This window comes from Hypanus sabinus, chromosome 30 (genome assembly GCF_030144855.1).
Source record: "Hypanus sabinus isolate sHypSab1 chromosome 30, sHypSab1.hap1, whole genome shotgun sequence".
NCBI classification, from domain to species: domain Eukaryota; kingdom Metazoa; phylum Chordata; class Chondrichthyes; order Myliobatiformes; family Dasyatidae; genus Hypanus; species Hypanus sabinus.
In genome coordinates, this window is record NC_082735.1 from 11,115,788 (window position 1) to 11,365,525 (window position 249,738).

The 249,738-nt window shown below is 42.3% G+C and overlaps 1 protein-coding gene across 4 annotated transcripts; it reads left to right on the forward strand.

Moving 5' to 3' along the window:
- Positions 1-23,693: 23,693 nt before the first annotated feature.
- On the forward strand, positions 23,694-218,577 carry inpp5b (inositol polyphosphate-5-phosphatase B). Of its 4 annotated transcripts, XM_059954331.1 has the most exons (23): positions 23,694-24,229; positions 26,261-26,341; positions 30,032-30,129; positions 36,872-36,895; positions 51,222-51,332; positions 71,135-71,305; positions 141,324-141,414; positions 154,212-154,367; positions 158,903-159,004; positions 160,457-160,571; positions 163,614-163,730; positions 171,100-171,287; positions 173,363-173,474; positions 178,422-178,531; positions 187,644-187,779; positions 190,615-190,725; positions 193,314-193,479; positions 196,237-196,472; positions 202,463-202,579; positions 202,718-202,802; positions 205,207-205,334; positions 208,466-208,577; positions 211,024-218,577. In XM_059954331.1, the coding sequence occupies exons 1-23, from the start codon at positions 24,174-24,176 to the stop codon at positions 211,149-211,151; spliced, it is 2,751 nt and encodes a 916-aa protein (XP_059810314.1). In that variant the 5' UTR covers positions 23,694-24,173; the 3' UTR covers positions 211,152-218,577. The 4 variants fall into 4 exon arrangements, with proteins under 4 accessions (XP_059810314.1, XP_059810311.1, XP_059810312.1 ...); XM_059954328.1 differs by lacking the exons at positions 23,694-24,229; positions 26,261-26,341 and adding an exon at positions 27,678-27,705; XM_059954329.1 differs by lacking the exons at positions 23,694-24,229; positions 26,261-26,341; positions 30,032-30,129; positions 36,872-36,895 and adding an exon at positions 137,898-138,013 and having other exon boundaries at positions 51,229-51,332.
- The last annotated feature ends 31,161 nt before the right edge of the window (positions 218,578-249,738 follow it).

A 249,738-nucleotide genomic window follows, 5' to 3' on the forward strand; every position in this document is an offset into this window, starting at 1 on the left:
TTAAGAGACCATCTTATCATACTAGGAAACAATTCAAATTTTAAAGGAGCAGGATAGAAGTTGTCCTTGACTCTGGTGGTTAACACTTTAAGGCTTTCGTACTTTTGGCCTTTCTCTGGGGCAGAGAATTCCAGAGGCTGACTAACCTCTGTGAGGAAAAATTTCTAAGTATCTTGGTGTTATTTAATCATCCCTCATTTTGTAGCTTGTTTAAAACTCTTGCCTGTGAAATCATCCCAACATCTTCCCCGTCAGACCCCTTTGTGATCTTTTATGTTTGAACAATGTCTCCTAAACTCTTTGAACAATTTGAACTAAACAGTTTGAGCAATTTGAACTAAAGAGTTTGAACAATTCTTCTAAACTCTGACAAATACAGGCCTAAATTATTTACTCACTCCTGTTAGGACAATCCTCTTACTCTGTGAATTAGCCAGGTGAACCTCTTTTTTGTACTGCTTTCAATTTGACTAAGTCTTTCTTTAGGGAAATTAAATCTGTGCACAGCATTCCAGGTATGGTCTTGTCAAAATCCTGAACACTTGCGTCAAAAACTAGCTGTTTTAAATTCCAACTCTTTTACAAAGAAGCTTAAAATGTCCTTCCATCTATTTTTGTATCGTTGGCAAATTTTGAAATTTTACATGCAGGTCATTAATTTAAATCAGAAACAGCAGCATGTAAACAACACATCCTACAGTACTCCACCATTTTCCTCATCCCAGTCCTGTAAGGGCTTGTATAGTCCAACTCTGTTTTCTATGAGACAGAGAGTTTTCACTCGAATCTGATACACTTCCTTCAATGCCCTGGGCTTTTCATTTATGCACCAGTCACCTTTATGAAACCTTATCAAATACATTTTGGAAATGCATTTGACAAGGTTCCTCTCTGTCAACTCTCCCCGTTACATCCTCGAAGAAATTGAGCAAATTTTTTCAAGCATAACTTACCTTTCATAAAACCACATGGACTAGGTTTAATTATATTTAACTTTCCTGAATGATGCGTGGTTTTCTCTTTGCTTATTGGTTCTAGTACCTTGCCATTAATAGCTGTTACTCCGACTGGCTGGCAGCTCCCCTGCCTTCTGCCTTTCCCCTTTTTTAAACAATGAAGTCACATTTTCCAATTTTCCTGAGTTGTGGAAAATTTCAAATACCTGTGCAGCCACATGTTTTAAAAACCCCAATGTGCAGTCCATTGGGTTCCTGGCAATGTGTCCACTCTTGGCCCACTGAGTTTCTCCACTACTTTATCGTTCATAATTGTGGTTTTTTTATCATGTTATTTGAAATTAGTCCCTGTGAAAGCTTTTGGAAATTAGCCAAGTCTTTCACTGTTGCACTGATGTAAAAACATATTCAACATATCTGCTATTTCTTTGCTTGCTGATATTCGTTCTCCAGCCTCATTCCCCAAAGGTTCCATATTTACCTGAACCACCCTCTTCCTAGTTACATAATGCATGGAAACGTTTCAGTTTGTTTTTATACTACAAGCAAGTTTTCTGTAAAAATTCAATTTCTCCCTTCTTATGAGCTTCTTCTGAAGATTCAGACTGTGGAACATAGAATAGCAGAGAATTGGACAGGCCATTTGGCCCATGAAGGTGTACTGACCTTGATGCTGATTTATACTAAATGATCTCCTTCTGTGCATCATCCATATTGCAGCATTCCTTTCAATAGACAATAGACAATAGGTGCAGAAGTAGACCATTTGGCCCCTTGAGTCTGCACCGCCATTCTGAGATCATGGCTGATCATTCACTATCAATACCCAGTCCCTGCCTTGTCCCCATATCCCTTGATTCCCCTATCCATCAGATATCTATCCAGCTCCTTCTTGAAAGCATCCAGAGAATTGGCCTCCACCGTCTTCCGAGGCAGTGCATTCCACACCTCCACAACTCTCTGGGAGAAGAAGCTCTTCCTCAACTCTGTTTTAAATAACTGACCTCTTATTCTCAATCCATGCCCTCTGGTACTGGACTCTCCCAAGATCTGGAACATATTTCCTGCCTCAATCCTATCAAATCCTTTAATTATCTTAAACGTTTCAATCAGATCCCCTCTCAATCTCCTCAATTCCAGCGTGTACAAGCCCAATCTCTCCAATCTCTCTGCGTAAGACAGCCCTGTCATCCCAGGAATCAACCTAGTGAATCTACGCTGCACTTCCTCAATTGCCAGAATGTCCTTCCTTAAACCTGGAGCAAAACTGTACACAATATTCCAGGTGTGGTCTCACCAGGGCCCTGGAACCCTGCCCCCAATGCCATGAGCTCTGATTTTACTCACCAATCTCCTATGTGGCACCTTATCGAATGCCTTCTGAAAATCTAGGTACACAATTAATGTGTCTAACTAAATACCTCTTAAACCACTGAACTAGTACCCCAGTAGCACATTCTACTGAACTACCACTCTCTGCATAAAAAAAATCTTGCCCTTCATGTCCCCTTTAAACTCCCCCCCAATCTTGCAAGCATGTGCTCTAATATCTCTACCTTATTTGTGAGTCTCATAACTTTGTAAACCTCCAAAGGTCTCCCCTCAGCCTCTGATGCTCAAACTCAGGTTTTTCTAACCTTTCAACAGGTACATTTAATGTCAGAGAAATGTATACAATATACATCCTGAAATTCCTTTTCCTTGCAAACGTCCACAAAAACGGAGGAGTGACCCAAAGAATAAATGACAGTTAAAACGTTAGAACCCCAAAGCCCCCCCCCGGTTCCCCCTCCTATGCGTAAGCAGCAGCAAAGTCATAACACCCCTTCCCCACCAGCAAAAAAAACATCGGCACCCCCACCAAGCACTCAAGCATGCAGCAAAGCATCAATAAAGACACAGACTTGCAGCACCCCAAAGACTACTCGTTCACCCGGTATTCGACACACCACAGGCTCTCTCTCTCCCCAATAAGGGTAAAGAGGTGTCACCGTTTCACAGCGAGAGGGGAGACGTAACAAACAGCTCGCCAATTTACGGTGTTAAAAGTCTGTTGTGTCACTTCTTCCGAGCTCTGTGCCCAAAGAACTTGGGTCCTTGGGCACACAGCCACCAGCCAGCTCGCTGCCTTTGATCTTCCGTCTCCCACGACGCACTAGGCAGTGGCACCGACCTGCAGTCCGCCCGCCTCCAGAGCCCCAGAAATCCGGCACCCTGAAGGCACCCCGGTCTTTTAAGCTGCGTCATTGGCATATCGAATAGTGGCTGGTCTTGAGACCCCGAGAGCGGGTCCCGTTTCCGCAAAGAACCAGGTCAGGGTCTTCAAAAGAACCCTGAAAAGGAAAAATAAGAGATATTAAAGATAGAAATAGAGCTGCTTCCAAAGATGCAAGTGAAAGAGACACTGTTAGGTGCCATCATCCCCCTAAACTCTGCCCATCTTATAGCTCATACCTTCAAATACAGACAGCACTTGGGTAAATGTCTTCTGCACTTTCTACAAGACTCCATGTCCTACTATAATGGGATAACCAGAACCTCGCACAATACTCCAAGTGTGGTCTAACTAAAGTTTTGTACTGCCACAGCATGGCTTCCTTACGGTTACACTCAATACCCCTACCAACAAAAGCAATCATTCCATACGCCCTTTCTTTACCACCTTATCCACTTGCATATTCATTTTCAGTGAACAATGGAACCAGACCCCGAGTTCTCTTTGTCCCTCAACGCCACTAAGGAGTCTATCATTAACTGCACATTTAGTCTCCAACAGTGCAATTCCTGCATCACCTATAAAACAACAAATCCAGGAACATTCAGCAGCCAGTCTTGTCCCTCAAGCATCCAGCCCTCTGTAATTGCAGCAATGTTGTAATTCCATGTACAGATCCAGTTATAAGTACAACCTCCTTACCCAATCATTCTTCTGTAACCAAGGAAAATACATGCTTGATAGAGCTCTTTAGAAAAGCATATAATTCAGATAATGGTAGTATAATCATTTCAAGCATGTATAAGGGGTTGTCAAATCTTAAAACACATTCGACTTCATACATTAAAACAAAATAGGAGAAGGAAGGAGGGATAATTATATCAGAGGAAGAATGGACAACAATATGGAGATATCAATGGAAGTGTACCAGTTCACAGAAATGGAGGAAGTTTGGATGGAAAAACCTGATAAGATATTTTACTACACTCTCAGAAATCCCATTATGATTGTAACCTCCCTGTTTGCTGGAGAAATTGTGGAAATCAAAATGCAAATCATTATCATATTTTTTGGGACTGCCCTGTTATCAAAAACTATTGGAGGGGGATACACAATGCCCTACAAGACATCTTTAAATGTGAAATACACTTGGAGAGAAAGACCATATATTTTGGATAAATATTTAATATAATAAGAGATAAATATTTAATAAATATCTTGTTGGTGACTGGTAAAAAGACTCTTACTAGGAAATGGTTATCACAGCTTTAAATACATGGATGGAAATTACAATGGACATTTACAAAATGGAGAAGATAACAGCATCTGTTAATCATAAGCTGGAACAACTTGATTCATACTGGGAAAAATGGCTTAACTACATAATGCCTCACAGGCCTGATTTTATTCTCAAAAATCAATGAATCTGTTGTAAAAAAAAGATCACTCCCTAATTGTACATAGTTCTTTCCTTTCGCTTTTTTTTCTTTTCACTCTTTTCTTTAAGTGTATACCCCAGATAAATACTTTGTGGAGATTTGCAATATATATGATTATATTATATTTATGTACAATGTCTGAAATACATCTTATGGAAATGTTTGTTTGATGAACTTCAATAAAAAATAAATTACAAAAAAAACAAACATTTCAGCCCATCAGTCCCACCTTGTTTATCAGCCTGCCCCTTGCCATCCTCTCTTTCAATCTTATACATTTTCCTGCTGCTGCAGCACCCATCCCCCTATCACTCCAGTTTAAACCCTTCTGAGTAACACGAGCAACCCTCCTAGCCAAGCATCAGAATCGGGGTTAATATCACCGGCAAATGTTGTGCAATTTTTTCCCTTTGCAGCAACAATGAAATGCAAAACATAAATTACAGTAAGTATATACAGTCAGCCCTCCTTATCCGTGAGGGATTGGTTCCGGGACCCCTCACGGATACCAAAAAACACGGATGCTCAAGTCCCTTATTTAACCTGTCTCATTGTGGTGGTCTTTAGGACCTGGCGGAGCTCTGAATCCGCAGTGTTTCTGTTCACGAAAACAATCACAATCACGATTGAAAATAAAAGGTTACTAATAAAGCGATCGGAAAGAGGTGAAACGCCATCGGTCATTGGAAAACCGTTAGGCTACAGTCAGTCAACGATCTGAACAATTTTAAAGGATAAAGTGAGAAAGGCCCTGCCCCGATGAAAGCTACAATTATTACTAAGCAATGCAGTGGTTTAATTATTGAAATACACACGTTTGTTAAGTGTTTTATATTCGTAGGAAGGTAAAAATATATACTATATACTAAGATAAACGTTTGACTAACTGACAATAAATAATACCGGATGTTCCGACTTACTTAGCAAGAGAACTTCTGGTTTTTTTCAATCCTGATCCACGATAACCTACGCACATCCTCCCGTATACTTCAAATCATCTCCAGATTACTGATAATACCTAATAGAATGTAAATGCTATGTAAATAGTGGTTATACTGCATTGTTTAGGGAATAATGACAAGAAAAAAAAGTCTGTACATGCTCGAACAACAAGTGCTGGAAGAGCACTTCCGGGTTTTCGTGATTCACGGTTGGTTGAACTCGCGCGTGCGGAACTCACGGATAAGGAGGGCCGACTGTATATATTAAATAGTTAAATAAGTAGTGCAAAAATAGAAATTAAAAAAAGTAGTGAGGTAGTATTCATGGATTCAATGTCCACTCAGAAATCAGATGGCAGAAAGGAAGATGTTGTTCCTGAATCGTTGAGTGTGATTCTTCAGACTTCTGTACCTCCTGCTTGATGGTAAAAATGAGAACAAGTTATCACCTGGGTGATACTGGTTAACTTCTAGTTCAGATGCAAACCTTCTTGCTTAGATCTCCAATGTCTCCCTTCTGAAGATTGTGGTCTTCAGCTGATGGATCCTAAAATCTTCCCCACACTCCGTTCTGCCACTACCCCTGCCACTTTGCATGCCATTGTTTTCAATGTCCTCTCTTGAGGATGGTGCCCCTTTCTCATTTAATCCCTGTTTTTGATTAGGATGGAATCTTGCTGAGCATTGTAGGCCAGCTGTTTGTCTACCTACCACCATTCCTCCACTGAACTGCCCCTTAGCTTCTTTATCCAGTCTACCTTAGATAACTATCCTGCTCCCTCCCCCTACCCCATACCCTCAAACCATTATAACTTCATCCTCAAACTGCATTTGCACTTCAAAATGCACCATTTTGCAGTCACTAACCCTGAGGGTGACCTTAACAACAAGGTCTCCACCTTCTGTACGTAAGACCAGATTTAAAAGTCTGTTCCCATAAAGGGTCCATAACATCATGCTCTATGAAGCAATCCCTGACACATTTTACAAATTATTCTTCTATGCTACACTTTCCAGTTTGGTTCTTCCAGGCTATATGTAGATTAAAATCTCTCAAGATAATTGCAGTTCCCTTAATATTTGCCAACGTAAGCTCTGACCTACTGAGAGGTCACCTTTGGAGTCGATACACTGGAGGGTCCATAGACAGCTCCATTCATGGTTTCAACCTAAACTGAATCCACATACTCTACAGTACATATGTATAGCTATATATATCTTTGCACAGTACTGTATTTGACAATGTGGAGCAGAGAGAAGTTTGTAAGTTGGGGCAGAGCAAAGGATGTTGGGAATGGCAAGAGTGGAGTGCTGCAGGAGGGGTGTAGGATAGGTGTCAGCGAAGGGGTGCCCGGGACAGGAGGGTGGGGTGGTGCAGTTGCAGACACACCCAGCCCTGAGTTGGCAGGCAAGGTCATTTGATTCCAGACTACTGGTTGATTGATCATTATAGAATGTCTCTCTGGTGGTCCCGCTCCCTCCCCTTCCCCCTTTCCCAACTATGATTCCCTTCTCCCTGCCCCCTTTCCACTCTCAGTCTACAATAGAGATGTATATCAGAATCAGGTTTATCATCACTCACATATGTCATGATTTTTATCATGACATATGATGTCATATGATGATCACTCACATATGTCATGATGGCTGCAGTACAGTGCAATATGTAGAATGACTGCAGTAATGTCCAAAATTCTTAGGCACCTCAGCTATATATGTACCTAAAAATTTTGCACAATACTGTACCGCCTTTATATCAATAATCAGTAATGTTCTGTTGCCTTTCTTTGTAGGCTAGCACCCAAGATGGAGCTGACTAGATTTACATTTCATTTTCATTTTTAGAATCTTTTTATTGAAACATAATCGTCTACAGCTATAAAATGATACAACAGTTGATAAGTATACAATTAATAAAGCTGAAGAAAAAAACTGATCAAAAAAGAATAATATATGATAATGAAAAGAAATTATATAAAGGAAAAAAAGAGAACCCCAACTTACCAAAAAAAAAGAAACCCCACTAACTACAAGAGAAAGAAAAAGACAAAGGAGGAAAAAACCCTTAGAAATCAACTCCCGGTGCAATACGACTTACCATCGTCCATACACGGTATATAAAAAAGAATCATCAACCGCCAATACATGTTTATATAAAATAAAATTGGAAGGAAACCATATAAAATAATTCAAATTAACTGATAATGTTTGGCAAAAGAGCTCCATCTTCTATCAAAATCAAATCGAGGATCAAAAGTTCTACTTCCGATTTTTTCCAAACTAAGACATACCATCACTTGAGAAAACCATTCAATTAATGTAGGGGAAGAAATATCTTTCCATTTTAATAAAATAGCCCTTCTTGCCAACAATGTAACAAATGCAATTACATGTTGGTCTGAAGATGAAATACCCTGAATATGATAGATCTACAATCCTCAGCAGCTTCTTTCAGTCCTGTGCAATAGCCCTCCCTTCCCCCATACCAGACAGTGATGCAGCCTGTCCGAATGCTCTCCACAGTACATCTACAGAAGTTTTTGACTGTATTTACTTTCAGCAGGTAGGGGTGAACTTAATGGACAAGGAATTTAATAACAATTTAGTATTTAACATGAGCAAGCTTAAGTTAATCTCATTGGCAATCCTCACACTTCAGCATTCTGTATATCTTACAGTGTAGACTTAGTGTGGACGTCGTGTACTTTCCTGGTTCAGCAATTCTTTGTTTTTGATATGAAGGAAACTCACTGATCTTTAATAGCTTGGAACAGAATGGTTCATTCCACAATACTACATTGTGTTTTCAGTTGTTCCTGATGACACATGGACTAACTTCTTTCCCCATTTTGCTCATCTCAGCAAGAAACGACTCACTTCAACTTTCTAACCCAGGGACAGCACTGAGGCATTGCCTCACAGAGTCAGAGACCCAGCTTCAATCCTGATCTTGGTTGCCTGACGCCTGCCCTATCATTACGGGAGATTTCAACCAGGCCAGCTTGAAGGAGTCTCTGAGCAACTACCACCAACATATCACCTGTGGAACCAGAGGAGCCGACACACTTGACCACAGTTACACCCCCACCTAGAGCACTTACCATGCCATCTCACGGAAAGTCCAATCACCTGGCTGTACTTCCACTCCCGGCGTATAAGCAGAGACTAAAGACCACAGCACCAGCGGTGAGGACCACGAAGGTATGGTCAAAGGAGGCAGAGGAGCACCTACATGGTTGCTTTGAAATGGTGGACTGGACAATATTTGGGGATTCATCTTCAATTCTGAATGAATATACCACAGTTGTCGCCAGCCTCATCCAGACCTGTGTGGATCAGGGTGCACCTTCAAGAACATACTGAACATACCCAAACCAAAAGCCGTGGATGAACCAGGAGATTCAGGGTCTGCTGAGAGCTAGGTCTGTAGCATTCAACACCAGTGATCCAGGGCTATGCAAGAAGTCCAGATATGACTACAGATGGCGACTTTAAGAGCAATGAAACAATTCTGATTGAGGTTAGAGATGGAATCAGATGCAGAGTTTGGAGGGCGTTACATCCTACAAAGCGAAACCTAACATCATAAATGGCCATGATGCTTCACTCCCAGGTGAGCGCAACACATTTTATGCATGCTTTAAAAGGGAGAATAAAACTACACCTGCGTATATCCCTGCCACATCTGGTGACCCTGCGATTTGCCGCAGGCCAATGTCAGAACATCTTTCAAGGTGTCAGGCCCTGATGGTATACCTGGTAGGGCCCTGAAAACCTGGTGGGAATGATTAAGGACATCTTCAATCTCTCACTGCTGCAGGAGAGGTTCCCACCTGCTTCAAAAGGGCAACAATCCTACCGGTGCCCAAGAAGAGCAGGGTGAGCAGTCTCAATGGCGATCGCCCAGTGGCACTCACATCTGCTGTAATGAAGTGCTTTGAGAGGTCGGTCATGGCCAGAATCAACTCCTTCTTAAGCAAGAACTTGGATCCATTGCAATCTGTCTATCACCCTCATAGGTCTACAGCGGATGCAACCTCACTGGCTCTACACTTGGCCTTGGATGAACTGGACAATAGCAATACCTACATCCGGCTGCTGTTTATTGAATTACAGATCAGCGTTCAACGCAATCATCCACTCGGTTCAAATCAACAAGATCCAAACTCTAAGCCTCTGTACTTTCCTCTTCAACTGGATTCTTGACTTCCTCATCAGGCAACCACAGTCGGTGCAGATCGGAAATAACATCTCCTCACTGACAATCAACACTAGTGCGCTTCAAGGATGCGTGGTTAGCCCACTACTCTATTCCCTCGACACCTATATGGCTAGGCACAGCTCAAACGGCAGCTATAAATTTGACAATGACACGACTATTGTTGGCAGTATTTCAGATGGCGACGAGGTAGTGTGCAAGAGTGAGATAGATCAGTAGGTTGAGTGGTGTCACAAGAACAATCTAGCACTCAATGTCAGTAATACCAAGGAACAGATTGCGGAATTCAAGACAGGGAAGCTGAAGAAATGCACATTTCTTCATGGAAGGATGGGCAGTGGAAAGGGTGAGCAGTTTCGATGTCCTGGGTATCAACATCTCTGAGCATCTACCCTGTGCATGATGTATTGATGCAATTACAAAGTAGGCATAACAGTGGCTATACTTCATTAGTTTTAGGAGACTTGGTGTGTCACCAAAGACGCTTGTAAATTTCCACAGATGTACCGCACTCCAACTCCTTGCATCACCTTTCGGCGAGGAGGGGGCCACTGCACAGGATTGGTAGAAACTGTAGTAAGTTGTAAACTCAGCCAGCTCCATCATGAGCAGGAGCCACCCCTCCCAGCACCTTGGACACCTTCAAAAAGGTGATGCCTCTAAAAGGCTGCATTCATCATTAAGGACGCCTATCACCTAGGACATGCCCTCTTCCCATTGCTACCATGAAGCAGAAGGTACGGGAGCCTGAAGACACCCACTCAACATTTCAGGAAGAGCTTCCTCCCCTCTGCCATCAGATTTCTGAATGGACAATGAACCCATGAACAATACCTCACTATTTTTTCCTCTCTCTTTGCACTATTAATTCATTTTTATATGCACTGCTTCTTGTAATTTATAGTCTTTTTATTATTATGTATTGTAATATACTGCTGCTGCAAAACAACAGATTTCACTACATATTCCAGTCATAATAAACCTGATTCTGTCAGTGAAGAGCTTCAAATCTTTGTGAATATTTGGGTTTCCTCTCCTTCCACATCCCAAAGATGTACAGGTTGGTAGGTTAACTTACTATCATACATGTTCCAAATTGGAAGTTCCTGGTAGTGTCAAGTTCAAGTTTAATTTCCATTTAAACATACACATGTAAACAGCTAAATGAAACAGTGTTCCTGCAGGGCCAGGTGCAAAACTTAGTCACACACAGCGCATATAGTTATGATGCTGCATACAGTCACAAAAATAATATTGTCACAAGTCCCTCAGTGGCGATGCCTGTAGATTGATGGTACACGGGATGTTGTCCTGGAGCCATGTTTCTGCAACAACAAGAATGCAGCAGTTTCTCATCTCACACTGGGTCAGCCTCAGGTGAAGACAAATCAGCTTCCCTCGCACTGAGTCAACCACAAACAAGCTCAATGTGCTTGCCTTCCAGGCAGGGAGCACTGGAGAGCAGCACTGATGAGAGGGCCAACCTGCAGGGGCCAGTCCCCAACCCAGTAGACCCACCATGCCTCTGTTCTCACTCACACCTTCTCCTCTGGGTGGCGGTAACAGGTGACGTTGTGGAATGAGGGCTCGGTTGGCGCGGCAACTGAGCCCACGCACCTTCCCCGCCATCGGTCTTTCCAATGAACCAGTGAATCAGGCCTGCAGAACTTTGTATTACCAATGTCCAACAGGATCTTGCAAGGACAAAAAAAATGCTTAAGACAAATATTTGCACCTTTTTTCTTTACCTGGAAGGGCTGCTACCACCAAGCGCTTTGCCATCTTACCGGTTTGGGAGGTGAGCTGATGAAAATTGTGGAAAGAATAAAAAACTAGGGTTAATGAGGGTTTAGTTTGAGTTGTGGATTGATGGGCTGAAGGGCCTACTCCCCAGCTGAATGGCTCTATGGCTCAATGGCTTAAATAATCTCATGCTATCATTCAGTTCTAAATATGTGTGATAGCTAATTTTGAACTCTTTAAGGATGGGTTTGAAACTCTGAGTGAAAATGCTCCAATCCTGGACCAACATGGATCTTTTATCATTCTCCAGAAAATATGCTGATTATCTAGAGAAGAACTGATTATCGACTGCAGAAGAAACCAGTCCTCATTAGGGGATTGAAAGCGGAGATGATCAGTAACTTTAAATTTCTTGGTGTTATCATATCAGAGGATCTGTTCGGAGATCAGCATATCAACACCAACACAAACAAGACATGACAGAGCCTCTACTTTCTTAGAAGTTTGTGTAGGGTCTGCAAGTCACCAAAAACTTTGACAAACTTCTATAGATACACAGTGCAGAGAATCCTAACTTGTTGCATCACGGCCTAGTATGGAAAGTGGAAAGTTCTACAGAGAGTGGTGGATTCTGCCCAGTCCATCACCAGCAAAGCCCTCTCCACCAAGGAGCATACGTACAATGGACACTGACACAAGAAAGCAGCATCTATAATCAAGAATCCCCACTATCCAGTCCATGCTCTCTTCTCGTTACTACCGTCGGGCAGGAAATACGGGAGCCTTAGGTCCCACACGGCCAGGTTCGGAACAGTTATCACCCTATCAGGCTCCTGAATCAACAAGAATAACTTCATTCACCTAAACTGTGGGCTGATTCCACAATCTGCAGACAGCCTTACAAGGACAATTCATTTTCTCAGTCATATCTATATATTTTTATTTTCACAGTTTTCTCTTCTTTTGCAGACTGGATGTTTGTCAGTCTATGTTTGTGTGTGATTTTTTTGTGAATTGTATTGGATTTCTTTATTTTCCTGTAAATCCCTGCAAGAAAATGAATACGAAGCTAGTATATAGTAATCGTACCTGAATAATAACTTTTCCCTGACTTTGAGTTGAATCCATTCAAGGGTCGACATGGAGAGCTCCACAGTTGCTGATTTTGCGCTCTGTTAACAGTACAGTCCTAGTGTGCCAACCACACCTCAGGTCCAAACACCTGAGACCTGCTGCGCCATTTAAGCTGGTGTCAGATTGGTCAGTGTAGTCTGACTAAACTCCTGGCGACTGGTTAATTTTTAGAAGCGTAAGATCTGTAGAAGGCATGAATTTAGACATGAGTATAGAAGAGAGAGAAAAGGAAGCTAAAGCATTGTGACGAGTGGTGCTTCACAGGGATTGGTGCTGGGTCAGATGTTGCTTGTGATAATGTATAAACGATGGGTGAAGATGTCTATCGGTGAGTTAGTAAGTTTGAAGATGACATTAAGATTAGAGGGGCTGTGTTAGTCAAAGTATGCAGCAGAATATAGGTCAGTTACACGGCCTCACAATGCTGTCCCTCCTGTTTTAACCACATATGCAAACCCAGTGTCTCCTCTTGGTTGTTGTATTTTACTGTTACAATGTCATTCCCATTGGGGTTATCTTTTCTCCAGTATAAGTTCTTAGTTGGATATCTGCAGACTTCAATTCAGTATCTTTGAGGTGCTGTTCAAACTCATTTGGTGGAATGACTGAAACAGCCAAGGCGGTACGCAATTCCATTTTAATTAATTTGCTGTTCACTTCTCGTGTGAGACATATTGCTCATCCCTGAAGAAGGGTCTCAGCCCGAAACATCGACTGTTTACTCATTTCCTGACCTGCTGAGGTCCTCCAGCATCTTGTGTGTGTCACTTGTCCCTTGTTAGTGGGACTACCCATTCCTGTGTCACTCATCACTATCAGATTATTCATCAACAGCATGCAGATTAGGACTCTTTTTGAAACTGCAACTTGATCCTTTATCATTTTCTCTCCCCACGTAGTCTATTTCTTTTTCTCTGCCCGACATGCTCTTTGCCCTCCAAAGCACAAGCAGCAGCAAAGCACCGACCCTCCCCCTCTCCCACTGACCGCAGCAAAAAGTCTCAGCGCCCACCAGGCAAGCAATAGCCGAGCCTCCGAGAGACCATGATCTGCAACAAAACTGAATCATTCAGCCTGAAAAATTCAACATACCACAGGCTCTCCCTCTCTCCCTGATAAAGGAGCAAAGAGGTATCACACAGAGAGAAGGAGATCAACAAACCAAAAAAAAAACTCGCTGATTGCAATGTTAAAATCTGCCCCATCACTTTTTTTTCCTTCTTTATTGAAGCATGCCAAGAAGTTCACTTATTTTTAAAATTCCTGACATCTGGAAAGAGGACAGAGAAGATTTACCATGAGGCTGGGGGGACTCACAGGACTGAGTTATTGAGGTTGAGCAGGTTGGGACTTTAATCATTGGAGCAGAGGAGATTGCGAAGTGATCTTATAGAGGTGTATAAGGTAATGAAAGGGCATAGATAGGGTGAATGCATTGTCTTGTCACCAAGTGTGGGGAAACAAAATGTGAGGGACATAGGTTTAAGGTGAAAGGGGAGAGATTTAGTAAGAATCTGAAGAGCAACATTTTACCCCAGATGCTGTTAGGTGTAGAGAATGAACTGCCAAAGGGTGGTTAGTGCAGACACATTGACAACATTTCAAAGACATTTGGACAGGTACAGTAGTTGGATAGGAAAGGTTAAGAGAAATATGGGCCAAACACAGGGGAATTGGGCTAGCAAAGATGATCACATGGACCAGTTGGGCCGAAGGGCCTGTTTTGTGCAGCATGACACAAGAGGTTGCAAGGAGATCTGATAGAGGTAGTTAAGGCCTAGACAGAGTAGATGTGGTAAGAGCGTTTCCCATGGTGGGAGAGTCTAGGACAAGAGGGCACAGCCTCAGGATAAAAGGGCGTCCCTTCAAAACAGAGATGTGGAGAAATTTCTTTAGCCAAAGGGTGGTGAACTTGTGGAATTTTTTGCCACATGCAGCTGTGGAAGCCAGGTCATTGGGTGTATTTAAGTCAGAGATTGATAGGTTCTTGATTGGAGATGGTATTAAAGGTTACGGGGAGAAGGCCGGGAACTGGGGTTGAGGAGGAGATAGAGAAAAAGGATCAGCCACGATTGAATGGTGGAGCAGACTCGATGGGCCAGATGGCCTAATTCTGCTCGTGTGTCTTATGGTCTCATGGTGTTGAGTTTATGAATCGTGTAGATGGAGTGTATAGCAACAGAGGGTGAAAGGGTAGGAACTTGAATACATAGAATGAAGGTGATTGGCAAACACAGCTAAAGAATAACTGAGAGAAAAAACAATTTTAATACCATGCATGCTTTGGGCGTAGATTTGCTTGCAAGGGATAAAATAGAAGCAGATTCAGAGATGGTGGTCAAAAGGGAGCTGTATGAGTACCACGTGCTGAACTGTGTTGGGGATTGAGCTCAACCAGCTAGATTGCTCTTTCACAGAGTTAGTACAGGTACAATGGGATGAATAACTTTCTACGCGGCAACCTCTCCATCATTATATCATTGAATGTCACTTGAAAATTCACATGGACAAAACAACCACATTAATCTCATCAACTCTTTGTTTGTCTGTGTTGCAATGTTCAATGCCCTTACCATGTCCCAAAGGACATTGCTGCCATATTGAGTGAGCCGCAGGCAATGTGTCAACCAGCGCAAGTGAACAGAATCAGGTTTAATATCACCACCATAGGCCGTGAGGTTTGATGCCATGTGGAAGCACTGCATTGCAATACATAATAATAACATCTGTGAATTACAGTATGTATATATAAAAAGGTGAAATTAAATAAGCAGAGCAAAAAGAAGTAGTGGTATGGTGACAGCTGTAGCAGACTGACTATAGGTCAAGTGATCGCTGTACAGTTCACACAGAGACAATGTGCAGCCTCCACTCCATGGGCCAGGTGGGATCAGTTTGGATCACCTGTGGTACTCGGTGGTACCCCTAGGTGCGATTGATTCAGATCACCCCTGGTACTCGGAAAGGGCTTCCACGAGGTACCGAGAATCAACAGCCACAAAAGATGGCAATGACACCAATCACAATCTGTGCTTGTTCCTTACCCTGCTGTTGTAATCAGGCCCAGGGATCAAACCTGGATCAATGAAGAGCATCGCAGGGCTTGCCAGGAATATCAACAGGCCTAAAAACGCTCAGGGTAAATTTCAAAACAGCATGCAATAGCCTGAGCTACAGATCGAATCAGACAAAATCTGTAATCTTGCTGCATCTCGTCACGTACAGAGTTGAATCATTGAGCAGCGAGTGGGAGGGGAGGCTCCAAGATCAACCCTTCTTCTGAACACTGGAAGGGCCCACCACATGCGGGCCACAGGCAAGGCTGAAAACATTCTCACAAAATCCTGGAGCAACTCGGTAGATCGGGCAGCAACCACAGGGAGGAAAATAACAGCCACCTGTTCAGATTGAGCCCTTTCATCAGGACTGTTAACGGGTTCAGGCCTGCCCTGATGAAGGGTGTCAGCTCAAGGTGTTGACGGTTTATTCCTTTCCATGGATGCTGCCTGATCTGCTCAGTTCCTCCCACATTTTGGGTGCGTTGCTCTGGATTTCCAGCATCTGCACAATTTTTTGCGTTTATTCTTGACCACATTCAGCCAACACAATCAATTAAATGGTCCACCTCAGTTTCCCCTCACCATCAATCTTCAGTTAATTTAATTTGAACCATGTGTCACCATGAAACAGCTGCTAACATGGGATCCAACAAAGGTTTTGGTGTCAGTGCTGAAGGCATGCACTCCAGAACAAGAATCTGTTCCAATTCAGTGACCCTTCTGGCATCTGGCTGAAAATATGGAAAACTGCCCAGGTGTGGTCTGTTTCCATGAAACAAGACACATCCATTTGAGAAAATCTGCTCTCAATCAAAATTAAAGTGCCATCAACAAAGTTGTCAACAGGAGTTTATTCTTCAATAATCTTATCACTGACGGCTGGTTTGAAATTTGCTAGGACTACTTAACTCCAGACCTCATCATTGTCCAGGTCTTGATCCATCTCTGAAAGTGAGAAAGATGACTACCCTAACTGACAAATTGGTATTTCATCAACTGGACTGTAAACAGTCCTTCTAAGAACAGTAGTCAATGGGCATTGAGGAGAAAAACTGGTCCAGTAATTCCAGTTGCAACTCACCTTTGTCCCAGGTCATTGTTCCTCAGGACAGAGTACCAAGCACACTTAACTTTTTTTCTTTCATTAATAGCTTGTTTCATCAAGAGGTTGGAAGTGTTTACTAATGTGTAAGTAATAAACTTCATAGCTTATTTGAAATCTTGTATTATCAGTTTTTGTGAAGATAGATCACACTGCTTTAAAGATAAAAAGATTAAGGATTAGTTATATTTACCACATGTACATTGAAACATACAGTGAATTGTTTGTGACAAATAAATCAGTGAGGATTGCACTGGCGGCAAGTGTCGACACCCTTTTCACGCCAACATAGCATGCTCACAATTCATTTACCGTAACTGGCACAACGTTGGACTGTGGGAGGAAACCAAAGCACCGGGAGGAAACCATGCAAACTCCTTCTAGGCAGTGGCAGTAATTGTACTCTAATTGCTGTAATTACATTCTGCTAACCACTACACTACTGTGCCATGCTACACTCCTAGCACTGCCAGTGAGAATCATGTGCCAACCAGCTTGTGCCAATCTGAATTTTACTATATAAATGAGAAGTAGGGAAGAGTACACTTGAGTGCTTACAAAAATTCAGCCATTAACTTTATAAACCACTCCTTCCTTGCCCAAAATCTCCACTATCTACTCCTTCTGCATGCGCCTCTCTCAGAGGAAATATTTAACACCAGATTCTGCTCCTGATTCTGTTCTCAGCTTAGTTCTAAATGACCTACAGCAAATATCCAATTATAAACACAAGAGATTCTGCAGATGTTGGAAATTCAGGTTGACCCACCCAAAATGCTGGAAGAACGCAACATGTCAGGCAGCATCTATGGAGGGGAATAATCAATCGACTTTTCGGGCTACCACTGTGCACTGTGTCAGAAAGTAAAATGGAGGGCTATGTAGGGCGGAAGGGCTGGACTGATCTTAGAGTAGCTTAGAAAGTCACACAACATCATGGGCTGAAGGTCCTGCAATGTGCTTTAATGTTCTGTTCTTTTTTCATTGGAGTTTAGAAGAATCATAAGAGATCTTCATGAAACATTCAAGATTCTGAGGGGGTTGTTAGGGTAAATGCTGAGAGGATGTTTCCCCTTGCCAGGGAATCTAGAATGAAGGTACATTGTTTTAGATCAAAAGGTATTTCATTGAAAATGGAAGTGAGAAAGCGTTCCTTCTCTCAGATGTTAGTAGGTGTTTGGAATTTTCTGTCCCAGTCACCAGCTGTTGGATACAGTCATGATGTTTGGAAATAGATGCAGTGAAGAATGACAATAGCATTTCACAAAGGAAAATTTTTTATCCAAGATTTATCACTAACAGTTCAGTTCTCACCTGGCCCCTCCCCCACAGAACCAACTTTTCTTTGTCCTGCTTATTGGATCCTGCAAAGTATTTCCAACCTATACTTCATCTGTTCTTAGAGATACAATAGAAAGCAATAACTACTGAATGTCAAATGTGCTCTAGGTATTGCATGCGATTACAGGGACAATTGAACGCTACACAAACAGAAATTAGAGGAGGCATTTGGAACTTAAGTTCAGTTTCTTTGGTAATGATACATAATCTGTAGCACTCAGAAAGTTCCAGGTGCAGAAAATCAGTTTCCAAGAACTAACTACAAATTCCTTAGTATCTGTACATTAGAACGCCAGAGAATTTTTGACAAGAACAGGCCATTCAGCCCAACAAACCTTAACAAATTCCTATTCAGATAGTGTGTTGAAATAACTATCCAGTTTAGATTTGAAAGTCTTGAAGGTACTACTCTCAACTACACAACTAGGTAGTTTGTTCCACCTGTCCACAACTCGGAGACTGAGAAAGAATTGGGGGAGAACGTTAGGGGAGTTAACTGATAATGTAGTCTATCAGATTTTTGAGGAGAACCTTTAAAAGTGTGAAACAAGTGATTCTGCAGATGTTGGAAATCTTTAACACCACACACAAAATGTTGGAGAAACTCAATAGGGCAGGTAGCAGTTATGGAGGAAAATAAATGTCCAGGCAGCCACCCACTTCAATTCCATTTCCTGTTCCCACACCAACATGTCCATCCATAGCCTCCTCTACTGCAATGATGAGGCCAGGTTTACACGTGACGAGCAACACCTTATATTCTGGGTGACCTCCATTGTTATTTCATTAATTTTTCTAACTTCTGGTAACGACACCCCTCTGTTCTCCCCTCTCTTTGTTTCCCCTCATTCTGGTGGTCCTCTTAACCCTTCTCTTCTCCCTCAACCTCATGACCTGCCCATCACCTCCTTCTGTCTCTCCACCTCCTTTCCTTTATTCCATGGTTTACTGCCCTCCCCTGTCAGTTTCCTTTTTCAGCCCATTATCTCTTCCACCAATCATCTCCTAGCTCCTCGCATAATTCCCCAACTAAAACTCTCAAACTAAAACCATTCACTATGGCTAATGCATTCACTGCGGCTTTGTAGCAGTAACTTAATGCTAAATTAATACCGCTCCTTTGCAGTGTAAATCTAAATTTTAATCTTCTTTCCAGGAGCATAGGTCACTTTTTTTTAGCATGTCGCACCAGACATGCCAGCCATTCTTGTCAGATTAGCCTCCTTTCGGATTAACTGGGTCACAATATGAATGTTGCTGACTTGACCGTTGTGTTTTTTTTACGAGGCCGAGTGGTGAGCTCGACGCTCAACCCGGCACGGATGGAGAGCACACTTTGGGGTGACCTGACTTGGATTCGAACTCAGGAGCCTTCGCTCCAGAGTCCGGCACTAATGCCATTGTGGCACCAGCCAGTCATGGTAAGTATGAGGTGTTTGCAGTCTTTATGCTTCAGTCATGACTCGACAAGACCAAACCAAAAGGAATGGAGTTCAAAACAACCACAAACAACTCCTAATTTGCTGGAATGTGCATTCACACTTGTATGCTTCTAAAGCTTCCGCATCCTTCCAATAATGGGGCAACCAGAACTGAACCTCATAATAGTATCTCATAAGACAAACCCGTCTCATTGGAATTAACTTCTGAGCTCTGAGTAATGTAAGTAAATGCAGATTCAAGTCAGGGGTCAAAACTATACAAGTTCTTGGAGTACTGTGTTCCCCTGGATACTTGTAATAAGATTTCACTGGTCTTATACTTCATCTTCGTTTGAAGAATGCTTAATGTTCCATTTGCGTTCCTACAGATTCTGTATGTCATGCACAAGGACAGCAGCGCAGCAACATTTTAATAGACGCAAAATACTCGAGGAGCCCAGCAGGCCAGGCAGCCTCAGCGGAAAAAGAGTAAATAGCCGACGTTTCAGGCTGAGACCCTTCATCAGGACTGAGGAAAAAGGAGATGAGAGGTCTGAGTAAGAAGATGGGGGAGGGGAGGAAGAAGTACAAGGTAGTGGGTGATAGTTGAAACCAGGAGAGTGGGAGGGGTGAAGTGAAGTAAAAGGGTGAAAGAGATGAAGGATTGGAGAAGGAGGAAATCTGATATGAGAGGACAGAAGGCCATGGAAGAAAGGGAAGGGGGTGGAGACAAGAGGGAGGTGACAGTCAGTTAAGGAGGCTGTTCACTCGCTTCCATAAATGCAGCCTGACCTGCTGAGTTCCTCCAGCATTTTGTGTGTATTACTTTGAGTTCCAGCATCTGCAGATCTTCTCTTTTTTTTTCCCACAGTTCTTTTCAGACTGCATCAGGTTTTCCTCCAGAATTTCCCTGTATTTTGTTGCATTCATTTTATCCTCTCCCTTCATCAACCTTCCAGGGCCTGCTGCAGTGAAACATCCCCACAGCATGATGCAGCCACCACCACGCCTCATGGTAGGGATGCTATGTTTTTGGTGGTGAGTGGTATTTGTCTTATGCCAAACGTGTCATACTGTCTGATGGCTGAAAAGCTTGACTTTGATTTCATCAAGCTATAGAACCTTCTTCCAGCTGACTTCAGAGTCTCCCACTAACTTTTGGCAAATTCTATCCAAGATTTCATGTGAGTTTTTTTTTCAGCAGTGGCTTTCTCTTTGCCTCTCTCCCATAAAGCTGTGACTGGTGCAGCACCCAGGGAACAGTTGTTGTAAGCTTGTAACTCCTCCAGTGCTGCCACAGGTCTCTTGGTGGCCTCCCTCACTAGTCCCCTTCTTGCACCGTCACTCATTTTTTCAGGACAGCCTGTTCTAGGCAGATTTACAGCTGTGCCATATTCTTTCCAGTTCTTGATGATTGACTTAACTGTACTCCAAAGGATATTCAGTGACTGGGAAATTTTCTTGCATCCACCTCCTGACTTGCGTCTTTTTGTGGAGTTGCTTGGAATGTTCTTTTGTCTTTATGCTGTAGTCTTTGCCAGGATACTGACTCACCAGCAGTAGGACCTTCCAGGTACAGGTGTATTTTTACTACAACCAATTGAAGCACCTTCACTGCAGACAAGTTTAAATACAGCTAAGAAGCCTTAACTAATTATGTGACTTCTAAAACCAGTCAGGGGCATTAGTGCTGATTTGGTGTGTCATATTAAAAGGGGGTGAATACTAATGCAATCAATGATTTTGTGTTTTATATTTGTAAAAAATTCAGATCACTTTGTAGAGATCTGTTTTCACTTTGACACAAAAGAGTCTTTTTCTGTTGATCAGTGTCAAAAAAAGCCAAATTAAATCGACTGGGATTCAATGTTGTAAAACAATAAAACATGAAGATCAGGTGTGGGTGGGGGGATACTGTTTGTAGGCACTCTATATTGTTTATAAAATGCTACTTTAATTATGTTTATTTATTGAGATACAGCACAAAATAGGCCCTTCTGGCCCTTCTAGCTGCACCACCCCGCAACCCCCAATTTAACCCCAGCCTAATCACAGGACAATTGACAATGACCAATTACCCTACCAACTGGTATGTCTTTGGACTGTGGGGAAGAAACCGGAGGACCTGGAGGAAACATATGTTGTCACGGACAGAACATACAAACTCCTCCCAGATAGCATGAATAAAACCTTTTGTGCAGCCCAAATGAATGAAGGTTAAGTGGGAAGTTTCTATCTGTGGAAGGTTCAGATGGTCTAGAATCTACAACGCTGTCCTGGAAATTATTGTGCCTGCAACAGGATCTGTGGTCTTGGATGTTTTATAGAATTATTCACTGTCAGGTATTCACTGAGAATGTTATAATTTATAACACCCCATCACTTGCTGGATGGATGGACCCATCTGAGGTCAAATTCTGAAGGGCTCACTAATCTGTGAGGACACAAACAGTTGACATAGGATGATATTTCAAAATCATCATGAAGACCAGTAATAATTTTACTATTCAGTAACACTGGCTCTGGGCTTTACTTAACACCAGCAGTTTGAATATCCCTGGGAAGATTATTTTGTTAAATATCTATATTGCAATGTTTCTTGCTTTTCAGCAGCAGATATCAGATATACCAAGGACTGCTATTTCTTAAATGCTGTACAAATCCAAACGATGCATTCAAATTTAGATCCTGTACCCTAATTTCTCATGCTTCAAGAATCCTGCAATGATGCTTATGAATTTAATGCAATCCCCTTTTTTAACCAGTCCCTGCATCCTGAGGCAACGAAGTTACCAAACTTACACCCAGCCTGACATGATGCGAACAAAATGCACTGACTCCTCCTTTCAATATCACCCTCCCCCTCAGAACTATGACCTGTTGATGCCTCTGATCTCTGTTGCCGGGTTCTACGAGCGATGTGGAAAAGTTCTGACTGATGCAGCGCCTTCATGCATTTCCATGAGAAGATTAAACTCTTGGGCAAGGTTTAACCAACGCGGTTTGTGGATTGGACCTTGATGTGCTTCTGGTCGTTCTTTTCTCTGTTGCTGTTTTGGGCAATTTTGATCGGGGCGGCCTGCAGATAGCGAATTACACTGCGCTCGCCTGAAATGAACTGAATATGCACAGACTCTTCTGCTTTAGGGTTTTATATCTCTTCTTTTTGTCATTTGCATGATTATTTTTTGTGCGTTGGGGAGGTTTGATATTTTTCTGTGGTTTGATTTGTTTCATGGTTGTCTCTGGGAATACGAATCCCAGGTTTGTGTACTACATACATCCGATTCCAAAATGGACATTGAGATTGAACCCTTGGACACTACCTCACTTTTTAAAACCTATGTTGTACTTCTGGGATTTTGCACAATTTTAAATCTATTCAATATACACATACTGTAATTAATTTACTTATTATTATTATTATTTTATTTTTTATATATTGCATTGAACTGCTGCTGCTAAGTTAACAAATTTCACGTCACATGCCTGTGATAATAAACCTGATTCCAACAAAACACAGAAAATGCAGGAAGAACAGTCACACAGCATCTGTGGAAAGAGAAAACAGTTAAGGTTCAGGTCAAGGGACCTTTCCTCAGAAATGGAGGTAATAACATTTACATGTGTTAAATATATTTTCACTTTGGAAACTTTTCATTGGCAATAAGGCACCCAGTAACATTCTGAGATTACAACTGAAGCTATATATATTTGTTTTAAATGTCCAGCAGTAATATTTCAAGGGTTAATGTATAATAGTGAACAGGCTACAAACTGAAATACGGGAAAGTGACACCAGTCATAAATTCACCTCTCCTTGCCTCTTTCTGTTGCACAGGCAAAACGAGGTGAATTAATTCCTGATATCATTTTGATCCCGCTGGGATGCAACAGGAGGCACTGCACTGCGATGGTTCTGTTGGTTGCTGGTTTCAGCCGAGTGACTCATTGAAAGGATGAAACATACTGTGGCACTTTTTCCAAAGTAACAGCGGGATATCGGGATTGCCCGAAGCGGAGCGCTGACATTACAGTCAGGGTACTCTCCCTTTACTGTTTTACCGACAAGCAACGTCACGACGTCTTTATGGCACGCTGTTCCCGGACAGAAATGGAATATAATGTCAACACTGAAGATAACGGTCACAACGGTGCGGGGCAAGATTAGTCCGATTTCCAGCTGCCCAGACGCGGTTTGGCGTCCAGAGTCAAACGTGGCAGCTGAACTCAGGGATTATTCGTTCCCTGATTGCAAGATTGCCAGGGTTTAGCAAGAGTAGAGGAAAATACGATTTTAAAAAAAAGGAAGCCAAAAGAACAGCTCGCTAACAAAACCGCAGAACTCGTCCGAAGAGGGAGCAAAGACGGGAGAGAATCGCAACGAAGCAGCGGAACAGAATCAGACAACCGGGCCGAAAGAGCTCGCGAGGGCCATACCAGCAAGAGGGTGCGGTCAGACCCCAGAGGAAGGACGGTCGGCTGTCAGGAGGTCGGAGTGGGAGCTTGTAGCGGAGCCGGGCTCGCTGCAGCCCCGGGGGATGAGGCGCCGGGGGCTTGGGACCGCCGTGACCGAGCAGACTGAACCGGGGCCCGGGTCGCCATGGACCAGTCGGGATTGGTGCAGGCCACGCTGGCGCCGGGGCACCAGTGTCGGGCAGTATCCTTGCGGCCGAGGAAGGCGGGTGGAGGGGCTATGGGTGTGGGTAGGAGAGAGTTCTTCAACTAATTTCCCCGTCGGTCATCCCCGGACAACCAGGGAGACTTGTCCGGGGCGGGGGTAGCTGAGAGGAGAGTAGAATCTATCTTTAAATCCCACCTGTGAGGGGCACAGGCCATCAAAGCCATGGCTGGCGCGACGTCCTGAAACTTATCGCCCCACAGCCATTGCCCGATTTGCTGTGGGAAAAGCCCCGATAAGCTTGTGTGCACGGACTCTGGTGGCTGTGTGGATTTTTACAGACTGTTGTATGTTATTTCACTTCCCCAGCACACTTTTAGTTGTGTTTTTTTTATATGCCAGAGTGGTATACTGTACTAAATTCTGCATTAAACGTAGCGAGCGGGAACTGGACTCCAGTTCAGTCCTGAGGAGACACAAAGAACTGGAGGAACTCAGCAGGTCAGGCAACATCTGAGGTGGGAAATGGCGTTTAGGGTTAAGACCCTTCATTTGTCCCACATGAAATATCAACTCCCCAAGACTTGTCCATCACAAGGAAGCATGCAGTTGGGGGTGATGGGTAAAATACGGTGAAGCATGGGACTTCCAATGGTCAGATAGCAAATTGTGGAAACTTACTGTCGTTTGATCTGTGGCTGACTTTGGGTGGAGGTTAGTTTCTGGGGATGGGCGTTGTTCTGTTGGTATCTGGTTACTTGTTAAGAGGTCAGTTGATATTTCAGAGTTCCGATTCTGATTTTTGTGGCTGTGGGGAGATTAATGTATTGGGATGTGGCGTTGTTTTTTACTAAATGTTCATATGTGGGGGACTGATGAGTGTGAGAAACGTGCAGGAAATGGCAGTGAGACATCCATAGGTGTTTTTTTTTACTGTGGCAAATACAGATAGATGATACTGAAGAGATGGGTTGAATGGTTGTGAGATCAGAACTTTTGGGTTATGGTTTAAAGTTTGGTTGTTCACTGTCTTTGAGGCTGATTCAATGCTTATTGGAGTTCATTTCGTTTGGAAGCGGTTTAATGTTTGGAATTAAGTCACCATCTTCTCCTGAGCCTCCAACAGAGGATCATTATCGAAAATCACATTTTAATAACCAAATTATTTCTCCTCCCCTTTCTTTTAATTATAAGCCTCCCTCATTTTGTGTTCCAGCTTGCATTCAGGAGAGGGTGCAGTTTGTTTTCCCTCAGTGTTACTTTGTGACCAACAAGCAGAAAAGGGAAGTCTGGAAATTTGAATAGAAAGTTTAAATATAGTCACTATACTTAAAATGATTAATTCATGTACAATATACCGGTATATTCTCAAAAGTTCCTGATTCATATTGCTTACTGATTCTTATCAGTGCTGGCACCTAAAATAGACAGTCCATATAATATTTGTACAAAAAGCATGGTTTGCATTATGTGGGAAGTCTTTGCTGGCTGTGGTATTGGTTAAATAGCAGCAAGGTAACAGGCCATCCCTATGTGGGCAACAGGATTTTATCTCACTGTGCCTCTCTTGGGTTTTTTCCCAGGCTTTCTTAATAGAGGCACAGAGAGATACATCATGGAATGAAGATTCTGACCTGCCATCCATGCTATCAGCTACCCATTTGCATTAATGACATGCTATTCCCAGTTTTTAATTTTCCTTTATTCCCTTCCTCTCTCCTTCAATCCTACCGCTCACCTACTCGCTCAGGGCAATTTGCAACAGCCTACTACCCTATCAGCCTGAACGTCCTCGGGATGTGGGAGGGTGAGAGGATCACAGCAGAAGCATGCAGACTCCGCATAGACCGCACCAAAGGTCAGGACAGAACCTTGGTCTCTGGTGCTGTGAAGTAGTGGCTATATTAGCTCTGTCACATAACATCAAGGGAAGGTTCAGATGAATCAGACGATCATGAGTATGACCTGTTTCTAGTGATATGTATATTTACAATAATTTGAAAGCTGTTGACAGGACTTTAATTTGAAAATTGCATTGAAACTTCTCTTTTCCCTTAACATTTTCTGCATGCGTTGCAAGGCATTGCGTTAATTGGAGAATCAAATGAAAGCCGTATAATAGGACTTGTGAAGTGCAGCAGTGAGTTTGCGTAAGTTCTTTTGTTTTCGAAGTTCTCGCCTATTGTTACTCCCTTTAAGTTTTGCCTCTGTAGCAGTCACCCTGTGATGCAGCCTTTCAGAATTAACAAAGAGCAGCAAATTCGGGCTTTCAGAAATATGGTTGAAGACGGCAATCCAAATTTAACATCATGAGCAATATTATGAAGTTGCACTGAATTAGACCTCTGATCTTCCAAGGATAATTTCAGCCGTGTAACCATGGATAATAAGTTTTGCTTCCTCCACAGGATTATTAAGCTGACTGTTATTAAAAATGGGAGGATTCTGTTCATCAGCAATTGATGCTCAATTACTCTGTGGTTCAATGCAATTTAACCATCCTCAAACAGAACTGTAGCCCTTCAGTTTTTGTTTAATGCTTCTTTATTTTTTAGGGCCTAACTCCGTTAATTTTACCGTGGAGCTTCAAGTGATTCATTTGTTGGAAATAACTCAGAAAATGTGTAGCCCAGGAGGTAGATGGTTGGGTTGAGTTGCTCTCCGATCTTGGCAATCCGTTTACAAGCATTTTGTGACCATCCAAGGGGACATCATCGGTGGTGCTGTTCACTTGTGGTGTCTCCTTCAGTTGCTTGGCTTTTAAATACTTGTCAATCAGTTGATTGGTCGTTATTACAGAAACTCAGTTGTGACCCAGGGATTGGGGTCTTGTCACTGGTTGCATGCCAAACTCTGTGGATTGTCTGAAATTTTGCCCATGTTGTCTTATAAGTGGGATTGTGGTCTATGTGTCTGTTTATAGAATTGTTTGTTGGAAGCCGTGCTTCTCGGATTCTCTTGCTTGCCACGTGTTGGCTTGCGCCATGACTTTCACTGATGCCCAGTTGGATTTGTGCCCCTCTCGATCTCTGTGATTAGAGACTAGGGAGAGTTGGTCACGCAGCTTTACAGCCGGTTGATGTTCATGGTTGCTTGTGGATAGTTTTCTCCCAGTTTGGCCAACGTAACATCTGCTGCAGTCCCTGCGTTGGATTTTGTAGGCTGCCTTGGTCTTGTCCAGTGGGTTGGTTTGTTATCTATCTGTGATAAATTTAAGCGTAATATATGAATGAAAATGAATCAATTTGCGCTAGTTTAGAAGAGCCCTATATTAAGAAACTACCAATTCTAATATAACGGGAGTTCACTTTGCGGATGGATATACTGAGCAAGCTTGGGCTTTTCTCTTTGAAGCTGAAGAAGATGAGAGATGACTCAGTAGAGGTGTCCAAGATGATAAGAGGCATAGTTTAAGTGGACTGCCAGAGACGTTTTCCCAGGGTGGAAATTCCTAATACACTGGGGCATCATTTCAATGCGATTGGAGGAAAATGTAGCGGAAAATGAGAGAGAGGTAGGGTTTTTTTACACAGAGTGGTGGGCGTACTAAATATGCTGCTAGTGGTTGTGGAAGAGGCAGATACATTAGGAGATGCTGTGGTCAAATCAACACGTACAAACAAGCTGGAGGAACTCAGCAGGTCGGGCAGCGTCCACTGTTCCCACGGATGCTGCCCGACCTGCTGAGGTACATTAGGGATGTTTAAGAGACTCTTAAACAGGAAAATGGAGGGTTACATGGGAGGGAGGGGTTAGATTGACCCCAGAGTAGTTTAAAAGGTCGGCACATTATGATGGGCTGAAGGGCCTGTACTGTGCTGTAATGCTTGATGTTCTATAAGTAATCATTGTAAATTTCAATCACATGGAAATAGTTTCACTAACTCTGCTTTCAATTTAATAACAAAAAGTAATTGGCATTGTCTTAGTATTGTCACACAAGCTTTTGACTGTATCTTGCACTTTATGTACAGATCAAATGATTACACAGTGCATTGAGATAGAAAAAGGTGAAGCAATAATATTGCAGAATAAAGTGTAACAGTTACAGAGAGAGTGCAATGCAGGTAAACAATGAAGAGTAAGATCATGACTGGGTAGACTGGGTAGATTGTGAAGTCAGGACTCCCATCTTCTTTTGCAAGACAGCCGTAAGTTAACGTTGAACTACATTGGGTGGAGCAGTGAGAATGAGCAGTTACTTCAAGGTGAACTTCTGTTTTCCACGTTACTAGGGTTGTTTTTGTGTCTAAGTGTTCAACTTCTGGTCCTTCCCGCCATAAATCATACTTGCATAAATGATGCATTTCCATGCTGGATGAGCTGCATGCGTTAGTGATCATTTGGAGCATTGGCGGAAGAAACTGATCCTCACAGCAGTATGTTGTAGATTGCTGCATCTTTATGCAAACCTTCCTGAGCAGCTTGGTTCCTTTCAATTTATTCCAGCTCTGTCTCCTCGAGTTCACAGTCCCTGACTGACACGATTCTTTTGTTTTCCCCTCTGCTCATGACCTCGCAAGTCCCAATCATTCCCTCTCTTTAATGCCTTCTACAATCATTGTAGTTTGCATGAAGCTCATCTTTATACCTGGAAATTTAAATATTCTTCCCCAAATTTCTGAGCACACGTCCACTGACCTACACGAATCATTGACAACTCTAATCCCAATATGACAATAAGCTTCACGTTGACCTTTGACTTTGAATCTGCTTCTGATCCCTTTCATCCTTTTAGGATGACTTTACAAAACAATTCAAGTGTGTTTTCCCGCTTACAAGGAACTTCCACCAAAATAATCTCCCATTACATTTCAAGAGGCTGTGACAAACTTTTGCAATATGGAAATAAAGCTCAATTTTATGAAATATTATTGGATTTGTTACTACAGAAGCTATATCAGTAAAGTGATATTTAAAAAGCATAAAGGTGTCATCTAGATAGAACATAGGCTGAATTTTTACTTTAGTAAAATGGAAATTTACATTTGAAACATAAGAAAGTCTGCAGATGTTGGAAATCCAAAACAACACACACAAAGTGATGGAGGAGCTGGTCAGGTCAGGCAGCGTCTATGGAAATGAACAGACAGTTGAAATGTCGACTGTCTATTCATTTCCACAGGTACCTCCCTGATCTGCTGAATTCCATCAGTATTTTGTGTGTGTTGATTTGTACTTGGAGTTCTGATCATGGTAAAAGTGACCACAATTCTGCTGCTGTTTTGTCTGAAAATGTAACTTGTTCATTCATGCACTTTGAAGGAAGAATCCACTGTCTTTATCAGGCTGAGCAAAGTGTTATTCACCCCTTTATGCTGTTGATTTCTGATTGGATCAAAGGAAGCGACTCAGTTCTTTCAAGTCAAAAGAAATCTTCTCTGCTTAACTAGGGGGAGACACTAAATACTGGCCTTTACTGTGTAAACCACATTTTCAATGATTCAAGTTCCATATAATATAAGGGAATCTACCCGGTATACAACCGGAAATTCTTGCTCTTCACAAACATCCATGAAACAGAAGAAAAATCACAAGAATGAATGACAGAAAATGTCAGAACCCCAAAAGACCATTCCCTCCTCCCATGCACAAACAGCAGCAAGGCGTTAACCCTCCCCCTCCCCCTTCTCCTCCCCCCTCTTATTCCAGCAGAGAGCATCAGACCCCCACCCCCCCCCCCCACCACCAGCACCCACCATGCAAGCAAGGCTCCCGAAAAGACTGTGACCTTGAAGTCATTTTTGGGAATGGATTTTAAAGAAAAATATGACATTTATTGTTTTACCATTACTTGAATAAATTCATATTCTAAACATGAACTTTCTTTTTATTTTTAGTATTTTTATGTACTCTCACAGAAGAATGCCGGTCATTGCAGAGGATGTATCACTGGAAGAAATAGTGCCCATCTCAGATGACTTTGTTATTGAGGAAGGTACTGATCTTGTGCTGTTATAATTCTTTTGAAATGCTGGAGCATGAACACGGGCAAATATTGTGGTGATCTTAGAATAACCTTTCTTTTCTAAAGCGTATAAAATTGGTGAATTCACTTCCTGGGGAATTACACAATGCTACCCCTCTGCTTATGTTCAACTAGTGGATAAATGCAGTTATTTTGCTGTTGCAGGCAGTGGGAATGTTGAAACAGCGTGACTTACCAGTTACATAGTACATAAATAGCACCAATTTCATCATTTGATGGGTGATCCTTATAGCTATGGAACCCTTTGAAACTTCCAGTTTAAGATAGTGATAATTCTTTTATAGCAAAACAAATACAGTGCCCTGAAAAGGTACTCAACCTCCCCAACTACTTTCACATTGAACTGTCTCATTTTCTAAGTTTAAAATATATCGACGTACAGTTTTATTTAACTAATCTGCAAAGCATTGTGTGTCATGTGAAAGCAAAAGAGAAACTCCAAATCCTGTCAATAATTTACTCAAAATTACAAACTAAAACTGTGAGGCTAAAGAAGTGTTCAACCCTTTGTAATTACAACACTAACTTCCCCCAGGTACAATACTGTATATCACCTTACCAACTCACCCAATTTATTGATGTAGAAAATTGGAGGATCAGCTGGGTAGATAGCCCATTTCTCAGTAAGGTCCAACAGTATGGTAGATTTTCAACAGACCAATCCAAAATAAAGACAAAAGAGCACTGAAGGCAGGTCAGGGAAATGACTATAGAGAAGCACAGATCTGGAGAAGGGTACAAAACCATCTCAAAGGCACTGAACATACCTTGGTGCTCGGTGCAGTCCATTGTGAAAAAGTGGAAAAAATAAACACTGCCCAAGTCAGGACACCTCCTCTGAACTCAATCACCGGAGAAGAAAGGCACTAGCTACTGTGATATCAATAGTCACTCTGAGAGAACGGAGCTGTCAGTAGCTGCAAATGGAGATGAAGCTCATGGCTCCACAATTTCTAAGGCCTTGCAATAAAGAGTGTTTATGGAAGAGTGGCAAGAAAGAATCCCTGGCTTTAAAAAAAAGACTTTGCAAAGCATCACTTAGAAGATACTGTAGAAACATGGAAGAAGGTCCTGTGGTCAGATAAAATGAACTTTTTGGCCTCAACACTTGGCAGTACGTGTGTTGTAAATCTAATACTGCACATCAGCCATGTACTACCATCCCTACTGTAAAATATGGTGGAGGTAGCATCATGCCATGGGGATGCTTTTCAGAACTAGGAACTGTTAACCTGGTCAGAATTAATGGAAAGATGAATGCTGCTAAATGCAGTGAGATCCTAGATAAAAACTTGGTAGGCTGGGCCGGAAAGCTTAAACTGGGGAGAAATTTGTCGGTCAGCAAGACAACGACCAAAAGCTCACTGTAGAGCAATCTACAAATTGGCTTCAAATGAAGAAAATCGATGCCATTGACTGGTTCTGACTGTAACCCGATTGAACATCTCTGGCAAGACCTCAAGATTGCTGTTCACCACCTCTCCCCAAACTAACTTGGCGCAGCTTGAGCAAATTTGCAAGGAAGAATGGGCAAATCATGCTCCATCACGCTGTGCAAAGCTAATAGATGTTTATCAAAAAAGACTACTGACTATAATAGTTGCAGGAGGTGGTTCAACTAAATACTGAGCAAAGGGGGATGAATACTTTTGAACTGCTGACATTTCAGTTTTTGAATATTTTTTCTGCTTTTCATGCTTTACAGTTTTCCATTCTTGGCCTCTATTGTGGAAAAAAGGTGCATGTGATTCACAGATAACAATTCTTAGTAAAATTGATCAAAATCCCTGGTTATAATACTCATTGATGTGAGCAAAGGGTTGAAGGGGGAGGTGAATACTTTTATATGGCACTCTCAAACTGCAGATGCTGGAAATTGAAACAAAAGCAGAAACGCTAGAAGACCTTCTTCAGTCAGTCAAGGTCTGTGGAAAGCAAAACCAGTTATTGTGTCACATCAAAGAGCCTTCCTCAGAACTGGAGGCAATAACAGTCCAGAACTGATGAAGTCTCCGATCGAAATTTCAACTGAGTTCTCTTTTCACAGATGATTGGCTGAGTTCTAACAGTATTTCTGTCAAACTTACACTTTTTCTCTAGTCTTGCCTTTCCATTATTTTGTTCATTTCATGATATTCATTTCTAAGACTCAAATATAATTTTAATGCCAAAAAAATTTCAACGTGGAGCTTCTAGGTTCTGTAATACTTATTCTAGTTTGAAAAGGGAAAATATAAAATGGGCTTTATTAACTAGTTGTATCCTTCCAGCTACTTGGAAACATTGAAATCAGAACAGGACAAAGTAATCGGCCCTTTCATTCTTAGTTCACCAATCACTGTGATGACGGTTGATTGGTCAATTCAAATTGCAGTTCGTGTCATCTTTTCATACTCATTGATTCCTTTTTACATCAAGAAATACATTCGCTTTCTTACTGAGCAGCATACTCAAAATGCTGGAGGATCTCAGCAGGTCAGGCAGCATCTATGGAAAAGAGTCAATGTAGGCAGGACTGGGGAAGGGTTTTGGCCAGAAATGTTGACTGTATCCCCTTCCCCCACCATCAAGAAAGTATTGGTGTCCTTCACCGAGCACTCAATCATGCAGCCGGCATCTTCCTTAGAGGGAGCATCCTCCCTCGGATAAGGCCAAAACTGCACACTCAGCTCACTGGCCCAACTTCACTAAATTCCACCGGAATTTCTCTGCACGCTTAGTTAAAGAACTCTGATGATCTAGATCTTTCCACTTCATCCTTCAGTGTGCACCAGCTTTGACTGCCAGACAGACAAGTTGTCTTGGTCCAGGTTACCCCATTCTGCATTCTGTACTTGGCAAAGATTACGTTTGGAGCTTAAGAATTCAGTGGATAGTAGAAATCTGACATAAAAACTCAGAAAGAGAAACAGTCAATGTTTTGGATCGCTGACCCTTAGATTGAAGATAATTTATTTGCCTTTTAAAATATGTACAATATTTTATATTTTCCTTTGTCACTTTTTTATGATGTATGTATCCCCATATCCAGGTAACTTTATTCCTCTTCTCAAAGTTTAAAATATGGCTACTTTTCATTCCCTCTTATAATTTTTAAAAAATGTGCTACTCAATTTTTCTCTGTTAAATGTCATTGTTACCAATCTGATTTGCACGCAAATTCAGCTGGAGCATTGTACAGATTGTATCAAGGCACAGTTTACGATATCCAGAAATTACAATTTTGTTCCAGAATTTCTAAGCACACCCAATGTACATTTAGTAAACAAAAGTGGCCGTGGGACATGATGTAATTTCTTTGTCTCACACTTTGTATTTTGTCCTGTGTTCACGTCCCACTCAGTTCAATGTACAAACTGTTTTTCTTGGAAGCATCTTAAATAGTACTTTTAAAATCAATATACCCACTTCCACTATATTTCCTTTAACCCCCCTCCCTGAACACGTAATGAAAATTGTTAAGGATGATAAAGCATATCCAAGCCTATAAATATTACTATGTTGTGTCATATTTTCCTACACTGTAAGACCAAACCAGAGAAAATAAAAAGATGCTTTTAATTAGGACTAATTGCAAAAAATCTGCAGTTTGTGTTCAGGATTGCCTGTAAGTTTAATGTGCCAAAGCATGTTAGATCTCACATATAGTGCCTGTCATTTACAGATACCACTTGTGTAATTTCTAAATGCTGTGTGTTTTCACTGCCAATAACCACGCAAATTGAAAGAACCAACGAAATTATCGGGTGCCTGATTCAAGTTGGTCCATGTTAGTGCAGGTACAGTAGTGTAGTGGTCAGCACAGTCGCTGTACAGCACCAGCAACCACCGGTCGGGGTTGGATTCCTGCTGCAGTCTGTAAGGAAGTTTGTGTGTTCTGCCCGTGACCACGCTGGTTTCCTCTGGGAGCTCCGGTTTCCTCCCACATTCCAAAGATGTATGGTTAGGGTTAGTAAGTCTTGGGCATGCTGTGTTGCTGCTGGACGCATGGAGACGCATTTCACTGTATATTTTGATGTACACTTGACAATTAAAACTAATCTAATCTAATAATCTCGAGTACTTTTTTGGCTTTCCTTCAGGCTTTGTCCCCTCCCAAACTATCTTGCACCCCTAATCCACCCTACAAAAGATCGCAATGGACTTGTAATTCTTGCCTGACACACCAAAGGCACCATGCTGACCTAAATATGCTGTGGTCACCAAGTGCACAATCACCAAATTACCATTTGTGCCATCCTCTGATCAGTGAGACCGTTCCTTCCCCACCTGTTGCAAACAGCCCCAAATCCTCGTCTACCAAGTTCATCTGTTCTCCAACCACTGAAGATCCACGTGGCCACCATCTTGACGTCAGTACAACTTCTCCTAATCCTGTCCCTTCCCACTGAACCTCATTCAAACCCTCTTCCCATTAATCACCGTTGACCTTTGACTCTTACCCTTGCATTACCCCAGATCTTGCACGAGAGTGGCATTTTTGTGGAGTCTGTGAAGGAAAAGCCACTGGTGTACTAGGCTTGTTCAGTATAGTGCATGACACCTTGGACCTTGGAAGCTGCTAAGGTCCAACACCTGAATAGGTTGGGCTGTCACTAGAAAGGCCTGATAGGCAAAAAGCTGGAGCTCTCCATAATTATGAAAATTTTCAATAAAGTAGATGCAGGAAATATATTTTAACTCACAGGAAAAATGTAATTAATCTTGGCTAGTCACTATTAAGTACAAAAAGTAACATTGAAAAAATTTTCACTCATTGAGAAGCTCAACTTGCTGTTACACAGATATGATTAGAAAAAAAAATTAGGTCTATTTAATCAGAAACTGGGAAAAAGTGAGGGAAGAGGGATTAGGAAATGATAGAAAATGGAACACAGACATCTAAGTGTTATTTCACCAAGGCCTTGCCCAGTCAAATTTTAACAAGACAGCAGTCTTTGTGTTTTGGGGTGGTGTGCACTAATACAATGCCAGTGACCTGGGCTCAACTCCCGCTGCTCTCGGTAAGGAGTTTGTACGTTCTCCTCCTGACCATGTGTGTTTCCGCCTGGTGTTCCCGTTTCCTCTCGCGTTCCAAAAAATAAACCCACAGATTAGTAGGCTAATTGGTCACATGGATGTAATTGGATGGCACGAGCTGCTCGGACACTATGGTGCTGATCTCTAAATGAAATTCAATGGTTCAGATTAATATCAGGGAATGTATTCTGTATACAACCTGAAATGCTTATTAAAAAAAAATTACAAGTTTAAAATATCCTTGATTCTGCAATGAAAGGCAATGTCCCACTTGCCTTTTTGTTTTCAGTGAATGTGTACAAGATCACCCATCTCTTGCTATCTTCCTGTCTGCCTATGTTTTTCCTTGTAAAGTAGATAACTTCGCATTTAGCCTGTTATATTGCATCTGCCATGTCCTATCCACTCACTTAATACATCAAAGTCACCCTTGAAGCTTCTTTGCAGTCTTTCATGGCTCATAAACTCTTTAGTGTCATCAGTAAACTTTGAAACATTACATTTGGTTCTCTTATCTAAATCATTGCTATGTTGTGGATAGCTGACACTGATCATTGTTGCACATGACAAATTAACATCTGCTGCCCCCAGAAGTCACATTTATTGCCACTCTGCTGTCTTTTGATCAGTTTTGTCTTTTGATCCCTGCATACCCAAAAAAAACAGTTTGTGTTTTATGTGCGACTTGTAAAAGGCTCTTAGATTTTCCTTTTATCTATTCAATTGTTAGACTAATTACAGACTTTAAAAAATTCATTTGGTCTGCTGTACTTTCCCTTCCAGAAATGCATGATGACTTTGTATAATCCCTTTGATATATTTCCAAGTATGTTGTTAAGTCATTTTGCTCAGGAGCTTCAGAGATCTCACAAACACAAGAGACTCTGCAGATGGCCACCACCTTCTACTGGCTTCTTTTACCTCTCCTTTCCCACCCTGATGAAGGGTCTTGGCCTGAAATGTGGACTGTTTATTTCTTTCCATAGATGCTGACTGACCTGCTGATTTTCTCCGGCATTGTGTGTTCATGGCTTCTGGCACCTGCCCCGCAGCAAAGGGTGGACTAATTAGCCTGTAGCTTCCTGTGTACCCCCTCCCTCCATTTTCCGACTGTGATTACGTTTGCCAACCTCAAATCGGTGGGAACTAAGTGTAAAAATATGTGAAATTCTGAAAAATAATAACCAGTGCATTCACTCCTTCCACAATAATCTCCTTAAATGTCCCGTAATGCAAATTATAAATCCCCTGCACCTGATTCACTTCTGGTTTCTTTAATTTCTCCAGCACTAATTTCCTTTAGTTCCTCACCTTCATTGGCTTCTTGGCTGCCTGATATTTTCTGGAAAATTCCTTGTGTTCCTCTTTTTTATTATGAATTCTGTTTCTGACTCCAGGGACGTACCCTTGATTTTATTAATCAATGTCATGGATCATTAAAAAGTGATTTCGATCCGATGGGATCACATGGTCTGTTTCTATGCCAAAAATTATATCCAATTCAGGAACTAAATTAAGGCAATTTGCACGGTCAGGGTACAAGTGTAAAATTGCACTGATCCAATCAATTATCCAATCCCGATGATTGCAAGTGCTGAATTTAAAAAAATAAATAACACTAATTAGATATAACAGTGCACTGTCTGATGTTATTTTTGCTTTTATCTTTCAGTGATTCAGAGTACACATATTCTTGGTAAGTCTTACTCATTTCTGAACTACTATAGTTACTGTTTAATACGTAGCCTCTAACATCAGAAGATATTCCAAAATGGTGCACAGCAACACACCAAGCAAAATGAATGATGAGCTGAGAAAAGGAGGTGTTGGGAAAGTGTCCAAAAGTTTGGTCAAGGGTGTGCTTTGATGTGCAAGAGGAGGAGAAAGATATTGAGGTGTTTAAGGAGGGAATTCCCGAGTATGACCATTGCTAGAGCTATAAAATCCGTCGTGGTTGAGGGGAAGAGAAAATGCACAAAATCCTCAACTCAGTGAAGATTCAGGATTGTTTAATGTCATCTCTTAGTGTAAAGGAGAATGAAATAATGGTAAGTCCGGATCAGCACCAAAAAAAAACAATGAGACACACAATAAATGCAAATGATAGCTTATTGATTGTATGTACATAAAGTGATACAGTCTTGAGTAATAACTTGCTGACTGATGAGGCAAGGGTTTGGGTTTGGGTTTGGGGAAGTTGCAAAGCAAGAATAAGAATTTTAAATTGGAGTCTAGGACCTAGTGTAGATGGCAGCAGTCAGCAATGAGAGTGCAGGTTGGATGTGCTGAAATCTTTGGCATTTGTGTATTTGTTATTTATTGGGAGCTGCACAGTTCTGGGTCTTGTCAATGTGGTTGAGCAGTTACCAATAGGTAGAAGTTGAATGCCGCATGGTTTAGACTATAAGGCTGTAAGATATAGGAGCAGAATTAGGCTGTTTAGCCCATTAAGCCTGCTCCGTCATTTCATCATTTTCCCCCTCAGCTCCAATCTCCTGCATTCTCCCCGATTCCCTTCAAACCCTGACTAATCAAGAATCTATCAACTTCTGTCTTAAATTTACCCAATGACTTGGCCTCCACAGCTACCTGTGGCAATGATTCCACAGGTTCATCACCATCCTCTGGCTAAAGAAGTTCCTCCTTATTTTCATTCTAAATGGGCACCCCTCTTTTCTGAGGCTGTGACTTCTGGTCTTAGAACTACCCCCCACTGTAGGAAACATCCTCTTCACATTCAATCTATTGAGACCTTTTAACATTCAGGAAGTTTTTTTTAACTTCCAACAGGAAATTGCCTTGGCCACAAATGCTAACTGTTACGAAACTTTGAGGGAACGAAACCCAGCAAGTAACCTTTCCACTTACTCACTTTGCTCATTAGTGGGAAACAACTAAGCTACAACAACGATCAAAGGAGAGGTATTGGGAGCATGACAGGAAAGATGTTTGTGGGAGGGAGTTGTTTGTGTTATTTCTGAATTTCAAATTTCTGCAGAGTTGCTCCCTCAAGTTGTGTTAAAAATCGACTAATCTCTCTCAAGGCAGAATATTTTCCAGCTCATCTTAATAGTTTAAGCAGTTTTTGAGCCAGCAAAAGAGTTGCACACAAGTTCCATAGGAAGAGTTGTGTCTTGACAGCATAATTTTTTTATTTATTTAGGGATGCAGTGCAAAGCAGGCCCTTTCAGACCCAGCAACATACTGCCCAGCGATCCACTATTTAACCCTATACCTAATCACATGACAATCTACAATGACCCATTAAAGTCCTTGGACTTTGGAGTAATGGAGAAAAGCTATATGGTCACACGGGGTGGAGGGGAGAGACATACAAACTCGTCACAGATGTGCTCTGCATTCCAGAACACCATGATCTGTAACAACATCGCGCTAACCGCCACGCTACCCAGGCCCTGAGCACTTTCAAAAGCTGGATTCACATTTTATGTGCTCGGGGGTAATAAGATGATTTGAGGAAGAATGATATTAAAAAGTTTCTGTGAAGAGATTGTGTTCCTTGAGAATATTGAATTTAAACAGTTTGCATCAGGCTAATACTGATAGGTGAATGGATGGTTAGATCGCAAGTGATTTTCAGGGAGTCACGGATGTTTGGAAGATATGCAGGGAGTTGTGCTGGCTTCATTCAATCGTTCCCTGCTACAGGGCTTCCAATTTTCGTCCTTGGTTTCACGTGACCCCATGGGCAACCAAACAAAACAACAATCAATTGACGTTGATAGCAATAGATTTATCAGGACTTAAGTTCTTTTTTATTGTAGAAAAGCATATAAAGCTACAAATCCCCACCAGGTGGCAAGAGTAGGCCATTATTAATACCACCAATACAAGCAGATTCAGGCCAAATTAGTGAGATTTTCTCTCCTTTGCCCTAATTAATATTGGCTATTGATATAGCAGGACTGGGGATCCAGTATTGTCAGTGTTGGGAGGGGGGATCCAATTTATCCTCACGGAATAATTTAATAGCACATCTCACAATTTAGATCATAAGATATAAGAACAGAATTAGGCTATTTGGCCCTTTGTCATGGCCAATTCTGTTATTTCATCATGGCTGGTCCAACTTTCCTCTCGGCCCGAATCTTTTGCCTTCTCCCTCCCCCTCTCCCCCCAGTATCCGTCTATTTCTGCCTTAAATATACATTAAGACTTGGCCTCCACAGCCGCCTGTGGCAAAGAATTCCACAGATTCACCACTCTTTGGCTAAAGAAATTCTTCCCCACCACCATTTTAAAAGAACGTCCCTCTATTCTGAAACTGTCTTCTGGCCTTAGACACTTCCGCCATAGGAAACATTCTCTCCATGAATACTCTAAAGAGGCCTTTCACCATTTGATGGGTTAAAATGAAGTCACCCTTCACTCTTCGAATTCCAATGAATACAGGCCCAGAGCCATCAAACGCTCTTCGTATGATAAGCCATTCAATCGTGGGATCATTTTCATGAACCATTGGAGTACAGCCAGGGCGTCACGTACAGTACATCCGCCTGAAAGCTAGCCAGGAAAGGCTGTCTGCTCTTGGCATCAGGACAACATTTGATCAACCATGGCGTAAAGGAGTTCTAGCTGAATATGAATGCGGTGAGAATTGGAGAAAAGTGCTCCTCTGGTTGGGGTCATGCCAAGCAAAGGAATATGGATACAAAGGAAGATGAGTGATTATTGTGTCCAGGACAAAGAAGTAGGCAGAAAAAAATCAATGCAGACACTACCCATCCAGCAAACTGCATCTTTTCTGAAACTCTTTTCTGGAATGTGCCTGGCTATTAAAACAAAAATCATGTCATCTTTAAAGTTTCTTTCCGCAGGCAGTTAATCTATTCGGCCACTCTAATTAGCCCATGCCATTTCCCCATCCATTTATTACCCCCCCCACAGTGTACTTTCAACTGCATTATAATGCTGTTTACATTGTAAAAACCTGCTCATATTTATGCATATTTTATTACATATCTGTACTCAAACCTCTAACTTTTTATTTTTACGTAATCCTTAATTCTTTATAATTGTTGCATTGTGTTGTATTTTGTTGCATGTCATGGTCTAATTCCTAATACATGTCAATGTATATGGACAATAAAGTTGATCCTGAATCCTTGTTGAAGGCTATTCATCTCTGTGCCAGGGCATTGCTGCTGGAGTTCCTCAAGACATTGTTCTGGTCACAGCCATCCCTTTGCGTCATTAACAGTCTCCCTCTGATGATGAATCCTGAAGGGAGGTGTTTACTAATTGCAGGGCTCAGTTCCATTTACAATTTCTTAAGTGTGATGCTGACCTGGCTCTCAAGGAACTGTATGAGACCCTGGAGGGAGTCAGCAGGAGATGCTCATGGTGTGAGCACTGTTTCAGATACTCACTCCATAACCTTTACTTTTTTTTTAACCTATGATCACCCTTATTTAACTTATTTTTACCTACACCAAAAGATTCTTGCTACTTTCTTGGACTTATCTTTAAGAGTTTATTGTGAATTTTTGAGGAAATGAATACAGAAATGGCTCTTAGATCTAAAGGGCGAGAACCTGGGAAGAATCCTAATGGTAACGGGAAGAAAAAGCAGACCGATCCTAAGCGTACTGAATTGACTTATGAAATGTTATTGGAGGTTTTAAATCAAAAATTTGAAGAACAACGACAAATTTTTAAACAAGATATAAGGGCTTTTCAAGATTATATGGATAAGACAGATTCAGTAGTTAACCAGCAGCAAGTTCTAATCGCAACTCTGCAAGAGGATGCTCGGAAGCGAGACTTGATAATTAAAAAATTGCAGCAGGCCTTACTTTCGATGATTAAACAGGTGGAAACACTTAAAGCCAAGAGTGTCGACTTTGAGAATCGGTCCAGAAGACAGAACCTACGCATACTTGGTCTCCCGGAAGGTATTGAAGAAGAGGACCCCACAAAGTACTTCCCTCAACTTTTAAAGGATGCGTTCCCTTCTGTATTCCCAGACAGTCCTCCGTTACTTGATAGCGCTCACAGAATTATGCGTCGATCACCGAGTGCTTCAGCTAAACCACCGGTTGTAATTGTCTGATTTCATTATGTGCATGTTAAAGAGCAACTTATTCGTGTGTCTCGACGTGTAGGGATGGTCAAATTTCAAGAACGCAATTTTTGATTAGTAGTAGTCCAAAAGTAATGAAGGCAAGACTTCTTTTTAAACCTCTGATGTCTGAGTGTTATGAGAAAAATCTAAAACCTGCACTCTTATACCCTGCGAAGCTCAGAATCTCACCTCCGAATGCTCCACGTTGTGTTTTTCTTTCTACATCTGAAGCAAGAAGCTTTCTGAAGGAGAACTTCCCTACTGCTATGGATTCTCACTTCAAATAAATGAGTGATTTTGATCATGCAAGATGGTTTTTATTTCCAAAACCAGATTTTGTTTCTGGCTATTGGTGTAGGTTTACTCTATATTTTATACTGTAGTTAAAGTTTTTTTTGACATACTAATCTTTTTATTTTACTTACTTCAACCACTGTACTTTATCTTTGGTTATTATTATTAATCCTTCGAAGGTGAATTTTTAATCCTTCGAAGGTGAATTTTTTTTTTACTAAGATGGCAGTTTTTTCTCGAAAATATTTTTGGCTTTTTAATTATTTCGCTTTTTTCTCTCGTCTTCTTCCTATAATGCATCTCTTATCACTTTTTAAATTTTTTTGGTTTGTTTGGGTTTTAACCTGATTTATAAGTTACTAGTGATTATATTCTCTTTGTTTTTTTTACTACCAATTATATTAAGAAGTTTGGTTTTAGTACAGTGATTATAATTTCTTTAGAGTTTGGGTGGATTTTTTTTATCCTTTATATACAGAGATGTCTTCTGCTGATATGGGGTAGATTTAGTTTCATCTTTCCCTTTTCCTGGCCTATCCTTGGCTGAGGTGGTCTTTTTTTTCCTCTTGGGTGGGGGGTGGGAGGTCTTTTTCTAAATCTTATGTTTCTTATATCAGTTTTTTTCAGTTTTCTCATTTGGGCTGATTTTGAACTACAAAAATGTCCGCGATGTTGTCACTTCCGGGTCTGCTCCTTATTTTTGTTCCTCTTCCGGGTGCATGAGTTCATAATTTGGTTAACCCTTTATATACCAAAGGGTTGATTTCAGAAATATGGCTCAGACCATTAATTTTGTCTCTTGGAATACTAATGGCTTAAACCATCCGGTTAAACGGAAAAAGATTTTCAAAGTATTCCAAAGACTTAATGCTCATATTACTTTTGTACAAGAAACTCATGTGAGAAAAGAGGAGAATTATCGCTTTTTTAGGTTTTGGAGGGGTCAACAGTATCATTCGAATTCGAATGCCAAAGTAAAGGGAGTTTCAATTTTTATTGACTCCTCTATTGCATTTGTCCAACATGATATCTTTTTGGATCTGAATGTTAGATTTTTCTTAATTACTGGCTTACTTTTTAACAAAAAGTAATGTTTATGCTCCAAATGTGGATTGTCCTGATTTTTTTAAGTCCTTATTTACTTCTCTACCTAATCTAAATGATTATAAGTTAATAATGGGTGGTGGATTTAATTGTTGTTTAAATCCTTTGTTGGACAAATCTATATCTACTCAGACTTCACCTAATAAGTCGGCCTCTTGTATTAACTCTTTTTTGACTGATAATGGAATTTTTGATATTTGGAGATTTCGGCATTCTAAGGACAAAGAATTCTCACATGTTTATCATTCCTACTCGAGAATTGATTTTTTTTATTGGTTGTAATTATGATATTATAGCCATCTCTGACCATGCTCCATTAAAATTTTCTATTAAATTAGAAGCTTCTAATGCTAGACAATGGCGATTTGATTCTACCTTACTGCAAGATCCGGATTTTATTAAATTTATGAAGGAACAGATCGATTTCTTCTTTTCAACTAATTCCATGGATGATATTTCTTGCGGAACACTTTGGGACACTTTTAAAGCATATATACATGGACAGATTATCTCTTACTCTGTTGGTCTGAGAAAACGCATTAAGAAGGAAACTCTTTTATTGGTTGATAAAATTAAAGAGATTGACAAGAAATATTCGATCAATCCTAGTAAGGAGCTTTACAAACAAAGGGTTGAACTTCAAACGGAACATAGTTTATTACTTACATCTTCGATTGAAAATCAACTGATGAAAACCAGATCTGATCTTTATATACATAGTGATAAATCGGGTAAACTGTTAGCTAGTCAATTGAAGAATGCTTTGGTTAAACGTCAAATTACTAAGATCTGTCAACAGAATGGGGTTTTGACAGTTAACCATGATGAGATAAATAAATCATTTCAAGATTTTTATACCTCCCTGTATCATTCTGAATTCTCTCATGATCGTAATACCATGTGTGATTTTCTTGGGAAATTGAATTTTCCAAAATTATCATCAGATGATCTTTCAATATTAGAAACTCCTATTACGGATGCAAAAATTAAAGGGGTTATTTCCTCCATGAATTCTGGGAAAGCACCAGGTCCAGATGGATATACAGTAGAATTTTTTAAATGTTTTTCTGCTACTCTTTCTCCTTGGTTATGCAGGGTTTTTGAAGAAGCAATTAGATTGAGCAATTTGCCACCACCTTTTTATAGAGCTTCCATTTCTTTAATATTGAAGAAAGATAAAGACCCTACTGACTGCGCATCCTATAGACCATTATCTTTATTGAATGTAGATTCCAAGATCTTTTCCAAGTTACTGGCATCCAGGTTGGAGAAGGTATTACCCCAAATTATTTCGGAAGATCAAACCGGTTTTATTAAAAATCGCTATTCTTTTTTCAATGTTAGGAGATTATTGAATATTGTTTATACTCCTTCACATAGAACTTCAGAATGTGTTATTTCATAAGATGCGGAGAAAGCATTTGATAGAGTTGAATGGCCATACTTATTTAATGTGATGGAGAAGTTTAATTTCAGTCTGACATTCATTTCCTGGATTAAACTGATATATCATACTCCAGTAGCCTTGGTGCTTACTAACAATCAAAGAACTCCCTTTTTTCATTTATTTCGGGGCACTAGACAAGGCTGTCCTCTTAGTCCATTATTATTTGATATTGCTTTAGAACCCTTGGCAATTGCTATCAGAGAATCACAGAATATTTTTGGCATTACTAGTGGGATGGATATACATAAGTTATCATTATACGCAGATGATTTATTATTATTTATTTCAGATCCTGAGAAATCCATTCCTGCAGTTTTATCATTGTTGGCTCAATTTAGTGATTTTTCCGGGTATAAATTAAATCTTAATAAGAGTGGATTGTTTCCTTTAAATGGACAGGTTCCAATTTATAGAAATTTACCTTTTAAATTAGTTAATGACTCTTTTATTTACTTAGCGATTAAAATCACAAAAAACTATAGAGACTTATTTAAGGTTAATTTTTTACCCCTAATCGATCAGATTAAATGTTTGTTTACTAAGTGGTCAGCACTATCTTTATCTCTGATAGGTCGGATTAATGCTATTAAGATGGTTATTTTACCCAAGTTTTTATATATATTTCAAGCGGTACCAATTTTCATTCCGAAATCTTTTTTTGCTAATGTTGATTCAAAAATTTCCTCATATATATGGCAGAATAAAAATCCTAGGTTAGGTAAAATTTATTTACAGAAGGCAAGGAAGGAAGGTGGATTGGCATTGCCTAATTTTAGATTTTATTATTGGGCAGTTAATATCCGATATTTGATATGTTGGTTAAGGGATTGGGATATATCTTTTAGCCCTCATTGGGTGAACCTGGAAATTAAATCTGTACAAGGATTTGCATTGGGTTCTATTTTAGGGACTTCTCTTCCCTTTGCTCTTTCCAAATTGCCGAAACGAATTGACAACCCGATAGTTAAACATACTTTACGTATATGGTTTCAATTTCGGAAATTTTTTGGGTTGACTCAGTTTGTTTTAAATATTCCTATTGTATCCAATTGCTTTTTTTTTATCCTTCTATTATAGACCAAGCTTATTCAGCTTGGAAGACTAAAGGATTACTATGATTTTCCAATTTATTTTTGGATAATTGTTTTATGTCTTTTGAGCAATTATCTAATAAATATAATTTGCCTAGATTTCATTTTTTTTTAGATATTTACAGATTAGGAATTTCTTAAATACTATACTGCCTACTTTTCCAAATTTTGTGTCTTCAGGTATTTTGGAGAATTTGTTTGAACTAAGCCCTTTTCAGAAAGGGCTAATATCAAAACTTTACAATATAATTATGAAGATACGTTCAGAGCCCTTTATAAAGACTAAAAATGATTGGGAAAGAGAACTTAACCTTACTATCCCTATTGAGAATTGGGATAAAATCCTTCAATTAGTTAATACATCATCTATATGTGCTAAACATTCATTAATACAGTTTAAAGTTGTGCACAGGGCTCATATGTCCAAGGATAAATTGGCTCATTTTTATTCCTATATAAATCCTATTTGTGATAGATGTCAGTCTGAGATAGCGTCTTTAACTCATATGTTCTGGTCGTGTCCGCTTTTGAAAAAATATTGGAAAGATATTTTTGATATTATTTCTGCGGTATTGAACATTGATTTACAACCTCATCCTATTACTGCAATTTTTGGTTTACCAGTGATGGACTCAATCCACTTATCATCTTCTGCTTGTCGAATGATTGCATTTCTTGCACTAATGGCTAGAAGATCTATTTTGTTGAATTGGAAAGAAATTAATCCTCCTACTGTATTTCATTGGTTTTCTCAAACTATGTTATGTCTAAATTTAGAAAAAATTAGAAGTGGTGTATTTGATACTTCTATTAAATTTGAAAAGATATGGAGACCATTTATTCAATATTTTCATATGATGTAATATGACCCTGTTCCAAGCCTATTTGATTTTCCAGTTTCGATTTTATATATGTTGAGAGGATCGGAGTTGACGACACTGATGATTTTGTATTTTTCTGAGATATTATAAACAGCCCTTTTTTTCCTTTTTCCATTTTTTCTTTTTCTTTTTTTTGTTTTTTTTCCTTATTAGTTACTAGATTATTAGATTAGTTTTTTTGCATAATTTTTTTTCTATTTTCTTTTTTCTATTTTTTTATTATATAGTATGATATACCTAGGTTTGCCTTGTTTATTTGTAAATTGTATCATCCATGATTTGGGAATACTCATTTATACTGTAACCATTGCTTATGTATTCTTTCATGTTCAGTTGAAATGTGTATGTTTGTAATCCCATTATCTATGTATCAATTTTATTTTGTTGATATTAATAACAATAATAAAAAGATTGAAAAAGAAAAAGAGACCCTGGAGTCTGCAGACCCAGACGCTGCCTTCATTGTCGCCGGTAACTTTAATAGAGTGTCACTGTCTAAAGTCTCTTCGAAGTTTTGTCAACACATCCAGGTGAGCTCACGGGGCGATAGCTTACTCGACCACTACTCTCCACTTCTGCAATACTTACAGAGCGCTCCTCAGCCCGCCGTTAGGAAAATCAGATCACTCCTCTGTCTTGCTGCTGCTGAGGTACAGGCAGAAGCTGAAACAAGAGGCGCCCATAGATAAAACCATCCGCTGTTGGTCCGACCAGTCGGTGCCCTTGTGACGGGACTGCTGTGATGACGTCCGCTGGAATGTCTTTCATGATGAGGATGTCTCCGAGTTCATGGACGGGGTCATGAGTTTCATCTGGAAGTGTATCAAGGATGTTGTCCCCCTGAAATCAGTCAGGGTCTATCCAAACCAGAAACCCTGGAGCAACAGTTCCATGCGAGCAGCACTAACTGCGCAACACAGCCTACTGTACATTACTGGTGACCAACGGGAACTCAGGAAATGCAGCTACGATCTACGCAATATCGTCAAGGCAGTGAAACAATACAGGGACAAGATCCAGACACAGTTCTCTTCCAACAACGCACGCAGCTTATGGCAAGGTCTGCAGACTTCAAAGCTAAATGCAGTGGTGTTTCCAAAGTCACTGCCTCTCTCCCAAATGAGCTAAATCCTTTTTATGCTCGGTTCAACGTTGCCAACGCTCAGCCCCTGAGGAGAGCCGCTGATGAGACCTACACCTTGGTTATCTCTGAGGCTGAATTATGCAGGTGTTTCAGGCGAGTGGACAGTCACAAGGCTGCAGGACCGGACGGATACTCGGAGTGTGCACGGCATAACTGACAGGTGTGCTTACAGACACTCTTAATCTCTCCCTCTCCCAATGTAGAGTGCCTTCCTGCTTCAAAACATCCACCATTGTTCCTGTACCCAAAAAATGATCGAGGTAACATGTCTGAATGACTGGTGTCCTGTCGCATTCACCTCAATAATAAGCAAATGCTTTCAGAGGCTGGTCAAGGACTACATCTGCAGCTTGCTACCACCCACACAATTCACCTACCAACACAGTGGATCAACAGCCACAGCTCTACACACCATCCTTGCGTATCTGGAGAAGAAGGGTGCTTATGTGAGAATGCTTTCTTGGACTACATTCAACACCATAATTCCCAGCAGGCTTGACAAGAAGCTCAGAGACCTCGGCCTTCACCCTGCCTTGTGCAGCTGGATCCTGGACTTACTGTCAGATCGCTGGCAGGTGTTAAGAGTGGGCTCCCTCACGCCTTGTCCTTTGACCCTCAACACAGGTGTCTCCCAGGGCTGTGTCCTAAGCCCCCTCCTTTACTCCCTGTATACCTGTGGTGAACTACATATACCTGTCTGGACACGCCCCCCCCCAGCTGACTGCTCCTGTGGCCCCTCCCACAGACCCCTGTATAAAGGCGATTGTGGCCTGAGCCCGGCCTCTCAGACTCCAGGATGTAGCATGGTGGTCAATTGCTGCTTGTTCTTTCTTCCAGTCAATAAAAGCCGATATCTCGCCTCACGTCTCAGAGAGTTATTGATGGTGCATCAATACCTATGACTGTTTCACCACCCAGACAGTTGAGGAAGTTTGGTATGGGCCCCCAAATCCTAAGAACTTTCTACAGGGGAACAATTGAGAGCATCCTGACTGGCTGCATTACTACCTGGTGTGGGAGCTGTACTTCCCTCAACTGAAAGACTCTGCAGAGAGCGGTGTGGACAGTCCAGCGCTTCTGTAGATGTCATCTTCCCACTATTCAGGACACTTATGAAGATGGGTGTGTAAAAGGGCCCAAAGGATCATTGGGGACCTGAGTCATCCCAACCACAAACTGCTGCCATCTGGGAAGTGGTACCGCAGCATAAAAGCCAGGACCAACAGGCTCCAGGACAGCTTCTTCCACCAGGCCGTCAGACTGATTAATTCATGCTGATACAACTATATTTCTATGTTATATCGACTGCCTTTTGTACATACTATTTATTACAAATTGCTATATTCCACATTGCACAGTTAGACGGAGACATAATGTAAAGATTTTTACTCTTCACATACATCAAGGATGTAAGTAATAAAGTCAATTCAATTCAAATTAAAGCAGTCCAGAGCAGCCATAAGGAAACGTGTAAATCATTCAGACTTGGTCTGAAGCTGGCAAGAAACATTGAAATTTAGGCAATGATTATCTCCAGCTGGACAATGTCAAAACAGCATGCACAACACGCTGGAGGAACTCAGCAGGTCGGGCAGCGTCCATGGAAATGAGCAGTCAACGTTTCAGGCTGAGTCCCTTCGTCAATGTCAAAACAGTGGCAAATGACATTAAACAACATTATCGTGCCTGAATTGCAATTTCCACCCTTTGACTTGCTTTATCAGTATCTTGCATGTCACTATTGATGAAACAATTACCTAGAACAGAGAGATAAATTGTGCAAGATCAAAGCAGGTCAAAGATGGTTTATTATGTGGGAGGTGACTCAGCTCATCACTCCCCAACGCCCTTCCATCTTTTTCAAACTCAAAAGCACCAGGTCAAAGTAAGCCACCTTTCCACCTGGCATCTCATCTTCTACATCTTTAAAGTTCACTGTCCCAATTTCTGCTACATGTGTGTAATATCTATAAAATGCACCAGAAAATTCCCAAGGATTTTCAAAAGCAGAGTCGAAACACCATGTTGAATGTCATTGGCATCAGGTGGATGAAAACACTGCCCCTTCAAATTTCTCTTCAAGTTGCACACTAACCTGACGCATTTTCTTCATTGTTTGGCCAGATTGCTGGAATTCCCTTCTAAACACAACACTTAGTTTGGGATGGTCCAAGAAAGCAAATTGTCACAATGATCGGAAAAGATCAATGAAAGTTTAAAAGGGTGGGAACTTGTATTGCATTACAGTCTTACTCTAGCACACGTGCAAAAAAAAAAGTATTTTTTCATTAATCGCCTCTGTGATGCTTCTAAAGTTTTCTTTACATTTATAAACAAAAATTTAAAGGCAATGGCAAAGGTTATTGTATGCACCAGTTTGGAGCAATATTCTCATAGCTATAATTAAAGTTTATTCTCTGGGTATGATTTAGTGATTAAAATCATATTTAATTGCCTGCCCTGGTTAACCTGGGAAGAAGATAGTGTCATTTTTAATATTTTGAACCTACCTGATTGGTTTGTTGAGTTTGATATTTTGGGATTTCTTTTCACTTTAAGTTTATCCTTGCCTTCATTTGAACCTTTTTATTTGTGAATTTATAAAATTGCTTGCTATGCAACATTCTAAGTTTGCTCAGAATTCCTTTAAGAACATACTTGTTCTAGAATGGAAGCTTACTGTTAATACTCAAATGGTTGCAGGACTAAATTATGACTAACCTACTGCCAGCCTGTATGTTGTAATATATATTTGTGCCAGTTTGTGCTTTGAGTCAGTGGTAACAGCATTTGTATAATTGGCACTTATTTTTATGGATTTCTTCAATGCTTATGCCACCGGGTGTCAGTATACCCACAATATTAATTGCATAACTGAATCCTTGCAATTTAATGGCTGGAGATCTAATGATGCTAAGAATAGTTTTTGATTACATTCATAATTTCTGTTGTGAGTACATGCTTATATGATATTCTGAATGAATTTGCAAGAAGATGGGGAAAAAAGCATTTAAACTGTGTATGCGGGTGGGAGGGCAGAACAGGGGCTGGTTTGGCTGTTCTGTGTCATTTGGTAGCTTCTGTTTTGCTGTGTTCTGTGTTGTTCTGCTGGGCATGGCGGACATGCTGTTTTGATGCTGGAATGCGTGGCAATTGTTATGGCTGTCCCTAGCACACCCTTGGGTGTGTTGACTTAACGTCAATGGCACAATTCACTGTATGTTTTGATGCATATGTGATATATAAATCTGAATCCTAATATTCATTTGCGATCCCTCCCTTTCTAGTGACAGAGAGAGAGCCTGTTGAGATACTGAAGTGTTAGGATGAATTTGAGATTGTGGTCCCTGGAGGCTTGCTATTGGATGGTGGGGAGGGGGGGCGGTGCTGATGCTTTTTGCTGGGACAAGTGGGAGGGGGAGAGGGAGGGGTGATACTTTGCTGCTGTTTGTACATGGGAATAGGGCTTTGGGGCTCTAATGGTTTTCTGCCATTTGTTCGTTGGGGTTTTTTTTCTCTGTTTCATGGATGTCTGTGAAGAGTAAGGATTTCACGTTGTATACTGAATACATTCTCTAACATTAAATTGAACCAACCATCTTATACTGTATAGCTTCAGTGCAAAACCCATTTAGCTTCCTTACCTAAGAGAAAGCTGGCTTAACAAATTAATTTTTTATCCAGATGGCCAAGTGCAAATGTAAATCAATTTCTCCTGCTTATAGGGCTGCACGGTGCAAAAAGCAGGTCTGTTGTGACCTTTTGCTATTGGACGTGCTCTCTTTTACATTGTAGGCTCACCTAAATGCAAAGCTAAAGCACTTCCGTTTCGTAATATGATGCAAGCTCTAAGCACGTGACATGCAATTGGTCTGATAGTAGATATAGTTTGTAGTTTTGTGGTTTGGCTGCATATAGGTAAAATTCTACAGATGCTGAAAGGACTAAGCAAAGCAGTGTCATTCCAAATCCACAGGTTCTGACACGACTGTCAAAATAACATCCAGAGATGTTGCTCAAGCCTTTCAACTGCCATTTGGCTCACAGTCTAGGATTTTCCTACAGGAAATCAACAGGGCACGTGGAGGTAAGAAATGTTTCTTTGCTTCCATGTGGTAATATTCTGTGTGAGCCTCAAACATTCTGAAATATGACATTAGATTCGGGGGCATTAGTGCTAGGAATTAGCATCAGGTGACTAAATGATGCCAAGTCATTAACCTGCCCCGGTTAGTGCGAGCAGCTAACTTTTGCCACGTGGTATTACCTGCAACCTTCCTGTGCCAGCATCCAGGGGCCCAAACACACCTGTAGCCGTTCACTATGAGCTTCAAGTTGGTGTACTGAATTTGATACTCACGATATGCATTGAAGAAACCAGGCACCGTTTTGCAGAAAGCAGCCCCTCATTCTCACCTTAAACCCTCTTTTGCACTTTCATTCTAACTTCTGATTTGTTTTCTTATGCCGTTTCGATGAATCCCAAACTTTCTCAAGGAACTGCATCACGTCCTCTGCCACGACCCCCATACGTCAACACTGAATTCAACAATTTCAGATAACCAGCCTTTTCAGTTTATACTGGAGCTTGAAAGTTCTGATGACAAGTCGTCATCCAGTAAACATTTCTGCCTGTCTGCAAGTGCTCTCTGAGCTGACCCAGCATCCTTTTTTTATTTTAGATTTGTCAATTGCAGAGCTTTTTATACCTCTTACTTTCTCTTTTAATCGCCTTCCTATTTACGATTCCTCCGGTTAGGTTATTTGTAGTTAGTAGGTAGTACTAGTGAGATCACTTAAAGTTGAGTATGATGTTCTCTAAGGGGTGGGTCTTCAGCTGGCTGTAGAGGCTGATCCAGGATCCACATACTCCTTAATGAGGATTGCCTTTCTGTGACTCTGATGTTGGGAGGCTGACGTGCAAGCAGCCACCACATGGTCCGGGACAGATCAGGGCTAGGGTCCAATGGCATGGGATAAAAGACAAAGGGAGACCCCTCTTCTGCAGCCTTCCTCCACCTACGCTGTTATGGTGATGTGTCATCATCTTCTTCCACCAGCTCTAGTCTTGGGTGGTCCCTCTTTGTTTGGAACCTCCCCATGACCGACCCTACTCAGAGCTAAGCAGTTGACAAGCTGTCAGCATCCCCCCTCATTTACATTAGACCATAAGACTATGAGACATAGGAGCAGATTTAGGCCACTTGGCCCATTGAGTCTGATCGGCCAATCCTTCATGGCTGAATTATTATTCCTCTCAAACCCATTCTATTGCCTTCTTCCCATAACCTTTAACACCTTTACTAGCCAAGAACCTATCAACCTCCACATTAAATATACCCAGTGACTTTTCCTGAGGCAATGAATTCCTCAGATTCACCACCTTCTGGCTAAAGATATTCCTCCTGACCATTCTAATGGGATGTATTCTGAGAATGCACCCTTTGATGGTAGACTCCCCCCACCACAGGAAACAATCTCTCTGTGTACACCATCTCTCGGCTCCAACTAATTCTGTTCACCCAATTGGTCATGCATGCACATTCGAATATCACTGCTCAAAGATGGAAAAAGGAAGGCAGCAAATGTGGTATCCAAACACGAGGAAATCTGCAGATGTTGGAAATTCAAGCAACACACACAAAATGCTGGTGGAACGCAGCAGGCCAGGCAGCATCTATAGGAAGAAGCACTGTCAACGTCGACAGTGCTTCTCCCTATAAATGTGATATCCAATTTAATTTAAACTGAAAGCAAATGGAAATTAAATGTGGGGGCTTTCTCGTCCACAGGCTATAACAAGTGTGATAGCATGCGGTGACATAAAAATGTCAGCATTTTTCAGGGAATGCAATCCCACGCACGGGTGTGGTAAAATAATTAATATTATTCAGTCTTTCTGGTCTGTGCCCTTGCACAGAAGTTCCCCTTGTTTCCTCCATCATGTACCTTCTCTAAAAAAAAGCTTATTTTCTACTTCCGGTGAAAGATCAACTTGAACCATTAATTTCATGTATTCCTTCCAATGATGCTTTGTGACCAACCGTGCATTTCCTGCACTTCTATTTATATTGCAGCCACCAACAGTTTAAATTTCAGGTCGCCACTGTTAAGCATGAAGTAAATTTAAGTTCCTGTCTAGACTGGATTTCAGTACCTGTGAATACAACGGGGTATGGGAAACACAGTGGGAAATTATTAAACCTAGCAGCTGCCAAGTGACCCCGAGTCATATCAAATGCCATCATGAACTGCTGTGATGTTGAACTCATCCCGGGGTTGTAAAAGCCTGACTTTTGGAGGTTTGGCAATACCCGATCGAACTGCCATCAAATATACAATTGCCACAACAAATCTCTTTGTATGCCTACGTGAGAAAAGTCCTTTCTTAGCAATCTGTTAGACTGGCTCTCATTTGCTCTTGAGGCTGGAATTGCATTCCTTGACCGGAGGCCACAAAGTTAATCTCCAATTGCATTCAGTCTAAACTAAATTGGATACCAGTGTTTGCTGGATTGTTTTTGCCACCTTTACCAGCGATATTTGAATGTGTATGCATGAGCAATTGGGTGAATAGGATGGGTTGCGGCCATGCTAAATTACTGATTAAAACTTGAACATGTACAAATGCCTTTGTCCAGAGAACTTGGAGTGAAGTCAGGAACTAATGAATTATAGGAGATGAAGCATTGGAAATGGGAAGGGAAATGTTGTTTACTGATGAGAGGTGATGTAATTTTAGCTTCTGGCTCCTTTCTTTTAAACATGGAGCATTGGCTGTCATAAACTGACTTATAGGTATTTTCGGTTGGCTCCTGATAGTTCTGGAGGTTCTTCAGAAGTCAGGAATGAGAGGCATAAAACTTGTTGCTTACTTGATGACACTTTTGTTAAGTGCTGTAGGACTGGAAAACAGACAAGGAAGAACAAAAGAAACAAGCAGTTGTGGTCATCTCAGACTAGCAATAACAAAAATTCCACTTGTGACAATAAACCAATAAAGTAGCCAGGTTCAAGTGGTGTGACACCTGTCATTGAAAGCTCAGAAGTTTCTGAAAAAATACATAGGCAACTGTGCTGTAATTATGGGAATATTCACTGAACAATTACATAATTATATAAAATATAAACAAGCATAGGAAGGTTAAACTGGAAGAAAAATAACAATTCCACACCTCAATCCAACAGAATAATAATATAGGCAATGCACACAAAATGCTGGCGAAACTCAGCAGGCCAGGCAGCATCTATGGAGAAGAGTAAACAATTGATGTATTGGGCCTTGACCCTTCTTCAGGACTGGGGATATAAAAAGAAGAGCAGTTAGAGCAAGAAGGTTGGGGGGGGGGGGAGAGAGGGGAGGAAGAAGTACAAGATGGTAGGTCCTGCTGAAGGGTCTTGGCCTGAAAAGTCAACTCGTACATTTTTCCATAGATGCTGCCTGGTCTGCTGAGTTCCTCCAGCATTTTGTGTATGTTGCAAGGTGGTAGGTAATAGGTGAAACTGGGAGGGGGGGGATGGGGTGAAGTCAAGAGCTGGGAAGTTGATTGGTGAAAGAGATAAAGGGCTGGAGGAGGGAGAATCAGATAGGAGGGAGTAGAAGATGATGGAAGAAAGAGAAGAGAGTGTATAGACAGAGGGCGTTGATGGACACGCAAGGTGATAGAGGGAAATAGGAATGGTGGGGGGGGGGGGGTGGGGACTGCAGACAGTTACCTAAGTTAGACAAATTGGTGTTCATTCTATCAGATTGGAGGCTACCTACCCAAAATATAAGGTGTTGCTCCTCCCAACCTGAGTGTGGCCTCATCACGACAGAATGGGTGAACGGATTTGCTTTGTTCACACTGAAGTTGGCTGTATTTTCATATTCCTGTATCTTTTGAAGAGTGCAGAACACGGCCGTGATTTATACAGAGAAGTATCTAATGCTTGTGCAAGCATAATGCATACTGTTTAATCTTCCGTAACTTTGGGTAACAACACCAGCCGGGATTTCAATGGCTGGCCTTGTTGCTCCTGACTTAAGACTATGCAAGTGATTAAGTGTTTGTCGTCAGTGGAACAAGTGCATGGATGTCCAGACACAGTGGAAAAACTTATTTTCAGCAACAGCACAGGCACATAGTATTAGAGACATGACACTTACAAGATGAACATAAATTATACCCAAGTCATCTAACATTATGCAAGAAAGAACACAATCAGAACAGAGGAAAAGAAACAAGTTGATTGTACTGTTTAAGGAGTTGACGAAAATGTGGAAAGACTAAATGATAGGATTAACATTTAGTGGCTGCTTGAGAGTCGATGTGCATGTGATGACTGAAGGGCCTGTTCCACGTTGTATCTCTCCATGACTCCTGCTGTCATGATGGCAGGACTCATCTTCACTGGCCTGCCCTGCTCAACTCCAGAGATTCTCATTGGGGTCCCTTTCTCTTGTTGCCTCTCGACTCGAGGAAGTGCAGAAGTGCCGGTGGAAAAGAAACAAAAAAAAAGTTTGTTGTGTGATGGGGGGGGGTGGTGGGGAGGGTGGATAATGTTCATATGGAGTGAGTGGGGTAATGGAGAGGGAAAGAAGGAGCAGGGTTTTGAGGAGGAGATGAGAAGCTGTTTCTCTCTGAAACTCAAATGCATGCACGATATCTCTCTATGTCAATCTTCAGTTGTTTATGATTCCCTGCTCACTTTGTTTTTTTTTGTGTGTATAGTTCCAGGTGTGAAGGCTTACTGTACTTCCCCACTATGCCACAGTCAACAACCTTCTTCCCAAAAGTTGTACACCCTGTGCTGTTTGCACAGTTTTCATCCACTGGGGCGGAGAGCAGTTTGAGAAATGATGCAGGGGATTTTTCAGAAAGGTAGTTCCCACAAATGATGTCCCCCACACTGGGAGAGCAACTAGTGCAACGATCTGATGTACACTGGAATTTACAGCTCAGCTTTTGACTTGTAGGTACTTGCTCACACACGCACTGACGTTCCCAAGTCAGTCACTTCTGGAAATTTGATTCAACTTATGGCACCACTTTAGTGTAAGAAAATAATCTGTGTAATGTTGAAATATCATTGTTAAAGTCTGATGCTCAAAACAAATCTATTCATTTGTCTTGTTAGTTATGTAACTATATATTCTCTGCAAACATTTGATTTAATTACCTAATATAGCCCTGTCTAACTCATATCTTGAAACGTAGAAAACCTGCAGCATGAAACAGGCCCTTCGGCCCACAATGCTCTGCTGAACATGTACTTATTGGAACATGTCTACTGGAAAAAATATTGATTCAACATCCAGCTTCAAGGGTGTCCACACATTTGTATTTATCCTGAGTTTAATTGGTCTTCAGTGTGTTGGAGTTCTGATTATAGAAAAGATGATGCTATTATTAATGAAAATTCAGTTTGCAGGCAAAAATATGTAGTGAATGGAAGTGGTTCTACAGGGAATGTGATAATTGAAATAGATGTGTGAACTATATTCAAACTTTTTACCCTTCATGTACAGCCATATGTACTGTTCTATGTGAGGGATTGAATCTAAAATAGTATTAGGTTCTTTGAGGTGTTGTAGTTGTATGTATCAGATTCTTCTTGCATTGTTGCACGTGGTGACTGCTGTGCAGGTGTGATGATGTACAGGTGATATCAGATGATGTATGGTATGGTATAGAATTTCTATCAACTTGTCCATCTTCAGCTTGTAAACAATGATAGACAGATGCAGAAGCAGGACTTTAGCTGGACAGTTGAGGTTTTCTTCTACATTATTTAGAAAGAATCAGCATTACCTGGTCTGTTTCCATCTATCAAATGCTTCCATTCCAAAGAGGTACGGTTCGGGTTAGTGAGTTGTGGGCATGCTACATTGATGCCAGAAGTGTGGCGACACTTGTGGGCTGCCCAACATAATTCTCGCTGATTTGATGCAAATGACACATTTCACAGTATGTTTCGAAGTTTATGCGGCAAATAAATCTAATCTTTAATCTTCCATCTAATTTTTGAAACACTCTTTGTCTCAATACTTTAGTTTCAATTCCTGATCTAATTTCAACTGAACTATTTCCTCCAAATTGCTTTCAAGTTTCATTTTTCTCTTTTTCAGTTCAGACTCTCTCCAGCTCTTGCATACTTTAACATCAATTTCCTTTAAGCCCACTGACTTCACCTTGACTTTTCTGCCATCTGAGGTTCCTCTTTTATTTTTTTTCAGGAGTTCTCCTTCTGCCAACTATGCCACCACAAGCACTTTTTCCTCTTCCCTTTCTGTCTGTTACCCTATATTTAGATCTCAGTCAAATGCTACATTCTTTCCCAAAGTAAGTTGCTGTGCAGGAATACAAGTTGAAATGCTGAATGTTTTTGCCAATCCCTTGGTGGCGAGGTGGTCATTATCTTCCACAGATGGGGCAGGCAGGTAGAAAGTTAGCAAGGTGAAGTGCTCCTTCCACCACTTGACAGGGTCTCTTGATGCGTGGACTCGAGGTTCTCAATACTGTCCTGAATTCTCCTCTGAGTGGTTATCAGAATGACCTCCCAGGTCAGTGAAGATTCTTTTGATATCTTTACCTGTACACAAAGTGACCTCATGGCAGACCAGAGGGAGTCTGACGTTGGACATGCAAGTAATATAATCTGAGGGATGACAGTAAATTTAGTTCATTTATCTTCCCAGTGAGTTGGAAAATTTTGTGGAGACAGCATTGGCGGTGTCTTTCCAGTGCCTTGAGGTGTCTGCTATTGGCAGTCAGATTTGCAGGGAGGGAACATTGCTGCTTCTTCATAGGCCTTGAACTTCAAATGCTCATTACCTCATTATGCTGTTGCTTTGAAGGTCAATAGCTTCATCTACCTTTGCCAAGAACCACTCCTGAGATATGAGAAGTGATCCGCAGGGGTACGGAATGTGTCACAGGGCAGTGAGACACACTGTGGACACCTTTGTCTTGTGGGTGTTGAGTGCACAGCTGAGTGCACATGTTGATGATGGATGGCTTGGTTCTCGGCTTCAAAGCAAGCATGGACAGGAGCATCTTCTGGCAGGTTGACCACAGAGGTTTAAGCAGCTCATTCTGAAGTATAATGCTGCAGGCCTTTAAATTTGAAGATTAGCTCCACTCCCTAAAGAAATTTGTCAGAGGTTATGTGACGAGAGAGACTGAGAAAATAGTTGGGGCAATGATGCAGCTTTGTTTCACGCCACCCTAAATAGGGTTGTTGACCCTTTGGTTAAAATCATTCTGCATGTCATGAAGGAAGTATAATGTGATGAATTTCTACGGCAGCAGCATTTGTGGAGGGCATTCCATAGTTCCTCCCAACGCACACAAAATGCTACAGGAACTCAACAGGCTAGGCAGCATCTATGGAGGAGAATAAACAGTTGATGTTTCAGGCCAGAACTCTTCATGGGAGTTTGTAGTTACTCCTGACTGGCGGAGTTAAAAGCTTTAGTGAGATTGGGGGGGGGGGGGGGAAAGATGCATAGTTGCTGACACTCAGTTTTGGATTTGCAGTGTGGTGAAGATAATTTCTACGTGCAGGGAAACCTCTCTATCTGCTTTTCAACTCTTCCTTGCAATTAAAAGGAAACAATTATGTAAGAACTTGCAAGAGGGAAGTTCAGGAGAACCAACTTCTTTCTTGAGATACAGTATGGAATAGGTCTTTCCAGCCTTACGAGCCACACCACCCAACAACCCCTGATCATGGGGCAATTTACAATGACCATTTAACCTACCAGCCGGCACGTCTTCAGACTGCGGGAGGAAACCATAGCACCCAGAGGAAACCCACGCGGTCAAGGGAAGATCATACAAATTCCTTACAGTCAGTAGTGGGAATTGAACCTGGTTCGATGGTACCATAGAGTATTGCGCTAACCTCTATGCTATCATGCCACCCCTTGCCATAACGTGGGATCATGGCTTTGGGTATATTTTCCTGCCTGATCCCAAGAACTCCTTAATCTCTTACTTTTTTCAAAGGTGTATCTTTGTCAGCCCTGATTCGACATGCACAGCTCTCTGGATTAGAAAATTCCAAAGGTTCACAACCTTCTGTGAGAAGAAATTCCTCTCCGTCTTAGTTTCAAATGAGTGATCCTTTATCTGTGACTCTGCACTTTAGTCTTAGCTTCCTTTGTCAGAGAAAAACATTTTCAGCAAATCTGCTCTGCCAAGCCCCAAGTCTTGTTCTCCTAAGGCATGCCCAGTGCCTCCAGCCTCCCCTCACAAGACAACTCCTTCATTCTGCCCTGCTTCCAGTCCAAGTATTTCCTTTCTTAGCAGCCCACACAAAATGCTGGGGGACCTCAGCAGGCCAGGCAGCATCTGTGGAAAAGAGTAACGTTTTGTGCCAAGATCCTCCTTCAGGACTGGAAAAGAATGATGAGAAGTTAGAGAAAGCAGTTGGGGGGGGGGAGGGAGGAAAGAAGTACAAGGCGGTAGGTGATGGGTGAAGCCTGGAGAGAGGGGAGGGGATGAAGTAAGGAGCTAGGAAGTTAATTGGTGAAAGAGATAAAGGGGTGGAGGAGGGGGAATCTGATAGGAGTGAGTAAAAGACCATGGAAGAAAGGGAAGGGGGAAGGACCACCAGAGGAAGATGACGGGCAGGTAAGGAGATGAGGTTGAGAGAAGGAAACTGGAATGGGGGAATGGTGAAGGCATTTATGGGGTAAAAACCGATCTTCATGCCATCAGGTTGGTGGCTACCCAGATGGAATATAAGGTATTGCTCGTCCAACCTGAGTGTGGCCTCATCGTGACAGTAGAGGATGCTGTGGGCTGACATGTCGGAATGTGAAGTAGAATTGGGCGGCCACCGAGAGATCCCACTTTTTGTGGAGAATGGAGTGTAGGTGCTTGGCAAAGCAGACTCCCGATCTACATCAGGCCTCACTGATATAAAGGAGGACACACTAGGAGCAGCAGATACAGAATTCCAAAATGGTGGCACGACGCAGCTTGCAGCGGCCAGTCCGGAGCTGATATCTGTTATTTGTTATGCGGGGTGCCGTGCGCAATCCTAATCTGATGAAAAACGGATGTGGGAGCACGGAGGAACATCTGGAAATCTCCAGGAAGGCCCTCTTCATTGCTGCTGCTGCTGTGAGATCCGCGTCTCTGCTGAGAAGAACGGGCCCCCAGTCCTTGGGGTCGCGTTGCCAATGGCCGTTGGCGGGGGCGTCTTAATGCACTTGGCAGAGGATGGTGCTCGGGGAAGCTGTGCTGGAGGGGATGGTCGGAGGCTCAGAGGTTCGACGGACTTGGAGTCTGCTGCGGTCAGGGTGCTTTCACTGTGTGCTGTGTCTGCGAGGCTGAGTCGGGCAGTGCCTTGGAAGTCCATAGCTGGGGTATTCCCTTCTGCCGCCTGCGTGGGATGACGAGTCTATCGGGACCCTGAGGATTTGTGGAAACTGTGTGGTGGTTTCTTTCGAACTTACAGTCTTTTAACATCTTTGGACCATTTTTACTGTGCCCATTGTCTTTTTTTTAATCAATTATGGTATTGTTTGCACTGTTGTAACTATATGTTGTAACTATGTGGTTTTGTGTAGATCTTGTAGCTTTAGTTTTTGGTTTGTTGGGTGGTAGAGTTGCCCTCCTGACTTGGTGTGTCTGGTGGGTTTGGAGTTCCTTTCCGGAGGATGTGCTAAGATGGTAGCGCGATATTAATACACAGCAGCCTCTCCAGACTCTGTATTGGGGATTGCCAAAAGTTTTGTGAATTTTCTGGTGTAGTCTGTTTTGTCATGTGCTTTTGTGATATCATTCTGGAGGAACATTGTCTCATTTTTTAACTGCATTGCATTTGTGGTTTCTAAATGACAATAAGCTGAAACCGAACAGAACTGAGATGACCCCAACAGACTCACAGGTGAGGTGTGCCTAACCTGGAAGGACTGTGTGGGGCCCTGAATGGTGGTGAGGGAGGAGGTGTAGGGGCAGGTGTGGTACTTGTTGCGCTTGCAAGGATAAGTGCTAGGAGGGAGATCATTGAGGAGGGATGAATGGATACGGGAGTCATGTAGGGAGTAATCCCTGTGGAAAGAGGAGGGGAGGGAAAGATTGGGAGACCATCTGCAGATTTTCTCATTTTTGTTTCTCCTTTCTGAAATAAAGTGATCAAAGCTGGTAGAGGGTTTCAGCAGAAGCTTCAGTAAATATTTGTGTAATGCAGCAAAACTTTCTACTTCCTAACCCATTCCAAACCATTTCAATAAAGGACAATATTCTTATTGTTTCTCCCTGATTACCAAATGTGCACGAAGATTGCAAATAGTTTGGTTCAGCTGTAGTAGCTTGGCAGGGACAGGGATAGTTGGAACACAACGTCCTTCACATGCACGATTTTCAGACTTAATTCAGAATTGAGTTAACAGCTTTAGATCATAGCATTTTTTTCCAATAACAAACAGTGATAATGGTTCTGTTGTTACACACTTCAGGACTCATTTGTACTTATTCCAATACCACCGAACAGTGCCTTACGGAAGTATTCAGCCTCCAACCCCCACTCACTTCAATGAGTATTACAAGCAGGGATTTTCATCAATTTAACTGGAGATTTTTATTTGTCATTCACATGCACCTTTTCTTCACAGTTGAACTCCCAAAACAGAAAGTTGTAGAGCATGTAAAACTAAAAATTCAAATACTGAAATAAAACAGTTTGAAAGTTTTCACCCCCTTTTACTCAGTACTGAGTTGAACCACCTCTTGCAGCTATTACAGTCATAGTCTTTTTTGATAGGTCTCCGTTAGCTTGGCACAATGTGATGGAGCAAAATTTGCCCATTATTTCTTGCAAAATTGCTCAAGTTGTGCACAGGTTAGTTGGGGAGCGGTGGTGGACGGCATCCGTGAGGTCTTGCCGGAGATGTTTGATTGGATTAAAATCAGGTCTCTAACTAGGCCACTCAAAGACAACGATTTTCTTCATTTGAAGCCTCTCCATGGTTGCTTTGGGCCATTGCCCTGCTGGAAGATGAATTTCTTTAAGCTCTGTGGCAGAGACTAACAGGTTTTCATCCAGGATCTCTTTGAATTTACGGTACTGTGCAAATCTCTTGGACACATATATATCTCAAGCCTGCATAAGACTTTTGCACAGTACTGATTTTAGGTATTGCACTGTATAGATGCCATAAAAGAAAAACCAATTTCATGACACGTGAGTGATTCTGATATGGGTCTCTGTTGTGGACTGTGATGGTGAAGGGGCAGGGAGAGTGGAATCATGGTTGTGAAAAGGGGGAGGGAGAGGGGAGGGAGCTGGAAGCACTTTTTGTAATTATCAATAAACCAATTGTTTGGAATCGAGTGACCTTGCCTGATGCCTCAAGGCTGGATGTTTCTGCACCCCGATCACCCTTTGCCCCGGCACTCCTTTTCTGCCACCTCTCCCACACCCCTCCAGAAATGCTGCCCCCTCACCATTCCCCATGTCCTTTGTTTCTGCCAGATTTCTACTGTCTGCTCCATGTTGACAAATACAGTACTGTGCAAATACTGTACTGTACAGTACTTGGGCACCCTAGTTATATACTTATGTGCCGAAGACTTTTGCCGGGTACTATAGCAGCATTCATCTTCCCATCAATCCTCACCAGATTTCCAGTCCCTGTTGTTGAGAAGCATCCCCATAGCATGATGTCACCTCCACCATATTTCACAAAAAGTTCCACCATCTGACCACAAGACCTTCTTCCAAATGTTTGCAGCATTTTCAAAACAACGCTTTGCAAAGTCTTTGCAGTTTGGAAACTCCTGCTGTATGGTTATGTTCCACCTGGCCTCTGTAACTTTGCACAACCTGCCAAGATCTCTGTTCTGCTATAAATTCCTGCCTGTACTAGATTTAATTTGTCTGTCAGACATTGAAATTGAGAGCTATGGAGGCCCAATTCAGAATCATATCCAGTTGGGCTTAGGATTAATTTGGGTGCAAGAAGTTTTATGTAGTCTGTCTAGTGTATTTTATCAGTGATCTGTTGAGGTGCAGTAGTCTATCCCTCTTACAAAAAAGTCTAATTTAAGTGATATGAAGATTTAAAAAAAATGCTGAAAACACTCGACAGATCAGGCAGCATCTTTGCAAGGAGAGATGGTTAATGTTTCAGGCCGAAGAAACTTAGTCAAAACTGGGAAGAGGGGAAGAGTTAGTTTTAAGTTGCAGAAATGGGGATGGAGGAGTGGATAGGACGAATGGAGCATCCCTGGTGAACGTTGGGTTGCCATGGTGATAAGGTGTAGCTAAGATTACCCAGTTGCTGAGAGAGAGAGAGAACAAAAGAACCGGGCAGTTTTTTTTTAGGGATGAATTGGGTAACTCCTACGGATGATAAACCTACAACATAGATGGCCACTCTGACAGAAGCAGTGAAAGAGAGTTACTTAAATTTGATATTGATTCTGCAGGGCTGCAATATGTAGAGATTGAAGCTGACGTGTTGTTGCGTCCACGTTGGACATGTTGGACAGGAGGACATGTTGGACAGGAGGTTGCAGACATAGGTCAGAGTGGGAGGGACAACTCAAATGGCAAGCGATGGTTTACCAACGTCAAATCCTTCAGAGTCGGAGTGTGGTTGATATTATCATTGTACTGGCCTGCACTTCCTCCTCGCCTCGCTGAACAGAGTTGGCTTTCTGCAGAGAGGTTGTGCAGTTGCTCTGGGCTGCCTGTTTGTTTTTCACCATTCTCCAGATAGCAGGACCAGACCGCGATGGTGACAGCTCTCTCAGGGAGGTGCCTACTTAAACTATGATGTCATGCCGAGAAGCCTAACTTAATCACATATTTATTTCTGAGCCTCGAAGTAGCCGAACAGGATTGTCATCGTGTCTTCGGTCTGTTTATTAGTGGAACTTTTCACTGCAGAAAGACACAAACTCTGATGTATAAGCAACCCAAGCAGGATAGTGGTAAGTACTAATGTTGTTTGACTGGAAATAGAACAAGTTTGCTGCACGGGCAGCATCATGCAACACTACAACGGCTGTGCACCAAACAAGCATCTAGTACGGTGCACTTTATAATTGCTTTAAACTTGCTGTAAAGTGAGTAATGTGGTCAGAACATCTCCTTTCATGGTTGGGCCCAGTGTGAAGCAAGTGAGCCCAAAATACCAGCATTAATGGTAACTTCAGAAACTCAGTAATGCCTTTCTTCTTCTGGATGCAGCCAGTCAGCCTCGCGTTAGCAGAGGTTTCTTGCGAATGTCGTGGTTTTCACAGTTAAACACAAGGAGGAAGATGACTAACTGCTCAGGTGCTTCTGTGTTTCACAAAAAATTGGGGTTTGTCATCATTTGGAAGTTTATCCCAATTGCTCTAATGGCTTTGTTACCAGTGCATATGTGGGTGATGCTGATCTATCCTCCTGACAAATTAAATTTGTTCGGACTTGCTTTTAGAACATTAAGGCTGCTACAAATACATGTGGTTGGGCTGATTTTGCAGGCAGGGTGCTTATGGGGGGAGTGCAATAACCAATGCTGTAATTCTCTGGGACTCCATTGCAGGCCAGTGGGATGAGGCCGGATAGTGCTTTGGCATGGACTAGATGGGCTGAAGGGCCTGTTTCTGAGCTTTAGTACTCTTTGACTCTACCTACAGCATTTTATTTAGTTTGAAGCTCCTGTTGTAACATGCACGCACAAAATGCTGGAGGAACTCAGCAGGCCAGACAGCATCTGTGGAAAAGAGTAAACAGATGACTTCTCAGGCTGAGACCCATCATCAGAAGGGTCTTAAAACTAACCAAGCAAGTTCTGGAGGTTTATAACCCTCCTACTATTAAGAGTTTATGTTCTCAGATGATTTTGCTGTTATAAAATACCAAGGATAGAAGGTGTAGATGTGGCAAGTCAGATTAAATTTTCCTGACTATATGGGGCCTGCTAGCTGTCTCAATGGAATTCACCATGGACCAGAAACTCATCTGTTCTGCCACTTGGCTACAAGATTGAATGCCCTGGGCTGTGTGACTCACACTCCAACACCTCCCAGAGCCCTGTTATCTTTAACAAAGCGCAAGTCAGAGATGTGATTGAATACTCTGCACTTTTATGGAAAATGCTCTTAACTTGTCACTAACTTTCAAGAATCTCCACAAAATCCCGAGCAAAGCAACCCGCTCGATTGGCAATCCGCTACCCTAAGCACCGATTCCTCATTAGCGTGCACAGTGGCTGCTGTTCGAAATTTCAAGAACGTGCTTTGCAATTACTCACCAACTGCTCCTCTTTCACCAATGTTGATGTCACTTTCCTCTCGTATCCACTCTTTGGGGTCATTTATTTTTCTGTTTCCATGTGCTTTGCAGCGCATGTAAGCTAGTCCACACATGGGCTATCCTCAGACTGAGTGTAGACCAACATTTTAAGCATGATCTGCCTACTGTTGAGTGGGAGGTCTCAGATGTAGGCTTGTTGTCTACTGACCATTCGACCTGTGGACAGATGTTAGGTGAAGCTCTTTGACTATGTGCTAATTTTGCTTTACTGTATTTTCCACAGGCGCATCTTCAAGGGCTCTCCTCAGTATTAATTATTTTTTATTTGTACATTGGTTGTTTGTCATTTGTTTACATACAGTTTTTCATAAAGTCTATTGTATTTCTTTATTTTCTTGTTAATGTCTGCAAGAAGATGACTCAGGATAGTATACGGTGACCTACATCTGGTGGACACTTCATTAGGTAGAGGAGAGTACCTAATGACATGGCCACGGGAGTGGGACTCAGTGTGGTCTTCTGCTGCTGAAGCCCATCCACTTCAAGGTTTGACAGTTGTGTATTCAGAGATACACTTCTACATATCTCTGTTGTAACATGTTGTTATTTGGGTTACTGTCGCATTCCTGTCAGTATGAACCAGTCTGGCCATTCTCCTCTGACCTCTCTTTCTGCCGACAGAATTGGCTCCTCACTCAGTTTTTTTTTTGTTTTTCACCCCATTCTCTGTCAACTCTGGAGACTGTTACCCATGAAAATCCCAGGAGGTTAGCAGTTTCTTAAATGCTCCAGCCGCCCTGTCTAGCACCAAACATCATTCCACTGTCAAAGTCACTAGGTCACACTTCTTCCCCATTCTGTAGTTTGGTCTGAACAATAATTGAAACCACGTCTGCATGCTTTTATGCACTAAGTTGCTGTCACAATATTGACTGGTTAGATATTTGCATTAACTAACAGGTGGACAGGTGTACCTAATAAAGTGGCCTCTGAGTGTATATGTACCTTGATAACAAATTTACGTTTGAGTTTGATGGTTGAACAACCTGCTGTGTCCGCCCAACATGCTCTGTTATTATTTCAGATTTCCAACATCTAGCAGCCTTTTCAGGTTGGGTAGGGAGTATGGCCAGATCGGTTGTGTGCTCTTAAAGAAGCTATTCCATCGCTGTAATGTGCAAACTGTCAGCGATGCAAGTTGCCAGAACTTATGTGGGTGGGTGCAACTATATTCACTGTAACTGGTATAACCATTACTTAACTTTCCTGCAGTGGTATGACTGGATGAAGCATGTCTTCAGTTCTTTGTTTTACTGCTTCCTCTTTCCTCAACCATAACTCTCTAACTGTTTGGGGTTCAGGACACAGAGGTCATCCAAAGTAGAAAGTCGATGTGGGATGAATTGCCACATGCAGAAGCGAACATCTGCACAGTGCAATGGAAAACCTAATTGCTTCAGTGTCACAGGCATGTCGTGTCCCATACACTCAGCGGCCACTTTATTATGTACACCTTGTTAATGCAAATATCTAACCAGCCAGTTGTGTGGCAGCAACTTAATGCATAAAAGCCCTCTGACATGGTCTAGAGGTTCAGCTGTTGTTAAGACCAAACATCAGAATGGAGCTGTATAGCTGCTAATATCTAACTAGCCAATCGTGTGGCTAATATCTAACCAGCCAATCATGTGGCAATAACTCAACACATAAAAGCATACCGACGTGGTCAAGAGGTTCAGTCATTCAGACCAAACATCAAAATAGTGGAGAAATGTGATTTCGACCGTGGGCTGATTGTTGGTTTGCCTATCTCAAAAACTGCTGGTTTCCTGAGATTTTCACAGAACAGCAGTCTCTCGAGCGGATGTTCCCAACCTGGGGTCCACAGACCTCTTGGTTAATGGTCAAGGTCTATGGTATAAAAAACGGTTGGGACACCCTGCTCTAGAGTTTGGAGAGAGAGGTGTACAAGACAAAAAAAAACATCCAGTGAGTGGCAGTTCTGTGGGTGAAAACACCTTGTTAACGAGAGAGGTCAGAGGAGAATGGCCAGACTGGTTCAAGCTGACAGGAAGGCGACAGTAACTTAAACAGCCACTCATTACAAGTGGTGTGCAGAAGAGCATCTCTAAACACAGCATGTTGAACTTTAAAATGGATGGGCTACAGCAGCAAAAGACCCTGAACATACACCCAGTGGCCGCGTTATTGGGTAAAGGAGGTACCTAATATAATGGCCTCTCAGTGTAAACAGCGTTGCCAGAAAAATGTAGATTAAGTATAACTTGTACTAAACTTTTACAAGAAAGAACACAAATTTAACAAAAAAGCCACAAAGCCTATTTTTTAGTGTGAAATGATCAAAGTGCCCATAGAATTGCTAAACTGTGGTCAACTGATTCTCCTTAGTCATTTCCTGATTGTTCTTACCTTTTTGGCTAGGTATTCCCAGGATAAGCAAGCAGTCTTTGCTCTGCAGTAAGATAGTTGTTGTTGTTGTGGCCTCCGTCGCTCGTGGTTGACCATGGATACTGCGCCTCGGGTAGTCACTGGTTTGTCGAGCAGCATTGACTGTGGCTGTTGAGGCTGATCCTGGAATGGCAGGCTCTGTCACAGTTGCTGCACGTGGAGGGCATTGTGGAATTGTTGTCCGCTGTCCTCTCCGCTCCTCAAACTGACTCAGGATGTATGCTCTAGATGCTGCTGAAGAGTACCTCGCCATTTGTTGCGGTCGTCTCCTGTACCCTCCCAGAACACTGTGTTGATTTTTAAGGCTTTCATGTCGCGCTTGCAGAGGTCCTTGAAGTGAAGCTGGGGTCTACCAACGTTCCTCTTGCCTATTGCTAGTTCTCTGTAGAGGATGTCCTTTGGCAGTCTACCATCCTTCATATGATGGACGTGGCCCAGCCAGCGCAGTCTGCGTTGTCGTAAAAGCATGAACATTGGGGGAAGTCCAGCACAGGAGAGGACCTCAGAGTTTGGGACTTTGCCTCTCCGGGTGATGCCGAGGATGTGGCGAAGGCTGTGCAAGTGAATGCTATTGAGTTTCCTCTCCTGCTTGGAGTAGATGGTCCAAATCTTGCTACCATACAGGAAGGTGCTGATAACGCATGCATTGTACATGGCAGTCTTGGTCTTTGTAGCGAGTTTCGGATTCTCCCAGACCCGCAAAGAGAGTTGAGCAAGGATCGATGTTGCTTTGCCAATACGCCTGTTGATTTCAGCATCAAGGGAGAGAGTGTCGCTAATGGTCGACCCCAAGTATGTGAACTCGTGGACCACTTCTAGATCATAATTGTCGATGGTAATGATTGGTGTCTCCACTACATTCTGAGCAAGGACATTTGCTTTCTTTAGGCTGATGGTAAGCTCAAAGTCCTTGCATGCCTTAGAGAAGTGGCCCATGAGAGTTTGTAGTTGCTGTTTGGTTAACAAGCCCCACCTGCCCGGAGCAACTGGTTTTAAGGTGCCAGTGGCCCGCCTTTGCCCCTTCTCCTGTCAGTGTGAACAGCTCCGCTGGGTATAAGAACAATGCCACACATGAAGGCCAGGAGTTGGACTTAGTTGTCAGAGGCTGTTTGAGACACACGCCATGAAGAACATTTGTTTAGCAGTGGGAGCTCATCCCCATTACCACCCTTCGGCTATGACTACCTTTAGAACTAGTAAGTGAGGTCAAATTCCAATCATGGGGATTGTTGCTTCTGAAGTTGTATAATTGAGCTTTTCGCAGGGCCAAACTGGTTGCACTGAGTGAGGTGGGTGTCCTTGCTATCGATGTTTACTTTAGAGGCTGACCAGTATTTGGTGGGTTTGGTTTGTTAGCCTGGTTGTTGGAGCTCTTAGATCTCACTGAAAACTTTGCTCCTGCTATTATTTCCAAAATCGCTTAATTGTGTGTAAATGTCTTAGTTATCCATTTGTTGAAAGAGCAGATGTAGTTGTACAAAGCCCTGGGGTTGGCTGTGGTGTTGCAAACATCAGTGGAAGCGTTTCCTCCCAACTTTGATGTAAAAGTGATAGTTTTCATAAACATATGGGAGACTCTTGGCATAGCCTCAGAATAGAAGGACATCCTTTTAGAACAGAGATGGGGAGGGGTGTCTATAGCCAGAGGGTGCTAAATCTGTGGAATTCATTGCCAGAGATAGCAGTGGAGGCCAAGTCAATGAGGACATGTAAAGCAGAGGTTGATAGGTTCTTGATTAGTCAGAGCGTCAAGGGTTACAGGGAGAAGGCAAGAGAGTGGGGTTGAGAGGGATAATAAATCAGCCATGATGGAGTGGTGAAGCAGTCTCAATGAGCTGAATGGTCCTATTCTGCTCCTATGTCTTATGGATAACGCTGACTCTTCAACATGTTCCTTTTTGTTATGAGTTTTGAGATGAGTATAGCTTGTGATGTGACCTCGCCAACAAAGCCAGATCATTGGTTGATGAGTTGAACTTGACGTTGACAGTGTCAGGAGCACAGCAGTTAGCCCTGGTGTTCGTTGGGTGGGCAGGGCAGATGCTCACAATGGCTCCTGTTCTATTCCCACCTGAAACACTTTCTGCTCGTAAGTGGTATGGGATGGGACTCTATCGGCCAGGGTCGACCATGGATGTTGAGTACTAACTGTCTTGATCTGCAAGCTGTGGCAGTACAACATGGAGAGCAAGCTGTATCTGTATATGATGATATTGTTCACCCTTGCTGTAGGGCCTTAATTGTAAAACAGCTCACTTTGTCAGTGCATTATGGTGAGTGCAGTGCGGAAGCAGAAGGCTATCGCCTCTGAAACAGCTTTTTGTTTAGGAATAACGGAGTACGTCTTTGAGTACCAGAGAAAGTAATGCCAGAAGAATATCTCCATTAAGGAATATGCAGATAACTTTGTGTTAAAATTTTGTGTGATATCAGAATATTGCAATATTACATGGGACTGAAATGAGCATGAAAGTTCAAACTTCACTGGTTCGTTGAGCAAAGACAAAGATATTTTTTGGTGGGATGCCAGTAATAACATGAAAGAATTGCTTTTGAGGAGTAAAATATGTGTCTATTATTGTCCATCTAGATTGCAGAGATTCAAGATATCTTGTATTATTTCTTACCACAATGATAAATAAGCAACTGATGATCAACATTCATCTGTGACAGATCAGTTGGGATGACTTCAGAAAGTTAAGACTTTTCTTTCCCATTAACTGTCAAGTTACATTTAAAGAACTGTCAGATGCCCAGCAATCAAATTAGATGATAAGAATATCTCTCCAGTTTTGATATTTACCAAAATAACAAGAGATTAGTTCATATTGTTCAGTTTTGAATTTGTTCAAACCATATATACAGCAACAAGAGGTCCCAGAAGTTTCTCTCTTGAGTATCAGTGCTGTTACTTCTAGTATTTACAATTCAATAAAATTATCTGGTGTCTTCTCAGGACAAAGTATGGCAAATTATGTTGTCAAGTGGTTTTCTGATCTGAACCCATTCATCCTTTACAACAGAATATTACTAAATGATGGTATTGGTGGATGTTCTGAAGAAATTGTAAAAAAAATTCCTTTTTTCCACTTTTACAAAACAAAATGCCTGACACTGGTGATGGAAAAACAATGAAAGGTGTCCACTGCTTAACATATGGTTTTCCTATTGTAGAAGTACTCAAACAGGCTCTTACTGGAGGATTCCCACTCCAATTTCAATGGCTGTCAAAGTACCAACAAAAGAAAAATTCCCAGTGTCACAAATCCAAAGGGAAAGAATATGCAAACAACAGTGCAGCCTCATTCACTTCTGCCCAAGAGAAAAAAGCCAGCAAAGTCGGCGGTAAGCTCTTTTTATTCTTTTTACCAACTTTATTTTTTTCCATTGCTGAAGAACTATCTGTAGTTTCTGGTGATGTGTCACTAGGACTGAGAATGTAGTCTGTATTTGTGAGTGTATGTAATAGCAAACAGATTCTTTTTAACTGCAAGGTCAGAATTTGCCATCCTTCGATTACTTTCAGAACATTGCCCAAATATTATTTAAGGAAATAAATCCAAAATAAAATGACCGCATAATCCTGTGTTACTTAGACTGATTAGACTTGTCTCAATATTAACTGTAGCTGAGTTCCTCTGAACCAGTGCATTAAAAAAAATAAATAAATAAATAAATAAATAAAATTTTCCTTAAATATGTTCTCAGTGCAGTGAGATAGTGATATTCTGTGGTCCAAGTGATATTTTGCAATAAATTGTGAATGCAAGTCTGACAGGCCAAGTAGCCACTTCCATCACTTTGCTTCAGCTGTTGAACGTGGAAGGTTTGGGGCATGGGGGAGAGAGGTGTGAGTCGCACTTAGAATGCTAATGCATTTGATTTGGATGACTTTGCTCAGTATGTCCACAATGTCTCATTCAGCATGAGCTAAGCTATCTGATTTTATTCTCTTGGGAGGAAAGAGAGAGGTAGTGAAACCCTTGAGCCTTCTATACCATTCATATGATCGTGATGTATTGGCCTCAATACCACTTTCCTGCCGTCTACCCACACCTCTTGACTCCTGGATGGTTTAAATGTCTGTCATCCTCTACCTTGAATAGTCAATGATTGTGCCTTCATAACTCTGAAGGACAGAATTCCAAAGCTCAAAATGCACTAAGAATTGAAATCCCTCCTCGTCTCCACCTCTAGTGGGAAACCCCTCATTCTGAAACTCTGCCGACAATCCTAGGCACCTTCACTAGAGGAAGTATCCTGTCAGTCTCTTTCAGAACCTGATGTTCCAGAGATAATCTTTAATTGTTCTGTTCCCACAACGAGTGTAGGCTTGGTCTTCTGATCCTTTCAATATACAACTCTTCATCCCAGGAATCAATCCCTGATGAAATGCCCCTGTCTTCTCTCCAGCGCACTAACATCTTAAATATGGAGCTGAAAAATTGTAGATCTTTAGATGTAGCTGAGAATGTGCGCTGAAAAGTTAGTTAAAAGTTAAAGTCTGTCCCGAGCCTTATAGGCTCATCAGGCCGGCTGGTTTCCATAGTGTGAAGCGACTGAGAGTAGGAAACAAACCCCCCCTCCCCCGGGAGAGGATGCCAGTCTATCGCGAGGTTATCCCCCAGCATTTTGCCAATACCCATTTTCATCTGGGTGGACTGGAGCAATGTGTGGTTAAGTGACTTGCTCAAGGACACAACACGCTGCCTTGGCTGGGGCTCGAGCTCACAACCTTCAGATCGCTAGAACCTTCAATGCCCTAACCACTTGGCCACGCGCCACACACCCTAAAAAGTTGTATCAGTTTTGTTCTCCGTATACCTTGCAATAACGATCAATACCAATCATCAGCCTTCCTATATCTACATACTAACTTGGTGTTTCATTTACTGTAAACCCTAAGTCCCTTTGTGCCATAGCATTTTGATACTTTTCCCTTTTATTTGTTTCAAAGTGCATAACCTCACACTTTTTCACATCTGCCAGCTTTTTGCTTGCTCATTTAAAACAATGTTATATATTCTTGCAGACTTTTTATATCCCTTTAATAACTTACAAAGCTATTTACCTTTGTATGATCAATAAATTTGACTAGAGTAGTGGTCGCCAACCCGTTGATCGCAATCGACTGGTCGATCTTTGAGACTTTCCCAGTAGATCCCAGAAAAAAAGGAAGAAAAATAAATACACAAATACTGTTGAGAGATTGTTTCCGGGTTGCGGGGTTTTAGTTCCGTTCTTTCTGCCCAGTGTGCATGTGTGTAGCTCCCCTGCACTACACAGTGTAATTCAATGGTCCTCAACCACCGGGCTACAAGGAAACAATATGAGTCAGCTGAATTTTTCTTCATTCCCTGTCATGCCCACTGTTGAACTTGAACGCACGCGAGGTCATCAGTCACCTAAACGCAGTAACACCCTGGTGCCAGTGTTCACCTGACGCGGCCGGTGGGAAGTGCTGATGCTACCGGCCCGGAGTGCAGCTGGCAGGAAGAGCTGATGTTACTGGCCTGGAGCGCGGCTGGCGGGAAGTGCTGTTGCTATGGGCCCGGAGTGCAGACAGATGGGCGCCACCTCTAAACCTGTTCACCACACCGAATGTTCGTAGGAAGCCGGTGCTAAAATGTTCGTAGACGACCTAATTTGGGCTCAAGGTTTCGTAAGTATCAGAGCAGCTACCTTGCTGCGATCTACTGAAACAAACTCTTGTTGGCCGATAGATCCTACAAGGGGGGAGGCGGGCATGTCACACTCCTCGCTCAGTCGGTCGCTGAGCCTGGACTGCGACCACCGCGGCCCCGGCACGGGTACCTCTGCGGCCCTAACCTTGTCCTCTCACCCCACCTGCGACCGACCGCACCTGGCCAAGGCGTCTGGCGGCGGGCAGGCGGAGGCTGTAGTTCGGGCTGGGAGGCTGTCCGAGGCAATGAAACCCTCAAAACGGCTTCGGTACCCTGAGTCCAAGCACCCCGCACTTAAAGACAAACGTGTTGAGATTTTCCAGCGGAAAAAAAACATGAGCAAGCAGGATGGAAGCTAAGAGCCGAGAGCTGTGAAAAAATTGCGGAATAGACCGGACATAAGGAACCTGTATTGGCGTAGTCCGGTCGTGTTTAACACCAAGGCCCCCCCCCCCCCCCCCCCGGTCGGCCAGTCTGCAAGAATGTTGTCAATATTAAACAGGTCCGCGGTGCAAAATAGGGTGGGTATCCCTGGTGTTTATACATTATTTCTACTTCTGGGTTGTAGGGTTTTACTTCCGGTCTTTTCTGCCCCCGGTGCGCATGCACCGATCTCGCCTTTCACTAAGACCGAGGTAGGGGATCTTGGGCTTAAAAAGGTTGGTGACCACTAGACTCGAGCGTGCTGAGTCCCTTCTTTGGGTTTCTCTTTAGAAATTTTAATTAGCTGAGGCCCAATGCAGATTAATGATTGCAAATCCAAAATGGACCTGTTTATCCTGAATTGATATTCATAATTTTACCAAGTCCTCACGGACTATAATTGAACAGTGGTTTATCACTCAAAATTACACATTTGAGCTTTACAGCATTAGAATTAGACACAGGGTGTTAGTGTTGCAAAGTGCAAGCCTTATGTGTTGATGCACAGGGATTAATATTTCAAGACAAAATGTTTAGAAAACTTGACAGGCTGAATACATATTGGATGTTTCCCAAGGGAGCTGTATTTAGGACTGAAATGAAAAGAATATTTTACACTTAGGATGGTGACTCGATGGAACTATCTACCCTAGCACACTTCAGTGGCTCATTTATCGAGTTCATGTCAAATATCGACTGATGATTTTCTCCATTTTGGGGCATCAAGGGATGGAGGGATAATGCAGGAAGATGTCGAGATCAGCCATGATCTTGATGAATGGCAGGTTAGAAAGAGGACCAGAAAGTTTTTTTTTTGCTGGTTTTCCATGTTCTGCAGTTGTTGACAAAAACACGATAATTTGACAACACAAAATAAAGAGTTGGGAAGGAGCAAAAGCATGCTCTGGCAGGGTGATGGGGACCATTGTGACATCACACAGACCATTGTTGCTTCACAGCATCAGTGATCTTCTCACAACTCACCAGTAGTCAAATGAAAGTCAATGATGCTCCTTAGCTATTCACTCAGGTAAAAACGAAGAGCTGAGCAAAATTACTTTGCTGATAGAAATCTTATAAATATAAAGCCACAAGGCAATTGCAAATCTTGATCTTACTGATAATATGTCTAATATAATGTGCTGCAAGTTTTCTGTTGCAGCTTGCAGTTCCACAGTTCATTAGCATTTCCTCTTTTATCCTGATTGCTAATTTAACTTGTATTAAATAATGGCTTACTTGCTTGTTCTGTTAGAAACTAACTTAATGAGAAATTCAAATATAGACCTAATTTTATCACTATAAATGTTACATGCAGATTTAATTTTCCTCATGACATTTCCCCTTTGGAAATGGTGGATAAAGCACATTGCTAACTTGGTTTTAGATACTTAATGTTATTGCATGAAGTCACAAAGACGCTCTGGCTACTTCATATTACAGATTATATTTTCCCCAAGGCAAAGGCGACTGACCTTGCTAATTGGCAGAACAGTCTGCTGCTGCTGTGGAGCAGACTGGAAGGGGAACATTATTGCACACATCTGTCTTTGTCATTACATTCAGTTGTAGTCACAGACACTTGATGTAGCCTATCTGTTGTTTCTAGAGTATGTATACTCACAATGATAAGGTACGCCCAGTATCTGGCAGATCCTTTTTTTTCTATTCATGCACTGTATGATCTTAGTGGCATTTGAATAACTGAACAAACTCAAAGCTCACTTGCTGTGTTGCTGAATCCACCACAGCTCAGTTAACTATTTATTTCAGAAATGGCTGAAACTCAACGAGTGAAGGTTTAAGCTTCATGAAATGGACCAATGTGGAGGATTGTGTTTTTTCTGTTCCCTTTACATTGAAATAGGGATGCTTGTCGCTGAGGGAATAGTGTGAAGGTTCACCAGCTTAATTCCAGCTCCGGCAGGTTTGCCACATGAAGTGAGGTTGAGTGGATTGGCCTGCATTTGGTGGGAGGAATGAGGGATGATTGTAAATTTTGAGACACAATGTTTTAGGAAGTTTAACTGGTTGAATACATCTTGGATGTTTCTAAAGGCACAGCCACCAAATATATGGAGGTTGCATTTAGGACTGAAGTGAAAAGAACATTTTACACTCAGGATGGTGAATTAATGGAATTAACTACCCTAGCACACTTTGGTGACTCATTTATGGAGATCATGTCAAACATCGATTGATGATTTTCTCCATGTTAGGGAATCGAGTGATATTGGGATAATGTGAGAAGATGTCGCGATCAGCCATGATCTTGGTGAATGGCAGATTAGAAAGACGACCAGAGAGAGTCTTATTTATCTTTTGTTGCAGCTTTTCATGTTTTGAAGTTGTCGAGGAAAACGTGGCAATTTGATGACACAAAATAAAAAGAGTTGGCAGGGAACAAAAGTCTGCTTGGTGAGAATATAATTTTTTAAAAAACTATATTGTGATAGAGAATTACTGAAAAGAGAATGCACAAAATTACCAAATCATCCCATGAAAGGAAAGCAATTAACTTTGGTAATAAGATAAAAAGAAGCTGGAGCAAAGTAATACCTGATATCGATACTGTAAAGCACAAATACAAGAGACTTGTATGGGTGGGGGTGGACTTGATATTCTTGTTGCCATTTGTGTGATTTGTTTTTTTTTGTGCATGGAGGGGGTTGATGTTTTTCTTTGTTTTGTGACTGTCTGGAGAAGATGAATCTCAGAGTTGTATACTGCATGCATACTTGGATAATAAATGCACCTTGAACCTTGGGATTATGCAGATGCTAGAAGTTTCCTGCAACACATGCAAAATTCTGGAGGAACTCGGCAGGTCAGGCAGCATCCATGGAGGGAAATTAACAGTTAACGTTTAGGGCCGAGACCTTGATAGACTTGCTGAGTTCCGCCAGCATTTTAGTACAAAGAACCTTTTTAATAGTTCTGTTTAGTTTACCTTTATCTGATGTTTTCCTATCTGTGATTTTTATCAAGCATTTTGTTTTTAAGATTTACTTACAATTGCATGTGATGGATACCAACAATATTAAATGGACATCTATTGGAACTCCATATCTATACTTAAATCTGTGATTCTCCTTGAACCATTCAAGAGGCATTTATTTGGATGCTGGGGTAAAATTTTGTAGAATGATGACATACGCTTTATAAGGTACCTCCTGTATCCAATAAAATGGCCACTGAGTGTATTGTAACACCTGTGTAGCATTGACCGTATCATGTGTGACTAGCCCCGCACTCTGAGAAAATCAAATTATACTCAGTGCTAATAGGCCATCAGAAGATTCTAGGTATCGGAAGGAGGCAGAGAATAGAAACCACACACTTCGGGAAACAAGCTTTGTTTATAAGAGAAAGAAAGCAGTATGTACAAAATATTTACACAAGCAAGAACAATTCAAAATTCAAACATTCTCTTTAAGTCCCAAATCTTAGATATCAAACCACAACTAATTCCTCTTTAATTAGACTCAGTGATATTCATTAGAATAACCTTTATTACTCCAATTTCTTTAACTAATTAGATCCAGTGTTATTCCCTTTTTAAAAGTTTACAGACTAAACTTTACTTTTTACTTATCCCTAGTTAGGTAGAAAAGCAAATATAATTCCTATTCTCAAGTGCTATAGTTAACTTTAGTTTTAGTTCCAGACAGTATATCTAAAAGTTTAAATTCAAATTCAAAACTTATATATACACAGTTTAACTCCTTTCATGACAATTCCCCAACACCACTACTCTTAAAACAAAGTAAATCTCATTCAGTAATTTATCAAGGTCTTTGCAAAAATAATAAATTCTTGCAGAAAATCAAATTTGGATTCTTTGAGTGAAAATAACTTGTACATACGACTGTATTAAATCCTCTTCATTCGTTCCTGCACTGGTTCTTCATCTTGGGTGCCTCGCCATCCTGTTTCTTGGATTCACTGGATTGAAATAGTTTATCATCCATAGAACATCAATTCACAAACTTGTTCCAGAACTTGACCAAATCCCTTGTTACGATTTTACAGAACGAATCCCCAACTGCTTGGTGGGGATTTTGGACTCTGTTCTCTGCTGATATTGTCTCGCTAAAGCTGCTGTGTGTTATAGCCGTAGCTTCAATAAATCTGTTGTCGCTATTCTCTCTCCTCCAGGGGTTACAAGTTAGTAGGGTAAAGATTCTCACTACTAATTCCAATCTTTAAAGTTTATGTCTTCAGCTTCTAACCATTGCTTTGTTTCTCTCCTTGTCCAACCTGAGTCCAGCCTGCCTCACCCTCATGTAGCGTCTCTTCCAAATTATTTTTTGAAAATAAGTAACTCTCCTTTACATCCCTCTGCAGGTAGAACTTTCTAACATTACAACTTTGGGTTTAATTAACCTTGGTTACAGTGTGTTTGTGGTTTCCTGCTGCTGGTTCAATGTGTTGTATGTTCAAAAATGCTCCTTTTCACACCGTTATTTGAGTTACTGTCACCTTCCTGTCAGCTTGAACCAGTCTGGCCATTCTCTGCTGACCTCCATCATTAACAAAGCGTTTTCACCCACAGAACTGCCGCTCACTGGATGTTATTTTTAATTTTTCACACCATTCACTCTAAACTCCCGAGACTGTTGTAGGCGGATATGCCAACAAACCAGCAGTTTCTGAGAAACTCAAACTACCAACGATCATTCCCTAGTCAAAGTCGCTTCAATCACATCGTTGATGTTTGGTCAGTACAACCACTGAGCCTCTTGACCGTAGCTGCATGCTTTTATGCACTTGAGTTGCTGCCATGTGGTTGGCTGATTAGATATTTGCATAAATGTACATAAGTGTACCTAATAATTGGCGCAAAGTGCAGACTAGTCATATGGACGTCTTCACCTGCTCTAATCTTTGCTCTAAGCCTGGGATTGTTTCTCCTTTTTTTGGGGTGATTCCAATTTGCCATACAAGATTTAATGATCAATATTAGCTATCAGTTCACAGGATCCCTAATTGCTATAATCCACTCAGATTGTTGTCTGCACCATAGTTCCTTTTAAAGCAGACAGTTACAGATTGTAGCTTCAACATTCATCATAATTCCTCATCATTTGTTAACTGTTTATAATAGAGTACACAAAGTTGTTACAAAGTTTTGTTTCAAGTTTTGTTTTCTCTTCAGGACGTAATGTTTCCTTAATGTCACCTCAACTGAGGTTGGTCATTGGACATGTCCATGTGACAAAACAGGCTTTTTTTTTTGCTTTAGGTTGTTTGTCCTTGCTGTGTACAGTTTGCTTTCTTTGAAGGAGTTATTCGATTTCCTCTTGATATTGATAATTTTTGAGAAATAGTTTCTACTAATCATGTCTGTTTGCAGAAGAAATGTTATTACTCGTACAATCTTTACTTGTAGTTTGCGTATGATGAATTATTGAACAGATACTCAAGTGATTGACGGGTTGGCATTCGCAGTAGTGCCATTTATGTTCTGAAAGTACAATGTATTGGTTAGCAGAACACACAAAATGTTGGAGGAACTCAGCAGGCCAGGCAGGATCTATGGAAAAGAGTAAACAGTCAATGTTTTGGCCCGAGATCCTTCATCAGGAAGGGTTGTTGCTTGGATTTCTGGCATCTTCAGAGTTATTCGTGTTTATGTATAGGTTAGTTAGCCATCATTGAAGTTTTTGTCTCTGCACCCAATTTACAATGCTTTTGTTTCAGCCAGACATGATTTAAGATTGTTTAATGTAATTTCCAGTGCACAAGTGTAAAGGAGAACAAAAATAATTGTTACTAAGGATCAGGTACAGCATAAAAACACACAAAAGATACTAAAATGATGATTTTTAAAAAATCAGTAATTGATCATGGATTGATGGTTAAGTGATGCTAGGGTACAAGGATGTCTGACAGGAAATGATGTGTGGTGGGTTGGGTTAGTGGATGGAGATGTTGATCAGCCTTACTGCTTGGAGAAAGTAACTATTCTTGAGTCTGGTGGTCCTGGCGTGGACGCTACATTGCATCCCCCCTGATGGGAGTGGGACAAACAGTCCATGGGCAGGATAGGTGGGATCCTTCATGGTATTTCTGGCCTGTTCCCAGAAGCTTTCTGTATACACTGTATGCCCTTGATGGTGGTAGGCTGGAGCTGGTGATGTGTTGGACACTTTTGACGAACTGTTGTAGAGCCGCCTTGTTCACCGTGGTGCGGTGTCCGTACCATGCAGTGATGCGGCGTGTTAGAATTCCCTCTGCTGCCCGTATGTTGAAGGTCACGAGCATTGATGTACATAGTCCAGCTCTCTGCAGCCTCCTCAGAAAGCAAAGGCATTGGTGAGGCTCCTTGACTGTGTCGCATGTGTGAAAAGTGCACTCCCAGGTGTTTGAAACTGCTCTTGGTTTCCCCTGATGTGCTGCTGATGTAAATAGGGGCGTGAGTGTCGCAGGTTTTCCTGAAGACGATGACCATCTCCTTTGTCTTGTCGACATTGAGGAAGAGATTACTTGGCCCGGCGTCCAGGCTTGAGCTCTTCCACCTCCTCACTGTCTCATCGCTATTGGTGATGAGCCCCACCACTGTTGTGTCATGGGCGAACTTGACAACATGATTGCTCAGGTGTTTGGCTGTGCGTTTGTGTGTGAGCAGAGTGTGTAGCAAGGAGCTTAGCACCCAGCCTTAGTGGTGGGGGGGGGGGGATGTGTTGCAAATGATGAGGAGGGAGGAGTGACTGTGAATCCTGACTATCTGAGGTTAGGAAGTCCAACACCCACTTGGACAATGGTGAACTTAGACCGAGGAGTAGGAGTTTGTTCAGCAGAGTCTGTGGAGCAATAGTGTTGAATGCCAAACTGAAATCTGGTGTGTCAGGGCCAGCTACGTAACAGTTGCTATGGCATCTGTCGTAAGGCAGTTCTACCTGTGAACATATTGGTAAGTGTCCAGTGTAGCAGGAAGGCAGTTTTCGCCGTTTGCCATTACCAGGCGTTCAAAGCGATTCATGATCATTGGCATCAGAAAGCCATCAAACATTGCATTACCTGAAAGCATTGATAAGTCTGCTTACGTTATTGGAAGTTGCAGTGATACAAAGGTAACTTGTTATAAAAGAGTGGCTAGGTAGTTGAACTTTGAATTCGAAATGTTTAAAAGTTTTATGTAAAAAAAATTCCAAAACAGGACAAAATCACATGATGATTAACCTCATTATGCCCATGCAGCTTCTCGTCTACCTGCAGTGCACTGCAGTGCTGTAACATTTTATTCTGTGCTCTGTTTTTCTTTGTTTTTACCTCATGCTGACACGATAAATGGTTGTAATGAATTGGTCTGTGTGAACGGCAGGTGAAACAAGTTTTGCTCTGTACCTCAGTCCTTGTGACTGTAATGAACCAATTATCTGGAAAATATGACTCCTGAAACTCTCGTTTTGATTTTTAGATTTACCAGAAGCAGCTAAAATTACAAGATGCTTTAACTAGTTCTCACTCGAGTTCCCTCACATGCGTTGTATTATTGATGAGTAACTTGTCCAACTCAATCACTCCGCAACCTTATTGAATGATTTATTAGTTTCTTTTATTTGCTTTTTAAACAAGATAAAGCTATAGAATCAGCAATTCTAATAAAACTTTGTTTAATATCATCTGTATTCAGGTTATCTGTACCTATAAACATTAGTTGTTAGATAAGTACTGGAGCTCAAACTAACATTTGTACAAAAGTAATGGTAATGTAAGACTTGAAGTCCAATACACAATTTCCAAATTGCTGGTAACACAGGACCATAAGAAACAGGACCAGAACTAGGCCATTCAGCCCATCGAGTATGCTCCACCATTCCATCATGGCTGATCCTAGATCCCACTCAACCCCATATGCCTGCCTTCTTACCATATCCTTTGATGCCCTGACCAATCAGGAAATGAACAACTTCCACCTTAAATATACCCACAGACTTGGCCTCCACCACAGTCTGTGGAAGAGCATTCCACAGATTCACTACTCTCTGGCAAGAAAGAAATTCCTCTTTACCTCTTCTAAAGGGTCATCCTAAATTTTCAGGCTGTGTCCTCTAGTTCTGGATACCCCCACCATAGGAAACATCCTCTCCACATCCACCCTATCTAGTCCTTTCAACATTCGGTTGGTTTCAATGAGATCCCCTCGCATTCTTCTAAATTCCAATGGGTACAGGCCCAAAGGTGCCAAACACTGTTATATGTTAACCCCTTCATTCCCATAATTATTGTTGTGAGCCTCCTCTGGACTCTCTCCAATGACAACACATCCTTTCTGAGATATGGGGCCCAAAACTATTGACAATACTCCAATTGTGGCCTGACTAGAGTCTTATAAAGCTTCAATACTATCTCCTTGCTTGTATATTTTATTCCCCTTACAATAAATCCCAACATTGCATTTGCCTTATTTACCACAGACTCAACCTATAAATTAACCTTCTGGGATTCTTGCACAAGGATTCCCAAGTCCCTCTGCACCTCTGATGTTGGAACCTTCTCCCTATTTAGATATTAATCTGCACTATTGTTCCTTTTACCAAAATGTTGTATCATACATTTCTCAACACTGTATTCTGCCTTTTTTTTTGCCCATTTTTCCAACTTGTCAGGACTTACTGCTGCAATCTCATTGCTTCTTCGGCACTATCTACCCTTCCACCTGTCATTGTATTATCCGCAAACTTTGCCACAAAGCCACCAATTCCATTATCCAGATCCTTGGCAGAATTGTGAACTGTGAAGAGGAGTGTGGTGGATTGCAGCAGGATATAGACTGATTCTGGTTTAAAAAAAAGTTTCCTTCCACCTCACCTTCTATTACCCACTCTGGCCTTTTACCGCTTCTGACCTGCCTATTACTTCGCTCTGCTCTCCTATCAGATTCTTCCTTCTCCACCCTTTGCTTTTCCTGCCCACCTGGCTTCACCTATCACCTTCCACTTCCTTACCCCCTCCCCCCACCTTTTTATTCTGGTGACTTCCCCCCACCTTCCAGTCCTGAAGAAAGGTGTCAGCTTGAAATGTCAAATGTTTATCAATTTCCATAGATGCTGCCTGACCTGCTGAGTTCCTCCAGCATTTTGTGTGTGTTGGTGCTGTAGGCAGATTTAATAAATTGCAGAGAAATGTGAGGTAATCCATTTCCGTGGGTAAAATGATGAGAGACCATTTGGAATAAAGGGTCGGGGGCAGTGAGATTTGGGTGAAAATTGAAAGTTGCAGGAAACACACACAAAATGCTGGTGGAACGCAGCAGGCCAGGCAGCATCTACAGGAAGAAGTACAGTCAACATTTCAGGCCAAGACCCTTTGTCAGGACTGACTGAAAGAAAATATATTACAGAAGTACATCACGTCCCGAGAGGCTGCATTACTTTGTCAGCATCAGAGTCTTAACTGTAAGCCATAAGAATTTTTTTTAAATGTTGTTCGTTTTCTCTCTATGTATAAAGTACTAGCAGGTGAGGAGTAACCATTTCATTGTTAAGAGAATGATTTATTTTGTGAAAGCTATGTGAACATTGCTCTGTTCCATGACGTTCATCTGTAAACTAATTTTTCATGAGCACAAGAATCTGCAAACAAAATCCAGCAGATATTTACTGGTTCATCCAGATGTGAATAGAAGCAGGCACTTTCCACTGAGGCTAGGGGAGAAAAACACCAGAGGACATGGGTTAAGGGTGAAGGGGGAAAAGTTTAAAGGGAACATTAGGGGAGGCTTCTTCACACAGAGAGTGGTGGGAGTGTGGAATGAGCTGCCAGATGAAGTGGTAAATGTGAGCTTGTGGTGACCCACTTCCTAGCGCACTCGAACCGACTCCCAAATAGCCAGTCCCAAAAGGGCGCCAGGTCTGCTTCACCAGCAAGGGGAAAAGCCCGTGCGGGACTGTGACTACGTGCCCCTTACAGCATCTGCGCCCGGGGAGAGCGGGATCAGGGAGGCTTTAAAGCGAGGCCGCGAAGTTCGAATAAAATCTTTTTTAACTGCAGTTTACTGACTCCATGTCATTATTTCAGCGCTGCGTGTAGCACACCACTACAATTGGTGACACCAACGGCCCAAACGATATTTGGACCGGAGATGAACGATGCCGTACCTGTTCATGCAATTTCGTTGAAACTGCCAAGCTTCTGGACGCTGCAACCTCACCTCTGGTTCCAGCAAGCAGAAGCCCAATTCCACATTCGGCAGATAACCTCGGAGGACACACGTTACTACTACGTGGTGAGCTCCCTCGACCAGGACACAGCCGCCCAGGTTGAGGAGTTCATACAGTCTCCCCCAGCAGACAGCAAATACATGGAATTCAAAGCCCAGCTCATAAGGACTTTCGGACTCTCATGGCGTGAGCGGGCAGGCCGCTTACTGCACCTGGATGGTTTGGGAGACAGACCTCCATCGGCTTTAATGAATGAGATGTTGTCTCTGGCCGGAGGACACAAGCCCTCCCTCATGTTTGAGCAGGCATTCCTGAAACAGCTGCCTGAGGACATACGCCTGCTGCTCTCCGACACGGATTTCAGCGATCCCTGGAAGGTGGCAGCCCGGGCAGACATGCTGTGGAATGCCAAGAAGGAGAGTGGGGCGTCCGTCGCACAGATCTCCAGGCCACGCTCCCAGCAGCAAACCAGACCCGGCCCGGTCACAGAGCCCGCTAACCCCAGAGGCAGGGGTGAGGAGACCAACGAACAATGGTGCTTATACCACCAGTGGTGGGGCGCAGAAGCCCGCCGCTGTCGCCCGCCCTGCAAGTTCCCGGGAAACGCCAGGGCCAGCCGCCGCTGATGGCTACGGCGGCTGGCCATCGGGATAGCCTCCTGTATGTGTGGGATAGAAGGTCGGGACGCCGGTTTTTGGTCGACACTGGTGCCGAGATCAGCGTTTTACCTCCGACGAGTTATGACACCTGCAACAGGGCACCGGGTCCCACCCTGAGGGCCGTGAACGGCAGCACAGTAAGGACCTATGGCACCCGTCAGGTGCAGCTACAGTTCGGCTCCAGCCAGTTCATGTGGGACTTTACACTGGCCGCCGTAGCCCAACCGCTTCTGGGTGCAGATTTTTTGCGGTCTCACAGCCTACTGGTTGACCTGCCGAGGCAGAGACTGGTCCACGCTGAGACCTTTCAGACGTTCTCCCTGGGAGAAGCCCAGTTGCCAGCCCCACACCTCAACTCCATCACGCTGTCCGACAACGACTTCACCAGAGTCCTGGCGGATTTCCCATCGGTTCTGGCACCGCAGTTCACAGCGGCCATGCCCAGGCACGGCGTACAGCACCACATCCTGACCCAGGGTCCACCCCTCCACGCCCGCGCTTGGCGGCTTCCCCCAGCCAAGCTCCGACTGGCGAAGGAGGAATTCAAGAGGATGGAGGAATTGGGGATCATCCGGCGGTCTGACAGCCCATGGGCCTCCCTCCTGCACATGATGCCCAAAGTGACAGGGGGCTGGAGACCATGCGGCGACTACCGCAGGCTGAACGAGGCTACCACACCGGACCGCTACCCTGTGCCGCACATTCAGGACTTTGCAGCAAACATTCAGGACGCGCCCAAACATTCATGTCCTTTCCCAAGGGGTAGACTTTTAGGCGCTGGCAGAGGCGCAGCAGGCAGACGAGGAGATCCCTAGTTACAGAACCGCAGTCTCCGGTTTGCAGCTCCAGCACCTCCCTGTAGGCCCGGGTGAGAGGACCCTACTCTGTGACGTCGCCACCAGCCAGCCCCGTCCCGTCATCCCGGCACCTTGGTGGTGACGCATTTTCGACACCATTCATAACTTAGCGCACCCCTCCATCAGGACAACCGTCCGGATGGTCTCCAGCAGGTTCGTTTGGCACGGACTCCGCAAGTAGGTCAGTGAATGGGCCAGAACGTGCATGCACTGCCAGATGGCCAAGATGCAGCGGCACACCAAAGCTCTGCCGCAGCAGTTCCATCCCACCCACCGGCGTATCGACCACATTCATGTGGATATCCTGGGCCCCCTGTCAGTGTCGCGCGGAACGCGCCACCTCCTCACTATCATGGACCGGTTCACAAGATGGCCAGAGGCAATCCCGATCACCGACACCACAACCGAATCTTGCGCCCGGGCACTGATTGCCACCTGGGTATCCCGCTTTGGTGTACCGGCCCACAATACTTCCGACAAAGGTGCCCAGTTCACCTCCAACCTGTGGTCAGCTATGGCCAGCCTTTTGGGGACACAGCTGCACCACACCACTGCCTACCACCCACCCACAGTCGAACGGCCTGGTGGAGCGTTTCCACCGTCACCTAAAGTCGGCTCTCATGGCCCGCCTGCGAGGAGCCAACTGGGCGGACGAGCTTCCCGGGTCCTACTCGGCATCCACACGGCGCTCAAAGACAATCTGCACACCTCGTCAGCTGAGTTGGTGTACGGCACACCCCTGGTCGTCACTGGGGAGTTCATACCAGCCCCAAGGGGGCAAGAGGAAGAACCCGCAGCAGTCCTGGGCAGACTACGCGGGAAGCTCGGTAACCTGGCCCCCATACCCACTTCACAGCACGGGCAGAACCTGACCTGCGTACCCAAAGACCTGCAGAACTGTAAGTTTGTGTTTGTACAAAGGGGCGGGCATCGGCCACCGCTACAGCGACCCTACGAGGGGCCGTTTACGGTGATCAGGAACAATGGGTCCACGTTCGTGCTGGACGTTGGGGGGAGAGAGGAGGTTTTCACAGTGGACCGACTCAAACCGGTCCATGTGGACTTGGCGCAACTGGTCAAGTTCCTGGCACCGCGGTGCAGAGGCTGACCTCCCAAACAGGGTCCTGCCCAGACTGTGGACATTGGGGGGGGGGGTATCGCCGGTTCTGTGGGGGGGGGGGGTGTTATGTGGCGACCCACTTCCTAGCGCACTCGAACCGACTCACAATTAGCCAGCGCACCGGTATAAAGGCCAGTCCCAAAAGGGCGCCAAGTCTGCTTCACCAACAAAGGGAAAAGCCTGCGCGGGACTGTGAATACGTGCCCCCTACAGCATCCGTGCCCGGGGAGGGCGGGATCAGGGAGGCTTTAAAGCGAGGCCGTGAAGTTCGAATAAAATCACTTTTTACTGCAGTTTACCGACTCCGTGTCGTTATTTCAGCGCTGCGCGTCGCACACCGCTACAGGCTCACTTTTAACAATTAAGAAAAACTTGGACAGGTACATGGATGAGAGGTGTATGGAGGGATATGGGCCGGGTGCAGGTCAGTGGGGCTAGGCAGAAAAATGGTTTGGCACAGCCAAGAAGGGCCAAAAGGCCTGTTTCTGTGCTGTAATGTTCTATAGTTCTATGTAAATCATTGGTAGGAGGCAGAAATAAAATATTTTTAAATTCTTTTCATTTAATTAAGTGATCAATGAAGCGGCAGAGCTTGGTGAACTAAAAGATAATGATTGTAGTGGTAGTGATTCTCTTGGGTAACCAGATCACACTTACAACATCATAAAACATAGCAGCAAAATTAGGCCACTTGGCCCATCGAGTCTGCTCTGCCAATTCATCATGACGGATTTATCCTGCCTTCTCCCTGTAACCTTTGACACCCTGACTAACCAAGAACCTATCAACTTCCATTTTAAATATACTCAATGACATGGCCTGTACAGATTCTACAGATTCACCATCTTCTGGCTAAATAAGTTCCTTTTCATCTCTGTTGTAAATAGACATTATTCTATTTTGAGATTGTATCCATAAGTCCTACACTCCCCTACTATATCCTCTCCACATATACTGTATTCAGGCACACCCAGGGTCCTGCCCAGACTGTCAATATTTGACGGCTTTCAATGATACTCCCTCCTCCAATCTTCGAGACCCCTGTGAGTAAAGGCTCAGAGCCATCAAAAGCTCCTCACGCGTTAACCCTTTGATTCCTGGAATCATTCTTTTGAACATCCTCTGGATCTTCTCCAGTATGAGCATATCTTTTAGATAAGAGGCCCAAAACTGATCACAATACTCCAGGTGTGGTCTGACCAAGGCCTTATAAAGCCTCAGCACCCATCCATTCTCTTATATTCCAGCCCTCTCAAAGTGAATGCTAACACTGCAAGTTAACTTTTATGGAATCCTGCATAAGGACTCCAAGTCCCTTTGCATTTCTGATATTTGAATTTGCTCCTCAGTTAGAAAATAGTCTATGTCTTTAATCCTTCTACCAAAGTGCATGACCATACACTTCCCTACACTTTATTCCATCTGCCGCTTCTTTCCCCATTCTCTCAATCTGTCGAAGTCCTTCTGCAGACACCCTGCTTCCTCGTACTCCACCAATGTTTGTATTGTCTGCAAACATGGCCATAAAGCCTTCCACTCCATATTCCAAATTGTTGACATATAACGTGAAAAGCGGCTCCAATACCAAACCCAGCAGAGCACCACTACTCGCCAACAGCCAGCCAGAATAAGCCCCCTTTATTCCAAGTCTTTGCCTTCTGCCAGACAGCCATTCTTTTATCCTGCTAGTAGCTTTTCTCTAATACCATGGGTTCTTGTTAAGTAACCTCATGTGCGGCACCTTGTCAAAGGACTTCTGAAGATCCAAATAAACAACATCCACTGACTCTCCTTTGTCTCTCCTGCTTGTTATTTCCTCAAAAAATTCCAACATATTTGTCAGGCAAGAATTACCTTTAAGAAAACCATGCTGACTTTGTACTTTATCATGCGTATTCAAGTACCCCAACCTTAATAATAGACTCCAACATCTTCCCATTCACTGAGGTCAGACTAACTGGCCTATAATTTCTTTTGTTGATCTCCCTTCTTGAAGAGTGGAGTGACATTTGCAATTTTCCAGTCCTGCAGAACCATTCAAGAATCCAGCGATTCTTGAAAGCTCATTACTAATGCCTCCACTATTTCTTCATCCACCTATTTTCTTTGGTTTAGTCCATCGGGTCCAAGTGCTTGGTCTACCTTCAGCCCTTTCAGTTTTCTAAGCACCTTCTCCTTAGTAATAGCAACTACACTCACTCTGTTCCCTTGCAGTCTTGAATTTCTGGCATACTGCCAGTGTCTTCCATAATGAAAACTGATGCAAAATATTTATTAAGTTTGTCCCCTATTACTGCCTCTCCAGGATAATTTTCCAGTGGTCCAATATCCATTCTCATCACTTTTTTTTATATATCTGGGAAAAAAAACCTTGCTATCTTCTTTGATATTAGTGACTGGCATAGCTTCAGATTTTGTATATATCTATATATATATATATATATCTGTATTCCCAGATGCTCTGTTGTAGCATACTCCTCAGGGACTTCCCTCTCAGCAGGCAAGACCTAGCCTAGTTGGATCTCCCAAATTGCAACACTTCACCCTTGTCTGCATTAAATCTCATCTACCATTTTTCCAGCTGGTCCAGACCCTGCTGCCAGCTCTGGCTATCCACTACACCCCCCCGCACCCCCAATCTTAGTGTTATCCGCAAATTTGCTGATCCAGGTTATCATCCAGATCGTTGATATAGATGACAATGGGCCCAGCACCGATCCTTGCAGCAGTCCTCCAGTCACAGACCTCCCTGATTGGGAGGCAACCACCTGCCACCACTCCCAGGCTTCTTCCATTGCCTAATCCAGTCTACTACCTCATCTTGAATGCCAAGCAACTGAACCTTTTTGACCAACCTCCCATGCAGGACCTTGTCATATGCCTTGCTGAAGTCCGTGTAGACAACATCCATGGCCTTGCCTTCACCTACTTTCCTGGTAACTTCCTTGAAAAACTCTATAAGGCTGGTTAGACATGACTTACTATGTACAAAGCCACGTTGATTATCCCCAATCGGTCCCTATCTGTTTAAATACCTAAAAACAGGAGAATATCTGCAGACGCTGGAAACCCAAGCAACACACACAAATGCTGAAGGAACTCAGCAGGCCAGGCAGCATCTATGGAAAAGAGTGCAGTTGATGTTTCAGGCCGAGGTATTCAATATCTCCCATAAGTCAGGGTTCCCTAAACCCGTTATCCTTGCCTTTTATTGTGTCAGGCACATACAAGCTTTGTAATCTCAAAATTTCACTTTAGAAGGCCTCCCACTTACCAAGTACACCTTTGCCAGAAAAAAAAACCTGTCCCAATCCACACTTGCAAGATCCTTTCTGAAATAATCAAAATTTAGTTTTTTTCCAACTTAGAAAGTTAACCCAAAGACCCATCCATTTCCATAATTACCTTGAAACCAATGGCATTATGATCACTAGATGCAAAGTGTTCCCCTACACAAACTTATGTCACCTGCCCTGTCTCATTTCCTAATAGCAGATCAAGTATCTCACACACTCTCATTGTGACTTCTGATTATGAAGACCTTCTTGAACATATTTGACAAACTCTTTCCCATCCAGCCCTTTTACAGTATGGGATTCCCAGTCAATATGTGGAAAGTTAAAATCACCTGCTATAACAACCATAGAACATTACAGCACAGAAACAGGCCTTTTGGCCCTTCTTGGCTGTGCCGAACCATTTTTCTGCCTAGTCCCACTGACCTGCACCTGGGCCATATCCCTCCAAACCCCTCTCATCCATGTACCTGTCCAAGTTTTTCTCAAATGTTAAAAGTGAGCCCGCATTCACCACTTCATCTGGCAGCTCATTCCACACTCCCACCACTCTCTGCGTGAAGAAGCCCCCACTAATGTTCCCTTTAAAGATTTCCCCCTTCACCTTTAACCCATAACCTTATGTTTCTTGCAACAGTTAGCAATCCCTGCAAGTTTGCTGCTTTAAATCCTGCGGACTGTTGAGTGGTCTATAATATAATCCCATTAAGGTGGTCATACCTTTCTTACTCCTCAGTTCTACCATAAAGCCTCACTAGAGAATATCTCCAGTCTGTGCTGACTGAGGACTGCCTTGACATTTTCCCTGACTTCTAATATCACCCTTCCTCCTTTAATCCCTCCCACTTGATGACTGGAGGTAGGGGTGGGATGATCACTCTATGACACCTGACCCTGACAGATTGGAGTAAGCTCTAGATGCCCTGAAGGTAATTGATTTTGCCTAGTGCACATTATTATACAGAATGTGCAACAGAAACTAATAATTCATCAGTAGCTTCCAAAAGCAAATTGATCTATAATGTGTGTGCCTAGTATGATTCCAGCAAGGTGATCAAAGGCAGGCATAGATGCACAAATCTCACTCAAAGATGATCACCTGTGCAATTTGATAAAAAGGATGCTTGATATTAAAAACAAACCAGTGCTTGGTATTTGTGGGTTTCTAGCCATGCCTTCCTTGGGCCCTGCTCACTAGATGGTTTTAACTTTATAAACAATCAAACCCTTATCACAGTGGATCGAGACCTCACTTAGCTGAATTTATTTTTGCAAATGCATGTGTTCTCTCAGACTCAACAGAAAATGCTGTTGAAAGTTGGTCAGGTGTCAGGTATTTTAATTAGAGATGGAACACTGTAGGACCTTTCCTGCCCATCTGCCTGAGCTGCCCAATTACACTCGTGACCAATGAACCAACTTGTCAGGAACTGTAGAGGAGGTTCAACCTAAAAGCAGAGCAGCGGAGACGATTCAGCAGTGAATGAGAACTTCAATAATAGATGGTGAAAATAACAAGCCATAAGGGGCTACAAAGTAAGGATAGTGGATGAGAGCTGGATTCAAATGGGCTGCAGGCAGTACGTTGGATGTGAGCGGCAGGTGACTCCTGTTAATTGGGTGAAGGCTAGGACATACCTGTCTGTGCAGGCTTGACGGGACTCCCAGCTGCTCCTACAGTCAGCTCCCAAAGGCCCAGGGTGATCTGGGCGGGTCTGGTGGAACTCCTCAATGAGCAAGGTGAAACTGGATGCCACCCAAGAGCTCTCCTCCAAGCCATTCCCTTCCCAGTCAGCCACCCCACCTATAATGACATGAATCCATCGAGCATTGAACCGTATGCCCTGGACCACCTCCCACCATCCTCAATTCCGGAGGTGCAGGCTTGGTTGGGATGAGTGGTCCACGGACAATGGGCTTGAGGCAGGACAGGTGGAAGGTAGGTGTTGAAGGGAGCAGTGAAGAGCTTGCGGGAATTGAGGCAAAGGAGCAGATCGCGGCTGCACAGCCAGACACGGTTCCCAAGCCAGTGAAGTCTGGCTGGGCATTGCCTGCAGTAGGCACGGTTGGCAGCTAGGATGGCCTTCCATGCCCTTTTCCAAGCATTTCGGCAGTGGTGCACCAGGGCCCTGAAGGACAAGCCCTTCACCGCTTGCTCCTTTTTTTTTCTTTTGGGCATACTCAGTAAACTCAAGCACCATAATTAAATCAATGAAAGACTGCACCCAACAGGGCAGACAAAATCACAATGTGCAAAAGACAACAAGATGGCGGCGTGACGGAGCACGCAGCGGCCACTCCAGGAATGAATATCTGTTGAAACTATGTGTTATAAATATGTGGTCTTTGTCAGTTAGTCTTTTATCAATTATGGTATTATCTGCACTGTTGAAACTATATGTTAACTATAACTATATGTAACTATGTGGTTTTGTGTATGTCTTATAGCTTTAGGTTTGTCTGTTGGGTTTGTAGTTCCTTTCTGGGGAATGTGCTAAGACGGTAACGCGATATCAATACGCAGCAGCCTCTCTGGACTCTGGATTGGGGATTACCAAACATTATGTGGTTTTTCTTGTGTGGTCTGTTTTGTGCTTTTTCACAATATCATTCCGGAGAACGTTGTCTCATTTTTTAACTGCATTGTATTTGTGGTTTATAAATGACAATAAACTGAATCTGAAGCTATGCAAATACAAAAAAAGAAGAAAAAAAAACACAAAATATCGAGAACATGAGATGAAGAGTGCTGAAAGTGAGTCCATAGGTTGCCGGGAACAGTTCAGTGATGGGACAAGTGAGATTGAAAGAAATTATCCCCACTGGTTCAAGAGCCTGATGATAGAGGGGTAACAACAGTTCCTGAACCTGATTGTATGAGTCCTGAGGCGCTTGTACATTCATCCTATGACAGCATTGAGAAGAGAGCATGACCTGGGTGCTACTTTCTTCAGGAGGGAGGGCTTTATCTGTGATGGACTGGCCTGTATCCACTACTTTTTATAGGATTTACCACTCCAGGGCATTGGTGTTTCCATACCTGGCTATAACGCAGCCAGTCAATATACTCTCCACCACACTTCTATAGGTGTTTGTCAAAGTATTAGTTCTCATGCTGAACCTTTGCAAACGTCTAAGAAAGTAGAGGTGCTGCCGTGCTTTCTTACTTCATAATTGCTCAGGACAGGTCCTCTGAAATGAAAACGGTCATGAAGGTAGATTTTATCCCTACATAGTTCAACCACAAGATAGTGTAGGATCTTTTAATACACTATACTGCAACTTTTTTGTTTTAAACACTGCTCACACCTCATTTGGTTCTAAATAGCCCATACGTGTGTGGGTTCTTATCACCTCAGACCTTTCATTGTAGAGGTTCGAGCGCCATGGTTTGTTAAGTTCTGATGGTTATCACTGAGGTTTCAGCTCCCTCCATGCATGGTTAGGGTTGGTGAATTGTGAGCATGCTGTGTGGCACTCTTGTAGGCTGCCCAGCACAATCCTGGTTGATTTGATTTGACACAAGCAATGCATTTCTCTGTATGTTTCAATGTACACGTGGTGAGTAAAGCTAATCTTTATCCTTAATCTTGAAGGGTGAGTGATTGAAACGGGAAAGGAACCTGGGTATGCTTGTGTACAGGTCACTAACATGTAGGTTCAGTTGCGAAGATGTCGGCCTTTTTTTTTGCAAGAGAGTTTGAACCAAAGGTTAGAGACATTCTACTCAGACTTATCAAAGTTTGGGGAGACTGCACTTGGAGAAGACACACTAGTGGGCATCTGGAATAATGCTCTCCGTACCTCAGGAGCAATGTACTTTTATTTTCACCAGATTTAATTCCTCAGATAATTGCATGATGAAAGGTTATGCAAACTGGGCCAATGTTACCTAGAGTTTAGTAGAAAGAAAGGTAGTATTACTGAAGTGTACTTAATTTTATGAAGCTCTATTAATATAAAGTTAATGTTTCCTCTTGGCTGGTGTGTGTTGTGAACCAAGGGTCATAACTCAGATTAAGGAACTGGCCATTCTAAATAAAGTTAGGAAGAAATTCCTTTATCTAGAAGGTGGTAAATCCTCGGAATTCTGGACCTCAAAGGACAATGGAGACTTGGTCAATGAGTATATTCATTACCAAGGGCAATAGGTTTTTATATATAATGGAAGTGTGTGTGTGTGTGTGTGTGTGTGTGTGTGTGTGTGTGTGTGTGTGTGTGTGTGTGTGTGTGTGTGTGTGTATATATGGGCCTCCGTCGGTTGTGGTTGACCATGGGTTCTGCGTCTCTGGTAGTCACTGGTGAATGTAGGAAATGGAGCTGACCAAAAGACTGGCCAAACTTTTGATTGAATAGTGGAGCAGGCACAAGGAGATTAATGATCTGCTTGTAGTCTATTCAGGAGGGTTTATATGAGTGGAGGGAGCGATCTAGAGCAGCAGGTCAGTAGGCAAGGAGATTGAGAGGAAGGTATGAGGTAGGCAGAGTAACTAAGCCTGATAAGAGAGAGAGAGAGGCGGGGCCAGGTAAGTGAACACAGTGGGGCTGAAGTGTGTTGATTTCGATGCAAGAAGTACTGTAAGTAATGCTGAAAATCTTGGAGCCTCGCACAGTGTATGGACTTCCAAGACGACCACAAATTTGTCATCGTTTGGAGGCTTGTGTACCTTGCTGACTGGAGCTCTGCTGGCTGGAGTCAGGGCTTTATGCTTTGGCTCTTGGTAGGGCCACTCTTGTCAAACCGGAGAAAGGGTAGAGGCCAGACTAAGAGCAGTCCACCGATCCTCCAGGTTTTGGTTCATCTCACAGCTAACAACCCTGACTGACCAAGCAAAACCATTACGGAAACAGCAATGAGGAATCCTTCTGCATCTGTGTGTGGCAGTGTTCCTGAGGTTCCAGCCAGGACCTGCAGGTCTGACAGGGGCGAAAGCTGAGAGGAAGGTACTGACATGATGAAGGAAGTCGTGAATACCATCAGAGGTGGGCACCTCCATTGCTGCCCCAAACGTCAGCGGCGTAACAGGCAAAAGAAGAAAAAAGAAGACAGTCCCTGGAACTCTGAGGTTGTGGCCAGTTGAGAGAGGGATGGGACTGGCAGTTCAGCATTCCAGGTTTCAATATTTTGGACATAAAGGATGTGGAGCGGTCAGTCAGTTAGAATGTCACAGCTGGATTGCATTCAGAGAGGAATGCTAGTGGGCTTGTCTCCTGAGGCAATATGAATAAAGCTGACAAGAAAGGTGCAGTAATTCTGATGGCTTATAGTTGTGGGTCTCTTAACAGTCACTGGGAGAAAGAGTAACAGATATATCAGCAGATTTTGAAAAGATGTAAAAGCAACAGTGTCATAGTGGAGATGCCAACTTCCCCACTGATATTTCACCAGTGCAAGATGCTTAGGCAGGGCAGCGTTTGTTAGGTATAGAGAAGCAGAATTAGGCCATTTGGCCCATCAGGTCTGCTCCACCATTCCATCATGGCTGATCTATTATCCCTCTCAGCCCCATTTTCCTGCCTTCTCCCTTTTAACTATGATCCCCATACTAATCCAAGAGACTTCCTTGAAACAGTATGCATTTAGTCCAACCAGAGGAGAAGCCATACTGGATCTTGTTTTGGGAGCTGAGATTGCCCAGATGATTGGAGTGCATTTTGGGAAAAGTGATCACAGTTCCTTAGATTTTATGATAGTTATGATTAAGAATAAGTATGAGGGGATCATGCTAAATGTGAGGAAAGTAGATTGCAACATTATTAGGCAGGAGCTGGCTAGGGATAGAATGGAGCAGTGCTATTGGACATGCCCACATCTAGCATGTGGGAATCGTTTTATGCTCAGCAAATTAGAATTCAGGATGATCACATTCCAGGAAGGAGGAAGGTCAGGATTCAGGAACCTTAGATGATGAGAAATCACAAGTTTAGTTAAAAGGGAAAAGAAAAACCGATGTAAGTTTAGGACATGGGAATCAGACAGGGCCCTTAAGGGATATAAAGAATGCAGGAGAAAAAATTAAAGGAGCAATTAATATGGCCATGAAATGTCCTTGGAGAGCCAAATTAGGGAATGTCCAAGGTCATTTAATATAGATATATTGGAAACAAGAGGTTAGCTAAGTAAAGTGCAGGATCGTACAAGAATAATGGAGAGAATTTGTACCTGGAGCTGAGGATGTGGGGGAGGTCCCACATGAGTACTTTGCATCAGTACTCACCAAGGAGAAAGGCATGGAGGGAGATGAAATCAGTGTGAGAGATGCTAACAATCTAGTGCATGTTGGGAACAAGGAGATGGTGTTAGGTGTATTGAAGAACATTAAGGTGGATATCTCCAGGACCAGAAGGGATCTGTCCCAGGTTATTGAACGAGACAAGAGAGGAAATTGCTGGGTCTTGACAAGTACCTTCATATCCTCTTTATCCACAGGTGAGGTCCTGAAGATGAAGAATTAGCTAATGTTTTCCCCTATTTAAAAAGGACAATAGGAATAATCCAAGAAATTATGCACCAGTGAGCACACACTGTATGATCACATTTCTTCCCCATGCTGATGTTAGTCTTTACAACAACTGAACCTCTTGACCACGTCTGCATGCTTTTATGCACTGAGTTGCTGCCACTTGATTGACTGATTAGATATCAGCATTAACAAGCAGGTGTACATGTGTATGTGATAAAGCGGCCACTGAGTATTATTAACCTGGTTCTCCTGACCAGGCCCTAAACCCCTTTTGGATCAGCCTTCCACATGGGACCATTTCAAAAAAAAACTTACTGGAGTAAGTACTCCCTACGCTTCCCCAGTGAAGTTTCCATGTCTTTGCTGTCCATCCCTCCCTCTCCTATAGCAATATGTGAGCCTGGTTCTCAGCACTAGATTTTGGCCTTGCTCCAACCCTTGAGCTCTTGTTCCATGATTCCATTGACCTCCAGCCTCCTGTTCCAGCCCGGAACTACCTTGCTGTAGACTCTACGTCCTGCTGCTTCCAGTGTGCGTCCTATTTTTATTTTCCCCAGCGGAGAGCGAATAGATGGGGCTTACACTAATGTCAAGCAGAGTTTGCCTTGCTTGGCCAATGGTTAGCTTTTGACAAGTTCGAGGGAGAGTCGACTGCATAAAGTTGAAATGTCTGATAAAAACATAATGTTTATTGATGGTGTACGTGTGAGCAAAGGCTAGAGAATGGCTCAATTGAGATGGGGGGGGGGGGATGTTTGTTGCTCATTTTGCCGAGATCCAGAACAGGATTGATGGAGGTTAGGACTCTCGTGACTGTATAGGAAGAGTCAGTCTTCCTACCTCTTTATTTTGTCCCACAATTAAGGACCAAGCATTCAACTATAAAGGCCTGACAATTAGAATTTCCTCTCTGAACCTCCAGATTCTCCAACCCTCAGATACAGTCAGCATAATAGCATGAGACATAGGAGTACAGTTAGTTCATTTGCCTTATCGAGTCTTCTCTGCCATTCCATCGTGGCTGATGTATTATCCCCTTCAACCCCATTCTCCTGCCTTCTCCTCGTAATCATTATCGCCCTTACTAGTCAAAAAACGAAGACAGGCTATAAGTCTAGAAGTTTCTAGAATAGCTACCTAACACTTGGTCAGATGTAGATTTCAAGAAGTTAACAAGTGTTAAAAGGCAGACTAGGAGATTTGAGGAGTTAAGAGGGGAATGGATTTGAATAAAATTCAATTTAAATAAAAGCTACTCACCTATAGTACGTTTCAAACCTACATACAGCCGTACATTTCCAAACTAGTGATTGAAAACACACACTATCAAAACCTTGTCAATTACATCAGGCTGACATTCCTCTAGTTGAACACCAAAAGCTGCTCCAGAGAGTGGAGGGTGTGTGGCATGCATTACCAGGGGTGGCAGTAGAGGCAGATACATTAAGGGTATTCAGTAAATTCTTAGGTCGATACATGGATGAAAGAAAAATGAAGGGCTTCATAGGAAGATAGAGTTAGATTGATCATTGAATAGATTATAAGGTGGGCACAACTGTAGTGTTCCAAGTTCTAGTATGTCTTGGAATTACTTTATAAAACTTGGTTAGTCTGTGGAGTGCAGGGTGCAGTTTGGCTCCAGCTCAATAGGAAGGATGTGATTGAACTAGGCAGGGTGCACAGAGGCTTGCCAGGATGTGGCCGGGGGAGCACAGTAGTGTGGTGGTTAGCACTATGCTCGGTGACCCAGGTTCATTTCCTGTAAGGAGTTTGTACAGTGGCATGCAAAAGTTTGGGCACCCCGGTCAAAATTTGTGTTACTGTGAATAGCTAAGCGAGTAAAAGATGACCTGATTTCCAAACGGCATGAAGTTAAAGATGACACGTTTCTTTAAAATTTTAAGTGAGATTATTTTTTTAATTCCATCTCTTACAGTTTCAATATAACAAAAAAGGTAAAGGGCTCAAAGCAAAGGTTTGGGCACCCTGGATGGTCAGTACTTAGTAACACCCCCTTTGACAACTATCACAGCTTGTAAACGCTTTCTGTAGCCAGCTAAGATCTTGCTTGGGGGATTTTTGCCCATTTTTCCTTGCAAAAGGCTTCTAGTTCTGTGAGATTCTTGGGCCATCTTGCATGCACTGCTCTTTTGAGGTCTATCCACAGATTTTCAATGATGTTTAGGTCGGGTTCCATGGCAAAATCATCAGTTTGCACCTCTTGTGGTAGTCCATTGTGGATTTTGAGGTGTGTTTAGGATCCTTATCCTGTTGTAGAAGCCATTCTCTTCTCACCTTCAGCTTTTTTTACAGATGGTGTGATGTTTGCTTCCAGAATTTGCTGGTTTTTAATTTAATTCAGTCTTCCCTCTACCAGTGAAATGTTCCCTGTGCCACTGGCTTCAACACAAGCCCAAAGCATGATTGATCCACCCCTGTGCTTAACAGTTGGAGAGGTGTTCTTTTCATGAAATTCTGCACTCTTTTTCCTCTAAACATACCTTTGCTCATTGTGGCCAAAAAGTTATATTTTAACTTCATCAGTCCACAGGACTTGTTTCCAAAATGCATCAGGCTTGTTTAGATGTTCCTTTGCAAACTTCTGCCACTGAGTTTTGTGGTAAGGACTCAGGAAAGGTTTTCTTCTGATGACTCTTCCAAGAAGATCATATTTGTGCAGGTGTCGCTGCACAATTGAACAGTGCACCACCACTCCAGAGTCTGCTAAATCTTCCTGAAGGTCTTTTGCAATCAAACAGGGGTTTTGATTTGCTTTTCTATCAATCCTATGAGCAGTTCTCTTGGAAAGTTTTCTTGGTCTTTGATGCACCATCAATAACTCACTCTGAGACGTAAAGGTGAGATATCGGCTTTTATTGACTGGAAGAAGGAACAAGCAGTGAGTGACCACCATACTACATCCTGGAGACTGAGAGGCCGGGCTCAGGCCTCGATCGCCTTTATACAGGGGTCTGTGGGAGGAGCCACAGGAGCAGTCAGCAGGGGGCGTGCCCAGACAGGTAGATGTAGTTCACCACAGTCTTCCAGACCTAAACTTGACCTCCACTGTTCCTGTTAACTGCCATTTCTTAATTGCATTACGAACTGAGGAAATGACTACCTAAAAATGCTTTGCTATCTTCTTATAGCCTTCTCCTGCTTTGTGGGCATCATTTATTTTAATTTTCAGAATGCTAGGCAGATACTTAGAGGAGCCCATGGCTGCTGATTGTTGGGACAAGGTTTCCTTCCTTCTTGTTTTATGGCGGTTGGCACCCAGCTTAATGGTGCATTACCACCACCTTCTGCTCCAGAGTGTGGATCAGACGATAGACTTACATTCTAAATCCCTTCACCCATTCATACACACACATATACCCTAATCTACACTTTATTCTTTCTTCTTTGGCCATCCTAGTGCTCTATTCCTGCTTATCCATCATATCCTGTAAAAAAAAACCCTGTATCCCTTAAGAAAGCTAAAAGTACCTTGCCCTGTGCTCTCTCACCCATGCCCAGTAGTCTTTTTTAATGTGAATTCCTGCACCCCAATTTCCTTAGATCAATTCTCATCATCTCTCTCTGTATCCCATACTTCCTGCAACTCAGAATTACATGTTCTACTGACTCCTCTTCCTGACATTCCTCACACAATCCTGTCTGGTGTTTCCCTATCATTTTCAATGTTTTGTTTAGTGCACAGTGCCCCAGCCTTAATCTAGTCCACACAGTTTCTTCTCTTCTGTATCCACTGCCTACCCCGGTACCTGTAGCGCTCTTTCTTGCCACGTTTGGATGATTCTTTCCCAAATTATACACTTGGTCTCTGCTTTGCTGATACTAATGTGCATTTCTGTATTTACTTTTTTTGTGCCCTCTTTTCCAACTCATCCACCCTCTCATTCTTCTTCACCCCTACATGAGCTGGAACCCATATAAATTCTTCCTGACCTCCCTGATTTGCAGCTCTTGTGACTGACTGAAGGACTTCATAAAGTACATCTTGCCAGCTGTTTGAGTGAAAAGACCTTAAACTTGCTAGAATTGAGGATGAATCTGAGCATATCAACACATTGACTAGTCTAGCTTTTTTCACCCATCGGAACGCAACCAACACTGCCAACGTCTCCACTGTATACACCGCTAACTTATCAGATGTTCTTCTGCTGATTCCAATTTCTTTAGCTGGTATAGCCACCCCAAACCGGGTCATTCCTGTTTCAGGTTTCCTAGGACCATCCGTATAAATCTGAGTATAGCCACTATACTTTTCCATCACATGATAGTTAAATACACTTACCAAATCAGTTTTATACTTTCCTTTCCTTTTTACCTCTAACAAATGCCAGTCTACGTCAGGCCATACAATCTTCCATGGAGCTACAACTGGATAAACTACTGAAGAACTTATCCTTAGAATAAACATTCTGCATTCTTTAGCAATATCATTCCCTACCCGACTAAAGTTATCCCTCTGAAACTTCCCATTCTCCCAGCACTCCTGCAACACTCCTTTTGCAGGGTGAGAATCATTGTGCCCCTGCAAATTCGCCCAGTAGTTTGCCATCAATTGCTTCCTTCTTAGTTCCAAAGGCATTACTCCCAATTCTACCTGTAGGGCTGATACTGGTGATGTTTTAAAAGCCCCACTGCCTGAGCCTGAATCACATCCAGTTTCCTTATAAGAGACCTAGCTGCTGATCCATATGCTACACTTCCATAATCCAACACAGATCTTACTAAAGCCAAATACATTCTCTTCAATGCTGAACAACTTGCTCCCCATTCCCTACCAGTCAAACATCTCATCACATTTATTACTTTTTTACATTTCTCCTCAACTTTCCTGATATGGTCTGCCCATGTTAACCGTGAATCAAATATAACTCCCAGAAATTTAAATGATCCAACCTTTTTTAATTCTATCCCATACATCCTTAACTTCTTACATACCTCAATTCTTTTCCTGGTGAAACATACAGTTTGAGTTTTTTCTACTGAAAAACTACATCCCCAATCATAACCCCACTCCACCACTTCATTAATTGCTCCTTGTAGCTTCCTGATTATATGCTCCATGTTCCTGCCTCTTTTCCACAAGGCCCCATCATCTGCAAACAGTGACCTACCTATACCCACTGGTACCTTTGTGAAGGCATCATTGATCATAATGATGAAAAGTAACGGGCTAATCACACTACCCTGAGGTGTGCCATTTCCCAGTATGTACTTTTTTGCTAATTCTGATCCAATCCAAACTTGAATTTTTCTACCAAACAAAAAATCTTTTATCCAATTTATAAACTCTCTCACCAACCCCCATTTTGTACAGTTTGATTAACAATCCTTCCTTCCACATCAGGTCATAGAGTTTTTCTATGTCAAAAAACACTGCAACTACTGACTCTTTATTTGCCTGGGCCTTTCTTATTTCAGTATCTACCCTTATCACTGAGTCCATGGAATTCCTTCCCTTCATAAAACCACTCCGATCACTTGCCAGCATTCCTCTCTTCTGAAGATCATATGATAACCTGTCTGTTATCATCCTTTTCATTATCTTACATATATTTGATGTTAGTGCTATTGGCCTGTAGCTGGTGGGTTTTGACGGATCCTTGCCAGGTTTCCTTATTGGAATTACTACTGCTTCTTTCCATGCATTTGGTAATCTTCCCTCCTCCCACACTCTGTTGTAAAGATGCAGCAGCTTCAAGAGCGCTCCTTCTCCTAGATTTTTTAGCATAACATTGCATATCAGATCTTTCCCTGGGGAGGTTGGTCTCGATCTCTTTATTGCTCTCACCATTTCTGCCAGCGTAAATGGATCATCAATTATATCATCAGTTTCTACCCTCCCGTTTAACACAACTGGGTGTTGACTCATTGTTCTTTCCCTTCTCCTTCTCCATTCTTCAGACAGATTTTCTGAACTGTGTATCTGTACAAATGATGTGGCCATGATCTCAGCCTTATCCCTGCTGGAGACTGCTGTTTCCTCCTCAGATATCATTACTGGATATTCCCATTCCCTTCTATCTCCCCCATCCTCTTAATCATTCCCCATTTCTCTTCCACAGGTGTTGTTCTTCCTATTGTGTTGCAAAAACTCCTCCAACTTGCCCTGTTAGCTTGATGTATAGTTCTTCTCACCACTGCCTGTGCCTTCTTATATTGAATCAAATGCTGCATATTATGGGTTCTTTTAACTAGTCTATTTCTGTTTTTTTACAGCCTGACAACATTCCTCTGTCCACCATGGTACCAGTTTTCTATTCATCCTATTTTTACTCCTGGGTATAGATCCTTCTACTGCTATAATAATTGCTGAAGTCGCCTGACTGTTTAATTCATCTATATTTCCAGAAATGTCTGTCCTTGTCAATGCTTCTTCACTCAACTTCTGGAACTTACCCCAATCTGCTTTTCCAAACACCCACTTTGGGATTCCACCACCTGATCTTACTTCAACTCTTTCACCCACTGAACATGAAATTGGGTAGTGATCACTGCCTACTGTTGAAGCAGTCCAAACTCCCCAGTTACTAATTCCAGCCAAGATATTAGACACTAACGTAACATCTAATACTGACTCAGTTCCTGTTGTTATGTTTATCTTTGTTCCTCTACCGTCATTCAAACACACCAAATCCTTTTCTTCCATCAAATCTTCAATTACCTTTCCATTTGAATCTGTAAATGAATCCCCCCATATTGTGCTGTGAGCATTGAAATCTGCACTGCACACTACCTTATGTCTGTTTTGTCCTTGTATCCTTAGTAGGCTATCCAAATCCAACCTTTTACATGGATTATAGTAGTTAATTATAACCACTTCCCTCTCTCCCACACTTCCACCACTGTGTCTTCCTGATCGTCTCCTTTTTCCAGTACCCTATATGGTATACCTTGTTTGATTAACATAGCACAACCCCCTCCTCCCCCTAGATTTCTATCTTTCCTTATCATTGTAAATCCATGTACCACAAAGTCTAAAGTTGGTTTCAACCAAGTCACCTGAATACACACTACATCCGGTTTTACAACCATTTCTTTAATAAACTGCTTGAATTCCTAGCTATTGGCCAATAAGCTCCTTGCATTCCATTGCAAAAGAATCACCATAATTAGTATTAACCAACCCATGACACTTCCTGGTTTGACTGATTAGTGAGGTTCTCCCTCACTTCTTCCCATGTCAATCCTACTAACCCTAAATGGTTCACTATTGCTTTGACCACCAGCTGAATTTTTTCATTTTTTGACTTTACCTCAGCCGTAATATAATCACTCCTGCAATTAATGTTACTAGAGCCTTTTTGTCTACATAAATCCTGTCATTTGTTCTTTGTTGCATCTTTCGCATCCCTCTTGCTCCCTGTTGATTAGGAGCATTATTCTGTTCTCTTGACATTCCTACAGCTTCTGCATAAATGATCTTTCTTTTCACTCTTATTTCTTGAATTTTATTCTCCTGTCTCATAACCTCACACCCACTATATGCCACATTATGAGCTCCTCCACAATTACAGCATTTTGGTTGTACTCCTGTTCCACACTTTCCATATTCATGATCACCCCCACATCTAGCACATCTCCTCTGACTATTACAGTTTTTAGCTATGTGTCCAAACCTTTGACAATCATAGCACCTCAATGGCTTTGGAAAATACACTCTTACTGGGTAACTCATGAAACCCAGGAATACCTTCCCTGGCACTCTTTTCTTCAAATTATCAATGCTGTTTCACTTTCCTTTTTCACTCCCTCTGTTGTTTTCAGCCTTTGAACATTTATTACTTTTCCTCCTTTGATATTCCTCTTTAACTCCTCCATATTTATACTCATTGGTACACCAGTGATCACTCCGTTACATCCACCACCATTTCATGCTCCCACCCTCCCTGTGTATTCCACCTTGCATTTTCCTATCTCTCTTAATTTGAGTGCTTTCTCAAGCTGTTCCTCATTTGCACATCTTACCAATAGGTTGCCATCATTAAGGATTTTTGCAAATACTATTTCCCCTATCTTATTTACAAGTGTTGTTCTTGGCACAAACAGTTACCTTCCTTCATGTTTCCTTGAGCTTTTTCATTAAGCCTTTTTATGACAACACCTCCTCTTTGAACTTGTTCCTCTTCCTCACTTTCAGAACTCTTTCCACTATCATTTCTTACTCATTTACTCCCTTTGTCTCGGTTTTCATTCATCCGTCCCCTCACTATCTCCTCATTCGCTTTAATTCTCCCTTCACACCCATCCATTTCTCCCCGGCTGCCTCGCTTGCTCAGCCTCGCTGCTAACCTGCACCAGAACCAGAAACACAAGCACACACTGGCCAACCCTTGCCCAGTTCAGGGTGCAACACCACCTCCGAGCCCCAACCTATCAACACCCTCTGCTCCGGTCAGGAAGCTTCCTGGGATGTTTCAGGAATCAGGCTCCTGACTTATAAAGCTTTAGAATTTGCATCACCTGGCCTTTCCTAATGATGACTGTGAACAAGCCATAGCCCTAGCAAGCTAATTAAGGTCTGAGACCTTGGTAAAAGTTATCTGAGAGTTCAAATCTCTTGGGGTGCCCAAACTTTTGCATGGTGCTCCTTTCCTTTTTTACCACTTTAAAATTGTACAAAGCAAAAATAATACACTAATCTTGCTTAGGATGTTGAAAAGAATGTTTCATCTTTAACTTTATGACTTTTGGAGATCAATTCATCTTCTACTCACTTAACTATTCACAGATGAGCCAAAGGGCCCTTTCTGTGCTCTATGAGCATCATGCAGGAATCTTTCTTTTTGTCATTGCTCTTAAAGACTTCATCTTCAGTTCTGTGCCAGTGCTTCTGTCAAGCACCGGTGGGCTGACACGGTATCGGTTAGTGCATGGTTTTATAACCATATAACAATTACAGCACGGAAACAGGCCATCTCAGCCCTTCTAGTCTGTGCCAAACACTTACTCTCACCTAGTCCCACTGGCCTGCACTCAGCTCATAACCCTCCATTCCTTTCCTGTCCATATACCTATCCAATTTTACTTTAAATGACACTGAACCTGCCTCTACCACTTCTACTCGAAGCTCATTCCACACAGCTACCACTCTCTGAGTAAAAGAAGTTCTCCCTTGTGTTACCCCTAAACTTTTGCCCCTTAACTCTCAACTCATATCCTCTTGTTTGAATCTCCCCTACTCTCAATGGAAAAAGCCTATCCATGTCAACTCTATCTATCCCCTCATAATTTTAAATACCTCTATCAAGTCTCCCCTCAACCTTCTACGCCCCAAAGAATAAAGACCTAACTTGTTCAACCTTTCGCTGTAACTTAGGTGCTGAAACCCAGGTAATATTCTAGTAAGCGCAAACACGAGGAAATCTACAGATGCTGGAAATTCTAACAACACACACAAAATGCTGGTGGAACAAAACAGGCCAGGCAGCATCGATAAGGAGAAGCACTGTCGACGTTTCGGGCCGAGACCCTTCATCAGGACTAAGGGTCTCGGCCCGAAGCGTTGACAGTGCTTCTCCTTATAGATGCTGCCTGGCCTGTTGTGTTTCACCAGCATTTTGTGTGTGTTGTTTTAATATTCTAGTAAATCTCCTTTGTACTCTCTCTAATTTGTTGACATCTTTCCTATAATTCGGTGACCAGAACTGTACACAGTACTCCAATTTTGGCCTCACCAATGCCTTGTACAATTTTAACATTACATCCCAACACCTATACTCAATGCTCTGATTTATAAAGGCCAACATACCAAAAGCTTTCTTCACCACCCTATCCACATGAGATTCCACCTTCAGGGAACTATGCACCATTATTTCTAGATCACTCTGTTCTACTGCATTCTTCAATGCCCTACCATTTACCATGTATGTCCTATTTGGATTATTCCTACCAAAATGTAGCACCTCACACTTATCAGTATTAAACTCCATCTGTCATTGTTCAGCCCACTCTTCTAACCGGCCTAAATCTCTCTGCAAACTTTGAAAACCTGCTTCATTATCCACAACACCACCTACCTTGGTATCATCTGCATACTTACTAATCCAATTTACCACCCCATCATCCAGATCATTAATGTATATGACAAACAACATTGGACCCAGTACAGATCCCTGAGGCACACCACTAGTCACCAGCCTCCAACCTGACAAACAGTTATCCACTACTACTCTCTGGCATCTCCCATCCAGCCACTGTTGAATCCATTTTACTACTTCAATATTAATACCTAACGATTGAAACTTCCTAACTAACCTTCCATGTGGAACCTTGTCAAAGGCCTTAGTGAAGTCCATATAGACAATATCCACTGCTTTACCCGCGTCAACATTCCTTGTAACCTCTTCAAAAAATTCAATAAGATTTGTCAAACATGACCTTCCACGCACAAATCCATGCTGACTGTTCCTAATCAGACCCTGTCTATCCAGTTAATTATATATTCTATCTCTAAGAATACTTTCCATTAATTTACCCACCACTGACGTCAAACTGACAGGCCTATAATTGCTAGGTTTACTCTTAGAACACTTTTAAAACAATGGAACCACATGAGCAATACACCAATCCTCGGGCACCATCCCCGTTTCTAATGACATTTGAAATATTTCTGTCAGAGCCCCTGCTATTTTTACACTAACTTTCCTCAAGGTCCTAGGGATTATCCTGTCAGGATCCAGAGATTTATCCACTTTTATATTCCTTAAGACACCAGTACTTCCTCCTCTTTAATCGACATAGTTTCCATAACTTCCCTACATGTTTCCCTTACCTTACACAATTCAATATCCTTCTCCTTAGTGAATACTGAAGAAAAGAAATTGTTCAAAATCTCCCCCGTCTCTTTCAGCTCCACACATAGCTGTCCACTCTGATTCTCTAAGGGGCCAATTTATCCCTCACTATCCTTTTGCTATTAATGTAACTGTAGAAACCCTTTGGATTTATTTTCACCTTACTTGCCAAAGCAACCTCGTATCTTTTAGCTTTTCTAGTTTCTTTCTTAAGATTCTTCTTACATTCTTTTTATTCCTCGAGCACCTCATTTACTCCATGCTGCCTATATTTATTGTAGATGTATCTCTTCTTCCTAACCGAGTTTCCAATATCCCTTGAAAACCATGACTCTCTCAAACTTTTAACCTTCCCTTTCAACCTAACAGGAACATAAAGATTCTGTACCCTCAAATTTTCACCCTTAAATGACCTCCATTTCTCTATTACAGCCTTCCCATAAAACAAATTGTCCCAATCCACACCTTCTAAATCCTTTCGCATCTCCTCAAAGTTAGCCTTTCTCCAATCAAAAATCTCAATCCTGGTTCCAGTCCTATCCTTCTCTATAATTATATTTAAACTAATGGCATTGTGATCACTGGACCTGAAGTGCTCCCCAACACATACTTCTGCCACTTGACCTATTTCATTCCCTAACAGAAGATCCAACACTGTCCCTTCTCTAGTTGGTACTTCTATGTATTGCTGCATAAAACTATCCTGCACACATTTTACTATCTCCAAACCATCCAGCCCTTTTACAGTATGAGCTTCCCAGTCTATATGTGGAAAATTAAAATCTCCCACAATCACAACCCTGTGCTTACTACAAATATCTGCTATCTCCTTGCAAATTTGCTCCTCCAATTCTTGATCCCATTAGGTGGTCTATAATACACCCCTATAAGTGTTACTACACCTTTCCCATTCCTCAATTCTACCCAAATAGCCTCCCTAGACGAGCCCTCTAATCTATCCTGCCAGAGCACCACTGTAATATTTTCTCTGACAAGCAACGCAACACCTCCTCCACTTGCCCTTCCGATTCTATCACACCTGAAGCAACGAAATCCAGGAATATTTCGTTGCCAATCACACCCCTCCTGCAACCATGTTTCACTAATAGCTACAACATCATATTTCCAGATATCAATCCATGCTCCTAGCATTAAAATAAATGCATTTAAGAAATTCTCCACCTCTTCCTCTCTGTTTATCTCTAACAATACAAAGAACTTTACAGTCTTCTTTTTCTTCCTTCTCCCATACATCTGTTCCTATACTCTGGTTCCCCTCCCCCCTCGTATCTAGTTTAAATCCACTGGAGCCTCTCTAGCAAACCTACCTGAAAGAATATTTGTCCCCCTCCAGTTCAGATGTAAACTGTCCCGCTTGAACAGTCCCACCTTCCCTGGAAAACTGCCCAATTATCTATAAATCTGAAGCCCTCCCTCCTGCACCATGTCTTCGGCCACGTGTTGATCTGCACTATCTTACTATTTCTAAACCCACCTGCACATGACACTGATAGCAATCCTGAGATTGCTATCCTGGAGGTCCTGTCCTTTAACTTGGCACCTAGCTCCCTAAACTCACCTTTCAGGACCTCCTCACTCTTCCTACCCACGTCATTTGTCCCTACATGGACCACGATATCCAGCTGCTCACCCTCCCTCTTGAGAATACTGAGAACTCGATCCGAGATATCATGGACCCTGGCACTAGGGGGGCAACAGACCATCCCGGATTCTCGATCACTTCTACAGAACCTCCTGTCCGTCCCCCTAACTATCGAATCCCCTATCACTACTGCTCTCCTCTTTTCCCTCCTTCCCTTCTGAGCTGAGGGTCCAGTCTCGGTGCCAGTGACGCAACCACTGCAACTTGTCCCAGGTAAGCCATCCCCACCAACAGTATCCAAAACGGTATACTGATTGTTGATGGGAACGGCCACAGGGGTGCTCTGCTCTTCTTGCCTATTCCCCTTCCCTCTCCTGACAGTCACCCAACTACCTGTCTCCTGACTCCTAGGGGTGACTATCTCCCTGAAACTCCTGTCTGTTTCAGCTTCTGCCTCCCAAATGATTCAAAGTTCATCCAGCTCCAGTTCCCTAACTTGGTTTGTCAGGAGCTGCAGCTGGATGCACCTTTCGCAGGTGTAGTCATCAGGGACAGCTGTGCTCGCCCTGACTTCCCACATATTGCAAACGGAGCACTCAACTGCCCTAACTGCTGCCTCCATTACCTACTCCTAAGCTAATTAGATTAATTAAAGGAGCTTACCCGGCCTTACCTCACCTGGTATGAAGCTTGTACTCAGCCTCTGCTCACTTTTTAAATTCCCCCGCTGATCTCAGAGGCCGACTTTAACGCGCTTGCACAGTCGTGCCCCGTTCAACCTCTCTTCTGCCTGTTCTCGCCAAAGCCGTCCCACTCTACCTCAGTCCGCTCCAACGATGGCCGCTGTATATGGTGGTCTTTCTTTTAAACCTTTGGCGCGCTACATCACGCGCCTGCGCAGTCTCGCCTCTTTGCCCCGATCAGTTAAAAAAAAAACAGCTTCTCTCTGAGCTTCTTTTACCTCTTCCCTCTCCGCCTCTTGCTGCGATTTAAAAATCGAAGATTTAGACCGTCGTGAGACAGGTTAGTTTTACCCTACTGGTTTTACAGCGCAAACTTTTGCTGATCAAGGTTCGCTTCCTGCTGCTGCCTGTAAAGCATTTGTGCATTCTCCCTGCAACCACCTGAGTTTCCTCTGGCTGTTTCACTTCCCTTCTACAGTCTAAAGTTGTGCAGTCAGTGGCTGTGCTGTGTCGACACAAGAAGTGTGATGACATTTGTGGGCTTCCCAGCACGACCCTTGTCGATTTGATTTGATGCTAGTAGTGCACTCACTGTATATTTCGTGGTCTTGATATACACGTGACACATAAAGCTAATCTTTCTCTTTTTACTTCAGAGAAGTCAAATTCCATGTGAAAACTTATATTTCTGTAGTTTACTTTTTGCAAATTGCTAATATTAGATATGCAGCCGTGTATATAATTGATCTAATCACTTTAAGCTGCTTTGTGTAGTGATCAGAAGAAATCATTGATGTACCTTAATATTCATGTCAGGAATTCATAGAAGCAGTACGTAGCTCTCGGTTCAGCTAGCGGCTTCATCTAGGGGATGACAGCCCCCGGCCCGGCCAAACTTAAGAAATCTCGCTTGGGTGGATGCTGTGTGATGTGTCCCTGTTACAAATCAGTGCCCCAAAATAGCAAACAGTACACAATATGCGATTAAACGATTGAGCTTTATAATTCTTAATTTGACTATATGGTTAGTAAAGAAACAAAAAAAAGGGCCCATTCTCATGAAACAGCCTAATACGCAAATGTTGGCGCTCTCTGATAAAGTCGTTCATCTACCATTGACCTCCTCTGATCGTCTCTGACCTTCAGACCCTCACTCCAAGTCCGCTTCATCCGGCGGTCTACCAGCTGTCTCCATTCGTGTCTTTTCTCCTCGGCAAAAGACCGCGAAATCCCTCTCCCAGACACACAAGAAAGAACAACATCCCACTCATTGGCTAACGTGCCCCATTATCTCTAGTCATAGCCCAAACACTGCTGTTACAGAGAAACCATTATCTCAGCAGTGAAACATTACAGAGAGGCCATTACATTAGCAGTGAAACCTTACAATGTGTTAGAAGTAGAAAGTCAAACCAAGGCTGCAGATGCAGGGGATGCCTTGCCTGTTTCTAGGTATGAGTCTGAAATGAGTCACTGAGACCTGTTCCCCTCGCTGCCTTAGTCAGGGCTGTGTGGCACTTGCAGAAAGCCCACTTTGCTATTACTCTTCCTCTGAGGAGCCTCAGGAAGTGCATGCTCACCAGAACTTGAGTGAAAGGTGGGTGTAGCAGGGGTATGCAGCCACCCAGCCTTATGCAGGAAAGGGGCAAATTTCCTTTATTGTCTCTTCAGAAGCACTGAACCATAGTGGTTAAGTTTGCGTCTGCCCGTGTGATCCTGTTGGTTCAATGCAAGCAGCTACTGCTGAGCAGTGTGGGTGTTGATTATTCTGCACGATGCACTTATTAGTAAGCTTAAAATTTTGCATATTATTTGCCTTAAAATTAGCACTGTCATTGCTTTTGCAGAGTAACACAAAACAAAATGCTGGAGGAACTCAGCGGGTCAAGGCAGCATTTAGACGTAGCCTCACTTGCAGAGTTCCTCCAGCATTTTATGTGTGTTAGTTTTCCAACATCTGCAGGCTATCTTGTGTTTACTTTTCCCTTTCGGCTACAGGTTTTGATTTTTCTCAGATGAGTGAACGAACAAATATGGCAGATTGGGACCGGTAAGCAGGCATTCCAATAACACACTGCACCGAGTTTACCAAACACATTTGTGAACCCCGTGCGCACACTTCTCACTTCTATAGAGTCGTGTCAAGTTCAGTGATTGATTAGTTGGGCCTGAGAACTAAGTTTCAGTGATGTCACACAGGCTTTGAACAACGAGGAACTTGCTGAGAACCTGATGGCAGAGCGCCCCGCTGAGCTGTGAAATGTCCACCAAAGCCGCTGCGGATTCAGGTTGAAACACTTCCCCTTTTTCAATCAGAGCAGTGGCGTTGTAGAGTGTACTTCCTGGGGTTTGTTCATTATCGGCTGAACGGGAGCGACTGCACGGAATCTGATTTCGGTTCAGGCGAGGACTTCGGCAGTTGTGTACACACCGGGTTTGTGACAGAATGGAAAGTTAAACATTGATTGGGATTTTTTCCCCCAGGCACACAGTTTTCAGGTGGCGAATATTGGAAATTATGGCCTGTGGCATATTATTTTAAGTCGCTTCCATACTTTTACGAATGTATCAACACAGGCTGCAGGTTTGGGCACCGTGTCAGAGAGCCTTATTTACATGCCTTTGTTTTCACATCCCAATCAAAATGCAGCAATTTTACTAGCGTATGGAGATTGAATATGGCTTAATGTCTGTGCAATCTGTAATTGAACATAGCCTAACATCTTTGCGATCTGAAATTCCATTGAAACAATTGTAACTTGGAGATCAAACGCAAGAAGTCCTGCAGAAACTTGCAGTGGTCCTTGTGATCTAAAATTAAAGTTCTGTGGCATCGGTGCTAAGTTTCAAATTCAGTTTCTCTTGCAATTTTAATGCTAGTTTTTTTTTTAAAAGCGATTCCATTCAGTAATTTGTTTACATTAGTCTCTCGGAACTATGAATGAAGATATGATTCACCCTAATTCATTTTTTTCCAAAGTTGTTCCTCCTGAATGGTCAGTGATGGCATATACTGGTTAACATTATGGTTATTTGAGATGAAAATTATAGATATTAGATGAATGGACGGCAGGTACTGGAATTTAAGCATTCAAGTTGTTCAGTAATCACCCCCCAAGTATTGGTATGATGGTTTATTGATTGAATTTTTAAAATGTCTGTTATGATTAAAGAAAAGAGAGAACTTTGAGTGGCAAATATTTGTTTTGTTTCCAAAAGTGTATAAGATTCATTCCAAAAATATCTGATGAAGTTACTGTCAATTTTAAATACTTTGGTTGGCTGATACTAGTTGAGAGGAGATATTGTTCGCGTCTTCTTTCCAGTATCTTTGCCCCTGTAGAAACTCAAGGTTAACAGCCAAGGCATTGAAACATCCGCTACTTAATTAAATCTGTTCAGAAATAATTCCAACACTACACAGGGAGCTTCTTCAGTTTTGGAAGTTCAGTGAATTAAATCTGATACACCAGGGGCTCCAAAGTATCAGTATGCTCTCTTTATTAAGTTACATTATGAGCTGTGTTTAGAGATTTTAATGCATTTTTTATTAACATAAAACAAATTGAAAGTGAAAGAAGATGTTTTAAATATAGATATTAGAATCTGAAATAAAGTTGTTTTGATCGCATCAGTTGGTATGTTGAAATAATACTGTAAGATGTTTAGCAGCTCCATCAGAGAGGTCATTGGACTGAAATGTGGTTCTGCTTCTCTCTGCATGCTTGTAGCTTGATTTTCTATTTTTGTTTGGATTTGCAGCATCTTCAATTTTTTTTTTGTTTTCCTTCCAATTTTTTTATTGTTATTATTTATGTAAGTGGGTATTCATAGTTATCAGCCTGATACTCCAAAATACAATTAGAACAGAAGGCTGAAGAATCAGGAGCATTTAGATTACAAATAAAAATGCTAGAAAGATGGGAGACACCAATTCTTCCCATTTGATGAATCCTGAAGTCTCGTCTCAGCCTGAACTATCAACTGTTCAGTATTTTTCATAGGTGCTGCCTGGCCTGCTGAGCTCTGCTAGCATTTTGTGTGTGTTGTTTTGCATTTCCAGCCTTGCTTGTGTTTGTAATAGATGAGTAATATGGCACTGCTCACCAGAAGTGAGCAGCAATTAATTAAAATAGAATGGAACCCTGGCTCGGCTGTGTCAGTCATTCCACAAAATGAGTTTGAACAGCATTTCTAAGATACTGAACTGAAGCCTGCAGATATCCAGTTAAGAACTTATACTGGAGAAAAGTTAATTTCTGTGGGAATGACAATTGTAACAGTGAAATACAGCAATCAACAAGCCACGTTGAGCTTGTGTGTGGTTTTAAAAAAAAGGACGGCCAACGTTGTGGGGCCATGATTGGCTGAGAGAATTACAACTTTGATTGGATATCAACCCACCACTTGAAGGCCACTTCCCCTGCAATTTAGGCAACTTAAAGGGAATTAGGAAAGATGCTGGATGATGCCACAACTGCCTCCATGCTGTACACCGTGAACTGTTGCCCAACAGAGGGCAAGCAAGTGTTGGTGCCGACCTCTGTGTCTCTGTTCAAAAGCATATTGGACCGAGGAAGATCCATACTGCTTAGAGGAATCATGAAGGTGACTAAAGCAGTGGTCATACTGCAGCAGTTTTTGTAGGCAGTATATCTGAGAAAACGTCTGATATGTTAATCAGACAGTTACTTGTTAAATGTGGCTTGGTTTTAACCTGGAAGAGGGTTCAAGGGAATTCAGAAAAGTTGCAAGCATTCAGCTTCTGTGAGTATAAAGAACCCGAATCGCCTCTGCGTGCGTTAAGATTATTGTGTGAACTTCAAGTGGGAGACAAAAAGCTGCTTGTAAAAGTAGATGCAAAGACCAATTGAAAGATGAATGGAATGCCAGAAAAAAGGAGTCATTGGAGATATGGGAAAAAGAAGATGTTGTGGATGAAGAAACCAAAAGCAGAGATCATTTTGTCAGGGGAGCAATGGAAGGATAAATGAGAGAATATTCCAGTTGAACGAAATGCAAATTCCCAAGATCAAAGTGCACATCCTAGATCAAAGAGAAAGGAAAGAGAGAGAAAGAAGACAACCAGGAGAGAAGCAAGGATCAAAGATCCAGAGAGAAAAGCTGAGAAAAGGAGAAGGAAGGTGGTCAGAACCATGTCCTGCAGTCTCAGAGTCGACTCCTACAGCCAACATGGAGGAGGCTCCAAATCCTGAGATTGTTTCACAGCCACAAGTCTCATCTGCCAGACATAGTAATCCCCTTTGTCAAGAAAGACATTATCCCACAAGAGTAAGAAAGTCTCCATAGCAATTAAATTTTTAGGCTTGAATGGGACATTTTAAAATTTACTGTGCTGTGAATATCTGCATAATAATTGTATTTTATATTGTGTATATAGTTGAGGTGCATTCCATATTGAGTTGGAGTTTATAGAGGAGTATACAGCTGTGTATTTAATATTTCAGTGATATTTGACTAATATTGCAAATATATTGCTTGATTAAGCATTCCTTGTTTGCATAATGAATTGTGGGCTATATATAAAAGTACATAAATGGCATACGTTATCACATCACCACGTTATATGTGCGGGCCTCGTTTAAGTTAAAACATGAAATTGGATATGTTATTCTAGACTCCTTCATTTTTATTTGAACTATTTCTTAATGTCTCAGAGTTATATAACAGAAATGACAAAAATTACAACCTGTTTCTAATATTCTGTATATAATCTGTGTATTGGGACTTAAGAAGCATAGTGGAATGTACACCTAGTTCTATTTATTGCTAGATGGGTGATTAATATATAGATGTTCTCAAAAGAGGACATTGGTTTTCAGAAAGATAGAGGTAGCACACATTGCTTTTCCATCATATGTGTGTCTGTGAGAAATATCATTCTTTGCAACCCAAGAATAATTTGCTGAGCTGGGGGAATTAGGGCATGCCATATCCCATTCATCCTTTAGGATAAATTTGTGAGCATCTGCTCTCAGCATGGAGTACAGAAGCAATTTAGTCCTTTTTTTGTCTTTCTTTGAACTGCGCTATTAATAAGACTTTTTGGAGCAGGATATCCAGAATAACTCCTGCACGTCTCTACGTTCTTGCACATCTTGAAATTATGACGTGTGACATCTTGATACACCATCAGCTGCATGAAATAAAGCATTATCTTTAACTAAAACAGCAGGGTTACCATAAAACTGTGTCAGTTCCTTAAAAGGCTAGTCTTTGTTAAATCTGTCTGTTTAATTGTCATTTTCTGTGCAGTTCAGCAATTAATTATCTACTTGTATTTTAAGTAACCTGTATATGCATAACAGTTTAATTTGCCTTTTGTGGTTATATAAATATAATTATGGAAATCTTTGGAAGCTCTGCAAAAAATGGCTAGTATTTTCATACTGGTTAACTTTTTTACTGCAGTTTTGAATAAGTATTTTCTAATTAATACTTTCTATTAAGAGCGAATCAAAGTAATGGCTAAAGTTGTGAAATTTACTAAGAACGCTTGCCTGAATAAGACAACCCAGAAGAGTCTAAACAAAAATTACCTCCAATGTTAAGTTTATTAAGAACAGGATGGGAAGTATTATGTTCGAGAAAAATGGCTGCTGCTGATTTAGATACAAGAACACATGGTCTGCTTGATCAAATGTGTGAACGATTAAGAGAGTTAGTGGGGCGAGTAAAGTCTTCTACTAATCGAAAGAAATGCAAAACTTGTGAAAACCTACAAAAAATACCATCATAGAGTAAAAAAAAGTCCAAAGAATAAATCTTTGCATTAACAGAATGAGTTGAAGAACAACACAATAATTCAATCAGTGTACAGAGTTGCAAAGTGAACTAAAAATTGAGAAACACGTTTTGAGAAACTTTCCACAACACTATTTCAAGTGGGCTGTCCTGTTAGTGACAGCGGCATCATCTGCATTCCAAAGAATGAAAGGATAGACATAAAATGCACACTACCGCAGCCCCTATTGTCGCAGGTGAGAATGACAGTGATGAAACAATAAGAAGCAGAATCAGGTTTAATATCACCAACATATTTTGTGAAATTTTTAAACTTGGGGCAGCAGAGCAATGCAATACATGATAATATGGGAAAAAATAGGTAAATCAATTACAGTACATATTTGTGTATTAAATAGTTAAATTAAAACAGTGCAATAAAGAATAATAAAAGTGAGTTAGTGTTCATGGGTTCAGTGTCCCTTTAGAAGTTGGATGGCGGAGGGGAAGAAGCTGTTCATGAATCATTGAGTGTGTGCCTTCAGGATTCTGTACCTCCTTCCTGATGGTATCAAGGAGAAGAAGGCATGTCCTGAGTGATGACGGTCCTTAATGATGGACACTGCCTTTCTGAGACACTGCTCCTTGAAGAAGCAACACACACAAAATGCTGGTGGAATGCAGCAGGCCAGGCAGCATCTATCAGAAGAAGTACTGTCGACGTTTCTGGCCAAGACCCTTTGTCAGGAATAACAAAGAAAAGATAGTAAGAGATTTGACAGTAAGAGGGAGAGGGGGAAATGGGAAATGATAGGAGAAGACCGGAGGGGGTGGGGTGAAGTGAAGAGCTGGAAAGGTGATTGGTGAAAGTGACACAGAACTGGAGAAGGGAAAGGATCATGGGATGGGAAGCCTAGGGAGAAAGAAAGGGGGAGGGGAGCACCAGAGGGAGATGGAGAACAGGCAGAGTGATGGTTTGAAGATGTCCTGGATACTACGGAGGCTAGTACCCAAGATGGAGCTGACTAATTTTACAGCTTTCTACAGCTTCTTCTGATGCTCTGAAGCAGCCCCCCCCCCACCCCCCACCATATCAGACAGTGATGCAGCCTGTCTGATTGCTCTCCATGATCTGTAAAAGTTTTTGAGTGTTTTAGGTCACAAACCAAATCTCCTCAAACTCCTAATGAAATATAGTCACTGTTTTACTTTCTTTATAGCTGCATTGATATGTTGAGACCAGGTTAGATCCTCTGAGATACTGGCACCCAGGAACTTGAAACTGGTCACTCCCTCCACTCTGATCCCTCTATGAGGATTGGTTCATGATCCCTTGTCCTACCTTTTCTGAAGTCCTCAATCAGCTCTTTGGTCTTACTGCCATTGAGTGCAAGGTTGTTGCTGTGACACCATTCAACGAGCTGGTATATCTCACTCCTGTATGCTCTCTCACCACCATCGGCAAATTTATAGATGGCATTTCAGCTATGCCTGGCCACACAGTCATGGGTATAGAGGGGTAGAGCAGTGGGCTAAGCACACACCCCTGAGTTGTGCCAGTATTGATCATCACTGAGGAGGTGGTATTAATTCCAATATGTACATATTGTGGCCTGCTGGTTAGGAAGTGGAGGATCCAATTGCAGAGGGAAGTACAGAGACCCAGGTTCCATAGCTTATCATTCAGGACGATAGGAATGATGGTGTTAAATGCTGAGCTCTAGTCGATGAACAGCATCCTGACATACTGTAGGTGTTTGTATTGTCTAGGTGGTCTAAGGCTGTGTGAAGGGCTATTGAAACTGTATCTGCTGTAGACCTATTGTGGCGAAAGGCAAATTGCAGAGGATCCAGGTCCTTGCTGAGGCAGGAGTTGATTCTGGCCATGACCAACCTCTCAAAGCATTTCATCACCATAGGTGTGAGTGCTACTGGATGATAATCTTTAAGGCAACTCACACTAATCTTCTTGGGAACTGGTGTAATTGTTGCCCTTTTGAAGCAGGTGGGAACATCTGACCATAACAATGAAAGGTTGAAAATGTCCTTGAATACACCCGCCAGTTGGTTGGCACAAATTTTCAGAGCCTTACCAGGTACTCCTTTGGGGCCTGCTGAAAGACAGTCTGACATTGGCCTCAAAGGCAGAGATTACAGCATCACCGGGTGCAGCAGGGATCTTCACAGCTGTATTCATATTCTCCCTTTCAAAGGTGTCAATAAGATTGACAGCTGTGTCACAGCTTGCTCCAATAAAGACCCAAGGGAGTGTAGACACACAGGACTTGAGAGGAAACCATTGCTGTTTGATGTATTGACAAGCTAGTGGCAAATCCATCAACTATTGCTCAACAATCTGTTGAAGGACAGTAAGTACTCAAATGTTCCTGTAACTTTTAATTAATGAAGAACAACTGAAAGCATTTCAAACTTTAAAGGTGACGTTGTGTACTGCACCTGCATTGAATCCCTGGTATAGATACCATTTACCCTTTATAGATACCTGTATATCAGTGGGAAATGCATGATTGCAGTTTTCATTCAAGAACATGGAGACTGACTGTGTCCTGTTGGGTACTACTCTGCGAAAGATGGGATTCTATACTCTGATGGCTCCTCAATGATTGAAAGCAGAATTTGAATGGTTGCTTCTGAAACTGAAACACTGGCATCAGGAAACATGGTTCATGCACCTCTGTGCAAAAGGCAGAACTCAGAGCTCTAGCTGAAGCCTGTAATTTGGCAGAAGGAAGATCAGTTAATACCTGCACTGATTCTCAATAGGCTTTCAGAGTTGTCCATGACTTTGGAAACTTAAGGAGACAAAGATGACTTCTTCTGGCTGTAGGAACTCCAATCAAAAATGGCCAACTGGTACAAGATTGTATGGATGTCATACAACTGCTATCAGAAGTAGCTGTATTGAAATGTAGAAGTTACCCCAAAATGACTACAATGGAAAGGCGTGGAATTGCATTCGCGGATAAAATTGCAAAAAGGCAGCATGGGAAGAAACAATAGAAGTAAACTAAGTACCAAGAGCATCTGCAGTGAACCCGACATCTGGAATCATCAAAACAAAGTTGAACTCTGCATAATGGACGAGTGTACAAGTTAATGGAGAGTTGCACGTTCAGCGCTTTAACCAGAAAAACTGGTTCTGGATGGAGAATGGTGGGAAGTTAAATGGTGATGGAGTATGAAGATATGGCACTCATCATAGACCAGTAGCTCTAACTACGTTGCTTTCTTATCTGGCACAATGAATACATTCCCTAGGGCACATTGGAGTGCCAGAAGTGATCAACAGATTCTCCCAGTGGTGGTGGAATCCAGAGTTCTGGGCACAAGCTTGACGAACGTTTGAAAGCTTCATGACATGCCAGAAAACAAATACTGGAGCAGCAGACGAGCATTAAGTGCTCCTGCCCCACCTGGTCCACTTTTACACTTATGAATGTTTCTCTAACAAAGTTGTCAAGGATACTCAGACATACTGGTAATAGTGGACAAGTCTTCATGACGAGGGGAAACTATTCCAGCGGGAAAAGCTACTGCGACACATGCTACCAAAAGTCTGACCAAAGACTGTACTCCTGGATGGGTAAGCTATGTCACATTGACTCTGACCAAGGACCACATTTCACTGGGAGTGTTTGTCAAGAGTTATGTCGACTGATGGACCTTAAATGGTTTTTCTATTGTCCACATCATCGAAAATTATCAGGATAAGTCAAACAAGGGAATGGAACCTTCAAACCATCAAAAAGCTCTTCCTACAGTCTTGTGTAGAATCAGAGCAACCCTAAACAAGACAACTAAGCTAAATCCATTCGAAGTGGTGTTCTGTGTCACTCCTGGGAGCCCTCTATCCAGCAGAGGCTGATGTATGCATTATGGCAGACAGTTTAGTTTAAGTGTTGAGTGAAATTAACTCAAGCTGTACAGCATGTTTTTCAACAGGCTTCTGCCACTTGGGAAAATCCAACAGAAGAAGGACAAACCCTGATTCCTGGCGAAGGATAACCTCTGGGAGCTGGATAGGAAGGTCTTTATCGAGTACTGTTAATCACCAACTCGGTGGTGAAGGTAGATGTTGTGGTGATAGTAAGTGGGTACAAGCCAACCACTGCAAGTGAGCTAAAGTAGTACCGATGCACTGTGGTTAATGTGCTGGTAACCTCTGTCACAGTGTCCATGTTGCTGGACTACAGCTCATAATAATCAGCCAGAAGACCACAAGCAAGTCGCCAACTACTGAACATTGTGAACTTTGATCTAATATTATTTTTGCCAATTTTCCCTCCACACAATGTGCCAGTGGAGGTGACTCATAATGTATTCTTGTACTATTGATGATCAGAAATATTACAATTTAGCAAAGCTCCTGTCAAGTAATGATCTAAGTTCATGGGCAATATGTACTTTTTGTGTGGAAGTGGAGCCGACACTTCTGAATAACTGGTTAGGACCTTGTCATTTAAGGTATGATTTTCCTACCCTGAGACTTGCACACATCTTACCTTTACAGACAGACAGACAGACATACTTTATTGATCCCAAGGGAAATTGGGTTTCGTTACAGCTGCACCAACCAAGAATAGTGAAGAAAAATAGCAATATAAAACAATAAATAATTAAATAATAAGTTAATCATGCCAAGTGGAATTAAGTCCAGGACCAGCCTATTGGCTCAGGGTGTCTGACACTCTGAGGGAGGAGTTGTAAAGTTTGATGGCCACAGATAGGAATGACTTCCTATGACACTCAGTGTTACATCTTGGTGGAATGAGTCTCTGGCTGAATGTACTCCTGTTCCTAACCAGTACATTATAGAGTGGATGGGAGTCACTGTCCAAGATGGCATCCAACTTGGACAGCATCCTCTTTTCAGACACCACCGTCAGAGAGTCCAGTTCCACCCCAACCACATCACTGGCTTACGAAAGAGTTTGTTGATTCTGTTGGTGTCTGCTACTCTCAGCCTGCTGCTCCAGCACACAACAGCAAACATGATAGCACTGGCCACCACAGCCTTGAAGAACATCCTCAGCATTGTTCATTACCTCCTGAGTCTAGAAGTAAATGAGCTCTTTCAGGAGGAGATCATTTTGCATCAATTTTATTTCCATTTTATGGTGTTGCAGGGAATCGAAGAGAAACTAAAAATACTGCTGCAACCTCGGAAGGAGAATCTCTGAATCTCTGGGAGAAGTCACAACAGAAATGGATGCTTTGCTTAACACGGTTCTTTGGAATTTTATGGAATTAGGTTTTCTCTTAGCAATAATGGGAGAAGTGCATTATGGACAAGGAGTGTTATACTTGAATGCCCGAAAAGTTTGAAGATATAATCAAGTTGGCTGACCATACTTGTAAAGGAGTTGCTAAAGCTATCAGTCTGATAGACAGGATTTCCTTGATTGCATTCATTCAAGTCTCAGAAGCTGGGATTACTCTATTATGAGTCATGTCTTTCCACATTTACGTGCCTTATCATAATTTACATCTTTTAACTTGTTCCAAAGCAACCATTAACAGAGTAATTTAAGCTCACATAAGTGTGCCTACCAACTTGCCCAACCTTGTATTTTAAGTAACCTTTATATGCATAACAGTTTAAGATGTCTCTAGTAGTTACTTAAAGTATAATTCTAGAAATCTCTGGAAGCTCTGCATTAAGTGACTAGTATTTTCTCACTGGTTAACTTTTTACTGCAGTATTATATAAATATTTTCTGATTGGTTTATTATTGTCATGAAAATTTCTCTTGGATATAAAAATGGTTGTTTTATGCTGGGCAACATCTTTAGGTCCTGTTCTTCATCAAGCAGTGAGATCCCCTGTTACTCTTCTGTTCCTGTCCTCTTCATACTAACATTTCTTTAAACGATCATGAAGCAATATTAAGATCATTTTAACGATCTTAATATTGTGCTTCTTAATGTCCAGCTCACTTGCTATGTATTCTTAATGGGTGATCCCAGGCAACTTGCCAGAGGAATAAGCTTGAAGGTCAAGTAAGTGTACTTAAAAAAAAATGTTTGTTGTCATTGAGCAATTGATATAAAGAACTGCTGTTAAGGCTGCATATTTACTGAACAAAGATAGACAGAGGATGTTCAGGGCATGTGGATACTTCAGAAGGTATTAGAAGAGTCCGTACGTACATAAAGGGACTTGTTTCTACACTGGCTCCCGAGGGCTTCCTTTTTTTGTACAATGGCATATTGCCAGTAGATTGAGCACAATCGTTTCAGATGTCATTTAGCTCCTGGAAACTGAGTGCCTCAAGCTGAATTTCCACAATTGTAATCTCATTTTGACATTGAGTCTTTGCGCAAACAAGATCTTAAGCCTGTGCGCATAAGGATTTATTGGGAGATGTGCCAATGTAACTTGGTCAAAGAAAGGAATATCTTAGAAGGGAAGGGATCAACAGCTACAGGAACTTAAAAATGGACTTAACAGAGCCTCAGATCTGGCAACTGAAGTTGAAGTCATTGAAATCACAAATAGGAAGGGACAAATACAGTGATGGAAGAGATCTTAGAGATGGTTAGGAGCAAGACTATGGACTGAAGACAAATTCATGGTGATTTTTTAATCGGGGGACTATGTAGGTCCATCCACATTCAACTCACACCATCCAGGCCATGCTGTCTTCTTGCTGCTGCCATCAAGAGGGAAGTACAGCAGCCTTGGATCCCACACCACCAGGTTCATGAACAATTATTACTATTCAACCATCAGGCTCCTGAACTAGAGTGGATAACTACACTCACTACACAGCCTATGGATTCACTTTCAGTGACCTTCTCAGTATTTAATTAATTAATTTGTATTTGCACTGTTTGACTTCTTTTCCACATTGGCTGTTCGTCAGTCTTTGCAAGTGGTTTTTAATTGATTCAGTTGTATTTCCTTGTTGTACTGTGAATGGCTGTCTGAAAGCGAATCTCGGGTCATATATGGTGACATTAGTGTACTTTGATAATAAATTTGAACTTGGAGACAAATGACCATAATGTTAAGCAAAAAACAAGCAGGAACTGAGGTGGTCAAACAATTTCTTGTTGTTTGGTCCAGATCCCAGATACTGCAGTCTCCAGGATTTGCTTTGAGTTGGGTAACAAGGTTGAGGACACACTCCTGTATGTGAGGAGTAGAACACTAAAGGCATTTGTTTGTAGGCAATCCAGAGTAAATAACGGCTTGGATGGGTATTTGACCACAGATGAGCTGAGGCAAGAGTGGAGTCAAGCCATGTAACTGAGTGGGGATGTGTGTTGTAAGTAATGGGCAGGTTTGTGGCCAAGGCCAAATGTGAGGTCAATCAGGGTTTGTCTAAGGCAGTTGAAAGGAGAGAAGGGTGGAGTCAGTAGCTGGGGAATAGTATTGTGACTGTTATTTTGATCTTTTCCATATTTTGCTGATGGAAATTACTAATCATCCAGTGCTGGATTCTGACATTTACTGACATTTGAGTTGGTCATGGGATGTAACGGTGAGATGGGGCTCAGTTCCTAAGCAAGCTGGAGAAGGGGTTTCCGCCCAAAATATCAACTGTGCTTTTTCCATAGATGCTGTTTAGACTGCTGAGTTCCTGCAGCATTTTGTGTGTTGTATGGAAAAAAAACACTTGGCCCATGTATCACTGCACAGTCTTTCTACATAAGTAGGGACAGATCAGAAAAGTTTTTGTAAGAAGGAATACCCATAGAGGTGACATAATATCAGTTCTTTTGCAAACATGAATTCATAAATCATAATTTTTTATATTTAATAAAGGTAAGCCCTTATTCCGTTTGGTCAAGTGTAGGATTATACCCAATACCAAATGCAAATGTATCTTTATATGTTTTGTTCTGATATGTTCCTTCAAAAGATAGTGTAATGCACATTCCAGAGAACCCCAAAGTACTTTCTTGTGTGTTCAAACTGCCATTTTATTAACTTGTGGTTTTCTATAAAATTAACTTCTGCTGATGGCCTCGTGAGAATTGTTCACGGTCATAGTACAGAGTATTGTGGGGTTAGTTTACTTAAAAGATTAGGATTTATTATCGACCATTATCCCTCCATTTTATTTTGAAGCTCTTGACTATTATCTTTAATCTGAAGTTATATAATTGTTTTTGATGAAATAATATTCTGAAGTGCATCAGGCGTATGAGTAAATATCAGATGAAGTATTTGTTGGTAAACCTTTTTGAGCTTGAATTCAGCTCCCTATCCCCTGTTCTGCCCATCACTTCTCCTTTTCCCTCGTTGCATCAGAACTACCTTGAGAACTTAGTTTATTACAAAGCATTAATCGTGCATGCTGCCTTTATTATGGAAGATTTGAACATTACTTCTAGCTATTTAATATTATTCTAGTTATTACTTCTATTTCAAGTTTATTGCATCTAGTTTCACTCCCAGCTGAATTCAGTGTCTTTTATGCACATTTTGTCCATCAAAACATGGAGGAATCATCATGAACTCCCACAGCCCCCCGATGACCTTATGACTTCATTCTCTTGAGGCCAATGTGAGAGTGTTCTGCTCGAAGGTGAACCCACGTGGCCCAGATAGGGTACCTGGCTGGGGACTAAAGACCTGTGCTGATTGACTGGCTGGAGTGTTCACCTGTATTTTTAACCTTGTTGCTTCAGCAAACTGAGATACCCAGCTGCTTCAAGCAGGCTTCAAGTATACCAGTGCCTATGAAGAACGTGGTAACCTGCCTCAATGACTATCATCCAGTAGCACTTACATCCACAGTGATGAAGTGTTTTGAGAGGTTGGTGATGAAACTTATCAACTCCTGCCTCAGAAGCAACTTGGATCTGCTCCAATTTGCCTACCGTCACAACAGGTCAACAGCAGATGCCATTTCATTGGCTCCTCACTCAACCCTGGAATATTTGGACAGTAAAGGTGCGTACATCAGGATGTTTTTCATTGATTACAGCTTTGCATTCAGTACTATTGTCCCCTCAAAACTAACCAATAAGCTTCAAGACATTGGCTTTAATACCTCCTTGTGCAATTGGATCCTTTATTTACTCGTTTGCAGAGTGAGGAATTCCGGTCATTTTGGATTAGCAACAACATCTCCTTCACAACCTCCCTGAGCACAGGTGCACCACAAGGCTATGTGCCTAGACCCGGCTCACGTCACTTTACACCTATGGCGTGAGACTAACCACAAATCTAGTGCCGTATTTAAGTTGGCTGATGACATCCCTGTCGTAGGCTAAATCAAAAGTGGTGATGAGTCAGCACGTTACCTCTTACCCATTGTCAGTAGGATCAAGGAACTGATTATTGACTTGGGAGGAGGAAGCAGGAGGTCCGAGAGCCAGTCTGCATCAAAGTATCAGAGGTGGAGAGGGTCAGCGATCTTAAATTCGTCGGTGAAATCATTTCGGAGGATCTATCCTGGGCTTAGCATGTAAGTGCCATTACAACAAAAGCATGGCAGGGGCTCTAATTAGAAATTTGTCAAGATTCGGCATGTCATTTAAAACTATGATGAACTTCTACAGATGTGTAGTGGAGAGCATATTGACTAGTTGCATCACGGCCTGGTATAGAAACACCAATGCCCTTGTATGAAAATGTCTACAAAAAGTAGTGGTCCGCCCAGTAAGGCCCTCTCGTCCTCTGAGCACATCTACACAGAGTACTTTTGCAGAAAAGCAGAATCTTTGGGGAGCCATGGGGACCCCCACCACCCAGGTCATGCGTTCTTCTTGCTGCTGTCCTCAGGACTCACCCCCCACCAGGTTCAGGAGCAATTACTACCCCTTAACCATCAGGCTCTTAAACCAGAGGGGTAACATCACTCACCTTCACTCGTCCTAACACTGAACCGGATTCACTTTCAAGGACTCGTGTTCTTGATATTTATTTCTTATTCATTTGTTTGTTTGTTATTGTTTTCTCTTACTTTTCTGTATTTGCACAGTTTGTGTTTATTTTGCACATTGGTTGTTGACAATCCTGTGGTCTTTCATTGATTCAATTGTCTTTCTTGTAATTACTGTGAATGCCCACAAGAAAATTAATCTCAGGGTTATGTGTGGTGACATATATGTACTCTGATAATAAATTTACTTTGAACTTTATTGGCTTTATGGGTTCAAAGAGCTAAAAATTTAAATTGGAATCTAAGTCTACTAACTACATGTACTTCTCTGTCTTTCGCCCGGGTAATGCCTTCTCTTCCCCCCCCCCCCCCCCCCAATGCAGATCAATGAAAGAAGGCCAGGAATTGCTTTGCCCATACATTTTGTATAAATGAGAATCTATCGGTCTTCCTCAGTAAGGAAGGGTTGAACTTGCTTTTTACCATTCTTCTACCCAAATTCAGGAGCTGGTAGCGCAGTCCCAAAGACCAAGTAGAGGGCACAATGCGGACCTATGGGGTTGAGGTGTAGGGGTTTTGCTGGCAGCCGGCTGTTCAGAACCTGTTCTCTCCTTGGCATTACGAGGGCTTCAAAGAAAGGAGCCATCAGGACTGCCACAGGGGCCTCAAGATGGTTATGGGTCAAGAGGAGTGACTTGTGGACCTGTGCCATTGGGATACAAACCAGGGCCTGATCAATCCTGGCTGGGTCACCTTGGTGGGAATGTCTGATGCTGAAAAACCTGGAATGCCCAGTGACCCTATGTCACACCACTGATGATGTGTCCCAATACATCCAAGGATGTATCTCAGAGTCTTCCCTCCAGTTAACTGGGGGGCTATTTAAATAATACAACTGAAGAAGCGAGATTTTGGCCTTGTTTTCTTTGACAGCAGATGACCTAGGGCATAGATCAAAAACAAACATCTCCAAGGCATGGCTGTATGTTCCTTCTTGCAATGAGGTTCATTGCAGAGTAACACACACAGAATGCCTGAGGAACTCAGCAGGCCAGGTAGCATCAATAGAGAGGAACAAACAGTCAATCTTTCATCAGTCCTGGTGCCCCTCCTCAACCCCCCATTTTCCAACTCTCTCATGGTCTACTGTCCTCTACTACTACATTATATCCCTTTCTTCTGTCCTTTATGTCTTGCACCTGTCACCTCCTAGCTTCTCATTTCATCCTCTCTGCTCCACTTTCCTTTCACCTGGTTTCACCTATCCCCTGCCAGTTTGCTCTCCCCCACCCCCCCCCCAACATCACCTTCTAATTCTGGTTTCTTCCTCATCTCTTTCCAGTCCTAATGAAGGGTCTCGGCCTGAAACATTGGCTGTTTATTCCGCTCCATAGGTGCTGCCTGACCTGCTGAGTTCCTCCAACATTTTGTGTGTGTTCTGGATTTCCAGCATCTGCAGAATCTCCTGTGTTTATTCAGTGCAGGGCTCCTACCACTCAAGTGCAGCTATTTTGTCTGCAGGTGGAAGAGTTTACATTGGGGAGGGTGTCTCGTAAATGTAGGTGAACTGATGTAGAAATACAAGGATGTTGAAATAATAGGATGGAGCAATGCACTGCACTTATTCGAAGTCCACATCTGGAAACTAATGTTTAACTGAAAGATAGTGAAACAATCAAAGGAAGGTATTACCTGTAGAATAGTGTGATTGTTAGTGGATCATGCAGATTTTGCTCAATGCAGAACCACTCTAAGGACTTGTTTTACAGAACTGATCATAAAGTGAAGGTATAACCTTTATACTGGTTAGTCTCCTAATAAATCCATATGTGAATGAGATTGTTTCTGTAGGTCTCTTAATTCGGTGTAAATTTAGTTCCATATAGCACTAAGTAACACAAACAGCCCGAATCCCATAAATATCTTCTTTCATTTAATAATTTAATTTAATGTAGTTATTTATCTAAAGGGATACAGCATGGATTTGGCCCTTCTGGCTCTTGAAGTCATACCGTCCTGCAGTTCCCCGATTTAATCCAAAGCCTAATCACAGGACGATTTACAATGACTGATTAACCTACCAACGGGTATGAAACCGCAGGAAACTGGGAGGGAAGTGCAGCATCCAGAGGAAACCCACACGGTCACGGGGAGAACGTACAAATTCCTTATGAATATTGGTGGGCATTGAACCCAGGTCGCAGGTACTGTGAATGGTTGTGCCCACCACTCCGCTACTGTGACACATAAAGTTGGGGTGTGATGCTAAGTGATTAATTTTTGATTTTCAGCAATGTACGTAAATGCCGGAGAAGCACAGCAATCTTTCATTTTGGCTAATCGTGCTTTATCTGCCTTTGTAGCACTGGCGTGCATGATCATCTCAGAGAGATAACCTTGTTCATGTTGTGCTTAGAATATAGCGGAGTTGTGCTCAAAGTCAGTGCTTGTGTTCCTGGAAACTTTGACATCATAAGTTTTTAAGTGGAGTGTATGGGGGCTCATGTATGTTTTCATGGTACCTGGATTGAGGTTTCTATAACTAGACATCGCCAGAGCCGTAGAGGACAATGCTGTGCTCCACCAGAATCAGAGCAGAAGGCTACACCACTATGTCAGGTTCCTTATAATTACAGGTGTCCCCCACTTTACGAATGTTTGCTTTATGCCACTTCGCTTTTACAAAAGACCTACATTAGTAACCTGTTTTCGCATTACAAAGAAGATTTTCGCTTTTACCAACATCTTTCCGATATAAATTAATGGTTCTTCGCTTTACGCCATTTCACCTAAGAAAGGTTTCATAGGAACGCTCTACCTTTGTAAAGGGGGGTGGCACCTGTATTGGCTTTCTGAGACTGATGTATCAAGGATGTAGACCATCCTGCAAGTTCAACAAATACAGTGAAAAAAATGAAGGCAGATAAATACTTGTTGATATTATGACTTTAAGGAAACTAGGAAAGACAAATAATCACAACTTTAGTTTGAGTAAAACTGTTTCTAACAATTCAATAAGTTAATAGGTACATTTAATGTCGGAGAAATGAGTAGAATATACACCCTGAAATTCTTCTTCTTCGCAAGCATCCATGAAAACAGAGGAGTGCCACAAAGAATGAATGACAGTTAAATGTTAAAACTCCAAAGCCCCCTCCCCAGCTCCCCCCCCACACACAAGCAGCAGCAAAGCAACGCCCCCCCCACAACCCCAGCAGCAAAGGAGCATCGGCACCCCCATCGAGCACTCACTTGTGCAGCGAGCATCAATAAAGACACAAACTTGCAGTACCCAAAACACTACTCGTTCGCCCAATAATTCACCATAGCACAAGCCCCCTCTCTCCCCAATAAGGGAAAAAGAGGTGTCCCCGTTCTGTTTGTTTTTCAATATTAGTTGATGGTGATGGATGCAACTTTTGGGCGAGGAATTTCAGCTAACACTCAAATTAGATTATTATGACTGACGTGCTCCTGAATATTTTTGAGTAATGCTTTACTCAGAGGAAAAACAATCTGCTGGAGATTTGTCTTTTGCTGAGTAGATATTCTGGGATGAAAACCAGTTCCTGATGCAGGGTTTCAACCTGAAATACTGACAGTTCCTTTCCTCGTGTGAATGCTGCTCAGCCCACTGATTTCTTCCAGCAGATTATTTATTGCTCCAGATTCCAGCATTTATAGTCTCTGACTTTTCTCAGTTGTTTAATTTATTTCTAGATAATAAACTGTAGCATGCTAAGGCTAGCTGTAGTTTAATTGATGGCTACTCCAAAATGATTTGGATTCTCTTACTGTTGATTATAACTCTCTGTTTTAGGAATAACTTGGATGTAGTTCTGAATTTAGGACAATGTGTATTCATATGCTAGTTTTTCATTTAACAGTCAACAAAAAAAATCTCCAGCTTTGTTCAAAAAAGTGTTGGTTCCAATTTAAAATTGAAATCCTGTTAGATTGCAGAATTTCACAAAAGAAGGATTTCATCAGTATCCAAACAACTCTAAATTTGTTAGATTAATCCACATATAAAAACAGAATGAATTGCTAACATCAGAGATGTTACATTTAAACACCTTTTGTGTTTAAAGCCCCTAGCTGCTTCATTACAAGAAATCCATTTGGTAAAGGAAGTAAATGTTAGGACCTTGGGAAAACTAGGAACAATGGACAAATCCCGCAAGTTTTGAGGAAGTAAAGAAATTGCATGGGCTAATAAATATTTCCAAAATTCTGTTTTATTTCAGATTTCTAGTACAGGAGAGCTTTTTATTTCATAGTTTCAGCATGTTTGCATGTTCTGGTTCAAGTTACCTTTCTTCAGCATGAAGGGTCTCGGCCCGAAACGTCGACACTGCTTTTCCCTCTTGATGCTGCCTGGCCTGCTGTGTTCCACCAGCATTTTGTGTGTGTTGTTTGAATTTCCAGCATCTGCAGATTTCCTCGTGTTTGTTTCTTCCGCTTAACCTTGTTTGATTTCTAATTTTCTATGCTTCAGTAAAATTTCATCAACCTGAAATATTAATATTTTTCTGTCTCCTTAGAGGCTGCTGACCAGTTGAGTATTTCTGACATTTTGTCTTTATGTTTTGGTACAATTCACTTAGACTCTTTTGACTTCGGCCACCTTTAGTGATGTGAACGTACACCCCACTCTGCGATCTCTTTAAAATGATACCAGTTTATGCTGCCATTCCTAATTGTACTGAAGCACATCACAGCAAACTTCACTGCATTAAATTGATCTGCCTTCAGAATGTTAATGTTGGTACACACCATAAATTTTCTTCATGCTTGCTACTTTTTTCAGTTTCTTTTTTGTCTGTAGACTGAAATTATGTTTTTATTTTCGGGTCAACGCTGGGGGAAATTACCATCTTGTAAAAAATGAACATTCACCTTTTTTTATTATTCTATACCTTGGTAAATGTTCAGTTTCAGCTGGCCTTTTCCTTTTAATTGTGTCATATTTAATTTTGCCTTTAATATGATGGTGTGGCGACCCACTTCCTAGCGCACTCGAACCGGCTCACAAATAGTCAGCGCGCCGGCACAAAGGCCAGTCCCAAAAGGGCGCCAGGTCTGTTTCACCAACAAAGGGAAAAGCCCGCGCGGGACTGTGAATTTGTGCCCCCTACAGCATCTGCGCGCGGGACAGGACTGTGAATACGTACCCCCTACAGCATCCGCGCGTAGGACAGGACTGTGAATACGTGCCCCCTACAGCATCCGCGCGCGGGACAGGACCGTGAATACGTGCCCCCTAAAGCATCCGCGCTTGGGGAGGGCGGGATCAGGGAGGTTTTAAAGTGAGGCCGCGAAGTTCGAATAAAATCTTTTTTAACTGCAGTTTACCGACTCCGTGTCGTTATTTTAGCGCTGCGTGTAGCACACTGCTACAATTGGTGACCCCGACGGCCCAAACGATATTTGGACCGGAGATGAACGACGCCGCATCTGTTCATGCAGTTTCGTTGAAACTGCCAAGCTTCCGGACGCTGCAACCTCACGAAGCCGAAGCCCAATTCCACGTTTGGCAGATAACCTCAGAGGACACCCGTTACTACTACGTGGTGAGCTCCCTCGACCAGGACACAGCGGCCCAGGTTGAGGAGTTCATACAGTCTCCCCCAGCGGACAGCAAATACACGGAATTCAAAGCCCTGCTCATAAGGACTTTCGGACTCTCATGGCGCGAGCGGGCTACCCGTTTACTGCACCTGGATGGTTTGGGGGACAGACCTCCATCGGCTTTAATGAATGAGATGTTGTCTCTGGCCAACGGACACACACCTTGCCTCATGTTTGAGCAGGCATTCCTGGAGCAGCTGCCCAAGGACATACGCCTGCTGCTGTCTGACGTGGATTTCAGTGACACCCGGAAGGTTGCAGCCCGGGCGGACTTGCTGTGGAACGCCAAGAAGGTGAGTTGGGCGTCCGTCGCACAGATCAGCAGGTCACGCTCCCAGCAGCAAACCAGACCTGGCCCGGCCACAGAGCCCCCTAACCACAGAGGCAGGGGTGAGGAGTCCAACGAAAAATGGTGCTTCTACCACCAGCGGTGGGGCGCAGAAGCCTGCCGCTGTCGCCCGCCCTGCAAGTTCCCGGGAAACACCAGGGCCAGCCACCGCTGATGGCTACGGCGGCTGGCCATCGGGATAGCCTCCTGTATGTGTGGGACAAGAGGTCGGGACGCTGTTTTTTGGTCAACACCAGTGCAGAGATCAGCGTCTTACCTCCGACGAGTTATGACACCCGCAACAGGGCACCGGGTCCCACCCTGAGGGCCGTGAACGGCAGCACAGTGAGGACCTAAGGCACCCGTACGGTGCAGCTACAGTTCGGCTCCAGCCGGTTCACGTGGGACTTCACACTGGCCGCCGTAGCCCAACCGCTCCTGGGCGCGGATTTTTAGCAGGCTCACAGCCTACTGGTCGACCTGCTCAGGAAGGGACTGGTCCACGCCGAGACCTTTCAGACGTTCTCCCTGGGTGCAGCCCAGTTGCCAGCCCCTGACCTCGACTCCATCACGCTGTCCGACAACGACTTCACCAGGGTCCTGGTGGATTTCCCATCGGTTCTGGCACCGCAGTTCACAGCGACCATGCCCCAACATGGCGTACAACACCACATCCCGACCCAGGGACCACCCCTCCACGCCCGCGCTCGGCGGCTTCCCCCGGACATGCTCTGACTGGCGAAGGAGGAGTTCAAGAGGATGGAGGAATTGGGGATCATACGGCGGTCCGACAGCCCATGGGCCTCCTCCCTGCACATGGTGCCCAAAGCGACAGGGGGCTGGAGACCATACGGTGACTACCGCAGGCTGAACGAGGCTACAACACTGGACCGCTACCCTGTGCCGTATATTCAGGACTTTGCAGCGCACGGATCTTCTCCGAGGTAGACCTCGTCCGAGGATACCATCAGATCCCGATGCATCTGGACGACGTCCCCAAAACGGCTCTCATCACCCCGTTCGGCCTTTTCGAGTTCCTCCACATGCCGTTCGGCCTGAAGAATGCCACACAGACGTTCCAGCGGTTAATGGACGCGGTGGGACACAACCTGGACTTCGCTTTCATCAATTTGGACGACATCCTGATAGCCAGCAGCAGTCGTCAGGAGCATCTGTCCCACCTCTGTCAACTCTACGCCCTACTGAGTGAATACGGTCTAACAATCAACCCGGCCAAATGCCAGTTCGTGCTCGACACCATCGACTTCCTGGGACACAGGATTACTAAAGACGGGGCAACCCCTCTGCCCGCTAAGGTAGACGCAGTCCGCCATTTCCCCCAACCCACCACGATCAAAGGCCTTCGGGAATTCATAGGTATGGTCAATTTCTACCACCGCTTCCTCCCTTCAGCTGCCCGAATCATGCGCCCCCTGTTCGCCCTGATGTCAGGTCCGGGCAAGGACGTTACCTGGGACGAGGAGTCCGCCGCCGCTTTCATTACAACGAAAGAAGCCCTGGCGAATGCCGTGATGCTAGTGCACCCCAGAATGGACGTCCCTACCACCCTCACAGTGGACGCATCTAACACGGCAGTCGGTGGGGTACTGGAGCAACTCATCAAGGGTCGCTGGCAACCCCTGGCGTTTTTCAGCAAACACCTGCGGCCACCCGAGCTCAAATACAGTGCTTTCAACCGGGAACTGTTGGCGCTATACCTGGCAATCCGGCATTTCGGGTACTTCTTAGAAGGTAGGCCCTTCACCGCGTTCACGGACCACAAGCCGCTTACCTTTACGTTCACGAAGGTGTCCAATCCCTGGTTATCCCGCCAGCAGCGCCATCTGTCCTACATCTCTGAATACACGACGGGTGTCCGGCTCGTCTCTGGTAAGGACAATGTCGTGGCGGACGTGCTCTCGTGCCCAAACATTCATGCCCTTTCCCAAGGGGTAGACTTTGAGGCGCTGGCAGAGGCGCAGCAGGCAGACGAGGAGATCCCTAGTTACAGAACTGCAGTCTCCGGTTTGCAGCTCCAGGACCTCCCTGTAGGCCCAGGTGAGAGGACCCTACTCTGTGACGTCACCACCGGTCAACCCCGTCCCGTTGTCCCGGCAAACTGGCGACGATGTGTTTTCGACTCCATTCATAACTTAGCGCACCCCTCCATCAGGAACCGTCCAGGTGGTCTCCAGCAGGTTCGTTTGGCACGGACTCCGCAAGCAGGTCAGTGAATGGGCCAAAACATGCACGTACTACCAGATGGCCAAGGTGCAGCAGCACACCAAAGCTCTGCTGCAGCAGTTCCACCCCACCCACCGGTGTTTTGACCACATTCATGTGGATATCGTGGGCCCTTTGCCAGTGTCACGCGGAGCGCGGCACCTCCTCACTATCGTGGACCGGTTCACCAGATGGCCAGAGGCGATCCTGCTCACCGACACCACCTCTGAATCTTGCGCCCGGGCACTGATCGCCACCTCTTTCTTGTATCCTGGGCAAATCTTTTAGAATTTTGTCTTTATAAATTGCTCTTCAGTGACTGAATGGACTATAATTGTTGAATTTATCCTGTTTTCCAAAAAGAGGTGGAATAGTTGTAAATATACCATCCTCAATGTCTTTGGTATCGTCAAGTCACTTTTATTGTCATTTTGACCATAACTGCTGGTACAGTGCATATTAAAAATGAGACAACGTTTTTCAGGACCATGGTTTACATGACACAGTACAAAAACTAGACTGAACTACGTAAAAAAACAACACAGAGAAGGCTACACTAGACTACAGACCTACAAAGGACTGTGTAAAATGCACAAAATCAGTGCAGGAATTACAGTAAATAATAAACGGGACAATAGGGCAAGGTGTCAGTCCAGGCTCTGGGTATTGAGGACGCTGCTGGGCTTTCTTTGCTATGGAGCTGGTGTTGAGACACCAGGTGAGATTCTCCACCAGGTGAACACCAAGAAATTTGGTGCTCTTTACGATCTCTACCGAGGAGCCGTTGATTTTCAGTGGGGAGTGGTCGCTCCGTGCCCTCCTGAAGTCAACAACCATCTCTTTTGTTCACATTAAGAGAAGGTTGTTGGCTCTGCACCAGTCCGTTAGCCATTGCACCTCCTCCCTGTAAGCTGACTGGTCGTTCTTGCTGATGAGACCCACCACAGTCGTGTTTGGTATGTTACCAAAGACTCTAGCAAATTTCTACAGGTGTACCCTGGAGAGCATTGTGACTGGTTGCATTACCATCTGTTATGGAGGGGCCACCGGACATGAATGGAAAAAGCTAGGAAAGGGTTGTAAACTCGGCCAGCTCCATCATGAACACTAGCCTCCACACCGTTGAGGTCATCTTCAATAGATAATGCCTTAAAAAGGTAGTGTCCATCAGTAAGGACCCCCACCATCCAGGAAATGTGCTTTTCTTGCTACTATCTTTCGGGAGGAGGTACAGGAGCCTGAAGACACATACTGAACATATTAGAGTCAGCTTCTTTCCCTCCACCATCAGATTACTGCATAGACCATGGACATTACTTTGCTTTTTACACTGCTTAATTTTTTTCATATTTCCTATTGTAAATTATTAAGTATTGCATTGTACTTTTGCAAAATGAGAATTTTCACAACCTTTTTCAGTGATGATAAACCCAATTCTGATTCTCTAGCACGCCACTATTTTGAAGAAAGATGAGGTCCAAGCTTATATAATTGTCACTCAGTAACCTTGGACCCACCCAAAATGGTTTTCTTCCATACTCCTCCAGAACCATTTATTTCCAATTGACAGATTCTGTAAAAGGTTTTGTATTTTGTCAATTAAAAGATGTATCAGAATATCTGAACGATTTCTACTTCTTTGTTGATCTTTCTTTGGTAGTCTTCCTCAGTGTTCCACACTGTATTTGATCCCTGGTCACTGCAGGATATCTTCAGCAGTTACAGTTCTGTTAACATAACCGCAGGGTTATTTTTAGGGATAAAAATCTGGGAAAGTTGTCCAAGTTGTGACAAAATCGCATGGCATGTGCAAAGATAAGGCTTCATACTGAATATTTTGTCATCTGCAAGCTTGTTTCCAACCAATATCATGTATTTTTAAAGGTAGCGTTGTTTTGGTTTGGAGTCTGTTGCAAATGCTGAGGTGGAGTCTTGAGGAGATTGAAACCAGATAATCATATAAAATCTGTTCTGATGCAAAACATATCAAAGAACAGTTGCACTTATGTAGTTAGCTTGCTGTATATTTGGAATGAGTATGTATAAAAACCATGAAATGGTTGGTGATTAGAAGGAAATCTGGAGGGAGACATTGAAGTTTATGATACCTCTGATACGGGACTGGATATACAAAGATTGATTCAACATTTATATTTATGTATTCCATGTACATTGAAACATGCAGTGAAATGAATCATTTAACAACCAACACACCTAGGGATGTACTAGAGGCAGTCTACAAGTGTCACCACACATTCTGGTGCCAAAAGAGCATGCCCACAGTTCTCAGCAGAACAACGACAAAACGGAAATCCTGCTCCTTCCTCCCATACACATGCTCGGATCTCCAACCTCAGGTGTTAATTTTTTATTTCTAACTTCTGGAAAGGACGCAGAGGAGATTTGCAATGATATTGCCAGGTCTGGAGGGACTCTGTTATTGAGAGCTTGTGCAGGTTGGAAGCAGAGGCGAGTGAGAGGTGATCTCATGGAGTTGCATAAAATCATGAGGGGGCGTAGACCAGGGGAATCAAAGACTAAGGAAATACAGTGGGATAAAGCCGAAAGGGGAGAGGTTTCATAGGAACCTGACGGCCAACTTTTTCATGCAGAGGGTGGTCCATATATGGAATGAGCTGACAAAGGATAGTTGAAGCAGCTGCATTGACAACATTTAAAAGGCACTTTGACAGGTACATTGATAAAAAGGTTTAGAGAAATATGGAAGAAAAGTAGCAAATGGGATCAGGTAAGACAGGAATTTTGTTCATTTGGACTGGTTGAACTAGTCTTATATCTGAGTTATATGACTGACATTATCTAACTCCTTGTACAATTGTAAACATGTTAAGGATTCACTCATATGCATTGGTGGAGTGAAGACAGTTGTAGACTATTTACTGTTTAATTTATTTTTTATTCCATAACCTAGCACCAGACTTCAATTTTCCTTTTACAGAGCACAATCCAAACCTTTCTATAAAGCTTCAAATTCTCCTGTGTGAATTTGAAGAAATCCTTTTGTATACAGTACTGTAAATTACTGATCGCTTTTGCATCTTAGAAACAAGAATTGATCACCTCCAGCCAAAAGATGTTTCTCTGGAAGGCTTAGTGCAAATTTACCAGTTAAAAGAGAGATTGTACCTCTGGAAAAGGAAATAGATGTGTGCAAGGGATAACTTACAAGCTATGACCAGTCCTCTGATATTCCTGTTTTGAGGTTTTTTTTACCAGCAATGAATTTGAAAATTTGGGCATGTATGTTATATCTTAGTTTCTGCTTTTCTCTCTCTTTCCTGCATTTTGCATAGAAATAGCATTGCATCTGTATAGCTTTGTTCCTGGCTAGTTATTAATATGCTGTCCTGCTGCTGTCTAGCCCTGCCTGTGTGCCACCTAGTCACTCAACAATACTTTGCACGTACTTTTCTGCTGGTGTTGCTGCCACGGCCGCTGCTGCTGCCATCACCGTCTTTGCTGCCATTGCTGCTCCCAGTAAGTACTGAACCGCTTAAGAATCTCTCTCTTTTCTTATTCCTAGATTGTATTGTTTGGTTTTAATTTTGTACTTGTCGTTCTGATCCTGGGTTTGCTTCTGAAGTTGCATATCAAGGGTCTAGGAGCAACTTTATTCGCCATTATACATTTACATGTCAGAATCAAGTTCATTACCAGTGACGTACATTGTGAAATCTGATGTTGTGGCAACAGTACAGTGCAAGACATATAATATGCAATAAATTATAGTAAGTATGTAAAAATAATAAATGGAGCAAAAATAAAGGTGGTGTGGTAGTGTTCATGGGTTCATTGGTCATTCAGAAGTCTAATGGTGGAGAGGAAGAAGTTGTTTCTAAAATGTTGAGTGTTGTGTTGGAATTTTGCGGTGTTGTGTTGTGTTGGTCAAAAATAGCATTCAATAATTAGAATTAATTACGTTTAAAAAAATTCAAAGTTTGAGGTTAAAGGACTGATGTAGAATAAAATGTGCATGTATTTACAGTGTAGACAGCATTATAAAAAAGTGGTTTAAAGTGTCTTTACAGTGTATGACTGGGAAGGGGAGTTGGGATGTAAACTGGACTCATAGATCAGATTAACTGTTGGGGGAGGGCAATTTTAGGATGGCATGAGGTTTTTGTTTTAACAGTCCCACTTTGCTGTCTAGAAGGGAGCTTTTGGAAAGGGCAGCTTACTGGGCGTGGGTAGTGTCCCCAGTGATTTTTTTTCCTGACCACGTCTCTGTCCTGGCCACATACAAGTCCTGCAGTGATGGTAGACCATAGCAAATGACCTTTTCTGCTGTCTAGACAGTTCACTGTAGCTTTCTTATATTGTGAAATGATGCTGTACCAAACCAGACTGTAATGGCTGATGCGATATTTAGAAAAAAATGTCACAGCATCTATATTTAGAAGAATGAGCAGTAATCCCATTAAGATGTACAAATTTCTTACAGAGCTGATCAGGGTGATTCCAGGAATCGTGATTCCTCTGGGATGGTATATCTCAAACTTGGGATCACAGCTTCAAATCAAGGAATCACTATTGAGGCCTGAGCCAAGCAGAAGTTTTGGGAGGGCGATGAATCTCTGGAATTCTATTCCCAAGGTGGCAGTGAGGAATGAGTCACTCAGTTACATTTAAGACAGAGATAGAGTTTTTTGAATATTTAAGGGATCACAGGATATTGGTTGTGTGGAGGAAACTGGCATTAAAGTAAAACATCATCCACTACATGAGTATGTGGTAGAAAACACACAGTGGGTATAATTATAGGTTTCTGTTCCTTGTGTTCTTATTTTGTATGCAGTGTACTATATCAGTGCAAAAGATGTAAATTACAAATGTACTGATTACCATTTTCTTTCCTTGTAAGGAAGGATTTTAAAGCAGGAGGGATTTAAAGACACTGCGTGTCTGTATGAATATCATTTGTGGATCCAGATCATTAACTTCACAACCCCTTCTTGTAGCACTTCTGTTCTTTATCTCAGTGCTGTAGGCCAGAGAGTGTTGGTTTTCTCTCCTGAAGGCAGTCCCGGGTTAACAGTCTGATGTTGTGAGTCATTCCTGAAATTGATTTGGCATTTTTCGGGATGGGTTGAGTGTGAGGGACCAAATGGATTTTTGTGTCAGATGCAAATGAATCTGATTATTCTGCTGAGTGCTCTCTGGAATATTGCAGGATAAATTGGACCCATTCGCTATGAGGAGCTTCTCAGAATTATTCTTGGCCTTTCTAGAACGACTGGATTTTAATAGCAGCATGCTTAACTGGGACTCCTCAAATCTGGGTCCCATTAATTATGTTTGATGCAACTCCAGGGTTACTTTCACCCTCTGATTAAGCCCCACCCCACCCAATCAATTTTTACTGGTCATGAACTTCCCAGTATCCCTATTTTGATCTTCCTAAGCCTTGATGATTATTGAGTCATTGATCCCCAGAGACCTAACATTATGTGGCCAGTTACACTCCACAACTACTCCTGATTCACTGAAGGGAGAAACCCACAGACTTCGATCCATTATTGGTGGAACCCCACACATCCTCCAGGTCCCAATCCCAAAATGGGTTCAGGGCAATCACCTTGGGCTGTGATTCCCAAATGAGTAGACCACAACCCATCCTATCTCACAGTCCAATTTACTCTGGTAGAACCAGGTGCCCAACCTGTCCACCACTGCTTTACTTCACTAGGGCTTCTACCACCACATAATGCAAGTTTGACAACCCTCTTTGATGTCTCGGCCCAAGTTAATAAAAGCAGGATAAAGCTTGTTTACATAGAGTCATAGAGAAGTACAGCACAGAAGCATGCCCTGAGTCCATGACAAAACCATTTAATCAGCCTACTCCCTTTGAACTACACCAGGGCCAAAGCCCTCCATACCCCAACCATCCCCGTACTTACCCAACCTTCTCTGAAACGGTAAAATCGAGCTCGCATGCACCACTTGTGCTGGCAGCACATTCCACGTTCTCACAACCCTCTGAGTGAAGAAGTTTCCCCTCATGTTCCCCTTAAGGTTCTCACCTTTCACCCTTAACCCATGACTTCTGGTTGTAATCCCACACAACCTCAGTGGAAAACAGCCTACTTGCATTTCCCCAGTGTCTGTCAAATTTCCTCCCAATCGTCCACATTCTAAGGAATACATTCCTAACCTCTTTAGCCTCTCCTTATAACTCAGGTCCTCCAGACCCGGCAACATCCTTGTAACTTTTCTCTGTACTCCTTCAAACTTGTTTACATCTTTCCTGTAGGTAGGTGACCAAAACAGTGTCTTTTGTTGTCAGACAGACTGCTACAGCATCCTTTTCTGCTGTGGAAAGGAGGGAAGTGTATATAGATATACACTATCTATATACTCTAGGTATATAGATAAAACAAATGAAAGGCTGTGTAGGAGGGAGGAGTTAGATTGGACTTAGAGTAGGTTAAAAGGTTGTCACAACATCACGGGCCAAATGGCCTGTACTGTAAATGTATATGACAAATAATACTTGATCCTTAATACTGTGCAGTATGTTGCATGTTTAGCATTTGACTTGTGTGAAAAAACCTTATAGCAAATGATGGTCCTGTTATCACTCTCAACATTCTCAAATTGTCTGTGTTGAAACCCTGTAACTTTTTGAGTTAGCCTGGTTTATGAAGAGTCAGATCAATTCATACAAACACCTTTCCCTTCCCAGCCCCTGCTCCTGGCAGCTCACCCTCTGAACCTCATGCCTTAATGTCCTTCCTGTTGTTTATGCTTTCCCTCACATCAAATAAATTTTTTTGTCAAATTGCAGGTGATTCTGATCTGCTGGCTTTGGAAGTTGATGGAGAAGACAAGGGCACACAGAAAGATAAAGATGGCTGTCCTGATTCTATCCAAGCAAGGTAAGAGTCGATAAGGTTGCAGAATGTTTATGCTCATCGTGTTCGAGTTTTTGCCTCCTTCATGTCGCTTGTAGAGTTTGTCATGTTCGGTTGATGCCTGTTTCAGGGAGCAATGAGGTGTCTGGAAAATTGATGTGATGTGTTCCCTGGTTGGTGACTCATGGCCACAAGTACTCTTTGCATCATGCAGCACCTACCATTTGTGAATATTTCAGTATTGTCATCCATGGGCAGTCAAGAATTGTCCTTTGTTTGTGAAGGAGATTTTAGAGACCTGTACTGTGCAGTCAGTAAGAAGGTTATGATTCCCTGCTTTGTATCCATTCCATTATTCCTTCAATCTGCATAATCTGGCTGTGTGCACAAGGACATTGACTATGGTTTCCAATGGGCCCAGATGTCCGTAAGTGCTCTTGTGGTGATTTTTTTTAAGACCTGTTCAATCTCATGGAGGAAATTGCAATCGCGGCTGATGGGAGTTGTGTCTGTTGTAAGCCTGTAACTGCTTAAAGTGGATTGAAAGGTCCCTGTGACCATTAGTAGGGCCATGATTAGCTGCATATTGATGATCATCGTGTGGGAAGCTTTCAGGCCCTGATGATATTATAAGACCATAAGATATAGGGGCAGAATTAGGCCTTAGGCCCATCGTGTCTGCACTGCCATTCAACCATGGCTGATCCTTTTTTCCCCTCCTCAGCCCCACACCCCAGCCTTCTCCCCATAACCTTTGATGCATGTTCATTCAAGAATCTATCAAGCTCTGCCTTAAATAGACCCTACAACTTGGCTTCCACAGGTGCCTGTAGTAATAAATTCCATGAATTCACCACCCTCTGGCCAAAGAAATTTCTCTGCATCTCTGTTTTAAATGGACGCCCCTCTATCCTGAGGCGGTGCCCTCTTGTCCTAGGCTTTCCTCACCCTGGGAAACACCCTTTCCACATCTACCATGTCTTGGCATTTCAACTTTAGAAAGATTTCAATAAGACACCCCCCCCCCCCCCCCACATCCTTGTATATTCCCAGGCCTATCAAACATTTCTCATATGATAACCGTTTCATTCCCTGAATCATCCTTGTGAACCTCCTCTGGACCCTCTCCAAAGTCAACACATCTTTTCTTAGACGAAGAGCATAAAAAGAAGCAGTCCCAACACCAACCCCTGCAGAGCAACAGTAGTCACTGGCAGTCAACCAGACAAGAATCCTTTTACCTACCTTCTCCCTACCTTCTGTCCAAGACCTCTTTCAGAGTCGATGCCTCCAGAAGACACGGTACATCATTAAAGACCCCTCACACCCTCTCCATGAACTGTTTGTTCTTCTGCCATCAGGTAAACGTTACAGGAGCATCAAAACAAAAGCCACAAGGCTACTAAACAGCTTCCTCCCACAGGCAGTCAGACTGCTAAATAGCTGCTCTACCTGACTCCGTTTCGGACACTTTTAACTTGCACTGGATACTTATAACTTGTTTTTAACTGATGTGGCTGTTGTGTTTTACTATTTATTGTTATGTTTATTATTTAGTGTTGTGTTTGTTATGTTATGATTGCACTGCTCCTGGGAAACACTGTCTCATTCTGCCCTGCAGAGCTGATGTACGGTTAGAATGACAATAAAGTTTTTGAATTTTTTTTTGGATCTTTATTCCCACTTGCTGACTCCTACCAATTATCCAATGCTTTCACCATGCCAGTAACTTTCCTGTAATACCATGGGCTCTTAACTTGGTAAGCAGCTTTATGTGTGACCTTGTCAGAGGCCTTCTGAAAGTCCAAATATACAACATCCACTACTTCCCCTTTGTCTATTGCTCTTGTAATCTCTTCAAAGAATTCCAACAGGTTTGTCAGGCAAGATTTTCTGTTAAGGAAACAATGCTGACTTTGTCCTATTTTGTCCCGTGTCACCAAGTGCTCCATAACCTCAGCCTTAACAATTGACTCCCCACGTTTTCCCAATCACTGAGGTCATGCTAACTGGGCTCTAATTTCCTTTCTGCTGCCTTCCTCTTTTCTTAAAGATTGGAGTGACATTTGTAATTTTCCAGTCCTCTGGCACCATGCCAGAGTCCAATGTTTTTTGAAAAATCATTAGTTATGCCTCCACAATCTCTACCGCAACCTCTTTCAGAACCCCAGGGTGCAGTTCATCTGGCCCAGGCGACTTATGTACCTTTAGGTCTTTCATCTCTTTGAGCACCTCCTCCCTTGTAATAGTAACTTCATTCACTTCTCTTCCCTCACACCCCTCAACATCAGAAAGCTTGGACTTGATCCTGCCTTGTGCAGCTGGATCCTGGACTTCCTGTCATATCGCCGGCAGGCGGCAAGAGTGGGCTCCCTCACCTCTGCCCCTTTGAGCCTCAACACAGGAGCCTCTCAGGGCTGTGTACTATGTCCCCTCCTTTACTCCCTGTATACCCATGACTGTGTCACCACCCACAGCTCCAATTTAATTAAATTTGCTGACAATACTACATTGATTGGCCTTATCTCAGACAATAACGAGGTGGCCTATAGGGAAGAAGTCATCTCTCTTGACACAGCGGTGTCAAGAAAACACCCTCTCCCTCAATGTTGCAAAAACAAAAGTGCTGGCTATGGATTACAGGAGGAATGGAAACGGGCTAACTCCTATTGACATAAATGGATCTGGGATTGACAGGGTAAACAGCTTTAAGTTCCTCAGCATCCACATTATCGAGGACCTCACGTGGTCTGTACACACCAGCTATGTGGTGAAAAAGGCACAATAGTACCTCTTTCACCTCAGACGGTTGAAGAAATTTGGTGTGGGCCCCCCATTCCTTAGGACTTTTTACAGGGGCACAATTGAGAGCATCCTGACTGGCTGCATCACTGCCTGGTATTGGAACTGTACCTCCCTCAATCGCAGGACTCTTCAGAGAGTGCTGCGGACTGCCCAGCGCATCTGTAGTTGTCATCTTCCCGCTATTCAGGACATTTACAATGATAGGTGTGTAAGAAGGGCCCGAAGAATCATTGGGGAACTGAGTCACCCCCAGCTGCTACCATCTGGAAAACGTTACCGCAGCATAAAAGCCAGGGTCATCAGGTGTTCCACCAGGCCATCAGGCTGATTAATTCACGCTGATTTGAGTGTATTTCTATGTTACATTGACTGTTCTATTTATTATAAATTATGATAAATTACTCTGATTGCACATTTAGATGGAGACATAACATAAAGATTTTTACTCCTCGTGTATGTGAAAGATGTAAGAAATAAAGCCAATTCAATTCATCTGGCACACTGTCAGTGAAGACAAATACAAAGTACTCATTTAGTTCATCTGCCATCTCCTTGTCCCCCGTTAGTGTAATTAAATAGTTTAATAATATTGCCCAGTTTCATTTTGTATTCTATAATATAGCGTGGCAATGTAGCATAGCGGTCAGCATAATGGAGCGTCAGATGTAAGATTGGCGTTGAATTTTGACCACTGTCTGTAAGGAATTTGTACATTCTTTCTGTGACCATCTGAGTTTCCCCTCACATTCCAAAGGACTTGCAGGGTAGTAAATTGTGGATGTGCTATGTTGACGCCAGAAGCATGGAAACACTTACGGATTGCCTCCAACACATCTCATGCTGTTGGCCATTGATGTAAATGGCACATCTCACAGTATGGTTCAACGTTCACCGTGGTCAGAGGTGGAGACCTGAGCAAGGAGGATGTTAAAGTGCCACAGGGGGTGTGCCATCCCCAGTAACACTATCTTCACCATGATGGGGTAAATCCCGGTGGCAAGGGTGAACCCAGGACAACTAGTCCCACATCTTGGCTGCAGGAGGCTGCCGGGACCTTGGTCTGTTATGGCCCGCCTGTTGCACGCCGCCAACGCAATTGTTTTTCCATCAGGGTGTGCTCCCTTAGCCTTGTCTCAACAGACTTACCACAAGGCAGTGAGGCTATTTACCCATAGCTGGGACAGTGGTTGATGGGCGCCAGGGCGTGTCCACACAGTGGTGGGCCTGCATGCCACGTCTCTGGGGCCCACTGCTGCTCCGAGATCCCCTGCAGTTTAGCCTGGGCCCGTAAGATCCCCGGTTTCTGCCCGTAGCCCCGAGGAGGCACTGCAGGGGTCTTGGTGGTGGAGAGGCTCTGTGCTGGCAGGAGGAGGCTTACTCACTCGGCTCCTCTTTTCACCCTCTGTTGAGAAGGCTAGCTGTAAGCAGAGAGTAGCAAGCAGAGAGCACTATGTGACATGCAGTGCTGTGTGACTAACTACACACACTACTACACTACTGCACTAGACGCTTCACACACACCCTGTGAGCAAGTACTCCACCCACACACAATGTACGTGTAACAAAGATGATCTTTAACCTTTAAAATTAGGAAAGAGTGTTTGGGTATTGGCATTTGAATGTATTTTTTCCTGATTTCTGAATTGATTTATCCCTCTGTTGACTACTGAGCAAAGTAACACAATTCAGTTATATAAAGTTCGCAAACATGAGACGAAGTATACCTTAATGCCTTGAACTTTATCAAAACTTTTCTGTGGTTTGTAGACATTCCTCTGACCTAGAAGCAGCTTCTGAGGCCTCTACCAGTACCATTACCACAAGGTGTGTGAAAGCAAATCAGTATGGGTTCAAATTATCAGTAGTGAAGCTATTTCTGTTGAAAAGGTTTAGTTTTGAAGGCATTTTATTCTGTCTTTTCTCATTAGAATTTTGATTTTCTTTATGAGGTTTAAGTAACAAAATGAGAATGTAGAGTGAGCCTCATCACCTGAGACATCACCAAAAATGATCTCTTTAAAGTGATGTTACAATTTTCTGAAAGTCACATCCTTTGAACGGGCGGTGCAGTAGTGTGGCAGTTAGCATAACACTACTGCAGTGCTAGCTGTAAGATCAGGGTTCAGTTTCTCCCCCACCCCCCCCCCAATCTGTCAGTTTATGGATTCTCCCCTTGGCCACGTGCTCTGGTTTCCCCCCAAGTTTCAAAGATCTACAGGGTAGGGTTGGTAAGTAATGGACATGCTACGTTCGTGCCAGGAGCTTGCCTGCACTTATAGGCTGCCTCCACCCACACACGCACACACATATTCTCGGATTGTATGGCCGTTGACACAACCAACGTATTTCACTGTATGTTTCAAAGGAAAATGACAAATAAAATTAATGTTTCTCCTCTCTGTCAGCATGATGAATGTAATAATCTGTTTCTGGGATGGTGTTTACAACTATTCTGCAGATAGTTTGATCTTTCCATCATGGAATTCGGCTAAGCTATACATAAGAAAGAATGATATTATTACAGGCATTCTTAAAAATAACCTAAATATTTTGTAAAATGTATAGTGAAAGATTTACATCGTGTGGAAATTGATACGGATGAGAATCACTGGTGGTTCCTTGTGACAAATATACTGAACTCACTTTGTATGACTGCCATCCGTTCACATGGGAGAGACATTTGTTGTATATTAACTGAATTCACTACCTGCAACAGTTACCTGGCAAAACTCCAGTGTGACTGATTGTCACATTCAGAATTTAGTTTACACATTGCAAAAGGTGGTTTGTGATCTCAGTCAGGACAGGGAGCTTTATCTTCCTTCTAGCTTCATCATGGCCCAATTTAAAAAGAATAAAAATGAGATTGATATTGATTGGTTATGAATATTGAATTGGAATAAACTAAATATATACCGGTAGATCCTTACATGATAAATGTTTTGGAAGTCAAATTGTAGAAGAAGCTTTCACCTGCAACCCCTCCCATCACCCTTCCCCCCCCCAAAAAAAAGTAGCCTTGGATGGTTTAAAATGCTCCAGTGTTGTTGAAAGAATAGACTTAGAATAGACCTAAGAAAGTGGGAGGAAACTAGAGCACCTGGCAGAAGCCCACTCTGTCATGGGGGGAACATACAAACCAGTTGCAGGCAGCAGCAGGAATTGAATTGAGTTCCGATGGGGGAACGCTGGCTGGCGCCGTAAAGCAATGCATTAACTACTGTGAGACCCTGCTGCTGAAATGCATGCTTGGTATGGTATTTAAAATAAAATCGTATGCACGTTATGCATTGGAAAAACATTGAACAGTGAAAACAGTTTGAATCAGTATCTTTCCGAACCAGCAAAGGTAAAAAAAATAATTGCAGATGCGATGGGAAGAGAATCAGCACTAACGTTTCAGGTTGACCGTCTCACTATCCACTATACCAGCCTCTACATTCAAAAGAATATTCTGAACAACTTCTGTCATCTTCAGAGATTCCACCACTGACACGTCTTCCCCTCTCTTAACCTTTTAGTATTTCGTGGGGTCTGCTCCCCGGTGTTTGCTTCGATTCTGACCAAGCACCACACCACACTTCCCGTTGCAGCTACAGGGTATGCAGCACTCACTCCTTCACCTCTTCCCTTCCCATCATCGAAGGTCTCAAACAGTCCTTCTGGCTGAAGCAGCAATTTCCCTGCGCTTCTTCCAAACTAACATCTCACATTCAGCATCCATACCGCGGTCTCTGCAACAGTGGCATCAAACGCAGATTGGACGATAGCTTTGTGAAGTGCCTACGTTCAGCAACTTCCTGCCAGTTCAAGTCTCTATCCCGCTCCCATACCAACCTTCCCATCTCATTGTTGTTTGAGGAGTGGTACCTCATGTTCTATCTTCACTGACACCCTCTTGGTATGTAGCCTGGCCTCCTGGAAGAAGGGTATCGGGAAGGTCTTTGTCAGAACATTACAGTAGTATATAGTGGCCTGCAGTTTGGGGAAGTTTGCAGTGCCTGTACCAGCTCCTGTGGGGTGAGGGAAAAGTAAATTGGGTATCTCATTAAGTATAGCATTAGAGAAGATGTAGCAGAAATGAGCAATAGCAGTTAAGTTTGAATTCAACTTCTTAAAACTACCCCATCTGTTTCATGGTCTTGCACCCGTACGTGAGAATGGGCTCTATAACTGCTATGAAGATCCTCTTTTTGAACCCTCTGGTCAGGATTGACCTCCAGATTGCCTTCATGTTGTTCATAGCCCTCCACACCAACGCCTTCCGTATCTTTATGTCCTTCTCCGAACTCATCATTCTTGACCCGGAGGTACTTGAAATCTAAGACTTCCTTAATGGTATTATTCTTTACGGTCTTGAGAGTACCTTTGTCGCAGTTGAACACCATGTACTCTGTCTTTTTAGCGCTTAGGTGAAGTCCAACTTTATTGCACTCAATTTCTGTTTTTGTCAGTAGCTGCTGTGCTTCCTCCATCTGGTCAGAGAGCAGGACTACGTCATCTGCAAAATCGAAATCTGTGAGCGTAACTGGTCTGACCCTTTTGGTTCGTCCTGATTTTATGCTTAAAACCTCAACCTTGTCATGATCTTCAGTAGCTTGACGTAGAGCTTAATCAAGGAGGGTTATAAAGGCGTAGGGTGCCAGAGTGTCTCCTTGCAGCACACCAGCTAGGAGCTCGAACACACCTGTTTCTCCATCTGGTGATACAACTTTCGCCATGGTCTTGGTATACCTAGACTCTGTTGCTCTTAGTAGATGGTCTGGCACTCTGTAAGCTTTCACCAAGACCATGCGAAAGTCACTAGATGGTTGCTATTCACGGATGCTCCGGATGGCTCTTGACGTCAGCTGGCAACAGCACATGATGAACGTCGAGCTTTATGACGACCTACCGATGCTCACTATTAAAATCGAGGTGAGAAGACTGCAACTAGCAGGGCACTGTCTACGCCACCCTGAGCTACCTGCCAGCCCAAGCATGGGAGGATGAACCCTGGGCGCCCTCACAAGACTATGGTCAACACGCTCCTAGAAGATGGCAGTGCAGCTAATGTAGATGAACTGAACACTCTGATGAGGGAGGAGTAGAGAGTCTGTCATTGTGCCCGACGCCGGCCCCGTAGGCCTGAGTCGACGTAGTAGTAGTATCTGTTACAGTTCCACATGTGATGTTATAAGCTTATAAGCATTTTCCACCTTTTCCAGTTTTGTTTCCACAGGGAATGGAGCTTTTTTTTCTTGCTCTGCATTTAGCAGCTTTTACAGACTTTTATTTATGGTTTTATATTGCTATATTTCTACACTATTCTTGGTTGGTGCAACTGTAACAAAACCCAATTTCCCTCGGGATCAATAAAGTATGTCTGTCTGTCTGCCTATCTATATCTGTTTGTTTGTCTTCTCATTAACTCATTGATTGGATGGCCTTGCAGTTTATTCCCATGGTCACTGTCTCCAATGTTACCCTAGCAGAGACTTCCCCTCCCACAAACTTTAGTGAGCGTTGATAATCATCAGATTAAAGGGCTTACGACCAGAAATCTAAAGCAGAACTTCAAAATAGGAAACACTAGAACAAGAGACTTTGAAGATACTGGAAATCCGAAGGAACGTGCACAAAACACTGGAGGAACTCAGCAGGTCAGGCAGCCTCTACAGAGGGGAATAAACAGTCGATATTTCAGGCTGAGACCTTTCATTGAGGAACCTCAAATGCAGAGATAAAGTAAACCTGTAACAGGACAATAGGTGATGGTTCAGGTACATTAAGTACAGACAGGATACTTTCTGACAAAAGGGAAGGCATAGAGGGACCAAAGCCACAATGAAAGAGCAGTTACTGGCTGTCTTGAAATGCATGAAGATGGATAAATTCCCGGAGGTTCACTGAGGTGCTGTGGGATGTTGGGGAAGAACTTGCCAGTACTCTGGCAGAGACTGGTGCATCTTCATCAGCCATGGGTGAGGTATTGGAAGACTGGAGGGTGCCTGATGTTTTGCCTTTATTTAAAATGGCTGCAAGGACAAATCAGGGAACTATAAGCCAGTGAGCCTTAACATTCCTGACAGGAAAATTGCTGGAAGAGATTCTGAGAGACAAACTGGAGATTTCCATTTAGAAAGGCAAAGATTAAGAAATATCAGGATGGCTTTGTGTGCAGGAAATTATGTCTCATGGACTTGAGTTTCTTGAAAAGTTGGGGCTAGCTGGGTTGGCATGGACTCATGGGTCCATGTCCATGAAATTATGTCTCACGGATTTGAGTTTCTTGAAGAGTTGGGGCTAGCTGGGTTGGCATGGACTCATGGGTCCATGTCCATGAAATTATGTCTCACGGATTTGAGTTTCTTGAAGAGTTGGGGCTAGCTGGGTTGGCATAGACTCATTGGTCCATGTCCATGAAATTATGTCTCACGGATTTGAGTTTCTTGAAGAGTTGGGGCTAGCTGGGTTGGCAAAGACTCATTAGGTCGAAGAGCCTCTACCTGTGCTACGACTCTTGAGTTGACCTAGATGCAGGGGTTCCCAACCTGGGGTCCACAGACCCAACAGTTTATGGTGGAGGTCCATGGCATAAAAGAGGTTGGAAACCTCTGACCTAGAGGATTGATGATGTTAGGGTGATAGATGCTGACATCAAGGCTATTGACAAGATCCTACATTGTAGGATGGTCCAGAAGGTTAGATAAGATGGATCGAGGGTGAGCTTGCCAGCTGAATGCAAAAGCCAGAAGTTGGTGGTAGGTTCTTTTTCAGATTGGAGACCGGTGGCCAGAGGGTGCAACAGGGATCTGTGCTGAATCCCTATTGTTTGTCATCTGTATTAATGATTTGGATGAAAATTTAGGTGGCATACCCAATATGTTTGCAATTAGAGAAGGTTGTCAAAGGTTATACTTGAAAAGTTGTTCAGGCAAATTAAATTTAACTTAGACAAGTGTGAAGTGATGTATTTTGGAGTGTTAAGTCATGGCACAACATAAACAGTGAATGGTAGTGCCCTAGGGTGTGTTGTTGAACACAGGGAGCTAGGTATACCAGTATACGCTGTAGTTTCCTGAAATGACGACGTAGATAAACAGAATGGTGAAGAAGACGCATGGCATGTTTGACTTCATTGAGCAGGGCACACCATATTACATCCCAGAAGATGTTGGTGAGTCTGCACTTGGAGTATTGTGTGCAGTTCTCATTCTGACACTACAGGAAAGGTGTGATGTTGGGGACAGTTTCGAAAAGATTCACAAAGACGTTGCCAGGACTGGAGTAAACATGAAGAAATCTGCAGGTGCTGGAAATTCAAACAAAGCACACAAAATGCTGGTGGAACACAGCAGGCCAGGCAGCATCAATAGGGAGAAGCACTGTCGACGTTTCGGGCCGAGACCCTTCGTCTTCTCCCTCTAGATGCTGCCTGGCCTGCTGTGTTCCACCAATATTTTGTGTGTGATGCCAGGACTGGAGTCTCAAGTAGTTTCCCTTGACTGTTTCCCTTGGAGAGTAATGGGTTAAGGGATAACCTGATAGAAGTTTGTAGATAATCACAGTCCAATTTTCCAGGGTAGGATAGTCTAAACTATAAGGCCTAGGTTTAAGGTGGGAGAGGGTAATGGGTATTTGGAACAAGCTGCCAGGGGTGGTAGAGGCAGGTACATTGGCAACATTTAACAAAGGGACATTTGGACAAGTATGCTGACAGGAAAGGTTACAAGCAAGGTTTCCCAGCCTGGGGTCCACAGACCCCTCGGTGAACAGTAAGGCTCCTTGGCATAAAAAAGGTTGAGAACACCTGGTCTAGAGAGAGAGAGAGAGAGAGAGAGAGAGAGAGAGCAACAGACAATCTGCTGGAACAGCTTAACAAGTAGAGCAGCATCTTTGGGAGAAAAGGAATTTTTACCTTTCCAGGTTGAAGCCCTGCATGGTCAGTGTGGATGAGTTTGGCCCAAGGGCCAGTTTCCGTGCAGTATAACTCAATGACAGGGTCTTTTTATGCCATGGTGCCTTACAATCAACTGAGGGGTCTGTGGGCCCCAGATCAGGAACCACTGCTCGATTTTATGATATCCTGCATTAGAGAATATAATAAAGAAAGGGGTCTAAAGGTTACTCCATCCTTTTTTCATGGTGTTAAAACAGCAGTAAGTGACATCCTAATAATCTTTACAAAAGTCACTTAAACAGTTGGAATGGGTGAGCAACACTTCATGTTCTACCTGAGTAGTCATCAACCTGATGATACGAAGACTGATTTCTTAAGATTCTGGTAACTACTCCCCTCTTCACCCCATCTCTTTTCTTTGTTTCTGTTTTCTCCCCATTTTGGAGGCCCTTTCACCCCTTTTGGCTGCCCTGCCCTTGTGACCTCCCCTCTGTCGCTCCACCTCCTTCTCATCATTCCACCGTCCCCACCTATCAGGCTCCAGCCCTCTACCTCTTCCACCCATCATCTCGCAGCTTCTCACATTAGCTCCTGCCCACCCACCTTGCCTCTCACCTATCACCTGCCAGTTTGTACTCCCCCCATCTTCTAATTCCAGCAAATGCCCCATTTCCAGTGCACCCCCCCCACCCCACCGACACGTCGGCTGTTTATCTTCTCCGTCGACCTGCCGAATTCCTCCGGCATTTTGTGGGTGTTGCTAGCAGAATGGTGTTATCAGCTTGTTCTTTTGTTAAGGGAAGTGGTCAAATTTAGTGCAGCACTCCCTGGCGACATGCTGCAGATTTGCTTATTCAACAGCGTGTCATCTGGCTAGCTGTACTTTGCAGCCAACTGTCGAAGAGACGTGACATTTCAAAACCCTTCAGAAGGAGGGAGATGTCGTAACTAAGTGAGAGGATGGAAGCTGGACAGGAAATTATCCCAAAGAGGTCAGAGGATGTTGGACAGGTTTGTGAAGAATCTTGTTCATCATACAAGAGGCCCTCCCGGGATACAACCTGGTCCTCCCTGCAAGTAGGGTGCAAGGAAAATCTCTGCAAGAGCATCGGGGATTGTGGGGCGGCGGGGGCAGGGAGTTTTAGGGGAAGATTGCAATGCCCTTGCCAGCTCTTGTTGGGTGAAGGAAAAGTACATGAGGTCTTCTCTCATTGAGTGTGGAGTCTTGTGAGATGCTGCAGGAAACAGCAGTAGCAATGAATGATGATGTAACTATAAACCTGAAAGCAACTGCGACCCAACAGAAAAACACAGAGCTATGGGTAACCCAAGGTAATTTCTAAAGTACGTATATGTTTGGCGCAGCATTGTGGGCCATAGGTTTTCTATGTTTTTATGCATAAGCAAAGTAATCTCTTTTGTAACATACACAACATGGCGGAGGAACTCAGCATGTCAGGTAGCATCTATGCAGCGGAGTTGGCAGTCGACATTTCGGGCCAAGACCCTTCATCGGGACACGTTGCTCTGGATTTTCAACATCTGCAGGATGTCTAGTGTGTATAGTCTCTGTTGTATTTGAGGTCTCGGTTCACAGAGTGGGCCTGTGTTTTACAAGAAAAGATTTGCACGAGCATTTCTGCGGATGGTGAATATTAACTGTAAATTCAGGCTGGGGAACATGGAACGCTCTCCTCGGAATGTAAACAGTTGAAGTTGGACTGTCATCGAGCAAGCTCTCAATGGGGGGTGAACAGAGGAAATCTGCTTCCATTCAAGGATCGAGGGCACAGATTTAAAATGTTGGCCAAGAAGTACAAGAAGGACTTATTTTGATGAGCAAGGTTGGTGTAATATAAAATTCACTGACTAGCGGTGATGGACATAATCAGGAATTGGGAGGGAACAACACCCAGATTTACAGGGAAAAGGGGCAAAATAAGACCAGGTGAATTTTCTTAATAGCCCATTATTTGTGTTTCATAACCATTTTATAATTCTCCATCTTGCAGAGTGGAGCCTTAATGATACTCCAAATTAATTTATTTATATATATTTACCATAAATTGCATTTATATTCCATTCCACAATACAATAATGATCTGCATTAAGTGTTGTCTTTCCATTCCTACAGCCCAGAAATAATTGATGACACCATCTGCAATAGCAAGGTGACGGTTACAAGCAAAGGACACATCCTCAGTCTACCACAGTTTGGACTGAGGGACAATTTAATCAAATCTGAGCTACTGAAGCAAGAAGAAAAGTACACATACATTCAAGATTACAGGTTAGTTTAAATCCACAGTTTGTGTTATTATGTTAGCGCTTCCTGAACAGACTCTGCTTAGCAATTCATTGGGGCAATTCTTCTCGTGATCAGTGAGCAGCCCAAGTTTGCTAGACGTTGAATTATAAACCGATGACAACACAGAAGGGAACCATTTAACCCATTGAATCTCCACCAGTTCTGTATGAGCACCCCTCCCCTCAGCTCTGGAGATTCTCTTAAATACTTATCCAGCTACTTTTGGAACACTACAATTGAATTTGTCCAACGGCTGCTGTATTCAAACCCCAAAGCACTGACTGTGCAAGATTATTTGTCATATCATTTTCGGTTCTTTAACCTGCCCATTCTCCATCCCTTTCGTTTTGGGATTTTTTAAAATATCGTATCTGTACTTTTTGTAATTTACTTACATAATTAAGGTCCATCATGCTGGAATCAATTTGCAAAGTACTCTCTTTATGTTGCTTCACAACCTTTTGGGCAAAACGTAACATTTCAAGTGCCTCATCAAATTTCGTCAATCACTCACAAGAGGAAATCTGCAGGTGCTGGAAATCCGAGCAACACATACACAACATGCTGGAGGAACTCAGCGGGCCAGGAAGCGTCTGTGGAAAAAAGTAGTGCCGATGTTTTGGGCCGAGACCATTCGGCAGGACTGGAGGGAAAAAAAGCTGAGGCATAAATTTAAAAGGTGGGGGGAGGAGAGAGAGAGAAACACAAGGTGAGAGGTGAAACCAGAAGGGTGAGGGGTGAAATAAAGAGCTGGGAAGTTGGTGAAAGAGATACCAGGCTGGAGAAGGGGGAGTCTAATAGGAGAGGACAGAAGGGCATGGAAGAAAGAAAAGGGGGGAGGAGCACCAGAGGGAGGGATTGGCAGGCAATAAGGTGAGAGAGGGAAAAGGGGATGGGGAATGGTGAAGGAGGTAGGCGGAGGCATTACTGGAAGTTCGAGAAATCGATGTTCAAGCCCATCAGGTTGGAGGCTACCCAGATGGAATACAAGATGTTGTTTCTCCAACCTACTTGTGGCCTCATCACAACAGTGGAGGATGCCATGGGCAGACATAGCGGAATGGGAAATGGAATTAAGGTGGGTGGCCGCCGGGAGATCCTGCTTTCTCTGGCTTACGGAGCATAGGTGCTTGGTGAAGCGGTCTCCCAATCTAAGGAGCTTCTGGCATGGCCTCCTTTGTATCTGGGAGACCCAGCGTTAGATTGAGGGACTAAGCACCTACACGGCATCCATCATTAGCAACCCCCATCACTCCGCACAAGCCCTCTTCTCATTGCTACCATTAGAGAGGAGGACCAGGAGCCTGAAGATATACGCTCAACATTTTAGGAACAGCTTCTTCCTCTCTGCCAGCAGATTTCTGAAAGGACAATGAACCATGAACACTACCTCAGTATTTTTGTTTCCTCTCGTTTTGAACTACTTGGTTAAATTAGTTTTGGTGAATATTCAGCATGACATCTAAAACAAAGACAATCTTCTATAGATGTGTGGTGGAGAATATATTGACTGGCTGCACTACAGTCTGGTATGGAAACACCAATGCCCTTGAATGGAAATTCTTACAAAAAGTAGTGGTTACAGCCCCCAGTCCATCACAGGTAAAATGTTTCCCACCATTGAGCACATCTACATGAAGGTTATCATAGGAAAGTAGCATCCATTATCAGGGAGCACCCCCACCACCCAGGTCATGCTTTCTTCTCACTGCTGCCATTAGGTAGCAGGTACAGGAGCCTCAGTTTAGGAACAGTTATTACCCCTCCAGTATCAGGCTCTTGAACCAATGGAGATAACTTCACTCTCCCAATTATTGAAATAGTCCCACAACCTGTGGACTCACTTTTAGGGGCTCTTCATCTCTTGTTCTCAATATTTGTTGCTTATTCATGTATTTATTATTTGAAATGTGAAGCTGTACGATGTTGTCTATAAACAAGGAATGGCCCATCTCAGCACATTTCAAATTATGGTTGGCGACTTTAACCTAATCTGTTTGAAGAAAATCTTCCCTAATTATCACCAGCCTGTAACCTGTTGCACCAGAGGTTCCTAACACACTACACCACTGCTACACCATGATAAGGAAGTACTCCTGCTACCTACATACAGACAGAGCCTAAAGAGCAAGGCTCTGGAGATCAAGACAACTAAGAGGTGGTTACGGTAGGCAGAGTAACAGTTGCAGGATTGCCTTGAGTCAGTAGACTGGGCTGTGTTCATGAACTTATCTGAGGACCTGAGTGACTACACCAGGGTCGATACAGACTTTATTAAAACAGCTGTTTTAAAAGAGAGGAAACACCAAAATCGTTTGGGTTTTTTCCCAATCAGAAGCCCTGGATGAACAATGAAATCTGGGGGCCTGCTAAGAATCAGATCAGAGGCATTCACATCTGGAGATCAAGAATGCTACAAGAGTTGCAGGTATGATCTCTGGAAAGCCACCTCATGGAGGAAGTGGAGATTCTGGAATAGACTGAAATCAATCTTGACAGCTGTGGCAGGGGTTAAATGCCATAACATCCAGCAAAACTAAATCTTGCGACATAGGGGACAGCAGAGCTTTGCTTCTGAATGAATCAATGCTTTCTATGTTCGCTTAGACCACAGAACATGGTGGAACCATCACGCACCCCTATTTTTCCTGGTGATCCTTTGGTCTCAGTATCTGAAGATGATGTGCGACCTGCACAGTGAAGAGAGTGAATCCAAGAAAAGCATCCGGTCTGGACAAAGTACCTGGCTGAGTACTAAAGACCTGTGCCAACCAACTGGCTGGTACATTCACAGATATCTTCAACCTCTCACTCCCACAATGTGTAATACACCTGCTTTAAGCAGGCTTCAATCATACCTGTGCCCAAGAAGAGTGTGGTTACCTGCCTCAATGACTGTTGCCCAGTAGCACTTACATCCTCAGTGCTGAGGTGTTTTGAGAGGCTGGTGTTGAAGCATATCAGCTCCTGTCTGAATGGCAACTTGGATCCACTCCAATTTGCCTACCAAAGCCCATCTATGGCAGATACCATCTTGTTGGCTCTTCGTTCAACCTTGGAAATCTGGACAACAAAGATGCATACATCAGGATGCTCTTTATTGATTACAGCTCAGCATTTAATGCCATCTTGTTATTTTATGCTCATTATTTATTGCTGTTTGTTTATATTTACATTTTCACAGTTTGTTTATAGTTCCTGATGTTTGCAGTTTACAATTATTGTTCTATAGATTTTCTAAGTATATCCATAGAAAAAGAATCTCAGGGTTGTACGTGATGATATGTATGTACTCATAATGAATTTTGCTTTGAATTGTACTTGCACAGGTTGTGTCTTTTGCACACCGATTGAAAGCACAAGTCGGTGTGGTCTTCCATTGATTCTATAATGGATTTATTGAGTGTGCCCGCAAGAAAATTAATTTCAGGGTTGTTTATGGTGACATATCTGTACTTTGATAATAAATTTACTTTGTACTTTGAAGGTATTCCAAATTATAGATTTTATTGTGTATTGTAATGTACTACTCCCACCAAACAACAACTTCCACAACGTTAGACCTGATTGAGTTTGGCTTTAATGAATCTGTGTTGATATCATCTGCTGAATCCAACTGTGACCAGGTATCTGATGATTTTTCCATAGTCCACACCAATTACCAGTAGCAGATTAAAAGATTTTTATTTCTTTTATTGGAGGCAGTAGGATTTGGGGGGGATAAACAGGCAAGTAATGAATGACATCAACGTAGGATTAGTTTAGAGATGTACTTAATGGTTGGTACGTACTTGGTGGGTCAAAAGGTCAGTTTCTTTACTGAGTGACTAATTCTGTTTTGAGATAACTTTACTGAATGACAGATCCTATTCGGAGATAATGTTATTTTGCAGAGTATTTTGGAAAGATGTAGTTGTGTGTATGGTATTCTGCACTGTTTGTGCAGAGCTGACAGTGTGTTGACTTGTCCTGTTCCTCGCAGAAAGCACAAATGGACCTGTTGCCATTCTGATGGTATGGGTGCATTGGCATGTTTAAATAGTCAGCGTGGTGGCTATTTCCCAGTGCGGGAGCAAGATGATTCCACTGAATTTATAACCTCCTTGGGAAAGTTGCGGGTCAGAGCCGAGGCCCTCTTGGGCGCACGGAAGCGGACTGTAAGGTGGACGAACTGACACCTATGCTCAATTGCTTACCCCTGATAAGAAAAGCCTCTGTGTTATAGAAATAACTTCTATTAGGCCATCAAAAGCGATTCCTCATGAGGAAAAGTAAGATAACATGCGTTACAACTTCCAGGGTTTCCTTAAGTCAGACACATGGTGCAACTAATGCATTAGCTACAAACACATAGTCTGTAACCTTGCTCACTTGCTGATGCTTCGTTAGCCTGTGAGTTAACCATCTATTACTGTGCTTGCATTAAGTGGAAGATAATGGAAAAAGTATGTTCACCCATTTATACTATGCTGTTATTCAGCTTTTGGCTTTCAAGCTTTTGTTTGTGTTTTGTTCAGAATTTTTGCAGGAACATACAATGTGAACGGCAAGCCTCCAAAGCAGGATCTGAAGCCTTGGTTAAGCTGCAATGATGAACCGCCTGATATCTACTGTGTTGGGTAAGTCTGCAGCCAGACCAATTCACTCCTCTTTCAGTCTGAATTTCCAGTTCTGTGGCTTCCTCTAATGATTCTGAAATGCATCGATAAGCCCAGCATTATCAGAGCTCAGTTCCAGACTCTATCCCAAAATTAGTGATATATTGTAATTTCTAAAGGATGGAATAGAAGGAAGCTTTGAACTCTTAACGCTTTAGAGTTTGAAAGGTTGAGTGAGCAAGGTCTTTCCTCTTTGGAGTGAAGGAGGATGAGTAGTGACTTGTTAGAGGTAGTAAGAGACAAAGATCAAGTGGACAGCCAGAGAGATTTTTCCCCAGGATAGGAAAAGCTAATTTTAAGGTGACTGGAGGAAACTATGGGAGGGGGGGAGTTGTCAGAGGTAAGTTCTTTTCAGAGGGTGATGGATGTGTGAAGCACGCTGACGGGTGCTGGTGGAGGCAGATATATCAGGGATATTCAAGAAACTTTTAGATAAGCACCTTGATTATAGAAAAGTGCAGGGCTAAACAGGAGGAAAAGGTTAAATTGATCTTAGAGTAGGCTAAAAGGTCAGCCCACATCGTGGGCCGGAGAGCCTTTACTGTGCTATGTTCTACATTGCAACTGAAGCATTAAACAATTACTATGCACAAAATCTGGTTCAGTTGAACCTCATAACAGAAGCATTGTGGCTGAGAAATCCCAGTCATCCAAACAGGCATTCCAGTTGAGTGCTAAGTGTTTTTCTTGGCTGTGATTCTCCCCACTGCAAACATCAGAGCGATCAAGGGGGCTCAGCCTTAGTTATTACTAAAGTTGCTTTATAGTTCAACACAATAGTGTGCCTGCCATGATTAACTGTGGCTGGGATGAGCGTGCCCGCTGTTCAGCATGGGCTGTAGTTGCCAAGGAGATTAAGTAGACGGGAAGGGCGTGATAGTTTCCATTTTAAAAGAAAAGGTAGAGCAAGAAAGGGTAGTCCTTAAAGAGGATCGGTGCTTGGGATGGGACAGTGAACAAGGAAAATTGGGTGGGAAAGAACAATATTGGAGCCTCCTTTGCAGCCTTGGAGCAGATTGGATGATTGAGGAGGGGGAGTTAATGGACAGGTGCTGTAATTACTCATTACCTCTCGTGGCAATAGATGGGATTTTTGAACTCTTAACAAGTTAAAGAGTTCTACTCCTGTACCTAATAAAGTGGCCACTGAGTGTATTTTGTAGTTTATAGCCATGCTGAAAATCCTAAACTTGGCACTGAAGTGTACACCACGGACACTTACATGGACTTAGCTTCAGAACTAAATTGATGCTTCCTGTGATGTGTCGCTGTTAACCATGACTAAGTTATTTAAAGTACTTGGGAATAAACACTGTGCTATCCAAACCTCTTTGGAGGAATGATGCTGACTTCTTACTGATGTTCTGATTAGCAAAAGGGTAAGGTGAGCTTTTCGTTGCTTCTTCTTACAAGTTTTCAAGAAATTGACCTGAGCAAGGAAGCATTTCTTTTTAATGATACTCCAAAGGAAGAGGAGTGGTTCGTGGCTGTGACTGAAAGTCTTCATCCGTCAGCCACATATGCAAAGGTACGGTTATTGTCTTCGCTTAATTCAGCTCTGTTGGGATAGTACAATATAATTATTGCAGTAACGTGGCAAAAAATAAAATTGTTTGAGCAAGTAGCCCTATCTTTGTGGCTCTGTGTGGATGAAAATTGCTTTCTCCCCCCTTTGTCAGGAACAATTTCTGGATCCAATCATGTCACTCTACAAATTCTTTCTTTCGCAGTTTTGAAGTTCATTGTTCAGTGTTTCCTGTGATTAATGAAAAAATTGTGTGGAATCCTTGGAACCTGAGCAACTCTCAGGCGATTTAAACAGGGCAGGTTACCTGGAGTTTATTACATTTTGCGTTTTTCCCATTCTCCTCCTTTTCTGTATGGAGTCATTCACCAGATTTATCCAAAAGCATGTTGTCATTTTCCAGGGATGCACACAATCCTCTTTCTAGCTCACCAGCCTTTTTCTCTAAGTTGGCAGTCTGATTATCCAGTTTCCAGTACTGCAGCCAAATTTTCATCTTGAGAAGACCAAAGCTGTCTTGTATCAGCTTGAAACTCTGCTTCCTATAACACTGATAACAAATGAATATCAAGATTTTTGTTTGACCAATCTCTATGACTAGCTTCCACCACACCTGTAATGTTCACCACTTGTGGCCTTCTGTCGTAACTCTCATCCATAAATTGATACCTTTTAGAGGTGAGTGTAATGAAGTAATTTTAGCTAGTCTTTATCATCCCATCATCTTCAAACAGAAGGTCATCCAAGACGCTGAACCTTCTTTCCTAACTTGCTGTGAGCGCTGTTCACCCAACATTTCTGTGTACGCTGACCTACTGTACACTGGGTAATGTTTGATCATTGCAGAGTCTTTCTTTGACCTCTCCTCTTTCGGTCTGTTATATCCAGATCATGCTGTGAGCTCTCATAGCCTTCCTCGCAGTCCACTTCACCCCTAATCTTGGTGTCATCTGCAAATTTGCTGATCTAGTTAACCACATTGTCTTCCAGATCATTGATATAGATGACAAACAGCAACAGACTCAGCACCAGTCCCTGCAGCACTCCACTAGATACAGGCCTCCAGTCAGAGAGGCAACTATCTACTACCACTCTCTGGCTTCTCCCACAAAGCCAATGGCTAATCCAATTTACTATGTCTTCTTGAATGCCAAGCGACTGAATTTTCCTGACCTACCTCACACATGGGTCCTTGTCAAAGACCTTGCTGAAGTCCATGTAGACAACATCCACTGTCTTCAAAGGTTCATTTTAATGTCAGAGAAATGTATGCAATATACATCCTTTAATGCTTTTACTTTACAAAACATTGCCTTCATAAATTTTCCTAGTAACTTCCTCGGAAAAACTCTCTAAGATTGGCTAGACATGACCTATCATGCACAAAGCCATGATGACTATTCCTAATCAGTCCCTGTCTATCCAAGTATTTATAAATCTGGGCCCTTAGAATACCATCCAATAAATTTCCCACTACTGATGTCAGACTCATAGGCCTATAATTTTCTGGTTTAGTTTTAGAGCCTTTCCTAAACAGCAGAACAGCATTAGCTATCCTTCAATCCTGCATCACACCATGGCTAAGAATGGTTTAAATATCTCTGCTGGGGTCCCTGCAATTTCTGCCCTTGCATCCTACAGGGTTATCGTATTATGCCCTGGGGGTTAATCCACCCACTTTTTGCCTCAAGAGCCAAAGACCTCCTCTGTGATCAGTACAGGGTTGATTACCTTGCTTCTGCTTGGCCTCGTGTCCATCTCTTGAGTAAATACAGATGCAAAATATCCATTTAATATCTCCCCCATTTCTTTTGACTGCGCACATAGATTACCCTTCTGATCTTCCTGCAGACCAGTTTTTTTCCCTTGCTCTTCTTTTGCTCTGAAAGTATCTGTAGAATCCCCCAGGATTCCCCTTTACCTTCTCTGCTAGATCAACCTCATGCCTTCTTTCAGCTTACCTGATTTCCTTCTTAAGTGTCCACATGCATTTCTTGTATTCCTCAAGTACCTCGTTTGTTCCTACCTGCTATACACCTTATTTTTTTACCTCAACTAGGCCTCAACATCTTTGGGAAATCAAGGTTCCTTAAACCTGTCATCCTTGCCTTTTATTCTGACAGTCTCAAACTTTCACTTTGGAAGGCATTCTACTTACCAAGTACGTGTTTGCCACTCCACACCTGCCAGATCCTTTCCGATACCATCAGAATTGGCCTTTTTCCAATTTAGAACCTCAACCCAAGGACCAAACCTATCCTCCTCCATAGTTAACTTGAAACTAATGGCATTATGATCATTAGGTACAAAGTGTTCCCCTACACAAACTCCTGTCCCTTGCCCTGTCTCATTTCCTAATAAGACTCTCTAGTTATACTCTGCATTTGGAACTTCTATGTTCAGATTAAGGAAACTTCCCTGAACACATTTGACGAACACTTTCCCATCCAGCCCCTTTAAAAATATGGGAGTCTTAGTCAATATGTGGAATGTTAAAATCACCAACTATCACAACTTTATTTTTCTTACACCGGTCTGTAATTTCTCTGCAAGTTTGCTCCTCTAATTCCCATGGGCTGATGGGTGATCTATAATATGATCCCATTAATGTGGTCATACCTTTCTTAATCCTCAGTTCCACCCATAAAGCCTCACTAGACGAGCTGTACAGTCTGTCCTGTCTGAGCACTGCTATAACGTTTTCCCTGACTAGTAATGCCACCCCACCCCCTTTAATCCCTCCCACTATATCACATCTAACACAAGGGAAACCCATAACATTAAGCTGTCAGCCCTGCCCCTCCTGCAGCCAAGTCTTGCTAATGGCAACAGTGTCATAATTCCAGATGTGCTGAGTTCATCTGCCTTCCCTACAATACTCCTGGCAGTAAAATACACGCAAAGTGAGTCCCACAGTGCTCAAACTTTTGACTCCTAGTATGTCTGCTTAACAACATGTTTCTCCACTGTCATCTCTGGCACTCTGGTCCCCATCCCCCTGCAACACTAGTTTAAGCTCCTCTGTGCTTATGCCTTGTATTTCAGATCAAGCTCGTGCGCCTGGTTGGAATGATGCTAATATTATACGTGAGGAAAGAACATGCTGCGTTTGTTTCAGAAGTGGAAGTTGAAACAGTAGGAACTGGCATAATGGGAAGAATGGTAAGGTAGATTGGTGGGAGGGTGAAAATCAAGGAATGCTCTTTATTTGCTGCATTTATCAGATGTACCATTTATGGAGAAACTGTTGCACTGCTGTTAAAAATGGCAACTAGTTCTCTATGCAAAACATAAAAGTTGTAAACCAGTCTTATTTCAAGATATCTCATCAGTGCTGCACAGACCTTGGTCAGACACAAAGTGGAGCTCTGGACGCTGGTTTAGATTCCAGATTCCTCATGGAAAAGGTATAATGAAGATCTTTAGGAACAATACAAGGGTTTAAAGATGCATTTTATAAGGAAAGGTTATGTGCTGTTTGAGGGAGAATAATGCATCTAAACCTAGCAGTTTAAATGTAAATCAGGACAACTTTGAAGGCACAAAAAACAGAGCTCGCTGAAATGAAATGGCAGATTAGATTGAGGTTTCCATCAGTTGAGACGCAGAGGCAGAAATTTAAGGGGATTTTTCAGATACACAGGATTGATGCGCTCTAATGTGAAAGGAAAATTCCAAGGGGAAGATCTCCAGTTTGTGGTGACAAAGTTAAGGTTAGTATCAGATTTACACAGAAGTGCACAAAGGTTGGAAAATTGGAAAAATGTTTATAAATAGCAGAGTAAACAAAATGAGCATTGGTCCTATAGAGAGAGTGCCTCAGGAATTCATAATGAAAAATGAGATAGTGAAAAAAATTGAACAGTAATAATTTTACTATTAGAGATGCAAGTAATATTCTGGATTTAGTGTAAATCCGAATTGGAAGATAAAGGGGAACTCTAGGAAAATTACAATCACTAGGCAGCATGTTGAGTAAATTGTTGGAACTGTTGTCTGACAAACCACCTGTGAACATCATGAACTTCATCTTGGAGTTTAAAATGAAGGGATGATAAAACAGTTGATGCATCAGTTTTAATTTTCTTGAACTCCCAAGAGTCAGAAAAGTTTCTGTCGGATTGGAAAATATCAGGAGTAACTTCTTTGTTTAAAAAAGAGATAAAAGCAGAAATTTGCAAGCAAATTGGCTTAATATCTGTCATATGGAATAAGTAAAAATCCATTGTTGTTACAGCAGGGAAATTCTGGGTAATACAGTCAGCATGGTTTTGTGATAAAGAAATCATGCTTGGCCATTTTCTGAAATTCTTTGAAAAAAATAGTGTACTGCAAATGTAGATTTATATTTATACAGCTGATATAATATTGAAATTTGTTAATAGAAATAATAAAGCTCATGACCATGATGTTTCCTTGGTGATTCTAAGTTAAATTCTCTTCAATAAATAAACCTAGCTTGTGTATATTTATCTACTTATTTATTGATTGAATGAGATACAGTGCATCTCTTTTCAGAGATTTGAGCTAAATTAACCCTTCCCTAATCAGAGGATAAATTACAGTGAGTAATTTATGTCAGTAGTTTATGTCAGTAATTTATTTAAGCCAGTATGTCTTCAGACTGTGGGAGGAAACTGGAGCACCTGGAGGAAACACTCGTGGTCACTGGGAGAACATCCTTACAGGCAGCAGCAGGAATTGAACCCAGGTCGCTGGCACTGTAAGGCATTGTGCTAACCACTACAGTGGTTAGCACAACTACACTAATTTGTAGCTATGGTATATCATCTAAATAGACACAGTATATTAAAAAGAAGACAGCAGCAGTGCGGTCTTTGAGGAGGTCAGCCTGCTTGGCATTTTGCAGGTGCCAGTGAGCTCTGTAGTGCACGTGCTAGTGGAATTTATCTCTGCCTGGCATGAGGCACTTCTGTGACAGCTTCATAGGTTCTCATCATCCATTTTAACAGTAACTAATAATCCTGCCATCATTGTGATAATTTGTTTGTTCACAATAGAAACCCAAGATGATTACAATCACACGTTCATTTTTAGAGCTCTGGTTTGATGGGGTTTTTTTCGGTGTGAATCTAAAACAGACTTCTTCCTCTGAATGTGGGTCGCAGTGAGTTGTTTGATTCTAGTGGCTGCCACACTGGATTTTAATGCATTGTTTTTATTAGTCCATGCAACTCGCTCTCTCAGCAACCGTCGCCCTAGTCCCCCTCTTGCAATATTGACAAACGCAGACATTATACCTGAGCTCGTCTGTTAGCCCAGAGGTGTTGACAGCACCTGGCTTAGGTTACCAACCCAAAGATCAATAAGTTACAACTGGCTCGTGCTACTCATACCCGTAACTCTTCCTGTAAATCATAAAAGAAAGAGCACGCACTCTAATTATTACATTGTAATGCAACTTCCTTTTATTGTGGTCCTGTGTGTAACAGAAATAGGCAGCTCTGCTCATCTTCCTCTTGTTCGTATGACAATAGACAGTAGGTGCAGGAGTAGGCCCTTCGGCCCTTCTAGCCAGCACCACCATTCTCTGTGATCATGGCTGATCATACACAATCAGTACCCCGTTCCTGCCCTCTCCCCATATCCCTTGACCCTGCTATCTATAAGAGCTCTATCTAACTCTCTCTTGAATGCATTCAGAGACTTGGCCTCCACTGCCTTCTGGGGCAGAGAATCCCACATATCCACCACTCTCTGGATGAAAAAGTTCTCTGTTCTAAATGGCCTACCCCTTATTCTTAAACTGTGGCCTCTAGTTCTGGACTCACCCATCAGCCGGAACATGCTTCCTGCCTCCAGTGTGTCCAATCCTTTAATAATCTTATATGTTTCAATCAGATCCACTCTCATCCTTCCAAATTCCAGTGTATACAAGCCCAGTCGCTCCAATCTTTCAACATATGACAGTCCCACCATTCCTGGAATTAACCTTGTGAACCTACGCTGCAGGAATGTCCTTCCTCAAATTTGGAGACCAAAACTTCACACAATACTCCAGGTGGGGTCTCACCAGGGCCCTGTACAGCTGCAGAAGGACCTCTTTACTCCTATACTCAATTCCTCTTGTTATAAAAGCCAGCATGCCATTAGCTTTCTTCACTGCCTGCTGTACCTGCATGCTTGCTTTCATTGACTGATGTACAAGAACACCTAGATCTAGTTGTACTTCCCCTTTTCCTAACTTGACTCCATTTAGATAGTAATCTGCCTTCCTGCTCTTGCCACTAAAGTGGATAACCTCACATTTATCCACATTAAACTGCATCTGCCATACATTTGCCCACTCACCCAACCTGACCAAGTCACCCTGCATTCTCATAACATCCTCCTGACATTTCACACTGCCACCCAGCTTTGTGTCATCAGCAAATTTGCTCATGTTACTTTTAATCCCTTCATCTAAATCATTAATGTGTATTGTAAACAGCTGCAGTCCCAGCACCGAACCTTGTGGTATCCCACTGGTCACAGCCTGTCATTCCGAAAGGGACCCGTTAATCACTACTCTTTGTTTCCTGTCAGCCAGCCAATTTTCAATCCATGTCAGTACTCTGCCCCCAATACCGTGTGTCCTAATTTTGCCCACTAATCTCCTATGTGGGACTTTATCAAAGCTTTCTGAAAGTCCGGGTACACTACATCCACTGGCTCTCCCTTGTCCATTTTCATAGTTACATCCTCAAAAAACTCCAGAAGATTAGTCAAGCATGATTTTCCCTTCCTACATCCATGCTGACTTGGACTGATCCTTCTACTGCTATCCAAATGTGTCGTAATTTCCTCTTTTATAATTGACTCCAACACTGACATCAGGCTAACCGGTCTGTAATTCCCTGTTTTCTCTCTCCCTCCTTTCTTGAAAAGTGGGACAACATTAGCCACCCTCCAATCAGCAGGAGCTGTTCCTGAATCTGTAGAACATTGGAAAATGGTTACCAATGCGTCCACGATTTCTAGAGCCACCTCTTTAAGTACCCTGGGATGCAGACCATCAGGTCCCGGGGACTTATCAGCCTTCAGACTCAACAGTCTATCCAACACAGTTTCTTGCCTAATATAAATTTCCTTCAGTTCATCCTTTACCCTAGTTCCTTTGGCCACTATTACATCTGGGAGATTGTTTGTGTCTTCCCTAGTGAAGACAGATCCAAAGTACCTGTTCAACTCATCTGCCATTTCCTTGTTCCCCATAATAAATTCACCCGTTTCTGTCTTTAATGGCCCAATTTTGGTCTTAACTATTTTTTTGCTATTCACATACCCAAAGAAGCTTTTACTATCCTCCTTTATATTCTTGGCTAGTTTACCTTTATACCTCATTTTTTCTTGGCGTATTGCCTTTTTTGTTACCTTCTGTTGCTCTTTAAAAACTTCCCAGTCCTCCGGCTTCCCACTCATCTTTGCTGTGTTATACTTTTTTATTTTTATACTGCCCTTTACTTCCCTCGTCAGCCACGGCCGCCCCTTACTCCCCTTAGGATCTTTCTTCCTCTTTGGAATGAACCAATCCTGCACCTTCTGCATTATTCCCAGAAATACCTGCCATTGTTGTTCCAGTCTTCCCTGCTAGGGTATTGTTCCATTGAACTCTGGCCAGCTCCTCCCTCATAGCTCCATAGTTCCCTTTGTTCAACTGTAATACTGACACGTCCGATTTTCCCTTCTCCTTCTCAAATTGTTCTGTGTTTTGGCTCAGTTGCAGCCACTTCATAGCGCAGGCATGGTGTGGAATTGCTGACTGCATAAACGCTGCAAGTTGGCCTCAATAGCAAGAGAATTTGACAACGGGGACCAGGGTGGGGGCACAGCAAGACTGTTGGGTGCAGTTTCATTTTGATTACTTCAAAAACAGTGAGGTTACCACAGAGGGTAATAAATATTCACCCGTCCGGGGGTGGCTGGGTTGATCCATGAGGAGGGATTGGGTTGATTGGTTTTGCATTCAGAGTTTTGAACAATGAGAGACTTGCTGATAGTTACAACGTTCTGACAGGGCTAAACTGTACGGATATTGGGAGTATTCTTTTCCTAGGCTGAGGTGTGTAAGGCAAGAGGATAAGTTGAAAGCTTGAAGTAAATTTATTATATGTTACTGTTTTACTACCTTGAGATTCACTTTCTTGCAGGCATTTTCAGAAAGAAAAGAAATATAATAGAATTTTACAAAAATAAACAAATACCAATGGAAAAGAAGACAAACTGCAAATAAAACTAACACTGAGAACATGAATTTTAAAGAGTCATTGAAAGTGGGTCTGTAGGTTGTAGAATAGTGGTGAATTAAGTTACTCTCACCGGTTCAGGATACATGGTTGTAGGGTAATAATTGTCCCTGAATAGTTTACTGTGACACCTAAGGCTTCTGTGGCTCCTATTCACTGGTACTAGTGAGGAGAGGGCAGAGCCTGGAAGGTGGACATCTTTGATGGATGCTGTTTTTTTTGTGGCAGTGTTCCACGTGATGGACTGGGCTGCATCCACCGTTTTCCGTAGCCTTTTCCTTTCCCAGCCGTTGGTGTTGCAACCTTGATGCAACCAATTAGGATACTCTCCACTGTGTGTCCGTAGAAGCTTGTCGGAAGTTTTTGGTAGCATGCTGAATCTACACCACTTTCTAAGAACGTAGAGGTGCTGTTGTGCAGTCCTTGTGAGTACACCTAGTGGTAGTTCCAGTTCCGATCTTCTGCTGTATTGATGCCGAGGAATTTAAAGCCACTGACCCTCTCCACTTCTGTTTTCCTTTCTTTCTTTCTTTCTAAATCTTTTTATTAATATTAGTAATATGGACAGAATACAGATGATATATTGATAAAGAAATTACCAACATACACATTCCATTACATATGAAAAAAAAACATACATAATAGTTACAATATAAATGAGTTTCCCAAGACATAAGCCATAAGATATATGTATGGACATAGTAAATCTAAATATTTCATAATGTATAATATAAAAAAAACAGAAAAAAGAAAGAAAAAAAAACAAAAAAAAAATTTATATAATGCAGAACTAGCTAATCTAATCTAATAACTATAACTAATAAGTAATATAAAAAAAAACAAAAAAGAAGGGAAAAAAAACAGGCTGTTTATAATATCTCACAAAAATAAGTATTCATCAATGCCGTCACTTCCGGTCCTCTCAAAATACATAAGCTGAAAACTGGGAAATCAAATGAACTTGGCACAGGGTCATATTACATCATATGAAAATGTTGAATAAATGGTCTCCATAACTTTTCAAATTTAATAGAAGTCTCAAAAGTACCACTTCTAATTTTTTCTAAATTTAAACATAACATAGTTTGAGAGAACCAATTAAATACAGTGGGAGGATCAATTTCTTTCCAATTCAACAATATAGATCTTCTAGCCATCAGAGTTAGAAATGCAATCATTCGACGGGCTGAAGAAGATAAATGCAGTGAATCTAACATTGGTAAACCAAAAATTGCGGTAATAGGATGAGGTTGTAAATCAATATTCAAAACCGCAGAAATAATATCAAAAATATCTTTCCAATATTTCTCCAAAAATGAACACGACCAAAACATGTGAGTTAAAGACGCAATTTCAGAATGACATCTATCACAAATAGGACTTCTGTTTTCCTAATGAGGACCTCTGACTTCTTTTCCCTGTAGTTGAAAATCAACTCCTTTGATTGCTGATGTTGAGTGGGAGATTGTTGTTGTGGCACCACTCAACCAGATTTTCAGTCTCCACTTGCCCTCCCCGTAATGACTCCCAGTTCGCTGAAATCCAGGTTCTGCCTTTTCTAGCGAGCAACCTAGAGTATGACCCGCCTTCACCCTCCATCGGCCCAGACCGCCACAGCAAAAACCCTGCGATGTCTCTCATTCCTTCCAAACTCCACTCTAGCTAGCAGTTCTGGAACATGTCACCCAGATGCCACTCCTGCTGGCAGAAACAGATCATTGCTCAATCACTCTCAATCTCTGTCTCAACCACCTACTCACTTGGCCTCAGAATCTTAATTGCACAGAATCTTAAACAGCCCACTTTTCTACCTGAAAGTGTGCGGCATCCGTTTAGTTGCAGAGATTTTGCAGACAGCCGAGAGGACGGACAAAGATCCCAGGTGTAGGAATTCAGGTAGTCATCCAGAATTCTTGCCGTTAGCATAACGCACGAGTAAGTGGCGGAACTGAAATGGCTGCAGTATCCAACCTGTTGTAAAATGCACAAGTTCTGCAATTCATAAATAGATAATGATTAATGTTATTTCTAGCAAAGTATTATTTCTCCAAAAATTTTTAATGAATTCGGAGATCATTTTAGTGCAAACACAAGGTGCTGGATATCTTGAGCAACACACAAAAAATGCAGGAGGCACTCAACTAAACAGCCAGCATCTATGAAGGGGAATAAACTCTCTGTACTTCAGGACTGGAAAGGAAGTGGACAGCTGGTATTTTGTTTTTTGACTTTTACTATTCTGTATTTTTAAATCTCACACTTTTCAAATGTATTTTTCTTCCTAGGGTAACAAGGGCGGAGTGGGTATAAGATTTCAGTTTCATAACACCTCCTTGTGTATCGTGAACTCCCACCTCGCAGCACACACTGAAGAATGTGACAGACGGAACCAGGACTACAAAGAAATCTGCTCCAGAATGCGTTTTGTTCAGTCTAACCTGCCATTAACGTCGCTTACAATCATGAAGCATGAGTAAGTGACTGGGCTAAAATGATGGCTTGCATAAAATTGTTCATCTCTGATTCAAAGGAATGTCACGTATTCAAGGTTCAAAGTAAATGCTGTTATCAGAGTATATGTATGACCACATACAATCCTGAGGCTTTCTGATCCTGCAGGCTACCCAGCAAATCTATAGAATAGTAACTATTACAGGATCAATGAATGATCAACCAGAGTGCAGCAGACAGCAATCTGTGCAAATGCAAATATAAATAAGTAGCCATAAATAATGAGAGCATGAGATAAATAGTTCCTAAAGTGAGATCATTGGTTGTGGGAATATTTCAATGATGGGCAAATGAGTGAAGTTACCTTCTTCTGTTCAAGAGCCTGATGGTTGAGGGGTAGTAACTGTTCTTGACCCTGGCAGAGCGAGTCCTGAAGCTCTTGTACTTTCCTGTTGGCAGCAGCGAGAAAAGGGCATGGCCTGAATTGGTTCCGGTAAAATCAACTTTCTATAAGCACAATTTTATGTCACAGAACAGGGAACTACTGGATGTTTCCAAAAAGCTCACCCATGTTTTATGCCAAGTCAGAAACAAAAGGGGTTAACTTCACTCACTTCTCTCATCATTGAAATGTTCCCACAACCAATGGTCTCACTTGGTTATAAAGGGATTTAATGGATTAAATGCAAAGCAGACAAGAGTAGAAAGAAACAAAGATCACAATTAGGAAAGTTACTGATATATTCAACAAGTTCAATAATAAAGTGATAAAATTTCATAGGAATTCTGGAGAAACTTGAGTTGACATGCAGACTGGTTAGAACTTAGAATACTCTGGAGCTAGTTGACGTTAACAGTGTTTAAAAGTGGGAGAAAGGAATCAAAGGAAATATTGATGGTGTGAGTGGAGAAAGGGTGGAAGAGACTTGTTTGGAGCATAACCCTGGATACAGATCTAAAGCTTTTTTTTCTGGTGTAAATGTGACCATGTGAGACTGCCCCAATTTCTTCATGGGAAGTGCTCTTATGGGTTTCATAAAGAGCATTTAATCTCATTTCAGAGCAGTTCACCAGCAGGCAAGGAAATTTTAGAACTATAATTTGAATTCGTTGGTAATATAACTGTGAGCTTCATGTTCCTTTCCTAATTTTTTTATCTTTAATAAATAGTACATTTGTAATTGAGAAGCAGAAAAGGTTATGATTATATTATTAATATTCTTTGTATTTACTCGGGAGTGTTTCTCAAATAGTTGAAGTGAAGCTGAATTGAGGGACGTTTACCTGACGTGAAAATGATTATTGGGATAAAACATTGCGACCTTAAATATTGTTGTATGTATCTTACCACTGTCAAGTTTTTATAACATGTATGGCTCACGCATGAAGAATGGTTCTTGTTGAATGAGCATTGTTGGGCTGATGTCCTATATATTCAGTGGCCATGATACTGCGTACCTCCTGTATCTAATAAAGTGGCCACTAAGTGTGTGTATGTGGTCTTCCACTTCAGGGTTCTACATATTGTGTGTTCGGCAATGCTTTTCAGCACACCACTTTTGTAATGAGTGGATTATTGAGTTACTGTCGCCTTCCTGTCAACTTGAGCCAGTCTGACCTTTCTCATTAGCAACAGATTTTCACCACAGAACTGCTGTCACTGGATTTGCTTTTTATTTTGTTTCTCGCGCCATTCTCTGTGAACTCTCGAGATTGTTGTGCATGAAGAACCCAGAAAATCAGCAGTTTCTGAGATACTCAAATCACCCCATCTGGCACCAGCAATTGGTGGAACTGTCAACAATGTCAACTAAGTTAAAGTCACTCAGATCACATTTCTTCCCCGCTCTGACGTTTGGTCTGAGCAACAACTGAACCTCTTGACAATGTCTGCATGCTTTTATGCACTGAGGTGCTGTTGCATCATTGGCTGATTAGATATTTGCATTAATGAGAAGGTGTAGGGGTGTACCTAATAAAGTGGTCACTGAGCGTATGTAAGGAATATGACTCTCTGTGGGAAGAAATGAGAATCTGGGAATTTGTGTATGTTTGCTCATAATTATTTGTAACTTTGTTTTGCTTTAATTTATCAAGCGTTATAATATGGCTTGGAGATTTGAACTACAGGATAAATCATCCTGATGCAGAAACAGTTAAAAAGCTAATAGCAGCAAAGGACTATACGAAACTCATCAAGTATGACCAGGTAAGGTTTATGTCATATTGGCCATTAACTTTTTTCAGGACAACTGAGGCGATGAGATAAGGTGATAGAACAGTTAAAAATAAAGTTAAGAAAGAAGTATAATGATAGAGCTTGGACTCTGCATTCAGAATCAGTTTCATAACCAGATTTAATATCACCGGTGTACATCGTGAAATTTGTTAACTTTGCAGCAGCAATGCGATGAAATGCATGATAAATATAAAGAAAAAAATTGTTCCTTTAAATATATATAATTGAATTGACTTTATTACATCCTTCACATGATGAGTAGAAATTTCTACGTCACATCTCTGTCTAAATGTGCAATGTACAAATTTATAGTAATTTGTGATAAATAGTATGTACAGCAGGACAGTCAATATAAAATGGAAATACAGTTGTATCAGAGTGACATAATTAATCTGATGGCCTGGTGGAAGAAGCTGTCCCAGAGCCTGCTGGTCCTTGGTTTTATGCTGCGGTACCATTTCCTAGATGGTAGTAGCTGGAACAGTTTGTGGTTGGGATGACTCGGGTCCCCAAATGATCCTTCGGGCCCTTTTTGCACACTGTTTGTAAGTGTCCTGAATCGTGGGAAGTTCACAACTTCAGATGCGCTGGGCTGTCCTCACCACTCTCTGCAGAGTCCTGCGATTGAGAGAGGTACAGTTCCCGTACCAGCCAGTGATGCAGCCAGTCAGGATGCTCTCAATTGTGCCCCTAGAGAAATTCCTTAGGATTTGGGGGCCCACACCAAACTTTTTCAACTGTCTGAGGTGAAAGAGGCGTTGCTGTGCCTTTCTCGCCACACAGCTGGTGTGTACAGACCACGTGAGATCCTGAGTGATGTTTACGTCGAGAAACTTAAAGCTATTCACCCTCTCAACCCCAGATCTATTTACGTCAATAGGGGTGAGCCTGTCTCCATTCCTCCTGTAGTCCACAACCAGCTCCATTGTTTTCTGGACACCACTGTGTCGGGGTGAGGACTTCTTCTCTGTAGGCTGCCTCATTATTATTTGTGATTAGGCCCATCAATGTAGTATCATCAGCAGATTTGTGCTGTGGGTGGCAACACAGTCATGAGTATACATAGAGTAAAGAAGGGGGCTTAGGACAGCCTGAGGGGCACCTGTGTTGAGGGGCAGAGGTGAGGGAGCCCACTCTTACCACCTGCCGGTCATCTGACAATATGTCTATTAAGTAGTTAAAATAAGTACTGCAAAGTAACAGGAATAAGGACACCTTGCACCTGGGGCATTCCGTTTTCTCACTGTTACCATCAGGTAGGAGGTACAGAAACCTGAAGGCACACACTCAGCGATTCAAGAACAGCTTCTTCCCCCTGCCATCCGATTCCTAAATCGATATTGAACCCATGAACACTACTTCAGTTTTTTAATATATATTATTTCTGTTTTTACATGATTTTTAATCTATTCAATGTACATATACTGTAATTGATTTACTTTTTATCTTTTTTTCTTCTGTATTGTGTATTGCATTGAACTGCTGCCGTAAACAAATTTCGCAACAAGTGCCAGTGATAATGAATCCGATTTTGATTCTTTTAAAGTAATGAGGTAGTGTCAATGTCCATTTAGAAAACAGGCTACAGAGGCTGGTACCCATGATGGAGCTGACTTAATTTTACAAGTTTCTGCTACTTACTTCGATCTTGTGCAGTAACAGGGGAGGGGTTGCTTTTTGGGTGTTGATGTTCCTGTTCCGGTTTGTTTGTGGGGGGGCATTGATGATTGGGGTGATGCTCTTTTTTTTTGCATGGGGTGGAGGCAGGTTTCATGTTTCTCTCTGAACCACTTTCAAGTTCTGAATTTGTTTTGTGGCTATCCGGAGAAGACAAATCTCATAGCTGCATGGGGATACGTGCTTTGATAATAAGTTATTCCTCAAAACTTAGCCCCCCCCCCCCCCCCCCGCCAACACCAGAGAGTGATGCAGCCAATCAGAATGCTCTCCATGGTACATTTGTAGAAATTTCCGAGACTTCTCGTTGACAAACCAAATCTCGTCAAACTCCTAATGAAATATAGCCGCTGTCTTGCCCTCTTTTATAGCTGCATCAATATGCTGTGTCCAGGTTAGGTCTTCAGAGATCTTGACACCCAGGAACTTGAAATTACTCGCTCTCTCCACTTTGATCCCCCTATGAGGATTGGTTTATGTTCCCTCGTCTTACCCTTCCTGAAGTCCACAATCAGCTCTTCGGTCTTGCTGATGTTGAGTGCCAGGTTGTTGCTGCGACACCACTCAAATAACTGGTATATCTCACTCCTGTCTGCCCGTTCATCGCCAAGTGAAGTTCTGCCAACAATGGTTGTATAGTCAGCAAATGTATAGAGGTCATTTGAGCTATACATTGCTACACAGTTATGGGTGTAGAGAGAGTAGATCAGTGGGCTAAGCACACATCCCTGAGGTGTGCCAATGTTGATGTCAGTGAAGTGAAAATGTTATTTCCAATCTGCGCAGATTGTGGACTTCTGGTTAGGAAGTTGGGGATCCAGTTGCAGAGGGAGGTACAGAGGTCTGTAGCTTTTTGATCAGGACTGTAGGAATGATGGTGTTAAATGCTGAGCTCTAGTCAGAGCAGCCTGACACAGGTATTTGCATTGATGATTGGCTTGCAAAACTAGATATGTCAACTGGAATGAAAACAATAGGTTGGTTTGGAGCCAGAATCTTAAAATGCTGAACATTTTGGATGTGGTTTTGCTGGATGTCATACATAAAAGGCACCAGGAGGGTTTAGCATTTTGGCATTAATTCGTAGCTAGGGTGGCAAAGACTTTTGTACAGTACTGTATCTGTCAGCATGGAGCAGAGAGCGAGTCTCTAAATCTGGCAAGAGCAAAGAATGTCGGGAATAGTGAGGGCGCCACAGGAGGGGTGTGGAACAGGTGGCAGAGATAGAGTGGGAGGTGGCGCCGGTTCAGACACACCCTGTTCTGAGACGCCAGGCAAGGTCATTTGATTCCAGACAACTGGTTTATGGATCGTTACAGGAAGTCTCTCTAGTGTTTCCCGCACCCTCCCCTCTCCCTTCCCCTTTTCCCAACCATGATTCCTCTCTTCCCGTCCCTTTCCCACTCTCACTTTCCCACAATAGAGACCCATATCGGAATCGGATTTATCATCATTCACATCTTCTTCCTCGGCCTGTAGCTCCCTGTGGAACATAGGCCATTGATGGCCTCCTGTTACTATCGTCCAAAGTCGATAGTATGGTTAGAGTTTCTGTAATCCATTGTATGCACTGTACAGAGGACTGGCCCACAAAGTTTCACCAGAGCCTTGTTGGGTGCCTTTACCCATTTCCACCTCTCGTGATGGGGATGTAGGGTTGGACGAGAGGCATCACTCACATATGTCATGATTTTTTTGCTGTAGTACAGAGCAATACATAAAATAACAGTATTGTACAAAAGTCTTATGCACTCTAACTGTATATATTGGAGTTTAACTCTGTTTATGAAAGAACTAGGTGATATTAAAAACAGCATTAACTATTTTTTTAGGATCTGGTATAGACGAAGAAGGTATAATTTGGTAATCGTTATTTATGAAATGTGTAGATGTTCTTGTATTTACTTGATTGAAATAGAAAAGGAAAAAGTAAAAGGAAAATTGATGCATAATATTTCATTGAGGAAGAATAAACGATCTTCAAAAGATGTTAATACTTTCATGTAAAAATTCACAATTTTAAATAATGGCCTAAAGTTATTCCAAAACAGCCGATAGTATTGAATCAGGAAATACGAGTCTCAACGCATTAGAGAGGATCATAAAAGTTATGCTCCTAATATTGTATACATTCCACACTGCATTTTTCTCTTCACTTTATGATTAATATAAAATTACACGATGGAAGGTCAGGATTTAAAAGCCTGGTTAATTTAGCTTGGTTACTCTGTGTCACAACTCTGCCATGAATGTTGTCAAGCCCAGCTTTAAAAGAAGGAAGGTTGGGCATGGGGCTAGCAACCCCATCCTGTAAAAACCCAGAGCTACAGAACACCAACAGAAGCTCCAAAGACCTCATCCTTTGGAGAAGAATTATCTTGGCCTCGGAGATATATGAAATCATATGGTGAGAGCCAGTAGTCTGAGGAAGCAACATTGCTAATCATCCTTCTGTCATCCAGGACCACAATCTGACTCGCCCAGGACAGAGGACTCTGGCAAGTTGCTGTCAGCGGCCAATGTCCCTGTAGAGGTGACAAACTTAACTAACTCCACGCCATTGCTGTAGCATGAACAAAGTCACTGGAGAGACATAGCTGGTAGATATAAAGTAATCTTCTACTTAGCAAGATGAAACATAGCAGGCATCATATTGGGACCATTTCAGAGGAAGAGGCCTGCTCAACCCAACACTACGTGACATTTTATATGCTAACGCTCAGAGGACAATTCTATATGTACAATGTATTTACAATGCTTCCTTTTAGTTACATATAACTTTCACACCTCCTCCTTCACACTAGCAGTCCAGACAACCAAAATGAAAGTTAATCCATGTTACACATAAAATGCTTTGAAGAACTCAACAGGATTTCCAGCATCTGTAGATTTTCTTGTCTTTGTTAATCTGTATTGTCCAGTTTTTCAATTAACAGCTCTAGGAATCGATTGTCCAGATCTGCATTTTAAATTTAATCTACCGTCCATGTTCAACTCTAAAGATCAGTGGCTAAAGTTAGTCGCTGAAGTTAATATGTCCTAACTCCAAAATGCCCTAACAGTCACATTCCAGAAAGTAGAATAATCTTATTTCAGTGCTACTTTATTTTGTTGCTTCATTCAAGAAGGTCAATAAAAAAATTGTTTTTAGATGAAAGGTCACTGAGTAATATTTTTATAATTGAACACATTGCATTTGCTAAGACTGAAAATGTAAGAACTTCTATTGTTGTTATGCAGCTGACAAACCTCATGGAGGACCTGCAGGTATTCCAAGGATTCAAAGAGGGAATAATCAAGTTTCAGCCAACCTACAAATATGATATTGGCACAGACAACTGGGACACAAGGTAATGGATGACTTGAACTATCATTCAGGGTTGACTTTGCCATCTTTAAATTCTTAAGACCATGAGATGTAGGAGCAGATTTAGGCCCTTAGACCTATCGAGTCTGCTCTGCCATTTCATCACCCATTTTCCATTTTCCATTTTCCATTCCAGCCCCAATCTCCTGCTTTCTCCCAATATCCCTTCATGCCCTGACAAATCAAGAATCTGTCAACTACCCAATGATTTGGCCTCCACAGCTGCCTGTGGCAACAAATTCCACAAAATTAACCACTCTCTGGCTAAAGAAATTTCTCCTCATCTCTGTTCTAGGAGGGCGCCCCTCTATTCTGAGGCTGTGTCCTCTGGTCTTAGACTCTCCACCATAGGAAACATCTTCTCCACATCCACTCTATGAGTCCTTTTAACATTCAGTAGGTTTCAATGAGATCACCCCTCATTCTTCTGTATTCCAGTGAGTATGTTCCTCATACGACAAGCCTTTCAATCCCAGAACCAAATCTATTCTATTCTATCTGAAACTCATTTTTCATTTTCAATCTTTTTTTATTAATTTTCCAACAGAGAAAAAATTACAAATCAGAGGAGAAATTTTGGCAAACACATAATACAAAAGACGTAGAAACAACAAAAAAAATATATACTGTCAAGGTCAATTAGATACAATGTTAGGCCGTTGTATATAGTATATAAACAAGAAACCACAACTCCTTGACAAGTCATAAAAAACACTAGAAATTTTATTAATAAGAAGAAAAAAAACCCGCTAAACTAACCTAAAACAAAAAAAAAAGAAAGATTGGGCAGTCCATTTGAGGATAAAATTGGAAAAAAAGAAGAAAGGAAACATCTTTCCAGTCATCTCCGAACCTTTGCGGATAAGGAAAAGCTTTCCTTAAAAAAAATTTAAAAAGAGTTAAGAAAATTAAATGATATGAAACTATTGAATAAAGGGTTGCCAAACTTGCTGAAAGTTAAAAGATGTGTCAAACGTCCGGCTTCTAATTTTCTCCAAACTTAAACAGGACATAATGGAGGAGAGCGAGTTAAAAACAGAAGGTGGATTAGAATCTTTCCAATATATTTCCAGGAAAGCTCTCCTGGCCAGTAAAGTTGAAAAGGCTATCATATGTTGAGTGGAAGCAGGAACTTGAAGTGAATTGGGTTGTAAATCCACACCTATAACTTTTGATAATATTCTAAACACATCCCTCCAAAAATTATTTAACTTTACACAGGACCAAAACATATGAGTTAGAGTAGCCACCTCAACGTTGCATCTGTCACAAATAAGCCTTGTATTAGAAGAAAGATGCGCTAATTTGTCTTTTGACATATGGGCCCTGTGTACTACCTTAAACTGAATTAGGGAGAGACGTGCACAGATAGATGAATTATTAACTAAATAATAAATTTTACTCCATTGATCATCTGAAAGTGAATGTTGAAGTTCTATTTCCCAAGCAAGTTTAACCTTATCATTAGGCGTCATACCTGCATTCATTAACTGTTTATAAATAATAGCTATTAATCGCTTTTGAAATGGTTTAAGCTGAAAAATAGCATAAACCAAATTTGATGAATAAGCCAAAGGATAGTTCGTTAAAAAGTCAAAAATTCCTAACTTGTAAATATCTTTTAAAAAATGCGTACTAGATATACAATCGTATTTATCCATTAACTGTGAAAAAGACATTAAACAATCCTCTGAAAACAAATCTAAATAAGTTTTTATTCCCTTAGTTTTCCATATTAAAAAAGTGTTATCCAGAGTTGATTGTTTAAAGAAAAAGTTAGAATAAATATTACTAGAGAGTACAAAGTTATTTAAATCAAAAAATCTACGAAACTGAAACCAAATTTTTTAAAGTATGTTTAACAATAGGACTAAGACCTTGTCTACCTATGCTGGAGAACGAGAAAGGAAGAGGAGCTCCTAATAAAGAAGCTAAAGAAAACCTCATTACCAAATTCTTCTCCAAATGTAAACAGAAAGGGCAATCCTGGTTATCTATACCATGAATCTAAAAGGTGATATAACGAATATTAATTGCCCAATAACAAAATCTAAAGTTTGGTAAGACCAGTCCTTCATCTTTTTTTGATTTTTGCAATAAAAATTTATTCACTCTGGAACTTTTTTTATTCCAAATGTAAGACAAGATCATAGAATCTAATTTATCAAAAAACATTTTCGGAACAAAAGATGGACCTGCTTGAAATGTATATAAAAATTTCAGTAAAATAACCATTTTTATAGCATTTATTTGACCAATTAATGACATTGACATAGGCGACCATTTAGAAAGCGCTTGTTGAGTATATTCAATTAGAGGGGAAAAGTTATACTTATATAGGTCTTTAAAATTTTTAGTAATTTTAATACCAAGCTAAGTGAAGTAGTTTTTAGCAATATTAAAAGGTATTTGATCATAATAATCAGAATAATTATTAATAGGAAATAGGAAATGTAAGTTGAGTTTATATCCAGAGAAAATACTAAATTCCGTGAATATGGATAACATAAAAGGAATAGATTTCCTAGGTTCTGAAATTTTAAACTAATAAATCATCTGCATATAACAAAACCTTATGTAATTTATCCCCTCTCTTAATACCCTGCACAGAATTAGAATCCCTAAGAGCAATAGCAAGTGGTTCTAAAACCAAATTAAATAATAAAGGACTAAGAAGACAGCCCTGCCGGGTTCCTCTATATAATCTGAAATAAGGAGACTTCTGATTATTAGTTATAATTGCAGCCACCAGGGCATGATAAATCAATTTAATCCAGGAAATAAATCCCAGACCAAAATTAAACCTCTTCAAAACCTGAAACAGATAAGGCCACTCCACCCCATCAAAAGCTTTCTCTGCATCCAGAGACACAATACATTCAGATTCTTTAACTGAGGGGGAATAAATGATACTTAACAGTCTCCAAATATTAAAATGTAAGTACATATTTTTAATAAATCCAGTTTGATCATTTGAGATAACAGTAGGCAAAATATTCTCAAGTCTATTGGCTAGAATCTTATAAAATCTACCCTCGGTAAAGAGATAGGTCAATAGGATGTACAGTTCAATATATCTTTTCCTTTTTTAGGAATTAATGAAATTAATGCCTCATAAAAAGTTTTTGGAAGATTCCCAGAGTATAGAATCAGCAACAATTTTATGAAGATGTGGTATAAGCATTTCATGGAAAGTCTTGTAAAATTCCACCATATAACCATCTGGTCCCGGAACTTTCCCTGATTGCATAGAGGATATAGTTTTTGAAACTCAAATCAATTCCAACCAGGTCTTCATAATAAAACAAAAAGAAAAACAAGGAGCATCATTTTCCCTTCAGCACTTGTTGCAGTATTTCTCCAGTTGATTTCTCGAAGATAGTAGAAATGGTTGAGAACTGAAACGGAAAACAAAAGCATACTATTAGTGAAAGAGGTTACAGTACCACACAGTGTTCTTGCTGTGGCTTGCTTCCAAATGCACTGACAATTAAAATAACTTTACAAGACAGTTTAGCCACATGATACGGTACTTAAGGGTAATATCTTTAAAACAGCTATTGCTCACAGATGTTACATATGCCACCTTTGGTATGAAATTAAAGGTTAAAAAGTAAATCAGATCCAAAATACCTGTCCAGTCTCCAGTCTCATTACTTTGACACAGTTCTCCAGATATTTTACCGTCCTTCCAAGTCCAGAAGTAGCCTACTCCAAATCTCGTAGGGTGTAAATATGAGCTATATTCTTCTGTGCAGAACTAGCAGTCTATCTGCCACATTGATAATATCTATGTAAAGCAGGTTGGCTGTTGACAGCTTCCTGTGCAGCCAGAAGAAATGCACTGGACTCATTTTTCATTTCTCCATTGCTATTACATTTCTAAATTGTTACTTCGTGCGCCTAGTGGTACATCGGGCAGCAGCCTTGCCGTTTCTTCAGCTCTTAACGTTTTTTACGTGGCCAGGTTGCTAGCTCAACACTCAACCCAGCACAGATGGAAAGTGTGCAAGGAGCCAGCGGAATTTGAACCTTGGGCCACTCACCTCAGAAGTCCTACTCCATCAGCCAGCTACATATCCAAATATTCTACAAAAATACATACAATATTATGTTAAATGAAAGAAAGAAAAACTTCGCCTTGTCTTCGTATTTTATTTTGGATTCCATTTTCAAATCTGTGGAAACTGAAACAAATTCTTCAATGTGTCTTTGTCTTTTCTTTTGCCCCCACTGTGAATTGTCTGATGCTTTGATTTTTCACGGTTGGCCCTGGCAGAGATTTAACTTAAATCTTCCAAGTTCCAGTTATATTTCATGGGATTGGCAAAGTTTCTCATCGAAGGACATATATTTAAGCCAGTCCCAGCAATCATATGCCTGTTCCTCTGATTGGGATGCCTTCCTCATTGCGACTCCATGTGATCTGGGGTGCGGTGAGTGTTTAAAATATCATTGCTTTCCGTCAAGTCTGGGTTTCTCCCTTACTGTGTCCCCCAGTCTTAATATTGTTAGGTTGTAGGTATTACTGTTGTCATTGTGCGCTTGTTTTCCCTTAGTTGATCAAGTTGCCCTGAACATTTTTCTGCACTTCCATATGTAAGATGGTGGCGTGTGCACACACAGCAGCCCCTTATGGCGCCAAACGAAGCCGCTCCTTTCTCGGTTAAATGTGCCTTCTGTGATTGTAATGATTATATGGGACTCCAGTAAAGGCGGGTACAGCATGTCTACCGCAGCAGTGAGCTGCTTATTGTTCAGAGTAGCCAGCCAGGGTGTCATAGGAGCTGGCCGGCGGTTTGGAGAAAGGGAACTTGGGCCGGTCAGGCCGCTGGAAGAGAGTGCAGGCTAGTTGGGGCGCCGGAGGGGAGTGCGGGTTTGTGAGGCCGCCGGAGGGGAGTGCGGGCTGGTCAGGCGCAGGATTGGGTTCAGAGGAGCTGGCCTGGGTGTCATAGGAGCTGGCCGGCGGTTTGGAGAAAGGGAACTTGGGCCGGTCAGGCCGCTGGAAGAGAGTGCAGGCTAGTTGGGGCGCCGGAGGGGAGTGCGGGTTTGTGAGGCCGCCGGAGGGGAGTGCGGGTTTGTGAGGCCGCCGGAGGGGAGTGCGGGTTTGTGAGGCCGCCGGAGGGGAGTGCGGGTTTGTGAGGCCGCCGGAGGGGAGTGCGGGCCGGTCAGGCGCAGGATTGGGTTCAGAGGAGCTGGCCTGGGTGCTGACTATGCTGCTGCTGCCTACTGAAAGGCAGCAGAGTTGGTGTGTGAAGATGGCGTGCAGTGCAACCGTGAGTGACTGGCTTTGATATTTCACTGGAAGACCCTGTTGGACATTGCATGCCGCAGGCCTGCTTCCCTTGTTTGGTGGGAAAATAGGCAGAGAGGCAGCAGCGTGGTCTCAGTTGTAGCAAGAACTAGGCCTCGAGCCACGGGCTTGACTGCTGCTGCAGTCCAGGTGAGGAGACGCAGGAGGCGGTGTAGCGTGGAGTCCGTACTTAGGGCTGGCCTCTCCAGAGTTTGATTGGTGGAATGGCAGGAACCTTCAATTTGCAGGACTTGTCACTCAGGGTCTCCGACTAAAAATGTTTTCTTACTTGGTAATTTTTTTTCTCTCTCGCTGTTTTGAATGCACGTGTCCGTTTTTGCACCTTGGCCCAGGGGAATGCTGTTTCGTTCATCTGTATCCGTGTATGGTTTGAATGACAATTAAAGTTGATTTTGATTTGATTTGTATTGAGGTTAGAGTTCTCATTTGTCTGCTTGTTAAGTATTTGCACTAGATTGCCCCTTGGGAGAGGTATTTATGGAAAGCTAGAATGCTCAAATAGAGGTCTGCCTGTGATGGTTTAGCCATCCATGGCATTTGCTTTGTTACGTTCATAGTGTCCACTGCCTTGTCATTATTCTGTGAGAAGTGAGACAGTGATGCTCAGTGAATAAGTTGCCAATCCTCGGTGAATCTCTCAAAATTGTCGGCTGTGAATTGTGGCCGTGATCTGTGATCAACACCTCCAGAATGTCAATTCTGGCAGACTGACCTTTGGACCTGTGAAATATTGTGAATTATTCTGCTTTAGAAGAAACAGATAGTCTGTCTGGATCTTGATGAGATCTTGATTTTTTCACATATTTTCTATTCACCCTATTCAGCTCTGAGCAGTAGATAGTCTCTTTTGTTCTGTGGAAGCGGCCATTCACTCCCAAATGTAAGGGATGAACATGATCTTGAAGAACATGAAGGAAAGAGGAAAAAATTTTAAACAAGAAATTAGGAATTCTAAAAGGCGCATGAGATGTCCTTAGCAAGTAAGATTAGGGAGAATCCAAAAGCATTTGAAATATACATTACGATCAAGAGGGGATCTGTGGAAAGATTTAGGTCCACTCAAGGACAATAGAGGGAACTTGTGTGTGAAACTAGAGAAATTTGCATTTGGATTCAACAAGGATAGGTCATGGATGATGGTGAGATTCGGGAAGGGTGTATCTTACGGCGTGTTGATATTAAGGGGGCGAAGTATATTCTGAAACATTTATGTAGATATGTCCCCAGTACCCGACAGAATCTATCCGAGGATACTATGGGAAGGAAAGAAGGTTTGGACAGAGATCTTTGCATCCTTTTTACCCACAGGTGAGGTCCCAGGAGACTGGAGAATAGCTAAGGATTGTTCCTTTACAAGGGCAACAGGACAAAAACTGGTAATGATAGACGAGTTAGCCTCGCATTATTTATAGGGAAATTATTGGATGGGACATACTTGCATTTGGAATACTATGCACTTATTAGGGAAAGTCGGCCTAACTATGTGTAGAGGTGATTCAGTGTCACAAATTTAATTGCTTTTTGAAGAAGTGAGGAATTTGATTGTCAAGGGTAGGGCAGCACACCTTCACCACATGCATCTACATTTAGTAATCATTTGACAAGGAGCCTCATGGTCAGCTGATCCAGATGAAGTCAGGTGGGATCCACCGTGAGCTGGTTAGCTGTATACATGATTGGCTTAGTCATGGGAAGCAGAGGGTGGCTCTGGAGTTCTGCTTCTCTGAGTGGAGGATTGTGACCAGTGGTGTTCCACAGGATTGGTGCTGGGACCTCTGTTGTTTCTGTTCTGTAAATAATTTAGATGGTACAAATGGGAAGTTTGCTGACCACATGGAAATTGCTGTACAGCAGGACATAGCTGAGTTGGAAATTTAGCAGAGGAATCGCAGGCAGAGTTTTATCAGAATCAGTTTCAGGTTTATTATCACTGGCATGTGACAGGAGATTTGTTAACTTAGCAGCAGCAGTTCAATGCAATACATAATCTAGCAGAGATTATAGCAAATAAAATAAAACATAATAAGTAAGTCAATTACATAAATTGAATAGGTTTTTTAAAATGTGCGAAAACAGAAATACTGTATATTTTTAAAAAATGAGCTAGTGTACGAAACTTCAATGTCCATTCGGGAATTGATGGCAGACGGGAAGAGGCTGTTCCTGAATCGCTGAGTGTGTGTCTTTAGGCTTCTGTACCTCCTCCCTGATGGTAACAGTGAGAAAAGGATATGCTCTGGACGGTGGAGGTCCTTAATAATGGACGCTGCCTTTCTGAGACATCGGTCCCTAAAGGTGTCTTGGGTACTTTGTAGGCTAATGCCCAAGATGGAGCTGACTAGATTTACAACCGCCTGCAGCTTCTTTTGGTCCTGTGCAGTAGCCCCTCCATACCAGACAGTAATGCAGCCTGTCAGAATGCTCTCCAGACAAGTATGGTCATGCATTTTTGAAGGTCAAGTGTAAGAGGTCAATTACATAGTGAATGACAGCACCTTTTAAAAGTGAGGGATCTTGAGGTGCAAATCCACTGATCTCTGAAAGTGGCAGTGCAAGTGGATGGTGTGCACCGCATCCTTGTCTGAGTATCAAAGTTGGGAAGACATTTTACAGCTGAGTTTTAAAAAAAAATTAGCTAGGCTACATTTGGACGATTGTATGAAGATCTGGCATCATATCATGCGAAGGATATTGAGGTTTTGGAGAGGCTCAGAAGAGATTCACCAGGATGCTGCTTTGATTGAAATGTTGGAGGCTGAGGGACAAGCTAGTAGAACTATATAATATTGTGAGAGGCACAGAGACAACAGATAGTCAAGTCTTTTTGCCAGGATTGAAATGTCTGATAGAGGGTATGGGATTCTGGTTAGAGGGAAAATTAATTTCATGCATTTTCCAGAGTCTTATTTCAGGATTCTTCCCTGTTTGACCAATGATATGCAACAAATAATTTTGATTTTCATCTACTATAAACTCTTCCTTCTATTGTCTCCATTCTGTCGGCAGGATGATTCCTTGGGAATCCAGTGCCTAGGGCAGCTCTGCCTATTACTCTGCATACATTTTTATTTGAAGTGTAAATTAATACGTGAATCACCCATTTTGTGGTTTCTGCTTGTGTTGTCTCAGTTGGGAGGGATTACATTCAGCATTCTGTAATCCAGTACCAGCACTGCTTCCTAATGGCACAGATTCATTAACCTACCTTACTGTCTTTTTTCCCCACTATGGTACTGATAAGTTTATGTAAATACGGAGATAATATGCTAATGACAGATCTTGTATGACCAGGAAATATTGGCAGTATAACTTTTTTTAATAGAAGGAGTGTCCACACTAAAGAAAGCACTTCATTACATGACACAGTTCCTAAAAGGGTGGCAACAAGGAAGCAACTACTAATATTTTAAACGTTAACTTTCTCCCCATAACGTGTTGTTTTTCGGTAGGGTAGAGTTCCCTTTAATTGCATGCTCCAGAAACAATTAAACTGTCCATTTAAAGAACACCTATAACATGAAAGCACATCTTTAGGGCAATCTACGGAATAATAACTGTACAGGGGAGGGATGTTAAGGGAAATGACAAAAGGCAAAAATAGTCTTTAAGGAGATTTTTAAGGCAAGAAAGAGAGAAGCTGATATGTTGACGTGGCCATGGACATTTGTATCAGTACTTCATACCAAGCTTCACTTTGTTGTGATTAAGACAGGAAAATCTTCCTTAATTTTGTTTGTTAGGCAGTGTGATATTTTTTAAAGGAGTGCTTTTTTTCTCACAGTGAGAAATGCCGAGTCCCCGCATGGTGTGATCGGATCCTTTGGAGAGGAAACAACGTCAAGCAGTTGGATTATCGGAGTCACATGGCTTTGAGAATCAGTGACCATAAACCTGTTAGCGCATTCTTCCAAGTTGGGGTAGGAAATCACCTTTTCACGTTCTCTCAAGTTTTATCCTTTGTCTTGATCAGTTGTAATAGAAACTTTCTTTTTATTAGGGAAACCCCCCACACACACAACAGGAAACAAGAATACATGCTTTGATAATAAACGAACCTTTGACCATCAAACACCTCCCCCACACACAAAAAAAACAAATCGTGCAAACAGTAAAAAGAACATCAAATCCCACACTCTAAGCACCCCCCTTCACACCAAAAAATAAACAAATTGCACAAGCAGCAACAATATAGAATGGGCAAAAACATAGAGCATATAAATATAAAACTGAAAGAGTCCAAGTGAACTACTGTCTCATCCATAAATCGCAGATCCAGAACCTTGGTACAATCCTCCGATAGCACCGGGGGGGGGAGACTATTCAAACACAGCAAGTACTCAAAGTACTGAGTGGAGCAACATCTGCAGGAATGAATGGAAAGAATTTTCTATGTGGAAAAAATGTAGGGCTAATTTACACGGTCTTGTTGCATTGATAATGATTAGGATGACAGAAGATAACACAGTGGTTAGCTTAACACTGTTACAATGCCACTGTCCTGGGTTCAATTCCACCTGTGTCTGTAAGTAGTTCTCCCTGTGGTGGTGTGGGTTTTCTCTGTGTGCTCCAGTTTTCTCCCACATTCCAAAAACATACAGTTGATCACATTCGTAATTGGGCCGCACGGGCTTATTGGGCTCGAAGGGATCATTACCGTGCTGTATCTCTTAATAAACTGCGAGGATTGGTAACAACCTCAAGCCAATATGCTTTTCAGGTTAGGGGCAAGATGGTGAAGCTGGACTCTGTGGGGCAGAGTTGGACTCTAATCAAAGAAAGCCCGCTGTACTGTGGCGGCACTTGATGCTGCGCTGTTTACGCATGAGCAACAACAGGTTACGTGATCCCTCCATTATGGGAATCTACACAAAACTGACTCGGTGCATTCATATTTCAATATTGTGCACAGTCCACCAGATGAAGTCTCAACACTGCCCAACATAATGTGGCATAAACTCCTTAGTTGTGTATTAGCAACAATAGATTATAATTTTCTGTTTGCTTTCCTAATTACTTGTTCTATCTGGCTGTTCGGGTGGCGGGTTGGTGATATCCTGTCTACCCTCCACTAACCTGCAGACAAGGTGTAGCACTTGTTTAGCCCCACACCCCTGGTCAGGGTCACGTGAAGCCGTGGGAGCAGGTGGCGGATGGTTGTATGAGCAGCTGGTGCACATCAGAAGTCCTGGTTATTTAACCGCTGGCACCAGGCAGCCAGTCTCTGAAAAGTATTGATAATGGCTGGGACACCGGTCTTTTAAAGACACTGCCCTGAAGAAGGCAATGGCAAACCACTTCTGTGGAAAAATTTGCCAAGACCATGATCTCCCACGTCATGTGACACAGACCATAATGATGATGATGATAACTCCCTGTTAGTGCAGGTCATGTGTCGTGGGGAAGCGGGTTCAGTAAGTGAAACAGCAAACACTGATTGTGGATAAGATTAGCAACCGTTTATTTATAAGCAAGCAATGAAATACATAACTCAATGTCACCCAGGCTATAGAAACTAAAACACTAAACATTCAAAATTCTTTTTAAATCTGTCCATGTTACACAACCAGATTAAACAAGGGATAAGTGACTACTTAACTAGGTGTGCACCCAAACGTGTACCCCTCCCTCTATTAACTATAACACACCTTCCATATGGTTTCTCCAGCACTGCCCTCTGGCTTACAGCTTGGAGTGGCTCGGAGTCAAGAGAGAGAGCCTAGCACCCATGTGTTCACCTTTATGTAATGTGGAAGATTGACTTGTTTACTGATCGCACGTTGCTTCCACCATGCTGGTCTAAGTAACCACCTTCCTATTGGTTAGCTTGTACGCCCTGCGGCACAGGTTTCTTGTCACTGCTCGCGTGCTGCAATACCTGAGACTGGTTTCCAGTAGAATACTAGCCTTCACTTAGTATCCACTGTTTCACTTACCAGACCTGTGAATCTGCCTCCTTACAGCACCATGCCCACGTCGCTCTGCATCCCAGAGCTCTTAAATGAACCCTTTCTATAGTATATAAATTCTCCTTTGGGTGCTTGTAATTTTGGATTAATAATTAGCAGGAAAGATATGTAAGATGCTGCAGGTCAAATCTTGATCTGGAGAGGTTTGCATTTGCATCAAGGACCGGACAAGTGAATGAGAGATGGAATGCTGCTACTCTTCCTTTCGGCCCACAGAGTGCACTTGCCAGCATATTGTTGCTCAGCTCTGGGGGGAAATGTTGCAAACTGCTAAGGTCAGTCAGTGTCACAGTTGTACTATATGCATGAATTTATATATATATATTAAATGCATTATCAAAATGACTTGTAGTTCAGGGCATTTGTGGACACTTCTGTCACAGAAGAGGCAGAAGATTGGGTTTTGGCCTGAAACGTTGACTGTACTTTTTTCTATAGATGCTGCCTGGCCTGCTGAGCTCCTCCAGTATTTTGTGCGTGTTGCTCGGATTTACAGCGTCTACAGATTTTCTCTTGTTGAGGATTGGACTTGATTTGTTTTAGCCTAACCCACCCTCTAAAAGAGGGATTTGTGTTGAAAACATCATTTCAGATTGACTACCTATAATCATCAATTTTCTTTCTGTCCACAGATCCTTTCAGAATTTGTGCATCTTCAGAATTTTTTTGTGTTTCTAGATCGCCAGCATTTGTCATATTCTCCTTTAGCTTTAAGAAATAATTTTTTGGTATTTGAAGCGTGACTTTGTACTGATCAGTTCTTAAGTACAGTCCATATTTTTACAGATAAAAGTGGTCAATCAAGACTTGTACAGGAAGACCTATGAAAATATTGTTCGTACTTTAGATAGAATGGAGAATGATTCCATTCCTTCAGTGTCACTTTCAAAGACAGAGGTAAGATATTCTGCCGCTATTTCAGTCTGTAACTTAATCTGTGGCCAATTTTGAGTGATTTTCAGCGCAGTTCAATTTGTGTGGTATGTTGCCACACCAACATAATTAATGGTTTTCCAATAAAGTAAAATTTCTGATCTCATGGAGAAATTAGCAGACATAGAATAGTTATTAACCATTAATTATTTCAAAAAGGTATGCTGTTATCTTGCTGTAACACAATAAAGTCAATTTAAAGGTAAAGTTGGTGGTCAACTACTTAGATTCAATGTGTGTGTAGAGTTTTAAAATATACTTTTCAATGATATATTGCAGTAAAAATTGGCCAGCATTTATAATATAGGAGCAGAAGTAGGCCATTCGGCCCATTGAGTCTGCTTTGCCATTTCATGGGCTGATCCAATTCTTCCAGTCATCCCCAATCCCTTGCCTTCACCCCAAACCCTTTGATGTCCTGGCTAATCAAGAACCTATCTATCTCTGCCTTAAATACACCCAGTGACTTGGCCTCCACATCCGGTCATCACAGATTTACTGCCCTCTGACTAAGGTAATTTCTCCGCATCTCAGTTCTAAATGGACGTCCTTCAATCCTGAAGTTTTGCACTCTTGTCCTAGAATCCCCTACTATGGGAAATAACTTTGCCATATCTATTCCATTCAGGCCTTTTAATATTAAGAATGTTTCTATGAGTTGCCCTCTCATTCTCCTAAACTCCAGGGAATACAGCCCCAAGAGCTGCCAGACATTCCTCATATGATAACCCATTAGGGAAAGGAAAATGAAGAAACGTGGTGCATACATTTGACAATTTATGCTCATTTAATGAAGTGTATCACCAGAGGTCAGAATATCCATATTGAATGCCTTCTCAGTTTATATTTTGAACATTATTTTGAGATATAAAAGCTTTAAATCCCTCTGACTAAGTCACTCACCCACCAAACTCAGTCCATTCTGTTCTGACCTTATTCCCTAACTGCCGAATCTCCTGACTATAAGGACCATTGCAACGGTCTCCACTTCTCTATCCTTATAGGCTGCAATTTGTTTTTTTTTTTGTTAGCCGCTTGTTTCACTCTATATGTCAGTGATATAGATGACAGAATTGATGACTTGTGACCAAGTTTGCAGCTGATAGGTGGAGAGCAGGTACTGTTGAGGTTGAGCAAGCATTGTGTCAGTAGAAGGACTCGGACAGATTTGGAGAATGGGGAAGGGGGTGGCAGATGGAACACAATGCACTTTGGCAGAAGGAATAAAAGTGTAGCTTATTTTCTAAATGTGATGCAAATTCATAAATCAGAGATGCAGAGGGACCTGGGAGTCCTAGTGCAGGGGTTCCTAGTTCGCTTAACTTGCAGGTTGAGTCAGTGGTATGGAAGGCAAATGCAATATTCGTATTCATTTCAAGGGGCCCAGAATATAAGAGCAAGTACGTTATTTTAGCAATATAGCACAGAATAGGTCCTTCTGGCCCTTTGAGCCAGGCTGTCCCACTTCCCCTACAAACCCAATTAACCCTAACTTAATCATGGGACAATTTACAATGATCAATTAAACCTACCCATTAGGCCTTTGTTGGAGGAAACTAGGGCATCAGGAGAAAACTCAAGCATTTCATGGAGAGTCCTTACAGAACAACGCCAGAATTGAACTCCAAAGTCCGGACGCCCCGAGCTGCAAAAATGTTGCTCTAACCACAACACTATCACTCCACTATCACAATCACTATCACTATCCCGCTGGAGTTTCGAGAAGTTGGAGAGGGGAAATCTCATTGAAATCTATTCCATATTGAACGGACTATATGGAGTGAATGTGGAGGGGATGTTTCCTATAGCAGGTGAATCTGGGGCCAGAGCGCACAGCCTTAGATTAAAGGAATGTCCCTTTTTAGAACAGAGATGAGGAAGAATTTCTTTAGCCAGAGTGTAGTGAATCTGTAGAATTTATTGCCACTGTCTGCATTGGAGGCCAAGATATTGGGTATATTTAAATTGGAGGTTGATAAGTTCTTGATTAGTCAGGGTATCAGTGGTTACAGGGAGAATGTGGTTAAGAGGGATGATAAATCAGCCATGATGGAAAGATGGAGCAGACTCAGTGGGCTGAATGGCCTGATTCTGGCTCCTCTGTCTTACGGGAATATAATCGTATTGAATGGGCTGTGTACTCTTATGTCTATTTTTAGGTCAAACATAAATGAATTATTTGTTTTGTATTTTTGTCAAAATTACAATGCTAGGCACATCCTGTTTTCTGTCGCTGATTGATGAGGAAGGTGAATGCACCAGCGTAACATCTGTCAGTAACTTTCCTGCTCCCTCTTGTGTTATGAGTACTGCAAAATGCTTTCCTTTCACACAGTTAGATATTGTAGAAAAATAACCAAATAAAACAGATGCAAAACTTGTACTCTCCTGCCTTTTATGGTTCAGCGGCTTGAACCTGTGTTCACCCATCAACTCTGGATTGATAAAATGTTAATTTAAACCTTGTCGATGATTGTGGGCTTTTACTCCATAATGTTGCAAAGCTCCATTTTTCACTGGCATTAATTTATTAAGTTGTTCTCTCTTTTCAGTTTCATTATGAGAATGTAAAGTTCATGCAGCTCCAGGTTCAAACGCTTGTCATTGCCAACACTGGACTTGTGCCCTGTCAGTTTGAATTCATTACCAAGTTGAATGAACCTTCTTATTGCAAGCCATGGTTTAGTGCTACACCAAACAAAGGGATTTTACATGAAGGTACACTATATTTTGTTTAAAAGTATAAATGGTCTCTTTTTATCACTGAGCTCTGATACAGGTTTGAACTTGCTTATTACCCACTGCTAGAATAACTTCTGACCCTGGATTTCTAAAATATAAAAATACCCTCTATCTCTACTCCTTCAAGAGGACCACAGCCTTATCATAGGGTTTGGAGGCTTGCACGCCTCAATGACCCGGAGGGCAATGTGTGCTTTGGCTCTTGGTAGGGTTACCCATGTGAAACAGGTCAAAAGGTCGAGGCCAGGCTAAGAGTGGTCCACTGCTCCTCCAAGTTCGTGGGTTCTACTCAGTGCTAACACTGACTGCTCAGTAAAAAATTGTTATGGAAAACAATAATGAAGACTCCGACATCAGTGTGTGACGGTACCCTGGGGCACAGTAGAGAAGATGCCCAAAGGCAGGCAGAGATGGGGGACCTTCATTGTTGCCCTGAGCACCAGTGTCCTGACAGGCAGCAACTGACAGCCAATATACATCTTTTTCTCATTTGATGAAATTTCATTACTTTTTCCTGAAAGAATCATCAAAGAAGTAATCACAAGGTATACTGCAGATGCTGTGGTCAAATCAACACGTACAAAAGCTGGATGAACCCCAGCAGGTCGGGCAGCATCCGTTGAAAGGAGCAGTCAACGTTTTGGGCCGAGACCTGTCGTCAGGACTGAAGGAGGAAGGGGGCAGGGACCCTATAAAGAAGGTGGGGGGAGGGTGAAAAACCAATCAGAGGAAAGAACAAGGGGTTGGGGTGGGGAAGCAGGGAGGGGATAGGCAGGAGAGGTGAAGAAGGAATGTAAGGTGAAAGCACTATGGGTAGTAGAAGAAGGCAGAGTCATGAGAGAGGTGATAGGCAGCTAGAAGAGGAGGCAGAGTGAAAGTGGGATGGTGGAAGGAAGAGGTTGGGGATTACTGGAAGTTGGAGAATTTGATGTTCATACCAAGGGGCTGGAGACTACCCAGACGGTAGACGAGGTGTTGCTCCTCCAACCTGAGTTTGGCCTCATCATGGCAGTAGAGGAGGCCATGTATGGACATATCCGAATGCGAATCAAAGAAGCAATGATTTGACCCTAGCTTGGAATAATGACAGCTGGTGTTATGTCGGCTGGATTTGATACTTGTCTTCACTTTCCACATTACTGTATTTGAAGATTATGGTTAAAGTGAGACATCGGAGTCTGCAGATGCTGGAATCTGGAGCAACAAACAGTTCAATGGCTTGAGTAACATCCGTGGGAAGAAAGGAATATTGACGTTTCAGACTGAAGTCCTCTGTCAGGGAAAAAGTTGACAATTCCATTCCCCACCCCCACCCCAATCACAGGTACTGCTCGACCTGCTGAGTTCCTCCAAAAGACTGATGGTTAAAGTGAGGTTATTCTGTAAGTATCCATGATTGACTAACATCTGCATCTAGCCAGTGGCATTACCAAGACTGAGATGTGATTGCGCCACACATTCACAGTTCCTTCTCTCCAGTTGTTCAAAAATCGAGAGAGCCTGGGTTCAGCGTGGGCAGTGCAGTAGTGCAGCGGTTAGCGTAACACTATTACAGCACCGGTAACCCGTTATGGACATGCCTGTCATGGCATGCAAATGCTGGTTTGGTGGACTGGGTGGATGAGATCTACAGTGAGATCCAATGATCAGGAAGTTGATACAGGTGTCCTCCCCTTACAAAGGCAGAGCGTACCTATGAAACCTTTGTTAAGCCAAGATGGCGTAAAGTGAAGAAGCATTAATTTATATGGGAAAAATTTTCGTAAAAGCAAAAATCCTCATTGTAATGTGAAGACAGGTTATTAATATAGGTCTTTTGTAAAAGCGAAGTGGCGTAAAGCAAACATTTGTAAAGCGGGGGATACCTGTTTCTGGAGACCAAAGGCGTCACAGTCATGCACTGCAACCAAGGAAGACCCCAGTTTGTGACGCTTGTTCGTACCACTGGACCCGGACTTCTGAGGTGGAGAGAGCAGAACGGTCCCAGTTCAACCATTTTACCACTCTCCTGTACAGGTTTCCTGTACTCGTCACAAACGATTGACAAATCACCAACCCAGGTTCAGTTCCACCGCTGTCTTTCTATGGGTCTACTTCAGATCCTTCCAAAGACATATGTGTTAGTTAGTAGGTTAATTGTTCACATGGTGTAATTAGTTAACACGGGCTTGTTGAGCTGGAAAAGCCTGTTACTGTCTTACCAAGTGAAATCAGAACCCAAAACAGTACAAACACACAACATCGTCATGAATTGGAAATGAGCAAATTTGTTTAATGTTGGCCACCTACCAGATCTGCTTCAGAAATAATATTTTGAATTAATTTCTTTTTAAATGAAATTGGTCTTTTCATATTCCGTAGTAAGCAAATAGCTGGTACTGTGAAATTCAGAGAGTACTAGTAATAGAATTACAGAGAAGTCCTGCATGGTTGTTGGACTCCACTCAAAGCTCTGGACGTAAATACAGATTATATTTTTATGACATGTTGATCCTTATTATCTGTTCTAGATTAGCATTCAGTTATTCATTGTTTCAACATTATGGTTTGTGTTCTCTGAAACTGAATCACAGGAAAGCGTTGCACTTGATAAAATCTGTACTTCGAATCTTTCATGATGAACAGGGAGGTGTGCACCAGTTCTAAAATTCTGGAGAGATTCTTTGCAATGATTATTTAGCTTATTGCTGAAGTGATTGAAGTGGCTTAGTAAAGGTTTTGTTTACTTTTTAGGGGAGAAAGTAGAAATTGAGTTGGAAGTTTATGTGAATAAAACAACTGCTCTCTCTTTAAATATGGGAGAGGACCGCATCGAGGATATTTTAATCTTGCATCTACGACGAGGAAAAGATTATTTTCTGGCCATTTCGGGAAATTATCTACCAAGTTGTTTCGGATCTTCATTGAATGCACTTTGCTGCATGAAGGAGCCAATTCGCGATGTCTTACCTGAAAGAATACAAGAACTGGTGAGTAGATGAACTTAAAATCTAAAATTTCTACAACCCTAAAACAATTGATTGGGCTTGCTTTAAAGAAAAATTACCTGTAAAGTGTTTTCCCGCTCTTTTATTTTACATTCATCAGAACTTTTTGTCACTGACCCAGTAGATGGATTTCAGGCCTCACTCCGGAATATGATCACATATTCATAGAGGGCGCTTCTGTGCAGTAATGGGGGGATTTATGGCATCAGAGGTCCCACCTTTCAAGTGAACATAGAACATGAAAGAGTACAGCACAGGAACAGGGCACATGCTCCTCAATATTGTGCCAAACCAGCTAAAAAGCAAATCAAAAACAACCAAACACTAAATCATGTCCACCTCTGTCCATCTTCCTCACACTCACGTCCCTATCTAAATGTCTCTTAAAAGCCGTCAATGTACTTGTCTCTACCACCATAAGGCAATGCATTCCAGGCATTCACAACTCTCTGAGTAAAAAAAAAATTACCCCTCACATCTCCCTTGAACCTACCCTCTCTCACCTTCAATGCATGCCCTCTGGTTTTAAACATTTCTACCCTGGGGAATAGATACCCCCTGTCTACTCTATCTATGTCTCTCATGATCTTATAAACCTCTATCAGGTCTCCCCTCAGCCTCTGCCGCTCCAGAGAAAACAACCCAAGTTTCTCCAGCCTCTCATGATAGCACATGTCCTCTAAACCAGGCAGCATCCTGGTAAATCTCTTCTGCCCCCCCCCCCTTCCAAAGCCTCACCATCCTTCCTACAGAACTGTATGCAGTACTCCAGGTGTGACCTAACCAGAGTTTTGTGTGTGAAATATTGAAAAATGAGCGGGGGAAGCCAGCTGGTGTTTGGCAAAGGCTGATGCCTTCAGTACGGATAACCTGCTGGTTTATCACACTGCTATTTGCAAGTGTTCCCATTTCAAAGATAACTCTTGCCTGCATTAGCCTTGACATTTAAAGTTGTAAAGTGCTTTGTAGAATTTTGGAGAGAACCGATGTAGAATTACAATCGGATTTGTTGACAGTTCCTTTCCCCCACAGATGCTGCTCAACCTGCTAAGTTCCTCCAGCAGTCTGTTTGTTGTTGCAGATTTCAGAGTCGGCAGTCTAATGTGTCCCCAGCAAAAAAAAAATCATGATTGAAAAACAAACTACTGGAGGAAGTCAACAGATCAGGTGGCATCTGTAGAGGCAAAGGGATGGTAAATGTTTCAGGCCGAGTCCTTTATCAGTTCTGAGAGTGGAGAAGGGAGATGGCTAGAATAAGGAGTTAGGGTGGGTGGGGGTGAGGCAGGACTGGTAGACAATGGGCAAAGCTAAGTAAGGAGTGATGAAACAGTGTATCTGGATATATTGTCCCATCTTATAACCTGGAATGACGTACAGTATAATGGGACCACGAAGGCACCACTAGACCTTACTGGGAAATTGGCACAAGTGGTATGTGTTAAAGGGTTGCTGCTGATGGCATAAGACGCTGGTTTGCTTGTGGGTCCACCAGAGCAAAATTCACCTGAGGCTCGAGTTAGAACCTACAGAATGCCGATTAAACGAACAACACAATTTTTCTGGCTTTTGTGTAAGGCAAGGAAGGTAGTTTCACTGTAAAATATTCTCTATGGAGAAGTGATTGAAGACACTTCAGTTCTAAATATGAAAGGCTGATGTTATACACTCAATGGCCACTTTATTAGGTACACCTGTACACCTGCCAATTGTGTGGCAGCAACTTAATGCATAAAAGCATGGAGACATGGCAAAGAGGTTCAGTTATCGTTGAGAACTAACATCAGAATGGGGAAGAAGTCATCATCCCACAACCAAAAGAGGCTGGAAATCCAAGCAATACCTACAAAATGCTGGAGGACCTCAGCAGGTCAGACAGCGTCTATGGAAAAAAGTAAACCATCAAGACACTTACTGTTTTCCATAGATGCTGCCTGAGCTGCTGAGCTCCGCCAGCATTTTGTGTGTGTTGCAAGAAGAAGTCATCTGCTGGGTTATGCAGATGAGACCTAAAAAGATAGATGGTGTCAATTTGCATATACACACTGGATTTCAGAAAAATGAGAAGTGATCGAATTAAGGACTACACTGTTTTTGAATGGAAATATCAGTGCCAATGCGCAATGCTGACAGCATTTCTGTGAAGGAGCCTGTCTTCTGAAAATGTGCCAGAGATCAGATTTGGTCAGGCCATGGAACTGTTCTAAAGGCATTGGTTATCTATTTTCAAGGAAAAATATTAAAGGATATAGAATTTGAGTTCAGAGTGTATGACTCCACTTGAAGAACACAGGCATAATCAGGAGTTAGAGCAGCCATTTTCCTGTTGCAGGTAATTCCATGTCCAAAGGGAAACACAGATCAGAGAAGTTGCTTGAGTTTTATGGGAATGGTACTTCAAAGTCCACAAGAACAGCTGTTACATCATGGCTAATGACAAAATCCAGATCATTGTTACATTTCTTACTGCAGTTCAACTTCATATTGTATTTATGTATTCTTCTTTTATCCTTCCGGTTATAGTTGCTTTCTCCTTAATTTCCTCGCTCTGATAATTTCCCTGTGTTCTCCCACCTCCAGATCAAGATTATGTAGAATTTGTAACTTGGCTGCATTCATGATGAGCAGCAAACAGTGTGCTGGGTCATTTCTCCAGGGATGGGGAGGGTGGCAGGCGGCAGTGTTTTGTGTCTTCGTTCCTCTTCTGTCCTCCAGTTTGAACGGAGGTGTGCACACTTGATACATGCACTCAGTGGCCAGTTTATCGTGGTCTTCGTCTGCTGTGGCCCGTCCACTTCAAGGTTCAACATGTTGTCCTTCAGAGATGCTCTTCTTCAACCTGTGTTGTAACGTGTGGTTGCTTGACCTACTGTGAACCAGTCTGGCGATTCACCTCTGACCTCTTTCATCAGCAACGTATTTTTGTCCACAGAACTGCTGCACTCTGGATGTTTTTAGTTTTTCTCACAATTCTCTGTAAATCCTAGAGATAGTTGTGCACGAAAATCCCAGGAGATCAGCGGTGTCTGAGATACTCAAACCACCCTCTCTGGCACCAACAATCATTCAACAATCACATTTCTTCCCCATTCTGATGTTTGATCTAAACAACAACTGAACCTCTTGACCATGCCTGCATGCTTTTCAGTATCAGAATCAGGACCAGTATCTCTGGCACATCTCATGAAACTTACTATTTTGTGGCAACAGTATTTTACAATGCATAATAATAAATATAATAAATTACAATAAGAAATGAATATTAAAAATCAAATTATTATAAATAGTGCAAAAAAGGAACAAAATATTCAGATAATATACATGGGTTCATTCAGAAATCTGATGGTAAAGGGGAAGAATTTGTTCCTAAAACATTGAGTGTGTATCTTTGGGCTCTTGTACCTTCTCCCTGATGGTAGCAATGAGAAGAGGGCATGTCATGGGTGATGAGGGTCCTTAATGATGGATGCTGCCTTTTTGAGACATTGCTTCTTCAACAAGTCCTTGATGTTGGGGAGTCTAGTGCCCGTGCTGGATCTGGTTGACTTCACAACTATCTGCAGCAATTTGTGACTGCAATCGCCCCCTCCATCCCAAATGGTAATGCAGCCCATTAGAATGCACTCCGTGGTACGTTGTAGAAGTTTGTGAGCATCTTTGGTGTCTCTTCAAACTCCTAATAAAATATAGCTGCTGTTATGCTTTCTTTGTAATTGCATCAAATGTTACGCCCTGGATAGGTCATCAAAGATGTTGACACCGAAGAGCATGAAACTGCTCACCCTTTCCACTGCTGATCCCTCAATGAGGACTGGTGAGCGGTCCCTCAACTTCCCCTTCTTGAAGCCCACAATCAGTTTCTTGGTCCGACTGATGCTGAGTGCAAAGTTGTTGATGCGACACCACACTAACAACTGATCTGTTTCACTCCTGTACGCCTCCTTGACACCATCTGCAATTTGTGTCAGCGGCAAATTTATAGATGGCAATTGAGCTGTACATTCCTGGGTGTAGAGAGAGTAGAGTACTGGGCTAAGCACGTATCCTTGAAGTGTATTAGTGTTGATCATCAGCAAGGAAGAGATGTTATTTTGATCTGTAGTGACTGGGTCTCCTGATGAGGATGTCAGAAATTTAATTGCAGATGTGAAACAGTGGCCCAGGTGTTGGAGCTTGTTGATTAATACTGAGGGTATGATTGTAATGAACGCTGAGCTGTAATCAACAAACTGTAGCTGAATGTATTGTCCAAAGAACTGATAGTGGATTTCAGAAGAGGGAAATCAGAGGCCCATGAGCCAGTAATCATCAGAGGTGAAGAGGGTCAGTAACTTTAAATTCCAGCGTGTCACTAACTCAGAGGACCTGTCCTGGACCCATCATATAAATATAATTGCAAAAAAGGCACAACAGCGCCTCTACTTCCTCAGGAGTCTGCGGAGATTCGACATGGCATAAAGAACCTTGGCAAACTTCTTTTAAATGTGGGGTGGAAAGTGTGCTGACTGACTGCATTGTATCCCTGGTAGGGGAACGCCAACGTCTTTGAGCAGAAAATCTTACGAAAGTTAGTGGGTAAAGCCCTCCCAACTACTGAGCACATCTGAAGGAAATTTTACCGTAGAAAAGTAGTATCCATCATCAAAGTTACTCACCACCCAGGCCACGAACTTTGCTTGCTTTTGCCATGAGGTAGAAGGTACAAGAGCTTCAGGACTCGCACCACCAGCTTCAAGTTCAGTTGCTACCCCTCAACCATCAATCTTCTGAACAAAAGGGGATAACTACACGTGTTCCACTTCTGGTGTTACCAAAACCAATGGTCTCACTTTAAGGACTCTTGATCTTGTGATTTCATGCTCTCGTTTTTTATTGCTGTTTATTTATATTTGCACTTGCACAGTTTGTTGTCCATTGATCCTGTTTACAGTGACTATTCTATAGATTTGCTAAGTATGCCCGCAGGAAAAGAACCTCAGGGTAGTTTGTATTCTGATAATAAACATTGCTTTGAACTTTGATCCGAGGATGAATGGAGAAGCCAGTAAGATTGCATCTGCTGTAGACCTATAGTGGTGATAGGCAATTGCAGTGGGTCCAGGTCCTTGCAGTTTTATAAATTGAGTTGCTGCCACATGATTGGCTGATTAGATATTTACATTAAAAAGTAGGTGTACAGGTGTAGCTAATAAAGTGGCCATTGAGTGTATATAGATGAGACATATAGGATGTACACATGTCAAATTTTGATATGTTAATGATTAACTCACAACAAAATATAGTAACTCCTGGGATTTAAAAAAAAACTGCTGGGCCGTAAAGTTAACCATTGTGCTATAAAAGAAGTCAGTATATTTACTCATACATCAAGAAATGCGAGTTGAAGAAGATGTAAATAGATGAAATTTTTTTTTGCACTTTGTGTTTATATATTTAGTTTTTACCCACATAGGTTCTGTAAGACTGAATTTTATTCCTTATCTCAGGTTTTTTGAGTAGTGATCTTTGAATTCTATAAGAGTAAATTTACACAATCAGAACAGCTGTAATGTAGGGGGTCACCTTTACTTGTACAAAAACTCCAGGCTGCTGGTTCACAGCGGGAAGTCAATTAAGAAATTCACTTGGAAACTGGCAAGACAGTCTCTTCAACTAATACTTGTACAATGATACTTTATCAAAGAATGTAACATTATTTCTACCTAATTAAAACAACAACCCTTTTACTTCTGCCAACAATGCCATCAGAATTCCCATGCCTGTAGACTGCACACTGTGAGGAAATTGCCTTTGAAAGAAAAAGTCTCCTTTTTGATCATCTCCACTTGTTGGATTTTACGGCGGGAAAGAGGAAAATATTCCAATACAGACAATATGCTAGGGTTGCAAGTCCACTGAATATGGGTAGACTGTTGTTATTTTTTTTTAAGTATAAAAGATGCACTTTATTTATAATGCAATTTGTTTACCCATAGGAAAGAAGTGCAATGGAGAACAAATATATCAACTGCTTTCCAAATGAAGTGGAACTTGATATGCCAAAAGAAATTTGGACAATGGTCGACCACCTGCATCGCAATGCTTCACTCCAGGTTTTATTGTGAAAACAAGTTCACTGTAGTAACAATTAATTCCAAAATGAGTCTTGATTTATGTCCTTCATTTTTCATATAGTCTTCCCACGTATATGTGCTGTGCCTTTGACTCATTAATGCTGTTATTATTTGTAGGGAGATTTGTTCCAGCAACCAGGACTGAAGTCAGAATTTGAGGAGATAAGAGACTGTTTAGATACTGGAATACCAGAGTTTCTCCGTATCCTTTTCTAATTTGTAATTACGTTTTCTTAGTGATTTGTAGATATCATTGTATTTTGAGTACTGAACAAGAGTGAATAATTGATGCATGAAGAAAGCAGGATGTAAAAGACGTTCAGCAGAAAAGAGCAATTATGGAAGTTATTCTCTTTCATTAAACATATTAACAAGATCCTAACTGCACTCTTTGGGACTCCAAGGAAGAAAATAATTGTGAGATGTTAAAACAGTAGGGGCTTTATTAGTCTGCGATTTTATATAGCAGTACGCATACCATAGGTGGTTTCTCATGTCAGTTGGATTGTCTGATCCTGGATTCCCTTTTGTTCATTGAAAAGATTGCAGTTCTTTTGTTTCCAAGTCCTCGGTACCTGCCTTCATCAGAACCAGAATCAGGTTTAATATGTCATGAAAATTTGTTGTTATGTGGCAGCAGTCCACTGCAATACGTAATAATAAAACAAATATTATTGTAAACTGCAGTAAGAAATCTATGTATTAAAAAGTTAAATAAGAGAGGGAAAAAAGAAGTGAGGTAGTGTTCATGGATTTAATGTCCATTCAGAAATCAGATGACAGAGGAGAAGAAGCTGTCATTGAGTGTGTGCCTTCAGGCTTCTGTACCTCCATCCTGATGGTAGCAATGAGAAAAGGGCTTGTCCTGGGTGATAAAGGGTGGGGCTTCTTGATGGATGCTGCTCTTTTGAGGCGTCGCTCCTTGAGGATGTCCAGGATGCTGTGGAGGCTAGTGCCCGTGAGCTGACTGTGTTTGCAATTCTCTGCGGCTTTTTTCGATCCCTCAAACCAGAAGGCAACACAGCCACTGGCTGCCAGTATGGAGCTGGTGATCTATGGTACATCTGTAGAAATTTGTAAGTGTCTTTGGTGACGTACCAAATCTCCTCAAACTCCTTATGCGATACTGTGGTGTCTTCTTTGTAACTGCATTGATATATTGGGCCCAGGGTAGATCCTCAGAGATATCAATGTCTAGGAATTTGAAATTGCTTATTTGCACAAGGTCAAGAATGTTTTTGTATTAGTGTATGCATGTGCATAAAGTTTTTTTCTACCGATGTATTAACATTGCCTACATTTCAGAAGTAAATAATAGCTTGTAAAGGACACTTGTTTGAGGATGCAATAGAGGCAAACTCTAGTTAGAATTACACCCCCCCCCCCCAGTATCCATTTAGTATCTTGTCAAAGTAAATTTGTTATCAAAGTATTTGGCATCAAATACTACTTACTGTACCTTGAGATTCATATTTCTTGCAGGCACTTACAGGAAATTAAAGGACTACAATAGAATTTATGAAAAACTATGCATAACCAAAGACTAACAAATAATCAACAAGCAAAGGAAGACAAATTGCATAAATAATAAAAAAATACTGAGAACGTGTCCTTGAAAGTGAGTCTGTACATTGTGGAATCAGTTCAGTGTGAGGAAAGTAAAGTTAACGCACTGGTGCAGGAGCCTAATGATTGTGGATCGTGTACTTGACAAATATTGTCTGCAAAGTGCATTTCACCTCAGGCTAACCCCTTTGATTTTGATTAGCTTTTTCTGGGGAAAAAACACCAGGACAATTAAGCATAAAAGCTGTTATTTATTCACTTGTAGGATATAGAAATCACTGATAGCGCTGGCCTCTTTTTTACATAGTTATCACTTCAACCTCAGGTTCGTGCTGGCTCCCATCCCCAATCTCTTCATTTCCCTGTGGGACTGTAGCTTACTTTGTTTCCATTCCCTTTTCATTCTTTTCACCACTTATGTCCATTAAGCAGCAAATGCAAAATAATCAACTGGTGTGTCTACAGGATGTGGTGGGATATCAGAACGCTCAGCCGAATCTCTACAAAAGAACACACCCAGGCCAACATTGAATTCCGGTCTCTGCAGCTTTGTAACAGTGGCACTAAAATCTTTGCCACACCAGGACAAACTTGGCGTGGGTTTATGCCAGAACATAACTGCAGTTTAGCACTGAGCGCAGGCGACCAGCTCACCACCATTGCTTCCATTCCCAGGGGAGCCGCCCACATTGGCCACTGTGGAATGAAGTTCTTTATTATTCGCGCATGGTAACTGGAGCATCCAGAGGAAACTGTGTTGGAGAGTGACCATGCAAATTCCCTATGGGTATCATTGGACCTTAGGATTGAACCCAGGTTGGTAGGTCTATGACAGCAGCTCCACCAGCTGTGCCAGTCTGCAGTCCTCTCCTTTGCTTTGCTCTGTTTGTTAGTGAGTACATGACAGACCCAGAATCATCCCAGGGTGAACTCTTATTGCATTCATTCTGTCCTCTGTAAGATTTTTAAAGGGACACATTTACTTCCCAAATGTAAGCTATGTGAAACTCCCCATCTTTTTCCTTAACGCGCATTTGCAGCTGGCAGTAACCATTCCATATGCGAAGCATTGTTGCTCTTTCTAGATGCTCTTCCTGAGCCCATCATCAATTACAACCTGTATGACAAGTGTTTGGAAAGTTCCAGCAGCCGCATTCAGTCTGAGCAGGTAAAGAGCGTAACTGGTAGCCGAAATTGGGCTATATGCATTCCCATTTTCTGTGTATAAGCTTAATTGTATGCAGATCTAAGCAGAGGATTTTGGGAAATACTCCGCAAATTTGGAACTTCTGGTGCTTAAGAAAGGTCTTTGACCTGTAGTGTTAATTCTGTTTCTCTGTCCATAAGTGCTGCCTAACCCTGTTGCTAATTCTAATCTTCCCAACATCTACAATTATCCACTTATTATTTGCATGTGTCTCCTTGCTTCTGTCCTTGATGGACACTGTTGGGGATGAACAAGAATTTTCCTTAAGTATTTATATTGGAAGTACTGAAGCCATAAATACAGAGCTTCACAGTTGGAAAGGGATCTGGAGAGAAGAAGTGTGAATCTGAATAAATAATACAACCAAAGACTGGGGGAAAAGTTTGATTATGGTATCAAAAAGCAGGATTTCAGTTAAAAGGTAGATGGCCAAGGGATTATTCTATTCATCTGAAGCCCATTTTTATCAGTACACCTATCTTCTTGTAGCATTGTGAGGAAGTTGCTGAGAAGCGTCTGGCTAAATGAATGGGCAAGGACATGGCAGGTGCAATACAAGAGTGAGAGATCATTCACTTTGGGTATAAACAAGTAGAAAAGCAGAGTAAGTTTTAAGTGGTGAGAAACTGAAGAGTGTTGGTATTAAGAAAGATCTAGGCATTGTTACACACCATCATTGAAAGTTAACTTGCAAGTTCATTACATAATTAAGTCAAACTTATCCTGTCTTGAACTGAAAGAGAGTTTTGAGTACAACAGTGGAATTGCCCTATTCAAAATACTTATTATCTGGGGCCTGGTGAGACTGAATCTTGAATATTGCGTAATGACATCATCACCCTTCCTTATGGATGATGTACATTTGATCGAGAGAGTGGTGTGAAGGTGTGTCTAATTGATTCTGGAGTGATATGTTTGTCGTGTGAGTAGAGATTAGGTAGGCAGGGCCAGTGCTGAAAAGCCTAGCAGATCAGGCAGTATCTGGAGAGGAATAAACAATTGGCATTTTGAGTCAAGACCACCCAGACCAGGACCTTCATCAGGACTGGTCTTGGCCCGAAACGTCAACTGTTTATTCCTCTCTGGAGATGTCCTCCTATTTCTTAGCACCAGTGGGATGTGTTTAGACCGCGGTTGGTTTAGAGCCTAAACTAAGTTCATAAGACAGGAGCAGGATTAGGCCATTCAGCCCACTGAGTCTGTTCCATCGTTGCTGATCTATTGACCCACTCAACCCAGTTTTCATGCCTCTTCCCTAAAACCTTTGGTAAATCAAGAACCCTATGCTTTAAGTGTATCCAATGAATTGTCCTCCATAACTGTCCGTGGCAATGACTTTCACAAATGCACCACCTACTAGCTGAAGAAATTCCTCCTCGTCTAAATGGGTGTCTGTGCCCTCTGGTCCTAGACTCCCCCCAATATGGAAAACATCTTCTCCACATCCACTCTATCGAGGCCTTTCTATATTCGATGGGTTGCAATGAGATCCACCGGGGAATTCTTCTGAACTCCAGTGAGTACAGGCCCAGAGCCATTAAACACTCCTCATACATTAGCCGCAAGCTGGTGGCATACTGGCATCAACGCTGGACTTTGGAATGAAGGCTCCCAGTTCGAATCCAGCCGGCTCCTTTGCATGCTTTCCATCCGTGCTGGGTGAGCATCGAACTAGCAACTCAGCCTCGTAAAAAAATAAACCCAGCTAAAAAACTGCTGTCATGACGGTATCCTGATGATTCCACTCGGAATTAAGCGCTTTCTTCTTCTTCATACATTAGCCCTTTCATTCCCGGATTCATTCTTGTGAACCTCTTCTGGACCCTCTCCGATGTCAGATAAGGGCCCCAATATTCCAAGTGTAGTCTGATCAATCCCTTATAAAGCCTTAGCGTTATATTCTTGCTCTTGTATTCCTGTTCGCTCGAAATGAATGCAAACATTGCATTTGCCTTCCTTACTACTGGCTGATCCTGCAAAATAACCTGCAGGGAATCCTGCACAAGGACTCCCAAGTCTCTTTGCAACACTAATTTTTGAAATTTCACCCTCTTTAGAAAATAGCCTACACCTTTATTCCCTCTTCCAAAGAACGCTACTTTAGATATATAAATCCCAATAGACATGGGAGAATCAGTGATAAAGAAGTGTTACAGTGCCTGTAAAAAGTACTCTCTCCCCCTTGGAAGTTTTCAAGTTTTATTGTTTTACAACATTGAATCATATTGGATTTAATTTGGTATATTTGACACTGATCAACAGAAAAAGACTCTAGCACATCAAAGTGAAAACAGATTTCCACAAAGTGTTCTAAATTAAGTACAAATACAAACTTCAGTTGAAGCACCTTGACTGTACACAGGTCTCCAAAATCAGATCTCCGGTTAACGAAAACCAGTTGGCAGATGATTTGGTGTGTGATATTAAAGGGGAGTGAATACTTATGCAATAAATTACTTTGTGTTTTATATTTGTAATTAATTTAGATCACTTTATAGAGATTTATTTTCACTTTGAGACTTAACAGTCTTTTTCTGTTGATCAGTGTCAAAAAAGCCAAATTCAATGTCATAATGAATGGTGAAGTAGGTAAGGAATGTTGGTGAAGGTAATCAGTTGTGGACTGATAGAACGGCAGACAGAAAGGTGAAGCTGAATAACCACCATTAACAGTACTCTCTTCCAATGCTATGATACCATTTTGCTCCATCTAGTCCTAATCCCATCTCAGTCTCTTGTTTGCCCCAGTGCATTCTTCATTGGATCTAGTCCTTTCACTTATCTTTGCTCATGCAGCCTTCAACTGCTTTGCTCCCCTAATTCATCCAGTTCTCCAGTTCCTCTCTTATTTAAATTGCCTGCCAAAAATCCACCGCTTTGAACAAATTTTAATTCAACTGCCATTCAAAACATTTGATACCCACATCATTTCTCTACTGGGAAGTTCTTTAGGGTGCTTTTCTATGTTAGATATGTTGTATAAATGTGGTTTTATTGATGAATTCTTTAATTAGTATACTGGAGAAGAAGTATATTTTTGTTAATCCATCCTAGTATATCGTACATTTGTGCTGTTCTTTCTCTTTAATTAGGTTATCTCTATGCTATCTCAATGCCATCGGAAAGTATTCAACTATTTAATAGCTTTCCTTCGAGAACTTCTGAAGAATGCAAAGTCCAACAACCTTGATGTTTCTACACTTGGTAAGCTATACTTGGGCAATTATAGGTAACTGTGTTGGGAAAAAATAAAATCAGTCTAACTTGAGAATTATATATTGAGAGTTAGATGATATGTTGGCCTAGAGCTTCATATTCTTGGTAAGATCACTGTAGCAGAACCGTAAGGTTTGAGAAGCCCCTGTTAATTTGCCTTTAGGTCTCATTTACATGAGGGAGTGTGGAGTGTCAAGGGAGTTATGATTTAAAAGTGGAACTTCTGCAAGTACGAAATGAAACTTGGCCAACTGAGGAAGTGAGCCAGTTAGATGTTGGGGCATTTGACAAGCTGGGAGGGTCAAACAATCAGGTGATTGGGCCAGGAGTGGGGAGAGAAGCTCCATGCTGACAGCATTGAAGATGAGGATTGGATGTGGGTCACCAGAGCTGTGAGTTAATAGTTCTTATAGCTATGTACTGTGGCATTCTTTTTAATCAGCTGTAGCTTTTGCTTGAATTTAAGAACCAGAGCTTCAGTATGTTCAGGGTTACTTTAAATCTTGTTAGTCAGTGAATCAAGTTTATAGTTTTTTTCTGATGCAATGTTGTTTCATAGAGTCATGAAACACTATAGCACAGAAACAGGCCCTTTGGGCTATCTAGTCTGTACTGAACCATTAATCTGCCTCATCCCATTGACCTGCACCTGGACCATACCCCTCCCATTCATGTACCTATCCAAATTTATATAACACATCTACCACATTCACCACCCTCTGAGTGAAGAAGGTTAGATATGACTTGCCATGCACAAAGCCATGTTGACCATCCCTAATCAGTGGCTGTCTATCCAAACATTTATATATTTGGTCCCTTAGAATATCTTCCTATAACTTTCCCACTGTTGATGTCAGGCTCGCCTGCCTGTAATGGTCCTGGCTTATTCTTGGAGCAATTCTTAAACAATGGGACAGCATTAGCTACCCTTAAATGCTCTGGTACCTCACCTGTCGCTAAGGATGATTTAAATATCTCTGCTAGGGCCCCTGCAATTTCTACGCTTGCCCCCAACAGGGTCTGAGTGGACACCTTGTTGTGCCCTGGGGATTTATCCATTCTACCTTGCCTCAAGATAGGAAACACCTCCTCCTCTGTAATCTATATAGGGTCCATGGCCTCACTGCTGCTTTGCCGCACTTTTATGGACTTTGTGTTCGTCTCCTATGCGCCTCTTTTTTTTTCTTAACCAGGGCCTCACTATCTCCCGAAATCCAAGGTTTTATTAATCTGCAATCCTTTCTTTTTATTGTGACAGGAACACATAAACTCTGCACTCTCAAAATTTCACTTTTGAAGTCCTCCAGTATTCCACTAGATGAACTCTCCAGTCTGTCCTGACTGAGCGCTGCAGTGATATTTCCCCTGACTAGTAATCCCATCCCTCCCTCTCCATCACGTCTAAAACGACAGAACCCTGGAACATTGAGCTGCCAGTCCTGCCTCTCCTAGAACCAAGTCTCACTTATGGCTACCGTGTCATAATTCCATATGCTGGTCCATGCCTTTAGTTGCTCCGCCTTTCCTACAATACTCCTTGCGTTGAAGTATACCCAGCACAGTCCCACCATGCTTGTGCTCAGCCTTCTGAGTCCTTTTCTTGTATGTAGGCTTAACGACACAGACACTTCACTATCTGTTCTGGCGTTCTAGTTCCCGTCCCCCTGCAGCTCTAGTTTAATCCCCCCATCCCACCTCCAGTAAAGGTAGCAAACCTTCCTGCTAGGATATTAGTCCCGCTCCTGTTCAGGTGCAAACAGTCCCTTCTATACATGTCCCAGCTTCCCTGGAAGAGAGTCCAATATTCTAAAATTCTAAGCTCCCCCCACCCTTCCCACACCAGCTCCTTAGCCAAATGTTAAACTGTATAATCTTCTTAATTCTGGCCTCATGAACATGTGGCACAGGTAGCAATCCTGAGATTACAACCCTGAGGTTCTATCATTTAATTTAGCACCTAACTTCCTGAACTCACGATGCCAAACCTTGTCACCCAACCTACCCATGTCATTAGTACCAATGTGGACCAGGACCTCTGGCTTCTCCCTGGTAGGTCATTTCTTCCCCAACAGTATCCAAGGTGGTATACTTATGATCATATATTATATCACACATTATCATGAATAGCTATCATATTTATTTTATTGCACAAAGACCAAAATGTACTCAAAATAGTTTCATATAAGAATAAGCAGCCTGATTATAGCAGGTATAAGTTATTCCAGCAATCCGTATTGTTGAGAGATTGCAGAAATAAAACGTTTTTAGCAAGTGGTATAATGCACCTGATTAAAATAATTGTCATATAGATTTACAGTATTAAAGAATTGATTTACAGTATTAAAGAATGCAAATTAAAGCATCAACTTGGTACTAGTAGTCAGAATTACAGCCAACAATTTAAAGTTTATAAATCACTCTCTTCTCTCTACAGCAAGCATCTTCGGATCTCTATTGCTGAGACCACCTCCCAATGCAGTAAATAAGTATGAGTCAATTGCTTCTAAGAAGGCAGCACAGCTGTTCATTACACATTTTCTTATACAGAAGGATGGTTGCTGAAGTAACTCAACCTGACCAACATAGATTATTTTGTAAAGTTCAATAAAATTGTACAATTTGCAGACAAGACTATTTTTTTATTAAATTCAAGACAAATGTAGAGCGATGCAAATATTTTGATATTTGGAAGCATGAGTTCTGATGTTTGTACTGTAACTTTCTATTAGTGTTTGAGCTGGAGAGATTCTCCCTCTATTTTGTCAAAGTTCAATGAAACTGTGTTAATGTCTCATTTTTGTTATGCATCAAGTGCAGAGCACTAATGGTTTTGTATGTTAATAGTTATTTACTGTTTACAAGTAAATCCCCACAGATTACTCCATGCTCACTTTCTCTGGGCAAACTGTTTTAACGATTTTCCATTACAGTTGGTGACAGAGTTGCCCTTAAAACTGTATTTTCCACACTAGCTCTGAGCTTGTTGATCTCTTATGATAGAGACAGGTGACCTCCTGCATCAGAAATTTTCTACTATTTTATGAAATGGGAAGACTATACAGGACAACTCCTTGATGGCGATTTCTGGGTATCACCCCATTAGAAAAAGGTGAAAGCAATAACTGATTGAAGGTTGTCAAAATTTTGCTTGCAATTAATCTAACCCAAACACTAGAAAGAATTGGAAGGAAGTGGTAATCATGTCATTACGACTGAAAAGTTACAACTGCAGATTAAGCTGTGGGAATGTGGAGATTGAACTACAGTCATGCGAAGTTTGCTTAGCCATTAATATAGTTGTTGTCTTTTGAAGCTGATACAATGATGAGACTATACCTAGTAAAACAGCAGAGCTTTTTTATTTCAATACAAACCAAGAGTGATTCGTGCAAAGAAATTTTCCGTAATCAAAGTTTAGGACCAACACATAAAAATGCAAGAATTTTGAATAGATGAATGTGATTACCAGCTCTCATTTGAAATTTTTTTCCCCTTTCAGCTATTTTGAAACAGATTTGGGAATCACATGAAGCATTTACTTATCATAGTTCGGTCTGATAATATATTTCCCAAGAAATGTAAATATAGTGTTTTTACCAACGTAAGATTTCGGCATGAGTTTTTAAATCATTGATCTATAGACCCTTCATTCTAGATAGACAAACAATGAGCATATTAAATTATTGTAAATTATTTAAACTGAGCAACATTGCTGTTTTCGGGTAAAATATTTAACCCAACATTAAATCTTATTGGGAGAATGTAGTAGGTATTTTAGTTTGGCAAACAATTGTAACTGGAATGAGTTGCAGTGAATTTTCAGAATCAGGTTTAACATCGTTGGCATATTTCAAAAAATTTGTTTTCTAGCAGCAGTACATTGCAATACATAATAAATACATTGCAAACTATAAATTGCAATAAGTGTATATATGAAAAAAACTTAAATGTAGTGCAGAAAGAGGGGGAAAAATATTGTCTCCTTGAGTTGGTTGTAAATTCAGAAATCTGCTGGTGGAGGGGAAGAAAGTGTTCCTGAAATGCTGTGTGTATATTCAGGCTTCTGTAACATTTTAATTTTTCCATTGAAATCATACTTGGATCACCTGCATTTCAATCTCAGGTCTACCATAATGCAGCTTGTGCCATATTGTACCTATTTTGTACCATATTGTAAATTATTTCTGGCATTGCAGTTACACAAATTGCTTCAGTTCATTTAATCCATGTAACAGAGGCATACTTTGTGGTTGCTCTTTTCATTTTGCTGATGCATTCCATTTGTGTTACACAATATTAAATAACTCAAATTGTTCTAAAGCTTCACTTAAATGATTATCTGGTAATGAGTGGTCTTTAGTGTTAGATAAAACTTAAGCTGATTTATTATCCCTCTAAACACCATTTTTCCGCCTTCTCCCCGTAACCTTTGACACCTTTACCAATAAAGAACCTATCAACCTCCACTTTAAATATACCCAATGACTAGGCCTCCACAGTTGTTTGTGGCAATGAATTCCACAGGTTGGCCACCCTCTGGCTAAAGAAATACCTCCTTATCTCTGTTCTAAATGGATATCCTTCCATTCTGAGGCTATGCCCTCTGATCATAGATGCCCCCACTGTTGGAAACATCCTCTCCATGTCCAATCTAGACCTTTCAATGAGATCCTCCATTTTTTCTGAACTCCACCAGGTTCTTCTATTGTCATTCAGCTGTACGTGCATACTGCCGATCGAGGCAACATTCCTTCAGTCCAAGGTGCACACCACAGAATTCACACACGTAGCATGTAAAGTAATATTATCACAAATAAATCAACAAAAAATAAGGTGCTTATGTGATACGAGTGCAAGAGTAAGCAGTATAATGCTACTGGTGCTTCATCTATGATGAGACCTGGGGGGTAGCAAAGCCATCGAATGCTCCTCATTTGTTAACCCTTTCATTCTCATGAAACGCCTCTGGACCTTTTCCATTGCCAGCACACCCTTTCTTAGATAAGGGGCTCAAGACTGCTCGCAATACTCCAGGTGCAGTCTGACCAATGCCTAGTAAAGCCTCAGCAGTACATGTTGCTTTTATATTCTAGTTCTCTCAAAATGAATGCTAACATTGCATTTGCCTTCCTTACCACTGATTTGACCTGCAAGTTAATATGTAAGGAATCCCAAGTCCCTTTGCAAGTCTGATTCCTGAATTTGCTCCCTATTTAGAAAATTCCTTCTACCAAAGTGCATGACTATATACTGCAATACTGTGTTTTTGATTTGCCACATCTTTTCCCATTCTCCTAATATGTTTAAGGCTTCTGCAATATTACCTGTCCCTCCACATATCTGTGTATCTGCAAAGTTGGCCGTAATTCTGTCATCCATTAACATGGAAAAAGTGATCCCAACACCAACCCCTGCGGAACATCACTAGACACTGGCACCCAATCAGAAAAGGCCCCATTTCTTCCCACTCTTTGTTTCCTGCTAGTCAGCCAATCTTCTATCCTGATTGTATATTTCTTGTAATACCATGGGCTCTTATCTCGTTAAGCAGCCTCACATGCAGCACCTTGTCGAAGGCCTTCTGAAAATCCAAGTAAACAAGATCCCCTGACTTTGTCTATTCAGCCAGTTATTTCCTCAAAGAATTTTAACAGATTAGTCAGGCATGATTGCTGCTTAAGGAAATCACGTTGACTTTGGCCCATTTTGTCATGTGCCTCCAAGTACCCCGAAACTTCGTCCTTAATAAATGGACTCCCAGCCACTGAGGGAAGGTGACTGGTCCATAATTTCCTGAGTTTTACCTCTCCCCCTTCTTAAAAAAAAACAGAGACACTTGCAATTTTTCAGTCCTACAGAAACATTCCAAAATTTAGTGATTCTTGAAAGATCACTGCTAATGCCTCCACAATCTCTTCAACTACCTCTTTCAGAAGGCTGGGGTGTGGTCCATCTGATCCAGGTGACCTATCTACCTTCAGACTTTTCAGCTTCCCAAGTATCCTCTCCTTAGTAAAAGCAACTACACCCTCTTTTGCCCCTGTCACTCCTGAATTCCTGAAATACTGCTAGTGCCTTCCACAGTGATGACTGATGCAAAATACCTGTTGAGTGTGTCTGCAATTTCTTTATTCCCTATCGCTACTTCTCCAGTATCATTTTCTAACTGTCCAGTCTCTCACCTTCCCCTCCCCCTCTCCTCCCTCTCCTCTTTCCTTCCCTCCTCCTTCTGTGCTCCCCTCTCTCCTTCACCCCTTCCCCCTCTCCCCATCTGCCTCTCTCTCCATCTCTCCCCTTTGCTGCTCTGCCCATCTTCCCCACCCTCCTCTGTCAACCAACTCTCTCTGTTCACCTCCTCTCTTTCCACCCCCCTCTTTCCACCCCCCTTCTTTCCACCCCCTCTTTCCACACCCCTTCCTTTCTGACCCCCTCTTTCCACCCGCCCCCTCTCTTTCCGCCCCTTCCTCTCTTTCCACCCCCTCTCTTATGCACCCCTGCTCCTCTCTTAACCCCACCCACTCGCCTCAAAGTCTTCCCAGAAATAATTGGACATTGAGTTATTAAAGAAGATAGAAGTGGTCAAATGCTGCATTAAAGAGGCAGGTTTTAATAAAGTACAAAGAGAAAACAAAGTTGAGGTCAGGGATGTAAGGATTATATATCAAAGCCGCTGGGTGAACAAAGATGTGCCACACTGCCTTTTGTGTTGGCAGTAATCCTGGATTCAATCTTAATCCCAGTATTTGGAAACATTTATACCTTAACTTTGAACTATAAAGTCTAAACCTATCATGTCAAAGCAACTGCTGTTATAGCAGAGGTGAAAAGAATACAGGTCCTCCCCATCAGTCCACAAATGAATAAGCATTTGCAATTGGCAGCGTGGATTTGCCAGTTGTGTCGGAATGCATGTGGCTGTTCTTGATCCCAGCTGAAATTTTGCCACATCAACCAAAGAAGCATATATTCTACTGAATATGCTGGTGTCCATTTTGTGAACCCTATCTAGAGGCATAACATTTATATGCCAGCAGAAATGCTCTTTATAAAACCATCAATAGCATTTAAAACCTTGTCTGTAGTGAAATCCTTTAAAAAAAAAACCTTGCCATATCCTGGGGAGTATCTGCATACAGCTTTACTATTGAGTGGGTGTCCTCCAATACCTGAAATCTAAATCTGGGACAAGCTGTTATGAAGTATGGTGCCCTCTGAGCAATTATGATATTGATAAAATTCATAAACCTGAACTATGCAGATTCAGGTCCCTGGCAGCTAATATTTGCACTTTTCAACCCCAAAGAAACTGCTCAGCAGGTGGCATCAACATGAAGGTGATTAACAGCAGAATTGTGATTCTTCATGGGCCTGCATCAGAACTTGTGTGTAGTAGGACACACCCTCAATTCTGTCAGTCTCATTGGTGTTGCAGTGGGGATTTGCTTTTATGAATTAATTACAAAATGAACACAAAATCAAATGAGAAAGCATACAATACAGTACAAAGTAGTGGGAATCTAGAAAACTGGGAGGCTTTAAAAACAAACAGAAGAGAAATAAAAAAGCAATAAGCGGAGAAAATATATACAAGGGGTGATTGATATGTTCATGGCCTAAGGTAGACGGAGTCAATTTTAGAAAACCTAGCACATTTATTTTTCAACATAGTCCCCCTTACATTTACACACTTAGTCCAGCAGTCATGGAGCATACGGATCTTGGACCTCCAGAATGATATGTTCATGGCCCAAGGTAGAAGAAAAGGAGTTATTAACTTCAAACTAAGTGTGTAAATGTAGGAGGGGACCATGTTGAAAAATAAATCTGCTAGGTATTCTAAAATTGACTCCTACCTTTGGCCACAAACTTAACAATCACCCCTCGTATATAAAACCTGCCTTTTAATGCAACATATCGTCACTTCTACCATCCTTTTTTCCCTCAATGTCCAATTATTTCTGGGAAGACTTTGATAAAATGTCCCAAGTATGTTATTCTGCTTAAGACATTGTATAAGCTGTTGTTTAATTCATGTTTAACAAATATTAATGCATGGTTAATCTTTAGCTTTACAACTAATATATAATTCCATTATTTTATAATGGTTTGAACTGAGAATAGTAGTGGCCTGCATGTATTTCTTCACTTGAGGGGGGGATACTGGAACAGACGGACAAACATTTGGCTTCAGAGCATCCTGAGAGCAGAGGGGTGGAAAGAATTCGGAAAGGAGATCAAGATCTTTAGACTCATTGCACCCAAAATTTTGGCTGCTATTGGTTTAGCAGTTAAAATATGGGACACTCAAGTGGCCAGAATCGAAAGAGCACAGATACTTGAGGGGGGATTAGTGCGATTTGAAAGCGAGGGTAGGAATTTTGAAATTGGAGTACCTTCCACTCAATGTGACATGATCTGCCCAAGTTAATAATGCAATATTTCATTGTCAAAGTTGTAACTAATATCCTAGATAAATCAGAAAAACAATGTGTATATAGTGGCTTCATATTAGCTAGAGGCAGCAATGGTACACTATAAAATCTGACAGGACGATCAGGTCATACAGCTTAAAGAAAACCTCTGAAAGGTACATAAAGTGAGATAAAACAGGGAAATAATAAAAACAAAAATGCAATTGGAAATAACATTCATATTACACAGCCAGCTGTGTTTCCACACTCCATCAATGTAACTTGCAAGTTAATTCACATAGCTCCTGACATGATTGGCCCAATTTTGGAGCAAATGGGGTATGTTAGTTTGTACCACAGTTATGTTTCAAGCTGTCTGAGAGCAGACCAGCTTTGCCAATCGAGGACATTGTATTTTTTTTAAAGCGGCCCATCCATTCTAATTAAATCTGCAGTGTGCAGATGCTGTTTCCAGATCTATTGAATATTCCCACATTGCTTTATAGAATTTCCAAAGGTGACAGTGTCAGTGTCATGAGTTCTCATGTCTGATTGTCAGAACTGTGTAGTTCAGCATTTCATTTTCAAAGCCATGAGCAAAACCCACAAAATGCTGGAGGAACTCAGCAGGTGGAACTGAAGAGTTGACCAGGAAATAAGGGGTTCACCTCCCTGTCCTTATGACCTGCCCATCACCTCCCCCTGGTTCCCTGCTACCTTCACTTTATTTCATGATCTACTGTCCTCTCCTATCAGATTCCTTCTTCTTCAGCCCTTTGCACCATCTACCTATCATCTCCTAGCTTGTCACTTCATTCTCTTTCAACCCCCCAACCATTTACCTTCCCCCTCTCAACTGGACTTGCCTATTACCTACAACTTGTGTTTCTTCCCCTCCACTATCTTTTTTATTTTGGCTTCTGCTCTCTTCCTTTCCAACCCTGATGAAGGGTCTCTGTCTGAAATATCAATTGTTCATTTCTCTCCATAGACGCTTCCTGATATGTTGCGTTCCTCCAGCATTTTGTGTGTGTTGTTTAAAGTTTCCGGCATCTGTGGAACCTCTTGTGTCTCCGTTGTGGCAGTGTAACCTCTGTTTTGTGTGGCAGAAATCATACCGTCCACTTTTCAAGTTTCTGTGAGAGGAGATGGTGATTAAAACATGCCACTAAAAGCTGAACAGAAATTATCTTCTTGAAAGAAGCTTCAGCAAAATTGCAAAGAGGAACTGTTGTTATTTGTAGGGGTTTTTATTTAGCCACTGCTGAAAATTCTGCTGGTTCATAGCAAATGGGCTATTACGCAACACTTCTAGCAAGCCAGCTAATAGCTCTGAATTGAATTGACTATTTCTCACATCCTTCGCGTACGAGGAGTAAAAATCTTTGCGTTACGTCTCTGTTTAAATGTGCAATGCGCCTTGAGACTGGGATTCTGTTCTGTATGGAGGACCAACCAAGAGTGTTCCATTCATATGACCGAATTGCAAAACTATTTGTACATTGGTGGGTGTCTTTGTCACTGTTCATATTATCTTGCTTGTCAGTGCACAGGACAAATAAACATTATTTAATATACTTGTGTATTGCTTTCTGTACTGTGACTTTGACTCAAAGCTGAACATTCCGCAAGATCTAAACAATTTCTCTGTTTTCTATTGCCCCTCACATCCCTTCCTTCACATGTTACATTGCACCAGGTTTTCACTTTCACAGCAACATTTCTGCCCCATGATAAATCTTGTTGTCTGTGGACTATTAAGGCTATGATATGCAGCTTATTCGGGGTTTTAGAGATTCTGCCAGCCCAAGTTGGGTTCAGGAAGAAAGATCAAGTAATTAGTTTAGCAGACTGATTGCCACTATGCATGTTACTTCCTTAAGGAACTCTATTAAGGATAGTATCAGACATCGTGCATGTTGATCCGCATATTCCAGCATTGCCCTTACATACATTCCCTCTGAGTGTCCCAGTTTCCTTTCACAGTCCAAAGACGTACCAGTTGGTAGTTCAATTGGTCATTGTAAATTGACCTGTGATTAGGATAGGATTAAATCAGGGGAATGCTGGGCGGTTGGCTCAATGGGCTGGAAGGGTCTATTCCACACTGTATCTCAATAAATAAAAATATCTCGTAGATGGAGAAATCACAGAATGTCCAACTGTTGGTCACTCCCTGCAGCAGATCCAGTCTCTAATTTGCTTTTGTAGCACTGTAAGTGGTTGCTCAAATGAACCCAGGAAATGACCCTTAATATGCAAGTTATATAAAACCCCACAGGATGAGTTCGGGAGCAGCTAATACACTGACAAAGGAAGTCACTTTCAACTAATCTCTGGGAGTGTTAAATGTGTGGATTAAGGTGCAGTAAAGTGAGGGTAAACCCCTCAACATGATTAGTTTGGGCCTCAAGCGAAGAGGCAGGAATAGCACAGATGGTTGCTCTGGGAATGTGGGTATATAATTGAATATGAGAGCGGTGTAGTATTAACATGGAATCACGGGGTTAGGAAAAGTTACAAGCAAATCTTATGAAAGCAAAGTTCACTGAAGGAAAGTCATTAGTGCAAGAGGAATTGTGGCATGAATAGTGCTACTGAAAGCCCATTTATTGCAGTGGTAGGAAAATTAAAGTCATAGCACCACCTGAAATATTTCTAAGCGATAAATTTTATATAATCAGAGTTAACAATTACATTGTTAATTTGAAAGATCTTACTATTATCATTTTGAAAATGCCTGGTCTAAGGTCAAATTTGTGGATGGCTTATCTGATAGGGTGTATAGGATAAGATGCTTAATACTTTGGGTAGTGCAATGTGGATTTATTAACAGGAAATAATTTTAGTAACCATCGCAATAGATTGTGGGGAATCAGTATATAGGCATTCGTTAGTCTCGTGAGACCATGGATTTGCGCCTTGGAAGGTTTCCAGGGCACAAGCCTGGGCAGGGTTGTATGGGAGACCGGCAGTTGTCCAAACTGCAAGCCTTCCATTCTCCATGCCACCGATGTTGTCCAAGGGAAGGGCACTAGGACCCAAGCAGCTTGGCACCGGTGTCGTCGCAGAGCAATGTGTTGTTAAGTGCCTTGCTCAAGGACACAACGTGCTGCCTCAGCTGAGGCTCAAACCAGTGACCTTCAGATCACTAGACAGATGCCTTATCCACTAGGCCACACGCCAACACAAGGTGGCGGGGGGGGGGGGGGGTGTGGGTGGAATCAGATATAGCATATTTGGATTTCATGAAGGTCTTTGATAAGATAGCATACAAGATGGGCTTGATGATGAATATTACAGGAATTGCTGCTGTGGTCCAAACTGTTCATAATCTATATTGATGATATGAATGAAACACTATATGATATATCAACGTTTGTTGATAATACAAAGCTGGTGCAAGTGTGGGTTGGGAGAAGAATGCATGGGGGATATACATATGTTAAGTGAATGAACAAGGGAGTTGAAGTATACAGAAAAATGTGACACCATCCACATTGGGAAGAAAGAGCATTGACTTCCACAATTTCCACATTAATTCCACAATTAAGAACAACAGAGAATTTGAAATGTATAAACATCAGTTTATCACTAAAAGGTGGTTTTTTCCAAGCTTGAATTTACATCAGGCTCTTGACTGACATTATTGTGAAGATTTTTTCATTTGTAGGGAGAATAAATATATCAGTAATAAAACCAGTAAAGGGTTCTAACAAAATTGCATAATCATAAATGTGGTTAGACGGTAGAATGTAGTGCCACAAGGAGAAACAAACAAATTTATTAGATTAGGAAAGACTAGGTAAATTCATGAGGGAGAATGCATTAGGAGGATTTTCTGCTGGGTTACATCTAGAAGGGTAGGAACAGGTTTCTTTTAGAGATAATTGTAAACAGAATTTTGCCCAGAGGACCCGTATTTGTTCTGTAAAATATGTTGTTGAGAAATTACAGGGCATCTGACAGAGTACACTGGAATGATGTTGATACTGATGAACAATTTTTGTTTTGTTCCATTGCAGCAAAACTCATTTGGGATTTAGGTTCAAATTATTAAGCACTGCACAATTTTGCACTCTCAAATGTAGTGGTGAAATTGGGGAGATTGGCTTGATTAAGTGGCAAAGGAATCACTGATAGAGGGTAACAGCGATGGGTAGGGTGGGAGGGCAGAGGAAAAGGAGAACAGTGGCAGAAATCAGCAGCACCTGAAGAGGCAGAGGCACGGAGGGTTGTCGGGCTGGTCACAGGTGCGAGGGCTGTTGTGGGAGGCTGGGAGGAACAGAGTTAGGAATGCAGTTGAGAGGGGTCCAGGAAGTATTTCACTTGCCTGCAGCTTCCTAATTAATGCACCTATGGGCCAGGTGACACTGTAATGATCTAAAAGATTGTATAAAATTTACATCACCATGATCCTGGCACGGAAATTACATCAGGGTCACAAGGGTAACTCAAAACAAGAAGTGCCTAATCAAATTTCCTAATTAGCATGATTTGATCTGACAATAGACGTATGTGCAATTGGCTACAGGTGAAATAGATCTTCATTTATATAGGTTTGATCTTAAGGGGAAAAAAGCTCTAAATGATCCAGTATCTAGGTACATGTTAAGTTTTATGCATTCTTAAAAGGTCTTTAAATATTTTCTGGAACCCATTCAACAAAGCCAGAACTACTCAGCTAACATTCAAAAGCCAGGATCATCTTTCTGAACACTGCTTGAGATATCAGGTGGATGCTTTTGTCATGTTGTTTGGAAACTTGTACCACCATGCTTCACGGCAGGGATGGTGTGTTTTTGATGATGTATGGTGTTTGGCTTATGATAGACAAGCAGCTCACTTTTGGTTTCATCAGATCATAGAACCTTCTTCCAGCTGACTTGAGATTCCCACATGCCTTCTGGCAAACTCCAGCCAAGACTTAATGTGAGTTTTTTTTCAACAGTGGCTTTCTCTGCCACTCTCCCATAAAGCTGTGACTGGTGAAGCAACCGGGCAACAGTTGTATGTGCAGTGTCTCCCATCTCAGCCGCTGAAGCTTGTAACTCTTCCAGAGTTGTCGTAGGTCTCTTGGTGGGGTCCTTCACTAGTCTCCTACTTGTACAGTCATTCAGTTTTTGAGGACGACCTGCTCTAGGCAGATTTACAGCTATGCCATATTCTTTCAATTTCTTGATGATTAACTAAACTGTACTCCAAGAGATATTCAGTGACTTGAAAATTTCCATCTCCTGACTTGTGCTTTTCAATAACCTTTTTGTGGAGTTTCTTGGAGTGTTCTTTTGTCTTCATGGTGTAGTTTTTGACAGGATACTGACTCACCAGCAGTTGGACCTTCCAGATACAGGTGTATTTTTACTATGATCAATTGAAACCCCCTGACTACACATGGGTCTCCAGAAACAGAACTCCATTTAACTAATTATTTGACTTCCAAAACCAGTTGGCTGCCCCAATGATGATTTGGTGTGTCATATTAAAGGGGGTGAGTACAAATGCAATTAATGCTTTTATGGTTTGTATTTGTAATTAATTTAGATCACTTTGTCGAGATGTGTTTTCACTTTGACACAAAAGTCTTTTTCTGTTGATCAATAACCAAAAAAAAAGCTACATTAAATCCACTGTGATTCAATGTTGTAAATCAATAAAACATGAAAACTTCCAGGGGGAGAGAGATGAATACTTTTTATAGGTACTGTATGATGACACTTGAAGGCTGTCCCCAGCACATCCTTGGATGTGTGTTATTAACATAAACAATGCATTTCACTCTACATTTTGATGTACTTGTGATAAATAAATCTGAACAAAAGTGCATTTCTATTATTAGTGCCAGAATTAATACAAAAGTTGGTTAATTTAACAAAAAGAAGCTATAAATATACAAGGGTCAGCCGAGAAGAAAAAGTTGGTGTTTGAAGTATGCAGGCTGCATCATGAATGGTGGTTAATGCATTCATTTTGGATAATTCAGAAAATTCTGATATGTTTGAAATTGTGCCCATGTTGTTAAAAAATAGGAATATTTAGTAGGAGATTCAGCAGCTTGATGAATGATACACCAAAAATGGTAGAGCTCAACAATTGGTCTTAATTATGTGCTCTTTTCCCACAGCCCAATCATTCATCTCCTGTCAAGTATTAGTTCAGTTCCACTAACAAAATTTCTTTTTCAATCTTCAGTTTTCGATATGGCTGTATAAGTATGCTGGAGATCAGAAGCTATTCTGCTAAATGTTTTCCATGTCCTCTTCGGGAACTGGCATCTTTCCTGAGGTGTCATGTTCACAAATATGTTATTTCATCTGGTTCTAACTGGTGTTCCTTTATCAAGATTGAACACAAGCCCTTTGTGTTGTATGCCATGTGGTATTAATGCAGTATTCCGATTTTTATTGTTTTCTCTACTTGTCATGTTACCTTTAAAGATTTTTGCATCTAGGGATCTTGGGGTCCAAGTCCATAGGATGCTTTCTTTCTTTTTCAATCTTTTTATTATTGTTATTAATATCAACAAAATAAAATTGATACATAGATAATGGGATTACAAACATACACATTTCAACTGAACATGAAAGAATACATAAGCAATGATTACAGTATAAATGAGTATTCCCAAATCATGGATGATACAATTTACAAATAAACAAGGCAAACCTAGGTATATAATAAAAAAAACAAAAAAAAAAATCCTCTGAGAGACCATTAGCTAACAAAATATAGCTTTAAGTTGTTTACATATCAGGACATCTGGCCCTTTCTTCTTGCTATTTTTTACTTGTTTTCTTGAGTTTTGTTTCAGAGGGGTAAAGGTGGTGTGGAGATTGTATGACCCATGCTTGAAAACTAATCTGTGGTCTCCATTGTACATTTCTAACCTGAATCATACAGGTTACGTGGCAAGAGTTTGAAATACAAGTATTTTATCTGGGGAAAGCTGATTTGGTGTGGACATTCCTACATCCTGCCTTTGTGGAGGAATCAAATGTACTTGCAGTAGAAATATGTGTCTTTATTTGATTTCTTACCTGTTTTTGTATTTGTGAACTCTTGAAATGGTCCATGCAATCCCATTTAAGGTAATCACAAAATTCTCCGCCACATTTGTAAAAACCTGCCCAGCTTGATAAGCCATGATGGCTTTATCTTGCTGAGCACCTGCAGCACATTGCCTGGATTGAATGCATTTGCTCCCTCAAACATTAAGAGTATCAACCCAAATTTTGGAAGTTTGGACGATACTTTTTGATGTTAAGCTTTTTATTGCACTGTGGCTTCAAGGTCAATCAGGCCGATTATAATATTATATTGAATAACTGTACTTGTAAAAGTCCAGAGAAAGGCACCATATCATTGTAATATTTTTAAACTATTCAACACATGATCCAATTATCTCTTCCCATGTACTTCAAGGACACAAAAGCCATTTATAGCAACCTGATTACAGTCTCAAAAGACTTCAGTTAACTAGTGCATGCAGAGAAAACTTGGGATTTTCGATCAATTAATATCATAAGGGAAGTACCTACTCAGTACATTCAAAATAAAATTCTCACTTTTTTAACAGAGGGTGACAGAGTAGCACTGAGGAGAGCATGTGTGCTCCCTCATTCCAACAATGTACATGGTCCAAAGTGGTCCACAGGGATTAGCCATCCAAAGCAAATCTCTCTGGAATTATTTGAAACGTTATAAGCAGTCTGACCTCACATAAAATCAACCCATTTCATAGCACCTGAAAGAAACAGGTCTCTATTTTGTGTTTTATTCTGTTGGACTATCAATACTTCTTTCGTATTCAAATATTTATCTATCTACATTGTGTCTGAACAGTTCTTTCATTCATCTTCTCACAGCTGTGACTGAGTCCATGTGAAGATTAATGAGGCAAAAATGAAGCCCGTTATAAACGACATTGTTTGCTGTGCATCTTGTTCTTACGGGCAATAATGTAACTCCAAAAAATAAAAACTAATCGAAAAGGAGCCTTGAGATACAAAGGTTTACCTTTTAGTGAGGTGTGGTGGTGTAATAATGCATGCCATTGAGGATTTTTTGCATATAACCCGTAATGAATTGTTTAAACAAAGAAAGAATGCTAAACAATATATTTACAATATTACTCAAATAACACTGAAATATTATTTACACAACACTCAAATTATATGGGTCTGTGTATGTGTGTGTGTGTGTGTGTGTGTGTGTGTGTGTGTGTGTGTGTGTGTGTGTGTGTGTGTGTGTGTGTGTGTGTGTAGATATATATAGGGTGTCCAGGGAGGGATAGCACCCCTCTGCTAAAGGGGCTTGTTGAGTCCATTCCAGGGCGTCACCCTCTCCTTTAGTCCCCACTGTACCCTTGGCTCTCACTTGTGACTCCAAGTACTTCTTACATGAGACAGCAACCACGCCCCAGTGCATTGCTTCCTCCGCCAGGCAAAACTGGGTGAGGGTAGCCGGTGGCCTCATATCCTGGTGAGATCCTAGCAACAGCTCTAGCAGACTGGGCACATGGGATCTACAGGGAGACTCAACAGCTAGGAAGTACTGCAATGCTTCATGGAGAGCGAAGGACATGCCACGGCACGGAAGTCATCACGACCATCCACTGCAACCAAGGAGACCCCAGTTTGTACCACTAGACCTGGACTTCTGAAGTTGAGAGAGTGCCCCAGTGCAATGGCTTTTCTGCTTTAAAAACCCTCCCGCACAGTTTTCCTGTCATCGTTGGACATGCTAGACAGCCTCCACATGTGTAAATTTATATCATACAACCGCTAAATAGAATACACGGCATAATAAATTTTACATTGTCCCATTAAGGCCTGAAGATTTAATCACTATGGAGGATTTCTTACTCTTGTGGGATAATGTCTTTCCTGACAAGGGTGGTCATTCTGTTTGGCAGGAGAGACTTGTGGCTGTGAAACAATCTCAGGTTCTGAGGTCTCCTCCATGGTGGTTGTAGGAGTTGACTCTGGGACTTTTGATCAGCTCTGTAGCCACACATCAGGACCACTTGTCCAGTGCTGAAACATTGAACCTCTTTGTTTAAGGTTTAAGGTTGCCCTCAATTCGTCTCAGCATACATATTCGGAGATCAGGTTTGAGAACGTATAAGTGTGAGTGTAAGGGATGACCCAGGAACGGCATTTCTGGTGTGTTGTTGGTTGTAGAGTGTGCTGCAATACAAAGTGCAAGGAGAAAGTCGAAAGCTAGTGTGTGTTCTGTTTACATTACAGTGCATTCTTTAGACTCTGAATAAAACCCTTCCGCCAAGCCATTGTAGCTGGGAGGTACAGTGCAGAGTAATGTTTCCAGGAATGATTGAAACTCTTCCACAACTTGTCACTGTCTTATTGTTTTGGAACACTAGTCCTTGAGAAGAGGCTTGTCAACACGTCAACAGTGTGCGAGGCTGTAGTGGAGGCTATTGGGAACAGTTCTAGCCACTTTGTAGCTGCAAACACTACTACCAAGAATTTTGTGCCCATGAATGGTCTGGCAAAATCCACGAGTCCTCTGCCAGAGCAATGCAGGCCATTTCCAGAGATGGAAAGGCTCTACTTTTGGCATCTTCTAGTTGCGTCGGCATCCTGAACAGTGCACGGCAAGCTGCTTGAGCTGCTGCTCTATCGCAGGCTGCCAGACAAAGCTTCAAGATGACGCTTTAATTTTAACCATGCCTAGATGACTGCCATGTAGCACCTTGTCATCTTCACTGATAATGCTTTGATGAAATGCTTTGAGAGGTTGGTTATAACTAGACTGAACTCCTGCCTCAGCAAGGACCTGGACCCATTGCAATCTGCCTATCGCCACAGTAGGTCAACAGCAGACACAATCTCAATGGCTCTTCACACGGCTTTAGACAATCTGGACAACACAAGCACCTACGTCAGGATGCTGTTCATCAACTATAGCTCAGTATTTAATACCATCATTCCCACAATCCTAATGGAGAAGTTGCAGAACCGGGGCCTCTGTACCTCCCTCTGCAATTGGATCCTTCCTAACCAGAAGACCACAGTCTGTGTGGATTGGTGATAACATATCCTCTTCGCTGACAATCAACACTGGTGCACCTCAGGGGTGTGTGCTTAACCCACTGCTCTACTCTCTATATACACATGACTGTGTGGCTAGGCATAGCTCAAATACCATCCACAAATTTGCTGACAATACAACCATTGTTGGTAGAATCTCAGGTGGTGACGAGAGGGCATACAGGAGTGAGATATGGCAACTAGTGGAATGGTGCCACAGCAACAAGCTGGCACTCAATGTCAGTAAGAAGAAAGAACTGATTGTGGACTTCAGGAAGGGTAAGACAAAGGAACGCTTACCAATCCTCATAGAGGGATCAGAAATGGAGAGAGTGAGCAGTTACAAGTTCCTGGGTGTCAAGATCTCTGAGGATCTAACCTGGTCCTGGCATATTGACATAGTCATAAAGAAGGCAAGATAGCGGCTATACTTTATTAGAAGTTTGAAGAGATTTGGCATGTCAACAAGTATGCTCAAAAACTTCTATAGTTGCACTGTTGAGAGCATTCTGACAGGCTGTATCACTGTCTGGTATGGAGGAGCTACTGCACAGGACCGAAAGAAGCTGCAGACGGTTGCAAATCTAGTCAGCTCCATCTTAGGCACTAGCCTACAAAGTACCCAAGACATCTTTATGAAGCAGTGTCTCAGGAAGGCAGTGTCCATTATTAAGGACCTCCAGCACCCAGGGCATGCCCTTTTCTCACTGTTACCATCAGGCAGGAGGTACAGAAGTCTGAAGGCACACACTCAGCGATTCAGGAACAGCTTCTTCCCCTCTGCCATCTGATTCCTAAATAGTCTTTGAAGCTTTGGGCACAACCTCACTTTTTTTAATATAAAGTATTTCTGTTTTTGAACATTTTTAAGATAATCTATTCAATATACATAATTGATTTACTTGTTTGTTTATTATGTTAAATTTTATTTATTATTTTTTTCTCTCTCTCTCTCTCTGCTAGATTATGTATTGCATTGAACTACTGCTGCTAAATTAACAGATTTCATGTCACATGCCGGTGATAGTAAACCTGATTCTGATTCGGATAACAATGATCCAGGTAACATTGAGTGCCTGGGCAGCTCTGCAGCATCTAGTCCACATCTTTCTGTCGGAGTGCAGGCGCAGCTGGTAGTCCAAAAATAAGCCTATTGTGAGTGTTTATGGTGAGAAATGCTTTGGTCTCCTCTTCCATCTCTATCTGTCGGTAGTCCTCAGTCCTCCACTTTGCTGAAGCACTTTCCTCCAAAAGGTTTTGCAAAGATACTCTCCATCCTGGGCAGAGGATATTGATTTACTGGGTTGATAGTGACCCTAAACTCACCACAGACCCTGACAGACCCATTCTGCTTGGCCACTGGGACCACTGGTATTACCCATGAGCTCCACTCAATCTTGGAAGAAATCCTTCAGCCTCTATGCGATCTGACTCACTGGCTGCTTTATCAAGTTGGTATAAGGCTATTTTTATTCAACACTATTTTACACATGATATGTTTGAGCTTTTCATTGCTATCCTTGAACCTTGCTGTGACGTCATCCTGTGCCTTTCTTATTTCACTTTCACTTGACTCTGTTTCAGGGGATGTGACATGCAAATTGTGGATGGATCTACATTAAGTTGTAGTTGTCTGAGCCAATGCTGGCCCTCCTATTTTTAACACACACATCCCCATGTGGCTTGTTAGTTGTGGTATTCCATTTTTGCAATGTCATTTCCACAGGAGTTATCTTTTCTCCAGTATAAGTTGAATAGCTGCAGGCTTTAGTTCAGTATCTTTGAAATGCGTTCAAACTCATTTTGTGGATTGACAGAAACAACCCAGCTAGCGTCCAATTCTATTTAAATTAATTTGCTGCTCACTTCTGGTGTACACCATATTGCTTGTCTATTGTTAGTTTCTACATCACAAATCTCAAGGCTATGTCACTCAAGTCATTAACAGATTTTCATCAACAGCATACAGATTAGTGTTCATTTTGAAACTGTATCTTGACTTTTTATCTTTTTTCTTCCCTGTGCAATCCCTTTATTTTTGTTTGCCCAACATGTTTTTTTGTATGTGTCCTACTTTGTTGCATTTCCTACAAGTTTTGCCTTTATTTTTTATATCAGCAAAGCTCGTTCTAGCTGGTTAAGTTGGAGCATTCAGACTTCTAAACAAACTGTATGCTTTTCCACTTATTACACTCACTTGTCATTGGCTATTTCGCTTAATTCAAAATACTGCTTAATTTGTTCCATCATACATGATCCAGTTATCTGTGGTGCAATCAAACACATTTATTTCCCCAAAGTAGCCAGCCATTTCTGCTCTTTTTAAAAATTTATTATCACCCAGTACTTAGTATTTATGAACATGCAAATTTTGTCTATTTTGGTCACTTTTTAAACTTGAAACATCTTTCCCTCTCCCTCCGAAGGAGAAATCACACTGCACTTATTTTTTAACTCAAACATTTTTTCTCACCCTTCTGAAGAAAAACCATGCTGTGATTTTTTTTAATTCAAACATCTCTTTCTCCTCTTCTGAAGAAGAAAATGTGCTGCATTTGTTTTTTCAACTTGAATGTCTCCTTCCACTTTAACAAGTAGGTAGTCATTTTGGATTTGTTTTTAAATTTACTTGTCACCACTCTTCTGTTTTATGACTCCAAAACACAAAACCTAATCAAAAGTAAAACATGGGACCCTGTAAATACTTGTGAACTTAGGTTTACGTTTTAGCGCAGTGCACACGTGACCTGGTGGCATGACATATGCCATTCACGTACTTTTATATATAACCCATAATGAATTAGGTGAACAAAAGCTGCTTAATCAACCAATATTTTTACATTATTACTCAAATATTACTGAAATATTAAGTACACAACAGCCACAATTGCACACCATTGCACACTTCTCCATAATTTTGATCTTGCTGAATCCTTAGTGTTGTTGGTCTAGTAAACAGGTATTGCTCTGGTTTCAATTGTGTGTGTGGGAGATCAAGTGTACCCCGGCCATTTAATAGGCATTAATGACACTGTGGCGGCTCATTTCCTAGCGTATGCGAACCGACTCACAATTAGATAGCCTACGGGGGTTTGCGAGCACAGAGCTTTGGAGCCTCTTCGCCATGGGGGGCCGGTTGACAGAGGCTTAAAAGTGAGGCTGAAGTTTTCGAATAAAGTTTTTCCTTCGACTGCAGTTACCGACTCCGTGTCGTAATTTTAGCGCTGTTTGTAGCACACCGCTACAATTGGTGACCCCGACGGTCCAAACGATTTTTGGACCAGAAATGACCGACGCCGCCTCTGTTCATGCGGTTTCGTTGAAACTGCCGGGTTTCTGGACACAGCGCCCGGACCTATGGTTCCAGCAAGCCGAAGCCCAATTCCACGTTCGCCAGATCACCTCAGAAGACACCCGCTACTACTACGTGGTGGGCTCCCTCGACCAGGACACAGCTGCCCAGGTCGCGGAGTTCGTACAGTCGCCCCCGGCAGACGGCAAGTACACGGAATTCAAAGCCCTGCTCCTCAGGACTTTCGGACTCTCACGGCGCGAGCGGGCTGCCCGTTTACTGCACCTGGATGGCTTGGGCGACAGACCTCCATCGGCTTTAATGAACGAGATGTTGTCTCTGGCCGAGGGACACACAGGCCTCATGTTTGAGCAGGCATTCCTGGAGCAGCTGCCCGAGGACATACGCCTGCTGCTGTCCGACGCGGATTTCAGTGACCCCCGGAAGGTGGCAGCCCGGGCGGACTTGCTGTGGAACGCCAAAAAGGTGAGCGGGGCGTCCATCGCACAGATCACCCAGCCACGCTCCCAGCAGCAAACCAGTCCAGGCCCGGCCGCAGAGCCCACTAACCCCCGGCCCAATGACCACTGGTGCTTCTACCACCAGCGGTGGGGCGCAGAAGCCCGCCGTTGCCGCCCGCCCTGCAAGTTCCCGGGAAACGCCAGGGCCAGCCGCCGCTGATGGCTACGGCGGCTGGCCATCGGGATAGCCTCCTGTATGTGTGGGATAGCAGGTCGGGACGCCGCTTTTTGGTCGATACTGGGGCTGAGATCAGCGTTTTACCTCCGACGAGTTACGACACTCGCAGCAGGGCACCGGGTCCCCCCCTGAGGGCCGTGAATGGCAGCACAGTAAGGACCTATGGCACCCGTCAGGTGCAGCTACAGTTCGGCCCCAGCCAGTTCACGTGGGACTTCACACTGGCCGCCGTAGCCCAACCGCTTCTGGGTGCGGATTTTTTGCGAGCTCACAGCCTGCTGGTTGACCTGCCCAGGAAGAGACTGGTACACGCCGAGACCTTTCAGACGTTCTCCCTGGGCGCGGCCCAGTTGCCAGCCCCTCACCTCGGCTCCATCACGCTGTCCGACAACGACTTCACCAGGGTCCTGGCGGAGTTCCCATCGGTTCTGGCACCGCAGTTCACAGCAGCCATGCCCAGGCACGGCGTACAGCACCACATCCCGACACAGGGACCACCCCTCCATGCCCGTGCTCGGCGGCTTCCCCCGGACAAGCTCCGACTGGCGAAGGAGGAGTTCCAGAGAATGGAGGAATTGGGGATCATCCGGCGGTCCGACAGCCCCTGGGCTTCCCCCCTGCACATGGTGCCCAAAGCGACGGGGGGCTGGAGACCGTGCGGCGACTACCGCAGGCTGAACGAGGCTACCACACCGGACCGCTACCCTGTGCCGCACATTCAGGACTTTGCGGCAAACCTGCACGGCGCCCGGATCTTCTCCAAGGTCGACCTTGTCCGAGGGTACCATCAAATCCCGATGCATCCTGACGACGTCCCCAAGACGGCTCTCATCACCCCGTTTGGCCTCTTCGAGTTCCTCCGCATGCCGTTCGGCCTGAAGAATGCCGCACAGACGTTCCAGCGGTTAATGGACGCGGTGGGACTGGACCTGGACTTCGCGTTCATCTATTTGGATGACATCCTCATAGCCAGCGGCAGTCGTCAGGAGCATCTGTCCCACCTCCGTCAACTCTGCGCCCGACTGAGTGAGTACGGTCTTACAATTAACCCTGCCAAATGCCAGTTCGGACTTGATACCATTGACTTCCTGGGCCACAGGATTACTAAAGACGGGGCAACCCCTCTGCCCGCTAAGGTAGATGCGGTCCGCCACTTCCCCCGACCCACCACGGTCAAAGGCCTTCAGGAATTCGTAGGTATGGTCAATTTCTACCGCCGCTTCCTCCCTTCAGCTGCCCGGATCATGCGCCCCCTGTTCGCCCTGATGTCGGGTCCGAGCAAGGACATTACCTGGGACGAGGAGTCCGCCGCCGCTTTCGTTCAAACGAAGGAAGCTTTGGCTGACGCCGCAATGCTAGTACATCCCAGAATGGACACCCCTACCGCCCTCACAGTGGACGCATCAAACACGGCAGTCGGTGGGGTGCTGGAGCAGCTCATCGCAGGTCGCTGGCAACCCCTGGCGTTTTTCAGCAAACACCTGCGGCCACCCGAGCTCAAGTACAGTGCTTTTGACCGGGAACTGTTGGCGCTCTACCTGGCAATCCGGCATTTCAGGTACTTCCTAGAAGGTCGGCCCTTCACCGCGTTCACGGACCACAAACCGCTTACCTTTGCGTTTACGAAAGCATCCGACCCCTGGTCATCCCGCCAGCAACGCCACCTGTCCTACATCTCTGAATACACAACGGATGTCCGGCACGTCTCGGGTAAGGACAATGTCGTGGCGGATGCGCTCTCTCGCCCTACCGTTCATGCCCTTTCCCAAGGGGTAGACTTTGAGGCACTGGCAGAGGCACAGCAGGTAGATGAGGAGATTCCGAGTTACAGGACTGCAGTCTCTGGTTTGCAGCTCCAGGACTTCCCCGTGGGCCCAGGTGAGAGGACCCTACTCTGTGACGTCGCCACCAACCAGCCCCGTCCGGTCGTCCCCGCAGCCTGGCGGCGACGTGTTTTCGACTCCATTCATAACTTGGCGCATCCCTCCATCCGGACAACTGTCCGGATGGTTTCCAGCAGGTTCGTTTGGCACGGACTCCGCAAACAGGTCAGTGAATGGGCCAGGACGTGCATGCACTGCCAGACGGCCAAGGTTCAGCGGCACACCAAAGCCCCACCGCAGCAGTTCCATCCCGCCCACCGGCGTTTCGACCACATTCATGTGGATATCGTGGGCCCCCTGCCAGTGTCGCGCGGAGCGCGTTACCTCCTGACTATCGTGGACCGGTTCACAAGATGGCCAGAGGCGGTCCCGCTCACCGACACCACCTCCGAATCTTGCGCCCGAGCCCTGATCGCCACCTGGATATCCCGCTTTGGTGTACCAGCCCACATTACCTCCGACAGAGGCGCCCAGTTCACCTCCAGCCTGTGGTCAGCTATGGCCAGCCTTTTGGGGACTCAGCTGCACCACACCACTGCCTACCACCCACAGTCGAACGGGCTAGTGGAGCGTTTCCACCGTCACCTGAAGTCGGCCCTCATGGCCCGCCTGCGAGGAGCCAACTGGGCGGACGAGCTTCCCTGGGTCCTTCTCGGCATCCGCACAGCGCCCAAGGACGACCTGCACGCCTCGTCGGCCGAGTTGGTATACGGCGCACCCCTGGCCGTCCCCGGGGAGTTCCTACCAGCCCCGAGGGGGCAAGAGGAAGAACCCGCTGCAGTCCTGGGCAGACTTCGCGAGAAGCTCGGTAACCTGGCCCCCATACCCACTTCACAGCATGGGCGGCACCCGACCTGCGTACCCAAAGACCTACGGAACTGTAAGTTTGTGTTTGTACGAAGGGGCGGGCATCGGCCACCGCTGCAGCGGCCATACGAGGGGCCGTTTACGGTGCTCCGGAACAACGGGTCCACGTTCGTGCTGGACGTTGGGGGGAAGGAGGAGGTTTTCACGGTGGACCGCCTCAAGCCGGCCCATGTGGACCTGGCGCAACCGGCCGAGTTTCCGGCGCCTCGGCGCAGAGGCCGACCTCCCAAGCAGGTTCTGGCCCAGGCTGTGGACATTGGGGGGTGTATCGCCGGTTCTGGGGGGGGGTTATGTGGCGGCTCATTTCCTAGCGTATGCGAACCGACTCACAATTAGATAGCCTACGGGGGTTTGCGAGCACAGAGCTTTGGAGCCTCTTCGCCATGGGGGGCCGGTTGACAGAGGCTTAAAAGTGAGGCTGAAGTTTTCGAATAAAGTTTTTCCTTCGACTGCAGTTACCGACTCCGTGTCGTAATTTTAGCGCTGTTTGTAGCACACCGCTACAACACCAATGTTAAAAGGCACCCTCACATAAGCTTTTCTATTTAACTCGATTGGCAATGCTGACAACTGGATTTCCTTTATTATTAAAGAATGCAAGAAGAAAAGCTATTTCAATGGAAGTTCTTCCATTACACATTTTATAAATGTCAAAAATATAACCAGACCTTAATGCACAGAATGCTACTCTGCAATATTAAACCAATAATTTGCCTTGGTCATTCTCTGATGACTCAAATGTAATCAAATCCTTTTTTTGTGAAGTGAGAGTTCAATTTGGATTCATCAAAATCTTTTCAATCACAGTTCCTGTTTTGTTGATAAGTTGAACGTGTTGATTCTTTCACAGGAGTTGATTGTCCTGTTTTGTTATCTAAGTGTGCTAAATATATATTTCTGCTTATGTTGCTGCTACATCTGTACATTTAAAAATTCCTGAAGGGTGTCAATGCACAATTGCAGCTCTCTGATGACACCAGGGAGAGAACAAACACAAAGTTTCTCCAAGCCACATTTGATGTCTGCAGATGCTATATAGGTAGTGAATCAGTCCTTACTATACTGTGTCGTTACACATATGTGTTAGGTGTGGCCAGAGGCTGTTTTAGCAGAAGGAATGGAGAGACCTGGGGCAAAGACTGACACCCAGCCTGCCTCCACTTCATCCAGAATATGTCTAAAATCAGTATTCATAACATAAGGAAGCCTCTGGAGCCCTTTCTTTGTTGAATAGGTGAACAGATGTTGCTGGATTCAAGAAACTATTCCACACCATCACCATTACTAATAAATTATCGGTTTCTGGAACTGTAGTTACTTCGGCACTCCCTCATGTCCACTGATTTTAAAATGGTGCCAGACACCCCATCACTCTCAAGGTCTCACTCAGCAAGTGGCCTCTTGATTCCCACCCAGCATCATATCCCCAATGATCAGGCTGCTCCCCGCACTTCCCTCAGCACTTCCCTCTCTGAACTGCCCATCCTCTGCAAACTTCTCTCGAGTCATCTCCCTGTGCACTCCTCTCCACCTCATATTAAATTTTTAAAAAATAACCTTTGTGAGATAAGTAGCCATTGGATAACACATTTCATTATTTCTGTGGTTGCCACAGTAGATTGCCTGAATGGATATTCTTAATCATGCCATGCAGTTGGGGGTTCTCTTTTGTCTGATTTTTCTTGAATTTCTATAACTAATGAGATAACAAAAAGCTAATCACCAAAACCAGCTGGCCAGATGACTGAATACGGTAGAATGTAACCTTGTTTTGTCTGTACATCTTCTTCATTTGGCAAGGTATACACACTCAGACCTTTTCACTGCTAAATTCCTTTTTGTTTAGAAAAAAAATCTCCAATTAAAGCCGATGTACAGAATCCTACTTTCCTGGGCAAGTGAAGTTTTAAGGAAGTATTGAGAAGGTCTTTACCTTTTATTTTTGAAGATGTGGCAATTAAGGTCAGATTTCCTACCACACCAGTACTGGTTGAGTGGTATCACAGCAACAACCTTTCAGTCAATGCCAATAAGACCAAAGAATTGATTGTGCACTTCAGAAAGGGTAAGACGAGGGAACACACACCAGACTTCATCAAGGGATCAAATGTGGAAAGGGAGAGCAATTCCAAGTTCTGGGGTGTCAACATCTCTGAGGATCTATCCTGGGCCCAACATATTGATGCAGTTATAAAGAAGGCACGACAGTGCCTATATTTCATTAGGAGTTTGAGGAGATTTGGCATGTCACCAAAGTGCCATGTGTGGCTGCAGGGCACTACATGACGCTTAGAGCAACAGTTTTTAAATGGTGTCAATTGCCTGCGTTCGTGTTCAAAAAGCAGGGATTTTTATTACTGAAAGTTGGTGAGAAATTATCACTAGGACAATTCAGAACTGCTTTGCTCATTGTGGTGCCAAGCATTCAGGCTTGGAGATGCCAGAAAACGCCAGGAGTGAAAATGAAACAATTTCACTATTTCAACAAGTTATGAACTATGAAGATTTTGAAGGTGTCTGCGATCATCTTAAATGCTACAATGAAAATAAAGATTTTGGGGCTACAATCATTGTAAGTATTGTATAAAGGCACTAATTCTGTTCAATTACTATCAATTAAAAGAACATGGCAGCATGTACGTTGTCCGCTGTATCCAACGATGACAACGAAACCTGAGTAGGGAGTTTTTTTTAAGAGTGGAAAAGCTGTTGCTGGGACATTTCCACTCTTTTGATCTCAGAAGTCCAAGTCCAGTGGTATTAGAAGTCACTGCAACTGGGGTCTTCCTTGGTGGCAGTGGATAACCATGATGATGCCATTGGATCTAACTGTTGATCTCATCCACCCAGTCTGCTGGAGCTGTCTTCACATGTATTCCCCTGTTATACTGGGGCATGAGGCTTTCAGTCAACATCAATAAGATCAAAGAACTGATCATGTACTTCAGACAGGGTAAAACGAGGGAACACACACCCCATTGTTTGTGTTCTCATAGGCTAGCCCATCTATTGAAGCCGTGTACCGGGCTGCGGCTGCTGTCACATGCAAACTGCTACGTGGAGCCACAGGTAAGAGCTGAGTATCTGGTGGGGGCCAAAGGTGAGTGAGTTGCCCCAGAATGGACATGAGAAACCCCTTCACCAGAGCTGCTACCCCCTCCGTGAACACCCCATACTTGACAGGATGTGGATGAATTCCTCCATCAATAATTGTTAGGAAGAAATACATAATTTTATAGTACTGTAGTAGCATTGGTAGTGTTCAAATTTATTTGTTTATTTATTGACATGCAGTGTGGAACAGGCCCTCTTGACCTCTCAAGCCACACTGCCCAACAATCCCCCGATTTAATCCTAGCCTAATCACAAGGCAATTTACAATGATAGATTAACCTACCAACCAACACGCCTTTGAACTGTGGGAGGAAACCCGAGCACCTGGAGGAAACCCGTGCAGTCATGGGGAGAATGTACAAACAGCCAGCGGCGGGAACTGAACCTGGGTGGCCAGTACTGTAAGGCATTGTGTGAACCACCATGTTATCCTCCCACCCATTTTATCTTGCCCCTGTTTTATTTAAATACATTATTTGTCACTGTAGGTTAAAGTAATTGGTGGAAATGTACATAATTCACAAACACTGCCATTGAGTTGGGGTTTCACTTTAAAAGGCTGACATAATTACATTAAGGGTTTTTAGCGCACTTTGAGTTCAGATCTTTTGTGTTCAATAAATGAGTTATTATGACTTTTCTGAAACATAAAACACCTCCGCTGTTTTATTTGCGAAAACCTACATTGGTGACACCAATGCTCTAGGATGACTCAAGAGTTATTGAACGTGCCAGTCAACACGGTCACTTGGAAGCTACCAGAGCTTTGGGAGTAAAATGCTGCCTCTTGGTTCATCCAATTCACGCTTCAAGTAATCTCCACCGCCAATGCCAAATATTTCTATGTAGAAGCATCGCTCAGCAACTCCACGGATGTGGGAGTGGTGAGTGTACTAGAACACCCACCTGAACACAATAAATACTCGTCTTTTACAGACTTTTCAACTACCGGAGTCTGAGTTGCTCTTCTTGCCTAGCCTTGGCAATGGACCGGAGCTAGTGGACCACATGCTATCTCATCTGGGAAATCACCATCCTTGTTTTATTTTTAAGAATTCGTCATGCAGCAGATGTCTGATCCGATTCTCATAGCCCTCGATAATGCACCCATGAAGGGCTATAGGGAGCTTGCTAAAAGGGCTGGTAGTCTGCACTCAGCCAGGCAGTGATGCATCATTCCTCTTTTTTCTACCTCAATAAGCGTGGTCAGCAAGACCCCAACATAAGGACGCCCACGTTTGAGAAACAGTCTACGCTGGGCCTGTACTTTTACCATGTTTGCTGTGGTAGGAACACTAAGAAGTGCTGACCGCCTCGCAGTTTTGACAGTGCCAGCACATCAGGACATCAGAAGTCTGTGAACTCTGTAGGTTTCATCTACTGTTCATTACGGACACCCTTTCAGGGAGATGCTCCTTGTGTGATGCAGGTACTCAAGTTAGTGTGCTGCCAGCGTCGCCTATTGATCAGAAGGCAAAGAGTGACAAAACCTCACTGGAGTCCACCAGCGGCAGCAAGGTCCAGACTTACGGGACATGATGGGTGATGCTCTGCTTGAGTGGGCAACATTACACATGGGACTTCTTCCTGGCTAAAATGGGCAGGCATCTGCTTGGTGCAAATTTTCTGTGGGCCCAGGGCTGTTGGTTGCTCTTAGGAACTGCTGGCTTGTGGATGTCAAGGACTTTGGGTCGTTACCCTGCTCCCCCAGTATGTTCTCCATATTGACTCTGTCAAACGCATGCACCACCGTGTGTGAGTTTACTCGACTGCTGGGCGAATTCTTAAACCTCACCAAGCACACATTTCCCATGACAGTCACAAAACAAGGGTTTGAGCACCACATTTCCACAACTGGCCCAACAGTCCATGCCTGTGTGTGTAGATAACGCCAAAAAAGCTAGCATCCATGAAGGTTGAGTTTGCCAACAAAGAAAGACTCAGAATTGTATGCTAGTCAAAAAGCCCCTGGGTTTCACCCTTCCATGTGGTCCCCAAGTCTGATGGTGGTTGCTGCCCATATGGTGATTACCAACACCTAAATGAGGTCACCAGCCCCAATCATTACCCAATCTCACACATCCAAGGCATTTTGGCACATTTAGCTGGAAAGTTATTTTTTTCTAAAGTCAGTCTGGTTCGGGGCCACCATCAGTGCTTGTATGCTCGGAGGTCATTCCCAAAAAGGCTCTGATAACCTTGTTTGGCCTCTGAGTTTCTGTGCATCCTGTTTGGGCTGAAAAATGCAGCACAGAATTTCCACTGGCTGATGGACTCTGTATAAAAAGACTTGGATTTTCTTTCCATTCACCTGGTTGACGTACTTGATGCCAGTGCAACTGAACGTGTATCTAATCTCCACACACTTTCTGAGTGCTTAAGCCAACACAGGGTGCTTATTAACCCTGCTGAATTCCAGTTTGGACTGTCAACCATTGACTTCCTCAGCCTCTGCATCTCCACAGGTGTGAAACCCCTCCTTTCAAAAGTATGGATTTCCCATTGCCCCGCACTACTAAGAATCTACAGGAGTTTTTAAGGCATTTTGAATTTCTATCACCGCTTCATTCCATGAGCTACTGAACTTGTGCTTCCCCTCTATAGTGCACTTCCCATAGGCCCCCTTATGATGGCCCGTTCCACGTTTTGGAATGGAGAGAAAAGAATTTATCATAGATAAGAGGGGTAAACCTGAACGTATTTCAGTAGATCGCCTTAAACCAGCTCACCAAGACTTGGAGGATTCCACTCCTGTGCCCCTGCCACCATGACATGGCCATGAGTGTGTCAATGCACCTCTGTACGAGCCAGAGGCACCTGCTGTTCCTCCACCCTTGGAACATGGGACCGGAGCCGAGCAGCTCGTCCAGAGGTGAGTCTAGACAGACTCACAATGCCAGTTTTAATGAATTCTGGTGTTTGTGGGGTTGCCTATGTAGGGCAAAGTAATTGGGGGAAATGTACATAATTCACAACTACCAGCATTGAGTTGGGGTTTCACTTCAAGAGGCCAGGCTGACCTGATGAAGGCTTTTTAGCGCACTTTAAGTTCAGTTTTTTGGTGTTCAGTAAATGAATTGCTATGGCTTTTCTGAAACATAAAAATGCCTCCACTATTTTATTTGTGAACCCTTACTCAGTTAAACGGTAGTTTGCTATTTTTATAACTTTTTAACTATTTCCATTAAACTTCGGTAATTGGGCAGCGACTTAATTAGGAGAAATTGTGTGGGTTCCAATGTGCTTACTATAATTTATAGTTTTATAAAATTTTGTACTCATTGTACTGCTGCCGCAAAACAACAAAACAGATGCCAGTGATATTAAACCTGATTCTGATAGTTCTGAGGTGGGAATATCTCTGTTCTGCATTTCCTCATTTGGAGGTCAGATGTTGACTGTTGAGATAAGCTCCTGACAAAAGTGCCTTTGTCAGTGTTAACACTGCTTCTCTTTCCACGTATGCTGCTTGACTTGACAAGTGCTTGCAGCATTTTCTATTTTTATTTGAGCTAAACTGATCCTTCAAGCTACTGGAAGAAAACAGGTACCTCAGACAATGTAAATGGCGATTATAAAAATGAACAGTGATAGATGTCAAATGCCATTGTGAGATTTTGTGGCGGTAAGAACCTTTTTCATTACAGTCTCTGAGGAGTGAGGATGATTTACATTCACTGTGATTTTGTACGTACTGAGGTGACTAATGAGGCCAATGTGGGAACGACGTTCTCTACTACAGATGGGCCGGGTAGTGGCTGATTGAGTTGATTGGAAGTCTGCCAAGGAGAGAACATGGAAGTTGGTTCACTCATCTTTCAGTGTTGTATAATAATGAAAGAGCTCTCAAAAGCCTGAATCCCTTAAAGAGATTTAAACGAAAACGGAACATAATCAAACTCTCACCAAATGATTTCTTCGGAACGCATTTGCCAGAGGAGGTACAAACATACCAAGCATCACAAAGGTTCCATGGTAATTTCCAAGATATTAACATAATTTTCAGAGCCTTAGATGTGCTCAAAGGGTTCAAAGCTGTAAATCTGCAGGAAGATTTACTAGAATGTTACCCGGGTTTCAGCACCTAGGTTGAAGGGGGGACATGATAGAGGTATTTAAAATTATGAGGGGGATAGAGTTGATGTGGATAGGCTTCTTCCATTGAGAGTAGGGGTGATTCAAACAAGAGGACATTTATTGAGAGGGGCCAAAAGTTTAGGGGTAACAGGAGGGGAAACTTCTTTACTCAGAGTGTGGTAGCTGTGTGGAATGAGTTTCCAGTTGAAGTGGCACAGACAGGTTTGATTTTGTTAATTAAAGTAAAATCTATATCATATATATCTACGTCATCTATATCAATGCCAGATCATTGATATAGATGACAAATAGCAATGGACCCAGATCCCTGTGGCACACCACTAGTCACAGGCCTCCACTCAGAGAAGTGATCCTGCACTACCAGTCTCTGACTTCTCCCATTGAGCCAATGTCTAATCCAATTCACCACCTCTTCATGTATACCTAGCGACTGAATTAACCTCCCTTGTGGGACTTTGTCAAAGGCCTTACTGAAGTCCATGTGAACAACATCCACTGCCTTCTCTTCATCCATTTTCCTGGTAATCTCCTCGAAAAACTCCAATAGATTGGTTAAACATGACCTACGTCACACAAAGCCATGCTGACTCTCCCTAATAAGTACCTCTCTATCTAAATACTTGTAGATCCTATCTCTTAGTACTCCACTTCTCTGTTCTCATGGATGTTTTGCGAAGAAAAAGCATTTCAGGAGGTATATTGTATACATTTCTCTGATATTAAACTTGACCTTTGAACCTTTAATATTTCATATTTAGCTGGAGGTGTAAAACCAAATAGGGATCATGTCTGTTTACTGAGGGCAGAAATACACATGCAAACAGGGACTCATAAATTTTGGTTTGCATTCTTGTTGCATGTTAAGAACAGCAGGTCAATATTTGGAATACATAGTGTCTTGGGGACTTTCTTGAGAAAGTAACCTGGCAATATACAATTTTATGTTTTTCCAACACTTATTATGTTCCTTTAAGACAGACAAAAGTTAAAATATCATGATCTGTTAGCTATTTACCATGGTGACCGAAATTCGATAGGATAATGAACAGTTTGAACAATGCAGAGTTTTTTTTAAGCTGATGATAAACGAGTATTCAAAAGGAGTAGTTACACAGCAACGCACAATAAATAAAAGAGAGTATTGAACTTTATTTCCAAATCAACACAGGAAAACTTGAGCTGTACTTCAGCCTACATTGTGATTCAGTTATAGTCAATGAGGTACAAGGAATCAATGTGAAGAGGGGCCTAAAAGCTGTAGAAAGAATGTTATGTTATTAAAGACTTTAAAGGTATGCAAAAATGAAGTTCAAAACATAGATCTTACATTAGAGGCAGGTGAAATTTTTAAAGGATTCAGAAAATAATAGATATTTAGGATCTATCCATAGTGGAAGGCACAAAAATAATTGCAGAAATTATAAGAAACAAAGATACTAATGTGAATAAAGAATATATTGGATCAAAAAAAAAATAGTAAGTACTCAATCTGTATGCCTACATCCCAAAGAGGTGGTTAGAGAGCTACTGGATCCTCCAGATTTTATAATGATTCCTGCAATTTGGAGCATAGCAAAAAACTGCAATTCTAGAAAGGGGGTAAAGAGAAACTGGATACAAAATCCCAGTTAATTTGGCAGGAATGCAAACACAAGAACTGATTATTGAAGTTTTGTGCTTAACAGGTCACTTGACTCAATAATGCAATTGTGGAGAATAACTCAGATGTATAAAAAATAAAGTGTGTGATAAATCTGTTTGAATTCTTTGCGGCTACAAGATAGATGAAGAGAATTGAAGAATGAAGAAATGAGTTCCTCCAGCATTTTGTGTAATACTTTGATTTCCAGCATCTGCAGGTTTTCTCTTGTTTGTGGTTGACTGCAATTATTTTTAATTTATCCGGTCTTCGAGATAAATGCATTGCAGGCATGGACAGCACTTTTTTCCCTTTCTGAGTTGCACTTGAGAAGATGGTGGTGAGCTTCATTCTTGAATTGTTGTCATCCTGCTGCTTTATACAGAGTGCCAGAGTTTAGATCAAGTGTCAATAAAGGAATGGTGGTATTCCCTTGTGGTGGAGGATCAGAGTCAGAGACACTGCTGTATAACTGCCCTGTATTTTGTAAACGGCACACACTGCAGCCACAGATCGTTAATAGCGAATGAGCTGCAATCAAGCAGGCTGCTTTGTCCTGCATGCTTTTGAACTACTTGTGTTGTTGAGGCTGCACCCAAGGCAGGTGATTGAGTACTTCATTCCACTGTAGATAGTGGAAAAGCCTTGGGGTGTCAAAGCACTTGCCTCTGCCCTGTTCTTTATCCACGTTAAATGTGGAGGTGTTTCAGCTGAGATACTGGTTCACTCCATGTTGGAGATGGTCATTGCTTGGTACTTTTGCAGCAGGAATTGCACTTCCCACTTATCAGCCCATGATTAAATGTCATCTGGATCTTGCCTCTTGCTGACTGCAGTATTCTATTTCTGAGGACTTACAAATAGAATTAAATGTTGTGCGTTTATCAACAAACACTTGCACCTCTGACATGATGAAGGAAGTAATTGATAGAGTAAATGAGATGATTGGGCTGAGGACAGTGCCTGAAGAACTCCTGCAGTGATTAACCTGCATTAGCAACTGTGTTTCTTTCTGTGACATACGACCCTAACTTCTGAGCTGTTTGCCCACTGAATTCAGTTATGCCAGGGTGCCTTGATACCATACTTAGTGTAACACATAAAGCATTTCTTCACAATTAAATACCATTTGGTGATGATTGTTACAGAGAAACACTGAAATTCATCTCTCTAATGGAACTTCACTTTAATATAACTCCCCGTGATCGGCTGGGTTTCCTCGGGGTGCTCCGGTTTGCTCCCACAGTCTAAAGATGTACTGGTTTGTAGGTTAATTGGGCATTGTCAATTGTTCAGTGATTAGGCTGGGATTAAATTGGGGGATTGCTGGGCAGTGTGATTTAAGGGGACTATTCTGCACTGTGTCTCAATAAATAAATAACTGGAAAACAACTAATTCCTTCCCAGTTGTTCTCCAGGTATATTAAACTGAAGCCAAATTACTACCTCTCATCAAATATTAGCTGACAACTTATTTTGCAACCTTCCCTTTTTGTAGTTCCCCAAAGTTAGCAATGCAATTCTCAAATGAGTCATCATGATGAAGTGCTATTTTACTTGACTCGTTTCTCCCCCAAGCAGGTTTTCTTAACAAATTTGTAATTCAACTCTACTTTGCAATTGGAATGTAAGTGATACAAAAACAGAAATGCATTTCCTCACTAGTCTTTGCTCAAACCTCCATCTGCTGCTGAAGCTGCCATCCATCCCTTTGGTATCTCAAGTATGCAGTATTCTAAGTATTCAGGGCCGCTCAGACATCAAATGACCTCTAAAAGGTTACATAATTCATGTATTCCAACTGACACCCAGTTCCATTTATGCATCGCAGCTGCATTATTCGATCTAGATCCTTGCCCAGCTGTTTTCAGGGCCTTACTTCAATCTCCACAATCTTCTCCAGAACTATTTTTCTATGGAAACTTCCCATTCCGTGGAGCCCCTTTTCCATCTTCAATTTCCTTCATTTTACTGCTGCTATTTACATTTTGGCCCTTTACCCTGGAATTTCTTCTCCAGCTCAACCTTTTTACTGTGTACATAACTAAAATGTTCTTAGCTACTGTGACTTGCATTTGATAGCACTGGTCACATGTCCTGGTACCTATAAGTGAATGAGTGCCAAATGTTTGCCTTATGCTCATCTGTTAAAACACCTTGATATGTTTTACCACTTTGACGAAACCAAAATAGCATAATGCTGCTGTATTAATTTGACTGAAAATGATCAGAAACAAATTTTGCTTTGCTATCCTTTGATCCAAGTTTTCTGAACACCTAATTGTACACGGACAGGAAAATAAGAAACCTATATTTGTGATCTATGAACTTTTCAAAAGCATCTGTTAGGATCTATTAGGGATATTTTGAGAAGTTTTTTTAAGTATTGAGGAAATGGAAATCAATTTTATCCAAGGTCTCAAACAACAATTTAGAAATAACCATGCAGTCTATTCTGTGGCAATGTTAATTAAAAGATCAATAGTGGTCAGAACACCAGTTCTTTTGTCTTCTTCAAAAGAATACCAACAAGCTCATGTAACAATCTCTTGCTGTTGTACTGGAGCATGTCCCTCTATATATTTGTACTTAATTTTATGAATTGGTGTGGGTTCAATCTGGCAATATGGACTGACATGAATATAAGAGTACACTGAACTACTTAATGCCCAACATACATACTGATGACATGTACCAGGCATTATGTTGTTGAAGAACTTTGCTGGGATAATCAAGATGGAAATTCTGAGAGGTTAAAGATTATGTTGCACTTAAATGAGAAATTTTCTGAAATTATCTCTGGATTCTTAAAAAAAAACATGCTCTCATACCACTTTTTCTGAAGGAATCCCAAACAAAAATTAAGAATGGTGTCATAAAAGAAAGCAGTAAAGTGGTATGGTTAATGTAACGAATGAACCTTTTGTAAACTAACAAGGTGACTTGCTCAAATCCAGACAAGGAAATAGGACAATTCTGTCTTGGCTTATAAATTCCAATCATATTATTCATTTGTCACAATTGGATCTCAGAGCCTGATACGGAGGTGCTGTATAGCATAACAGCTTGGATGGAAATAGTATTGAAATGCCAGCCCTGCAAATGAAATTTGAGAATTGTAAAAAGAAGGAAAGTAATTTTATATGTCTTAAGTTTCATATTTGGTAGCATTGTGGTCAGTGTAGAGGGCAATCAGAGGATATAGCAGGATCAGTTGTATGGCACATTTGTCTTAATTCAGGTTGCTCCATTATGGGAAGAATGTGGAGGCTTTGGAAAGAGTGCAGAAGAGGATTTATCAGGATACTGCTTGAATTAGAGATAGGAGCAGAAGTAGGCCATTTGGCCCATCATGTCTGTTCCACCACTCAATCATGGTTGATCTTTTTTCCCCCGCATCAGGCCCACTCCCTGGCCTTTGATACCATGTTCAATCAAGAACCTATCAATCTCTGCCTTAAATACACCCAACAACCCGTCCTCCACAGCTGCCCATGGTAAAAAGTTCATTACCCCCGGCCTAAAAAATTTCTCTGCATCTCTGTGATAAATGGACGCCCCCCTATTCTGAGGCTATGCCCTCATTTGAAAGGTTTAAATGAAATCCCCTCCCCATTATCCTTCTAAATTCCGGGCCCAGAGCCATCAAACTTATCTCATATGATAACCCTTTTATATCCAGAATCATCTTTGTGAACCTCTTCTGAACCCTCTCCAACACCAGCACATCGTTTCTTAGATGAGGAGCCCAAAACTGTTGCCAACACTCAAGGTGAGGCCTCACCAGTGCCTTATAAAGCCTCAGCATCACATCCCTGCTCTTGTATTCTAGAACTCTTGAAATGAATGCTGACACTGCATTTGCCTTCCTCACCACTGGCTCAATCTGCAAGTTAACCTTCAGGTTGTTCAGCACAAGGACTCCCAAGTCCCTTTGCATCTCAGATTTTTGGATTTTCTCCCTATTTAGTAAATAGTCCGCACATGTATTTCTTCTACCAAAGTGCATGACCATGCATTTTCCAACATTGTATTTCATTTGCCACTGTCTTGCCCATTCTCCTAATCCAAGTCCTTCTGCAGCCTACCTGCTTCCTCAACACTACCTGTCCCTCCACCAATCTTCATATCATCTGCAAACTTGGCAACAAAGCCATCTATTCCATTGTCCAAATCATTGATATATAGCATAAAAAGCAGTCCCAACACTGACACATGCGGAACACCACTAGTTACTGGCAGCCAACCAGAAAAGGATCCTTCTATTCCCACTCGCTGCTTCCTACCAATCAGCCAAAGCTCTAACCATGCTGGTACCTTTCCTGTAATCCCATGGGCTTTTAACTTGGTAAGCAGCCTTGTCAGAGGGCTTCTGAAAATCCAAATATGTAATATTCTCTACATCTATATTCTACATGTGTGGAATGAGCTTCCTGTAGAAGTAGTAGAGGCCAGTTCAGTTGTGTCACTTAAGGTAAAATTGGATAGGTATATGGACAGGAAAGGAGTGGAAGGTTATGGGCTGAGTGCGGGTAGGTGGGACTAGGTGAGATTGAGAGTTCGGCACGGACTAGGAGGGCCGAGATGGCCTGTTTCCGTGCTGTGATTGTTATATGGTTATACCCCCTTTATCTATCCTATTTGTAATCTCCTCTAAGAATTCCAACAGGTTTATCAAGTAAGATTTTCCCTTAAGGAAACCATGCTGACTTTGTCCTAGCTTACCAAGCACTCCATGACCTTATCCTAAACAATTGATTCCAACATCTTCCCCACCACTGAGGTCAGACTAACTAGTTTATAATTTCTTTTCTGCTGCCTCCCTCCTTTCTTAAAGAGTGTAGTAACATTTGCAATTTTCCAATCCTCCAGAATCACGCCAGAGTCCAATGATTCCTGAAAGATCATTACTAATACCTCCACAATCTCTACCCTTACCTAGGGTGCAGTTCACCTGGTCCAGGTGACTTATGTACCTTTAGGTCTTTCAGCTTTTTGAACACCTTCCTTGTAATAGCAACTGTACTCACTTCTCTTCCCTCACACCCTTCAACACCTGGCACACTGCTAGTGTCTTCCACAGTGAAGTCTGCTGCAAATACTCATTTAATTCTTCTGCCATCTCCTTCTCCCCATTATTATTTCTAATACCCTTCCCTTGGACAACATCGGTGGCGTGGAGAGGGAAGACTTGCAGCTTGGGCAACTGCCGGTCTTCCATTAAAAAAAACCTTGCCCAGGTTTGCGCCCTGGAAACTTTCCAAGGTGCAAATCCATGGTCTATCGAAACTAACGGAGGCCTACACATTATTTCTCCAGTTCATTTTCTAGCGGTCCTATATTCACTCTCACCTCTCTTGTTTTTTATATACTTGAAAAAGCTTTCTCTATCCACTTTGATATTGTTAGCTTGCTTTCATATTTCATCTTTTCCCTCCTTATGATTCTTCTAGTGCTTTCTGTAGGTTTTTAAAAGCTTCCCAATCCTCAATCTTCCCATTAATTTTTGCCTTGTTGTATGCCCTCTTTTGCTTCTACATTTGCGTTGACTTCCCTTTTCAGCCATGGTCATACTATTTTGCCATTTGAGTATTTCTTTGTTTTTGGAATACATCTATCCTGCATCTTGCTCTTTTTTCCCCAGAAACTCAAGCCATTGCTGCTTTGTTGCTAGTATCTCCTTCCTATTTACTTTGACCAACTCCTCTCTCATAACAATTTCCTTTACTCCACTGAAGTACTGCTATGTCAAACTTTACTTTCTTGCTATCAAATTTCAATTTGAACTCAATCATATTGTGATCACTGCCTCCTACCTTAAGCACCCTAATCACCTCCGGTTCATCACCTTATACCCAATCCAGTATAACTGATCCCCTAGAAGGCTCACCAACAAACTGTTCTAAAAAGCCATCTCACAGGCATTCAACAAACTCACTCTTAAGATCCATTACCAACGTGATTTCCACAATCTATCTGCATGTAAAAATCCCCCAACTATCATAACATGGCCCTTTTCATAGCATCTTATCCCAGTGTAATCTGTAGTCCACATCCCAGCTACTGTTTGGAGGCCTGTATGTAACTGCCATTAGGGTCCCTTTTACTCTTGCTGTTTCTTAACTCAACCCACAAGGATTCAGCATCTTCCGATCCTATGTCACATCTTTACTAGCAGGACCATTCCACCCCCTCTGCCTACCTTCCTATCTCTCTAACACAATGTATAATCTTGGACAGTCAATCCCAACTACAGCCATCTTTCAGCCATGATTTAGTGATGGCCACAACATCATACCTGACAATCTGTAAAAGTGTAACAAGATCAGAATCAGAATCAGGTTTATTATCACTGGCATGTGATGTGAAATTTGTTAACTTAGCAGCAGCAATTCAATGCAATACATAATCTAGCAGAAAGAGAAAATAATAATAATAAAATGAAATATAATAAATGAACAAGTAAATCAATTACATATATTGAATAAATTTTTTAAATGTGCAAAAACAGAAATACTGTATATCAAAAAAGTGAGGTAGTGTCCAAAGCTTCAATGTCTATTTAGGAATCGGATGGCAGAGGGGAAGATGCTGTTCCTGAATTGCTGAGTCTATGCCTTTAGGCTTCTGCATCTCCTAACTGATGGTAGCAGTGAGAAAAGGGCATGCCCTGGGTGCTAGATATCTTTAATAAAGAATGCTGCCTTTCTGAGACACCACTCCCTAAAGATGTCCTGGGTACTTCGTAGGCTAGTACTCAAGATGGAGCTGACTAAATTTACAACCTTCTGCAGCTTCTTTCGGTCCTGTGCAGTAGCCCCTCCATACCAGTGATGCAGCCTGTCAGAATGTTCTCGACGGTGTAACTATAGAAATTTTTGAGTGTATTTGTTGACATGCCAAAACTCTTCAAACTCCTAATGAATTATAGCCACTGTCTTGCCTTCTTTATAACTACATCAATATGTTGGAACCAGGTTAGATCCTCAGAGATCTTGACACCCATGAATTTGCTCACTCTCTCCACTTCTGATCCCTCTATGATTGGTATGTGCTCCTTCGTCTTACCCTTCCTGAAGTCCACAATCACCTCT

Bases quoted from the DNA above. Each gene is read 5' to 3' on its own strand.
- inpp5b (XM_059954331.1), top strand. From the start codon at position 24,174: ATGGACCAGTCGGGATTGGTGCAGGCCACGCTGGCGCCGGGGCACCAG. The intron at 30,130-36,871 runs GTACTGATCTTG...TTTATCTTTCAG, and splicing joins TGACTTTGTTATTGAGGAAG to TGATTCAGAGTACACATATT. The intron at 187,780-190,614 runs GTAGGAAATCAC...ATATTTTTACAG, and splicing joins GCGCATTCTTCCAAGTTGGG to ATAAAAGTGGTCAATCAAGA.